Source organism: Myripristis murdjan, chromosome 7 (assembly GCF_902150065.1).
Source record: "Myripristis murdjan chromosome 7, fMyrMur1.1, whole genome shotgun sequence".
Lineage (NCBI taxonomy): Eukaryota > Metazoa > Chordata > Actinopteri > Holocentriformes > Holocentridae > Myripristis > Myripristis murdjan.
This window is the reverse complement of record NC_043986.1, coordinates 27,346,303-27,549,774: the sequence shown is the minus strand read 5'-3', so window position 1 is coordinate 27,549,774 and position 203,472 is coordinate 27,346,303. Positions and strand designations below refer to the sequence as shown.

At 41.9% G+C, this 203,472-nt stretch overlaps 7 protein-coding genes across 11 annotated transcripts; 6 read left to right on the top strand and 1 right to left on the bottom strand.

The window, feature by feature from the left end:
- Nucleotides 1–1,229: 1,229 nt before the first annotated feature.
- Nucleotides 1,230–8,465, bottom strand: tnnc2.1 (troponin C2, fast skeletal type, tandem duplicate 1). Its single transcript, XM_030056237.1, has 6 exons — nucleotides 8,392–8,465; nucleotides 4,507–4,561; nucleotides 4,086–4,229; nucleotides 3,376–3,490; nucleotides 2,466–2,602; nucleotides 1,230–1,717 (listed from the first exon to the last, which is right to left on the bottom strand). The coding sequence occupies exons 1-6, from the start codon at nucleotides 8,392–8,394 to the stop codon at nucleotides 1,686–1,688; spliced, it is 486 nt and encodes a 161-aa protein (XP_029912097.1). The 5' UTR covers nucleotides 8,395–8,465; the 3' UTR covers nucleotides 1,230–1,685.
- A 12,661-nt stretch (nucleotides 8,466–21,126) lies between these two features.
- Nucleotides 21,127–34,730, top strand: LOC115362519 (phosphatidylinositol 4,5-bisphosphate 3-kinase catalytic subunit gamma isoform). The gene is made up of 13 exons (XM_030056475.1): nucleotides 21,127–21,178; nucleotides 21,300–21,548; nucleotides 22,299–23,491; nucleotides 24,099–24,861; nucleotides 29,053–29,118; nucleotides 29,598–29,823; nucleotides 30,238–30,332; nucleotides 30,611–30,754; nucleotides 30,889–30,979; nucleotides 31,120–31,250; nucleotides 32,039–32,150; nucleotides 32,362–32,519; nucleotides 33,197–34,730. The coding sequence occupies exons 2-13, from the start codon at nucleotides 21,363–21,365 to the stop codon at nucleotides 33,452–33,454; spliced, it is 3,423 nt and encodes a 1,140-aa protein (XP_029912335.1). The 5' UTR covers nucleotides 21,127–21,178; nucleotides 21,300–21,362; the 3' UTR covers nucleotides 33,455–34,730.
- On the top strand, nucleotides 26,608–28,131 carry LOC115362520 (putative nuclease HARBI1). The gene is made up of 2 exons (XM_030056477.1): nucleotides 26,608–27,452; nucleotides 27,584–28,131. Exons 1-2 carry the CDS (start codon nucleotides 26,615–26,617, stop codon nucleotides 28,042–28,044), a joined length of 1,299 nt encoding a protein of 432 aa, XP_029912337.1. The 5' UTR covers nucleotides 26,608–26,614; the 3' UTR covers nucleotides 28,045–28,131.
- A 12,605-nt stretch (nucleotides 34,731–47,335) lies between the features above and the next one.
- Nucleotides 47,336–101,198, top strand: lamb2l (laminin, beta 2-like). Of its 2 annotated transcripts, XM_030055939.1 has the most exons (35): nucleotides 47,336–47,420; nucleotides 60,857–60,924; nucleotides 70,412–70,581; nucleotides 74,471–74,606; nucleotides 74,797–74,870; nucleotides 75,359–75,547; nucleotides 76,142–76,205; nucleotides 76,935–77,137; nucleotides 77,432–77,552; nucleotides 77,848–78,036; nucleotides 78,686–78,865; nucleotides 78,974–79,086; nucleotides 79,834–79,913; nucleotides 80,137–80,293; nucleotides 82,764–82,904; nucleotides 85,086–85,247; nucleotides 85,412–85,533; nucleotides 87,777–87,897; nucleotides 89,475–89,667; nucleotides 89,785–89,928; nucleotides 90,211–90,442; nucleotides 90,750–90,913; nucleotides 91,052–91,276; nucleotides 91,691–91,905; nucleotides 92,062–92,158; nucleotides 92,507–92,879; nucleotides 93,680–93,864; nucleotides 94,018–94,265; nucleotides 95,158–95,373; nucleotides 96,176–96,320; nucleotides 96,451–96,658; nucleotides 97,259–97,400; nucleotides 97,886–98,062; nucleotides 99,064–99,229; nucleotides 100,414–100,547. In XM_030055939.1, the coding sequence occupies exons 2-35, from the start codon at nucleotides 60,885–60,887 to the stop codon at nucleotides 100,545–100,547; spliced, it is 5,526 nt and encodes a 1,841-aa protein (XP_029911799.1). In that variant the 5' UTR covers nucleotides 47,336–47,420; nucleotides 60,857–60,884. The 2 variants fall into 2 exon arrangements, with proteins under 2 accessions (XP_029911799.1, XP_029911800.1); XM_030055940.1 differs by lacking the exon at nucleotides 47,336–47,420 and having other exon boundaries at nucleotides 60,885–60,924; nucleotides 100,414–101,198.
- Nucleotides 101,199–103,205: 2,007 nt separating this feature from the next.
- lamb2 (laminin, beta 2 (laminin S)) lies at nucleotides 103,206–150,645 on the top strand. Its single transcript, XM_030056385.1, has 35 exons — nucleotides 103,206–103,287; nucleotides 103,831–103,898; nucleotides 119,872–120,041; nucleotides 120,233–120,368; nucleotides 123,666–123,739; nucleotides 123,964–124,152; nucleotides 124,377–124,440; nucleotides 129,297–129,499; nucleotides 130,446–130,566; nucleotides 130,714–130,902; nucleotides 131,730–131,909; nucleotides 131,994–132,106; nucleotides 134,384–134,463; nucleotides 134,953–135,088; nucleotides 135,301–135,459; nucleotides 135,916–136,043; nucleotides 136,131–136,263; nucleotides 136,391–136,583; nucleotides 137,281–137,424; nucleotides 138,191–138,422; nucleotides 138,611–138,774; nucleotides 141,938–142,162; nucleotides 142,329–142,546; nucleotides 142,677–142,773; nucleotides 142,871–143,052; nucleotides 143,745–143,935; nucleotides 144,431–144,615; nucleotides 145,661–145,902; nucleotides 146,084–146,287; nucleotides 147,111–147,255; nucleotides 147,531–147,738; nucleotides 148,079–148,220; nucleotides 148,638–148,814; nucleotides 148,911–149,070; nucleotides 149,368–150,645. Exons 2-35 carry the CDS (start codon nucleotides 103,868–103,870, stop codon nucleotides 149,502–149,504), a joined length of 5,352 nt encoding a protein of 1,783 aa, XP_029912245.1. The 5' UTR covers nucleotides 103,206–103,287; nucleotides 103,831–103,867; the 3' UTR covers nucleotides 149,505–150,645.
- Nucleotides 150,646–151,714: 1,069 nt separating this feature from the next.
- Nucleotides 151,715–185,201, top strand: usp19 (ubiquitin specific peptidase 19). 4 transcript variants are annotated; one of them, XM_030056390.1, is made up of 26 exons: nucleotides 151,715–152,060; nucleotides 154,208–154,588; nucleotides 160,887–161,015; nucleotides 161,263–161,399; nucleotides 161,877–162,482; nucleotides 163,175–163,580; nucleotides 163,911–164,067; nucleotides 165,684–165,755; nucleotides 166,657–166,772; nucleotides 167,741–167,973; nucleotides 168,463–168,655; nucleotides 169,258–169,391; nucleotides 169,633–169,791; nucleotides 170,151–170,261; nucleotides 170,436–170,546; nucleotides 170,720–170,821; nucleotides 172,101–172,241; nucleotides 172,918–173,036; nucleotides 173,249–173,392; nucleotides 173,946–174,337; nucleotides 174,459–174,569; nucleotides 175,246–175,462; nucleotides 176,450–176,602; nucleotides 177,350–177,516; nucleotides 177,870–178,045; nucleotides 183,703–185,201. In XM_030056390.1, the coding sequence occupies exons 2-26, from the start codon at nucleotides 154,381–154,383 to the stop codon at nucleotides 183,841–183,843; spliced, it is 4,635 nt and encodes a 1,544-aa protein (XP_029912250.1). In that variant the 5' UTR covers nucleotides 151,715–152,060; nucleotides 154,208–154,380; the 3' UTR covers nucleotides 183,844–185,201. The 4 variants fall into 4 exon arrangements, with proteins under 4 accessions (XP_029912250.1, XP_029912248.1, XP_029912247.1 ...); XM_030056388.1 differs by having other exon boundaries at nucleotides 167,735–167,973; XM_030056387.1 differs by lacking the exon at nucleotides 183,703–185,201 and adding an exon at nucleotides 180,526–183,445.
- Nucleotides 185,202–186,904: 1,703 nt separating this feature from the next.
- LOC115362459 (uncharacterized) lies at nucleotides 186,905–196,258 on the top strand. Its single transcript, XM_030056391.1, has 6 exons — nucleotides 186,905–187,325; nucleotides 188,278–188,450; nucleotides 189,431–189,649; nucleotides 191,995–192,155; nucleotides 192,456–192,588; nucleotides 194,137–196,258. Exons 1-6 carry the CDS (start codon nucleotides 187,046–187,048, stop codon nucleotides 194,311–194,313), a joined length of 1,143 nt encoding a protein of 380 aa, XP_029912251.1. The 5' UTR covers nucleotides 186,905–187,045; the 3' UTR covers nucleotides 194,314–196,258.
- Nucleotides 196,259–203,472: the final 7,214 nt, after the last annotated feature.

Here is a 203,472-nt window from a genome sequence, read left to right as displayed (position 1 = left end):
GTAGGCCTTGTAGATATAAGATACCGGGGGTGGGGTGGGGGGCTTGGTTAAAGTGGGTTATGGTTTTTGTGATGGTGGCGTTTCACTCTGCCTATGAAACTCAAACCCAGGAGAAAAATGCTGCACCCCCCTACACACACACACACACACACACCCACACAATCCCCACCCTTCCTTGACCCCCTCCTCCAACCCCACCGCTCCTTGGCTGTGCCCTGAATAGCAGGCAGCTCCCAGGCTGAGTTGGGACAGGGAGACAGAGGTGGAGTAAGGGGGTTCACAGCCGTCATGACTATGCCACATCGCAGATAAACACAAGCTGATGCTCCTTAAATGGCGGGGGGTTCCTGAGGGGAGGGTTGCGATGGTGAGAAAGAGACAGGAGAGCAAGGTGGCAGAGAGAAGGGGAGAGGATGGGTGATAGGATGTGAAGGAGAGCAGGGCGATGGAGAAAAGGGGAGGGATGTTGGTAGGAGGGGTCGCCGGCTATATACTCAGTGGAAGAGCAGCGGTTTCCAAAGGGAGAATTTGCTCGCCTGCTCTGACCGTACGCCTCAAGCCTCTGTGCTCCGAGACCGAGAGGCTGCAACCTCTTCGGCTTCACCTCTCAGGCTGGGCTGAGCCACCGGGGAGGGAGGGGTGGGGGGCTGAGGGGGCTATTTCTGTGCAGGGGGAAGGCTGCATGAAGACGCATCATTAACAGAGCTATCACTGGCTGTCTGGGTGAAGAACAAATGGAGCAAAGCCGCACTTGAGCCTTTCTCAGATCACTGCAAATTTTCCTCACATTATCAGCAATGGCATATGGATGGTGTGGCACTCTCAAAAAGTGCAAAAAGAGGCAAAGATCTTCATCGAGGCTAGGTTGAGGTTGTTGCTGTTGTTTGTGTGTGTGTGTGTGTGTGTGTGTGTGTGTGTTTGAGGGAGTTTAAGGGGAACAGCCTGTGTTGTTAACCATGTATAAAGTGTGTATGAGCTGGAGGGTAGCAGGCATTGTGTGTATACATGTGTATATGTCTGTGATTTTGTGTTTGGTGTGAGTATTTGTGCTCATGGATGTGGGTGTTTTATGTGTGTGTGTGTGTGTGTGTGTGCAAGGAAAAGCAAGTCAGTGGTAATGTGTTCATAGGCAGAGCACTAAAAGATAAAGACAATTGAGCAGAACAGGTAATGTCGGTGGGGAGCATGCCAATAACTTGCAACGATGAACAGTGAAGGGAAGGAGGAAAGTAGGTTTATTTGGAAAGCACAGAACAGGGTGGAGGAGAGAGACTCAGAGGAAATTTAGAGGAGTGGGGTGAGGGGGTGGGGTGGGGTGGGGTGAGGGTAGCATTTCTGGAGGAGCAGCAGCTGCCAGGGGACAGCTGGGTGGCCGGCGCAAGGAGGCAGTCAGAGGAAAGCGCCTTCGTCTTAAAAGGTTTGAACAGATATTTATAGACATCCCAACATGCCCCTGGGCTAACATGAAAACGGCTGGGGGGCGGGGGCGGGGTTAACAGCCTTTCATTTTGCTATCTCTCAAAGTACGCGATGCACGTAATCTTTTTTGGATTTTCTTGTAGCGCTCCATCTGGGCTTGGAGTACAGGTGGTGTGCCGAGTCGGAGGATGATTTCCTTTGCTTTCTGTTCTGTCCGAGCTGGAGAAGAAGTGAGAGGAAAGGGCCACTGAGGAATGTTGGTGTCATTACTGGACATTCTCCATCATTTTCAGAAATTCTGGAGGGAGGGAGAGAGAGAGAGAGATTTAATCAATCAATCACATCAATCACCACCATACATTAATTTATTTATTCATTCATCTGATTGATGAATGGAGGAATAAATCAACTCAAACACATTTTATACAAATTGTTAATTAAAAATGAATGTAAACACACAAAAAATAATAGAAACAAACATTCAAATGAATATGAGTGCTTATTTCCATAGCGGTCCAAAGTAAAAACATTATTCATTATATTTGTCTTTTTGCAATAATGAATAAAAAAAAAAATAAAATAAAAATATATTCTGCATCCACTGCCTTTTTTAGTTTCTGCTCCACTGTATTCATCCATTACACTCTGTCATTCAATCTAATCTAATGTAAAACTTTTTCATTTTCATGTTATAGATCAGTCAAAATGTATTTATAATGACAATACAGTGCGGTTAAAGGCATGTGGGACCTCCAGCTTAAGATGACACTTCTCTGATATAATACATGCATTCTGGAAATTCATGCATTTTGTCCACTGCAGAATCATTACATCATTCTCATTTGAGGTTTTCCAATTGACAGCCAAGATTCCCCTACATGTGTAAAAAATATTTCATTCCCTTGTCTGTGATCCAGTTGAACTGTTGAAAATGTTTAATAAAGTGTCAGAAATCCATGAGCATCAAGCTTATTTTTCTCTGTTTGTGCAATATTTGCTGATATTTGCTCACTGTTTTCACTCTTCATACATTTGAGGCCTCTTACCATCAAAGTCGATCTTTCCATCTTTGTTTGTGTCGGAGTCCGCCATCATCTCATCGATCTCTTCTTCTGTGATTTGCTCTCCAGTGAGATGGAGGATGTCTCCAAACTCCTCGCGGTCGATGAAACCATCTCCATTCCTGTGGCACAGAAACAGTAACAAGGTCATTCAGGGATACGTCACCTCTCACAGGGATTCAGTCCTCTGTGCCTTCCTATAACACACACACACACACACACACACACCTGAAGTGCAGCCTAAAGCCAGTTTTTCTTAACACTTGTCATGTTCTTGCATCCATTCATGTGTTACTTGGAACATGGCTTAGCAGCTTAAAGGAGTAATAAGGGCTTATGATATTGAATTGTACAAATAGTTGGTAATCTGTCTTTTTCTGTGGGATTCACCTGTCTTCTTTTGTTCTCGACACCATTTTGATACAGATCATGTAAAAACTTTGTTTTACAAAATCAGAATTAGAAGAAAAGACTTGTCTCTGACAGTACATACATTGCTTTAAAGTTACGACTCTAACACACTATAGTCTGGTTGCATTTAGTGTATGTTATCCTATTCACTGTCAATACACACCAAGTTTGTAACATCACAAATTTGAGTCTGAGGTCACTGGTTTCCTGTTTGGAAGAAAATTTTTCATGTTCATAAATAACTGACTGAGTTGCCCTATACTATAAAAACCATGTACTTGGTTGAATGTATATGAATGAATATGAATATATATGAATATATGTGAATATATAAAGGTTTTTTCAATGGGGTGTGTAATTATAAAGGTCGCAAACTTTTATATAGTCTTTAAATTGAGCTGTATTGTGACTGTCACTAAAACAGCATTATGTGAAGACCAGAGATGTCTGGATTTGGTTCTTCCATTAGTTTCAGTTGTCGTACTTGTCAAAAATACGGAAGCATTCCGATAGCTCCTCCTCAGTCTTTCCGGCCTGGTCCTCCTTTAGCTGTTGCACCATCATGACCAAGAACTCCTCGAAGTCAATGGTGCCGCTGCCTGAGGTGGAGTCGGGGGAGGAAGAAAACAGAGAGGGGGACGAAATGCATGAGGTCAAGATGGAGGGAGTGATGAGGAAGCGGTACATAATGTGATTTGCATCTTTGTCCTCCGATTCTACTTGACTTATACAATGTATATCATTCATTTGTGATCTTTGATGTTCCATACAGTTGAATATTTATTTACTAGGAAACGCCATTGTAACTCTATTGGAAATATCATTTCTGCAATATATTGCAGGAATAAGAAAACCACCCCAAACAACAAATCAGGTCCAGGAATGCAATGAGAGAAAAACTGCAATTTTGCAAAAATGACCTCTTCACATTACATTACCTTATCTTGTATTGCAAATTATTATGCCATTTATTAATCACAGTGAAATGCTCTTAACAAGTAGCCTACATGGGCTACTGAGAAAAAAAACAACAGCTCATCCCTGTTTTCTGTCCAGCTAACAGGGAAATGTCCAGGATGGCAACTTGATCCCTTCTTTATCCCTTGATCCCGTCTTTATTGGCCTGTAAAATTCTGGATATATTCCTCCTTCAGGGCACCATTTGCCCTATTTTTGTTTAGAAGGGGATCTCACCGTCCTCATCGACCTCCTCGATGATGGCATCCAACTCCTCTCTTGACGGGTTCTGGCCCAGCATCCTCATCACGGTACCCAACTCCTTGGTGCTGATGTCACCGCCACCGTCAGTGTCGAACATGTCGAAGGCAGCCTTGAACTCTGGACAGAGAAAGATATTGTTTAACCTGAAACATGGATAAGCCAAGTTTCACCTAAAACTGAGGGAAATCCATAAGAAAATATTGTATCAAAAACATTCTATCAAAGGTATAGAATAAAATACAATAGATGTGCTTATTCTTTGATGACTGCTCAATCCAAATTATGGACAAACAAATGTCATATAAATTGTTACAAACAGCAGGAAGTCAGAAATTAAAGTAAACATTTCACCAGGAGAAATCACTAAGTGAGTAACTGAGACAGAAAGACTAACCTGTAATCATCTCCTCGCTCAGGAAGGAGCGGGCGTCGCTTTGGGCGTCAGTGGGCTTAAAGTAGGTGGATGAAAAAGGGTGGAGGAGGAACGGAGGCGAAAGAGGATGAGGAGAGAGAGAGAGGAATAATTCCGTGAAGCAGCTGCATACACTTGAATACATCCTGATATTAATGTCAAACTGGCTAAACACATCAGTGATTGCATCAGTAACATCATTAACATCCCATATGGGTGAGCTAAACACTCGTATGGGTGTTTGATGAGAGTTCAAAGAGGAAAATGATAGGAAAAATGCTAGAGGAGGGAATGTTCAGCATCATATATCTTTAACTTCACCACAACTCACCCACATATACACACACATGCACGCACGCACGCAGACACAAACACAATACATTCTACCACACTAAAACTAAAAAAAAAAAAAAATATGCTGATAAAAAGGACAAATTAATCCCATTTTTGGTTACGGCCCCATTTAGCAACTTATCACCATGCACCTGACAACATGGTTGAGAATAAACTGCATTGTATACTCATATAATAGTAGCCTCTCATAAACTGGTGGTTTTTAATGCAAGATCTGGTGGCAAGAATACCAACACCGTGTGCCTGATTAATATAATAAGATGTTCCAAACAGTTCCTCTTTGGGGAGGAGCAGCAGTGCAGCTCCCAGGTTGATTCCTTTGATATGGAGGATTACCAGAGAAGAGAAACCTAAATTAGTCTGGTGCAGGTCAACAAAGAAAGCCTGGCCAATATCAACATTTGTCCAAGACAGAATTATCTTCCTCAAACTTTGTAGACTCTCCTACTTTAAGTGCAAAAATGGTGTGAATATGTTCAACCATCAATCCAAAACTAAACCCAAGGCAGTTACTGGCCTGCTTTATTCCACATACAAGCAAAAGCTGAAAGTCATACAAGTTGTCAGATGTAACTTATGCATGTTAAAAACAGAGATTCTAACATCCAGATCAAGTTTTTTTTTTTTTTTTTTTTTTTTTAAATGATAATCTATCATAACAACCCTAATAAACATGTTAAAGACCACACCCGTAACCCCTGACTGTAATCTAAATCTGTGATATTTTTGGTGCCCCCTATGGGTTGATTTTAAAATGCCTACCAGACATTGATGCGTGCCTGACTTCAGCAGGTATCAGGATTCATGATGGTGAGACCAGACTGTCATAGAGTTTAGGGCAATTTTTAGAAAGGCAACATCCATGAACTGAGCCTTTACCAGATTATTCAGGTTTTGGTCACATTGTATCACACCAACACACACATGCACACACTGAACTGAGGATGGATTACATATTAGTGGATCAACAAATACTTCAAAATGTACAGTTTGATTGTTTGTAAGATGGGCAACACTCCCTGCAAGATGTAAATAACTGAAGTACATGATTAAAAATGTTTTCTATTATTTCCTGATGACAGGATGTCCTGATGCAACTAAAGCATAGGGACAATGCTGGAGCAACTGTGTGGGCAGTGCTGCCCATTCAAGTTGTTCAAAACATTCATTGTCCTAATAATAACTGCTACCATAATGGGACATGGTCACTGAATAAGAAAAAAAAAAAAATCTCGTTCTTTGTTAAAAATACACCACACAGTGTATTTTAACATAGACTCTACAATGTATTAATAAATAATTAAAATGTATTGATATGTAATGTATGTAATCTAATATATAATGGATGATGGATTAATAATTTATTAAAATAATACTACTACTACTAATAATTAATTTAAAAATACTAGTTTGATTTTATTCATTTCCGTGCTGTGTAATTCATTAATTGATTTACAAATGCAATATAATTACACAAAAATACATGCTAAAAAGTTTTTTAAAAATGTCATTAAAATATTAACAACATTGCAGATTATTTTATTTAAGAAGCTGTATCTACAGATGAAGTTGTTACTAAGGGTTTTTATATACACAAATTAGGAATTTGCCTCTGAATATGTCTTATGGTTAAGGGTATATTTACAAAATGGCTGCTATTTATTTATCAAAGCACAATACAGGGCGCAGCTGCATCAAATTGAAGGTGCTGGTAAAAATAGCAGTATAGAGAAGTTACTACATAGGCAAAATAAAATAAAAATAACAGACATAAGTTATGATTGTGTTTTTGAAGTGATAAGTGGCCGGAGAAATGAGATTCAGATGAAGGATTTGAACTGTGATTTGATCATATTTAACAGAAGGGCTGCTGACACAGTGAACTGTTGTTCTATATATAATATTTCATAATGTGTAAGCCTCTTCTCCTCCTCTTGAAAATAAACCCCCTTTCTGTCCATCAAGCCGGAGAAAAACAGAGAAACCTAAAACCAGACAGACAACCGTCACTGATGAAGTGACAGCCAAGAAGTGGAAACAGCCTGACGTCAGGTAAGAGGTGAGAAGAAGTAAATACTCAAGTTAGGCAGCAACTCATGTTTAATCCCCTGCCAACTGGCCACACTTGTCAATGACGAGCCTTAAAGGGGAACAGCACTCAACAGTGTATCATTTCCTACTTGTTATTCCTACAATCCAGGACAGTCATATATCAATACTTATGAACATGAACAACCTTCTCAAACTTGAGTTGTCACCAGGTATGAGGTCTGGAACTGCTTCACTCATAATGAACTGCAGTTTGATTCTGTGGAAATGCAGCATGTCAGCTTGAGTTTTTAAACTAAAATTAGCTTTACTCTGTTTTACTCTGGTTTGAGCCAACAAACTGTACCCTTAACATTCATAGCTGCTGCTCTCCAGCTATTCCTTTTTCTATGGCTCATCCACAGATTTTATACCAGATGACATCACAAGTTTGAATATTTCCGATGGAAACCTCTCTTCACAGTGTTACCCTCTTTTTCTTTGTATTTAGCACAGAAATGAGCTCAGCAGTCACTTGTAGTAGCTTTAGTAGAGAATTAATAAATTGATAAATGTATGCTTTTAAGTCACAGCATAAATGACATGAAGGAATTTGTAAATTGAGTGGTTTTCCCCTTTAAACACCACACTCCTGCTTCTCAGTGGTATGGGGGGGCAGCTTCACTGAAAGCCATGTCAGGCATCTTTGCAATCCATTTTTTTCCATGTTGTTTAGATGATGTTGTTGTTGTCAGAAGCTCATTTTATCACATTAATCCCTTGGAAATATAAAGGTCAAATTAAGTCCTGGGCTCAGTTTTTTTTTTTTTTCTTACCATCTCACTTTAAAGCTATTTTTAAAGATGAGACTTAGGGAAGGATTTGAGAGGGATTTTCTAAAAGGTGAACGTCCTAAGTAATGACACCCGGAGAGGGCGGCATGCCTTCTCAGTTTACTCAGCTGTGTGGTTGTATCTTTGGCATCACTATGTCTAATTGAAATATCTAGCTTACTGAGTCTATTTAAATGTGATAGAACCCAAAAGCAAGCGAAAAACTTACCAAGCTCTTAACAAACAACAAAGAGGAGTAACTTGATTTGGGGTCATAAGTAAATCTATGATTATGTAAAATAGTTTCCAAAAGCATGTTACCAGTCAACAACAAAGCAGAACATTAAATTTCCCAGCATCATGTTCCACGCTGAACATCACCTGTCCAGAAATCCATGCAACTCCAGCTGTCAGGTAAACATTGTTAGGTCATTATGTGTGTGTGTGTATGTATACATCTGCTCCAGTGAGTGTGTGTGAAGTCCATTTCCACATCAACTAATAATCTCCATCTTCAGCCATTTAGCCTTGCTCCTCATCCATGGAAAAAGTAGAGAGAATGCCAAAAAAAATCCTCAAACATCTCATCAAATGAGGTTTCCTCCTCCTTTCTGCTTCCCCTCTCCTCATCCTCCCTCTTCAAGTTTCTTACCATGGTGGCCGGCTCTGCTGCACGTCACACACCAGGGGGAACGACAGACGGCTGGGAGAGAAAGTCTCGCTGCTACACAGTTGAGGCAGCACGTTGGCCTCCCCCGCTTCCATAAGTACCCTCGCATGCGCCACACTTTTCCTGAAAATGATCAGGATTGGGCAAGAACCTGCTTCCTTGGATAACAGGCGGCCAATGAACACCCTGCTTACAACATCCTGATGGACATCCACTTGTGTCACGCTCTTTCCAATCCCCCATATTTAGATAAAGGACAAGAGCTGTCATCTCAATGACATTTATTAAAAAAAAAAAAAAATCAGGCAGTGAGCCGCAGGAGGTTATTTTGGCGAAGGATCAACTGGGCATCTCACAGCAGATGGATACTCTAGATTTCACATACTGTACACTCACACACACAACCCACCCCCGAGCTACACACACATCACACACATAAATGCACCCACAGCTTAGCACCCCTCCATACACAGACTCTCTGACCCTCTCTCAATGTCTGCAAACCCATCTATCCGCCCATCTCCCTGTCCGCGCTGCCTCTGACTTGTCCTTGCACTTGTGACATCTGTAACTTAAGAGGCGTGCAAATGGACTTGCAGTAGTTCTCGCACGGCTCTACTCCCCCAATCAATCGCTCGCCATAAACAAAACGGCTCACACAGCCACAGGCAGGACATGCAGCCCACAATTAGTTCATCAATCAGCGACGAGGCTTAACTACATGGTATGCTCACAGCAGGTATTTATCTGGTGCATGAACCTCTGTGGTGACAAACGAACTGTCACCATGACTACTCTTTACTCCCATACTGCTGCAAAAGTGTTGAGACACAGGAGAAGGGTAGAATTTTGCTCCGAAATCAGATGTCTGCTACTTGAAAATGATGCCTCCTCTGACAAAATAATTGTGGGCTTAGAAACTAGAGCTTTTGACCAATAAGAATCAGATAAAAGCCTAGAATAGCATTGGGGTACTCATTATCACAATGTGCGGACAGATACACTGATGTAATGCTTGAAGTACATATATAGAAAAGCCAGAGCTGAATTCTCTCAGCCATGGTGGCTATCACTGCTCATGCTAACTACTCAGTTCTTCTTGTTTTTATTCCAAACAAACCAGAAGCATAAAAGGCATCATTTCCTGTGCGGCAGAGGATTTTTCCTGGAAAGACCTGAGTGCTTAGGACTGCAAATATAAATGCTTTCATTGACTGGATATGGGTTGAATCTCTACTGTGGTATATCAGCAGTCATTATCTTAAAACAGCTGTAAAATGAAATAATGAGTGACCCTCAACTTGTTTTGTGGCTTCTTTGTCCCGTCACTGTTTGAGCCACACTTTACTTTTCTGTCTGTCTTTCTTTTTCTGCCTCTCTCCATCACCATCTCTCTTTCTGTCTCTCTCTCTCTCTCTCCACTTTTGCATGGTTTGTGGCCTGTCTGAAGCACAGAGAGTGACCTTGTCAGCTGCTAATCTCTCCCTCTGCCATGCTCTCCCACAAGACTGATCCCATTTCATCTTGTAATCCTTGAACTGCTAGAGTTTCGTTGGCTTTGCAAATATAAATATTCCCAAGGCCCATAGTCTGAGTGGTCTGCAGGACCAATTACCACAGTCATGTGCAGGTTTGGCTTGTTGCTGTGAGTGTGTTTGGGCTCATGAACAGTCTGCGCAATGCACCTCAACAATATTCCTATTTGTACATGTTGAGCATATGCACACACACACACACACACACACACACACACACACACACACACACACACACACACACACACACACAAAGCCACCCTGACACATACTTGTACAGTGTGCGTACAGCATGATGAACTGCAAACAGCACTCATAAAGATTCTTCACAGGTGTTCAAAGATAGACACTGACACTGGCGAGATCAATCATCGTGTCTTTATTGTCCAGGATATTGGTATTGACAGAACGCAATGTTAACAGCATGCTCACAGTTGATATTCATGTGGTTCATGTGCATCATTTTTTTTAATTCTCCTTTGTGCTTTCATTTGCAAAGATGCCATTTTCGGGGAGTGTTGTCATTTTGGCAGCTGGGGATTTAAATTTTCTACTGTCTGTTAAACATGCATGGGTTTCGCTGCTAGTGCACTGCTGATATGGTCGATGATGGAGGAAGGCAAGCGGTGGAGGACGGGGGTATGCACATTTAGCTGAGGGTGGCACTGAAGCAAATGTTGTAAGATTACCATAGGGTTAATGAAATGGGGAGTGTGTTAGGATCTCTCTTTGTGGGTGCATAAATGTAGTTACAAAATGTCATAGTGTTTTAATTAATGCGTTGGTGGACTGGGACATGAGCTCACCAAAACTCATTCTCTGGGAAGTCCACTCAGCAAATCACATAGCAATCCCACCTCTACATTTAAATATATGCTGAATCGAACGTTTGGTCCATGGGAGGTGCCAGAGGATGGGTCATGAGGTCACCAAAGTTGACAGGGTGCATGCTCTGGGTAGCATGAATGTGCTTACCAAATTTAATGACAACCAGCCCAATAGAATTAGAAATACTGAGGGTGGTGTTAGAGGAAAAATCACCATAATTGAAAGGGTTTATCATCTGTGGAGTATGAATACACTCACCAAATTTCATGTAATCCACCTAACAGATGTTGAGATTTTTTTTTGTACAAGCCACATTTTTGCCTGATGGTAGGGCTAGAGGGAAGGGGCATGAAGTCACAGACACTGACAGGGTTCATCCTCTGGGGAGCATGAAAGTGTTCACCAAATTTCACAGCAATCTGACCAATAGTTTTTTTAGATACATTGCTTTGGAGTACCATGGCTGTACTTACTATACTTTCCTGTCAGGGGGCACAAATAGAATAATTTGTTTAGATGTTGTGCAATTAGTCATTAATGCCACTTAATGTACTGTAACACCTAACTTTATCCTCTCTCAGCAAACCCGCTCCTGTCTCACCCAACTTCATGTCACCCAACCTAGTTTTGTCTCATCCAAGCTCATCTTCTCTCACCAAATGTCTCATCTTGTGCTACCCAGTCTTGTCTTTTCATCTAAATTTGCCCTCTCTCACCCACCCTTTGCTCTGCTCCCCCATTTCTTGAACCTGACGCCTTTTCATTGTCTCTTCCTCTCTGCCTCTCTCCTCTTTCCTGTTGCACCCATCACACTCCACAGTCCACACCTTTTCTTTATTTGCCCGATTCCCTTTTCTTAACCGTCCTCCTCTCGACCGGACTCCCCTCTCTTCTCCCTTCCCTGAATCCTCCCTGATTTTCATCACCTCCATCTGTTTCTCCTCACTTATCTTCCCCTCACCCCCCCCAGCCATCACAATTTGCTTCCCTGAGGGCCAGAGAGAGAGAGAGAGAGAGAGAGAGAGAGAGAGAGAGAGAGAGAGAGAGAGAGAGAGAGCTCGACTGCCATGCCATCCTCTCATAGCTCCTCTCTTGGTCGACTGATGTCACCTCCTTTGCTTCATCAAGTGTCCGGCCAGAGCCTGACTGACAGCACCAGCTGATGCCCTGCATGGCTCAAGAGTTTTCAGCAGTATTGCTCCTCTTGTTGGGTGAGAAAAAAACAGGGGGTGGAAGTGTGAGAAGAGATTGGTAGAGAGTGAGTAAGAAAAGGGAAGGGAAGAAGTGTGAGGGATGGGTCATAACACAGGGGAAACTGGAGGAAGACGAACAAACGAAGGGCTCAGCCAAGTTGAAAGAAATAGGAGCTGAAAGAAAGGCAGCTAAGAAATCAACTCTGTCTCCTCCTCCTCCTCCTCTGCTTCCACGTCTCCTCCTTCTATTCCTGGACATTCCCCAGGGCAACAACTGGACCCTCCAGACAAACCACATGATATTCCTCTCTAAATAAGGCTGGAGGCCTGCCATCACTCCTCCCCCTCCAGCCTTCTATCCTTTCACCCTCCCCACCACTTCTCTTGATCCCTCCTTCATTCCTCCTCCACCCTTTCTGTTGCTTTTATCCTTTATTGCCGCTGTTCTTAAATGTGTTCCGATGTTTTTAGTGTTCTGATGTTTTTAAATGTGTTCCGGTGTTCCGGTGACCTTGAGTGCCAAGAAAGGCGCCTTTAAATAAAATTGATTATTATTATTATTATTATTATTATTATTATTGTTGTCTTTCTTCTTCTCATTGCCCTATCTATGAAAGTGTAATGAAATGAATATAAGAGCTCTCCACCAGTACACTCCAAGAATACTTCACCCATCATACAATGAATTATTCACTGGGTGCTGCCTTTAGTCCTTGTGCAAAAGTGTTATTTGTAAGCCTTTATTAGGGGTCAGACAGCCTAAGCTGCCAGGTCCCTCTAATGTTCCTGCGTGTTCTTCTTTCTTTCTTTCTTCCGAGGAAGTCCTATTTCCCATGCGTGAAAAATCACCAAATTTTGCACAAAGGTCCAGTCCCATGCCAGATACATTCACATGCAAACTCAAGCCAATAGTCCTGATGGTGGCACTACAGCAAGCCTCTAAATTTCAAAACTTTGAAAATTCATAACAAATCAACCATATGTGCTACAGCTTTGCAACTTTCACCAAAATGTAGCCCTGATACTGAAGAAACTTTTGTACACTTAAACCTATTTCAAATTATGAAGTCCATCACTCTATTTTTTTCAAAAACTATAAAACTTATTAAACCTATCTCTTCCCTTTGTCCCGGAAAAAGAAGCCCACTGTTCCCATAAGTCCGACAGGCCATTATGGTTATGGTTGTGGTTATGGTTGGGGTTGGGGCAGCCGACTGCGCCCACCCGGTCAGGTCTGCCAGATCTGACAGGTGAGCGGCCTGATGACGACTGATGGTGCCGCCTGATGCCGACTGATGGTGCCCCGGTGCCGCGGCCGACTGGTGCCGCAGGGGCGCGGGCGGGGTTGGAGTAGTAACATGAAAGAGCGCAAGCCAGTAATTTTGCCTAGGGCGGCAACATAGGCAGAACTGCCACTGGGGGTTGGGGATAGGGCGGCTTCAGGTCAGATAACGGGCTGTCGGACTAATGGGCATTTAATGGGGGCGGGGGGGGGGGGGGGGGGGCATTGCCCCCCCTAGCGTCTGAAATGTGAAACTACATTGAGTCAAAAATAGGTCCAATATTTTTTTTTTCCTGTATATATATCTATAAACATTTAAGCAATGCAATAAAATAAGATTATTTTCAGAAATAAATCTGAATTACATTATGTTTGGTATCGTAATAAATAAAATAATAATAAAAAAAAATGTTTGCCCCCCCCAGCGCAAATTTCAAACTCCGCCTATGGAAACACTGACTTGGATCTCTCAATATTGTCATAAAACAGATCAGTTTCCCATATGTTTAACTTGGCTATGTTATACAAAAAACAACAACACAGGCTTTCATGAGGTGTCCTATTTTTCACACACACACACACACACACACACACACACACACACACATACAGATGTTACTACACGCACATTTATTTCTGTATGCATAATTATGTAATGTAATTATGTATCGATGTTTATTCTATGTATATTTATTAGTTAATTTATACAGTTGAAACCATAAGTTTACATACACTGTATAAAAACACACATAGTCTAACATTTGCTTTCTCACTGTCTGACCTTAAATCAGACTAAACTTTTCCTGTTTTACTTAAACTTAAGTGTTATGTGTTCTTTTTTATACAGTGTGTGTGTGTGTGTGTGTGTGTATTAATGAAAGCACAAGAGTGAACCTGACTAAATATTAATGTCCCTGGCAAACCACGTGTTGCTTCAGTAGCTCGGTCAGCCAGACTAAACACTCGGGCGCGGCTTCACACACCGACAGGTGAACCGCAGGTGACAGTCAGCTCGGCCGCCTGGGCTCAGCAGCCGGGCCGGCACAGCCCCTGTTCTCCGGGAGCTGTGCCGGAGCTTCCAGCAGAGGAGAACGGGAGGTTCCTGTGAGCTGATCGACATGATGTTTCCAGCCGAGCTGTCAAACAGCCAAACAGCTCTCTCTCTCTCTCTCTCTCTCTCTCTCTCTCTCTCTCTCTCTCTCTCTCTCTCTCTCTCTCTCTCTCTCACACACACACACACACACAGACATACATACAGATGTTACATATCTACACGCACATTTATTTCTGTATGCATCTTATCTTTAATTATGTATTGATGTTTATTCTATGTAGCCTATATGTATTGGTTAATTTATACAGTTGAAACCATAAGTTTACATACACTGTATAAAAACACACATAGCCTAACATTTGCTTTCTCACTGTCTGAACTTAAATCAGACTAAACTTTTCCTGTTTTACTTAAACTTATGTGTTCTTTTTTATCCAGTATGTGTGTGTGTGTGTGTGTGTGTGTGTGTGTAGCCTATATATGTATGTGTATATATGTATGTGTAAACACACACACACACACACACACACACACACACACATATATATATATATATATATATATATATATATATATATATATATATATATATATATATATATCCCGTTCTCCAGCTGATCGACATGATGTCACGTTTTTCTCCTGTTTCCAGCCGAGCTGTCAAACAGCTCTGCGCGAACTGAGAATGCTCAAGTGTTCATCACTCAATGTTACTGCTGTTAGCTCGCTAGCTTCACATATACTAAGGTTACCGCGTCCCTCGGCACATTTCAGGGCTTAACACACACACACACACACACACACACACACACACACACACACACACACACACACACACACACACACACACACACACACACACACACACACACAACTGCTGCTCAACATTATCTGTAGTTCTTGATGCTTTTATCTGACTCACATCTTCACCGTTCAGCGAGGGGGTCTGGCCTGCCCACGTGTTTCAGACCTGCGCTCTGATTGGCTGAGGCGCTGCCGTGTTATTAACCCTCTGTGACCTGGGTGACAGCAATTTCGTCACAGTCTGTCATTGTTCAAAAGGTGACGTCACAGTGGTTACCTCATCACCACCTATACCGATGTCATAAAAGAGAGTGACAGCTAACAGATCTCACCCCCCACCCGAGACTTACCACAGCCACAACTGAGACATGGAGAGACCACATTCACAATCTAACAAACAGCAGCAAGAACCGACCGAGACAAAAAGTCTCTGGGAAGAACTTGCAAAGGAGAAAGATAAAAAAGAAAAATTAGAAAAACTACAAGATGTGGAAGAGATCACAATGATCCAGAAAGACCCACTAAGGGAAGCCAAAAGTCTCCAGGAGCAGGAATCTGAGCTGATGGGCCAACTATACCCAGAGCCCGAAGCCAGAAGCCCTGAACCTGACGACCAGTTCAATGAGGTCGAGCGGTTCTGGCTGGAGAAGCAAGAAAAGGCAAAATGCTGTGCAGGGGACATGTGCCCCAGCGCCACTGAGCCACCAGAGATGATCAAGGCACAGGAGAAAGAGAACCAACCCAAAGGCCCGGAACCCGGAAACCAGTTCAATGAGGTCAAGCGGTTCTGGCTGGAGCAGGTGGATGAACGCTGTACAGGAGGAATATCCCCCAGTGCCGCTGAGCCACCAGAGAAGATCAAGATATGGGTAGAAGAGAACCAATATCTTCACCGAGAGGTAGAGCATCTAAAAGAGAAGCTCAGTGCCAGTGAGGCTGAAATGCAGGATCTCTGCAAAAAATTGGATGCCTGTGAGGCTGAAAAGCAGGATCTCTGCAAAAAATTGGATGCCTGTGAGGCTGAAAACCAGGATCTCTGCATAACATTTACAGCAAGCATGGCTGAAAACCAGGATCTCCACAAGGCCGAAATGCAGGATTTGTGTCAAAAACTGAAGGCCAGCGAGGCCGAAAAGCAGGATCTCTGCGAAAAATTGGATGCCTTTGAGGCTGAAAACCGGGATCTCTGCCTAACATTCACAACAAGCATGGCTGAAAACGAGAATCTCCACAAGGCCGAAATGCAGGATTTGTGTCAAAAACTGAAGGCCAGCGAGGCCGAAAAGCAGGTTCTCTGCAAAAAATTGGGAGAACTCGAAATTCTCATCGAGGAAAAGGACAAGAAAATCAAATTGCTTGACCTCAAGTCCCAGCATGACAGGTTTGAGATCGAGCAAGTCCGAAAAGAGCATGCAGAGATGAAAGTAACCATTAATAAATTGCAGGAAAAGCTGGAACAGGTATTAAAAGACAAGGAACAGCAACTGACAGAGTTGAATTCCAATCTGGACGCACTCCATACAGCCAAAAATGACAGGATTATGCAAGAAGAATTGGAGGCCCGTCTTCAAGAAATAGAGAAGCAGGTCAAGTCCAAGAAGAAGCCTTCAAGGATGAGGAGATTCTTCAACTGGATTTTTCGTAGACGAACAAGGCAGTAGCCTGAACACAAACACCATGAAAGACCCACCCACAAGACCCCAAACCCACCCTAACCCCCCACCAACATGCAACATGCCCCAAACAGTGGCTCCAAAGTAAATAGCTCACCAAAATCTACCACCCTAACCTATCACAATAAAATAAAATAGTAATAAAAAAAGAAAATACACTAAAATACATATATTGGGTATATATAGACCTTTCATCTTTGAACCTTTGCAGGCTATGAAATATGTCTGCTCAACATATCAACATATGTGTGTGTGTGTGTGTGTGTGTGTGTGTGTGTGTGTACATAAGTAAGTAAGTAAGTAAGTAAGTACACTTTATTAATCCCACAAGGGGAAATTCCAAAAATACTGCTAAAATGATTGCTGATGAAGTAATATTCACAGTGGATACATATTCCTCATCACACATTTTGAGAAGCGAAAATCTCTCGCCTCCTGCTAATGTGATAAATCTCAAATATAATAAATAACAAAATCATACAATATTGTATCAGTGTCACATGACTGTGTTAGGATTTGTATCACATTGACAGAAATATGACAGCCACTGCATTACGATGAGAAATGTATTGCATTAATAGGGTTATTATTGTATGGATGGTAAATTCTGACAGTAAAAGCTCCAACAAGCAGCAGCTGAGTGAACCACTAGGTGGCAGTCTGAGCTCTGCAGACTGTGCAGTTTAACTCACAGCTCAGACAAATCAAACTCATTTTAAACTCAGGTTGATGTTGTTTGTTGAACCAATGAACTTCTGTCCCATTTCTTCTTCTTCTCTTTGCATCAACATCCTATTTTCTTCAAATTAAAAGCCCGCAATTTCCTCCTCACTGATGCAGTAAATTAATTAGTAGTTAGTAAACACTACAATTATTCTGGACCAGAATCAGAAGATACCAGACTCCAGCAGGAGGCAGAGAAGGTGATTTATTTTTACAATATTCAAAGACCACACAAGACAAAGAGCTATGAAGTGGTAGCTTGTGTTTTTCTTTGTCATGAAAAAACAAAACAAAACAAAACAAAACACAGGATCAATGTACAGTTCAATTCCATCAAGATTCCTCAGTTTCAGTTCAGAAGACAAATGATTTGTGTTGTCACTCTTTCTTTGGTTTTGAACCACTGAGTTCTTTCCAACCACTTTGTCTGACTGGGTGCACCCTCATACAGCTGATTCACAATCTCAATTCTTAATATTTGGGTCTAATATTAGTTAGTAAATACTGTTAAAACAATGCCCCGCTTCAGCATCATCACATTACAACTGGCGTCAATCTCACAATAGTTTAAAATTCACAGTTTCAGCAACAGCCCAGTCACTGGGATCAACAGGACTGGGACAATACACTTATCTCCCGATTCCACACTCTGACGAAACTTGGGTGCCGAGTCCACATGTTGAATTTCTAGTATTCTAGTATTGCCTTTGTTTTTTTTTAAAATCCTCTTCTAGTTTGTGGCAGTAAAGTTTCATGAGGCGGCGATTATCCTAGAGGTCACTATAGGTCATTTTATACAGCGACGTCCAGTTTGAAAAAATGCTCTGACTCCAGTGAAATGGCCGCTATGGGGGCAGTCCAGTCACTCAAACCAGTGATGGTCATGATGTGTTTGAGGAAGGATGAAAACACTAAGTGTCGTTTCCAAGTCAAGTCAAGTCAAGACAAGTCAAGAAAAAAAAAAAAAAAAATCGCTCTCAGTGTGGACTGGTCAGAGTGGAACTGGCCTTGTGCAGTTTGTGATCCTGATCCAGCCGCCGTGGCAGGAGACGGCTGAGGCTGGCAGTTCTTGGCTCTTGAATTCAGAGATCTTCCATCCAGGGATCCAGAGGTCTGGTCTGGTTTGGCCAAACCTGACCTGAGCAGGTACTGACACACCTGATATTAAACAAACAAACAAACAAAAGAGACCACAGTTATAGCTATATACTCACAATATATCTGTCTTGTAGATACATTGTCTTGCAAATCTGTTTTTTCTTTAATGTCAGTCAGTGGGAGCGACTTAATAAGCTGTATTTAGAGAGCAAACTTTAAAGTGTTGAAAACCAAATACCACCAGTCTATGGGACAGCAACTGAGAAAAAGCTGACGTGCAGTCATCACATGGCCAGAACGATTCATTAATCAGCTGCCTCTCTGAACTGTTAGAAATTGTTTGTTCCTGTAACTTCAATAAAACACATACAGATATTTTTAACTGTACAATAAACATATTTTCAATAACCTCTACCTAATATATAGTATGCTATCTTATCTTATGGGAATTACAAATATAGTCATGTGAAAAAATTAGGACACCCCATCAAATCTTCAGTTATTTATTAAGAAATGTAAACATATCAATTTCTGATCTTGTTAGGGGCAGGGCAGCCTAAGCTGCCAAGACCCTCTTGTATTCCTATGTTTTCTTCTTCTTCTTTCTTTCTTTCTTTCTTTCTTCCGAGGAAGTCCTACTTCCCATGCGTGAAAACTCACCAAATTTTGCACGAAGGTCCAGTCCCATGCCAGATTTCCTCAGATGCAAACACAAGCCAATAGTCCTGATGGTGGCACTACAGTAAGCCTCTAAATTTCGAAACTTTGAAAATTCATTACAAATCAACCATATGTGCTACAGCTTTGCAACTTTCACCGAAATGTTGCCCCAATACTGATAGAAACTTTTGTGCACTTAAACCTAGTTCAAATTATGAAATCCATCACTCTATTTTTTTTTTCAAAAACTGTAAAACTTCTTAAACCTATCTCCTCCCACAATTTTTGCTCAAATGTCACTAAACTCGCTACAGAGCATTTTCAGACTGTCCTACACAAATGATCACAGATGATTTATCAAAAATTGAGCCTACAGTGCATCAAAATGTACTGTACAGTACTGTACGCATACACTTGCAAATTCTTGGTAAATAAATCAATAATGTTCATGAAAAAAATTGACAAAATTTTGGAGTCATGGTAGATAATGTGTGGCAAATTGTATCTCAAAAACTCAATTTTGCTCTCATGTGAACAATTGGAGTCGATGCAAGAATGGTATTTTTAAACATCAGTTTTTCCACTTATGGAGCAAATTCATCACTGTTAAAAACAAATTACCAACATCTCCATGCTGTCTAGATGCAATATGTGTATTTTCAGATTTTTGTCTTGGTGAATGATTTTATTTTATTTTTTTTTACAGTGGTTTGAAATCTGCCTTTCCGTGCATAGGCGGCTGCTATCATGTGACTGGCTTAGTCAATTTGTGAAGCCTCACATGAATTGACACTTACCAATTAGCTCAGTGAGATAAAGATTTGTCCTTCATGCCAGAAACTGAGTTTATGTCTCAAATGATGCAAAATGCACATAAGAATGCCACCTTTCTTTTCATCTTCCTATTCTCCACTTGTTGCTCAGAATTGCCTAAAATTGGCCGGCCCTGACCATTGCTGCACAGCAGCAATAATTGTAAACTTATATTCCAAAAATACAAACTATTTCTTATCCAATGAAAAAAAGCTGTATATAGCATCATTTATTCACTCCCCCATCACTCAGGTAACCTGATATATCAAGACAGCACAACGTCAGAATGAGGATGTGGTGGACTCACTGTCCATTCTGTAGAGAAGAGGAAGCTCAATAGATGAAAAGGAAACAAGATGATAAAAAAAAAACATTTCACATTTCACTCAAACACACAGATGCATGCACCCCCCCCCCCCTCCCACACACACACACACAGAGAGAGAGAGAGAGAGAGAGAGAGAGAGAGAGAGAGAGAGAGAGAGAGAGAGTTTACTGGTCCACAAGCCAAACAAGCCAAACAGGTTTTAGACATCGCTGTGATACAAAATTAGAGTCAGCAGAGCTCTATTTCTTCTTATCTCTGATCAACTGTGTATCATTAAAGCAGATCAGTGTCACATTACCACTTGTGTTAAAGTAATGTAGTGCTCTTGTCTAGCTCAAAGTAACTGGGGGGCTGTGTAAGCTCACAAATCATCTTGTACTCAAAGGATCCTTCCTTGACTACAAGATGATTGATGTGTAAGATGTGTAAAAGGGAAGAGTCATAAAAAGTGACAAAAGTGAAATAAAAAAAAATAAAAAAATAAATAACTGACCTCAGCCTAATCTTGAACAAATGACTTCTCCTGTAAAATCATTACCTGAACAGTGCTACTATGCATAAAAGTTCAACTGGTGCAATGTTTTAGCATGTTACTGTAAGGTGTGCAAAAGAGGAAGACAGAGGTCACAGTGCCAGTAAAATCTTTGTATTAGTCTGCAGAACAGCATTTCGGAACACAGTCATAAAAGAATGAGGAAGTCCCTGTGGAATCACAGAAAGGGAACACACACTCTCATTGTTGAAAACCTTCATACTTCGCAAAGCAGCACCTGCACAGGTAAGATTTGTTTTATTCTCTCTTAATCAGTTGCCTTTCTGTCGTTTCAACAATCATTTGTTTACAAAAAGTAACTCATTCAAGTCTACATTGTTCTCTTTTCCTTTTACCTATGTACCAGTGGATTCCTCAGTGTGTGTAAAATCAGATTTTCATACAACTGGCAACTGACCCTTCATCAAGAATGCCAGCCCCAGGTTGCTCTGACAACAACCTGTTATTTGTGTGCGAGTTTCGCCCTGGGCCCAGTTCACCAAAGCCTTCTGGTGACACGGATTTTATCGGCATTGGTCTGGATAATGAACCGCAAATCGTCATCCTCCCTGCCCAGTGCAGCGTTTACCAGCTGCGGCTGCGCCTCTGCATGCAGGTAGTTAAACCAGTGGGAAGACAAATTTGAGCCACCATGAATTTGTTTGCTTGTCATCCACATGCAATATACTATACCACATCCACATACCACTGACATCTGGGAACTTCTCCACAACAACCAATAAGTCTCCAACTTTGTCATTCTGTAACCTGAAAATCCAAAGTATTGTGTTCAAGCCCACAGTTAAGACTGTATTATATTGTATTACACTTGTACAATACTATAATAAAATGTATTGTGCTGTAAATACTGTATACATGTCTACTCATAGCTGACCTGTACAGTGAACTCTGAAAAAGGTACACTGTTCATATTCACAAGAAAAGCTCTTTTTTTATTTACTCACTCTTCTGGTGAATTAGATCCCAAATATTTTGAAGAGTAACTAAAACCCGAACCAAATCTGTGTGAAGCCTGACCTCTAATGGTCTAAAGTCAGGTGAAGTGGCAGGTGATGTCACCACTCATAGACTACAACAAGTGGTGATGTCACCTGCCACCAGAGACAAAGAAGCCTACTGTTCACCATTAGAGATCAGGCTTCAGAGACATTTCTGCTTAGGGTTTAATTATTCTTCAAAAAGAAACTATGAGCCTGAATGTTGGATTGCTTTAGGTATGTTGGTAAAGCATAGATTTGGTATGGGTCTGTGTTAACCATGAGTGTGACAAGCCAGACACAGCTTCCTCCAAGATTGCATTGACTTGAGTTTGTTTCCATTAGAAATGTCCTTTTTCTGCCTGTAGATGCAGGAGCAGAACTCCCATCCAGACCCACTGACAATACTAGACCCTGAGAAATACCTTCTGCTGTATGCCAGGGGGGAAGACTGGTATGAAGCCTATGATGACTGTCAGATTCTCAGGACGTTAGACATTCCATGGTCACATGACCCATCAGGACTCCTGTTGGCAAGGATTGCAGTAACGCCACCTCTAGCAGTTGATGCAGAGGAGAAGCAGAAACAACAGCAGACCCTAACTTACCTGATTGGTCACGACCTGGACAAAGAAGCGTCCGACAGGCTTGGTGAGCTCACTTTCACCCGCAGGAAACTGGCATCTCCAAGAAGACAAGAGCTAAAAGATCGGGATGACAAGTTTTACACCACAGAGCCTTGGACCACATCTGCCCCCATGCCAATTGACCTGAAGGATCAGCTAGACAGAGGACTCCCTGTCACCATCCACTACATGAACCAGCTCAGCTTCTCTGTAAAGGTTGATTTTACCACAACACCAGAAGTTCTTCTAAAAGTTTTCAGAAGGGTGATGGCTGACCGGGGTTTGGATTGTGATCCTTCTGATAACCTCGTTTTGAAAGTGTCAGGGAGGGAGGAGTTTTTATCTGGAGACTTCCACCTTAGTGAGTTCCTCTGGGTGCGACAGTGCATGAAAACTAACCAAAACCTCCACCTGTCTGTGGTCTCTGTGGCACAGCTTGCTAAAGAGACTGTCCAGGTCGTGGACTGGCCTCTCGTTGACAGCTTCACCGGCCACTTCAGCTCCCACGAGGATCTTCGTCTTGAAGGGAAGCAATTGGACGACATCTTTATGATATCTTTGTGGGACTGCAAAAGAAGACTGAGAGTCAAGCTCCTTGGCTTCGACATCCCAAAACTGCCAAGCAAACCCCCTCAGTTGGTCTATGTGGAGGCTTCTATACTTTATGGTGACCAAGTTCTTGCCACAGTCTGCTCCGTCCCCAAGCCCTTCACAGACGAAGTGTTGTGGAATGAGTGGCTGGAGTTTGATGTTCTCCTCAGGGATCTGCCTCGTGGAGCTAAGCTGGGTCTCACAATTAATGCCAGCGGTACTGACAGTGCCCAGTCCACCAAAGACTCTAAGTCATCGTCATCTGCGCCCAACAAAGTATCGGATCAACAGAAAGGGAAGGGGAAGGTGCTCTACTTTGTTAATCTTCTTCTCATAGACCACAGGTCAGTTTTCAGCTTTGTATCATCATTAATTCAGTGATATTCATCTCATTACAGTTTGCAAATATTTCAGCATCTATGATCAATGAATTTCTGTCAGTGTTTGACACTGGTGGAATTGTTGCGCACACTCTCCAAAGGTTGTATTCTTTGTTGCAACCTTTGGAGAGCTCGTGCAACAAACAAATATATGAAAAAAGAAAAGATAAGGAAAACACAACTTGTGAATGATAATGTTTATCTACTCTTCTTATTTTACTTGTTTGCTGTTGAAAAATTTGAATTTTGAATACAATACAATGTGAATTCACAGAACAACTATTCAACTTTATTATCACTTCCTCATTCATGGTAACTGCTGGAGTTATAGTAACATGTATACATATGGACCCACTGTATTTTGTCTATTTCACATTTAATACTGCTGACGATGAATACCTTAAAAATCTGAATAAAACAAATACAAATTAATACAAAGTAAAATGTAAAAAGTTCTAAAATACTAAATTGCATATTGGTGAAATGCTATCACTTATGTGCAGTAATGTTGTGACATTCTTTTAATGTTAATTGTTTTATGCTGTTTTCCACACCTGCTCACCCCCCGCAGGTCTGTCCTCAGCCAGGGTCCTTATACCCTTCACATGTGGCCCTGCCTTGAACAGGAGGAAGAGGCCTTCATCTATCAGGCAGACAAGCTGTCCTCTGCTACCAACCCTGACATAGCCGACTCCATGGCAATCAGCTTCCTTCTAGACCGCTACAGCTTCCCCGTGGTGCTCCCCAACAGCTTGACCCCATTTGAAGCTTCCCCATCCCTGCGAGACTCAGGGCAGTTTACCACTTCACCACGGTGTTCGTTCTCTGAGTCTCCTTGTGATCCCAGGCAGAATATCTCATCATCCCCTGTGTCGGCCCTTTCCTCCACCGAGGCAACTGCTTTTTCTCCCACACCACCTTCACTCTCCTCCTCACCCTCTTCAGCCCCATCTAGTACCAGTTCCACCTATCTAAGTCCACCCATGGCTGCCAAAACCTCTCAAGGCCTATCGATTGAGACCCCAGCCCTCAGGTCATCTTCTCCCGTCTTAAACACTGACAGGGTTCACCTTCAAAGATTCCGCGAGCAGAGTGTCCGCTACGCCTCCAACCTGCCCCACTTCCTGCGCAATGTTGATTGGATGAACCGTGATGTGGTGGAGGAGGTCCACTGGCTGCTGAGCCACTGGGATCCTGGGGAGCTGGACCTATCAGTGGCGCTGGAGCTACTGAGCGTGGATTTTGCTGATGAGACAGTGAGAAGACTAGCAGTTCAGAGACTGGAAAGTCTGTCCAATGATGAAGTGCTAAAGTATCTGCTGCAGCTGGTACAGGTATGTTTTTATTTCATAAGAAGCTAGATAGATAGAAGTGGTTGTGTGTCCTAGGGAGAGAGGGAGGAAGACTATGAAGTTTCAATTATCACTGATTCTTGAGAATTTGGATAAATCATGTCCCACTAAGAAAAATGCTATTTCTGCTGGAAATTTACAACATTTTAATGAATAAAAAGAATCAAGGGCATAATCAGGGGGTTCTTTGCACATTTGTAAGGTTCTTTTATAGGTTTATTTTTGATTTGTATTAATTTAATGATGATATGTTGGCCCATGGCCTACAAAACCAGTTGTCCTCGGTTAGGAGATAATCATTTCAACTTGATTAAAACAACAAAAAGTAATAATTTCATTGAATAATATCTTTACCACATGAAAGAGTACATCATAATATGTATTAAAAACTACAAACGATGGGTTTTGAACAATATTTACTATTATTTTGTGGTTGCTCAAAATGTGTCCCAGATATTCGTCACCACCGTCAGATATTTATTTAAAAAATAATAATAAAAAAACTACAAGGTCAATTACATTCCTGAGGATTCCTTTTCAAACCTTCAGCTCTACTGCATGCTTCAAGACCGCTCAGGCTCCTGGAAGTTTTCTATTTTCTCTTAAATCTCTTCATATTTTTGGACACTGCTACTGTCACAACCATAAATTGTCAACACCGTCACTTCTGTATAAAAAATATTAAATTAGATTATGGAATAAATGTATACTTTTTAAGGAGAGGTCTGATGCAGGTAGCAACAGGGCGAAAACAAGCTGGCTAATGTGAACAACTGATGCTTATCATGTGAAAGAGCAGGTTTTTGTCACCACCGTCAGACGTCACCACCGTCAGATGTCACCACCGTCAGGTTTTCTGTGTGACGGTGATGACTGAAGTCTGAAAAATGCTTATAACAGTGCTCAGGATTCTTATTTTTTGTACCAAATAGTTAAATAAAGGTGTTAAGCAAGAAGCCATTGACTTGAGTGGTATAAATTTTGGAAACGTATGTTTTAATGAGGCGACTGTCACCACCGTCAGATTAGTGTCACCACCGTCAGAGGCAGTTATATTTGTTTTAAATGAATATGCTTACAATATGTTTCTTTGGTGCTGTTGAGTTATTAAAGTAATAGTCTCTTTAATACAAAAATATGTTTTTCAAATTTAAAAAAAAAACATTACGGTGACGGTGTTGACAAAAACAAAGTAGCCTAATAACTGGAAAAACCTATTTTATTAAAAAAATGCAAAATGAGGAGGTTGCACTGGTACATTGCTGAACAGCCAAGACCTTGGCCTATAATGATATACCTTCAGATTTTGTAATTTAACGCACTTTTTTTTTTTTTCCAAAATTAAAACCTGTTTTATCCAAATTCCCAAGAATCAGTGTTATATGTTTTTAAGGTAGCTTGTAACCCTTACAGCAGTGATACCCAAACTCTGATATGAAAGGCTCCACCTGGTGGTAGGCTACACAAGATCTTTACTGAAAAGCCTAAAGCGCCCATTATGCTTCTGCGGACACTAGACGCAACGTGCACGCAGTTGCTCCGCAGATGGTGTGCGCCTATCATGCTTCTGCGTCCTGTCGGTCTAGTACGCTATGCAATTCCCCGCCAAAACGGTAGGCGGCGCGGCGTTTTTTTTTTTTTTTTTTTTTTTAACAGACCTACGTAGACCCCGTGACGTCTATGATCTCTGCTCTATTTGTTTACCTTCCGGCTTTGCTCTAGTCACAGTGAAGAAATGGCAACCGAGAGAAGGAGACTGATGCTGGAGCTGGAGCTGATTGATATTGAACAACAGCTCTTATTGTACATGTTACGACGACGACGAAGAGAGAGGCGCCTGCGTCGGTGGTCAGTCCGCCCGTCGAACAGCTCGAGGCAGACTACCGGCGAATATGTTGCTGTTGTCCGGCCGCTGCGTGACATCGATTCAGAGACTCACCTCAGGTACTTCCACATGTCGGCGAGCAGATTCGATGACCTCCTTCGACGTGTGCAGCCTCTGCTTCAGCACCAGGGCACACACAGCATGCCCGTTGATGCTGCACAAAGACTGGCCGTGACCCTCAGGATTTTAGCCTCAGGTGGAAGCCAGCAGGCTGTAGCATCAAGCTACAAGCTCGCCTCCAGCACGGTGTCGGGCATTGTGTCCGAGGTCTGCAAGGCGCTGTGGACGGCGCTACAGCCTGAATTCCTGCCGTGTCCGACATCAAGCCAGTGGGAAGCCATAGCGGCGGATTATTGGCGCTTGTGGAATTTCCCAAACTGTGTAGGAAGCCTCGACGGAAAGCATGTTAACATCCGAGCACCGCCTCACAGCAAAGGCTCTCACTCCATCGTTCTGATGGCGACCTGCGACGCCAGATATCGCTTCACCATGGTTGACGTTGGAGGATATGGAAGGGAGAGCGACGTCGGCATTTTCCAACGCAGCCAAATCGGAGAAATGCTGCTCGACCACAAGCTGGATCTGCCCCCGCCAGCACATCTTCCCGGGACCAGCATCCTGGCTCCTCACCTGATAGTGGCTGACGCTGCCTTCCCACTACACACGAACATCATGTGTCCTTTTCCTGGTATGTCTCAAAGTCTATAAATACAATGCACTGTTTTCTGTTTATCTCGTGAGGATGCAATATTTAACGGCTGTAACTGTGATATAACATTGATTTTTTCCCCCCTAACACTATTTGTTGTTCTCCAACAGGGACAAATTTGGATACTGGCAAGCAGATTTTCAATGACCGCCTTTCCAGAGTCAGAGGCATCATCGAAAACACGTTTGGCATCATGGCTGCCCGCTGGAGGATTCTGGGAAGGACACTAGAAGTCCTACCTGACAAGGCGGTACATGTGGTGAAGGCGTGTGTAGTGCTGCACAACTACCTCACCTACACTGATGGGGTGAACACTCCAGAGAGCCCCTATGTTCCACCACAATTCACAGACACAGACTGTGCTGGGACAGTACAGCCTGGTGAGTGGCGTAGAGAGGTAGCTGGCAACACAAACATGGCCCCCATCCCACTGGCACAGATGACGAGGGGTCGGCCTACCGGAGCAGCACTGGCTCTACGCGATGACCTGGTGACATTTTTCCAGACGGCACAAGGATTGTGTCCCGTGGCAGACTTGGACAGACGTGAAGCCGTGCTCACACCTTTATAACTACACATTGTATGAATGTTATTGATATGGTCATATTGTTACGTGCACTGACAAACTTTTGCAAAAACCTTATTTGTGGCATTGTAAATAAACCGTTTTTACAGAACTTACTTGTTTTGTTTTCTCAAACAAATAGTGCAAAACAAGGTGCAAAATAATTGAAATGGTCACATTAAGTACAAATGGTGCAAAAGAATTGAAATGCGCAAATCAATACAAACAAAAGGTGCAAAGTAGTGAGGTGAAAAAACTACTGGAATGTGCAAGTCAATACAAACAAATGGTGCAAAGTAGTGAGGTGAAAACTACTGGAATGTGCAAGTCAATACAAACAAATGGTGCAAAGTAGTGAGGTGAAAACTACTGGAATGTGCAAGTCAATACAAACAAATGGTGCAAAGCAGTGAGGTGAAAACTACTGGAATGTGCAAGTCAATACAAACAAGTGTGACACAAAACATATTTTCACTGTAATATAAAGATTATCTAAAATATTTAAATTATTATAAATACAACAAAAAACTATTTACAAAGTACAGTGAAAGTCACACCAACATAGCGTGAACTAGAAAACACCTCACTTGGGTAGTGCTTGGGATTTTTGATTTGGTATATTGTAGCACATGACCTGAAAAGTCTGAGAACCTCTGCCTTACAGTATTTAAATAATAGTCATAGACACATGTAAAAAACTGACTTCTGAAAGATGCTAGGAAATGCCAAGACTGTTAATACAGTATAACACTTAAATGAAAATGATTGTACACTGTCTTTACATATTAATCAGCATCTCTCTACAATTTCAGACATAGAGTGATGTTTTTACCAGTGAACGCTACACACACCGACCCTAACGCTAACTTATTTTTCCTTTTAAGCAGATGCAGCCAATTATAATGGTTGTGAATACATTCAGTTTGAGCATTAACACTCATAATAAATGACACTGTATGTCTGTGACATTTCTTGCTGTAATTCCCTCCCCTGCTGTCTCTCTGGTTCATGCAGACCCTCAAAGTGGAACCTTACCATGACAGTTTCCTGGCTCAGTACCTCATCCGGAGAGCTCTGAGAGTGAGTCGTACAGTACTATTGCATCTAAATATTCTGTCTTCATAACACATTATACATGACAACAGAGCCAGTTTGGCCATAGTAGGGAGATATAAAGCTATTCCTGAAGAAAAATGTGTATATGTGTTTTGTGATCTTAGTAATGTCAAGGATGAATTTAGTTTAGAGAAATGATGTCTTTGAAAAGATCAAATTGAAAAATCCTGATTGGTTTTGGATGCGTGAAGCTGATATATTAAGTTGGCTTTTTTATATGGGGATTTTTATTCTGGTGAGATTTATAGGGACAGTGAACAACGTACCCATCATAACAGGTGATGAAATTTCTGACATGCAAATCTCATGCTCTGAATTATTCTGTCTTTGAATCTGTGGCACTGTATATTTTCATTTGTCATGTGACCAATCAAGCTGAAATGCCCCCTGTGTGCCTCACTAACTGCTTCACCAGCACTCATACCTGTCCTCTTTCACTGCAGAGCAAGAGAATCGGCCACTTCTTCTTCTGGTACGTACGCAGCGAGGTGGCAGGGTGTCTGTATTTCCGTCAGCGCATGGCCGTGGTTCTGGAGGCCTATCTGCTGGGCTGCGGTCAGAACATGCTGGACGGCTTCACCAAGCAGGTCCAGGCTGTGGAGGCACTGCAGGAGGTCGCCTGTCTGATAAAGAGGATGTACCCTAATAAGACCGACCTCCCCCCGACAGGTGGGACAGAATTACTTAAATAGTGAGATGTCAACTATTTGACAAAAGTGACACTTGCTTTCACAAAATATTGTTTGGCATAAAATTAAAACATTTTTGTGACCTCTTTTGGGAAGCTGGGTGATTGCAGAGGAAAGTGATAATAAATTTCATTAAGTAAGCAGGTACAGCAAACAGATCATCATCTGTAATGTGTCAGTGTGTTGATTCACCCTGTTGGAGCTGATTTTACAATAAAGACCCATTCACTGTAAATGAACCCATCCTTATTGCATGGCTATTAATCCATCCATGTTTTTGTATGAAGTGTATTAAATAATATTGAATACTAACGATAATGATAATGAGCTATTAAATACAATTTGAAATACAATTTTCCTCTGTCTTTGTGCTTCTGTGTTGTTGCATCTATAGCTGCCCTCAAGCTCCAGGAGGTCCTTCGACACTGTAATTTGCCCCAAGAATTCCTGGTGCCCTATGACCCTCGTATCAGAGTGGGAAGGATCCTGGTAAGGCTTAGCTGTAGGCATATTTGTTTTTCTATTTGTGTATGGGTGGTCACATTCTTCATTGTAAAAGATCTTATGAATTGCCAAAGATAAGAGCGCCACCTGCAGAAAGTCGAACTCCATCAACCGAAAAGCCAAGAAAAAGACACCACAGTACAAAAAGAGTGACAAGACTCCTCAGCAAGGAACACTAAGCAACAAAGATCTCGTCATAATCCAAACAGAATACCTCTTTAATTCAACTGCTGAAAATATTGCACCCGTATACGCCCCTCCAGCTGGACAGATGCAAGGTGATGGCCTCGAAGAAAAAGCCTCTGTGGCTGGAGTTCTGCCCCATGTCTTCACCCACGGGTGCCTCACCTGTGGGCATCATCTTCAAAGAGGGGGACGACCTCAGACAGGACATGCTGGTCATTCAGGTCAGGGAGGATTTCTCTGGCACTTTATTATACTGCAGTGATATAGCTACCATCAATAATTACATTGCCAATGCGTGCATTTTGTCCTCTGAAAGCGCTCCCCGAGAATGAATCAGTTGTGTCTCCCTGATTAGACGCTGGTGGTGATGGACTCCATCTGGCAGGAGAAATCTCTGGACCTTAACCTGGTGCCCTATGGCTGCATCTCCACAGGACACAACATAGGTACACTCATCTGCACTCAACACAAACTGATTTTGTGGTCTGTAGATCTGTAGCCAGTTCATTTAGGCTACCAACCAACATAAAAGTCTTTTTTTCTTTTCACTGTGACTACAAATGTAACATAAGTTCCCGTCCATCAGGTATGATAGAGATTGTGAGGGATGCAGCGACCATCGCCTCAGTCCAGAAGAGCCAGGGGGGAACCAGCGCAGCCTTCAAAAACGATGCTCTGTTTGAGTGGCTCAAGAGCAAGTGCCCTCTCCAGGAAATTGTAAGCATTACCTGTTTGAAAGGGAAATGTAAGTGATTCAGAGTCAGAGGTTATTAACCATTTTCAGCCTGCAAGGGCCTCAAATTTAATTATTTTCCTCTCATTATATCATACATGCTTTGACAGTGACTTTGAGGTATATGAGTTTAACATAAACAGTTTGGTTTCTTATAAGATACTGGTCAAAATAACATAGCAAGTATATGCACCACATATTATGCAGTAATAGTAACAGAGTGGACATTCTTTACTAGGATTATGGAGGCAATGCAAGAAGGTACCAGGCATTGCTTGTGTTATTTCTGAAAACTCTGAAGAAAAAAAGAAAAGAAAAGAAAAAAAATTCTGCACAACACAAGGAACGTTTGCCCAGCAACTGTGGGCCGAAGCAAAATTTAGATTCGTGATTTAGGAGGTGTTTGTTGCTTTAGGAGGTGTTTGTTGATTTAGTGTGTTGCTTTTTTTAATGATCTCTCTCAAGAGTTCCAGTACATGAACACAATAAATCACAATTTGATGCCAAAGTGCCATTACAGTGGTAGGTGTTTTAGAGTCAGGTAACAGGTGTCACTCCTTTTTACACTCTTAGTCGTCTTTCAGCTGCAATATGGCCCATCAGTTATCTGATGTACTGGCAGGTTGGACTGAAAATTGCTTGAGTTGATGATAAATTTTCACTATTTGTTCAGAGTGCACATGTTTACACGTGTGGACATTTAGAAAATTTCATGAGCAACCGCTATTTGTGCCACACTCATGTTTGTTACACTGGACTCATTTGATTACAGCACTACAAGGTTGTGGAGAAGTTTGTGAACTCCTGTGCTGGTTACTGCGTGGCCACCTACGTGTTAGGTATAGGAGACCGCCACAATGACAACATCATGGTCACAGACCAAGGTAATTCTAGTTGTTTGATTTAACTTACTTGTTGATTCATCCATCAGTCAGTCATCAAAAATGATACCAAAGTGAATGCAACTCCTCACTCTTGGAGATTGAAAGATAAACCAGCCAATGAATTCATTAATGAGCACAAACCTGAATGAATCCTGCTGTGACCACACTAAAGTATTAATTGTATTATTACTGTATTTTCTTGGTATTTCAGGGAACCTGTTCCATATCGACTTTGGCCACATCCTGGGCAACAGGAAGCACTTTCTGGGCATGAGCAGGGAGCGTGTGCCGTTCGTCCTCACACCCGACTTCCTGCATGTCATGGGCAGGGTCAGAGGTCACTCTAGCCTCTACTTCCAACGGTTCAGGGTAAGAAGACCTGATGCGGTGTATGTGTGTGCATGTGCATGTTTATTGAAAAAAAAAAAAAGATGTGTGAAGTACATGTTTGCATCACCTGGTTGTAATGACTGCTTGGGCTTCCTAAAGTTAAACAAACACCAGAACACTGGACTGGACTGACAGGTGCTGGCTATTGTGTTATTATTTAGACCATGTTTTATTCTTTAACCTGAAGACAATAACAAAAAATGGCACTCAACAATATTCCAAAGCACAATAAACCTTGGGCACCCTATACATACTGTATAATAACTATACGTATACAATTTGTAGATATTGTTTCAGTCTAAGGCCATTTTTTATTTCTTTTGCAATGATATTGGTCCAATAGCTCAGAAAATAATGCCAGGACTATGTCATTATTTATTGTTTATAAGTGTTGAGTTTCCATTGCTGTTTTATTGCATCACTTCTTCACTTACAAAATAATAGTTTTTTGTGATATGGTAAAAATCAATTTTTGCATTTCCATTCAGCATTTCAAATTCACAATATCAGAATTTGCATAGAAATACTTTGCATGGAGCATGATGATCTTTGAGACTTTTTTCTGAATGACGTGTGCACAAATAAGTCAACTGTGTGTGTTTGCATATGTACAACTGTAAATAGTTGCATCCTCTCCTCTCCTCACTTCTTTTCAGGACACTTGCACCCAAGCGTACCTCTCTCTGCGCTCCCACTCCCGTCTGCTGGTCACGCTTTTCTCGCTCATGCTGCTGACCGGTATCCCGGAGCTGAGCACTGCAGGGGATATACGCTACCTGCGGGAGGCGCTGCAGCAGGAACGCAGTGAGACAGAAGCCAGGGAGCACTTCCTCCAGCAAATCGATGAGTGCGAGCGGCTGGGCTGGACCGTACAGACCAACTGGTGGTTCCACATGGTGGCAGGCATCAAGTAGACCGTTGGAGCACCTGTCATTTATTTTACATGATGAACTCCTCTGCCACCTCAGTAGAGCATGTGAGGGGTTGTATCTTCATATCAGAGCCAATCTGCTGTTGAATTTCCTAGAGTGTAAAATAAATGCTAAACGATCCATTCCTCTCAGTTAGTAATGTCTCTGTCAAGAAGTTTCTTCATAGTTAAAACTCTAATTTCTGCATTTTAGTCCAAAAACAGCTGATCAGTTAGACCATGTGCGTGCATTGTGAACTAGTCTGCTCTTTGCTTTTGTGATTCATATTCATGCTGTATCAGTTTGGCATATGTGAAAACTGATGCCCCAGGATTGGAAGATATTTAAACATCAATCCTAATGGCATCACTGACACTGATTGACTCTGCTGAAGACATTTTGAATGTTGGAATGTTATTTTTTGCAGCTTACTAAAGTTAAAGATGCATATCTGTGAGCCTGAATACTTCCTTTGAGTTATATTTGGTTAAGTTTTGATGAAAGTATCTGTCTCTGAGTCACACAACAGTGTGTAAATGATCTGTGGTGCATTTAACCTGTGCTTAGAAGTTATGATCATTGCAAAGTTCAGCACATTTGGTATTTCATGTAAGAAGTCTTAATGAGAGGCTGCAATGCCAGCATGTTTGAAGGTCTTCAGCTCTTCTGCATCATGACCACTGAGCCTTCTTTCTCATGCATAATTTAACGGGAATATTGTAACACAAAGCTTGCATCTGAGTTGAATTTTTTTTGCTGAAATTTTACTAATGTTTTGCATTTAGAGACTACAGTATAGTAAAAATGTTTTCGACTTGTGCATCAATATTATGTTCTTATTCTGACATTGATGATCGACGATGCAGACGTCTGTCAGTCCATCTTGCAAATGCATTCAAAGCTTTTACATATCGTTGCTGTCCAGTGAAAAGTGTGTATCTCCAAAATTGGTGATTTCAATGTTTTAACTTGATTTGAGGATTTACTTCTACGGATTCAGAAAATTCTACAAAGCTTGGGTTTATTGAGGTTTTAAATATTAATTAGATAAACTGAAAAATGTGCGGTTATCAATACTTTTTTTTCTTTTTGAGGATTTGCTGAAAAGCTTACATTCTGTATAGATACATGGTGTTCACTAGTCAGCAACGGTATAATAAAATGTATTGCTGATTAACTAAGGGGCAAAATATAATCAGACAGAGCTTAGAATAGAGGAAGAAAAACAGACACAGAAAAATGGAGTGAGAGAAAGTTAAATACTTTATATTCATACTCTTACTGATTTCTGTATGGATTAATAATAATAATAAAACAAAAATAAAAATAAAAAAACATATATTGATCATGTAATTTCTTAACCTTTCCATGACAGCAAGACCTCATGTGTTCAGCTAGGGCAGCTCACTCAGAACAATTGTCATTGTGACACAATTAAGGCCACATGGGACACCCACACTCACACACACACTCACACTCACACACACACTCTCTCACACACACACACACACACACACACACACACACACACACACACACACACTCACACACACATGAATGCATATAGTATATGAGACAGAGGAGGGTGCATGGGTAGAAATGTAGAGAAAGGAGGGGGGCAGGGTGCAGTGAGAGTGAGTAGTTTTGATATGGGGGTGGTGTAGGAGGGGTCGGGTATGGGCTGCAGGGCAGGAGGGGTGGGGGAGGGGTGGGGGCACAGGAGACAGCGCCCTACACTGTCTCCTGCCTGAGACGCTGCCAGACAGCATCGCTGCCACATGGCCTCAGACCACATGGACCGCTTCTGCTTCATCTTTGGTTTAGGGTTTTTGCGCTCAGCCTTTCTCCATCTCCCTCTCTCTACCTTTCCCTCCGTCTAACTGGTGTCATCCCTCTCTTTGCTCTGTTCTGCTTTTCTGACAAACGTCATTCTCACTTTTGTCTCATTCTTTGCCTATTTCAGATTCCTTTATTTTCCAGATTCTCCAAATTTTGTCTCACTTTCTTATTTTCTGTTCCCTTTTCTCTGTCTCAGTTGATCACACATAACCAAAGGTATGGTACGGGTCACAGGAAATGGTTCCCTCCATCTTTCTTCAAATGGTGAGTCCATGCTTTCTGTCTCTGCAGTCAGTTATCAACCAGACCTGTGTGAGTTTGTCCTTTATCCTTCACCACATACCATGCATGCTACCAAAGGCCATGTAACCATGTGCTATGCAGCTTGGACTATCTTCATGTTGTTACACTGGAACAGGCTATTGCTTCATTCTGTGTGTGTTTCCTTTGGTAAATTGTTGCAGTGAGGCCAGACATGATGAAAATCAAACAGACAAGAAACCAAGAGGAAAAAGGAAACACCTCTCAGCAATTTGAAGCCTTTCACAGCCATTTGTAATCAAACTTTCAGGTGACATACTTCACAACACATGAGCAAATTCACACTCACTGAAAACCAGGTATTTAAAAAAAAAAAATCTTTTCAAAGCCGATAACTGACATGCCAGTATTTTCACAGTCAAGGTGTTTCTGGAGTGTCACTCTACAAATCTTCCTCCAGCAGGGTGTGGATGCCTGTTTCAACCTTCTTGTGACTCACCTTTGAGTCCCTGCCTTGTCTTGCAAAATTGCTATGGGCCAATAAATCAAACACCACCTTTTGAAAGATGTTCATGTAGGCATCAGAAAATGCCCTTGACTACTTAATAATTAAATTGAAAATATGAGCTGACTGTATGGGGGGAAATTGTCACATGCAGCCCTCTTTAAAATGTGTGTGTTTCAAAATATTACTGTTCACAATGATTGGCTGTGAATTAGTGGAAGTAAGTGGTGGAAGTTCAAATACACTTCCTGTAGCTGTCATAACTGCTTTTGATACTTAATTTGTGCAACTGATGCAGGCTGATGTCCTTTCATCTGACAACACAACAGGTAAACAACACTAAAAGGTCACTCTGAACCATTTTTTAATTTCTTTTTTCTTTTCTGATGTATTTTTTTGCATCAGGTGTCTGCACTGTCAAGTACATAACTTTAAGATTGCTGAAAAAAGTTTGTACTACTGTTTTCATAGAGATGTAAAAGCTTAGCACAAATGGCCTGTCAGCACTTTTCAATACTTTTCAATTTCTACCCACAAGCATGTTATGATTATGGGCTTGCCAGACCAAACTACTAATTCATTTTTTAATGTTTTTTTTTCCTTCATACGTTTCTTTTCTTTTCTTTTCTTTTCTTTTTTCAAATGACACCCCACAGTCCTCCAACAATTTTTTTTAAAAAAGGCAGTGCAGACCTGCAAAGAGACCAGAAGAAATCATGAGTCAGACCCACACTGGCCCAGTGCAGTGCATTTATCATTTCCTGAGCAGGTGTGTTAACCTTGTCAGCCACCTTCATTAATTCAATTGAGTTATAAACAGCATTAGACAGATATTAATAGTTATGCTGGATTTGAAACTCAGGAGGGGACGCTAAAGCCTGACTAACTATGATGTCCTTTTCCAGCTGAAACATTCTGCTTGCAGCATGAGGCCTCTGATGTCTTTAACTATGACTGTTCAGATGGGATTTGAAGACATGACTCAGCTGAAAACTTTACTGCTTAAATCCCTCTCAAGCCTTCATTTGTTTCAGCCAAGCAGATGACTTGACATGCATTGTCTGTTTGTTGCTTATTTCTGTCATATAGAATGCATCAAAACTGCTGCCATGTCAAAACTCTGGGTGTACCGCTTGGAGCTGCAGTCAGCCGTAGCTAAGTGGTCATGACATCGTATGGCGTCCCTGGACCCCTCTGAACAGGGTGTGTCAGTGTGTGTGTGAGTGTGTGATTGTGATTGTGTGTGTTTCTGGGTGAGGAATATCCTGCTGCAGGGGTACACAAGGCCCCTGAAGACCCCTTAAATCACCCTCTGCCCTTTTGGAGGGAAACAATAACTGGAGTATGAGAAAGCCTTGTTCTCACTCTGGGCTCACATGACCCTGTCGCATAACCTCAACCCTGCAATGGACAGAGACGACAGAGAGAATTACAGATTACACCAAGGATGTGAGTTGAAATCTCTCCATCAAACCTCAGGGGAGATTTAAAAAAAAAAAAAAGAAAAAGAAAAGAAAAATCATGTTGCCTCCATGTTGTTGATGTTGATGTTGCCACGACCTCTGTCCCACCCCTAGGTGAGCAACACTGGACGACGACCCCCATCCCTCTGCGTTGCTGTGAACATTGTTCCCTCGCAGTGTCACTGATTTCCTCTGGTGTTCAGAGTGGATTTGGAGTTTTCTAGCACCATTTGAAATCGGTTGCATTGAAAGGACTAACAAAGTGTTTCTACCAGCAAATGTCCTCTGAGACCGCCCAAATACACCCAGCGAGGCTAAACAAAGACAAGTCCCTCAACCGGGGGGTGAGACTTTTTAAATGACCCCTGCTTCCAATTAACCATCACACTGTCGCAGACTCCACATCGCCTGTAAGTCTAAATGTTGATATGCAACGTATTGGTTTACATCTCAGCGTATTTGTGGTTTGCAGAAATATAAAATGGCAGCACTTTATTCTGGTGACTTGGCTGCACAGCCGAGCCAGCCAGCCCTCACTTTCACCGGAGAGTTTGTTTAGATTTTAAATCTCACCTATCACTCATTTGACAGCATGAAACATTTATTATTAGCAGTCATGCTGAAGGTATATCTGACTGGAATCACACTTAAGTTCAACACTACAGTATTAGCATGATTCATCCTAATCATTTTAATTAAGTAACTATTAATCCACCAAAACGAAAAAGAGAGTTTCAGTGTCCCGGGATGGTCTAAATGCTATTTCAGAGGCATAGAATAGAATTCACAGAACTGAAACACTGAATGATTGTATTGTTACTATTGATTTATTTACTTTGGGATTTTAGGCAAGCTCTGCATTACAATATATATAAAACAGAAATGGTAAATGACAATGAATTAGGAAGTTTCATATCTGCTATTTCAACAATGCATATAAGAAGCTTTAAATGCCAGATACCAGTGTTTACACCATAAAGGTCCACATGCACAGTCTGTGAAATGTATTACTTGTAGCATGGTTTAGTTCATGTCATCTTAAACGGTCCTTCTCACCAGTTGCTCATGTCCCGCATACTTGAATGAAGCCATTACATCAACTTTCTGCTGTCCTTTGTGGTTTGAGACATTAATAAAATCATTCAAAATGTTTTCATGAGATTTTTTTGTTTTGTTGCATGTAACCAGCTAGGCTACTAATGGCCTTTTGTGGTCCATCCATTTTTGCCTTTTTCTTTTTATCTCTGTTGCTGGACTTCATAGGAAAAAAAACATTAACAACCGGCTGACATGGATAATCCCAAACCAGATAAGCATCAGATATACACAAGACTGAATATCCAGTTCATTGCCTTTGGAATAAAATGAACTGCACAGAAAAAAGTGAATGGCATTTATTTACCCATGCAGAGTTCACAGATTTGCACGGCTCATGGATCCCTTGCGAGACACTGTACCAGAGGTGGAAAGATGTGTATACGGTGCTGTCTGTTCAAGAGTAAACCGTACAAACATTATTCACAATTTAACTAAGACCTATAACACCTGATGACAATTTCAAAATGTGATACTACACTTTAGCCCATATTCAATCATTTTTTAAACAACGAATCCAAAAAGTAGACCTTTGTATATTCTGCTGACCAGCATTATAGGGTTATGGACCCTATAGAGAAATTCTTGCAGAAGATTTAACTAAATAATAGAGACATTTTGAAATGAAATAGCAGTTAAATAGTGTTACCAGCGATGTTAAGGTTTAAATGCACCAGAGTCAGTCTGCATGAACACCATCAGAGCCCTACATGGATCTGGACCTTAACTAATATCATTAGTAACTCCTGTGTATACTATTTCATGTCAGAATGGCTGCAGATGTATTGTCCAACCAAAACTGAAAATTTTTCTTTCCAGTGAAAGCAAAACCATCAATTAAACCATATCAAAAATGTGAAAAATAAACAATGCAAGTTCAAAAAAAAACCCCAGATCAAATAGCATGATAATTCATTGGGCCTTGTTCTATAGGCTATGGGAAAAAAGATGAATACACTGTGGAAATCATTGACTTAATCAGGTCTGCATATAAATAATTCCTGTTTACAAGCATTTTCTTTCTTTCTTTCTTTCTTTCTTTCTTTCTCTCTCTTTCTAATTTCTAAGTCTTTGTTACCCTTTGACTAGCATTTAGTTAGGAATTAACAGTGTTAGTACTCAGGTTGATGAGTAAATGATTGAAAATCACACACACACACACACACACACACACACACACACACACACACACACACACACACAGACACACAGACACACACACACACACACACACACACAGTCACTTTTAAATCAAGTCTTCACCCTAAAATTACTTGCTTTTGTCCACAAAGGAGGCGAGTCCCCACAACATGACTGTGCAAACAGATTTACATCTTCACAGCATTAGCGCTAACTGGTATGCAAACACACACGCATACACACACGCATACACACACATATTGTTGTCATCCAGAAGGTGAGCAAGGAGAGTGATTGGAGCAGCTTTTTGTCCTCTGCACTGACAGGGGGGGTTTGGCTGCCGGGAGTAACCAGGCAACCACCACCTCTGTGTGGGGAGAGCAGCCAGCCTTCCCTCCTGGAGGGATTTGGCTGTGCTGAGATGTCTGAATGACACCCGAGCTCCTGTCTAACACAGTGTGGAAACCAACTGGAGGCTCAGACAGACCAAGGTCACCAACACCACGGCAATAGTGGAAGACTCACCCTGCTGACAGGTAAGCCGACCAAATATCACACATTTTAGATTTAACAAAATTCAGAGAGGGAATTGGGTCATGAGGTCATTTGCATGGGCCATAAATGTCTTACTATCTTAATCTATACAATTTTTTCACGTAAAATAATACATTCATCGGTCTTATAAGTCTAAATCATGAAACTGGGCTGCCTTACTGCACTATCCTGCTGTAGGCCTGTGTTGTGTGGAAGTTGTGTTTGATGTCCTTGTTCTTAGGAAATTCACCACAGATTCCTGTGTTTTTTAGGTAGTAACCACAGTTTTATTAATGTGCTTTATGGCAACTACGATCACTTTACTCTCAACTGTGATGTTATCATGATTTAACTGTTGTACTTCATGGTACCTGTCCTTACCATAGTGCTACTGTATTTTTAAGGCATTTTATGGTAACTATGAATAACTGGTAATGCTGAAGAAAAACATTGGCTAAACAAATTTTACTTTCTGCCAAAAAACAACAACAACAACCATAGTTTTGTTGTTATACTAAACCATGGTTAATCGTTGTTTAAATTGTACTATATTCCTTGTTTATAGTGTTTATATTGCTTGTTGCTTGTTGCATTTATTTATTATGCTTCATATTTTTTGCACTTTGCTGCTGTAATGCTGGAAATTTCCCAACTGTGGGACTAATAAAGTAATATCTTATCTTATCTTAAGTTTCCAATCACTGTTTTGTCTTGAGCTCATCAAAGCAGATTCCTAACAACTGAGCAGGTGTGGCAATAAAGTATTAAATATTTAATCCTGAACAGAGAAGAGAGCGGCATCAGCTCCAGCTGGGACTTTTCAGGCCATTTGCTCAAATTTCCCTCCAGCCACTGGAGGGAAATCTAGGAAAATTAGGACTTTTAATTTAAGAGTGAAAATGAAATGTTAATGTAAATGTATTAAATCTCCTTCATGGCAGTGAGAAAGCTGGCTGGCTCATTAGTGTTGGATCTTTTGCCTCCAGTAAAATTTGTAACAGCAACAAAAGGCTTCCTCAGATACTTCTTGCTGCCATGTGTGAACACCTATGTGTTAACGTCACTGCATCATGTATTTGCCTGGCGTTCATACCAGACCCTGTCTCCACAGAGATCAGCCTTTCTCAGGAGGATATGAGCAGTGCAGCGGGAGTCCTGGAGAGAAGGAATGGCTCGTGTGAAGCAGACACACTTAACCCTGACCTGCCTGAACCTCCCAAATTTGAACCCAGCTCATCTGAATCAGAAGTGCCCGATCCCAGCTCAAACAAATTTGACTCATCAGTGAACGATTCATCTAAAGTGGGGTTAATAGGCTCTGAACTGCATGAACCTGCCAGCAAGACTGAGACCGAAGCTGGACAAGACTACCGACAGCAACTATACAGGTTTTATACTCTATACTTTGTCTGATCACCTGCCTGTCAAGCAATACATAAACATCAAAACGCAGAATAGTCACTAATAGCACAAATTCACTGTAAAATATAGAAGTGGAATGATTCATCATCAGCGCTCATGATTCAAGCGGTGCATCTATGATTAAAATCCATATGAGCAATATTATTTTATTTTGTTTCATTTTATTTACATGCCTATTACATACTTTGTTTATTTATATTTTTTATTTTGTCACCTGTCACCAAATTGGTTTCTCATATCCAGACGCTTGGAACAAAAAGTCCTTTTTTTTTTTTTTATATAATAAAACACTGAATTGAATGGTTGTCAGACAGACATAAGAAAATGCTGTATATTTCAGCTCATGCATCCCAAGGTTTTTTTTTTTTAAATTTAATTGGATAATCAATTGTGAAAAGAGGCAGATGTCTTGGCGTGACTTACACACCAATACGCACAGTGGTGTGCTTGTTTCTGTGCCGGGTTTTGAACAGTAGCTATGTGTCCTCTGATTTTAATGAAACGTTCGTGGAAGGCACAATTTTAGGAGGAAATTCATCAGTCAGTGAGATAACTTTTTACCAAGTCGATGATGTGGAAAACAAATTAGGGCACCTTGCTTCGCCTTTAGAGGCTTTTTCTGCTGCATTCATCTTAATTTGGACAGTAGAATCGATCCCTGAAATGGACATGAGGAATGAGTCATACAAGTAATTTCTCTCTGCTGGACCCTGAAGTTTAGTTGAAGAACAGAGGTCGCTCTACTTCAGAAAATTGCCCCATAGCAACTGATTCAAAGTGAACTACATGATGCATTCAAATGGCATGAGTAGGACTTTTTGTAATGTACATATATGCACAGTGTGTGCATATATGTACATTACCTACATATGGTATGTCCATGTGTGTGTGTGTGTGCGCGTGTATGTGTGCATGTTTATATGCAGGTTGTTTGGAAAAGAGACAGCTGACTACTTCCTCTCTCCTCTCTCTGATCATGAAGAAGCAGCAGCATCTGCCTGGTATAAACTTGTGATCAAAAACATGGGAGGTACACGTCTAGTCACTATCTGCAGTGGATATAGTCTGAAATAACTATGCTGCATGTGTGAATCCAAATAGAAGCAATGCGCAAATTTGGTTTACAGCTATGCTATGAAATCAAACTTCAGTTAAAGGCAGTGATGTTGTTGGTCTTACCAGAGCAGGTCAGTGCTGTGGCATTGTGGGAGGCTCTGAGAGAACATTCTACCGCTACACTGGCACAACAAGACGATGGAGAGGACATCTATTCTAAGGTCAACCTCCCTCACTGTACTGTACATTCATGTGTGTATGTGTGTGTGTGTGTACTGTGGATTCTATTTGAGTGTTTTCCTCTCTCAGGTATGTATGGACGAGGAGCGCCAGAGAAAGAGGGGTCACCTGCGTCGTCTGGCAGGGGTCAGGACCATGTTTCGTCTGGCTCAGCTGCGCCAGGCGTTCTCCGCACAGCTTCTTGCATCTTGGCCCGACTTTCCACCAGCAGATTCATCTTGAATGTCCTCACAAAAATCAGAGCAGGAGCATGTAAAACATTTGTTTGGGGATCAGCAGCTTATTATATAATCTCTGTCTAGAGTGTGTGCTGTGCTGGTGCCAAGCTTGGGTGAATTTTAAAGTTCAAGAAAAGTTGCTATGCAGGCAGGTCCTTTATCGCCATCTAGTGACCGGCTGCAGAGCATCTCAAACAGCCGCCCATCTCCATGTAAGTCCATGAGACCACAGCCAACTTTTCATTAAAAATATATAATTTTTCCCAGTAAGAAGATATACTCTCAGTACTTTACTTCTTGTAATGTATCACCCTAAGGAGTTTTTTTGTTTGTTTTTTGAAAAATTATTATTACAAGAATATGACATGAGGTTATTTTGGTTTGTGCTCGCCTTTGCTTCATTCTGGCTGCTGCTCTTAACTCCAAAAAAAAATGACAACATCATTGCAACCACAAACACAATCTCCTGAGTGGGTGACAACATGCTCACACTGCATCCATTTTTATTTATAATCTCACACTCCCAAGGCCATTCACTCTGTTTCAGAAAACTCTACAATCAGCATACAGTAACTTCCAGCTTCCCCATTTGTTTGGAATAAGCAGAAAAGAGCGTGAGCAGCTCTAGTCACAGTAGATGAACAGAAAAAGAGAAGAGAACCACCTGCAGAAAATCAAATCCTTTTCCCTAACCTTGATCAAGTAGTTTTGGTGCATGACCTGAAATAGCAGGTAAACACAGGGCCTACTAATGACATTAATTAAGGTTCGGCTCCATTTAAATGTACCAGAGTCTCTCCAGTGAGGCGGCATGAACAATAGCAGGCCCCTGGCTCTGTTGTTGGACAGAGCCTTAATTAATGTTATGAGCTACACCTGTGTTTACCCCACCATGCTATCTAATCTATGCTCTTTGGCCTCAAATATACTCAGTGTTGTATTGCTACATTCCTTAATAATGTCAAGTGTATTTATTTTCAGGTTGTAATGAGACGAAAGCATTATTTCATAAAATAAATCACATTGCTCAAACACCAAAGCATTTAATGTTCCCATTTTGTCGATGCCAGTTGAGACTTTAAATAGGTGATGCACATGTTGGATGTACATTTCAGTTGGAATAATTCACTCTGCCCTCCAGACATGAAAGATGTGACCTCATTTATAATCTCACTCATTAGTCATTAGTTACTGAATCGATTTGAGTGGAGGGACTCATTAGTTGTCCCATTAGTCAGCTGCTGTACTCCATACATTTACAAGCTCATGTCGTGATGATGTTTGCCCACTAGGGGGCAGGCCTTGATCATCATGTGTGGATACATAAGAGGGTTCAATGGCAATTTCTGCATTTTTTTTTTTCTGTGACAGTGTGACAGTGTCCTGTGTATCTGGTATACCTTCACTGGGTGAGAGCTTCAGTTTTTCAAAGTAGATCAGTAATTCATATCCTGCAGGGTGCAGTTTACAAGACCTCAAAAGCATTCATTCATTCATTCATTCATTCTCCAAGCCTCTTATCCTCGTCAGGGTCGTGGGGGGTGCTGGAGCCTATCCCAGCGCTCAGTGGGTGGAAGACAGGGGAAACTTCCTGGACAGGTCGCCGGTCCATCACAGGGCAGACAGACAAACAAGCACATTCACAGCTAGGGCAATTTTGTATGTCCAATTCACCTATCTTGCATGTCTTTGCGTTGTGGGAGGAAACCAGAGCTCCCGGCAGAAACCCACACAGACATGGGGAGAACATGCAAAATACACGCAAGAGCTTCCTCAAGATTCCTCAAGAAATTCCTTAAGTGCAATTATGAGCAATTATGGGACTAAAAGTATGTCAATTTTCTTGTAAATTAGTGTAAACATTTGGAACATATGTGTTGTTGACAGTGTCAGTGGATGGATGGATGGTTGCTATATCTATGTCAGTCCTACTGTTATGTGTTTTTTTGTGTGTGTGCATTATTTATCACCAGAATATAAAATGGGCCTACGTGTGTGAAGTCCACTGAACTGTGCCATGTATGCATCTCCACATCACATCCTGTGTTATTATTCATACAATTTGCAGTATGTATATACAAATAGCCACACACACACGCACTCCAAATTACACTAAAGCACGTGTACTATGCAAAAAAGAGGGGAACCTTGGGTTCCTAAGTGTTCATTTTCGCTTTCTAAGTGTGTGTAAGAATCAGTCAGGTCACCTCCTCCAGATGTTTCTCTGTCCAAAGAGTAGAGCTCTGGAGAAATTATAGCCTCACAACCACCAATCTCACTTCTCTCTCAGCTTCTCTCTCTCTCTTTATCTTTTTCTGAGTGTGCATCTCTGTCTTTCTCTCTGTTGTTCTCTCTTTGTCCTCTGGCACTCTGTCTCTTCTTGTTTCAGTGTACCTCTCTCTACTTCATCTTTCCACTGAGCTTTCTCTCTTTGTTCTCATTGCAATATCTCGCTCTTTTGTCTGTCTTTTGCTTTGTTGTTCATTGTCCCTGGTATTTGTGCACCCAGCTGTCTTGTTACAGATTCACAAGTAAGCGAATACACCCTGGGAAGGAGTGCATGGTAATAAAAATGAGCTATAACTGCTATGTATTTGCAGCAAAATGCCATACTCTGTTTGAGGGAATAGAGCAGGCTGTCATCTTTAAAAGCCTACATTCAATTACAGACTATGTGGGCAGCTTTTAACTGTTTAGTTTGCATGTCAGAAGAATGCTGTTGCACAAAAATGGCTGATAATTATGAATTCCATCCATTCCTGGGCTTTACCTTGCACAACCTAAGTGGACCAGGCAGCTATTCCTCTCTCCTGCTTTCTCTTGCACCTCTCTCCGTTCTCTCGTTCCTGTCTCTGGAAAGAGTGTAACTCTGCACACAATCCAATCCATCCATCACATAGTCGAAAATCACATTTTCACACACACACACACACACACACACACACACACACACACGTCAACCCCTTGCAGAGCGGACTGTCCCCTTGCTGGGCGGCTGCATGGGATGGGATATCTGATATGTATCTGTTGATTTGGCTGGCACCACATAATGGGCTTGGCGATGGAGATTGTCATCATCTCTTTATAAAGATGCTGATATGTCCCGTGGGAGGACTCTCTTCAATGGGCTTCAAGGAGCCACAGGGGGGATGGTACCAGGGCTGCACGCTGTCTGACAAGGCAGGAGGAAATACAGAATGTAATTCATTGTAACATGGAGAGCAACCACATTAGGGCTCATTAGGGAGAGAGAGAATAAAGGATTGTGTTGTGTCCAGCTTCCCACTGCTCATGCTGAATTAGACGCATGATCAAATTGATGTCAAGCCTTATTACAAAGCATGAAGAGGCAGGTGAGTCAGTGTCTTTGGACTGGAGAGGAAAAAGGATCGCAGTAAACATGTGTATTACACAGAGTTTAAAATGGAGGATTACACTATTCACGTCTGCTCAGACAGGTTATGGGATTTTGGCTATCTTAGATCCAAATGAAACTTTTTGTCTTGCTGCCTGGTGAAAGAAAATGATGACATCATTCAAATGGCAAATGCATCATTTGATAAGCAAGACAGCTATTCCATTAAAATATTTGTAGATATAATAGTAAATATTAAATGTAAAAAAAGGGACACATATTTGGAATCTCAGACATTTCTGTCAAAATAATTCATCATCATAATGTGCCAAAGCAGAGTTTAAGAGAGGTCTTTCAAAGTAGCCTACAAAACAAAACACACATTAGTATTTTTCTGAAAATAATATTTTTGTATATGTTGCAGGTTGCGGGGAAATCACAATGTCAAAGCCCACACTCATCAGAGTTGATCCATCGGCTCTAAGTGGACAAGCAGCTCTGCATTCAACCATCAAAGTAACTCACTGAAAAAAATAATAAATGTGCACAGTCGTTCAGGTGAAGCAGTGGGCCAGGCCAGAGAGCCGCTGGGTGGGGCTCGGCACCGCGGCCGGCTCCCACCTGCTGCAGACCGGCCGTGTTTCCCAGCACACCGCGGGCTGAGGACACTGGAGGCCTCGCTGCGGGCTCCACCTCCCCTGATCCGCTCACACTCAAACAGGCGGGCTCACACTCACACAGGTGGCGTGGGACTGAATGACAGAGAGTCGGAGAGACAGACAGAGAGACAGAGAGAGAGAGCGGGAGACACAGAGGGGAACGGCAGAACGCTACCGAGCAGGTGAGTGCCGCTCCATCTTTCCCTTCCGTCTTTGCAAACATTTCCTTGAGTCAGTGGAAGTAAAGCCAAACGAAAAATCACTGATATTCCATATATTACTCCTATCGAGACTTACAGTTTACCTACAGTACTCAATAGTGACCTTATCGCACTTTATGATGTCCTCATCTCCTATGGTACCTCTATAATATCCCTATAATATTCCTACAAGAGCTTCGTCCGTAATAAGTTTATACAGACTTCATCGTACTTTATGGTGTTTTTATGATAATTTATCTCCTATGCTGTGATTGCAATAAGGAGCATAGCTGGTTGGTTGTCACGTAGTGTCTGTGTGAAATGTCCTGCAGGCTGCCACAGGGACACCGTAGTGGCTGAACTTCACCTTGAGAGATTGTGCCCGCTGCAAAATGCTCTGCAACTTTGTGCAGCCAAATGCATTCAGTAATGCAGTAATTGCATTATTCTGCTGCCTTTATTAACGTTATAACACTTACATTTTTGCCCATCAGTCCAGTGGACATAGACTATTGGATACAACCTTGTGCAAAAACCAACTTATTATTTAAATCTGCTTATTAAATATTATAACAAAACTGTAAGCCACTGTGAGAATAATGTTGGTGGTAGCCATATTACTACATTAAACATGGTAATAGTACAATTATATTGTAAACTGTTAAGTCAATGGTAGCCACCACAGACACAATACTAGTCCCACCACACATATTATAGAAATATTATCATTTTTCATCAATGACCATCAATCAAACTGTGATGCGTTGTTTTGTTCTTCATAAGAAAAGATTGTTAATGGGAACTTGATGATAAATAAATGTATTTTATTTTATTTTATTGGTTTATTTGATAAGGACAGTGCATATTTATGAACATTAGTGAGAGATACACCCTTGTAAATATGCCAGAGTTAGAAAAAACAACTACTTTTCATCTGTAGTCCATAGGCAAGTGACATAAAGACTGACATAGAGAAAAAAAAGACATCAAACAATGAAACAGACAAAAAAAAAAACAAAAAAACAAAAAAACAAAAAAAACAGGAGACACAGTCTAAAAGGTTTTTCAAACTGTTTTAGGATGAAAATAGCAAAATTCAGCCATAATCAATAATGCTGTCTGTAGCTGAATGCTTTATGAAGCAGTTGGACCCATTTTTCAGAGTGGAGGTTAAGCGTTGAAATTTTTTAGGGTGAGGTAATCCTCTAGTCATGATTTGTGGTTAATCTGGGTGGCCCTGATCTCTGACTGACACCAGTGGGTCACTGTGGCCATAGGAGGCAGATTTCTGACACTGTTTCACACATTCCAGCAAATTTAGACCCAGATTAATGGAGAGTAGAGGAGCTCACATTCATTCTTTAAATTGCCATAAATGTTACTCCAAATGCTCTTATTTGCTGCTTATTTGACACACTGATATGTTTGAGTCTACCTGTCTTTTTACTTAAAATCACAAACGTCTCATTCCCATGTATTGTACCAGCTCTTTTATGTCAAACGTACAGTTGTGGCAGTATTTAGACATATTTGAGTTTGTTGATACAGGTTCCCATGGCCGTCGTAGGCTTAGTCTAGCTTTAATCAGCTCAGGGTCCTGGCCTCTCACCCTGCTGCAGAGAACAGCCCTAACCTGAGAGGTTAAGACGATCCACGAGTCGCCCAGACCCCAAATGGAGAGAACCGGTGGAGTGGGAGAGTAGACTGATTTGTCGCAGTGTTGTCTCATTACTGGCTTCATGAGGAGATGGAAAACATGCACATAAAACTTAATTTTCAATAGATGGAGGGAAACATCACAGGAGAGCACCCACATACGCTTCACCTCAGCTTAATACTTTATTTTAGTTTCTGTTTCAATATAAAACCTTTTTCGCGACATTTTCAAGCAGTAGTTGCCATTCACAAGCACACTTATGTGTGGCAATAAAAGACACCTGTATAGGGGAGGGGCAATACACATCATTGGAAATAGACTATCATTTACAGTTACAAGAGATTATGGAGATTATAGAGGTTGTTTTGTCTCACTACCCACTTACTTGGATTAAACTGAGTTTAAAATGCATCACATGAGAATAAGATCCACTGAGCTTTCTGCTGTCTAGGTCTTCGCTTTGTTCATGGCCTGGTAGCCACATCCCATTATGCTTTACCAGTATACAGGGTGTGATGCAGCTGTTCTTGTGCTATTAGACAAGGGTGTCAACTGGGGTTTAATGTTAAAGGTGGGATGGTTGAGCGAAAGTATGTCAATGGTGGTATCAATGGGCATTAGTCCTTTGACTCCTCCATGCCCAAGCCTTCTCTTCTCCATTAGACCTGCAGGATTTGGGGGGTGGGACAACACTGCAGCATCAGTACAGCAAGCATGTTAAAAAAGAGGAGCTTCATGCATCATCTACATCTAAACTCTCTGGTGCTTCAGCTTGACCTCCAATCATGGGACTCTTTGTGTCAGTATTTTCTGCACCTATCATCTTAACATCTGCACATTTTACACTGCAGTCAGATGGCACTCTTTTTGTCTTGACCGCCACCATGTTAGATCAGGAATTTCACAGTAACATACATTTTTGCCATGTCTTGGCTGAGAGAGAGGCCACTCCCTGCATTTGACCCTCACCAATCTACACACGCCTTGCTTTACGATGTAGCACAACATGTGCAGGTGATCCCTGAAGCAGAAGTGAGGAAATGGACTGTATGACATTCAGGTACACACTCTGTAGGAGTGGTAACGTTTGTCAGCAAAAGGCCAAAATATTCCGACATGCTAGACTTTATGTTGGCACGTCATTGACCATCCAGATTCACAAGTCCTCAGTCCTCAGAACATGGCATACTGCATCATATTCGGGCACATTGCTTTGAAATGAATGTGAAAATTGTGTCAAAATTGGGCTGAATTTGTGCAGTCTTACCATGGTTTTACCCACCTATAGACAGTTCTATATTTGATGGTAATTAATGATGATATTAAATGGTACATTCCAACAAAACAAACAAACAAACAAAATTTAATGTCTCACAGTGGATGAAAACATTATTAACATGATGCTTAACAACTACATAATATTAAATAAAGTCTTGGCTAGATGTGAGCAGGTCAGTAGGTGCCACATTTCTTAGAATGGTGGACGTTTTGCAATGAAATTCTTTATTTCCTCCTCTCTTTTCCTTCAGCTTCTCCTTGTCAGCTCTTACACTTGTCAGCACCTGCTGCTGAGACAAGGGAGGTGGGGGCCAGACTGGAGTGTGTGGGGGTGAGGGCATAGCAGTGAGTGTGTATGTGTGTATTTGGATAATCCACAGAGCAGAAGGCCTCTCCAAAGACCTCTGGCCGCCATCCGCCACCCAGCACTGTATCAGTGTGTCTTTGATATCTGAGCCTCTCTCAGGGCCTCTGTGGGGCCGGGTCGCTCATAATCATGTCCCCTGATATAAATCAACCCCTTGTTTTCAGCCCTGTGACGAGAGGGACTGATTACTGCTGCATGAGGGATTTCCTTCTCTTGTTCTTTTTCGCTCCCTGTTTCTTTTCCCTGTTGCATTGTGTCAGTAGCTGTTTTCATCCAGTGGCCATGCACCTTTAGAGAGTCACATTTAGAATAAGAATAATATTGAGCAAACGTCAACAGAAATGTATTGTTTCTTCTGATTTGTGTAAAAACTCAAACTTCTGTGTCCTTGTTCCTCTTCTTCTGTCTCTCACCCAGTGACCTCTGACTTTTGACAGCTGTTGTACTAATATATGATAGTTCACACACATGTATTTCTTGCACATGAATAAGTGTAAAACTTGATGTTCATTTGAAATGGACAGGACTTTGCTCAAGGTCAAAACATGTGACTAAAGAATTACAATGAATCATCTCTTTTTCTACAAGTTTTGCAATAATGTTGATCTGTAATGGGAAAGTCTGTTGAGGTGCACTTATTGTCTCTAGCACAGTGGAGGTCATTATTGGCAGGTGCAGTCGGTTGCTGTGTCTTGATGTTATCCCCGTACTATTTCTTTTGACTGCCTGGGGCGCATCGTCCTGTGGGAAAATGAGGACTTGCTTAGGCATGTGAGAGTCAGGCATATGGATGACATGGCCAGTCAGTCTGAGCTGGTGTTGGGTGATGGTGGCAGTGACGGTGGTGGCCTGTTCCGGTACATCGGAGGTGCATCTATCCCCCCAGCTGATTTCAAATATTTTTCTGCCTGCTATATGTGATCCAAGCCTCTGAGCTGTGCAGTAGGGTAGGCAGCACTACTGCTTCATAGACCAAAAGTTTTGTCCTTGCCTGGAAGTTTGGGGTTTTCAAAACCCCTTTTTCTCAGTCTTGAGAGTGGAGGCCTGCACATCTGAGGCGGTGTTGTATTTTACCATCAATGTCTGCTTTGGAGGACAGAAGGCTGCTACAATATGGAAAGGGGTCCACATTTTCCAGTCTTGAGTTCTGGGTATAGATGGTTGGGGGTTTGGGTTTTGAGTCTTTTTTTAGGTTAACCCTATAAAGCCATTTGTATCATAAATGATACACTTTTTCAATTCCGTTTTTCATTTTCAGTTCAATCAATACTTGACCAAAATACTGTTGTATACCTTTGAACACTTCCCCTGTTTACCCTGGACCATACCATTGGCACTTCAAGTACATATCATATATCATACACCAGAAAGGTTGTGTAATAACATATTTTTTGAATTTTTTTTAATATATATATTTTGTTATAGGACTCAATAAAGGGTTCAGTTTCAAAAAATTGGAATTTTCTGCCAATTCTTTCATAGTTCAGGCTTTATAGGGTTAAGACCCAGACCAAGCTGCTTCTGCTTCTTGTAAACCAGATAAATGTCAGGAAAAGCATCTTGCCTATGTAGGTCTGATGTAGTATTCCACCTCAGTTTTCCTGTGGAGGCCTGACATTAAAACGATCTCCAGACCACACAGGGAAGCCATCAAAACTGGATAAATCGGTTTGACGTTGAGGTGATGAGAAAACTTCATTGAGGTAACACCAGTACCAGAGTTGGCTATGAGGGTTGTATGCCTTAATGAAAGCATCGAGATTGTAGGTCCTCCTCTGAAATGACCACGAGGGTATTGTCAGCGGCATACTGCAGCTCCATGATGGATGTGGTTGTGGTTTTGCTTTCAGTTCTGAATCTGCTCACACACACATACACACACACACACACACACACACACACACACACAGGAAATCTCCGCTGGAAATGTCTGATGGCATGTGAACTGAATAGCAGATTATCCCACCAATAACAGGAAACAAATTAGGCCCAATTTCCTACCACACCTATGATTGAAAAACTTGCCAAGATACCCTGCCTATCTTTTATATTGTCAGGAAACTGCTCAAAACACTTATTTGCCTCTGGTTTTCCCCTCAGTTTTTCTTTGAAGAAGATTACTTGGTGGTATTTCTATTGTGTTAGAGTTTCTAGTGGAGACGGAGAGGAGATGCCAAGTGACACAGGACTCCAACTGACGCTATAACAAACATATCAGCCTTGTCCCCCTGAGCCACAAGGGCATCCCGATTATCATTGTTTGCAAATGTAAATAGAGACACCATGATTAGATATTTCCACCTAAAAAAATGCAATTTCCTAAAACAATAATGTCACTATGAACTCTGTCAAGGTTGGTATCAGCTTTTCCCTCAATTTAGGGTAAAGTGCCTCAACTTATTGACATAAAACTCCTGTCATATTCAGTGATGAGTTTTGTCTAAGGATGTAGAGGAGGATAGGTCAGTCTAAATGCAGCTTACTCACCTTTTCATTTGTGGAGTAGTTTAAGGACAACAAATCAATCTGCAGTATATGATGCAGTATATGAATTTATAAAAACAAAAATGCTTACTAATGTTTCTTAAGAATGTAATAATTTATTTATACTGGTGGAGGTCTGCCTTAATATATTTTTAATTTAAAAAGAAAAATAAATATTTTTTTACTTTTTATTTTATTTTTTTTATTTCGTTTTATTATATTTAATCTTTTTTTTTATTTTATTTTGAAAGGAAAGTAACCTCTGCAGCTGTCCCTAGCTAATCTGCACTGACTGACTGTCTGAGACATAAACTCAGGGTTGTCCTGTTCACCTTCACCTCTCACGTACTGATCTCCTCGCTTTCTAGTCGAAACACGAACTTGGTGTGTGTGTGTGTGTGTGTGTGTGTGTGCAGTTTAATCACTCATAAGTTTTCTAACTGGCTACTGTCTGATCATGCCCTCACGTGTGCTTTTTGTAGCTTTTTCAGGTGTGTCGCTCCGTGTTTGGTTAAAGATTAACTTGAATATCCCATTTGGCTCAAGACCTGAAGCAGTTCAGTTTGTCTGAGAGAGACTGGATCTGACACAAAGAGTTACAGTTGGGCTGGATGAGAGGGACTAATATGCAGCACACTGTATTGGGACATGTGCAAGAAACACACAAACGCACATGCATGCATAAATCCACATGTCTTTTGTAAATTGTATGTCTTCTGTAAGATGCAAGATGCATTTTTGTGTGCAGAAATGGAAAATGAACACACACACACACACACACACACAGAGGTGACATGTGAAAAATGCCAAGTCTTGCAGTAGATAAAACACTGTGTCTGCTTCATTTGAGATTTGGGTCAGTACCAGCGGAAATCTGCAGCACATCTCCCGCTGGGCGATTTAACACTGGAGACGGCACTCTCTACCTTTGCGATCCTTAAATGGAGAATTATCCTTGATTGTTATCTGGCTCTCAAGACGCCACGGAAAATGGCATTGATTCCAACAGTATTATGAGATTTCCTTTGACTGTGTAGGTGATGATCTGTCGACATCTGTAGTGGATTAGGAATTTGTTTGAAGGGAAGCTGTTTCCTCGTTAGACACTATGGTTAAAAGGAATCCCCTCAGTTGGAGATGCTGCATTTGGGTGGTCTGTTTCTTGCCATTTTGCGTGGAAATTTGAAATGCTTTCTGGTACAAAGTTGACAATTTACGGTGGACTCTTATGGTATTAGGTTGCAGAGTTGAATCTATTGGAAAGTCCATGTGTGGTAGTATTACTTTTCAATACAGCATGTATTTAAGGTGTGTTAATAGCAACAAAGATTTATGGGACATGGTATTTGTGGTATGATTTATGATTTATGTGACATTCTGAAAAATTACATCACCTGGAGCGAGGCTTGTGGGCAATGCAATAAAGAAAAAATCCACACAAAACAGGTATTTGCAATTTCCTTGCAGCCATGGGCCCATTTTTTCCAGTGCAGCCACAGTGGAGATTGATAGCAGAGATTTTTTTCAGCCCTCTTAACCTTCAACAATAAAAGTTTTTGGTTTTGGTGTCAGAATCAAAGAGCAAGGGCTTCTTTGTAGACTCACTTTTTGCACTGAAGTTCAACAATCATACAGGTAGAAATATATCAAAAAAGCAAACACTTCAACAACAATAGCCTCAGTCGACTGGAAAGCAATGCAAGAACAGTGCAGCCGCAACTAGGTTTCAGGTATTTATTCGTTCATATTTTATAAGTTTATTTCATCAAGGACCATGCACACAATACATTAAACTCAAAGCGAAACCAAGATTTAGCTAAAGAGTTAATTTCCATCTGCAGTAGTAGCACCTTTGTATTGGTGTTTGTGTGATTTTTGAGTCCATTCCTCTCAGTTGGACATGTTCTGCATTCTGTCGTTATTCTGTCTCTTGTTCTGTTGTTGAGTTCTCCTGACGGCTACATAATATACTGCCCTGACACAGTACAGGTGGTGGAGGCTGTTAACAGTGAGTCACCTCACTTCCTCCATGACCTCATCTTAATTAATGATCTGATCCCATTCCGCGTCCTTCCCTATGACTAGCTCCACAACGGTGTGTCATGCTGCAGCGTACTGGCACTGTATCCAACAGCTTAGTCTGTAGCCCGCCCTTTGATATGTACACATATGCGTGCATGTGCATGCAGACACACACATACACACACACACACACACACACACACACACACACACACACATAGCCAGGCTTATCGTGTTATTGTGTTCAGGGATATGGGAGACTAGGATTGTTTGGACTAAAGTCTCCAGATTTCTTGGCCTTGTCTTGACTGCTGCAGAGGCAGACACTGCTATAGGGGTGGCACTGCACTTATCTTTATGTACATGATTGTGTGTGTCTTTGCTTACAGAACTAACTGCACAGCCTGACTTTTGTTCATTTATCTACTGTACTCACACAATGGGTTCTTTACTACAGACATAGTTGACTGCATGCTTTAAAATAGAGGATTATAGCACAGAACTGAAAGGAAAGAGAAGGTTGTTTGAGCTCTATGCACTTCTGTGGGTATGTGTGACTGCGCAAAATGAAAACAATGACAGCTTTTTCACTCTGCACACATCTGCATGATTCAGTATGAATTTGAAAGATACAACACATTGGGAGGTAACTAAGGCAACTCAGTGGCAGCTTTCTCCAAAGCGACTGAAGTCAATAGATATGAGTTTTTATGGTTCCAAAAAGGGTAAGAAATGACAGCAATATTGCTACATTCAGCTCATGCCATATAATCCAAGTCTTCTGAAGCCAATCAGTTGCATCATTAGTGAAAAAAACTGATGTTTAAACTATTAACTACTGCTCCACAACAGATTACGACATTTTTCTTGCAACCTGCAAACACACAATGGATTCTCCTGTATTTCCGTGTTTACACTGATTTGCTACACGTTGGTTAATGACGAATAACTTGAAAGAATTTAGCCTCTTACGAGACTGATATTTTGAAAATGTGTGTTTCTTTCCAAGATGCTGGGCTGTCACATGTTCCTGTTTTGTATGAACGAGGTTTGGGTGCACGTACAAGATGTTTTTCCCTTTTGCAACTCTAAAAACCTGTACCCACCGATTTCAGCCGTGTTGGAGAAAGCTGCTGCAGAGTTGCCCTTCTTATCTCCCCGTGTGTTGTATGGACAAAGACTTGGCTGTGTTTCAACAGGTGGAGGTGATAGTATATAATGGCAGAACTTACACTTTGGGTGAACTGTTCCTTTAAGTCTTTTGTAACCAAAGACCTGTGTGATACATATCAGTGTTTGTAAGATGAATCATTTTGGAGTAGGTTTGAGCTCATTCACAAGAAGCAGATCTCTGTCGTGCTTTACGTTCTTAAAAGTGAATATTAAATTAAGATGGCAGAGTACATAGTATATATCAGAAAAGAGAGTAATTCATATGACTGGTAAATGACTTCTAACTATGGGGCTTGAACCCTCACCAGCAGCACCATGGGCTGTGGTTGCTGCGTCACATGTGGAGCGCCCGGTCCGTTTCCTCCATCTCCCCCTGTAGTAGAGGTCAAAGGTCACGTCACCACAGAGTTGTGACCGAGAGCGCTGCTTTGTTCTCCCCTGCGGTTTTCATTGTCTGGCCTGAGTCGAACACATGCATGCGCGTTTGCCCGTGCACGCATGGAGAAACACACTCAGACAGATGCTCGTTCACATGCATGCGTGCAGTAAAAACATGTACAGACACACACACACACATACACACACACAGATACCCCTTCTGACTCACTCTCTTTCTCTTTCTCTTTCTCTTTCTCTTTCCTGCTCTGTCTCTCTCATTGCTGCCCAGCATAAAGCCTTGAAAATAGCAGAGGAGTTCCCTCAACGTTTTCTGCAGAGTTTGAATGACTTCATAAAACGCTCGACCTCCACGGCCCCTGTCCCACTTTCCAGTTCAGCTGACACCTCATGCCCTCACTTTTTTTTTTTCCTAGGTGAAGATATAGAGATGAGCACCTAATTTACCTGAACCACATCGAAAGATTAAAACGAGCACAGCTTGAATCGAGTTGTTAATGTGGAATACTGCTGAATTTCTGCAGATGCAAAGTTTTCATGCCCTAGTGCACTGTGGTGTGAGTTAGTGAACTATTAACTTTGTTTTGCCCATTGATCGGCTCAGCCCTTCCACTATAACAGAGTAGAGACAACCAGCCCGTGCAGCTACAAGGCTTTACACAGGTAAAGACCCAAATCAGCAAGTTCAGCCTTAAAATCATTTTCTGAAAAAAAAAAGACACTAAGGAAGGTCAGTAGGAACAACCACCTTGAAAAGCATGCTCAAGGTGCTTTTATGCACTTTTTTATGCACTTACAGGTAAATACATTTGAACAACACTGACAATCTTAAGCCCTGGATATTTGGTCCTTTAACTGCAGTGCATTTTTTGGATATTATATTGGGTGCTGTGGAATTTTATAGATTTTTAATTTTTTTTTTTTCGACCAGAGGGGTCTCTCTATCTGCCAGCTGATGGTCACTTTCAGTGTCTCTTCTTGTTTTGGTGCCATGGAAGTGGGATTTTGTGGGTGGATTAGGAGCAGTATTGGGGCTCTTTGGCTCAGATTACCTAAGCCAAAATGGAAAGCCTTCTCGCCTCATTCCTTCACCATCTCACCTCTTCTTCTTCTCCCCGTTTTATCATCCTTCTTCCTCTTCTCTGGCTCTCGTCCTCCCTCTGGCCTCCTCTTTCCCTCTCCGTCCCGTCACTCTCCCTCAGTGTCCAGAAGAAAGGGGTGGTACATTCCACCAGCCTGGAGACCGTTCCCCTCTTTCAGCCAGTGGCTCACAGAGTGACAGAGGCATTAGAATAAGAATAGCTGCCCATTCACCCCAGTGCCCCGGTGACGAAGCAGGGGAGGGATGGAGGGAGAGCTGGAGGGAGGAACGGAGGGAGCCAGAGAGCGCAAAGAGGGAGGAGAGGAATGAAGGGGGTCCCGCACGCACTCTGTGTTCTGATTGGCCTGTTGCCTTCCCTCTGTTTTTACATCGCCACCGTCAGTTGTGCTTGTGATTTTTTTTTTTTTTTACGCATACTGACACGACTATACACCCACTTGTGCATGCACGCGGAAATATACACATTGGGGTCCAGGCTGGCGCACGTGCACACTCTAATACTGCCGCATATCCACACACACACACATGCATACACACAGACAAAACCTGCCTGCAGAAGCACAGAGTGAGAGATTGTGACCACGCAGTGCAGAGGAGAGTGACCTGTGGCTGAGTGAGTACCTACTGAAGCCGGTTAGCAGATATCGATAGATCAGATTAATGATGAACATTAATTTTTACAGACTTACAGATTAACATCTTGATGCAGTCACATTCTTTTCTAATATCTAATCCTTTTGCATGTGTTTTATACTAATTTGTCTTATTATTTACTTACTTACTCAGTTGGATTATTGGCTGTTTGGTGGATTAGAACATCTTGTGGTGACGATTTAGGATTAAAATGTGGCCTTGTTGTGCTGTCACCACCACTGTGGGTTGCCTGCAGCTAAACTGTAAACTCAGCTATTTAGCTGTTAAAATGTAACGGTAGTTTACTCGTTTAACAGTGCTGCAGCTGGTAATTCATTGTTGGAAATGCCTTCTGGTCCAGCATAAAGGAACACTGATGAAATCACCCAGGAGAAAAAAAATACTGTTCATCATAAGTTTGGTTGGAGCTCAGATTTGCTCAAGTGCCCTCATGCAGAATGGCCTTTAGGTTTCACCTGCCAGTGAGTGTTGGCTGGGAAAGTGCTTGGACTGTGGTGTGTGTGTGTGTTCAGTGTTGAACAGTGAGCAAGTGGCTTCGTCTCTGGAGCTCTTCAGTAGCAGAGAGGCTCCACACGTCTTTGCAGCTCTCTTCACTCAACAGATGGGACAGTTGGCGGCGAGGGGCCCCTCTGCACCTTCCTGAAGAGGGTCACCACCAGCTCCAACCAGGGAGCCTGCTGCCCTGCCTCGAGCACATTTCAGCAATATTCTCAGTATTAGCTCACATTCAAGTTAGGATGAAAATAGACCTTTTTCACAGCTGTTTTGATATGAAATAACTGATGGCATAAGTTAACTAACCTTAACTAATGCCATCAGTAACACCTCTGTTTACCTCGCTATTTCATGTTAAAAAGGCTTCTGTAAAAAAAAGGTCTATTGGGATACGCTATTTTATATAATTTCATATCCTGTTGATGGACATCAGTGTATGCTCTTTATTAATAAATAGCGTATTCTGAACATTATCATAAAAATTGCCTGGATTAGATTTGCTGGAGGAGTGCATGTGACCGCGGCTTTTGTTTTGTTTTGTTTTGTTTTTGTTTTTGGTCAGGAAAGTGAAAGATTCCATAATACCACCTCTTTCTCTCTGGAGTTTGTCAGATTTTCCAATCCGTATGCACATATATAAGCATATATATATAAGAGTTAATTACAGTGTTTTACATCCAAGCAATAATTTCAAAGAAAGCACAAACATTTTATCTCATCTGATCTGTCCTGTACAAAAACACAGACTGCAAAACCCCAAGAGTAAACAGGATTAGGAGGTTTACATGCCTCAGTGTTGTGGCTGATATTGGTATATTCCAGGGATATGTGTTTATCCTGGCTATTGGAAATGACAAATGGAGTTTTCATCTGAAAACTCATTAATAGAATACCTGACTGTCCTTGATGATTTCAGAAAAAATGTGCATGTAAACCCACTGAACTCACTGTTGAGTAATTGTGGGGTCTTTTCTCTGCTGCGTCTGTGTTTGGCAGTGTGAGAGCAGCGCCACGTGGACCTCTTATTGCCAGGCTGAGTGTGAAAAATGCTTTCCAACAGAGAACTACTTTAGATCTTACTTTGGATTAGAGACTTTACTTAACATTTTAGACGTTCTCCACGAGTGAAGATGTTTGATTTGTCATTTATCAGACAATGTTTAGCAGTTTCCCGGTGATTTAAATTATGTATTTGCATTGCCAGAGCAAGACTTGGTCTCTGGAGTGAAATTCATTGCGCTGCTTTTTAACATTCTTCGTCATCCTTTTCATTCACAAGTCCCTTTTTCCTTCCTGTAGCCACATTTATTTGTTTGAGAGGTCAGATTGGTTTAGTGTGCAACATGAATAATGTGTGTTCTCACCCATCATTGTATGTGCCCTGGCCCCATTCAGTGAGCAGAGCTCTATGTTTGTGGAGCCTGAGTACACAGGAGGCCTTTTCTCTCCTCAGTGTCACAACACAATCACACAGGACCCTCCGACCTCAGAGAACCCCCTAAACAACTGCACTACAGTAGCAGCAGTTGATTATGGTGGCCTCTGAGATGCTCACCAGTTGATTAAAAAATAATGAAGCTTGTTTTTCATGTAGTATTTTAGCATCAATATATCATCACCACATTAATTCTGAGATTCTGAGATTAATTCTGGCACCGGAAGGAATGAAAGTCCATGGGAAATCGCTAACGGCAAGTTTAACCTCCTCAGGAAAGAAAAGCAAAAAATCACTTTGCCTTTACGTTTTCTTCATCACACTCATCATCATCATATGTATCTGTGTGTTACAGGTTCGCGTCCAAACGTCCAGGCATCCTGATGCCCGTCATGGCTGTGTATCTGAGCCTCCTCGTGTTGGGTGAGTGGGAATTGTAGAGAAGTCTCTTATTTGTCTTTAATTAATGACAAGCCATAGAGGAAAGTTTCATGTTTGCACAGAACATAAGCTCTGGGAAAAGGAGCTGGTGTGAAATCTGTATTACTCTGCAGGTGAAATGGAGCAACAAGAACAAAAAAAGATTAACTTGTGCAATGTGCACAGTCACTAATGCTCAGAATTTGTTATTACACAGAGCGACAGACCAGTCATTTCTCTTTAATTCATAGACCATCATGCTCTTTTTCTTTATAGAGTTGTAATTAGTATTGTGTGTGAGAGTTTGGGTTTCCCACTCACAGGGGAACACTAAAGAGACACAAAAGACACCAGGGAACTGTACACCAGGGAGTAGGCCATGTGTCACATCCTCTTTTCTTTTCCCCCTTTTCTTTCACCTCCTGTGTGTTCTGCTGTCCACACACTGCTTGTCTGATCAACAGGTTGAATTAGCCAAACCAAAGATGCACTAAATAAATAAAGAGCGTGACAAGGACAAGATGCTGATGGTATCTTCAAAAAAGTCCCATTAGATCGGTAGTATCTTGGACATACAAAAAGAACAATTTTAGTTACCTTTGTTAGAAATGGCTGACAAATCTTACAGTAATCATCTCTTCTTCATCACAGTGTGACATTACACTATTACATTATACTATGCATTGAGAAGATATGGGCCAATGTGATCAGCTTTTGCCCGCTGGCTTACAAAAGACTAAATTATGAAGATGTAACTACATGAACTATGGATATGCAACAATGCACCAAAGTTGATGACAGAGACTGAGCTCATGATGCCGTCCCAGTGCTGGTGGTCCACATGTTGTTGTTGTTTAGATATGTTTGCTACAATATATGACAAGACACTCCCTCATATGACTGTCGGGCTATAGACTCTGGCTGGAGATACAGTGGGCGGGGAACTTTGGACAACAGCCAGTTATTTTCCTGTTTGTGTGTGTGTTTGTGTGTGTGTATGTGTGTGTGTGTGAAATCAGATTTTGCCAGAGGGTTAAAGAGGGTAAAACAAAACCTTGCCCTCCTTCTGAGTCTTCAACCCTGTCATATTTGTTGTTGTTGTTGATTAGCATTGCCACAGGATAGGAAATCCTCACTCATTCTCTCTCTCTCTCTCTCTCTCTTTCTCTCTCTCTCTCTCTCTCCATAGGTTGTCATTAGGTCTAATCCATTATTATTTCATGCACCCTAATGACAGTATTGCACTGCAACCACAGATGCTTGTTGTAGTTAGTGTTTACTTTAGGGAACAGTATGGTTCAGGGAGTGAAGTTCCTAAGAGAGAATTTACTCTCCTTTGGCTCGATGCCACATTACAGGCCAGTGTAAAATAATGGAGTGGTGGGGTGCTAAAGGGTAATTTTAGAGTGCGGGGTGAGTTACTGGCACTGGCAGGGAATTGGCATCTTAGAGACACTGCAGAGTAGTTGTTTAAATTTGGTTTGAATTTGTCTAAATAAACTTTTTAAATTTATTTTTGAAGTGGGTGAATTATCCCTTTAAGACTCAGCAGATGAAACAGTGTTAAGATGGAGATCTGCACTGCTGCTGCTGCTGTCTAGCACCATTTGAATTGTCCGCTGATGATAATGTTAAACCCTCCTGTGATCATGTGAACACAGGCTTATTAGGCCAACTTATAGGATTTAGAAACGTTTGAAGGCCGGCCTGAAAATGTGTCATTTAAATCCGTCAGAATCCGGGCTATTTCAGGAATGTCTGGTAGATGATGGGCCACTGACAGCAGTGCTGACTTCAAGACGAACGGGCCCTCGCAGGGTTAATTCGTGACTGTGGGGTGTAGTTGAAAAAGGCCACACACACACACACACACACACACACACACACACACACACACACACACAAACACACTTAAACAGAGGTCACAGCTACTGTTTAGGGTGCTGTTTAACAGGAAGGAGTGGGGAAGGCGTTCTTGTGCGGTCGTCCATCTGACTTTAGGATTAAGGGATTTCATCCAGTTCGTTACAAGATCTTACTGTTTTCTCTCTTCTCTTCTCTTCTCTTCTCTTCTCTTCTCTTCTCTTCTCTTCTCTTCTCTTCTCTTCTCTTCTCTTCTCTTGCCTTTTCTGTCTTAAACTATTTTGTCTTAGACTTAGGCTAGAGATAGACCAATGGACCAACTTGACCTTACAGAAGCTTATTCCTGACACATTTTTTCTCACAGTAGGGATTTATGGTAATAACTGAAGAATTGTGATTTTTTTTTTTTTTGCAACTGTGACATAATAACTCAGAATATTTTTTCTCACAGCTGTGACTTACAGTAATAACTGAGAATTGTGAGTTTTTTTGCTTGTAGTTGTGACTTCATAACTCAGAACTGTGACTCCTCACAGCTGTGAATTTGAACATGCTAAAAGTAGTTTATAGGCTATGTATATATATATATATATATATATATATATAGGCTTATTGTGATTTAAAAACAAAATCTTCACATTTCTGAGTTATCAAGTCATAATTAGAAAAAAACACCCTTGTGGGTTATTACGCCACAGTTATGAGAATCAACTTCCAATGGACATGAAACACTGGTACACCTTTTTTGAATGTCTTAACTTGCTGACCTTGATTTATCTTTGAAGGTCATGCCTGGCTCACAGACATAACATTTGTTGGTATATCAGTGTGTGTGTATAAGAGGGTGAGAGGGGGTGAGGAGTGTTTGGATCTGTCCGTGTCCCACACACTGACACCTGGAGTGTTTCTCTAATGAATAACATTTCCTCCTGTGTTCCTGCATTCCTGTCGTGGCACTGTACACAGCAGGGAGAACGGATGGCCGACGGTGTGTTTACCTGAGACTCCACTCTTTGTGTGTCTGCTTTGTGTGTGTGTGTGTGTGTGTGTGTGTGTGTGTGTGTTTCACTGCCACGTGCTTGACCAATGCTGTAATCACACATTTGTAAAAACCAGCTGGTGTCAACAACAGTTGTCCAACCTTCTTTAGCACAAGTTACACCTCGGTGTGTTTCAGTCCCGCTGAAACACACCGAGGTGTAACTTGACCCTCATGACATTCCATAGTCTCGCCTAAGGCGAGGTAATTTTTCAGAATAGAAAAGATCCTCCAAATTATGGCTGTTGACTAGAGATGAACTCATTAAAGAAACAGCTCACTCTAAAATGAACATTTTGATATTATCTTCTCACGTCAGTGCCAGCTGAAAAGCAGGCGAAATGTCTTTGTCCAACTCTGTAGCAGCCATCTCCATAACAACTGAAGTCAATGGGCAGTGCCTTTTACAGCCCCAAAAAGGATAAAAAAAAAATCATAATAAAATTGTTATACATAGCTTGTGCAGCTGATCCAAATCTTCTGAAGCTCCACAATCACAGCCTGTGCTAGGATGTGCTAGATAAAGCCACCATTGACACCATTATTTTCACTATAGACTTTAATAATAAAACAGTTGAGGCTAGGGTGTCCAGATTCTTCTCAACAGTTCACCCATTTTAGGCAAACTGATCCTCTAATCAAGCAAAAATGATTATACATTATATTTTCTTTTTTAAATGTTTGTCTTTGAGTGTTAAATTCCCACTGGCTTTGTCCTTGTGATCCACAGACGTTGTATTTTTTCACAATAGTTGAAAATTTTGCCACAGAGGGAAGCAGGACAGAGGGGTACATCTCCAAATTGGTTTGGTTGCGCGCCATGAAGTTTGGTGAAAACATCCATGTTGGTGAAGGATGAGATATGACAATTTCGTTGTCTCCATTGACTTTCCCTCTCGCGCCACCAACAGGCCTAACGGGACGTCTGCTTGAGAAATAATATTCTTGTTTTACATATGAAACATACTTAAATAATGCAACGCAACTTGCTCCTCAGCACTTCAGCAGCAACCCAGCTGCCAGAATAAAATATTGCCATTGTACGTGTCTGCAAACCAACAAATACATTGAAATGTTAGTGTTTCTTTATGCTTATAGCCACTGTGTTTATGTGACTGTCAATGGTCACACATGAACAAACACTGGGTTAGCGTTAACGTTAGCTCGTTTGCTACTTTAGTAACTTTTGTTTTCTGTGTTAGCTTTGTTAAACCACCAGAACTACTTGGTTAAGGTTAAGAAAAGGCCATGGTTAACATTAACAAATATGAGGCCTGAGTGCGATTCGGGCCGCATATTTTTGTCCAAACCCGAGACAGGAGCATAGTAACCAAGCCTGACCTGAAGCTGACAGGCATTCTTTTCTTTGTGAATCCTGACCCGAACCTGAGATTTTGCTTGTCCTCCTTCGCTAGGTTACAATTATCACCTGAAATAGCCTACGTGTTGCCTTCAGCGTCGTCACGTAAACACCAGCACTATACAGAAAGTTGTCCAGAACAGACAGCAGGTCCATCATTTTTACTTATTTTACACTAAAGTTTCACAAAATAACACTGACGTGACTGAACCCACCTGTCCCCTAACATAACATTTTTTTGCTCACGTACTATGTCATGAAACTTGAAAAAAGTGACGTTTCACTTTTTTCATGGTTTGCAGAAATGTAAAATGCCATGATTTTTTTCCTGGCGACTGGTCTGTCCGCAGTCTTTTGAGGCAACCCTGGCATGGCTGTGAGCTTCCAAATCCTCTGGTCAGTCAGGCTCTCACTCCCTCCTGTATTACAGGAAGTGATAGGAAAGGCTTGAGATGTTCTCTGTTATTGCTATCATTTCTGTGGACAAACGTGGAATGCAATAACGTGAAGGCAGCCGACCCTCAGGGAGGCACAGTCACTGCCACAAACTGATGCTCACATACATATACCAATGCTCTGCATGTACAAATGCGCCTAAAATTCTGACAATAATAATCTTTGTGTCATGCACAGCTCGACTGAATGCACAACACACACACACACACTGCAAACATACAGTGAGGCATTCTCCCTGCTAGTCGGGACAGGTGAAAACCAGGTAAAGGATATGTTTCTCACAAGCCTCCCAGGCAGGGGGGATGGACACCACTGTCACGTCTCACATGTCGAAAGCATCTTTAGATAAATGAGTTTCTCTTGCGAGCTTCTTTCAAGAGTGTGTGTTTGTGCGCGCATGAGTGTGTGTATGCGTAGTCGCTGCTGACGATTACGCCTTGTAATTACCTACACAAACACCAGCCTTTTCTGTTTCAACACTGACAGCTTGGAGAAAGCCCTCTGACAGCAAGGCTTTGTGCACAGTTAACTTTACAGTAGCAACACTGTGTATACATATGTGTGTACGTGCATGTGTGTGTGTGTGGTCCTTTAAATCTTTGAAACTCAATTACGTTGATTAGGTCGTAAATGCCTAGAGAAATACATTCCTGAGGGTCTCTTTCAACTCGGATCTATGGCTCCTATCATACAGGAGAGGGTTAATTTATGAGATGTTTATGTGATGTTGCGCTAAAAATCATTTCCCCACAAAATGTTTGTCCTCTGGCGCAGACGTTGGATCAATTTCAAGCATCTCGGTTTGTTTTTCCACCGCTTCCTCACTTTGCAAGACATTTGCAAAACATTTGACAAGATAATCAAGAGTGATTCTACAAGTTGTCAGGCTATGGATTAGTCAATTTGTCATCGATTAAGCACATTTCAGTTATCAATATGTCCTTATGGACTAGGAAAATAGCAACACACAAACCATTTGTTTGTATGGGAGTGTAAGCAATTACAACGTTAACTCACTCTGTAATTAAATATATAAAGTCCTATATGTTGGACAGTGCCATTACTTCCCAGTAATAATATGTCTCAGTGTGAGCCTTACTTTTGGAGATTTCCATACACAGATTGCAGGAGTTGAGAACATAAAACTTTACAAACGCCGCAAACTGGTTGAAACAGCTGTATTTGTATGTTCCTGAGCTGCAGAGAGGCGAGCGTGGTCACGAAGGGACATGATTATGGTTTGACTGCCTTGTTTTCCAACACCATTCATGCCTTCTCCATTCATGGGTTCTTATCCAGAGGAGGTTATTTGACCAGGGTGTGAACCCATGTTGTCATGTCATAGCTGTAACGTGAGGTCAGGTGAAACACAGATACAGTTCTCCATCAGTTTCTGTGTCCTTTGAGGGTCTGTTTGAGTAGTGGGTGTTTCCTTCAGCCTTAACAAAGGTGAAGGCAGGCATGTACAGTATGTAGTTTCTGCCCTCTTTTTCTGCATGTATTGTTTTTAAAAAAATCATTCATTAATGTGGTGTGAAAAGATTTGCATACGTTTGGCCATGCACCCATCAAATGATCACCGGCCCAGCATCTGTGCCTAACTTGGTCTAGTTTCAGTCTCTCAATGTAGGCTAGTAGTTGATGTTTGCCCAGGGTGTGTCTGATCTCAATCTGCAGTTCATAGGTTAGCCTTCTCACCCATTTATTGTGTGCATGTGTGCATGTGTGTGTGTGTGTGCACTGTGCAGAAACACATGCCTTAATGCCTCTCTGTGTATATTTACTTCATTTTCTTTCAGTTTAGTAATGTTAGCCTAGAGGAAGAATGTGCAGTAAACTTCCACTGGCAGGTTGATCAGTACCAGAGGACTTACTAAATGGCATTGTTAATGCCCCACAGGAATTCAGAAAATCACTTGAACGGGGGCCAAGTCCGTATAAGATCATTATTCTGTGTGTGTGTGTGTGTGTGTGTGTGTGTGTGTGTGTGTGTGTGTGTGTGTAGTCTGGGCAGCACAGCACTGAAAGACAGAGTTTCACAGGAGAAAGCCTTGTAGCCTCACCAAGTAGATTTTGCATTAAAACGTTTTCTATGAGAATTAAACTTTTTTTTTTTTATTGGAGCAGTGTTTAGAGGTCAGAGAAGCCGGCTTGTGGCCAGAGGCTTGCTGGGTTACATCCCTGCACCGGCTCTGAAGATCTGGGTGGGGAGAGTGAATGAGTCATGCTTTTTCCTGGTGCCCTTGAGCAAGATGCTCCACCACCAGTTGCTGCTCCAGTGGCCCACACTACAAAACTGTGGTCGATCTGAGGAGGCGCAAAGGTGTGAATGTGAAGCCTTGAGGCAGAGCATTCAGGCTGTGTTTATATTCTATGGATAATAAGGCCTCATTAAATAAAACCACACTCATTAATCTATGTATTTTATCCCCTTTTACCTCAATTAAGTCTTCCTAACACTGCAGATACTCACTTACATAGTCATTATAATATAATATACATTAGAATGTGTTTTGATAAATTCAGCTCCTATGAAAGTGTCTGAGTGTTACATAAATCAGTTTTATGGAGTCATCTGGCATTGCAGAACTGTGTTTTTTATGTAAACATACTCTGCTAACCGGATGCCTCTGATTCCATCTCACACCTTCCACGTCTCCCATCATGCCTCAACATGCTGCCGCTCTGTTGTTGTGTTTTGTAGATCCACAGGGATGAAAGGCCCTCAGACATCTCTGTCGGCATCTCCCGTCCCCTGACGCTCTAGCCGCAGTCAGCCCTGCCTCCTTCACCATCCTGCCTTTATGATCTTTGTTGCATGATCGTTTTAACGTTGGCGCTCTCTGTGGGTCCACAACTCTTTCCCACTCTCTTCCCACTCTCTAAAGTTGTGCTTTAGGTCTGTCTCGCCCTCTGTCCCCCATTCTCTTTCTCTCTCTCTCTCATATATCCCTGATGAGGCCTTCGTTATTCAGAGGCAGTGATGTGAGGACAGTGTTTACATGGGTGAGGGACAGGGAATGAGTGAACAGGGCCAAAAAAACATCAGGGGCCCCAGTTACTGCTAATGTGGTTCTCACCTTTATATTTTGGTCTTTCTGCCTCTTTTTTTCAACTAATTGAGGTCCATTAAGGTGGTAGGCAGACACAGGTTCAAAGGTAAGGTTATAACACAACTGGATATTAGTAATCCACCATCACCGAGTATCTTTGTAGCCAAAACTGTCAAGTTAACCATTTGAAAGCCTTGAGCCTGTGGGCAGGTTTTTTTTTTTTTTTCATTCTCTGAACAAATTCACTTTATTTCTTGGGGCGGTTGGTAAATGTATTTTAGTTTATTTATTTATTTTTTTGACAATTTTGGGAGGGATAAAATTGTTGTAGTTTTATTTATTTATTTATTTATACAAATTGTTGGGGTATATAATTACAATAATTATTATCATAACATTTTCTCTAATTTTTTTACTAACTTAGTTGTATTTTTGCGATATTTTTCTAATTGTTTTCTGTTTTTTTTTTTTTTTTTATTTTGATTTGCTATTTTTAATTAATTTAGCAAATCACCTTTTTCCCTCTATGTTTTTGAAAGAAATCAGGTGAAGTTGCTCAGGTTTCAAAGGGTTAAGTGGTTGGGTAAGCAGGGGCTCAGGGTTTACAGATGCAGAATCCTGTGTGAAGAGGTACAGGTGCCAAATATTTAAAACTAACCTCACAACATCTCAAGACTCTCACATGTTGCTCAGTGCTGGCAGCTCTCCTCTGTCAAACTAACCATTTGAAATTACAATATTTCTTAAGAGAGGAGTAGACACATCCTTCCCCCGTGCTTGTTTTATTAATCAAGATCTTATCTAGAAAAGCTATACTTCATCTGTCATCTGCACGGTGTGTGGAGAATTCAGTGGTTATCTAAGGTGAATACCTTCAGTGTGAAAAACGCCTGGTTTCTGTGATTTCCCAACCTGGGTGTGTGCTGCGTGGATTGTATGCAGGGGAGGAACCTCCACACTGCAGCAAATACACTGCACATATCTCCCATCAAAACAGTTCATATTCAGTGTCAAAATCTTACTTTTATTAAAACAAGTGAAAAAATATAAAAGCGGGATGAGACAACCTAATGCGTCTCCAGTACCAATCCACTTGTCTCTAGAACTTTTTTGAATCAAGGGTCATTTTCTTGATTATGGTGGGTTGATTCTGCCTTGTTTCAACATTTTTCTACTTGTTCCCATAAAAAAAGAAGAGGAGAAAATATTGCCTTTCTCTGTATGTTTCTGCCTGTGTAGTCTGTGTACTTTGATTGGTTGTCGTCTGGATTACAGCTGGCAGTAACACACTGGTAATATTGAATTAGATCCAAGTGACTCACAGATTTTATTTTATTTTTAACTGCAGGGGTTAACCGTGATTATAGCACCTTGACTGTCGACTATGTATCATTGCGTGATTCAGTGATTGCAAGGCAGTCTCATATTAATATTTAAAATCTTATTTTATTATTAAAATGGGTGAACATTTCTAGTGATGGGTTGCAGTTTTTGTCTTCTTCTTAATGCAGTTTAGGAGATTAGTTTGCATCAAAAAATGACTCTTGGTTCAATAAAAGTTGATTTTAAGACAAAATAAGACTTGATACAGGAAGGATTGACTTGTCATAATGTTGCACTGTGTGTAAACTGTGACGTACTTCAGTGCAAAGTGACAAACACAATATTTCTTCTGTCCTCTTTCTCCGCTGTCTTGTCCTCCTGTCCCGCCCTGTCCAGCTCTCGGTGTGTCTGGACAGGAACTCCCATCAGGCCCTCACGGCTGCACGGAGGGAAGCTGTTACCCAGCAACAGGAAACCTTCTGATTGGACGAGCCGTCAACCTGTCCGCCACTTCCACCTGCGGCCTGAACGGGCCAGAGCACTATTGCATTGTCAGCCACCTGCAGGTAAGATCAAAAATGGCACTAGCTGGTTCTTATGGCATTTTTTTTGTCTCTTATTCGACTACCAGGGCACAGGTTTTCCTCCGTATCTGCTGAACTGAGATCTGCTCTGAATCATGTCTATTGAGTATCTTCTCAAAACTGCTGTTATTTATTATTTTGCCTTTTTAATAGTATTTTAGCACATTCGCTTTCTTTTTACACTTCCTTCATCACAATAATCCACAGTGATTTGACTGCAGTTTCTATCCCTGCCACAGGTAACACCATCTATCTCCATTGCTTTAAAATGCCCCTTCCTTGTTTATGCGCGGCTTTACTTTCCCACCTCGCTGCTCCGTCTCTCATCACCGCGCCCCGCCCGGCACAATGCATGGCATCCTGCAGTTAGGGGAGAGCGAAAATAAAGGATGGCTTGTTTGTTCTTTCTCTCTCTCATGCATTCATCCATCTTCATCCCTTCATCTCCACTCTTCCATCTTCATTTGTTTCCATGAGCAGGACCCCTCCTCCCCCACCGCGACCCTGCCCTGCCTTTCAGTGCCAGGTGTACACACACAAGCCGGCCCATTCTCCCCCACCCATCCCTCTGTTTTTCTTACTCTGCCTACCTCTCCCTCTCTCAGGCTACACCTCACTTTCCACCTTGTGCACGCTTACCTCTCTGACAAGCATCTTTCAGTTTCTTTCATCATTTCCCACAGAGTTGCTTTTTTTTTTTTTCTTTTTCAGCCTCTGTGACCAGTTACATGACTCTTAGGCAGATGATAGACACAGTTTTACCAACTGATTTTCAAGAACAAACCAAGTCAAATCAATGATCATTAAGTGTGTGAAGGTTAATTTTTTATAACTCGACATAGACAGTCAAGTGGAGACTCTTTTATTATTTTGAATGTACAACTCGATTTTTGATTGATTTTGATCTTTTGAGGTTAGTGTGAGAAAGCTGATGAATCAAATGTCAACAGGGACCACTGAGCATGTGATACCTCCATTTTCCTTCAGGCCGTGATCATAAAACTTCCCATCTTTACTACATTGATAGATCCAACTCATCAATTGTTAATCCCTCAGCCTGCCTATACCCAGATTCCTGACACCATCACGATGACATCGGCCCTGCTTGCATTTGTGCACTACATGCATTCCTGTGCTCCTACATGTATGTCTTTGCCTCCGCTTCCATGCCTTCAGGCAGGGCCAACAGCTTGAACTTCCAGGTGAACGTGACTGACACCTGCTGATTGGTGATAGGCCCTGTACTACTGTAAGGGGGCGGGGCGCGGTGACAACCTGTCGCATCGCAGATCCAGGTGTGAACCATCACCTGTCCGTCAGAGTCACTCTGCAGCTATTTGCAAGGCCCACACCAAACATTACTCTCTCTGCGGCCATCAATCTTGAAGCATCCACTGCTTCATCAATCACCTCTGTTTGACTTCGCTTCCTTCAGGGTGTTTTCTGCGCGTCTTTCCTGGTGAGATCGGGTTGCATAGCCGTTATGTGCTGTTTTTATCTGGTATCCAGGAGAAGCAGTGGGTTCAGGGGGCTGCTGTCAAGCCACTTGTTCTGAGGATTCTCTAAAAGAGGCCTTGGCTCGGACCTTAGACCCACCTGATGGAGTGGAACTAAAACTGTAACTCTAGACGAGGTCCTGTAGTGAAAGGGAGGAGACGGGAGAGGGGGAGAGGGAGGCAAGGATGGCTGTATGGGAAGGGGGAAGTGAAGGAAGAGAAAAGGATGGTGGAAGACATGGGAATCAAAGGACAAGGGAGGAAGAGGAGAACAAAGGAGGGATGGGGGGGAAAAGGAGGAGCACTGTAGCGGGAGAAAGGAAAGGTAACTGGCGGGGAAAAGTGGGGAAATAAGCGAGGAAAGGGGGCGGAATGAGGGAGGTAGTGGGGCGTGCCTCGTGTAAAGCCACCATCGTAGTGTGACAAAGAAGTGTTTTCGAATCAACATTAGTCTTACATCAGCGTATTGTTGCAGCAGAAAGCCCTGTGGTTGTGTTGACCAAGCCTGACTAATGGGGGATAAATAAGAGCTCAGGGGAGAGAGGCTCTTAAAGCAACCAGCCTCAGTCCACTCAGCACCAAGCAACTTGTACAGTAGCCTTTGACCATATGAAAATGTGACATTTTGAATCTGGATTGATATTTTATTTGTTTGACCAGCAGAAACTTTTAATTATAATTCTCTCAGATTGCAGGTTCTTTAGTTAAGGAATTGCATGATGGTTTTTTATGGGATTTTGAGATTGTCACTACAGACTTTCACAAGCAAAAGTCACAAATCTAAATTTCTGTGAACATTATAAAGCAGTAGAGTGTTTTTAGGGTTGTTCTCCTACTAAATTTACACACTGGCTTTTTACTGATGGCACAAGCTCTTGAGATGGATGGATTACTGTACATAAAGGAATGGCCTTTTAAGTAGCCGGTGTCTGAGATGAGGGTGTGAGCAGATTTATGCCGGGATTAGGGAGGCTAGGTGAAAAAGGCAAGCATGCATGCACAAACAGACACATGCCCACCCTCGCATTTATATTGAAACGCACGCGCACACGCGTCCATGTGCTCATTTGTGCGTGCGTGTACACACACACACACACACACTCGCCGCTTGCAGCACGCTGCCGGCATTCCCCATCATTTCTCAGTCCGGTCTCTTTAACAGCCATGTTGTTGTTAGCAGCTTCATCGCCCCTGACAACAACCTAGTTAAGGAACTCTGGCCTGGAATCCGCTGCTGCTCCGTGCCAGCCGCCACTCATCCCCCTGTTTACCCCTCTTTCTCCTCCCCTGATCCCCTCTTCTTGGCCCCCTCTCAAATGTGCCCCTTTCTACCCTCTCTCACCATCTCCCTCTCTCTCTTTGCTGACCCGCTCATTCCCACCCTCCGCCCTCCGCTCTCGGCTCTCGCTCATGCCCCAGTTTCATTCTTCCTCACCCCCGCTGCGCCCATTTTCTTACCCAATGCGTCCCCTCTCCGCTGAATACCATCTCTCCTCACCTGGGCCTTCCTTTTGCCCCCTTCCTCCTTTTCTCAATCCTTCTTTCCGAACTCTCCTAACCGTCTCCAAACCCCCTCCGTTCTTGGTCTTGGCCTCGGTCTCCTCTCCACACTCTTACGCCGTTTCTCCTCAAGCCTTCTCCTCCTCTTTCTTTTTCCTGCCTTCTCCTCAGCCTCTTCATTGTTTCTCTTCCCTCTGCTTCTATTCATCACCTCTCCTTCTTTCCATCTCTCTCATAATCCTCCTCCTAGTCATGAAACCTCTGGTGTTAAGGAGCTATGACTCGTATTCAGACCCTACAGAAGTCCTGTTGGCCGGGTCATTCGACACTCTTTCCGTGATCCCAGAGTTTTGAATTCAGCTCCTCTCTATTCCAACCCTCCTCCCCCTTCCTCTCCTTCGTTTTTTTTCCCCTTCGTCTTTTTCATTTGGTGGTTTCCAGGGGCAGCTGAGCCTTTCCCCAGTAGTCATTTCACCCTGTCAGATGAAAGCTCTAATCTGAGGGAACAGCTCTATCATAAAAAGACTTGACTGATATGTACAGGGTGCATTCTGTAAAGACTAATCCAATTTAGCAATAGATATATTGAGTATTGACCTGATTGATATGTGGAAGCCTAGCGATCACTTATGGAAGCTGATGGAAGCTAATAAACACCCAACCATTTTAGAAATACAGAATAGTTGCCTGATAGTTGCCAGATTTGGGGATTTCAAAATTTTGTAAGAGGAGTGTCCCGGGTTTGAATAAAGTGCACAAGATGTATTCATATTTTCTCTTCGTAGCAGATTCAAAATGCCCCGTGCAGGTTTGACTTCATTGTATTTATGAGATCATCCATGAGAAAATGTGTATTTCCTTCCCTTCCACTGCAGGAGTCAGACAAATGTTTCCAGTGTAACTCTCAGCATCCGTACGACCCGCTCCGTCACAGAAACAGCCACCGCGTCGAAAACGTGATCTCCCTCATGGACGACGAGAAAAACATCACCTGGTGGCAGTCCGTCAATGGTGGGTGGATGGTGGAGGGATTCCAAAGGAGATTGACAATACATATGATGACTCACTCTTGAATGCATAGGCAGTAAAATTCCCTGTGGGAGGATTATTGTGATTTTTTTCATGAGCTGAGAGGTGGAGGGAGGAAAAACCAGCGAGGGAGGCCGTGTTGTTGTGACAGTTTTTGCCTGTTGCTCCACAGGACAGGAGAGCGTCAGCATCCGACTGAACCTGGAGGCTGAATTCCACTTCACACACCTCATCATGAAGTTTAAGGTGTGTGTTTGTGTGTGTGTGTACATGTATGTACACCTCTACATGTACTGTAAGGAGGTGGCAGTTTCCGTGTGTGTTGTCATGTATGTGCTTATGCATGTCTGTCTGCATACTTGTCTGGCTTTGTGTGTTTTCTTATCCCACCTCAGAAGTTTCATCTCCCGCATTCCAACGTATCAATCAATCAATCACTCTGCCGTTAGCAAAGCAAACATGAAATTAACGTCTTCATAATTCAGTCTGAATTGGTCTGTGGCGGTATATTGCGCTAATGACAAATGTCAGATTTTTGTTTTATGTTATTTTTCTTTGTGTGGCTCAGTGGTTAAAGCATGGCAACAGCACTGATGGGTTTAGTGCTTCAGGTCCCATCCATTCACACACAGAGAATGGAATGGTTAATGTCAAGTATCAGGATTTAATAAGGGAAAACTAAAGAAGCACAAAAAATTAATCTCTTACGTTTTTTTTTTTTGTTTTTTTTTCAGACGTTCAGACCTGCAGCCATGCTGATCGAGCGCTCGGCCGACTTTGGCCGCACGTGGCGCCCGTACCGCTACTTCGCCTACAACTGCACCAAGACGTTTCCCAGCATCCCCGCCAACGGCCTGCACCACATCAACGACGTCATCTGCGAGGAGCGCTACTCCGACATCGAGCCCTCCACCGAGGGAGAGGTAAGCCGTAGCAGAAGCTGCAGACGTAGTTGTAGCGTAGAGGCTGGAGGACAGGACGGAGCTTCTTGTTCATTCTTGTTTGTCTGAGGCGGTAGAGGTGAGGCAGTGTTGAGGGTTATTTTAGATAATTTGAAAAGTGAGATAATTGTGATTGGGAGGGAGAGGTGAAGTCACTGTGAAACACAGAATGTAACAAATAATCATGGAACTAATAAAGAGCGAGGTTAAGCCGGTGATGACGGATGGCTTTGATTTGTTCCTACAAGCTTTCACAGGCTTTGTCTCCTGAAGCTCTCAGGGAAATGTGTAGAACCAACAACTCAAATCTCCCAATGATGCAGGGAGATTATGGGCTTTCTCACATATTGTATATATATATCAAAGATTTCATGATGTCATTTTTCCCCTTTCCCTTTTCCCTTCCATGCCATTGTGCCTATGCTGTCGCTCATTATCTGTTTTTTTTTTTTTTACTGGATATTATGCTCTTTAATCCTGGCTTTCACTGAAGGCTCCTGCCAAACTGTATTTCTCATCATAGAATCATCAGTGATATACTGTTTATGCTGAGATGCTCTCTGTTTTTTATTCCAGGTGATTTATAAAGTTTTGGATCCTGCCATTCATGTGAAAGACCCATACAGCTTGGATATTCAAGGTAAGTGAAACAGAGCGTTAAATGATTTTTCACACATGCTCTCTGATTCTGTGGGCTGCAGTGTTGTTTCGGTCTGACAGAATATAAAATTATGATGATATATGAATGTGAATACTTTGCTGAATACATTGAAAGTCATTTTGTACTCAATTAATGAAATCACCTCAGCATTTTGTCCTCTACTTCCTGCCATCACCATAGCAAAGGGATTATTGAGCAGTGTCAAGACTACATTTCTAGTATTAAACTACGTCCCCCACATACTTTGATTCACTATATCACTGCATTAGAATTTGTCAGTCAGTAGATGAGAAATAATCTGCTGAAAAAGTTTGCTTTCTCTCAGTGTAAACGTTCCCACCGTTATATAAGAGTATGACAAGAACATTGGACATCATTCCTACTGAGGCTCACAGGTTAGGTAGGTACAGTTATTCTGATTTTGAAGGCAAGAGCAAAGTAGTTCCCAGTTGGTGTGTTGTAACAAAGAAGTAACACACACATCACTGCAACCAGGGCATGGCAAGTAAAATAATCTTCCTTTCGAATAGTTTCAAAGAGTAATGAATAATACGTAAATATTTCAGAATAAGGAGACCAATGTTATTAGAAAGAACAATATTGCACTCGCCAGGGAAGAAAAATAGCGAACGATAAAATTTCTATAAAAAAACAACAAACACCATGAAAAACAACAGTCAAAGCAGCCTTTCTGTTTCTGTTCTGCAGAGCTGCTGCGCATCACCAACCTGCGTATCAATTTCACCAAGCTTCACACTCTGGGAGACGACCTGCTGGACCGCCGCTCCGACGTCCTGCAGAAGTATTACTACGCCATTCATGAGCTGGTGGTCAGAGGGAGCTGCTTCTGCTACGGCCACGCCTCAGAGTGCGCCCCCGTGCCGGGCGTCCACAACCGGGAGAGCGGCATGGTGAGCTGACGTGGGTTGGAGAGCAGCGGGTGGACAGTAGAGATTCAGCCGGGTTAGATTTACCCTGAGGAATGTGTGTGTGTTGTTCTGACTTGTGACTTTTTTAAAAATGTATTTTTTGTTGGGTTGATGCACATGAGTAACTGGTCATTGTGCAATGAGCAGCTGTGCGGGAAATAATTCACACTCCAGCTCGTATTGTTGTTTGTTTTTCAACATATTGTGCCAAAATGATTTCACCTGTGTCTGACAGTGCCAAAATGACATGCTGTGGTTTCCCTGTTTGTCGGCCAGATCCACGGTCGCTGCGTGTGCAAACACAACACTGAGGGTCTGAACTGTGAACGCTGCCGAGATTTCCACAACGACCTGCCATGGAGACCGGCTGAGGCAAACAACCCACACACCTGTAGAGGTAGGAACACACACACCCACACACCAACACCAAGTTAGGGAAATTAACTCTGAGGCCAAGAGTGTGTTGTGGACACAAACTGAGTGAAGATTACATTCCTCCGCCACAAATTGGATTATGTAAACATAACGCGAATTAGAAACACTACTGCGATTGTTTCTGCGTATATTGGTGGCCGTTTGCCTTGTAATAATCACCAGTTGGTAATAATCTTCCTTTTTTATTTAGCGCTAACAATTGCTCCAGAGATTTCGGCTGTTCATTATGATTCAGTTTTTTGACCATGTATTTCCAGAGTGTAACTGTAACGGCCACTCCAGCCAGTGCCACTTCGACATGGCCGTGTATTTGGCCACGGGCAACGTCAGCGGCGGAGTGTGTGACGACTGTCTGCACAACACCATGGGACGCAAGTGTGAGATGTGCAAACCCTTCTACTTCCAGGATCTCAGCAGAGGCATCAGAGACCCCCGGGTCTGTGCCGGTGGGTGAAGAGCTGTTTCTGGCCACGATGCCAGGCTGCCCAACAAGAAATACACTCCCGATTGAACATAATCCATAACCGAGTCTCAGAATTGGCTGAAAAAAATTGAAATTGAACTGAAACTACTCTGTCTTGTTTCAAGATACTTATTGTAGGAAATGACTAAAAAGTGAAAACATTTTTTTTTTTTTTTTTTTTTTTTTTTTAGCAACGTGTAACAACGATGTAAGTTCAAACATTCACATGTCCACCCATTATACAGTGTGCTGTGAAAAGTGAATACACACCATCAATCTGGCAGACTGATCAGATACTTGAGGAGTTTCATGATGTACTGCCAATGGTTTGCCACAGTTGTCTCAGTCAATCAGGTGATACAGTTTTTGCTTAGGTGTCTTTTTAATAATGATAATGATAATAATAATAATAATAATAATAATAATAATAATAATAATAATAACCTCCAAAAATAATAACAACTGGAAGACAAGACATTTTCTGTCTTTTTCTGATTACTCTTCCCTCTCACATCCAGCGTTATCTCATTACTCTCCTCCCTTCTAATCTATTTATATCACCCATTTCTTCCTGTGTCTTTGGCTCTCTGGTTCATTTCCTGGTCACTGACTCCCCTCTGTCTGATCCGCAGCCTGTGACTGTGACCCGGTGGGCTCGTTGGAGGGGGGAGTGTGTGACAGCCACACTGACCCGGACATGGGGATGATCGCCGGACAGTGTCGCTGTAAAGTCAACGTCAAGGGCACTCGCTGCGACTACTGCAAAGAGGGCTACTACGGGCTCAGCCAGAACGACCCGCTCGGCTGCCAGCGTGAGTGTGTGCCTTTTGGCTTTGTATTTGAACAGGGAATAATATGGATTTCTCTTTCCACATTTATCATTATTTTATGCCATGCTTGTGTGTGTTTGCCATGCTCAGCGTGTAACTGTGACCCTCGCGGCATCATCATGATGGGCGCTCCCTGCGACCAGATTAGCGGGGACTGCTCCTGCAAAAGATACGTCACGGGACGCTACTGCAACCAGTGTCTGGTTAGTAAGAACTCTCCTGCCTTCCAAAGCTGTGTGTGTGTGGGCTTCATGGTCAGTGATCAAGCTTGAGGCACTTGATTATGGCTTGTAAATCTTGATCATTTTACAAAATGTTGAAAGAAGTAAAAGAGAAAAAAGACAAAGATTAACCTCTTGTCCTGATGGGATATTGTTTTGTACCCAGATTTATCATGTTTACTTCAGTTCATTTTTAGTGGGTTTTTTTTTTCAGGATAATGTAACATTTGCTTTAAGACATTTGATCAAAACAAGGAAAATAATTTTGAAAAAGCTTTAGTGTTTTTAAATTCTGTGCCTCATGAATAAATCAGTTCATGTCGATATTAAGGACATGAGTGAAGCGAGTTAGACTTACCGATCAAAATTATTCATCAGCACAGAAAATACCCTGAAATAAGGGTTGAAATCAGTCTGGAAACAAGCCATTTTCTTTCTTGCCATACTTCACTTCATGTATCATATTGCATATTGCTGTCAGCTGCAGCATCACCACACAGCTGGCATGAACTGCTTTACCTTTTGGCACTGCTAAATATTGCAGTGGAGTGTTTCCTTTCACCAGAGACACTGTATTTGCCAACGGTAGTCAAAAAACATAATAAGTAGAGGATTTTGTCATGGTGGCTTAATGTCTTGGCACAAAGACAGCAGAGATTCAGACATAGTGCAAAGCCAGACAGCAGACTGAGCATATTATGGTATGTACGTTTATTTCCACCCCTGCAGCCTGAATACTGGGGACTCAGTAATGACCTGGCCGGCTGCAGACCATGTGACTGCGACTTTGGTGGAGCCTACAACAACAGGTGTGGATTTTGCATTTTTATATTTTTAAGTTTTCAAACTGTGTGCATTTGCATTTATATATGTGTGTATGTCTGTATAGGTTTGTATGGGAGTAGAGGCTGCTGTGTGTATTACTGTCATTAACATGTTAGTTGTTTTAAGTAAGGGAAATCTTGAATCGTGCAAGACTTTTCAAAGATTAGTTTAAAAGGACATTATTGATCTGTGTGTGTGTAACGTCAGGTGCATGGTGGAAAGTGGCCAGTGTGACTGCAGGAGGCATCTGATTGGTCGACAGTGTTCAGAGGTGCAGCCTGGGTATTTCTGTGCTCCACTGGACTACTATAAATACGAGGCTGAAGACGCCACTGGGCGCTCCCCTGATGACTCTGCACTGCCGGTGAGCACAAAGGACTGACGCCGTATAACTCACTATGATTCACCGCAAATCATCGATATACAGGATTCATTCAGTATTATTCAGTACTTCCTGCAAGTCACTGCACCTCAGTGCAAGTCACTACAATGGTAGGAGTGACTCATTATGATAGACTCAGTGTCTGTAACTAATCAACAGACCCACTAACTATAAAGTGACTCACTTTAAACCAACTGTAAATCACAAGATACATCCGTAACTCCAAAGTTTGCTGGTTAGATCCCCACTACCAGTTAAAGTGCCCCTGAGCAAATCCCTATTCCTGCATGTGCTCCAGCCTGTTCCTGATAGCTGCACAGAGCATGAACTAACATCTTGAATAATATAATAATAATAGAAACCGTGTGTGTACAACATTCTATCAGTTATATTACAGGTTGTCCTGATGGCTGAGATGCATTTCTTGAAATTTTGCTCCCAAAACTTTAAATGGAAATGCGGAACTGCACATTCGTCTTCACAAACTTTAAATTTCCATGTCAAATCAAACTCTCCACTCAAAACCATATAATCATCTAAATCCCCACCACTAGAACAGCTAAAACTGAGTGAAAAAGTAAAAATGTTGTTTTGCTTAAAACAAGTGAAAACAGTCCAGTGGGATGAGATAATTCAACTCATCCAATGCAGTTTCGATTGTGTCAGAAAATTTTCTGGGAGTAGGTATAAATATGCTGAAATGGGGCAGAACAATGCAGATCAGCCCACTAGTTTCAAGAAAATTCTGCAAACAAGTCTCATTATCTCATCCCACTGGCAGATTATTTACCTTGTTTTATGTAAGAAAAACAATTTTAACACTGAATATGAGATTATGCAAAAGTCTTGTTCTTACGAAGCAGATTTTTGCAGTATCCACGGAAGCTGCTGTGTGTCCTTGCATAGTGAACCGTGTGATCTGGCTTTTGCAATCAGGAACTAAAGAAGAGGTCATAACAATGATAGAGGTCACATACTTTATAGCTCCCAGAAGGATGACCCCCGTCTCCAACACCATGTTGTGACAGCGTCTGTGTATCTTAGTGATTGTACCATCCCAGACCAAACAGCCACGCTGTGTCTTGAAAACCTGTGATGACTATAACCTAAGAAGATTTCATGCCGTTCTGACCCAACCAAGGTTGTCTGTGTGGAGGGGATTTGGAGGGTCATGCTTGTGTTAGTGCCGTATTTCAATGTGTGTACTGTATGCGTGCTTGGGTTTGTGCTATCTGAGATCTACGTGTGGTGTGTGTAGTAGCAGATTGCAGGTACAGACAGAGGTTAACAGATGGGTATCAGCTCCATTCTAATGACTGCAGTTTCTGGAAACTTTATTCTCTGTGGGGAATGGGATTAAAATATTTTTCACTGGACATTCAAGAGCACTGAGGGTAAATGCATGACACAAAATACATCGCTTTTTGTGGAGAAGTATTCTTTTAACAAAGGGAATGATGTTCATTCTTTCACCCACTCAAATGTACACTTTTGTCAGCCGCCCCCTCTTCCGCTGGCCTCTCCCTCTCTGCCCTCCCCTCCCCTGCTCTGCCTGTTGCAGCAAGTCCCAGGAACAGCAAAGAGACAACAATCCCATCATCCCCATCACCGTCCCGTATCCCCAGCAGCGACAGCAGTGGCAGCCACAGGGAGAGGCCTGCTGCTGCTGCTGCTGTTGTCTAATCTCTATCTCCTATCATGCCTTTTCGCTTACTCCTCTTCTCTGGCTATCCTCTGCCATCACCGCCTCCCTTTTCTTCCCTCCTCCGTCTCTTTCTCCTCCGCCGTCCTGCGTCCCCTCCGCGCTCACGCAGCGCCGCTCCCCCTCCACCGCCACCACCAGCTCCTCAGCCCTCAGGGCAAGCTCAGACAGTCCACGCTACACCTTCAACACGGCAGGAATGTGGAGACTTCAGGATGTTGTGAAAGAAAGAAAGAATGAAAGATGAGGGGATTTTGGCTATTACATATGGGGCTGTTGGCTTCAAGGGACTGCTCTGGAGTGAGCACAGTCTTATGGTCTTCTGTCTTCTACCTCATAACTGTACAATATGTGTGTATACTTCATGCGCCTGGTAGAAAGTCAGTCGTCGCGCTGCCGCAGACAGGAGAATGACAGACTATAGAGGCTATTGTCAAGGTCCTGTGTTTCTGTGCGGAGCTCAGACGCCGTAGCTGAAGTGACCCATAAAAATATCAGACGCTGGCACAGATACCAACCTGTCACAATGCGTTAGTGTTTCGCCACACACACACACACACACACAGCCAAATGCACATTAATACGCACAGATGCACACTTTTTCTTTCTTGCACTGCCACTTTCAACACATTGATTGGCACTTTGAAAATGGAAAGTGTGCAGGAGGTTACTATGCAGCGCTTATTTCTGGAAGAAGTCATATGTATGGAAAACACGGACGTAAATGAACACCTTCCTCCCCTCTCCCAGGGCAAACCGCGGCCTCAGGCAGAGATTGACTGTGTGCAGCACCTCAACAACCAGCTGAGGAGGCACCGCCGCCACCGCCGCATCGCCACCTCTCAGCAACAGAGGGCAGCCCTGAGACGCATCCGGCAGCTTCAGCAAACAGTATGTTTTAGTTTGTGTTAAGAATTAAGTTATTTAGATATCAACACTGACAAATAGATTCCCAAAAAAATAATCTTACAATAATAACATGCATATTTTTGGATCACAATTATTATGTGATTTAAATTACAGTGAAACTGCTCTTCAATTTGACCCCTGAAAGCCCCTCAGGATCCATAGGGGGCCCCGAATACCACTTTGAAAACCACAGGTTTAGCAAATATGCATTACTGGGAGCAATTGTGCTTATATAAGTATTCATTTCAGGGGTGTTTCTTTCATTTTTAAATATTCAGGGGCAGATTGGTTTACACAGTAATAGTGCAAAATATTACAATTGAATGCTTGGCTCTCAAAGTTGATCACAAACTCTACATAATTCTTGTCAAACAAGTCATCTAAAAACTAAGGATATGTACAGGGTGGTATTTGGTGCCCTAAAAATATCCTGTAATATTTCACAACTCTAAATGTCTTTGCATTGAATCAATATTTAGAAAATTCCTGAACAGATAACAGTGTAAAGGAGATCTGCTCTTCCCCCTACTGCCATCTGTTACAAGTAACCTTCTTCTTAAATATTATTGGAGAAGCTAAATAAAACCATTGTTGCAATAACATCAGAGAGGAATTATATTTACAGTGCAAATATTTAAGCTGCTAACTTGGAGGTGACATTCTGTTCCTGCATGTTAGAGATAGAAAAGATAGCAGACAAGAGGGAAGCATCTACATGCCTTCACTTCAATTAGACTGTCATGTAGGGGTGTGTGTGTGTGTGTGTGTGTGTGTGTGTGTGTGTGTGTGTGTACGCGGCAGGAGCAGGCAGCCAAGCCATCCATTATGATCAAAGTGTCAAAGCTTTTATGTCAGAAAATAAGAGAACATGCAGGAGATAGCAGAGGGATTGATTTGGGAAATTGGGAGGAAAACACATTCACACACACACACACACACACACACACACATGCAAATTCCTTGTTTCCCACACTGTCATCTGTGTGTGAAAAGTATCTGATGGAAGGTATCATACTTTACAACAACACACCCACACTTACAGCCAATTGCCGGCTCACACACCCACTCACACACACACACACACACTCAGGTATGTGTTTGTAGTCACCCCTTAGGTAGCCTGTGATCAAAGACAACTACAGGTTACACAACCAGCAGATGATATGTATAGACAGTTTCATCTGACAAAAGTATTTCTATATGTTTTTGAATAATCCATGTTACACTCTTTGCAAAAATCTGTATCTAAAAGGGACTAATTTATGGCAGAAAGTAGTTCTGCACTTTTGGAAACCAGCAGGCTGAAAAGAGCGTTGAAAGTGAAACCAAAACAAACTTGAACTGTTATGCATCCATAAAAGCAATTTTTAAGCTTTTGTGCCACGTCTCAAAATTGCACTGTTTTCTGGCCTGTATCTGCTTCATTCATTTTGGAGGAGCACACTCCTGGTGAAGCTCTCTTTCTCATGACGGAGGGATTTAACAGACCATGTATTACACTGGCATAGACCAGCAAATATTACTATAGGGGTAAAAATCTGAACTATCATTTTAACAAGGCATTCACTCTTGTGTTCAGTTTTAAAAATGTTGTTTTTTCTTAAAACAATGTAAAAAAAATCTGCCACTGGGATGAGGTAATCCCACTTTCCAACACTTATCAGCTTGTTTCTACAATTTTCTGTCATTTTTGTTTCTTATTTTCTTTTTTTAGATTTTTTTTTGTGCGCTAAAGTGACAACAATGCAAGTGTAAAACAATACAAAACATTTGGAAGGAAGCACAGACAGAGTAACAGAGTTGCAACATAACCAGACATGATCAGGACAGAACAAAGCCTTGTTGCACTTCTCAGAAAAATTCCTGAAATAAGTTGATTGTCATTGGAATTGGGATTATCTCATCCCACTGGCAGTTTAATGAGATAATATAATATAAGCCTATTAGACTCTAACATAAGACTTGAAAAGTTGGAGATTTTTTTGTAGTGTCTATTTCTATATTTCTGCTCAACTTTATGTTTTGGTCTTCAAATGATCAGAGCGTTTTAAACCTGTTACATTTTCATGACTACCATTTCATCCTGAGGAAAGGAGAAATTGAGAATCTGAAGTATAAATAGTAAATCTCTGTCTGTGTGTCTGTGTGTGTGTGTCTCTCCAGCCGGACGTGCGGCCCGTCCACAGAGAGCAGAGTCCCAGCCACATGGTGACGTGGACCGGTCCCGGCTTCGCTCGAGTCAAAGACGGTGCGGGCCTCGTGTTTACCATCGACAACATCCCCTACGCCATGGAATACGACATCATGATCCGCTACGAACCCGAGGTGTGTGTCTGTGTGTGTGTGTGTGTGTGTGTGTGTGTGTGGTAGATATGCAGACAATGCAATTATAAAACTCTTTGTGAGATTCTTGCTACTCACTGAAAGTCTTTTGAAGTAATCTCCAGTGTTTTGTGTCTGTGTGTGTGTGTGTGTGTGTGTGTGTGTAGTCCACAGAAGACTGGGAGGCCATAGTGAGCATTACCTCTGTCCTGTTGCCCTCCAGTCCCCGCTGTGGAAACCTGCTGCCGACTGAACAGCTCTACACAGTGACCCTGCCGCACCACAAGAGGTACTAACACCTGTGTGTGTGTGTGTGTGTGTGTGTGTAAGGCTGCTGTTCTGTCATTTGCATCCTATTGCGGGATTCTCAAGGATTCATTTACATGGACAAACACACACACACACACACACACACATGCACACACACCAAAATACATTGTCTTTCTGCTTTAAAGGTACACTTGTGAAATTACTTTGATGTTGGCATCCCCTAGATTCAATTGGAAAAAGTAGAATAAGCTCAAAGTTTGATGATCAAGTTTACATGGTCCTCATTAATGGCTTGACTCATTGATTGATATTTCACATTTCTTGTCAATGCTTATCTCAACCTTTAATTTTGCGAATTGCACCTTTAATGATTAACACAAAAAATGACACATATGTAAGGCTGTGGTTTATTAGGAAAGAGCATGAAATACATATCCTTTTGTATGAATGCACTGCAGAAAAACACTTTAGTAGCCATGTGATCGGCTCACTCGAAGATTTGATTCACACACTTGATGCGGCTCGATGCCGTCTCCTGGCTCAGTGAGTCATTGCGTCATGGCATTGTTGTCACTTCAGCCTGCACAGACTTGTGTGCACCGTGTGAGTCAGGCCTCTGTTGTGATCCAGCTATTGTTTTTTCTCTGTACCCTTAAGCTACGTTTGCTATTGATTCACTGATAAGAAGGAAAACCAGAGCGTGTGAAATTCCACCAAAGTGATATGGATGTTTACTTTAGTTTAGTTGGCAAAAATCACAAGATGTGTTGTACGTGAGCAGGTAAAGCACAGTAGTAAATGGATCAATTAGAGAGAAAATGTAAATACAAATCCATAAAGTTGATTTAGGTTCACTGAGTTTGCCCTGTTAATGCCTTTTTAAAGGTTGCAGATGACTGAGATAACGGCGTGCCAGCAGCAGATTTCACAACAGAGATTTTCCCATCTTGACTACTGGCAAAGGTGTAAGAGCACTAATATTGAAAGAGCTGCAGCACAGAGGCCAGACTTTCAGTGTAAAACTACTATCTGCTTGAGGTAGTTTTGTGGATGGAAACATAATAACACAATATTGTAGGTTTCATTCCAGCATGCTGTATAAAAATATTACTGGGAGATTTCTTTGGTCTGTATGCCGTGGATCAGATGCTTGGAACGTGCCAGACCACACCGGTGACTCCACAACAGGCTATTGTTTTCACGAAATGACATCAGCGCTTGTGAAAGAAGCCAGGCTCAGAGATGTTTCAGTTTTACATGGTTTTGTTTTCGGTTTTCACAGTTGTTAAAACGTCTCGTCAAACAGATCTTCACATTTTTGTCAGCTCTTTTTTTTCCTTTCCTCTGGCCCCATTATAATCTAAAACCTTTCTAACAGCTCAAAACCTGCTTAAACAGGAAGGCCATTAAAAACCTGGAATCAAAAGAAGGCAGTCGGTTATTTTTCCGCATATTATCTTTTTTTTATATGAGATCTATATGACACTGTACATGAGTTGACAGGTTAAACAGAATATATTAGAGTAGATGAAACGTTAATGATCCCGGTGGGGACGTGGAAGCAGCAGATAATGGGATAAAGGATAATAGGGAAAGACAGACGTTTGACGGTTGAGTTTCAACCTGTTGAAAAGCTTTTCATTGTCTGAAGTCCTCTGGAACTAAGAGATCAGCCCCTATACCCGGATCTGACTGGCTCGGCGGACCGTAGCACGCCTTCCGTTCTCTTCTGTGATTGGCCCTTCAGCCAGAACCAATTAGCAAAGTGACCCCAAAACACAGAGAGGGAATAATGTGCACCGGAGAGCTGGAGGAAGGAGATGAGCAAGAGAAGGGATGAGGGGAGAGGACATGTTGAGGCTGAGAGACCACAGTGAGCAGCACATTATAACACACTGGAGCTCTTATGTCTGTTTGAAGGCACATGCAAGTGTGTGTGTGTGTGTCTGTGCTTGTGTTTGTGTCTGTGCTTGGTAATAGCATTTCTGGTGTATGTAAAATGTAACTGATTCGATTCTGATTCTGATTGTGCATATGAATAATGAGTTCTGGAAAGTCATGGAATTTTAGTCTATTCCTTTCAGGAACCATAATATACCGAGTATGTATGTGTCCTTAAAGGATATATGCATGTAGACATCAATTTACACATGCTTGTAGGGTTATATGCATGCACCTATCTAAGTATGTATGAATATATACATCTACATTTCTGTGTATCTGTTTAAATATCTTTGTATGCATGCATGTATGTTTTTGCAGATACATCCAGATGCCCAGGCCCTTCTGTTTCGAGCCCAGCAATCGTTATGTGGTGGCGATCAGGTTCCAGCGCCATGGCGTCTCACACCGGCATCTGACAGCCTTCATCCTCATCGACTCGGTGAGATGACCCGCTTGTTTGCATGCTTCGTTTTCAGCCTGACATCTTCATTTTGCGTCTATCAGTCTATTACAAAGCGGCGGCCCTGGAAGCCATGGCTGTGATGTCTGTTGTTAACAAGGTCTCATCACAAGAGGTTCGCTATTGAGAAAGAGCCTTATTCACATGCCATGTCCATGTTAATGATAAAATGGGCTTTGAATGGAGTTCATGAGCCCAGTCGGTGAATTGTCATGTTATGCCAGCATTATTATACATAAATGTATTAAACAGCCTGTACACTCATGTCAACACATCTACCTCTGAAGTAAGGCCGGCGTTTAGGGAGGAAAGGTGATGATAATTCTAGTGGCCCACAGCCCATTCAGGCCCACAAACAAAACAGTAGTCAATGATGTACCAGTCTGTAACTAAAGTATTATGCATAATAGGCCTAACTTCATATTGATGCATTAGAGTTAAAACAAAGCTACAAAATTGTGCTATATATGAAAGACATTTATTTTTCTGAGTAAAACCCGCATTCTTAAAAAATGGTTTGGTCTGTGGTTTGGTGCATGGTTCACTCAGAGTAACAGGTAGTGAGTGTTCTCGCTCTGCATTTATGTACAGCTAAGTCATCTGTGGCCGCCTGTGATGGAGAGGGACTGAGGTAGACAGTGGTTGCTTTTCTGACATGTCAGTGAACTGCTGTACCACTGGAAAGTACTTACACTCTGGTCTTAGCTCTTATGATTCTGTAATGAGTGGCAAAATGAAAATGTATTCATCTAATTTAGATTAGAATTTACATGAATTCAATTTAGATTTACTGACAGCACCACCTTGTGGAGTATACCGAGGCAGTATTATGTGCGTTTGGCTGCTGGATTTTTCTGTAATAAAAATGGCTCTTTGTCACTTTCTGACCAGGTGACTCTTTGTTCAGTGATTAATTGAAAAAAGAAAAAATAAACTTTTTAGGTTTATTGTTTCAGACAAGATCAACAGGACCATAAAAATAAACCAAAAATGATACATAGTCGTTTGTGTAAAATTGATCTTTGGTGTTAAAAAGTTGCACTGGGGGTGGGATGTTGCGGTTGGGGGCCCACAAAAGTGAACTTTCTGGGGGGCTAAAATGTCTCGGCCCTGTTCTGAAGCCTTAAAGTACTCAGTAACCTGCAGCACTTTCTGTAATAGTGGAGGCAATATCAGTGTTGTCCAGATGTCGCCCCCTGGTGTTGTAAAAATGAAAATACAATTTATGGATCCGACTTGCAGACAGAATGGATGTGTAAATTTGCACCCTTTTTACTGTCTTATCTTGTGATGAACATAAAGTATGATTTAATTTTCTTGTAAATGTAAATTACATTTCCAGAATTGCCATACTGCCACAAACTTAACAAACTGCTGGCTTTCAAAGTCATCTTTTGTCTTGTGGGTTTATGTTTATCTACTAAAGTAATGACATTTTAAATAGTATGACTAACAAAACCTTTATTTCTCATTGTCCCTGGTCTATAATATCCATTTTATACCATACATATGTAACATCATATCTTCTTTTTTATCCCTGTTTTTCCCCTAAATAGCTGGTTCTCATTCCCAAGTACACTGAGCTTCCTGGTTTCCAAGGCAACGAGCCAGAGGCAGAGCATCGACGGGAGGAGATGATTCGCTACATGTGTCTGGATTCCTTCATGATCACGCCAATGCCTGCCCTGGCTGAGATGTGCTCCAAGCTCATCTGCAGCATCTCTGCCATCATTCATGACGGGGCTTTGTGTAAGCAGCGAGAAATCGCACTAATTAAGTGACAAGTGACAATTAAGTGAAATCCCTCATCATCTTTCCTCATTCTCTGTTCCTGTCCTTCTCTGTCTTCCTCCACTTTGCCCACAGCCTGTCAGTGTGACCCTCAGGGCTCCCTCAGCGCTGAGTGTGACAGGGTCGGAGGTCAGTGTCGCTGTAAACCCAACGTGATTGGTCGACGCTGTGACCAGTGCGCCCCGGGAACCTACGGCTTCGGACCTCAGGGTTGTACTGGTGAGTCTGTTCTGTCATCAGTTTGTCACATCATGTGTCATCCTTTAACAAGCAGAGCCCTCAATATTCAATCCAGTTTTTAGTTAATCTCAAAGCTTTACTGTACTGAAAGGGTAATTTGGTTCATAGACAGGGTTTGAAAAAAAAAAACGCAAAACAAATCACCATCTTTGTTGATTGTACATTGAAAATCAATGAACAAAATAAACAAAATTAATATCAATTTGTGTTCTTCTTCCACTTTCCTATAACTCACCCCCTCTCCTCCCTCCACTCTACCAGCCTGTGACTGCCATCCCGAGGGCTCACTGAGCCACCAGTGTGACCCAGTTACAGGCCAGTGCCAGTGCAGGCAGGGTGCTACGGGGCGCCAGTGCTCAGAGTGCCAGCCGGGCCAGTGGGGCTTCCCCAGCTGCAGCCCCTGCCAGTGCAACGGCCACGCAGAGAGCTGTGATCCTCACACTGGAGAGTGCAGAGACTGCAGGGACTACACAGCAGGACACCTCTGTGAACGGTAGGCGCCACTGAATGTTTGCTGTGTGTTAGTTCAGTTTAGTTTGATAAATGCAATTAATCACTGAATAGCAGAGTGTAAAACGTCTCAGTGAATGGCACCAAATCTTTATTATATGAGTGATGAAACCTGAGGAAACCATATTTTTTCATGAAAACTTTCATGAACTCTTTGAAGACAGTTTGGCTCACACTCCAGACAGACATATACACCAGTGCTGAAATTTACCAGCATTTAGTTTAAACCTTAATTTCTAGCCTTGTTTATATTGTAACACTGATGATGTCTCTCTGTTTTTTTGTCCAAGGTGTGTGAATGGATTCTTTGGGAACCCGGTGCTGGGCTCTGGGGAACACTGTCGGCCATGTCCCTGTCCCGGCAACCCTGGAAGTGATCACTTTAACGGGTACTCATGCCACGCTGACCACTCCTCGAACCAAATCATCTGTAACTGCAGAGAAGGCTACGCTGGTACGGTATTAAACTCCACTGTAAAATCCTCTGTCGATCAATTCTCTAGGTCTACTGGCCTTGTCACTCAAAATTTACCAGTGTGATAAGTTGCTGAAATACATAGTTGTTGTACCACATTCTCCCTTTGACCATCAGGACCACGCTGTGACCAATGTGCCCCTGGTTACTATGGCAACCCGGAGCAATCTGGCGGGCAGTGCCACCCATGCGAGTGCCATGGCAACATTGACACCCAGGACCCAGGATCATGTGACCCCCGGACCGGCCAGTGCCTGAAGTGTCTGTACAACACCGACGGCCCCTCCTGCGCCCACTGTAAACATGGTTACTATGGCAACGCGTTGGCTCAGGACTGCAGACGTGAGTGATGATGGCAGTCTTTTGAATTAGCCAGGTGTCACAGTTTCTTTTTGTGGTCAAAAGAATGTTGGAAGAGCGTCAAGGCCCTAATTTTGCAGTCTTGAGTTAGATTAGCTTTTGACTTTGGGTGTCGTAAAATGCAAATATGTAAAGTACGGTATACATCACCCGCTTGTTCTTCAACATGTTTAAAGAGTGCTTGAATATTTCATTATTTTTATGCAAATATAAATGTATGTCTGCCTTTGCTGAGGTATATACAGATTTAAATATCATAGAAATCCTACAGTTTAATCCTCAAGAAGGAAAATATGGGGATGAATATAGAAGGAAACCATATTTTTATAGTTTCCATGTCTATTTAAAATCTACTCTGCACTGGTGCATTGAATATATGCTCTGCATACTCCTCAGGTTGTACCTGTGTGACTGCTGGTACCATCCAGTCTGCCTGTAGCGATGGAGAGTGCCACTGCGACAGGCTGACGGGTGCCTGCCCCTGCAGGGAGAACGTAGTGGGACATAACTGTGACCAGTGTGCCCCTAACCACTGGAACTACGGTCAGGACCGAGGCTGTGAGCCCTGTGGCTGCGACCTGCAGCACGCCATGGGAACTCACTGCAACATGGTACGCAACTGAGGAGGCCTCTGAAATCTTTAAAAAAAACTATTTTCATGTAAAACTTAAGTTGGACACACATAGAATTTAATTTTTTTATTTTGTTTAATATCCATAATAAGCCCTAATTAGTCTCTGACTGTCATTCCTCTCTGTGTGCTGTAGTTCTCAGGCCAGTGTCACTGTCGTCCAGGCTTTGGAGGCAGACAGTGCTCTGAGTGTGAGCAGTTCCACTGGGGAGACCCAAGGGTGCAGTGTGAAGGTAATTATTGCAGAGAAACTATGGAACCACTTTTGAGACCTAAAAACATGCAGTGCAATACAGATGTTTAAAAAAAAAAATGTTTAAAAGTGATATAGTAAAATTTAAAGTTATTAGATGGTATCTTGACACACTAGTTACATGGGAAGTTTAATAAACAGAAAATAACATAAGGAAAGAGTCATAAAAGGGAAGTAAAAAAGATCATTAAATATGACGTAAGACTATGAAATAATTTTTTCTTGCTTATTGAGTTGTTAAGACAAGTTGGCAATGATATTCATTCATGCCTCAGCATCGACCACGCTCAGTGTTTCCTCTCTGTGTGTCTTCGCCTCCTGCCTGCAGAGTGTAACTGCCACCCGCTGGGCTCAGAGACGGCCCAGTGTGACCGAGTGACGGGGGCGTGCGAGTGCAGGGAGGGAGCGGCAGGGCAGCGCTGTGACGAATGCGCCCGAGGTTTTACCGGTGTCTTCCCCAAGTGCGTCCAGTGTCACCCGTGTTTCGAGCTGTGGGACGACGCGGTGTGCCAGATCAAACGGGACCTGGAGCACATCCAGAACACCGTGGAGAAGATCCTGGAGAGCGGGGTCACGCCCGGGGTCGGGGACAACCGGATCAAAGAGCTAGAGAGGAAGCTGAAGCAGGTCCAGGATCTGATCAGAGGCGGGGACAGTGAAAGGATCTACCAGCTGATTGGACAGAGCATCGATGACCTCAGGTAAATGACATCAGACTTGCTTTCTGTCATTCATTGCGAATAATTGACTTGTGGCCAGAATTTTCTTGAATCAAGTGACATTTTCCTGATCCTGCTGGGCTGAGTTGCCTCATTCTGCCTCGTTTCAACATACAAGAGATGGAGATAATGACTTACTTAGAAGAAGACACAAATAATAAATCCATTTATGCAGACAGTTCGCAATGGTATCCATGCATGTAATTCTGTAAACATACTTCTTTTTTACTTTCATAATACACTTCTGCACATACACACACTCTTAATGAAAGGAATGCTCAAAATAATGATGTCAACAATAATGTCAACAATAAGTCAACAATAATGAATAATTTTTTCATATAACAAATTCTTGCAACAGTGTAACCTTGAGTGCCTTACAAATACTGCCTCTATGCTGTCTTCCTTCCTCCTTGCACTTTATGCACTCTATATGTCCCCTCCTTGCACTGAAGGAGACTGAAGGCCAGAGAGGAAACACTGAGCTTTATGGCACTTGATGCCGTTCTCTCCTGAATACATCTTTGCTTGTTGTGTATCAAAATCTCATATGTACGTCGCTTTGGATAAAAGTGTCTGCCAAATGTGAACTGTAATTGTAATTGTGAAATACTTCAGCATCATGAAAGAGAAGATCGTAAAGATATACAGGAACAGGAGATATTTAATAAGTTTGACAATTATGAATACACAGTTCATAGAACACAAACACCTAGATCACATGCTCCCCCACACAGCATCTTTCTCACCGTCCAGTGTTTTTGATGTGTGTGTTATTCCAGAGCTGAGATCGCCCTGACCGACGGGCGTCTGATGGGCGTGGCCCGGGAGCTGGATGTAGCAGCGACGCAGGACAGGGAGCTGAGACGGACGTTGAGCGACCTGGAGGGAGATCTGCAGGCCGTCAACTTCACCGTGGCTCAAAAACGCCGCCAGCTGGAGAACTACCTCAGCTCAGGATTTGCAGGTAGTGAACTCAGTCAAATCAGTGATGTTGTATGAGGAGATGAGGAGTGGACTTGTTTTCCCGATCTTGACATTTGAGGCATGCTCATGCTGCACCAGACCTTTCATATTTCTAATGTGTATACACGTTATGATGCATCGTATTCCCTAACAGATCAGTTTGAGAATGTGAAGAAGTACTACCGGGAGTCGATCGAGGCGGAGGAGAAATGTAACGCCTCGGTGTTTGGTCCCTCCAGCCCTGTGGAGCAGTCCAGACAAACTCGCACTCAAACTGAAGACCTGCTGAACGCCAGGAGAGACAAGTTCCTGCGCACGGTCGCTGCTCAGAAGAAATCTCTGGAAGAGCTGCAGCATAAAGCCCATGACCTGGATAAGAAGGTCCATCACCTCAGTCACAAGGTAGGCAGTGTTATGTGCCTGTGTGTGAACGTGTGCATGTGTTTGTGTCCATTTATCTATGAAGGTCTACCTAAAAGTGTGTGTGTGCATGCTTCATGTCTAATTTACTGTGCATGTATGTAGAATTTATGCATACTTCATAAAGACCAGTGAAATATTAATTATTTTAGGTTACATTAGGTTACATCATGATTACCAAATTCATTGTGACCATTCCAAACCAAATTTATGATTTTTGTCTGATGGTTTTCCTGTAGAACTCCAACACAACTAATCTGCACAGAACTGAAGTTGCATTCAAGTTGCACATGTAAAGGCAGTCTTAAGATTTCATGACATTTCAGAAATTCCAATTCCACTGTTTTCATTTTTATGATGTAATGGATTTGAAATATTTTTCTACAATGAGTCTGGGGACACAGTAAGAGTAAAAGTAAAAGTTTTCAATCAGTTCTGAGGTAAATGTTGATGCAATGTGGCGGAATTTCAAAGAAATTTCAAATGCGTTACTCGCAGCCCACTAAAATTAAGTACTACCTTCTGTCCATTTTTCGAGTTTTGTGTAAAAGGATGTCAAATCTGGCTTTTGTCTTTTTTTTTCTTTTCTTTTTTTTTTGTTCCAATGCACATAAAGGAAATAAACATGTGTATACCAAAAACATTTCTGGGAGAAATGGTGTATTTTCTGTAAAAATTCCAGGGTTGCCAAAACTTTCGTCCGTGACTGTATGACAATATTCTGCTTCAAATTATAAACAGGAAGTAGCAACATCTCTGTTTTTCCACTTTTAGAAAAACTTGTTTCAAACAGTAACTTATAGGTGCTAATTTCCTCTGTTCCCATCATTTTCAACAAGTATGTGAAAGACACCTGTGTATTCACTCCCTGTAGGTCTGTGGTGGCCATAGCAACGCCAGCGCGAACGGCAGCTGTCCAGACAGTCCTTGTGGTGGTGCGGGTTGCCTTGACGATGAGGGCAACCGCGTGTGTGGTGGGGAAGGCTGTAACGGGACAGTGAGCGCTTCTTTAGCGGCGCTGAATCGAGCCAGGGACGTCACTGACAATCTGACCGCTGCCAGTGAGGACCTGCAGCGCATGGCGAGGAAGGTACGGTCATTAAAGTACACACATGGTATTACAGTATTACATGCAGTTAGCTTCAGATTATAGGGCAGTGACATTTTACAGCTTTAATAAATAGTCATATAATACCATTATAAAGTGTGAAGTGAAATCCCTTCAGTGATGTCTAATGAAAACCATGCAATACCAATTTTGGTGATTTTTATCTTAATTTTAACTTAATTGGACTATTTACATACTCCTCTATGGGCTCAAGGTGTTCTACAACCTTTAGCATTAGGACACCTTTACCAAACTTATTATATATACGCAGTACAGCCATCAAGCTAAAAACAAGACTGCTTTTCTTGGTTTCTGAAAAGTTGACATGGAGATCCGTGGTTGTCATTGGATACCAGCAAAGGCACAGGCACTTGATGCATGATTACTTCACTTCACAGCTCTAAACATCGGAAATATTCCTATTCCCAGCAAATCAATCAAATGGTTAGATAAAGAAATATGATATAGATGGAGGAATGGATATGCAGACTCAATGACAGGTCAATGACCTGTTAATCTGGGATAGGGTTAGGGATAGGGAGACATCTTTCCTAAAAGATAATGTGATGGTTCCCAACTATATTTTAGATTATTTGCAGTGAATACAATGTATTTTGCTGGGATCATTGTAAGTGTTTCTTGATTGGCCCATATTAACAAATCAGAAAAAAAAAAAAAAAAAAAAAAAAAACAGTTTTACCTACAATCCTGTACACAAATATGACCCAGATGTGAGACTTGAAGCTAAAGATTATAAATTCAGATCTTGGTTTCATGTGTCCAGCTCCAGGATATAGCCTCCCTGACGCAGGATGTGAAGAACCAGGCTATGAACACTCTGGAGAAAGCCCAGAGGAAGAAGGACGAGTTTGAAAACTCCAACAAGAAGCTCAAAGATTTCATTAAGAAGATCAAAGACTTCCTCACAGGTATGCTGACGTTCGTCTTTACTTTGAATGAAGCCCATTCTTGTTACGATGATTTATTGCAAATCCAAATATCCATTTAATCAACTGTTATCTGCATTTTGGATGCCTTTTCTCCTCGTGTGCTGTCCAGAGGAGGGTGCAGATCCAGAGAGCATTGAGAAGGTGGCTCAGCACGTCTTGTCCATCACTCTACCGGTCAACAGGACCAGCATGGACAAACTGGTCAAGCAGATCAAGGAAAGCCTTTCCAACCTCACCGACGTTGAAGGGATCTTCAACCAAACCTCACAGCAGCTCAGCAAGGCCAGGGACTTGCTTGACAGGGCTAAAGATGCCAAGTAAGTGTGGACAAAGAACGGGGGGTGACAGTAAGGTGCGAGAGAGACATTTCAAAGGTACTATCTGTAGCTGTGATACTGTTAACAAATGAGGCCACGGTCAAAATGATCAGTAGAACTCGAACCAGTGGTGTTTTTTTTAGCCCCGCCCACCCGACCTGGTGGGTCCAGACAGGTCCTGGCGGGCCTAGGTTGAGTATTCACCCTCTAATGTGCATGTGTAATCATGGGTTTTGGGTCAGGCTCAACAAGGAACACAGGCTGAGTTTTGGCATGCACTTCAGGCCATTTTACGGTTCTGTTAACAGCTACTTAACATAATAAAGTTATTCAGCTTTAAGTCCCCTCCTGTTTTGTGCCATTAATCAATTCCCTGGCAGGTTTCCTAAAAAATATGTGGCAACCAATATAAAATGCTTGGTTGAAGACACTAGAACCTGCCAGTCTTGTTGGCAATAGTGTCATCTGGTATTTATACTACCATCTCAAGAATGAAGAGTCCATGATTTGTTGGTGTCAAAATGATACACATTACACCTTTAAAAGAAACAAAAAGAATGAACGATGTCTCATTTACTGTGGTCATTTGTCCAAATGCAGGAGGCGAGCAGAGGGAGTGAAGGAGACAGCTAATAGTACCAAGCAGGCGTTGGATGTGTCTGAGAAAGCCATCGAGAAGGCAAAGAAAGCCCTGGAGGATGCAGTCAACAACCTCAACCGCACTAGGAACGCTACTGTTGTGGTACGGTACCCTGACTGCTTTTGTATGTGTATGTACACATCAGTAATATGTAAATGTGTAGTGTGTCAAGTTACTGTAGTCATAAATCTGTCATAAACATTTTGTTTTGGTCAGGCACCTGTTTTTTTTTTTTTCATTTTTGTTTATAAGGGTTAGAACATGACAATTGGAGCCTAAGGTAGCCATTCCCATGGTCAGTTATGCGTCATCAGTTGATTGAGCAATTTTTGAGTTGATACCATTTGTTACAAAGATTTGGTGCAAAATTTAACCACTTTTGACCACTCAAGAATTAGTAAAAATGGTCCAAAATGCCTTCAAAATATCAGATTGAGACTTTGAAGAACACCGCTGAGACCACCTCTATTCTTCAGGTTGATATCCACTTTTCTGTAACTTGCCTGAGGTTACAGGTAACCATAGTCACTTTCTCTCCTATGCGCTCATCTTTTCCAACCTTTTTTTTATGCTGTGTCCTCCTCCAGGTGGATGAGAGGCTGCAGCAGCTGGAGGAGAAGCAGATGGAGGTCATGATGCGCCTGGCCAACCTCTCCATGGGAGTGGACGCCCTCAGGAACAAGACGGAGCAGAACAGGGAGATGGCAAAGGACGCCAAGGCGCTGGCGAACAACGCCACACACCTAGCATCCTCGCTACAGCATGTGAGTGTGTGTGTGTGTGTGTGTGTGTGTGTGTGTGTGTTAGTGGAAGCCTGTGTGTACTCCAAAAAATATTTTTTCTCTAAAAAAAGCAAAAAAAGCCTTCCCAATTAGGTGATTATTAGAATAGAAAGGATATTAATGATCCGGGGCTGTCTGACTGTTATCGATCAAAACAGATTCCACTATACAAATACTTTTTTTGGAGAAAATTGTAAATAAATTGTATCAAAATACCAAAGAATATCAAGAAGTGATCATTAGGCAAAACATTAGTGTCATCATTACTGTTAGTGTCATCAGAGTGCATGGAAGTTGAATCTCTTGATTCGTAAAGATAACATGTTATTAAATTTACTGTAGTTATTGTGTTTATGATATTTATTCTTATTAGTATTAGTTGTAAAATTTGTATGTTTATGATTTAAATTGTTTTCTTTTGATATGATATTTGTTTAATCAAAGCAATCAAACCAATTTATGCCTAACCCTAACCCTAACCTAACCCTACTCCTAACCTTAACCGTAACCTCAACCAATAAGCCAAAATGACCGCTTGAATGATTTTACATTGTTGGAAAAATGAATTGATGAAAGTGTTGTTGCTGAAATGACGGTGATATTAAACCTCACAGACATTATGGAGGAGGGCGTCACTATTTTTTTCTGTGCTTATTTACTGTTAGATGGTACACGATAGAAACATGCAATTTGGCACAATAATAGATAATGGTGGTGTGTGCAGCCTGGGTCCATTTGGATATAACACATGGCCACTATTAACCAATGTACTTCACAAAGAGCATGGCTCAGTACATAGCAGAGATCAGAAATGCATCAGGAAATGGCACAAACAGTTCATCATAGAGCGGCTGTACGGTCCAGCTTAGACTAAATTTAGAAACAAATTATCAGCACTCTTAAGACCATGGCCTCACATGTCTTCAGTTTCTGCTTCAGTCACAGCAGAGACGTCAAATCCTAATCTTTGGACATTTTTCCAGCGTATGAACGAGACAGAGGAGCGATATCGTGAGCTGCAGAAGAAGGTGGAGTCTCTTGGCGGGGAGTCAGGAGGCCTGGACAGTGTCAACGAAAGGGCCAAGAATATGAAGAAGGAGGCAGAAGACCTCCTCAACAAGGCCAACAAGGGGATAGAACAACTCAAGAGTGAGTACAGCGATCGTACTGAGGACAAAAGTCTGGCTCACAGATTCTTCCAAACATTCGTGTTTTTTGTTCCTATTTCTGCTTCATATTTGTGTGAAAGATGGAATATGTCTGTGCCAGGATTTCCCAAATTACATTTTACCTTCTCTGCCAGCTGATTAAGATCTTGACAAGTGAAATAATGTAGGACTAATGCATGCAGGATAATTGCAGGGCTAATGGGTTTCCCAGGTGGGCAGTGTTAACATAACCCTTTGAAATCTGATCAAATTGGATTGATTTCTTTCAAAAACATGGGGAAAAGGCAATGAGTTACTTGCCAAGAAATTACTCTAAAATTAGCAAGAAATCAGTAAAAAAAAAAAAAAAAAAAAAACTAAAGAAAAAACCAAAAACAAACAACGTAATATTCTTTCTTTCTTTCTTCTTCTTTTTTAACTAACTTGCAGGGCATTTTATTGTAATCTTTTGCTATATTCTTCAATTTCTTGAGGTCATTTCTCTCTTGGACAATTTTTCCTGAAGTTACTCATCGCCTTTTTCCCCATGTTTTTAAAGATCAAGCCAATTTGCTCAGGCGTCAAAGGGTCAAATGCTTGTGAAAGTGTGTCTGAGCGCACCCTCACAAGCCTTTAAACACAAGAAATCTGACCTCCGCGTTTCAAAGGCTTAAGTAGCTTCAAACAACTTTTCCATCAATTTTAGCTCCGGTTGGCTAAACAAGCACTGTTAACTCTCTAGCCTTGGGGCCATGCTGAAGAGCGCTGGGTTGCTAAATAGCTAAGTGTTATGTAAGAATTTACATTTTAAGTGCTTTAGAACTCTGAGAAGCACAGGTGAACCTTTCTTACAATGTAATTACATTCAGTTTAATGTATTTCAGTCACTGACCTTTCCATACCTCCACACCATGTTATTTAACATCATGATTTTTGACAACATGGTGTCAATGATATTATATTTTGGATATAATATATATGCTCGTATTGCCTGGAATGCTGCTTTAATTATAAAGTGTATTCACGTGTAGTTTAGATTGTGTATGCTGTGTCTATAAGTCAGCAGAACATAATTTCCTAACAGTTATTGAATTGTCTTTGGCATCGAACGTTGAATTTTAGATTTTAAACTACAGTCATAATCCTGTTACTTTACCCAACTGTTTTTGTTTTCTGTGCTTCCAGAGCTGGAGAAAAAGTTCAGGAATAACGAGCAGCGGATGCAGAAGCAGCGTGACGAGCTGGCGGAGCTGGAGAGAAACGTCACGGTGGTGCGAGAGGAGATTCGGGATCAAGTGCACAAGTACAGCAACTGCTAGTGAGGCTGCCGCCGTTCCCTGTTTACTGTTTGCTGCTGTCGTCCTTCAGCCCCGGCGGAGTTACTGCTGATGCTGGGACCGGGTTAGGAGAACTCCCATGAGAAAAAAAAAAAAGCACTGGTACCTCCATCTATTCACTACTATCTGAAGTTTTACACCTTACCTGATAAATGTTTTACCGCAAAATGCCTTTCTATGTCCATGTACTGTACTACTTTTTGACGCAAGGATATCAACACTCTATGGTGTTTGTCTTTAAGCTATGAAAACAGGTTGGGGACCAATGGAGTATATATTTTTTTGTATATGTCCATTATAATTGATTTCATAAATAATAAGAGAAGAGATATAGCCTATATTAGAGTATGCTATTATAAATTGTTTATTTTGACCAAAACTGCTGTATTTTTTTTTTTTTTTCTGTAATTTGACCACAGTACTTAAATACTATTTCCAAGATGGCATTCCTGCTGAGAAAGTAATATGTGACACAGACTTGGAAATTATTGCTGTTTATTTTTGTTATAAAATATAGTCACAATTACATAAAAAATGAATGCATATAGAAATATTGTTAAAAGTGAATCCCATGCTGAAGTATGATTGAGCAGATTTGAAAGACCAATAAATATGATACATTTTGTGTAATATCACATCGTTTCGAGTTCTGTTTTAATGTGTGCACCCAACATTTAGTGTACAATATCATGCTTTCATTTTTTTACACTGTACTATTTGGAGATTTTGTTCATTCATCATCACAAGGGGGCGCCTGCCTCATATCCAGCGTGGTAGTTTGGATAGTGTACTTCCTCACACTCACTGCTTCATGAACTTTCACTCTCACTGTGTCTCTTTAGTTCTCCGTCTCCAGTCTGTGTGCATTACATGCATGTGCACAGATAGCATGCATGTGTGTAGCTATATTGGATTTCAGTGGATTACATGTATATTGTTCATCCAGATTACAACAACACAGATTTCTGTTCCACTACATGGAGAGGGACTCCCTCTTGTAAAACAAATTTTGACACACATTGTTATAATATTCAGCTGCAGTTTGGTAGGTTTATTAAGGGAATTCATAATGAGGCATATTAGTGTATATCATAATAACAATAAATGCCCTGATGTCTGTCTCCATGTTGAGGTGCAACATATTCATTCGTAGGACCATCTGATCAGTCATTGACTATATTCTTTCTCATAGTCATACTTAGTCATACTAACAGAGATTCCTTCACTGTATGTCCACTTCCCCCCCGCCTCTGCTCTGAGTATTAAGGAGCTCTGCTATTATCTGTTGCATTCTGGCACTGGATCCTGGCCTCTAACAAAGAGAGACTGTCCTCTACCAGCAGAGGGAATGTGCAGTATGACAGAGAGTCGCAACAGGTGGGGAGCACAGCCTGCCACCAATATGGGTCAAACAACTGTGTATTCAGTGGAACACAATAACCGATAGATTATGTCCATTCATGTGAATTAAATTCACATGAATTAAAACTTTGGCACTGTTCATAAATGGAATCTCATTTATAAGCCTTTAATTTAAAACTGGCTTTACTCGCTTTTTTTTATTGGCAGACAAAAATGTAATTATCTTTTGAGGCTTATGTGAATTTATATATGCATCACCATAGTGAGTATCAAACTGGTGGGAGTCATATGGGGTTTCAGAGGGACAAATGGAAGTAATTGCCTTTTTGAGAACATAATTGATTCCTGTTTTGTTTACCCACCCTTTAATTCCCCACTTCATCACTGTCTGTAAACTCTTAGAGGAATTGTCCCAAACACCTGTTAGATGGAGATGAGGCTGAGGTTTGGTGTGTGAGAGGATCTGTGCGCGGGCATGCATTGCCCATTGATGCAATCAAAGGGAACCTAATCCATCCACCCGGGAGCGCGCATTCCTGCTCCGAGGGCGCGCATCAGTTCCCCGAGAGACACAAGGGCTCCTCCCAAAACCTGCAGTGGACTTGAGAGGAAAACTTACGGGGAACCAGTTTTAATCATCTACCGGCTAAAGAGCCTATAAAGATACACACGTAATAATAATACCAGAGCTCCCCACTAAACACTAAAATACACCACTGACACTGCATCTTTGACTGATCACTTTTTATATTTTGGGCTCTATAGTGTGTAAAACATAGCCTATTATTGAATTTATTTTACCCAGTATTGCCCGGCCTATTTGTAGCTCCTATATTTCAAATAGGGACTGAGGATTTAAAGACTATTTACAGTGTAGGCTATCATGAAGTTTTTTCTACTCTCTATCGACTGTCAATCTCAACAGTGATTTTACACACTTGCCATTTTTTACAACTGATGACACACATCACAATAGAGACTTTGCTGTGCATGTACTAGGTGATGATTTTATAAGCTTTATATTTATTTTCTTATTTCTTAATTCCCAGTGATCCCAAATAATGAGTTTAGAGTTGTCATCTATATAGTGCACGGAGCAGCTGGGAGGTCCCCAGCCGGTCTGTCCCATCCTCCCTCCCGCCCCGCTCCGCACCGGGACTCCAGCCCAGGCTTTCCATCCACAGCAGAGGAGCTGGAGCAGCGCAGGACGGAGGAGCTGTGGTCTCCACACAGTAATAATACCGCCGCTCAGCTCCGCTGCGCTCCGGCAACTCCAGCAAGTGGACCAGGAGGGAGACCCGCATGATTTCACACTGAGATAAAACACAAGACCAAACATCTTCAAAAACGACCAAAAACGGTGAGTGCATCTTCTTGTATGATTAGTTCCCAAACTTTTTTTTCATGGCATGGAGTTAGACTACTCTACCACAGACCCCCATTTGATAAGGTTTTGCCTATGATAGGATTATTGCGACATGACTTGATGCAGAATCACCTGTTTGTGCTGGTCACGTTATAGTGGAGAGAGTGAAGCGCAGCCACCAAAACAGTCATCATTACATTCTTTCATGTGGATAACAAACAATAAAATAATAAAGTATTCCTCATTTTGCTAGGGACCCCCTGGATCCCTCTGTGGGACCCCTGGGTGTCCCGACCCAAAAGCCCACTGGTTTTATAACCCGCTGAACTGCACTAAGTGTGAAATGAGTTATTCCAAACCCGCATCAGTCAGACTTCATCTCCCAGAGTGCGCTCCTCTGCTCTGCCTAAAGAAGTCTTTGCGCTTTTGAATAAAACCCACGGTGTGTCAGTTTTCGCTGAGTGATGCGGGTCCGTCCCGGGTGTTGTGCAAATCACTGCATTGTTCACTGTAACAGAATTACATTACATGCCACAGGTTGAGTGGAGCCCCGCGGACCGATGTGCGCACAGCCATGCAAGCGTCACTGGTAATGCTCGTCTGTGGTAAGTAGATTGTGCGCCGAGCGCTTTGAAGTCAATTCATGTTTTCTGCTCCATAACAAATCCTCAGAAGTGATTCACTTAACTGCTAATGAAATGTAAGAGCTGACTTCAGGTCGCTGGGCTGGATCTGATGAGTTCCTGGACCATAAAAAGCCTGTACATTCATCATAATGAGCATTTAAATTCAGAGTTGAGTGTGAAAAATATTAGTTTTCTTGAAGTGGAGTGATAACCTCGTTGGTTTCCAATGCCAGTCAGCTTGTTGCATGGATTCTGCTAAAGCAAGTGACACGTTCTTGTTTGTTGTGGTTTCAAGATACTGACACAAGTAAAATCCCTAAACTTAATGTATGTGCATTGGGACTAAGAGCCATTATCTCACCCCACTGGCAGAAATTCAGTGACTTGTACAGATGAACATTTTTGCAGTGTAATGCTGAGCTTCCAGCCAAGGTGATTCAAGACAGAATGAAAGACTCTATTCAAGAGGAGTTTTATCCCACACATGCCACTACCTTATTGAATTCTTAACTTCAGTCGCCGCCAGTTGTTCCTCCAAGAAAAGTGCTTTCATATCACGTTCTCACCAGGGAGGCAAAAGGCAAATTTGCACACGTGTGGACAACAAAAGCCTCAGGTGTCAAGGAGATTAGATGACTGAAATCAGGGACAGTCTGTCTTATTTTGGCGTCTCTTGTTGTTCACCACCAGTCACCAGTAGTGTTAGCCTTGTGATTACTCACAGCCTTTACTTTTTGGAGAATAGTGCTGCAGCCCATAACACAGGAGAGAATATTGGAAAAATGATTTAGTAAAGGCAGTAGTCTGGACTTGATGGATGTGAGGTTGATGGGAGGGTTGGCCTCTGCATCTCCTTCTACACAGATAAGATAGCTGCTGTTTCTTTTTTAGAGCCCCTGTCCCCTCCGGCTTAAGTCTCTGGGGTCGTCTCTCTCTCTCTCTCTCTCTCTCTCTCTCTGTCTGTCTGTCTCTCTCTCTCTCTCTCTCTCTCTCTGTGGGTGGTGTCGCTCTGTTTATGGTCCTCCTAAAACAGCCCAGCTGAATCCGCAAATAGAGACACCCACTCTGCCCCTACCTACAGCACTGCTGAAGACCCTTCCTGGTGTGTGTTGTGCATTTGTGTGTGTCCGGTGCTGCATGCATGTGTGTTGTGTGTGTGTGTGTGTGTGGGTGTGGGTGGATGGGAGAGAATGACCCACAAACAGCCATAATGGAAGGCAGAGAAGTAAACAGACCCATTCAGTCCAAAAATGATTCTTTGTGCCCTAAAGATTACAATAAGACAAAGCAGACATAGCAGACGTATTAGTTTTATCTTCATTACAGCTGCTTTATTTAATACTTCCTGTCATCTTTTTTCCTATCCGGGCCATTCACAGTCTCAGAATTTTCTTTCATTGTGCTTCATCAAAATCACCAGGCTTTGTCAACTTTGTTTCCTTGTTTTTGGTCCAGTTAGCACTGCAGGTCTTTTTTTTTTCTGGCTTCCTGCAGATGCGCTGTACACTCCCAGCAGAGAGGATCTTTGCCGCCCTCAAAGCCACACTCAATGCTATCTACTGAACTAATGATTTATCAGGGTAATGGCCCTCAATAAAACGGGGCCCTGATGCATTACTCCCCTCAAGCTGGAAGACAATGGGCTCATTCCTCCAGTTAAAGTCTATTAGCGCCTGCCGTTAACACCCAGGGTGTCCTCTCGCTCTCAGACATTGTCATTCTTCACAACTGCAGCTCTTAATAATGGGTAATAAGGACTGGTGGAGGTCGATGGGACACACACAGTACCCTTGGCAGATTGTTAAGCATTTTTCTGCTCTCCTCATTCGCCCCCACATTTTAACTTTTTCCTAAAGTTGCCTCACGATAGTCATGGATTTTTAGTGTGTCATAAATTAGGGCTGCTTGGCCATTTTTGACTAATACATTGATCTTAGACATTAACGTTTCATCTCTCATCTGCATTTTATCCGCATGGCTTTTCTTCTAATTCTGAGAGACTTGGTGTAGGAGCAATGACCTTCACTTATCAGATCACCAGTGGTACGCGCAGCCAAATAAGGAAGTCAAGCATCAAAGTGTAACAGTTAAATATGTAAGAAAATAAACTTATGACTGTAGAACGGACAGATAAAACAGAAAAGTGGCAGGAAAGGAAACAAGAGCTAATACAGGAGAATGGATCTTTTTTTTAACTTTAGCTAAGAGTGGATTAGAGCAAGACAAAGGGGGGAGGGGTGTGCCAGGGTGGAAAGCGGGGCAAATGTGTGTGTATGTGTGTGTGTGTGTGTGTGTGTGCACGTGTGTCTATAAACTTACCAAGCTCTGTCATTATAGAGATAGGGAGCTGTCTATTCAGACCCCTGACGCCTCTGAGGACAACCTGCAAGGTCAAGGGTCGTTTCCATACCCCCAGGTCAGAGACAGGGTAATTGGTGTGTGTGTGTGTGTGTGTGTGTGTGTGTGTGTGTGTGTGTGTGCATGAGTGAGTGAGGGAGAGTAAAAGAACTTTGGCTGATCACAAGGACAAAGAAACACTGGTGCCCCTCTCTTCTCTGTCTCTTTCTTTTCACTTTCCATTTCTATTCTTCCTCCCCAGAGGTTGGGGGTGGAAGGACCGTTAAGACCTACACATGCATGCTGCTCTCGGTTTGTGTGTGTGTGCATGTGCATGTGTGTGTGTGTGTTTGTGTGTGTATGTGCGCGCGCATTGTCCTCATTTACATTTTGGTACTAGAAGAACGTACCATAGGAAAGCTGTGATTGAGGTTGGTAAGTAGAGAGTGGGCAGGGGGAAGAAAGAAAGAAAGTAGGAAAGAAAGAGCGGAAAAAAAGAAAGAGGAAAAACTTGAGGAGTTTTTTTTTTGTTCCCAAATCTCTGCTGAAAAGCTGTGTTGTGGCACTGGCATGATAGATTTCACATGAAAGGGGATCGGGGCTTGCCTGATAGAGCGGAGTAAATCCTCTGGAAGTCACCTTTCCTGCAAGCTTCTGTGGGTAGGACTTAGGGTTTGGAGCGTTGACATTTTCTTCAGATGTGTGTGTGCGTGTACGATAGTGTGTGTGTATGTGTGTGTGTGTGTGCAGGTGAGGACTGGTTTTAGGCAGTGGGAGTGAGAGAGCATGTTCCCGAGCCTTTGTGAGCGTCAGCCTCCGGAAATGTGCGGATATCAGAACAATGGGTCAGTAAAGCCTACCAACCACCAACACTGGAGAGGCTGAGAGAGGGAGAGAGAGAGAGAGAGAGAGAGAGAGAGAGAGAGAGAGAGAGAGAGAGAGATGGTGAAAAAGATGCGGGGGAGAAAGGAACATTTAGGCTTGGACGAAGTTGGGACAGAAAAAAAAGAAGAGGAAGAAAGATTAAGGGCACAGGGGTGAAGGGGGGGAGGAAAAAGAGAGAGGGGGAACAGGTTTGTTTATATGAAAGAATAGTGAGTTAGGTTTCCCGTCCTGTAGGCAGGGGCTTTTCTGGATGAAAGGAGGGGGAGGAGGAAAAGGAGGAGTGGAAAGACAACTGAGAGAGGGAGGAGGAACAGGAAATGGAGATAGTCTCATTAAAAACAATGGGGTGGCTGGTACAGTGCTGAACCTGGCTGCAGCTGATGTGCCACCTCACTGTGTCGCTTATAATCTGGTTGCAAATTGGGAATGGACTCGTGAACAAACATAGCATGTAAAGATTTTTTTTCTGTCTTGTCACTATAAGCTGAGAAGATTGGTAGCAGTTTCATCAGAGTGCATTGGTGCTTTATAGATGATACAAATCTAACTCACTAAGATAAGATAAGATAAGATATTCCTTTATTAGTCCCACAGTGGGGAAATTTCAAGCATTACAGCAGCAAAGTGGATAGCAAGATATGAAGCATCATTTACATTATAAACAGTATAAACAGATAATAAATAGAAAAAAAGCAATATAAACACTATAAACAAGGAATATAGAAAAAAAATAGAAATATGAACAATTTAAACAACAGAAGAAAATAACCTAAACCTGAGAACTATGCTTGAAAGTGATGTAATATGTTACTTATAGTGCACTAAAATGGGACTGTGGCATGCAGCAATACTCACAACACAGATGCAAAGCTGCACCCAGTCCACCCAGCCTTTTTCCACAATGCAGCCCCTTTGATAACTTTATATTTTTGGGAAATTGTATAAGAACAGCTCTTTTCCTCCTTGTTGTGCCTGTTATGGAATGAGAACAAACTGCACTCTGTGTAAGACAAACCTGACCAGTCCTAGTATGTGAATGATATCACATGCGGTCTACTTACATGGCAGTAAATCAGATCAAGTGACTTTTATAAATGGCCGCTGTTTATCATCAATTATGCCCATTTTGGAAGCAAATTGAGCTCGGGCTGCATGAGCCCACAGGGCACTTACAGGCGGTAGAAACTCTCCACATGTCAAAACAATAGGAGGGAATTGCCTTAACTTGTATTACCCTTCAAATATAAGGAGTTTCAGAGGAGATTCATGAGTCAAGGTGCTGTGTTTAGACTTCAGGGGTTTGGGATCTATGTTTTATGCTGTTCAGACAGGAGAAAGGGTTCTGCGTCATGTCCACCATGTCCACCTCCTGCTCTCTCATTTTCTGACTGCGTCTTTTATTGCTACAAGCCAACAGACACCTCTAATAACAGACTGTGTTGTGTGGCTTGTTAAAAAGCACTCTCAGACACCCCGCAAACCTTCAATTATCTAATAGAGGACAAGGAGCACTGATAGTACAATGCTGCATGGCGGAGAGGGAGGTAAGAGAGAAAAGACGGAAGGAAGGAAGGAATGGAAGAGGAAAGCGGGGATTAAAGTCATTTGCGGTCTTTACATTTGATGTAAAGATGATGATGACATTCTTTTTTCATAGATGCTTACTGTAAATATTTTCAAATTCGCTGTTTGGAGCCACAATGTTTAGTTGTGACGTCATCTTATTTCCCTGTAATTACATACACACATACACACAGGTCTAATAAAACCTCTTCACCTGTAAACACAGACCAGCTGTCTTATATGTTGCACCTGTGTTGGAATAAAGTTAGCGTGACAATTCTCACTGGGAAAAGCTTTTATGTTGATTTTCAGTGTGCAGTGTAAGTGAAGTAGCAGCACATTTTTTGCAGTCTCTGGTCTTTTTGTATAACATGGAAAGAGAGGCCACAACCTGAATATACATCCTTGGTTTTAGCAGTGAACCTAGCAGACCTCCACTAGATCTTTAAGCATGGCAAGTGAGCTCTACTGGACAGATGGATGGAGTTTGGGTGTAAAACAGCCACCTCATCTGGAAATAAAATACCTCCTCATCCTGTTCCTCTTCTTCCTTCTCCTAATCCCCCTCTCCCTCTGCTTCAGCTCCATCTCTCATCTGAGTCTCTGTAGACGACTGGAGAGAAAAGCCAGGAAATATATGATGCATAGAGCTGGCCAGATTTACATCATACCTGTGTGTGTGTGTATGTACGTGTCTTTCTTTCTCGTGTCAGGGAAGGTGTAGGGTTATCTAGTCATGTGTCATGGTTCAAATGTAGGGGAGGAAAAATGATTTCCTGTCTTTTCATGCTCGCACACACACACACACACACACACACACACACACACACACACACACACACACACACACACACACACACACACACACACACACACACACACACACACACACACACACACACAATATTCTACAGTGTGTTGTAAATTACCCAAAGTATCTGACCTTTGCTGTGGACCCCTTAGTTGTTGCCCTCGAGCTGCTCTCACTTTGCTGTGCACAGGAAGGCAATTTCAGCATTTAACAGGCAGACGTGGTATCATTAAATCATTAGACTCACTGATTGCAGGTAACACACACACATGCATGCACACAGACCAACCTGGTCGCCAGAATAAAACGTCGCCATTTATATGTTTCTGCAAATAACAATTAGGCCTATGATGAAATAAGAAAAGTTCATGGTTAAGATTAGGAAAAAGGTTTGTCATTATGGTTAAGGTTAGGAAAACGTCATGGTTAATGTTACAAACACTGAGTTAACATTTGCTAATATTATAAAAAACAATCAGAGCTCTTGCTTGACACAGGACTTGAACCTCTGCAGAGGCAAAGTCCTGTTGACTTGAATACCATGTATACCACCTTACACAGCATTTTTCATTCGCTTTATACCGCATCGCAAAACATGATAACGTGACATTTCAACATATCCTTGCAGAAACATAAAATGCCTACATTTTTCTGGTCAATAGGCTTCACAGAGGAGTACATGTAGACACACATGCACACACAAAAATCACTTACACACAGTCACTAGACCGATTGGTATTAGTCACTTAGCCATTGCACGCATGATGCATTAGCCAAAAGACAAAATACAGATTGTGCAACTCACACACAAACACACACATACACACACACACACAGTCATCAGACAGATTATCATTAGACTGAATAAGTAGCAGGAGAAGGCACGCACAGAAATAACACACACACATGCAAAAAAAATCAGTGCCCCAACTAATGACGAGTCCCAAATGTACTGCAGTTTGTCTAAGTTTTCCTTGTAAGTGGAAGCAGATTTTCTTAGCGAGAGATGCTGATTAGCACCTCACAGGGAACACATGTCTCCGGTAGACGCCTGGGAGCCTCGAGCGTCCCCTGAGAAGCTGGCGAGCACCAGGCCAAACGCACTGCGCGTAAATCAACCGCTCGCTCATTGTGGCCGTCCAGCTGACGGACTGACAGGCCGACTGACCGACGGGCGGCACCCAACATCTGCTGGACACATGTGACCCTCATCTGGTGGATTTGCTGAGCTTCGGGCAGCGTGGCGCAGACCTTGTGGCCATTAGCTGGCTTGAGAGGAGAACTTCACAGATATAATCATCGTAATGAACTGTATGTTTTTGCTGCATGTGGCTGCACCATCGCTTCATTATGAGGAGGAGTTGCATGGAAAATCTTGTACTTGGGACTTAGGGATATTACTTTGGGCAGGGCTAAGGCTTAGTGTTTCAGACTTACACTGTGATCTGTGATCTTCTGTCGATCTGTGTTGGCTTTAGCCCTGTGTGGATGGATTCGACGCGTGAAATAATCCAAAATATGAATGCAAATGAGTGGGAACTGAGGCTGGAAGGACGAGGAAGATGCCTCGCATGCCTCACCAAGTGTGGTTCCGGTGTGACTTTCCATCCGATCCCACTCTCTCGTCTCCACCTGTTGCTGATGAGGGCCGCTGGTGTTTCCCCCTCTCCTCTCTAACATGGAATGTGTCAGACTTCTCCACGTCAGAGCGGGAATGCAGCTGCCTCCTTGTGCCATGCCTTGTTAATGTAGCTGCCTGTGTAACGGGCAGTGTCTGGCTTCACTCACCGAGACCCAGAGTTTGTCAGAGAGCCAGGAAATCAGCCGGTGGAAAAACTGTCAGAATCAAAAGAGGAATAATTAGAGATGACATCAGACTAGGAATCAGTCAGTCAATCTATCTGTCTGTCTAGCTCGGTAAGAAACAGTGATTGTGAGAGTACTAGAAAATGATATCCTCATGTGCTGTAAGTTTTACAGTGCACAGGTGTAAAGGAGTGAAGTGTCTGACAACTGCCTCATTTGCATTTTGATGACAGTGATGCCATGGCAACAGCACTGTGGGGGAAAAACACTTATCCGCTCATAATGTTGGTTCTTGGGACTGGAAAATTAAATTCAGTGCTTGTCAAGTAGGTAAAAAAAGAAAAAAAAAAAGAAAGATTTTCACCTTCAGATTCAACCAGTTCTGGACCATCACGTTCTTTAATCTACGCTGTTTCAATATAGACTTTTCTTTTGAAAGTTGGGGATTCATGCTTCTCATAAAGCCTGTACAAGCATACGCACATATTTTGTGATTTATAGCAAACCATAATTGAGGTACAAAAAAAAAACAACTCTAGATACAAAAAGCATTTTACAAATAATTAACCTCTAAAACGAACCTCAGTGGTTTCCCAAGGTATCAGTGCCATGGATTATCGTTTTCACTCATGCCTTTAATCATATTCTGAAATGATAAATGAGATTTAGGTCAAAGATCATTTTCATTATGTGGTGGCTGGGAATGAAAGAAGAGGAAGGTGAACAAAGGGGCAGGGAAGGGAGTGACGGAGGGAGAGGGAGCTGGATATGAGAAAGGGAGAGAGAGGGTAGGGGAGAGCAGAGGCTAATAAAGAGTGAAGGAAGGAGGTGAACAGCTGGATGTTTGGCCATGGGAGCAGATGATCCATCAAGCAAGCACTGAGCAAAGAGAGGACAGAGAGAGGGAGAGAGAGAGAGAATGTAAACTAATTAGCTTGGAGGAGTTAAAAATAAAGGGCTGTTGACTTTTCTCTGCCCGGGCTTTTAAAGTAGCTGTCTGATGTCTAGTGCTAAACATATCCATGCCGCCCTCTAGTCCCACACTCACTCAGGTCAGGTATGCAGTGCCATTCGCCTGTCTTAAAGCGAAGCTATTCTAGTCTGCTCCCTGCTGTAAGCAAGCTGCTGTTGGATCTCGCCATGCTGTCATCATAATATTCTTGGCATTGCATTTTGTTTACGGAAAAACTGTTAAAGTAGTCTCTGTATTCTTCTTTGTCACCCTCTTAGCCATTAATGTCTGAGTAGATGAGTAGTGTGTTTGTGTGTGTGTGTGTGTGTGTGTGTCTTGCTTGCCCATGTGTGTTTGTTTGTCTTAGTAATTGCCCTCATTGTTTACCTCCATAGATGCGTGACAGCAAACGGCGTCTGGCCTCCATCCCCTCCTGTCAGTCCTGGTGGAATGTGTCGTGTTGATGTCACAAACACACACACACACACACACACACACACACACACACACACACACATACACATCACACAGAACTCACTCAACTGGGAAATGCCAGATAAAGTTAGTTACTCTGTGGGTATTGACTGACAGATCTCCAAGTCCAATGCATACTTCTGATTTTTGGGGCATGAAAATTGAATGAAAATAGAAGCAATCAGTGCAAAATTTCAGCTATAACCAGCTGGGTATCAGCACTCAAATCTTATATTGGTTGTGCAAAATATGTTTTCATATATAGGTGTCCAATATGGGACATTATTTGACATATATGGAAATCCCTACAGAATACTACCAGTTTGGTGACCATTGTTTCCCTGCTTGTCTGATCATGAAATGTATTTTTGGTTCACATCACATGCATTGAACTCTATTTTAGAGGAGATGAGAGAAGATTGTTAATTCTGTCACATGCTGGTGACTGAGGCAGCCAGACAGTGGGCTGCCGTAGCCTTTGAAAAGAGTTAAGTGCGTACTGTATTTGCTCTTTATTGAGACTAGTTGAAAGCAGAGAGGGAATCAAAGGCAGGGATGAAAGCCAGGAATAAAAAGCCCAGCTCACCTGGGGGAGGGGGGGCGGAGAGGCTGGCGGAGCCTCTGAAATCTCTATCGCTGCCATTTACAATTACAGCGCGGCTTCATGTGCAGTGGCCTGCTGGCTTCGAGTCAGATTTCACTGTCCCCTGACAAGACCATAATGATATCATGTGTCTTGTGCTGTTAGCTTAGAATAGGTTAACAGCAGCCAGCCTGTCACCTGCCCCGGCTGCCCAAACAGCACGCTTCCTACTGTGGCTTTGCAAGGAAAAGCACTCCTCACGGTATACAGGTATTGTGAGGAATGCAAAACCGAGAGCAGCTCAATAATACCAGTATGTTGTGCGTGGGTGCGAAAAGCCAAGAAAGCTGAATAATATCGCTCTATGGTGCAGGACTACAATACTGGTGTTTCAGGCTAATGGCTGGTTGAACAGCAGTGCTTTGTGAGCTGAGAGACCCCCCCCTCACACACCCAACCACCTCTTTCTCTATCCTCAGCTGTCAGCCTGCATTCCTGCCTGCGTCTCCATTTATGGCTAAGAAAGAGAAGGAGAACAAGGCAGAGGCTGCGGGTCGATCGTCCACACTCGGTTCTGTCCTTAAAGCTGCAATATGCTACTTTTTTCCCTGCTAGAGGAGGTGCATCGTCAGCCCCACCCTCCTCTACCTCAGTTGGATAGCTTCAGACCCGCTCATCATACTCCGTTAGTGGAGTGTGGCGCTATATAGACTCTGACACACCTCGGCTCTTGTCAGGCTGTATTGGGCCATCGGTGGCTGAAGTTTTCCTGTAGCTTGCACAGTGTGTCCCGTACCACCAGCCCTTGTTGGCTTTCCCCTGCAGCATCCCAGCTGATATTGACATGGCATTGGACAGTTCTCTGATTGGCTGTTGAGCAAATTAGGGTATGAGAAAAAACAAACAAACAAGAAAATCAAGTTGTGTTCAGCTATGAACCGGAGAGAGACAGTTGTGGCAAACCAATCTTCCATGTTCAAAAGACCTTCAGGCTGACAGCACAAATGCCTGCTGCAGCCTCTCATCAGACATACCGTATTTCTGATTTGTATAATTTAGATTACGAGTGGTGTGAAAATGAAGGGCTAGTTTGTTTCTCTGTCTTTCTGCAATCCTAAAGTTTCCGATTTACTGTTTTGAGACTACCTGCATGTTGACCATCAGCTGTAGTCTGTGCGGTGCGTTCACGGACAAATTTTAGCAGGAGACAGCAGATCTATCAGTGCTTGTTTTTTTTTTTTTTTTTTTGGTTGACTTGATTTGTTTGACAGCTGCCCATATTAACCACGTATATGCCCATGGTACTATACTGTGCTTTGGATACACGTACACACCAAATGGCAGATGTCATCGTCCGCTGTTATCTCTTCCTCATTCCTTCTGTCCCTCCTCATCCCTCTGCTTCCTTCCCTGGTTTCCATCGAGCAGCAGTCTGATCGCTGTCAGCTATTCCACCCGCGAGTGCTCTGATGTCACCCTGTCAAACCTATTTGTCTGATACTAACAAGAGATCCATCATGATGTGCAGCTTCTCCTCTTCTGCAACTTAGCCGCCTTTGCATTCATGCCTGGGATAAATCCTGTTCAGGCGGTTTATTTTATTACTTATCACAGCTAACCATATGATGGTGCTCACATTTTTTGAAACCTTGCTGCTCTAGAGGAGAGTGTTAGCTAAATCCCCGAAGTCTGTCCATCCACTGTAAAGCCGCTTCTCCTTCAGGGTCACAGTAATCCCTGGGGTGTCAGTGTAATGTAAGTAGCTGGCTTCAGATGCTGCAGATGACAATAGAAGTGACATGGAAGATGAACAGAAAACAACAAAAAAATAGTGTCTCACGATTCAAAACTTCGCTCTCAGTGCACAGGAAGGATGTAATTGACTGTAAACTCATTTAAACTCACTTTACTTTTGCACTTTGAGAATGGTTTGCTCACCTGTAAGCTCATAAAAACGCTTGTCATTTAAATCCACTGTATACATGGTAATAACAAATATTTAATGTCAGTTATATTAGGATGTTTTTTTTAGGATGTTTTATTTTTTTAGGGCGCCAAGCTAAATTTATGTGAAAATACATATAATTATATCACTGTGCACAGGTTATAAGTAGTATGCAGTTTGATATATGGGCTGAATAGCGTTGCTGTGAGCAGACTGTGGTGATGTCAGCTCCGTTTGTAAAGCCTGTGCAGCTTCAGCGAAAGATCTGCACAGACAAACACACACAGACTCACAACACACAGATAAAAGATGCCGAGAAACCCGGTGATTATATGATACATCAGACGTGAATCCCTCCTCCTTTTTCACCCCTCACACACACACACACACACACACACACACACATACACACCTTTGAATGCGTGCCAGCAGTGTCCAAAAGATATCAAGTTGCGGCTGGATGGGTTTTCTCACTGTCTCTGACAAAGGCTCTGTACAGTGTTACAGCACTTCTTTCTCCCTCTGTCTCACCCACACTTTCTTTCTCTCTGTCTCGCCCGTCTTTGGTTGTCAAACCTCTTCCCTCGCACCCTCTCACCCCATCCATCTGTCCCGCTCTGTTTGTGTTTTTTTTTTTTTTTTTCACGCTCACTCTGTCTGTCTCTCTCTCTTTCTCTCTCGTAGAGACAGATAAAGGATAAGGAAACAGCCTCAGACTAGTTTTATCACCGCTCATTATGTCAGCCACTCCATGCTGATAATGGCGAAGGCATGACAGTCCACACAGTCACTCTGTAGTTCAACTAAAGCCTGTCGGTCTACTTAGTCAGCATATATTTAATGCATGCAAATACTGGAAAATTGCTATGTATGGTTATGAGTGTATATTTTTCTTGGTTTGTATGTTAGCATGTCAGGTAAAAGCCACAAAAGTCAGTGTAAATCCAAAGTTTTTAAAGTAGGTACTCCAGAATGAGACACTGTGTAAGTAAGACAGCTTCAGAGTTGTTGTAAGGTGTATTTTTTCACTCTGGCTAATTACTCTAATAGACTTCAAGTCTGTGTGCTAAGCTAACACAAAATACTACAATAAGTTCATATACATTTCGTTTACCTGGGCATGGTTCTTTAAAAATGTGACGTTTTATTGGTTGAAATAATTGTTCGCGCCTGTTGGTTCTGCATGTCAACACCATTGAAGATCCACTGTTTTCCAGGATATAGAAGTAAAGCGATTTTTATAGAAAATTACCAATGAATGAATGAATGATATCTTTGGCATTTGGTGAATATTCTAACATGGATAATTAGTTAACACGTTGAAAAAGGCATTGCTCATTTGACAGTAACTTCAGGTTTAGCTAGCCACTATGTTGCATACCTATGTGCACATGCTGGTATGTGCTTTGGCATGCACACACACACATATATCTATATATATTTAAGTGAGTGAGTATGTGTATGTATTTTGTGTTTGGGGAGGCTCGCCTGCTGTAGTTGCTTGCCTGCCTGCTTGTTGCCTAGATGCCTACTCGCTAACTTGGCTGGCACCGCTGTGAGACTTGTCCAGATGCCAGGAAAACACAGGTTTCCTCCATAGTGTGTGTCAGGTTTGTGTCTGTGTAGGCGTGTGTGTGTGTGTGTTGTGTCCCTGTGAAAACTTCCTCTGCACTGTTCCCAGAAAGCTCACAATCTTACAGCTGGCCTGATATGCTGTCAGCCCTTAGGCTCCCACAATGCACTGTCTCTCTGTCATAGTCATTACGTATTGACACACAGAAGACATCCAGGTATTGGCAGAGAACAGCGACCCGTCTCTTTTCATGCTTGTCAGCATTAGAAAGTTATGAAGCTGTACAGTCTGTTGACAGCTGAGACACCCAATTATGGAGAAGACATCATGGCAGGCTGACAAAAATACAGACTAGATACTAATATTTGGTTCAGAGATCTAAAAATGGACAGTTTGGATGGGAATCTACAAGTGGGTCTTTTTTGCCTCACCCCTTCTGTACCGTCTCATTTTTCTATGCAACAAATGACCATGCGTTGCAGCAATGGGTAGAATTGGCTGACTCAACACGTCATGTTGCTTGCCATACATTTGAGAAAGAAGTTAGTGCAGTCTTTTACTACCATGTCAAATTCCTATTTCACAGCAACTGTGGTTTATGTTTTTTTTTTTTTTTTTTTTTTATTCCGAGGGTTTGAATTGCCCCAGGATCTCCGTGCTGGAGGGCTAATCTAGAATTAGTGCTGCACTCAGAGCAATTTGTGAGACGTGCAGAATGTCTTTGTCAGGGATCATAGGCCAAGGGTCTGCATGCTGATGGCTTCTGAAAGCACAAGTTGTAATTTAGGTCTTCAAAGATGCATTTCTATTCCAAAGTTACATGGGGGAACATTTTGAGACAGCCAAGACAGGCATTTCAGTCTGTTCAGCAGGAAGGGGGATTAACAAAAGTCATAAAAGTTGGTAAAATTGTCCATATACAGAAATGGCCTTATATGGAAGGTCACCAGTGTGATTCCCTGGATGAGCTTTGGAAATCTGGGCGGGGAGAGTGAATGAGAAATGCTGTCCTCCTCCTTATCTGCTAACTGCTCCAGTGGAGCTCGGTGGCCGACACAAGGAGACCATAGTTTTACTGGGCAGCTCCCAGTGGTCAACGTGTACAACCTAATGTGAATGCAATGCAAGGTGATCCTTTAATATCATATCTTTTTTTCTTGGTGATATGACAGTAAACCCAGATGTCCTATTTTAAGCTTGATTTATTTGGGTCCATTTTGTAGGAGTATTTTTTATAGAGCTGGTGCTGGTACATGTTGCCCCATAGAATATATACAATATATGGATTAGAAGCACCTGTTGTAGACAGACTGACAGCAAGACCCCAGGGTCTGCACTCTCCTCATACCAGTGCTTTACTGTTCACACACACACACACATACACACACGTCCCACAGGCATGTAAGAGGAGGAGGAACCTACCTCAGGATGTCTAGTGGAATGTATGCCGGCTGCTGGTCGTCATGAAGGTTTATAAGGTTTATTCTCCAACTCCTACACATAGCACAGCTATTCAGTCACACTGTGGCTCAAGTATCATGAAGATAGGCTGGCCTTGACACACACACACACACACACACACACACACACACACACACACACACACACACAAACTGATCTGCTCTCTACTGTACACTTTTCCCTACCTCCTCATTGTCAGAACTGCTTTGTCTTTGGTTGGATGCACACCACAGCATTTTGACCTGATGTCCAGTTACTCTGTTGAAAACAAATATAAAAACTTAGCAGTGAAATTCCGCACTTTGGCTTTCTGTTAGATATTTATTGGATCACCTTGAACTGGAGGATTTGGTTTTGATGGTAACACGGTTGCTTAATTACTTACAGAATTCTTCTGTCCTAGCTGGCCTCTGAACCTGGGGTGTTAGCTTCCAGATTTAACTTGGAACTGGGGCCTCTTGTCAGTTCAGCCTTATGGCCCCCTGCAGACAGCCCAGCCTGTTAACCTGCAGGACAACCCGGAGATAATCCCCCTCCTGCTGGATGTTGTTTCAACACAAAACTGCTCTTCATCAAGCAGTAGCTGTCTGGTTGCAGGGGGTTGGTGGCTATAGCCCAATAACAAGCCCTGACCTGTATGAAGTTTCTATAGATGGGGCGTGGGGATCTTACTGACTTGGGCTTTAATGTGTCTTGCAACCCATTTGTCATTTTGAACCATGTTTAATCAGATTCTCAACAGTCTCATCTGTGGCAATGGTGTACAAATCTTTAGTGAATACATGGGATGGTTGCTGGAGTTGTGTAAAGTTGCAGTAGGTGGAGTTTCATAGCTGACATGAACTTACCCCTTGATGCTCAGATTTTAGTGTCAGTATTGGCGCTGGTACTAGGCTAGTATCAGCCAGTATTGTATCAGACAATTTTCTCAATCTCATATCAGATTAATATCTGATACCATAAACTCTGAGTAACATGTCAGAAGGAAAAGCAAATGGGTCTTTTCTGTATTTTGGCAAACACAGATTTCTCAAATGGTTGTAGAAAGGGCCTTTTTATTTATCAATTATTTTCTCCAGTGACACAAAACTAACAGTCTACATGGCTCTGTTAAATGAGGGTAATGGATCAGATCATTACTCTGTCAGTATCTGAGGTTTTGTATTGGTATCAGCAGGTATGAAAAAAGTGGCTTAGTTGCATCCCAAAGTACAGCAGACTTCAGCAGTACTGATTTGCATTCACTGGTTGGATCATATGAATTTCAGTAACACTTAAGGCACAGTCTGGTGTCAGATCAGCCCTCTTTTCTGGCTGTTTCAGTCATAAAGACCCAAAGATTTAACCCTTGACTGAAATGGTTTCCTTCGCTTAGACCAATTTCCTGCCTCTTTAGGAACTGATTAGTTCATCGTCTTGTCCCTCTTTGTGGGGCATGAAGAGGGCTAATGAGATTAAGATGTTTTTCCCAGTGCTAGCTAATGGACCTTTTCTATTTGGGTGCACTGCCAATTTGCTACTTCCTGTTCTCTGCAGTCAACTTCCTGCTTCTCTTCCTCTAGCCCTGGCTGCTGCTGTTGCCCAGGAACCTGACCATGCCCATGGCTGTGCCCATGGCAGCTGTTACCCAGCAACAGGCGACCTGCTGGTTGGACGAGAGAAGAACCTGAAGGCCTCGTCCACATGCGGTATGAGGAAGAAAGAGTCCTACTGCATCGTCAGTCATCTGCAGGTCAGTGTGGGGTGTGCGTAACTGTGTTTGGACAAAAACGGTCCTCTCCCTATCTTCAGTGTGTGAATGCTTGAGGATGAAAGTGTGCTCGTTTGGTTCCAACATCTATCTCTCCATGGTTGTTCTCTCATTGACCTCTTAATGCTTTCACCTCTGAACCTGACCCTTGACCCTTCCCTGTCCGGCTGCAGGATGAGAAGAAGTGTTTCTATTGTGACTCGAGACGGCCATACGACCCCGTCTACAACACCATCAATCACCGCATCGAGAATGTCATCACCACATTCAAGCCCCACCGCAAGAAGTCCTGGTGGCAGTCAGAGAATGGTGAGAAGCTGTTGTGGTCCTTGACATAGTTCTCCTTGCACATACAATTCATTTTTTATGTGTACAGTTCACTCACAGTGCTCAGTTTCATCACAATAAATTGTAAAATGATGCTAAAAACAATCCCACCTAGCTATGTTTTCATACCGTCAAGGTATGATTCAGTAGATTTGCAGTGCTAGGATCACACTTAATGCAATGGAAGTTTATTCATTTCATATGAAAGAATGTGTTATTGTTTCTTCATGGTGATGCTGCACGTGCTGCATTTTTTATGCATGCATAGACAACATATGCTTAAAACTAAAATAAATTACATTATGCCCCACTTTATGAGCTCGCCGTGAAGTTTTGGCATTGCATAAAGATTCATCGGCAAATTAGAAAATGCATAAAAAATCCATGTTTTAATAATACAAGTCATAGTCATGTGATTTCATGCATTCAACATCAGCAGCATCAGCTCTTCATCTTCCTTTTACATGTCTTCTAAAGTTTTGCACACGCAGCTATTCTTGCAGCAAAGTTCATAAACATTTCGTTTTCCTTTTTGGCTAAGTTTACGGATCTTGTTCAACATCGCCATCTAGTGTTCTTAAGTATACTGACGTGGTCTGGATCTGTAGGTGCTGCACACAACACAAACCACATAGATATTATACATTTCATTGAGGTGTAAATATAATATATATGTGGTAGCTTAATGTTAGTCTGAGGTATGAGTTTTTAGTGTAAAACATATGGAACATAAACTAAATATGTACTAAGCTTTCACTTCAGTGGCAGCACAAACTGTAGCAAGCTTTCAGCGAGCCTTACTGTGCCCGTTACAGAGTTTGGCTAAGAATAACTGCTCCAAACTGCTCAATAATAAATAAGAAACTGATCATATGTTCTAATTTCTGTCCTGTAACTCTGCCGCTGGCAACGTGACAAACCTAGTATGGCCTGTGCTTACAGCTCCCTGTGGTGTGACCACACACACACGCAACCCATAGGCTGAGGAATTACAAGTCTAATGTTAGTTAGCGCTATTAATATTTGAGGGAGAGAGAGAGAGCAACTGAGGGCTGGAGAGATAGAGAGGAGTGAAGGGAAGGGATGAGAGAGGAGAAGAGAGGAGAAGATATGGAATATTATATAATTAGAAGGCGGGAGGCAGAAAAGAGTTAGGAAATAAGAGAGTGTTTGATGGCGTGGAAAAGAGGCTGCTGGGAGAGGAGGACCTTAATGTGAAACCAACAACATCAAGCCACTGGTAGCTCTGGAGAACCTTCAAAGTAACAAAAAGTGCACACACACACATGCACTTACAAGCACACACACACACACACTGGCTACCATCTTCTGCCCAGCTACAGCTGTGGAAGGGCCTAATAACAGAGTAGGCACTACTCTGGCACCTCAACAGAGAGGGGGGGGGGGGTTTGGGGGTTTGCAGGGTAAATGGGAGAGTCAAGTAAAGAAATGAGTGAGAGCCTGTGCTAAAGAGAAGCAGAGGGAGACAAAGTGTTATTGATGTATTTCCAGCGATACGGCTCTCCATCACAATGACTGACTGTACAAGCTGTTCACTGAAGCCAGATGGAGACAAGGCTGTAATGGAGCGCTGTTGATGACAGCACCGCTCAGCACCGCCGGACCCAGAATAGAACAGAGAGAGGGAAAGAGACGAAGAAGAAGACGAAGAAGTGGGGGACAGGAAGTAGCGACTATTTTTACTCATGGTTGCCATTGCGTTTCCATGGCATCTCTATGGCGTTGCCTTGGTTTTCGTGGCGGCGTGAGCTGTGTTCGACGTGGAGCACAGTCGGCTGTTTGTCCTGCACGCATGTTGTGCACAGGACCGATTATTAATTGCAGGGTCATTTCCTGGGATTGCGCATGAACGTTGGTATTACACAGCCCAAGTGTGTGCTGGTTAAATTTAGTTCAGTGGAACAGGTGTGTGTGTGTGTGTGTGTGTGTGTGTGTGTGTGTGTGTGTGCCTGTGTGTGTGTGTGTCTTTTCCATTACATTTGAGTATGTCTCACTGGCTGCCCAGTTGCTCCATTAGCCAGGCTGATATTATTTGTAATGGAAAAGTCTCATTTGGATTCCTCTCTCTCCTCTCCCTCTCTGATTTGTCCCTCTCTCTTTTCACCTGCTCAAAGTGTGTCGCACCCCTTCCTCCTTTTTCTTTTCATTCATTTTTCATTCATTCATTTCATTCATTTCCTTCCTGCATCTCACTCATCCAGCGTGCTGTTGATTTGTGGATGATGGCGCCTGTGTGTGTTGGTGTGTACTTGCTCATGTGAAAGAGTATGTGCTTGTGTGTGTGTGTGTGTGTGTGTGTGTTGGAGTCTCCTGAAATTGTAGCTTGTCCAAATGTTTATAAGGCCTGCAGATGCATAATTGTATACAAAATAAGAAATGTAATTTAAAAAACTTCCAAAGTCGAAAAAGTTTAAATCTGCATTTGACTACAGTAATTTTCACCTGCACTTCTCCAACTCTGGTTTGCTAACATGCCTCAGGGAAGTGATATCAACACGATGTGCCACACACTCACACTCACACTCACACACACACACACACACGCACACACAACCTCTCTCTCTCTCTCTCTGGTTTTTAGATGTAATAAAGGTGATTTCCCAGTGACTGTGCATGTGTGCAAACCCGTGTGTTTATGCGAAATATCATAAAGTCGGCATCAAAACACTTCAAACCCTTTTTTCTGCTCTTTTCTGTGTCTGTGTCAGAGACACACAGAGCTTTTTGCTTTGAGCGATGTTTTAGTGTGTCATCAGATCATCAGTTTGAAAGTTAATTTTGGGATGTGGAGCGAGAAGTTGTAAAGTGTAAAATTCGTGTTGTGCAGCTTTTATATATTAACCTGCCAGAACGGGAAAATCCTCCTGGCTTTGAACGAATGAACACAACACACACACACACACACACACACACACACAGAGAGAGAGAGAACAAGGCAGTAGGTGAATTGTGGTCCTCGGAGTAAAGTGGCCCTTCAGAGAGGCTGGTGCTCTCCGACTCAGGAAGTGTGTGGGCTTTCCCAACATGCTCTTCACTTCTCTCCTGCCAAGGCTGAATGCCTTTTCCTGTCAGGATGCCATTCCTCGAGCCAAAAAGCATGGCTGCTACTTCACTTAGTGCTATGATGAATCTCTATCTGTCACCATTTGATGGCATAGATGGAATTAGAGTGCACCAGTTTATGAATTATTGAATGACAATAATTAACAGATGGTGCTGGCCTCATGCAAGCCTCTCTTTCTCTTTCTCTCACTGTAGGGAAGTCGGATGTCGATGTCCAGTTGGATCTGGAGGCAGAGTTTCATTTCACTCACCTTATCATGACATTCAAGGTCAGATTAAAAAAATAAAAATAAATACTATTTCATTTACTGCTACTGCTACTACTCTACATGTTGTAGATCTTTGGTCAATGTTATTCTGCTTTAGAAAGTGGACTTTGCCAGCACATGTTACAAAATGTTGGTTCTTTTAACTTCCATGCTGAAGAACGTCAGTTTAATCGTTTTTGATTCACTTCTCTGGTCTCCACATCTCCTTCATGCGTGTCCTCCAGACCTTCCGTCCGGCCGCCTTGCTGATTGAACGGTCAGCTGACTTCGGACGTACCTGGCAGGTCTACCGCTACTTCGCCTACGACTGCGCCACTGCCTTCCCCGGTGTCTCCCAGGGCCCTTTGCGGAAAGTTGACGACGTCATCTGTGAGTCACGCTACTCTGACATCGAGCCGTCCACCGAGGGAGAGGTGAGAGAGCGGCTGAACCGAAAAACGTTGAATCACATTCAGACGTACAGTAGCATCTTAAACTACAATTTTCATTACTAATAAAACTCCACATGAAATATTATATGTTCATTTTTGCTTGATATGCTTGATGATCACCATATCCATTGTGTTGTTTTGAAATCCATGATTATTGATGTGAAAATGAATTTCTAACTAAAATGTGTGTGAACCGCCTTGCTCAGGTGATCTACAGAGTGTTGGACCCAGCCATCAGGATCGAAGACCCCTACAGCCCCAACATCCAGAGTAGGTCACACCTCTGTTGTTAGCAGTGGGAGTGTAACCGTTTATGGCAACACTTTTTAATAACAAATAATAGTAAGTCATTTATAAGACATTAGTTAATGATTAAAACAAAAATACACCTTTGTAAGTGACTAGTTAGACCGATTAACTTATCACATATCACAAAACTGTTCATCCATAAATGATTAATTAACTGTGAAGTATTTATAAACAAATCATTAGTAAAGGATAATGTAATGATTTGTTATATATTATGAATGACTTAGTAATAATTAGTATGTCATTCATCATGACATATTAATTATTAGTACATTAGTGAATGCCATAATAATCATTAACTAACAGTTAATTAACCATTACGGCATTAACTAACCCTAACTAATGTTAATTGTTGTACTCATATTGTAAAGTGTTACCACATTCACTAATGATTTCTACATGAATCTGTCATAATTAACCTCATTTATAGATGACTTACAACAAATTTGTGATGTTGATATTATGTTAACCACCAATTTACAAAGGTTTATTTATGTTTTTTCATGATTTTTTCATGATTTTCATGATTTGTTCATCACTACACAAATGACCTAGTAATGACTGTTACTAAATCATTTATAATATATCAACAAATCATGAAGTTATCATTTACTAATGATTTGTTCATGAACGTTTCATAGTGAACTAAACATTTATGGATGACTTACAACACATTTCTGAAGCGTTAACATAGTATTAACTAATCATTTACACGGTTGTATTAATTTGTTCATGTCTTATAAATGACTTACTAATGCTCATTATTATAAAGTGTTACCATAATATTTGAGATAGCTGTTTTTCTGTAGTGAAATACGAAAGACTTTCTCGCTTCAGGCATGCTCCAATAAATGTCAAAAAACTGAAAAGAGAAAGCGGCAGTTATTTTCTTAGTGTTATGAATGATACTGTACACATATGGCTGCAAATTTTAAAATATAATGCAGCATGCATTCCCAAGACGATGCTATAGTAACCATAGCATACCATGGGAAGTAAATCTAGCATAAAGCGTGATAACAGTGCTCCAAATTCAATATTTAGCACTACAGACACGCTCTACACCCCAGCAGAAATAGTATATGACTATTATATTGGCGCCACAGACAATAAATAGCAGGCACACTATGAGTCCCCATAAGAATATTTCTGTGATTCCACTTGTCACTATTAATCAATCTTTCCGTCACCTCCCACTCTCGAGCAGCCTCAATTACTTGTTTCCATTCAGCTCGGACAGATTATGGAGAGTAACAGGCTCTCTCTCTCAGGGGTGTGAAACATGTCCCTGCTGTGTGGAAGACATGGAGATATGTGAAAAGCAGCTGTTGCTCTCCCACGCAGCCTCCCTGTCCTAGCCCTCATGTTTAGACTGGCAGGACATGAGAGCTTTTCCCAGAAACTCGAAGCCAGTTTCCTCCGCAGCGCCAGAGGTCAGCTTGTTCTGTTGTTAAATGTCTCAGTATAACTGGCCCACATGAAGACCCCTGACCCCCTCACTGCCGAGTGAACTACTCATTAATGTGCCTCATGTTCTGCTTTTAACTGATGAATCAACAGCCAAATCGCTTCTTAATTTCTGTTTTCATACTTTTATAGTTTCGCTGGCCTTGAGGAGCAAGAGTCAGTCAGAAGCATTTTGTGTGTGTGTGAGTTGTGCAAAACTGGGAAGACGTGACTCACTGACCCGTGAAATTCTTCCTAGTTTACTCACTCGCGTTCAGAAATTTGGCAACACTTTGATAGAATGAATATTCAAAAAGCTTTGTAGATTACACTAGTCACATCAGCTCAACAGTCAAGTTCTACTTTATGTAATTCATTTTTTTTCCTTTTTTTCATTCATTTTTCGTGAATTGTGAAGTCCTTATTTGGAAAAGCTCAAATGAAAAAAATATTCAAAATTCACATAAATATATTTACACTCACAGAATGTGTTGTGGATAAATGAATTATATGCAATAAATAGCAATTAAAACAGAGGTAGGATGGATGTATTCAGTGGAAGACAAAGTAATCAGATCTTTCACTCTATTAAAAGTAGCAATATAACTGTAGACAAAAAATACTTTGTTACGAGCATTCAAAATCTTACTTAAGTAAAAGAGCAGAAGAATAGCTGTCAAAATATAGTTAAAGTAGCAAAAGTAAAAGTACTCACTATGCAGAATGGCCCATTTCAGAGCCATACATATGGTGTTATTGAACTTTTTATTAATGCATTAATGTGTTCAGCACTTTAATGCTGCAGCTGGTAAAGGTAGAGCTAATTTTAATTACTTTATATACTGCGGGGAAGCTTAATTAAAAAATAATATATAAAAATATATCATAATTTATCAGTGGATTTATATTTGTATCAACAATCTAAATATGCAGACTACCTAGTAACTAATGTTGTCAATTAAATTTAGTGCAGTATAAAGCACAATATTTCCCTCTGATATGTAGTGAAATATGCAGTAACATAAAAAGGAAATCAGTCAAAGTACAATAACCTCCAAATTGTACTTAGGTACAGTTCCTGAGTAAATGCACTTAGTTATATTCCACCACTGGATGTATATAACTGTTGTTTTCTCCATGACAGCTTGCCTAATAGCAATTAATTCCTAAAACACTTCTTAAAAGACATTTTTCTCGCAGATGTGTGTTTTTGGTGTTCAGAAAGTCTGTTCATTCACCTCAGCTGTTGCACCAAAAACATGCACCAAATTCTCCTTTTATTGTTTGCAGTTTTTCAACAGTTTGCTTAAAGTACATTACCTCTTTCCCAGCTGTCTTAGATACCTTCAGCGTGGCGGTGCTTGGTAGCAAACCTGAGTTTGAGGTTTGAGGTTTAGCTGAAAGCTGAAGTTTGACCGCTGCTGGCCGAGTTGGAGGAACACTCTCCGATCTGCTGCTCAGCATCAGCAGAGACAGACAGTGTCTTCGTGTGGTGGAGCTGCAGGGATTAACTCTTGTCTGTTAGACGGGGGATACTGTCACTGTAGACAGGGTCAGAGTTTGGAAGCTTCAAAAAAATCCTCTTAATGTTTTTGCTTCAACAGTCCAGGGCTTCAGAAGGATTAAAGATATCAGCAAACTTCTTAATTGCTGTTTAACTCTGGCCAAGACCCTCGCACTCAACAAATCAACTTTAAAATGAATTTCATATTTGTTGGGAACATTTTTAAGGACAGTCTTTTTATAAATTATTTTGCCTGTAGTAGTTTCCTGTATCCTTAATAAGTTGTTTAACAATCCCAAAATGTGGAACCAGGTTTTGAAGTTCATAGTTGTGATGGTGATCTAACTTTACACTAAAATCACATTTCAGTCTCATTCACCATACCAAGACATTGTAAACAGACTTCCTGTATATGAAAACCAAATGTTTAAAAGGCAATAACCTCAGATATAAATTGGATTATGTGAACGACCGGCAGTTAAAATGTGCATATTTCCAGGCAGTGGTTATGGGAAAGTTGGAAAGTGATTGTGTGTGTGACAGAGAGGGGAGTGCTGTTTTGTCTGTCAAGGTCTGGAGAGCAGACCCAGCAAATGTGTGTGTGTATGTGTGTGTGTGTGTGTGTGTGTGTGTGTGTGTGTGTGTGGGTGGGTGTGAGATAAGATACACTTGGATATCCCCAGGTCAAGAGGTACACTGATAGTGTCGGGATTTTAATCCGCCTTTCCTTTTTCTCCCGTGCTCTCTCCTCACTCTTATCTTCCCCATGTTCACTGCCTCAGTTTTTTTATTTACTGTTTTCTTCCACTCTTTCTCTCCTGCTACCTTTCTTTGCCCGTTTAAACTGTGCATATGTGAAAATGTAAAATAGCAGCATTTTGTTTTGGCTTAAGCATTGGTTTCTTTAAGTTTGATATTTTATCTCTTCAGAAGCTTTTTTGTCTGCATGCAAATGTGTCTAGATGTCCGTTCATGTGTGTGTGTGTGTGTGTGTGTGTGTGTGTGTGTGTGTGTGTGTGTGTGTGTGTGTGTGTTGATTGATTCCACCCCCTGCTACTGGAGAACAGCTGGATGGTGTAGCAGAGGATGTTCTGTCCTCGGTTGCCAAATGACTGGCAAAGTTAACAGATTGGTTCAGCCGAGCGGGGTGAAAAGGCAGACAGATATCTGTGGAGAAAGGTTATCGTTTCTCCCCGGTGTGAACTCCCTCCAAGCACTTTGGGAGGAAATTGGGATTGGATGTGGGAAGAACGCTTTCAACGCCCCGATCCATCATTGTCTAGTGTTTTGGAAATGAGTTTTTACCCCTTACTTGGTTCAGAAAATGACTTAAAGTCACAAGGAAATTGCATTTTGATGGAGGTGGTGTACTGCTTCTGTAATTATGAAGTAAATGTAGCTGCAACAGGATGTTGGGGTGGACATAATGTGGGGACGCTAAAGAAAAGATGGGTTGGAACAAAACAAACACAGGAAACTGACTCCTTTCGAGTATTTGTACATAATCTTGAGCTGATGGAAAACGCCAGATTGAATGTATAATTTCCAGCCGTTTTTGTAAAGGAAACAGAATTTTTTGGTTACCATGTTGTCTGCTGGATCCCTTTGAAACCTAATTTGTTGTAATTTTTATTCATGCCTAATGTTACTACATGAAGTGTGTCTGTTTGTGTGTTTTGGGCAGGGTGGATCATTGTTCACATGTCTAATTTTTAACATTTCTGTGTTTTGTACACACTTTTTCACCTCTTACCTTATTCCCTTAGCGCCCCCATCATTTGATCTTAAACAAACTGCAGTGCCAACATGCATGATATTAAGACTTCAATCCTGTTCCCTTCTCCTCTTCCTCTCCTCTCCCCAAAAGACCAGCTGAAGATCACCAACCTGAGGGTGAACTTCACCAAGCTCCACACTCTGGGGGACAACCTGCTGGACACCAGGCCTGAAATCAAAGAAAAGTATTACTACGCCATGTACGAGCTCGTTGTACGCGGAAACTGCTTCTGCTACGGCCACGCCTCCGAATGTGCTCCCATCGAGGGAATCAGGGACGACATCGAGGGAATGGTGAGTGACGAGGCTACAATGTTTGCAGTCCAGGGCCTGTAGCTGACTCTGTCATCCAGAGAGACGGACAGACAGTGGCTGATCAAGGATACATTGACAGCATGAGGCTATAACCCTTTGAAGCCTGAGCAGATTTCTTCTCAAAAACGCAAGGAAAAGGACAATGAGCAGCTTCCCAAGAAATGAGCCAAAAATAATCAAGAAATTAGTAGAACGTTACACAACAAAATGACCTGGAAATTTTTAAAAAGGAAAGAACAAGGAAATTACCTGAAATTAAATAACCAAAAAAGTACTGAAAGTTAATTTTTTTAACAAAGACCTGAAAATTAGACAAAAAAAGATTTTTTTTTTCTGAAACATAATTTTAAATATATAGCTATAGCAATTATAATTTTGGGACATTTTTCCCCATTAAAAAAAAATCTAATAATTTTCTTCCTTCCTTTCTTTCTTTCTTTCTTTCTTGTTTAGCTCATTTCCATGTAATTTTCTTGTAAACTTTTGCCAATTTCTTGCAAATTTTTGGGTCATTTCTTGCTAAGTTACTTATTGCCTTTCCTCTTACTGAAAGAAATCATGCCAATTTGTTCAGATTTCAAAGGGTTTAACTATCTATCTATATAAATATATATCCTCATTTTCCACTTAAATTATGAGCTTCTCCAACTTTCCCTGTATGAAGCTACAGGGTAAAAAGTAAAAAAAAAAAAAAAAAATCCATATTATATGATAATGGCACGCATATGTTGTGTATCTGCTGGTTGCATTTCATTCAAGCCACATCACACTTAAAATGTGTTAAGTGAAATGTTCAAACACAAAATGCCATTGTTTTATGACCTCACCATTACATCAAAAAAAATAGAAACAGAACACAACAGAATATAAACTGATGGATAGGCGATTGCTTTAATAACCCCCTACCCCACCATCTCACTTCCAGGTGCATGGCAGGTGTGTGTGTAACCACAACACCAAAGGTTTGAACTGTGAGCAGTGCGATGACTTCCACAACGACCTGCCGTGGAGGCCGGCCGAGGGGCGAAACACCAACGCCTGCAAGAGTGAGTGCAAGGTTCCCGTGATGTAGAACGTGATGCTGCATGAAAATATTTGCCTCATCCACCATAATCTGTCCCAGCTGCAGTGAGTGTTAGATTAACAGATTATTTTGCAATAACGCTGTGTTTGTCTCCTCTGACCGTCTCCAGAGTGTAACTGTAACGGCCACTCCAGCCAGTGCCACTTCGACATGGCCGTGTATTTGGCCACGGGCAACGTCAGTGGAGGAGTGTGTGACGACTGCCTGCACAACACCATGGGACGCAACTGTGAGATGTGCAAACCGTTCTACTACAAAGACCCCACCAAGGACATCAGGGACCCACGGGTCTGCATAGGTGAGTGTGTGTATATGCATCATCGTCTGTCTGTGCTTTGTGACTGAATGTGTATAGTTGTGCTGCTTATGTGTGTGATTAAATTTGTGTGATTAACAAATCCTTTTATCTAATCTTAAAATCTGTTCTATAAAGAAAGTGAAAAATCTGCTAATATAGCAAGATCATTTTACTTTTTTTCTAATAGTCTCACCTGATTTTAGACATGTACAATAAATGCCCACAGTATGTCACTCAATTCAAGAACATTATAGAAAGTAGATGATTTGGAAGTGAAGTTATCTCACACAATCTGCAATTTTTTTCCCCACAAAAAAGGGTTAGATTAGATGAGATTTTAAGGATGCTTTGAATTTAATTTTTATACCAGATTAATCTAAACTTGTTTAGATAGCAATATTTTGCACTGCCTGTGAACTGTTTGTACATGTTCACATAAAAAAATACTACTACTAATAATAAATTGTGCATGGTGTCATATTCAGTGTTGAAATCTCATTTATCCTTAAACGAGTGAAAAAAAAAATCTGTCAGTTGGATGAAATAATCCCCCTTATTTCCAATGCGGTTTCACTTGTTTCAGGAATTTTCTTGGGAAAGTATACACATGTTGAAACAAGGCAGAATAATGCAGATCAGGTCACTTTTTGCCACTTTTTTGTTTTAAGAAAAAACAAATTTTAAGACTGAATATTTTAAGACTTGTTGAAATTAGATTTTTTGCAGTGGCATGTGCGTATTGATGCTATTTGTACTTGAAATCTACTTTTTTGTGTGTTATGCTCGTCTTATGTATTTAAAATCCTTGTCATCTTTTCTTCTCGTAGCTTGTGACTGTGACCCTGATGGCTCCCAGAACGGAGGGATGTGCGACGGCCACACCGATCCGTCCCTCGGCATGGTGGGAGGTCAGTGCCGCTGCAAGGCCAACGTGGAGGGGCCGCGCTGCGACAAGTGCAAGGCCGGCTTCTTCGGCCTGAGCGCCGACAACCATCAAGGCTGCCAGCGTGAGTACAGAGAGGCTGTGAAGGAGAACAATAATAACATGTGAACATGTTAGCCGCTCATGACCTTTGCCCTTTGCCCCTTAGCCTGCCGGTGTGACCACAGGGGGACGGTGTCGGGTAGCTCCCAGTGTGACCCGGTCAGTGGAGACTGCTTCTGCAAGCGTCTGGTCACTGGGCGAAGCTGCGATCAGTGTCTGGTGAGACATACTGCAAATACCACGAATAAACATAATGCCACTCTCAACTCTCCATTTCTGAGCCAAACTTTCACTCCTCTTGACTCTAAAACACACAGGTAGCAACTTTTCTCTTTTCATCTGTTACCTTGCTGACCTTTTCTGGCTTAAAGGGTAAAACCTGTGCCTCCAGAATATGAACACGAGTTCCTTTGTATTGAATTCATGGGTAATTCTACCCTGCCTTCCCCCTCTTTTCTCTCTTAAGCCTCGAAAATCTTCCATTCTCTCTTTATCTTTGCTTTTGTTCTTTTACTTTCACTTTCTCTCTCTCCCTCTCCTACTCACACTCCACCTTCCCTGCCAGAGAGCCCAAAATGCTACACGCTGATAACTTTACACTGAATAAAATATCAACACCAGAGAGAGAGAGATTTACTTTCTTCTTCCTCCGATGCCTGAAGATGATAAACATGGAGAGCACATGCTTCATATCTTCATCGGCTGCTCTCTTTTCGTCTCTAACCACATCTCTCATTGTTCCAAACCTTGTTATGGAAGTATAATGTGTTGTCTTTTTTGCGAGTTTTTTTTTTGAGAGGTGATATAAATGAATTTGAATGTAATCACCACATTCCTTCCATTTATTTTTCACTCAGTAGCTCTTAATGTCCTCTGCTGCTGTAGTCTGTTTCTCTCTCGCCCTCCTTCGCCAAGTGGCCCAAGGTGTTATGTTGTGATCACTCCCTATTATAATTTCACCTCTTCTCCCAAGCCCACTCAACCAAGAATAGTAGCCAAGAATGTGAGCTCCTTCCTGAACCCCGTGTCTAAATTTAGCTCAGGGATTTGAGGCCTGTCCGGTTGGTGTGGGTTACAGCTGGCCTAAAATGGTCAGGTCTGGACCAGGTCCGAAAGAGGATCCTGACCCCTGATAAGCTCTGCAAAGTCTCATGATAGAAAAAATTATGTTTCATGGCATTAAAAAAAATACTTCATAAATGTACTTCATTAAATGGCTGTGGGTAAAAGTTACTGGATAATTCTGGTATTTTTCAGCTTAGGCCCTATTTTTCCACCTTTTGGGGTCCAAATGATTGATAGGTGCAAAAAATGCCTCTCCATAATGTTTCAGACACTTATAATAATAATTTGAGCCTGTCAGTGGAAAAATAAGTGCTTTTAGTGGATGTAATTTGACAGGCGAGCTTGCCTCATGTGATTACATTGCAGCCTGAAAACTGGACCACTTCCAAACATTTCCATCCCTATCACTCATTTGGTAGGAGGGAAAAAAGTGGAAAAATAAGGCCCATGTTGAAAAATCCCAGAATTATACTTTAACAATACAGCAGAAGTCATTACATAATAATCTTTCACACCCAATGCAAATACAAGAGGATTGATTCCAGTATGTGCTTCCACTGCTTGTTTTCTAGAACATTTTGAGCTACCGAAACACAAACTCTGCAATTAACGTGCAATTGAAAAGGCTGAAAATATCCAGCTACTTTTATGCAGCAACATTACTACCTCGACATTCGCTTTGCTACTGGCTACCCAGCTTAGGAAGCAATCTTAAGGCGAGCGAGCCAGGCAACAACCAGAAGCTGGATGGTTTTTGGCTCATGTTAATCATGTACATAATTCAATATTTTAATCTTACAGTTATTTTTTAATCTTACTATGAGCTGAAAAAAATTCACCACAGTCTTTACCTGGTTTGATGCAAATGTAGTTTATTATGAACCAGTTTCTGATGCAAGGCTTATCAATTGCCCACAAAATTTGTGCTCTTTTTGAATGTGATTTAAAATGTAGTGAAGTAAGCTAAAGTGACGATATTGGCTGAAAAAAAAAAAAAAAAAAAAAAAAAATAATAATAATAAAACACAATCACACAAAAGTTGCTCAGTTCCAGTGTCAGTAAATGTTTTTTAACCTCCATCCTTGCATGCATGTGCACCTCCACTGACAAGTTAGGTCCATTCATAAGAAAAGAAACAAAACCCCACAAAGTATGTTTATTGAAAAGAGTGTCTCAATAATGACATGCCCCGAAGGTGTTGTTTTATTAGATTACAGATGTGGATACTGTGTCTGTGACTCACAATTACTCATGTCAGTCAAATAGGTGTGGAAGTTCCCCTGTCTAATAACATGGAGAATTATGCATCACGTCTGTCTGGTGCTAAGTGTCTGTCTCTCTGCTGTATTGTTCCTCTCTCCCTTTGTCTGTCTTTCTCTCTGTCCATCATCCTGCCACCTATCTGGGTCTCTGTCTGTTTGTGTCTCCAGCCTGAGCACTGGGCTCTGAGCCACGACCTGAACGGCTGCAGAGGCTGTGAGTGTGACGTGGGAGGGGCCCTGGACAACCAGTGAGTGACACTGTGGCTCACAGGCCATAAATCATGTCTGAAGGTGTTACTTTTAAGTGTTTTGTCGTGACACAGCACGCAGAAATTAATTGCCATCCCCAGAATAGTAGCTGCTTGTTTGTGTAGCCTGGTTTATTTGATCCCTCTTGGTACTCCCTGTAATAAGTGTAATCCAAACGGCAAATTGCCACAGTGCTTGCCGTATTCATTTTCTGTTACACCCCCAAAATCAGAGGTTGGCAGGGCTAATTCAATTTCTGAATATGATATTTAGAGGGGTTGAAAACTAAATGTATGTATTTTTGATAGGTAGCTCCTTGAAATGGAATTGCTTATATTGAATTTATAAAATATTTATAGTACTCATTACTGAGAAAAGTAGACTGCATTAAACTGCATTACTGATTAATGTCTGAGCGCCCTACAAGTGAGCCATGTGCCAGAATTTCATGCATAGTTGGATAACGACTATTTTTGCATCCTTCATAGCTGCTCCATGGAGAGCGGTCAGTGCCGCTGCCGCAGTCACATGACAGGACGCCAGTGTACCCAGGTGGAGTCTGGGTATTTCTTCATGGCCCTTGACCACTACCTCTACGAAGCTGAGCTGGCCAAGATGGGACAGGTGAGAAAGGCAGACATTTGCACAGAGTGATTGTGGGTTTTACTGGGGTACAGATGTAACAGCTGTTGCGATATCCTATTTCTGTTGACTGACTTTGCACAGTATGAAAACATATGGAAATGCATGACTCTGAAAATATATGGAGAACACAGAGCATATATATATGAAAACAAACTATGTTGCCATAATAAAGTGTGTGTGTGTTGTCTCAGGGCTGCACAGTGGAGACCAGGGAGCACCAGCCCGGTCGCCCTGCCACGTGGACAGGCATTGGGTTTGCCCGGGTTCCTGTGGGTGGCACCCTGGAGTTCCTCATCAGTGACATCCCGTACTCCATGGAATACGACCTGCTCATCCGCTATGAGTCACAGGTCAGTGTGTTTGCATGTGTCCCAGTAATTTTCTTAAATCATCGTCTGGCAGAAAGGGTGAACAGCAAATATTTTTTCCATCAAATTATTATAATAAGTAGCATCTCTCACCTAAGTGCAGCTTTAGTTACAGAGACAAATCTCAGCAAGTCTAAGCATTTAAAACTGAAGTTGATCTGGCTTTTGCAAGTAGGGCCCCTACAGCACATTCTGAACTTGTATTTGTTATTATGAATTCACATTTTGCTTTACTTTGTATGACATATTACTTTGTTATGGTGGGGTTTGACTGCCATAGAGTTTTTGTTCATGTAGTCTAGAAATCTTACTGAGAAATTGGGTAAGTTTAATGTCTACTTAATGTCTACTTTTCCTGTGTAGCACACTGTAATTTACACCCTTCCTTTTCTTAATCCGAAATTCCTTGATGCTGATGTGATTCTTGTGTGTGTCCAGATGCCCAGAGACTGGGAGGAGGTGCGAGTAACAGTGATCCGTCCGGGGCCAATTCCCACCAGCAGCCCCTGTGGAAACACCATCCCAGATGACGACAGACTCACTGTCTCCTTGCCTGCCGGGGCCAGGTCTGTGGCTCCAACACACACATACACACACACACACACGCACACACTTCGATGCTGAATGCAAACTGTTGTCTGTGTGTGCTCCAGGTTTGTGGCCCTTCCTCAGCCTGTCTGTCTGGAGAGGGGTGTGACTTACACCCTCCGTTTTGAATTCACTCGCTATCAGGATGCCAACAGTATCCTCAACGGAGCTGCCAATGCGATCGTCCTAGTGGACTCTGTGAGATCAACATCTTTTTCCATTCCTCTACCATACATGTCTGCCTTAAATTCATAAATTGCAGTTTTCCCTCCACACATAACCATCTCTCTCCTCTCCTTTTTCACTCCCCTGTGTGTCGCTCTAGATTGCTTTCCTCCCTCGCTACTCCTCCCTGGAGATGTTCAATGCAGGGGATCCTGCCTCCAACAGCAGGAAGCAGACCTATGAGCGATACCGCTGCCATGAGAGCGCCAAGAGCGTGACCCGCCCACTGATGAGTGACACTTGTGCCAAGCTGATCACCAGCATGTCAGCCATCATCAACGACGGGGCACTGCGTGAGTGCAAAAAGGCTTAGAGAACATTTGAGATGATAAAACACCATTCCACTATTTGAGTGATATTTAAAATGCCATGGCATAGTGAGCATGGAGACCCAACCTGCTGAAGGGTCCCTGAATAAGACACTGACACTGTCTGCTAATACAAAAGGTACTGGTGTCATGCAGACCCGCCTATGGAAGGGAGCAAGAGGGAGCAAGAGGGCAGATCATATTATTGGGATCAGCAGTAATTCCTTAATTATGTACAGAATATATAAAAAGACAATTTCTGTTTATTGTTTGTATGTTAATTGATTGCTTCTGTACATGGGTATTGTTTGGGTGGCACACCTTAGCCCAACTGGGTCCTGTTCTCATCTTGTTTTTTATTTATCATAAAAGAGAGCAAAGATTGGGAATAATGCTAAAATATGTAACTGAATATATAACTATAACTGAAAAATTACATTAGCTGATCATGCTGTTCCGTCTGTACAAGCTAGCTGCATGACAGAAAAGAACGAAGCATTTGCTAAATAATCGTATACATATTCTCAGTCATCAGGCTTTCTTCCATTTCTCTCTAGGCATTTGCTCCATTTCAGCACAGCAGGTTTGGGAGTTCTGGTGGAAAACAAATTAGATGCAGGGACTTTGTCAGACCTGTAGGGGTTCAGTGTATTGATGCTCCTGCTGCTGTGTCATCCCCCAGCTTGTAACTGCGACCCCCAGGGGTCCATCAGCTCGGTCTGTGATGTCCGTGGGGGACAGTGTCGCTGCAGGCCTAATGTGATTGGTCGACGCTGTGACCAGTGTGCTCCTGGAACCTATGGCTTTGGACCCTCAGGCTGCATAGGTGAGACCCAAAGGATAGAAAAGAGGTGTCCTTATACAGCAGCTTTTTATTTGCCAGTGACTCAGACCTCACATCAAAATTTTCCACATTTATGCACCACTAACCTGCTGGTGTGCAATGTTTTCCAGTGCACCAGAACTTGGTTAAAGTTTTTTTTTTTTTTTTTTTTTTTTTTATTGGTTATATTTAAAACCACATTCAGATTTGAGATTTTAAATTATGCATTACCCTTATCTCAACCCTCGTTTAGGTCCTGGCACAGGCCGCTTAAAATATTAACATGCATAATGTTGCTGCAACCTCACCACACTAATTAATATGAATGTTTAATCCTTACTCACTTGGCTTTAACTGTAGGGCTGTACAATTAATTGTATACCACCACACTGTTACTCCACCCTCTGATCTTTTTTGTTGATACATTACATTATCTGGGGGAATCAAGGGACTGTGGAAATCAAAATATAAAATTTATTTCAGTTGCATACATGGCAAGGAATGAGTATATTTTTGTTTTTCACCCTTATTTTGCTTTACACACTGTTTAAATGAAAATGAAATAAGTCTGAGAGGTAAAATTTTGGCATTGTGTATGGCCATCTTGATTAGTTATGAGGTGTGCTGTTGGCGCCCTCTACTGTCTCTAAATACATGCTGACCTCAATTTTCTTCCTCCGTCTTTGTTCCCTCTCCTCTTCACTTCCCCTCACCCACCCCCACCCATCATCATATTTCTTCATCTTTTCATTTTCCGTCTTCTGTTCAGCCTGTGGTTGCAGCCTGGAAGGGTCTGTAACTCGGCTCTGTGACAAGTTCACCGGTCAGTGCCAGTGCCGCCCGGGTGCGTATGGTCAGCAGTGTGACCGGTGCCAGGCGGGTCACTGGGGGTTCCCGAACTGCCGGCCCTGCCAATGTAACGGACACGCTGAGGAGTGCCACCACAGGACTGGAGCCTGCATCAGCTGCAGGGACAACACTGGAGGAGACAAGTGTGACAGGTGAGCGTTGTAGCATTTGACGGAGGACAAGTTGTTGGTGATCAGCAGTTTATTCAAATTTAACCAAGAGGATGACAGAAAAGAAGTGTTTTTTTTTTATTTCAAAATCTCCCTTCTTCTGTTCACAAATCACCTGTGGATATTTGGATGCTGCTGTACTACAATAAAGTTTTTTGCTGTATCCTTAGGTGTGCCAATGGTTACTACGGTAACCCAGTTTTGGGCTCAGGCAGCCAATGTCGTCCGTGCCCCTGCCCAGACGGCCCCAACAGTGGACGCCACTTTGCTGCATCTTGTTACCAAGACAACCGTAACAGACAGATTGTCTGCAACTGTAACCAGGGTTACACAGGTGAACTTAAAAATGATACTGCACCCATGAGATGATGATTATTCCCTCACTCCTTCACATGTCTTTTCTTTCTTGTCTCTCTCTCCCTCCTCATCCTCACAAACAAATCTGTTCCATTTGTTGCATGAAAGAACAGATGCATTATTGTGCTGATTTTGATGATGCACCTTATCACAATGTGCAGATTGTAAAGCATTACTGCAAAATCAGATCTGAGTCAAACCAGTGAAGCGTAATTGCCTCTCCTGTACGGTCTGCCATGCCAAGAGGCACATTCGCCACGGTGGGTCTTTTGATAAGCTAAATGATACACTTTATATTAAAAAACAAAATTAAAAGAGATATGTGTAATCTCAGGTAGATTTAGCTGACTAGTATGTATTAGTAGTTCTAGAGAGACTGCCTTTTAGCAGAGAAGAGACAATACAAACATTTCCTGGAGGCAGAAATAGTGTTATTGGTAGCTGAATCTCAGTGGACAGAGGAAAAAAATCATAATTCTGGCTACACAGACTGAAGCTTAGTGACAAAGATGAGGGTTAACAGAGGCCGTAGGACTATGTAATAGTAGTAACTGAGACAAAAATGTAGTCGCAATGTAGCATTTCTGTTATATGGCATAGGCAAACTAGCCTAGACATGCCAAGTTCAAAGTGGTAATAACAGCCTACAGCTATTGGCTAATGACCATTTTATCTATATTTTTACCACACTTGTGAGAAGCTGTGGTTTTGTGGCTCCACCCACTGAGGTTTCAGCCAATGAGTTTATTACTGCCTCTTCCCAGAAATATTTGTATAACAAAGCCTCCAATCTGCTGCCTGAGAAAAAAGATGAATCTCATTTCAGATGAGGTACAGTAAGAATAGTATTTCTCAGCAGGTGAATGGTAACTTGTGCTATCTCCTCCCTCCCCTGTATTACTGGCACAGGGATTGTTAAACGCTCCGGGGCGACCATTTTTAAGCGTGAGTAACGATGGTGACCCCACGCCCATCCCCTCTCCTCCACCTCCACCTCCACCATCTGCCCCCCACCCAACACCCCTGCCCTGCCAACCCTACCTCTGCATGGCTTCAGCACCCGTCCCATCAGTGGTGCTGTGCCACAGTGCACTCCTGCCTGTGTTAGACCTGGCTCAAACCAAAAATAATAATAATGATGTTTTCAAATCGTTGGAGATGCTTTCATGTAATTAATTGATTGTGGTTTATATGGCATGATTGGTGCAGGTGAATTTTTCCTTAAATCCGCTAATCCAGAGGTGTTTTTAAAACTTTGAACCAGGTCTGTGTACACGCTCCCTTTTCGAGGACCTGACCCAGAATCATCATTCATCATTAGCAATTTAAAAAAGTGTTTTTTTCTCACACTGTCCATCCTAACCATACTGAGCTGGACATAGCAGTAGCTGGCTGACCTCGCTGCTGTATGTTTAATAAATCATTGCTGCGAAAAGGAGATGTCATCTTGTGAAAACACAGGTGCCGGTATGGGTGAATGGATTCATTGAGTCTGAATCTGGGTCAGCTTCTATCTCTCCTGTGTGGAATGGGTTTAACCACTGATCATATATTGCAAGGAATGATGTTGTGAGGCGGGAGGGGGCAGTCATTTTTCACAGAGAGATAGAGCTGTATTGACATACCAATACAGCCGGACAGCCATAAAAGTCCATCAATGTCACTTTTTACCAGCCTGGCTCATATTTACTATCAGAGCCTGTTCTGCCCTGCTAGGCTGCTTGGCTGGCACAACCAGTTCAGCAACGCACTGTATGCAAGCACAATGGAGCAATGCTGAAGGCTATTGACCCTGTGGATACCCACTTTATCATCATGTTTTGTTGTCCAGCCTGTGCAACAGTGCAGTCAGTGTCTTCTGAGATATCAAAAAATGGAGAGGAGGGAGGAGAGAGGGAAAGGCAGTAGATACACTGTCTGAGTGTTATCAGTGTCCTCTGTCTTCCCTCTTCTGAAGATAAACATCCAACAGCTGCAGGTTGCAAGGGAGAATCAACCATTTCCCCGCTGACTAGCCTCCCGCCAACTTTCCCTTTTCCCTCTACCCAAACACACACGACTTCCACTTCACTCTGTCATCTCTCTCTCTCTCTCTTAATCCTATTTCCTGTCTATCCTCCCCAGCATCCCTCTTTTTTCCCGTTCCCTCTCATCTGACTCTCTACCTCAGCTTTAGTTCAGTCACCACACTCTCTATCCTCCTCTACCTTCTCATCCCCTCTACTCCTTCCCACCTTTTACTCCTCTCTATTCTTTCTTTCCCTCACTCCCTCCCATTCCAGCAGGACAGCATTCAAACAGTTCCTTTCATAAATTCACATTAAAGGTACAAGTAAGAGACAATGGTGAGAAAAAGAGCCCTCACCTAGGCCTTGTGATAAAATGGCAAAATATTAGATTATATGGATTTTATATTAACTGTATGATATATAGCTAGGGGGCATAACTGCTATGCTCCAGATATGCAGTATAGTAAATTATACTATTTTGGCAAGTCAAGTTATTGCTGTAATGGAGTCTGAATGACTGCAATTGTATTTTGGTATAAACTAACATCATAATCTAATGTGTAATCAACTAGTAAAATGGTATGTTGTACATAATCCACTGAGGAAAGGTGTGATCACAGAAACTTTTAACCTTAGCTGGTTAACCAAACCCTACTGACTGAGAGGATAACAGCACTGATACTGGTAACAAACTGCATAACTGGAACTTTGGTTATGGTTAAGTTATGGTTTTGCCCAGGTGAGTTAAGTCAAGTGCTAGATTAATTTTTTTTTTTTCAGTGGAATTTTCCACGGAGGAAATAAAAACAACAACCCAGGTCTAGGACAAGGTAAAATCCATTTCTGTGATGATAGCCTTGGGATATTACTTAAGGTGGATCTTCACTTCTAAGTCAAATCACATCTATCTGTTGGGTCTCCTGCTGTCATGCTACAAGCTACCTGCATTTCTCCACTCAAATATCTGGTAGAGCACCTCATCCTTGACCTCATCATGACCAAAAAATACCAAACAAAAAGAAGAAAAAAAGTTATGCAATGATTGAAACATCCCTTCCATTGATCTCCCTCACTCCTCGGTCAATGTCTTATTCTCTTTCCTATTTTCCCTTCCCTTCCTTCCTGCCGTAGGCTCTCGATGTGAGGATTGTGCCCCGGGTTATTATGGCAACCCCTCTCAGCCAGGTGGGCGCTGCCAGCCATGCCAGTGCAACAACAACATCGACATGTCTGACATGGATGCTTGCGACAGGCGTACCGGAGAGTGCAAGAAGTGTCTCTACAACACTGAGGGCCCCAACTGTGGCATCTGCAAGAGCGGGTATTACGGGGACGCTTCCCGACGCAACTGCAGAAGTGAGTAACACATGTACACAAATGTATATTGCTGACAGGATTTACAAATGGAAGTAACATATGTGTGGAGATGTTTATTCTGGGACAGATAAATAGTTTTGTTTAGTGCTATGCCTTCCATCTCACTCTTTCAAGATTAATATCCTATGAAATATTCCCCTTACAGAGTGTACTTGTAACTTCCTGGGTACTGCACAAAGCCAGTGTATGGAGCGTGATGAGTGTGTGTGCCAGCGTGCTAATGGGCAGTGCCAGTGTCTACCTAACGTCATTGGTCTGACATGCGACCACTGCGCTCCCAACCACTGGAATCTGGCCAGCGGGAGGGGCTGTGAGTCCTGTGGCTGCGACCCCAACAACTCTGTCACCTCCTCATGTAACGAGGTAGGGTATGCTTGGACTTAAATTGACATTGCATTGGCATTAGCACATCCTCTATTGTGTGTGCGGTCTCATACGGAGTGACACTGACAGAAATTGTCATATTGCTATTTTTCCTCTTTCTGTCCTACAGTTCACTGGCCAGTGTCAGTGTCGTGATGGCTTTGGAGGGAAGACCTGCACAGACTGTCAGGAGAACTACTGGGGAGACCCGAGGACCCAGTGCAGAGGTTTGAAACATCAAGACATAAATGAAACTCGAAGGACCCAGTGCAGTTAGGGTCATGAGGAGACCCTTACACATTTTTTCTCTCCCCTTCCTTCCAGCCTGTGACTGTGATTGGCGTGGCATTGAGACGTCCCAGTGCAACCGGGTGACTGGTCACTGTGTCTGCCAGCAGGGGGTGTCGGGGGTCCGCTGTGACCAGTGTGCCAGAGGCTTTTCTGGCCAGTTCCCCAACTGCCAGCCCTGCCACCAGTGCTTCGGTGACTGGGACCGCATCGTCCAGGTAGCGTTTTATCAGAAACAGTCAAATCTACTGTTTTTTGTGTTGGGTGACATCAGAAAAGGACAACTCCTCCAAGTCAGAGGGGATCAAACTTGAAGGGTTTGAAAACACTGATCCAAGTCAATGAGAAGCTGTAGAGATGGACAGAAAGTCAGCATCAGAATTAATCAGCAGCATGCACAGCAAATTACACAGATCATCTAGTGGCTCTCTGACTGATGCTGATACCTTCAGTTTGTACATAGAGATGTATTATACTAAACAAGATATTGGCTAAAAGATACAGATGTGAGACATACGTTAGTAGATATTTACATCTAGGGCCTACTGATCACACTTGATGTTCTCAAGTTAGTATTATTTTTTGTATTCCTGTTTCTAGCCATATTAGTACAACTTAGGTATATAATATAAATGGATACTCAGCGTTAGTATGAATCAGTGCTGACTAAGGCCTATGACTATAAGAAACATAGAACTAGTCACAAGACACTGTATATTACCTCTTAATTTGCAATTCTTCATCTTGAATACCCACCGGGGAAAAAAACACACAAATATAGTACTGAAAGTGGAATAGGATGTTTACATCCTCTTAAGGGAAAAATGCATATGGATGTGAAATTTATGATATCTAATTGCCAAGGAGAAACCATGATGTTGACAATAAATAATCTCTCTCTACTTAACAGGACTTGGCAGTGCGTACCAAGGCTCTGGCAGAGCGGGCTCATGAGATCCAGACCACAGGGCTTACGGGGGCCTATGAGAAGGCCTTCAGGGACCTGGAAGAGAAACTGGCACAGGCCCAGGGTATTGTTAATGCCCGTAATGCTACTGCTGCAGCTGTTGCCACCTTGATGGAGCTTATAGAAGACCTTAGGTAGAGCTATTGTACTTGCTTTGCATTTTAACAGTCACACATTTTTATTCACACAGCAAAAATCTTTCCCTCAACAAGTTATTCAGGGCAGCATTGTTGAATCATAAAATATTGTTAATTAGCAAATTTACCAGTGGGATGAGCTATTTACACTTGTTTCTAATGTAATTTTACTTTAGAAACAGAACAAGACCTACTTTATTTTACTCTAATGTAATTTTGTGGTGTTGGTATTTTAAACAAAGAAACATGAGGCAGATCAGTCTGGTATTGGGGAAATAATGCTTGGTTTAAAAATTGTTGAAACAGGTTAATTGGCATTGGAAACTAGGGAAATTACCTCACCCCTTCAGCATGTTTACCTACTGTTTTTGGGGAAAATATATATTTTTAAACCTCTGGTATACCTGTAAGAGATCAATTCTATCATCTCTCTTTGAGCCCTACTGAAGTGACAGTTCACATCATCTAACAGCTTCTTGTATTGCCTAATAGGGCGCAGATCGGTGAGACCACTGACACCCTGAACCGCCTGGAGGGAGACCTGACCATCGTCCAGGACAGCAACTCTGAGGCGAGCAAGGAGCTGAGTGCCCTGGAGAGAGAGGCGAAAGAACTAAATCTCACCTCAGAGCAGCTCCACAGACATCTAGACATCCTCAAAAACTCAAATTTCCTGGGTAAGAAACAGTGGGGGCTGTTTCGAGATAACTTCCTTCCATCCCCCATTTAAACTTCATCCTCAATTCTTCTGTCTCATAAGGTCCCGCCACACTCATTTTTATATGTGCCTTAATACTGTCACGCGCATTAGAGCCAAAGAATTGACATTTTTTGAAGTGCAAATTAGCTAACTATAAAGTCTGAATAGCAAAAATGGAACTCGTGTCACAATGTAGAAAAATTCTGAATTGCAGTGGCTTCTTTTTAAGCTCTTTTATGACCCTGGCATTCATGAGCTTAGAAAGTCAGTGGTCCAGAAAATGACCTCACCCGGTTTCTATGGCTAGTAGGTAAGTTAGGGTAACTAGCAAACCTTGATAACTTTTATGGCTTGATATGTTTTAGTTAGTTGAAGGAGGCTTCATAATGACAGTTACTTAGTTGTTCTTCTTCACTTGGTTTCAGACAAATTTAATGATCAGGCACAGACTGTGGAACTTTTCATGATGAAGTGTCAGTCAGCAAAGATGAGAAGAGGAATCTGGTTCTACTTTGTTGGTTCTACTTTTTGTCACTACCAAATTTCACAATAAAAGGTGCATGATGAAAAATTGCAGATGGTTGACTCAACCACCATATTATGTGCCTATTCCACATTAGTCAGTTGAGTGTACAGGGCCCTCACTTCAATCAACCCTTGAACATTTTTTCAGAATGTACCTTTAAAAAAATCTAGTTGAATCCAGTGCTCTCATCCTTTTATAAATTGAAAAAGTAACTCCGTAACTTTTGCTCTGAGTACATTTTAAATTAGCTATATTTTACCTTTACTTTTACTGCAGTAGATTTTTTCAGCAATACTGCATCTTACCAAAAATCTTCCAATAGTTTTTGTTTCACATTCTTATATCCATTAGTCTTTTCTATTTTCTGTTCCTCTTGTTTGTCCCATCCCTACCCAGAGGCTTAACTGTCATCAAAGGTATCATATGACTTTTATTCAACTGTGAAAGTAAAAAAAGAAAATATTTACTTTGCCCTGTCCTCCTCATCTTCCTCCAGGCGCTTACGACAGCATTCGTAGCTCCTACAACAGGTCTCGTGATGCAGAACGGCGAGCCAATGAATCAACCACCACCAGGCCCAGCACAGTTAGCCAGTCAGCAGACACTCGCCGCCGCACTGAGCGTCTCATTGCCGCCAAGAAGGATGACTTCAACCGTAAAAATGCTGCTAACAAACGTGCCTTGGGAGAACTCAATACAAGAGCACAGGGCCTGGATATGAAGAAGATCAATGAGAAGGTTTGATAAATTCAAAATACCTAGAAGTGCTATCAGATCCACATGACAAAAATGTGCATTTATTGTTTGAATTTGTGTTTTAACAAGGACTGTAAATAATTAGATTGTAGAAATAATTTGTATGAAATGATTTTTGGCATGAGCGGTGTCAGTATACATGTATTTACACATGTCCCACCAGGTTTGCGGGGCCCCAGGTGATGCACCCTGCGCAGAAAGCCCTTGTGGAGGTGCAGGTTGCCGTGATGATGAGGGGAACCGTCACTGCGGAGGCCTGAACTGCAATGGCGCTGTAGCAGTGGCTGACAATGCCCTGGAGAGAGCCAAACATGCAGAGAAGGAGCTTAACAAAGCCATGGGAGAGGTGGAGGGTCTCTTCACCAAGGTACGGTGGCACACTAGAGCCACTGAAGATGAATTCTTTTTAAAATATCTAGAATGGCAAGTGTTTTTCCAGAGATAGATGTATGATTTTCTGCTTTGTTTTGCTTATACTGCCCCTGGAAAAATCCACCCTAAAGCATCATAAAACTGGTGTCAGCCTCACAGAATCAAAGAGCAAAGGGCTTGTTTCTACACTCACCCCAAAGTTCAACTGTCACATTCATTTTAGAAGCGGCATAGGTGTCAAACTATCCACTGACAGTAGTGTCAAAAGACCACAATGCAGTGCAAGCACAAACCCTGTTGCATTTTGAGTAGCAGCATTCTGAGAAATGTAGGAAAACACAAGAAGTAGAAGTACCCAAGCTACTTTGAGGGAAAGTAGGTGTACCAAAAAAGTAAACCGAAGTAGTAAGTTCCATATAAACTCACTGAGGTGACAGGTTTTACAGCAGTCACCAAAGGAGCAGTGGAGTTTGGGGCATGAAGGGACATCTTACCCTCCATCTCTGTTGCCTTGCTGCTAGAGGGGAACTGGGGATTGTTGCCACTAGAGGGGAACTGGGGTGGTAACTCTTAACACTAATTACTGCTTTTAGCAAACAGCTGCAACACTGTGACACACTTTTTGACCCTACTAATGTGTGTTGTCACTATAGCAACTAACCACAATCACCGTTTTATTCTGTACCAGGCAAATGACCACAGCAAACCATTCAATGTCCGCTCTACTCCATTATAAATTCTGTGATAATGACAAGATCCTTAGTGTGTGAATTGTATCTGTCAGTCTTCCATGTACTTTCTCTGCCTTTCACTCTCAGGTGGCCGAGGCTAAGACCAAGGCAGAGGAGGCAAAGGGTAAAGCTCAGGCGGCTCTGGAGAAAGCCACAGCTACCAAGAAAAAAGTGGAGCGCTCCAACAATGACCTGAGAGACCTCATCAAACAGATTAGAGATTTCCTCACACGTGAGTCTTTTGTTCATTCACCCACTAAGAACTTGCTAGACTTGGAAACTTTAAATCACTGGACATGTGAAAGGCACTGTAGATGTCTTGCTGATGTACTGCCGCAAAGAGCAGCTCATGATGGTCTGACAGAGGGACAGTGGAGTCAAGACAAACCATGTCTTCCTTACGCAGTCAGAACCCTTATCAAGATATCATCCATTCACGGTCATTTTGCTTTTGAAGCCAGCCTGAAACATAACACCACCCCGTCTCTCACCTATTTTTTTCCTCAGAGGAGGGTGCAGACCCAGACAGTATTGAGGCGGTGGCTAACCACGTGTTGGAGCTCTCCATTCCTGCCTCGCCCCAGCAGATCAGACATCTGGCTGACGAAATCAAGGATCGTGTTCGCAGCCTGTCCAATGTGGATGCCATCCTGGAGCAGACGCAGGATGATGTCCGCAAAGCAGAGCAACTGCTGTTGGACGCCAAGAGGGCCAGGTAGACTCTTCTCTCTCTTTGATTTTATTGTGTTCGTCTGTAAAAAAAAAAAAAAAAGCAAAATACTAAAGAAATCTAATATTGTCTGCTCAAATATAAAGAAAACAAATGCAGCATGTTCTTGAAGACCAATGAGTTGCCCAGGAAATATATTCATCAGACATAAAAATAAAAGACCTTGCTGCAGAATTGGCATAGAAAAAACCTGATGAAATTAGGTACTGGTTTCCTCTCATATTCCCCTTCTATTGTCATGTAGAGGGGTGCAGTGAAATAATTTGCCTTTTGTCAAACCGCCTGCTATCTGTAACACTGTCTGTAATACTTCCTTGTTCTTCAGGCAACATGCTGAGGGAGTGAAAAACACAGCCGAGACAGTCAAACAGGCCCTGGTGGATGCAAAGACGGCGCAGGCCTCAGCAGAGAAGGCCATAGCAAGGGCAAAAGCTGACATTAGGGAGACGGAGACTCGACTGGCACAGGTAGACAACCCAAGGAAAACTGAATTTTTATTATGTGCCTCAGTTGAGCTGAAAGGAGCACCAGGGGCTGAGATTTCAGGCCTCCAGAACCAGTTTTACCTCTTCGTAATACATTCTGTTCCCAAGCCAAAAAAGCTAATGACAAAGCAGTATTATTATGCTAGTATTTTTCATGGTGATATATTACCTAGTTCTTAGATATCTCATTCATATCTCTATATTAATGTTCAGAATTTAAGCTGTATTCGTAATTAGGAAAATGGGTTCTTTCACATAAGCCTAGAACTACCATTTTTTAACATTTCACCCTGGAAACACAATACTGCTTATCTTGTGAGTAACCAAAACAGCAAGTCTGTGAGCCAATAACTCAATAAAAGTGAAAATTCAGTTTTTTGATGTGTGTGCTGTCCTCAGATCGAGTCAGAGACATCCAACAGTGAGAAGAACCTGAATGATGCCATGGACCGCCTGGGCAACCTGGGACGGGAGATCGATGCCTTGAAGACCAAACGGGCCAACAACAGCATGGCAGCGGCCCGGGCAGAGGAAACAGCCACTATGGCACGAGACAAGGCCAATGAGGCCAAGCAGGTGTGTGCACAGATCACTGAGTGAGCGCACATAGCTGGCCTGACTGAAAATCTGTGCAACTATAATCAATAAACCTTTGCCTGTCTCGACTCTCAGATACTGGATGGCCAGCTGACTGATAAATACTACGAGGTACAGCAGCGGGTCGACACAAAGGCCAAGGCTGTGCAGGACGCCAAGAAAAGAGCAGAGAGCCTCAGGGACGAAGCTAAGGAACTACTAAGAGACGCCCAGAACAAGCTGCAGAGACTAGCAGGTGGGTGTCTGTGCGTATGTAAGAGGAAAAGAGGGAGCGAAAGACCAAGAGTTAATGCTCATTTGAGTGAAATGGTTAGTATTCATTCTGGATTTGTTAGCTTGTCTCATTTCCATGTTTTGACTTACAATATCATGAACAAATGTAAAACAAAGAGAATATAGTGCCAGAGCTTCAACCACACTTTGAATTGTCAAGCTATGGTTTCAGGCATTAAATCCAGAGCAAATTACAGTAGCACCAAATGGAGGTAATGAATATTTGTCTAACCATTCCTGAAATCGCTGGTTCCCACAGAGCTCGAGAAAGACTATGAGGAGAATCAGAGGACGTTGGAGGGGAAGGCTCGTCAGCTGGATGGCCTGGAGGACAAGATGAAAGCAATCCTCAACGACATCAACAAGCAGATCCAAATCTACAACACTTGTCAGTAGCCTGCTGCTCTCATTCACAGGGACACTCGTCCGCCGTAGTTTTATTCTGCGATTTTCTTCAACTTCACTCACTTGGCAATAGCCTTCACTGGGCAAATACTTGTTGAACTTTATTTCAACTGTTTGGAACAAAAGAGGGAGAAGAGCAAGTCTACTGGTGGTTATATCGCCTTAAAAAGAATATCTGTTTTTTTTTTTTTTTTGAGGTGTGCAAAATGCCTGACATGTCATAATTTAGAATGGATAAACGATTTCCAAATATAGAAATGTGTTCCTTGTAATTTCACAAGCAAAGTGTGTCTGATTTTGCATATTTTATTTTATTTTATGTTATGTTATTTTATTTTATTTTATCGTCAAATAAACCAAACTACAGAGACCAGACCATTTTTAAGAGGTATGGAGCTATGGCTGTCTACAATAATAGTAGGCAGGGATTGTGTAGTTTTAAGGCATGTCTTTTCAATATAAATATAGAATAGGGTTAAAGAATGCAAACGTTTTTCTGCAAACCTAGTGGTGCTGGGCATCGAACTTCTCTTTTCAGTTTTTCATAGTATTGATATCTGTCCTTATACAAATACCAGGGCAGTGGATATTTCAGATGTGAAACTAACAATTGTATAATATCTGTTAAACTCTGCTGAGCCTACAAAATATGAACAGCCTCTATCGGGAATAAGAGGGTGTCTGCACTGACATTACACAAGTTTGATAGAGAGCAGTAAATGAGCTCTGTGTCCTTTCCAGTCACTGGATGAATTTTCAACCATGCAAAATTTAAGTTTTGCATGTTAACTATATTGTGAATGTTAAATAGTTGATATTATTATACAAATATAATTTAATATGAAACATCTACAGTAGTTGAAATTGTTTCTTTACTTAAGTTACAAAACGTATATTATTCTGCAGGACATACAGTGTTTAATTGTGCCTTACAACATGTCAGTGTCTTTTGTGTTTGCTCATATACTGTTTGCATGATAGTGTGTGTGAGAAGGAATCATACATACACACTTTCCAGCTAGCACTGGAAACCACACAATTTTACTAATTGCCAAAGCCGAAATACCAAAAGAATCCTGTGGAAAAGGTTTACTATGTACAGTTCTGTGAATAAAGGTTAATTAACGTGGAAGTTGTTTATTCTTTGTGAGTCAGTCAGGATTTCGACTGCATACAATGTGACCATTATAAGTATAGGCTTCATCTGTAATCTGGTCTAAAAATAGTAGGAGCCCATCCTCACGTGTTTCCACATGGCCTGCCAGCCCCCATTTACAGCTGGGTCAAATAAACTCCTGTATCCATAAAGCAATGACATATAAGCAACACTGAATGTAGGTTCTGGATGATCCGGGATGTATTCACCTATTCAAGATGCTTTTAAAAGTGGCACAGACGAAACGTCAACAGTGATATGAAATAAACTTTTGAAGCCTTCACTGACAGAAGGTTAAGGAGACCCGTTGCTACAGTCAGTATTGAATTAACATCTTTAATTCTTTTCAGTGTATAACCTCTGACACTGTTTTGTGTCTGTAAAAATATGAGTTATCAGATACAGATTCTTGCTATTACCACTTCTTGCCTGCCTCCTTACCATGAATTTCAAGGACCACAATGGAAATAAGTCATGCAACTTTATTGCAATATCCCAATATAATTTTATTGTACTGTATGCACATTTGTGTACCATATTTTTTTTTAATTTGTCAAATAAAATTCAATTAATAAATCAATCAGTCAGAGATGACCAAAACAGTGTAGCACTGGTAGCCATAACAGGTGCGAATGACATTTACTTACAAACCCTTTTGTTGTTTGTAAACTCTTAGTACATCCTTTACACTCCATCCACTGAACCTTTATCAGTGTGACAGTTAAAAAAATGTATTTCCATATGTGTTTGTTTGTATGCGCTGTAAGATAGCCTACCATATACTCTATATCCATACTTAGGCTATACTGTACGCGTGGGCACTACAACCTATGTCCTTACTGGTATTTGAACTTCTGGTTAACAACATGCCGTAAGTTTTTATTGAAGTCATTAATTTATCAAATTAATCACCTCACATGGTTAGTATGTGCCACCTGTCATTTGAGAGAGAGAGAGAGAGAGAGAGAGAGAGAGAGAGAGAGAGAGAGAGAGAGAGAGAGAGAAGGGAAGAGGTAAAGATCACGTGTGCGCGTCAGCCAGGAAGTAGCCTGTGCGCGCACTCATTTCGGGTATGAACACCAGTTTATTTTGTTCTAAACAAAGTGCGAGTCACCCCGGCACGGCTGAATGACACCGAAAGACTGACCAATTGTTGTCATTAGCTGTCTCTTCTGTGTATATTTGACATAAATAGGCTAGTTTTATCAGAAATGGGTCCTGGGTAAAGAGAGGAATATTCTAGAAACACCGAGAACTGCGGGGTTTCGAATACGGACGGGAGCGGAGCGGCCCGCGGCCGTGAAGGAGCTTAGCAGCCGGTAGAAACTGACGGAGTCGCCGGCCATTGTCTGTCAGCACCGGGATCTAACCCCTCGCCAAAGTCAAGTCTCGTAAGTTGCAAGTTTTTAAATTATATTTATTCACAATTTTAACAACAGAAAGACATCAGGTGCCGTGGTGTCACGCCGCATTGTTTATCTAATCTTAGTGTAATAGCCAGTTTCATGCCAGCTAGCTTGGTGGTTGTTAATGACATTAGCTGTTAGCTAGCACTAAGCTAACGCTAGCCTCAGAAACACTGGAGGAGCGCTTGGTTGTTGAATCTGGGCTGCACGCCGCCCAACGACGAGGGATACGGCTTATAGCCAATGTAACTCCATGGATTTACAGTTGCTGGATTTATGTGGCATGCCATCTACCAATGATCTAGCTATTAGTTTATTTTCTGTAGACCCATGTTTCTTCTACAATAAGATAGTGAATTTTCTCAATTTTCCGTTAGATACGCGTCGCCCTCGATGTAGATCGATCGAGGTAACATCGCAGTGTGAACTCAGGATTAGTTTCTGGTCATAAATAGTATACACAAAATTGTTGCGTATATACAAGGAAAGGTTGAACATAAATGCAACTCAAGGAAATCTCGGAGAATCTAGACGCCACATTTCTTCGCGTTAGGCACATGACAGGAGGAAATATGAATGCCGTATACCAAACAGACCTTACCAGTTGGCCGGCTATCTAACATAGCCAACGAGTCCGGGGAAGGGAATCTGATCTGCTAAATTTGCTTCCCCCATGTATTATCATCAGTCATGTTTGTTGTTACGACATATCTCATACTGCTCGTCGAGTAGAGATATTTTTCGGTTGTTGTCCTTTGTTTGTCATTTGACTACCTCAGCTAAAGCTAGCCGTCCAGAGCTAGGCTAAGGAAATGAGCCAAGGATCAATGTCTGCCTGGTCAACGATAACCTTACAGCAGATTATTTGCTTGTTGGCAGAGGAGAACCGGTGTGCCGGCGTCCTGCTGTACCGAATCACCGGGTTTCTACTGGTGTCGGTCTGTTGAATGATGAATAAACACACCCTTACATATCAGCAAAAACATCACTCACTCCCTGTTGGATTACAGTGTAGAACTGTGAAATAGAAACCGCATTTGCCTCATTTTTCCTGGACTATCTCGACTAGGAGTTTGAAGCAGCGAAGCATTTAGGACATATTTGACATGTCATTACTGAGCAACAACTTTCATGTCACGTTGTGACTACAGAGTCCATAAAATACTAGTAAGTATTAATGTAGTAGACTAAAAATACTACTTTTCTGAAAGGTAGCAAAGAATAAAGTTATTTATATTTCAAAACTTATTTGTAATTATTATTAATATTAATATTATAATTATTATTAGTCATAGTAGTAGTATTCATTGTATTATTGTTGTTTACAAAAAATAATCCATTATTCTCATATTCTCTCTGTACACTGACATGTGTCTTGCTGGTGATGCTATCAGCAAGAAGCTCCGTTGAGTCAGTCTTCACCATAGAAATTGAAAAGGCCCTTGAATTTCTGTGGTCTTAACCTGCTTTGGTAATGCTGTCATGCACCCTGAAGGTGTACAGGCTGTAGGTCTCCATAAAAAATAAACCAAAGAAGATCGTCTCCTCAAGGGGAGCATAGCAGGCCGACTTGCCATTTTGAAATGATTAATTATCTCGCATCCTAAGTTTCCCTTAATCGTTTAAGGAACTTGCAGGTTTTTGCTATATTTCCCCCTGGTTACAAGTTAACATGGCAGCTGCGGTGATGTGGTGACTTTGCTGACATGTTGGCTGTATTTAATGAAAATGTATGGCAAGCGATGTTCTGCCACAAGTGTTGTATATTTTAATTGCGAGTCTGAGTCCTGCCTCATGTGTTTTTATTTATTTACATGTTTATTTTTAGCTAAGTGATACATGAACATGTGCTTGTTTTTTTTGGTGTGGGATATATCAATGACAAAGGAGAAACAAGAAAATGATTGATAGTCAGAATCAATGTATTGGAACAGGCAATCACATGGACATCAAAATTTTCTCGTCCTCCTCGCAACATCTGCTGTTGCCACACGTGACCACTGACTTCTTCAGCAAAGGGTCACCAGTTAATGTAGCAATTAGTGTTTATTGTCACATGCCCATAAAAATGACAACTGCCATCTTTTTCATCTCTTGATCATTCATTGAATCAGTTGTCTCTCTGCCATCAGCTTCAGGTCCCCCCCTGCCCCCCTTGCCATCCTGATTCCGTTCTGGGAGAGTTCAGACCAGTACCATCGCCAAGATAGCCGGGCCAGGCAGGAAGAGGCACACCTCAGATCCAGACCCCAGCAGCGGTAGTGACTCTGGCGACGGGCGGCCCGTTAGTGCCAAGTGCTTGAAGATGGCCAGCAGCAGCGGTAGCAGTGTGGCCGGTAGTGAGACTGTGGGCCGTCGCGGTGGGGCTCAGCAGCAGAGAGGAGGCAACAACGGAGACAGCAGCTCAGACCTGTCCTCCAGCGCCAGCAAGAAGAAGCAGAAGGACAGAGCGAACCAGGAGAGCAGAGAGGCCAAGAGGGCAGCAGCTGGGGTTATTGCTGAGGCCAAGAAAGGTTAGTAGTGTTGCTAGTGTTCGTTATTTATCTGGCAGTTATATCATTGTTTATTCTAAACACCAAATTTAAATAAAGTTGCTTTTGAACTTGTAAGAAGGATCTGTTAGTGTAGAGTTAGTCTACCTAAATGATTTTAACTGTCAGCATTGTGGAAATTTGACAAATGTCTGTTGTAGCACCCTCAGGTTGTAATCACAACCAAGCAGATACAGGATCCAATTTACTTCTAGGTGTAAATGATACCACATGCAACTATGTTTACTGAACGCTCTGATTAGTCCATAGGAGAGCCGGAGTATAACCAAAATTAGGCAGAAATCACTGACCTAGTCACACTGGCCACAACGCATGCTTCTTCACATGCTGTAATGCAGTGTTTCACATACATAGGCTTCAGTTGGCTGGCCCGTACACTAGGGATGCACTATTTTGAAATTGTATCAAACTCACAGTATGGACAAGTGTAATATCTAAATTTCAGCAGCAGCAATTTTTTTGATTAAATTTAAATGTGGCAGTATACCAATATAAATGAAGTACTGTGGAGCTACAGACATGACCTGGCCACCATATATTGCATTATGATTATTTAAATTTTTATTTATTTATTTATTTTTAACCATATTGTGCAGCCCTAATGTCCACACTTTGTTTTAGTGCTGCTGGCAGTGAAGGAGCAGGCAGTTATACTTTCACTTTGTGTTTCTGCAAAAACAAAAGTGAGACCTGCAGGTGTAGCTTTCTCCATGGTGGCGTGTGTTTGTAACAGGAAGTGTAAACAATGACTAGGTTTACATGCACACCATATGCCGATTCGGGTCAATATTCTGGTTAAGGTAATTTTCCAAATAAGGTGTTTATATGCGCTGCAGCAACTGGAATATTCCGTTTACATGTTACTTGGCATATTCCCGTGTTTCTGCGTATTCCATGCTCTTATGTAATGCAACACTCAACCTTCAGGGGCAGCAGTATGCATATGGGCATCTGGTCTGCCGGAAATACAGAAGAAGAAGAGGAAGCTGTCGCTATTTCTGTGTTTTCTCCCATCGATATACTCCATGATATTTAAGTCTTACATTAGCTGAAGGCAGACTGCAGTCTCCTCCTCACTCCAAAAATGACGCCCCAGGATTCATTGTGAATCGAGCATGCGCCGATGTAACTGAATATTCCGGTACAGGGCATTTTCCGATTAAGGTCGGTATGTGTTTACATGACTTGTGCGCAATCGGAATATTGCGGATATTCCGAATAATACAGGAATATGGTGTGCATGGAAACGTGCTCAATGTCTTGATACTTTTTAGTTGGGCCTATTATGAATATGTGAAACTACCCAGCACTCAGGCAGAAAGTTTACATTAGTATAGTGCAGCCCGTTCACCTCTGAATTCCACTGGACACACTACTCTCACTGTAGAGCAGATAAAGATATACATAATGGAATAGATAAAATATACCCTTGAAATTGAAATTAAAACACAGTGAAATTTCATTGTGTGCAGATTTTCCATTATAGATCTAATGCAAACCACACAGTTTTCATATGGTAAACATAGTGAGATGGTAGCCTGCCACACCACTGTCCCCATTATCATCAAATTATTTCTATGATGATATTTGGTTTCCATTATTGTGATACCTGTCCCCTCCATATCATTTTGTCCTAGTCCACAGTGTTCATGGTTAATGAGGTGCCTTATAGCCTGCCAGACCTTCACCAGCTAGCTATTTGCCAAACCAGCCAAAACCTCCCTTCCCTCCATTGGTGCCTGCTGCTAAAGTTCCAGCACTGGACATTTGCTCTCCAGCGATATAAATATTGGAATTTAGCAAATAGTATCATTATAATGAAGATAAGGCTCTCACTCCTACAGGCTCAACAAAACAGTGCTCCATGTGCTAGGAAAACAATCAACATTGTTTTTGGATTACATTGCAGTGTATATAAATCTGTCTATCTCATTATTGTAGCACACCTGTTTTGTCCAAAAGGCTGATTGATTTTGTAGTGAAATGGGAATCTCAAAATATCTGATATTTGTCTAAGAATTTGCTGGCCACAAAAAAACAGCACTATACCACAAAATATTTTCTAAACATAGCAATTTGTTTGTTAATAACACAGTAATTGATAGTGTTATGTGTTTTCAAAGAAGTAAAGTAGCCTTCTAACCTAGCATGAATAACATTTGACACGCTGCTGTGGCATTATGTGCTTTTAAGGTCCATTAGGCACATTGTTTTTAGGGGCATAACAGGTACTGCTATAGGACAAATAATGTTATGACTGGGGTTTCTGTTTATGATATTCACTTACCATTTTTTTTTTGCAAATATATAATAGGACCCATCACAGTCATGCTCATCTTAATGGCATGTCAGTCATGAATTATGCAAATTGACAGTTATGCAAAGTTGATGTCATTGATTTTGACTCACCATAGAAATCCAAATGCTGTAGACTCAAAAATACAGTCACTTAAGTTATTGGGCTGCACTATATTGGCCACATATTCTGTTGTCATATTCTGTTTTTTTCTATTTTTTCTATGATATGGATTTTTTTCTATGATATGAATTTTTATACGTGTATACAACTAATGATACATATTTTTGGCTAAAATTTTAAAATATCACATGTTTTTTTTATGCCTAAACGTAACACTTTGTATGTACAGAGGATCAGTTTCTTTTCTATGTTTCAATTTTCCATATTTGCTCACCCATACGACTGATCATGGCTTCAATGCAACAGGCCGGATTAGATTATGCATTCTTTCTTGGACTATTCTAAGCCTTCAAGTGGATAACACCTGAGTTTTTGTTTTGTGTTCTTAAAAAAAATCTGCCAGCTAAACTTCTGTAGATGGCAAAAGAAAACTTTGAAAAGCCTGTACTTCCCCGTCTGTCATCTTTGCATAGAAATCATCACAATATCTGGAGAGCAATGTATATCACTTAATCTTCAAAAATGTGTAGTTTGATAGCCTACACCTCTTTTATTTTGCTTTGAATTAAGGTGACCATTGGCCTTTTGACTTTTGCTTTAGTCTCCATACACTCAACAGATCACATGGATGTAACTGACTACTCCACCCACCATATTGTGATACATTTCCACTTTGTATAGTAAGGTAATGTCTCCAGTCTGTAGGCTGGGCTGTGCTAAAGGTACTTTTTGTGATAGCTGCTGTGTCTTATACTAGTTCATCCCAAGAGAAAAAATGTTGATGCAGGAAACATCACATTCGAAATTCGTGTACTGCTTGAGCAGTACCATTCACCAGTTGTGAATTGTATTTTTTGCTACTTTTTTCATGTGGATTCTGGAAGTATCATATTCCTTATAGGCCCTTGACCAAAGATCCTGAGGATTCAAGCATAAATATCTATAAGTCTGAAGTCAGTCAAAATGCCAAATGAAACTTTTTTTCTTAATCTTGATTCCTTTTAGTGAGGCATACTTTATTATGACTTTATTATGACAGTCTGAGTAGTGTTAACAACCAGTATACTGTCTGTTCATGTATTACACTTTGATAAGGACCAGGCTTTATTTTGATTCGATACTGCTGCTGTTGATTTTGAAGCATAGCATTGTGCTTGACTTTGCTTGGGTGTGTTTCTGTTTGAACTTAATGGTTCTGTTTCTGGTGTGGGTATTTTTTTTCCACTAGGTGGTGGAGTGTGGGTTACACATCTTGTCAGTGTTCTGCGTCATCCTGAAGTGCAGTAATCCGAGAGAGAGCTGAGCTGAGGGAGGGAGGGAGAGAGACAGAGAGAGAGACACCAGACACATACAGAGACAGACACACACAGAGGCAGAGGGACAGACAGAGAGAGACACACACACAGACAGAGAGACACAGACACACATACAGAGACAAAGAGAGACAGAAGGGGACAGAGTCAGGCTCTCATCTGGGAAACTGGGTTTTGTCAAGGTCATGAGAACGCCCTAGCTCCTCTTTCTCTGTCTCTGTTGTACCTTCCTGCCAGTGCACACGGCTGTCAGTCTCCTGTTCAGCAAGGAGAACAGCATCTTTCACTAGTTGCATTTCTGCATTTGCATGTATTCGGATGCCACTGTTGAAACAAGGCAGTTTGTGAAATTTCTTCCCTCCTAGATATTTCACAATCACCTGTAAGTGGTATTATTGCAAATTGGAAGCATTTAGGAACAAGAGCAACTCAGCCACCAAGTGGCAGACCATGTAAAGTTACAGAGCGGGGTTGCCGAGTGCTGAGGCACATAGTGCGTAAAAGTCACCAACGCTCTGCTGACTCAATAACTGCAGAGCTCCAAACCTCCTTTGGCATCGGTCTTGTTTTTCTGGGGTTGGCCTCGGCCCCTTAGTGCCAGTGAAGGGAAATCTTAATGCTTCAGCTTACAAAGATATATTGGACAATTCTTTGTCTCCAGCTTTGTGGGTTTGGGGAAGGCCCTTTTCTGCTCCAGCATGACCGGGCCCAGTGCACAAAGCAAGGTCCATAAAGGCGTGGTTGGTTGAGTGTGGAAGAACTTGACTGGCCCGCACAGAGTCTGACCTCAACCCCATCCAACACCTTTGGGATGAACTAGAACAGAGATTGCAAGCCAGGCCCTCTGGTCCAACATCAGTGTCTGACCTCACAAATGCTCTTCTGCATGAATGGGCAAAAATTCCCACAGACATGCTGCAAGATTTTGTAGAAAGCCTTTCCAGAAGAGTGGAAGCTGTTATAGCTGCAAAGGGGGAACAACTCCATATTAGTGCAGATGTATTTAGAATGGGATGTCATAAAAGCTCCTCTAGGTGTAATGTATATATGTGTGATCCATCTGATTTTGTTAAAGTGTAATTGATGAAGCTAGATTTAGATTAGAGGCAACACAATTTCTTTGTTCAGGGAGTATGTTTGCAAGCAGTTATCTGAATGTTGGCCTAACTCTAATCCTGGCAAACATTTTGTTAAGCTGTGCAGTGGAGAAAAAAAATGTTGTTCCAGTAAATACAAATACGTGTTGTGACTACTCTTCTATTGTTTTTAAGTGATGTTAATAGTACAGCATGGAATCCCATGATACTACATTACTGATGAATAGGTACTGCATCTTGAAATCAGTATTTGATGGAAGTTAGACAGCTTTCATTGACTGTTGCATACAATGTAAGTGTATACATTGAAGCCAGTATACTGTAAATGTAAAGTGACCTTTTCCATTGTGCCAATATGATACAAACACTGTTAAGTTGGGATAACATGGCATTATAATATATAATAACAAATATAATTATATTGCATTTTTCCTGAAAAATTATGATCTCAAGAATGCCCACATGATACTTGTCACATGAGATCATGACAGTCCATTATGATGAGGCTGCACTGGGAATACATCTCCCTCCAGCTGTAAGGGATTGGGTGTTGCTTGTGACCTTTCACAGCTGAGAGAGTGCAAACGAGAGAGGTGGAGAGATATAACGGCACGAGGAAGAGAGGGTGGGGAAAGTTGAGGCTCTCTAGCTGTTGTTGTAGACTAAATCAGACCATGACTGTGTGCAAGATCCACGCATGACAACTCCAGGCCAGCGGAGAATCTGGTATTCGCAGTACTAAGATGAGATTTTCTCAATTTTCATGGCTGCCACACCTTTGACATCACTATGACTAATGGTATATTTTTATGTTTTTGTTTGAATTTTCACATATTATAGTTAAAGCTTTTTTATTTTTTTTTCTTAAACACTAATCTGTGCAGCTTGGCTTCATGTATTGTGAAATACTATGTAAATGACGAAAAAGTGGACTCACTTGTATAGTGTTTTTTTTTTCCTCATAATGTATGTGTGTTTGTATTGCGTACAGACTATTTTAGAGGTCCTTCTGTGATCTGCTGAGTTCACTGTATTCTGTCTATCTACTTCAGCCTGAGTGCTTTGGACTGACCCACTTACACATATGAGTGCATTGGTATTGCCTATGTGAGTTTGTGAGCAGGTGCATTTCAGTGTGCGTGTGTGTTTGTGTATGTGTGTGTACGCATGCGTGCTGCGCATTCAGTCTTGTGCACTGTTTGTTTTCTCACTGTTTAAGAGAAAGTCTCTTTATATTTTTTCTGATGGAAATTTTGCTTGTCCAGTAGCCTGTGGATAATATGTTTAATTTCCTTCCTTGTACAAAATAGGCCACACAAGCAGATTTGAATGTTTCCAAAATTGTATCAGTGAGCTTTTATCCCAAGACACGAAGTTCACTCCCCAGTTTCATTTGTGTCTTAGTCTCTGTTTTTCATGGCATTTTTCAGATGTGTTTGTGGACTGGAAGCAGAATGCCAATGAGGTGATTGTCAGACTGCGCTGTGGGGAGGGGGTGCAGAGGACAGAGGACGTCAGCACAACCTTCACTGATACACACTGCCATGCACGCTTTCCAGGTAAATCATCGTAAACTCTGTGACACTAGATGGAAAGTATTGAACTAAAACTACAAAAAAAATTGCACGCTTTGGTTTTGCACACAGGGTCCAGTGATCCTCAATACTTGTGTGTACAAAATGTGTATGTTTTCCTGATGTGCATATTTGTCTCCTTATTCACATGTTTACCTTGAATCTTAATCATATCTGTCCACTTCAGGTCTTGTCATTAACCTCTGTCTATATGTGTATGTCTCTTTTTCAGATGGAAGGCAGTGGGGATGTCGCTTGCAGGAGGAAATCGAGGCATCGTGCAGCAGAGTTCAGTTCAAGGAGAAGGGAGGTTTCCTACTGCTCACCATGCACAAGAAGATTCCCTTTCACATCTGGCCTTCACTCATGGTGAGTCCCATACTACTGTCTGACTCACTAACACCACGTCCACAGATCTAGACTGGGGTGGCAATTAAGATCAGAACATTTTTAGAGTTTTGGAGCATCACCACAGGTGAATACGTGTGACGGAACTGCCGATCTACCCATTCCATCAGGATATCTTTAAGATTATTTGCTTTGCTATTGTTGAATAGCATCTCATCAATAAGTTTTATGTGTTTCAGAATTGACCCCTAAAATTTAAGTCCTGTTGACCATATCTATTTTGCACCCTAAACGAATAAGATGTATTTTTATGTCTATCTGTTGCTCTTTTCACTACTGAATACAATGAGTTGTTTTTTGTTTTTTTTTTTGGAGTTTTTAATCTTTATTAAAATAAATTACTTTCTAAGTGTTATTCTCACTGAACACAGGTGCTCCACTTCAGTCTGCCTCTGGTTAAATGAACATTTTGTTTTCTTTCTGTCTGCTCTGCTTTAGTCAAACAAAAAGGATAAGGAGCCAGTTACCACTGAGACCAAGAGCGCCAAGGAGCAGTTCTCTCTGCCTGTGGCAAAGAGTGAGATTGCATCTGTTGCCTTGGAGTCGGCAGACAAACCTAAACTATCCACACAAACCCAATCCCAGCCTCCCTCCTCACCTGCACACAGTGAGTTGAAGCGCAGTGGTGGCAAAGCTGAGCGTGGCATCAAACGCTCCCTGAAAAACAAACCAGCGGGTGATAAGGCCCCTGGAGACTCTGCTGGGGTGAAAAGTGGGGCTATTGATGGGACGCCCATTACTAGTAAGCCTGTTACAGTCACCAGAGGTGACCAGCAGCCTCTGGAACCCAGCGCCAAGCGCACCACTGTGCGACTAGCCAAGACCACCAAGGAGCCTACGCCACTGGCTGACAGGGACTTGCACTCTCCCAAGGCTACAGTAGCCAATGGGAAAGCGCCACACACACACCCCCCCGCTGGTCGGAGTCCCCAGACACAACATAGAGATGACGACAACAGAGCAGAGCGACTAGGCAGTGGCCAGGAACATAAATCTGGAGTTGCCATCGCTGCTACCAGCCATACCCAGATCAACAAAACTCAGGTGAGAGGGCCATTAAAATATACAGCTTTGTGGTACAGGTGACTGCTGTTGAAGACTGTATTTTACCAAAACACAATGACCTTTTGAGACCTCTTCCTCATGGGAACATTTTGATGGGTTGTGTTCCTTTTGAATGTGTGAATAGACATTTTTTGCATTAAAAGTAGGAATAGTGCTTCCTTCTTTTAAGAAGATGTAACATCTGCGTGAATACACGTTCAATCTCTTTGAACTGACTGAATTTTATTATAACTTTCCATCACACAGTATAAAAACAAGCAAAACAACAACCCTCATTGAGATGAAAAATACAATATGATGTGATTAACATTTAACTACAGTTAAATGTAAATGATTACAAGAAGAGACAAGTAAACATGTCCAAATTTTGCTCATAAAAATAATCATCACCATCAAAAATTTAAATGTTATTTTGACATTTAGACAGTTTTCTAGTCTAGTGAATCAAATATAGTGTGAATTTATAGGTTTGAAGCTAATGACATATTTTTGACACAAAACTTATTTGTAACTTGGATACATTTCTAAAGTTTCATTAAATGCCTGAATTTACAGAAATTATAAAAAAATTTTACACAAGCAAAAACCTATTTACTGTGCACAGAAGTGAATTCTCTCTGACGATTGCAGGTAAAATATTTAAAAAACTGTCATGTGTTTTCCTGGTTCAGGTGGAGGAGAAGCGAACCCAGTCCTCAGAGAGAGAGCACAAGTCTATACCAGCAACACCTGGCAGCAGTAGCCAATCAGCAGCTCCTGTTAGTATTAGTGACCACATCAAACCTGTTGGTTCCACCAATGGAAATGACCAGGCATCTCTGGAGAAGCTGGTGGAGTCCTACACAGACAGGACTGACTCTGAGCCAGAGAAAAAGCCCGCTGAGCGGGAATCAGAGCTGGGTACTCCAACCCATCAGCAGTCTGGATTAGGGGAGATAAGTTCAATACCAGCTAGGGGTCTGACCACCAAGCAAAGTCAGTTACCTGGTCTGTCCCAGAGACAGGGCAGCTGTGAGGGGGAAGAGAAGCGGGACCAGTCTAAAGAGGAGCCTTTTCTGGAGATGAAACAGGAGAAAGGTGAGTTGAAAGGGTTTGAGGAGGACAGAAGTCCCCAAGGTTGGTTTACCATAATCATGTTTACATTGATAATCAATTTTCCATTGTAAGCTAGCCATCTGAGATTCATATTGCTTAAATGCCTTTGAAAGTTGTTCTAGCTTCCTAGATGCTTACTAGATGCTTAAGATTTTCCAAGACTTTTCTGGCGACTGGTGGCAATTTTGTATTCGGTTTCTGTGATATTGGTTTTATTAGTAACCCTGGCAGTGTAGTAAGCGGTTTAGACGCACTAAAAACGTGTAAGAATTAAATGAAAATTTTCTTGTTACTCCTGATTATTTCCCTCAGCCCCAGAACCCATGGTAAATCTGCAGTTTGTGAAGAACGATTCATACGAGAAGGGCACAGACCTGATGGTGGTTAATGTTTACATGAAGGGGGTCTGCAGGGACACGGCCAAGGTCATCTTCAGGGAGCAGGACTTCACCCTCATCTTTCAGACCAGGTACTGAACATGGATAAATTAAATTAATTAACCCTCCTGTCGTGTTCGCGGTCAAATCTGACCGGTGTACAAGTTTTCTCTCCAAAAAATGCAGTTAATTTCATCTGTTTGTCATGAGGTTCCATGACTTTGTTCACACATGGCATCTGAACACATAAAATAAATTTGGAGAATTTTTATTAATTTTTGAATGTTTTATTTAACTTGTATACACCCATCGTGTTCCCGGTCACAAATGACCGGTCATTAGAAATGAATGGGTAAGACTACAATTAGTGTATAAAATAGAGTTAAACACATTCTCACACTCCTTTCCCACACCCCAACATGCAGGTGTCTTTGAGCAGACACAGATGTGTGTGAACACACACACACACACACACACACACACACACACACACACACCTTATACCCCTTTCTGGCTTCCATGGCAACCCCCACAGGAAAGTATCTCTCTGACTTCTTTCCCACACCCCAACATGTAGGTGTCTTTGAGCAGGCACACACACACACACACACACACACACACACACACACACGCACACACCTTATAACCTTTTCTGGCTTCCATGGCAACCCCCACGGGAAAGTATCTCTCAGACTTCTTTCCCACACCCCAACATGTAGGTGTCTTTGAGCAGGCACACACACACACACACACACACACACACACACACACACACACCTTATACCCCTTTCTGGCTTCCATGGCAACCCCCACGGGAAAGTATCTCTCAGACTTCTTCCCCACACCCCAACATGTAGGTGTCTTTGAGCAGGCACACACACACACACACACACACATGGACACAGACACACACAGACACACACAACTTTGCCCCTTTTTGGCTTCCATGGCAACCCTCACGGGAACCTACCACGGGAACTGCCAACACCTGTCACCTGTCACCTGACACCTGACACCTGTCAGGTGTCAGGTGTCAGGAAGAAGACCCAGCTGAAGTTGTGGTCACCTTTCGGTACAAAAATGGTCATTTTTCCTGGACCTCATCCCCACCTGAGAGGAACGGTCAGCTTCCATGTGAAAATGTCATGAGGATGACTAGCTAAATCATAGTGGTCAATGCTGACGGGAACACAAAAGATGCTATTTTTTTGCCACTATTTAGAAAATTGAAATGTTTTCAAAACAGTGTCCTTGGAAAACATTGAAATGAAGTACTCTGTGATAAATACTACAATATGTTTCATCTGAGTATTTGTTATAGTCAAAATAATATCTATATAATGTTTTTTTCCCTAAAAAACGAATGGTATGATCTCAGGTAAATTAGGCCTACAGCACATACATAACAAATAGAAGTTCAAAACTTGTCATTTTCACAAGAGCAGAAGTTGATAAAAAGATCTAACACAACATTAGGTGATAATATGTATCATAGTGGATTTATAATCAAATATAATGTTACCGGTCACATGTGACCGGGAACCTCATGAGTGTTAGCCCAAAATGAACAGAATAGGAGGGTTAATAAAGGAATAAGCAAGCTGACTTTATATCTGGACTCCATTTTGGCACTGTTAAAAGTTCCAGTGGAACAGTGTCATGTCCGTGAATTATGGAGATATTTTTTCCATCTTTTTTCCTTTTACAGTGACGCTAATTTCCTGCGGCTTCATCCAGACTGTGGGCCGAACACACTCTTTAAGTGGCAAGTTAAACTCAGGTATCTGTTGCAGTCATATTTTGCCTACTTCTTTTTACAATATTATTGGAAACCTGCATGTTTTGAATAATCAGCTAAATACAGTAGAGATTGTGTGCTTTCTGGTGATAATATTGACATTGTACATAATGTGAATTTAATGTACAATGGGAAGTACTAGGGCCAAGGACTAAAACAATAACAGTAAATAATTGTAGTATGTTTTTCTTCAATTTAAATATAAAAATGTTCAATAAAATAACATTCAACACAATTCTGTGATGGATGCCATAATTCATGTGTGAAGAATAGATGGCAGGCACACAAATGGCACAGGCTGGAATAGACAAAGGCCCGGTTGCATGCCTGGTTACAAGTGAGGAGACACACAACACACACTGAACCTGCACCTGTATTGTTTTGATAGGCTAAAGATTAGCTCAATGAGCCTTTCTTGAGTTTTCACTTTGAAGCCAAAAGTATAGTCTTTAATTTGTCACATCAAAATTATTTGACATATTGAGATAATTATCGATATTGACAGATAATTGAATTGTGACAAAATTGCGACAAGGCCCATTTTTGGCCTTGTTGCCCAGGTAGTACTGTCTTTTTAGATCTGTTTTGATTGTTTTGATCTGAGAAAACTTGCCACCATTCTCAGTAGTTATCATGACTAGAGAGTTTGAAGCACTTGTTTTTTTCTAATTAGTCTTGGTTTAAGCACCTCTATCATCCCTTATATGAGAGTAAAGTTGCCCTTGAGATCTGATTAGCGACAGGTTTCCCTTCTCTGCAATCTCGTCTTAGCCTTTAATGGGAAAAAAGCAACACCAATCACAGATCGGTGTTGAGAGGTGACTTCACCTTACTCCCCTTGTCTTTTGGTCTCACCTGACTGCATTTCTCTCCTGGCCTTCAGGAACCTGATCCAACCTGAGCAGTGCAGCTACTCCTTCACCCCATCCCGACTAGACATTACACTGAAGAAGAGACACAGTCAGCGCTGGGGGGGCCTGGAGGCCCCTGCCACACAAGGTCTGCTGCCTAGCTTCTACTTGGCAACACTTGGTGGATATTGCATTTGTGGTGGAAAAACCCTGCAACATACTCCCATCTATAAATGACTATACACAGTTTCTCATACACACAACCATTGGAAAGCAACAAACCTTCAATTTGCTACCACGCACTTAACACATACCACACTATGGTTTGACCACAGTTGCCACCTTGTTGATCAGTAGTACTTATCATAACTAACTACAATGAGGTTGTTAGGAAATCACTGAGTCATTCCCTCAATGTTTTGAAGAACAAAATTGATATGAAGTAACATTATGGTTTATGCAGACAGATGGGCCCTGTCTGTATGTGTGTGACAAGTCATACACCTGGTGTGGGTTACTGTTTATTTGTGTGTGTGTGTGTGTGTGTGTGTGTGTGTGTGTGTGTGTGTGTGTGTGTGTGTGTGTGTGTGTGTGTGTGTGTGTGTGTGTGTGTGTGTGTGTGTGTGTGTGTGTGTGTGTGTGTGTGTGTGTGTGTGTGTGTGTGTGTGTGTGTCCAAGGCAAATGGATGTGTACTTTTAGGGTAGTACTCAAAGACAGGAATTGGAACTCTGTAACTAATCCAGTAACTAGATATGAGTGCCACAGTGTGCCCTGCCAGCCTCATGTGGACTGCTCAGTCTGGGCCTGGTGCCCTTTAGAGCCCCTGTGCTGGTTCAAAATAGAAATGATTTTCTGTTTATATGGCAGTATGTGGGAAGTCAATTTTGTGGTTGTTTAGTTTATATTTATAAATATTTACTTTGTTTTAATTATACTTATCACATAATTTACTTGCACATCATTCACTTATTTTGTAAACTTTCTGCATTTTAAAAGCCAACAAAATCAATTAAAAAAAAAAATGTTTGGACCTGAAACAAATGCTTTCTACAGTCTGTGGTTGCTGACCCTTAGCTTCTAACCACAAGCTCCATCGTCCTCTGTTTAAGGTGCAGTGGGGGGCGCCAAGGTTGCTGTGCCCTCTAGTCCTGCCTCTATGGAGAAGAGTCAGCCAGGCAGCAGTCAGCACAGTCTCCCAGCCAAGGAGGAGCCTCCCCGTGTGGGGGAGGAGAAACCCAAGGCTCCCAAGGCCCCATCCAGAGTGGACGATGCGGGTATGGATTCTGTGGTTCCTCGTTCAGTCTCTGAGCACGTCCCCATCACCAAGTCAGAGCCTGGTGTCACTACGGTGAGTTGCATAATAAAAGACCATCACATAGACTGAAGAGATGGTGTACAGGGGAAGCAACATATGCCTGCAAAAAGTAAACAAACCAATTTTTAGTTAAAGGACCACAACAAAGTGTTTGAAATTATTTCAATTCTCGATGGTGGATGTTGGCACTAAATGTCCACTTTAGCGAGGTATATGTAAAGCTTTTGCACTGGTGTGTGTGGTCTAAGTTTCTAAGCATTATCCCATCACCAAGCCTAAACTGTCTAAAACCATGGTGAGAACAGCTGTTTAAGGAGAGAAACAAGAAGTCAGATATTGCCAACAAAAACTTGTTTTTTGGCCTGCTATAAACCAAAGTTATTTATTTTGTGAATGACCTAGGAAGGGAATTGATTGTTTTTCTGCAGCCAAGTCCAAAAGTTGACAGAAAGGAGAGGAAAATCAAATTGTCTTAACTTGCTGTGTGGTGCTTCATTGTTGTCTACATCTGTTCGGTCTCAGCCTAAGCCCACCTGCATGGTGCAGCCCATGACCCATATGGCTCCTGCCAGCAGTGAACGTCTTGAGGAAGAAGAGGAGAAGAAAGTGTGCTTGCCTGGATTCACAGGATTGGTCAACCTCGGCAACACCTGTTTCATGAACAGCGTCATCCAATCCTTGTCCAACACCAGAGAACTCAGGGACTACTTTCATGGTAAGTGAGGTTTTCAAATTGTTTATCACTAATAAATAAGCTTTGGGGTAGCACCGGTAATTTTTTTCATGTGCCAATAGTCTAATCAGCTGTTAAGCTTGGCCAGTGTATAATTTCTTGATTCTCTTAACTTGGGTTGTTTGCCTTTTTAAAAAGTTTTTGTTTCTCTGTCATGGGGTTAATATAGGTCTGCATCATTAATTTCTTAAACTCTTTTATTCTTGTTGTTCTCCCTCTTGAGGAAGCCTGGTTCTTATTATCTTGTTGAAATGTTGGAAATGCTTGGTGTCCCTGAATTACTCTGGAGTATGCACTTTTCCATTTGCCTCTTATGCATGACTCATATGCAGTCCCTTCAATTCAAGTATTTCACACATTAGAAATAAATGCTCATGAATGTAGGTCACCTCATACTTCTCCAGACATTTTTGTGGCCCTGTGGTACATTAAATCCTTTCTGTTCAGTTTGAGGTTGATACAGTGGCTGTTGTTTGTACATTTCCATGTATCTCTTCTCTCCACTCAGACCTATGCTCCCAGTGACTTTTCAGTTTATGTCTGGTTTCATTAGTCTCATGGGTGCCTTTTCTCTGCCCCTGCAGATCGAGCATTTGAGGCAGAGATCAACTGTAATAACCCCCTGGGAACAGGAGGCAGGCTAGCTATTGGCTTTGCTGTGCTGCTCAGGGCCCTTTGGAAAGGAACACACCATGCCTTCCAACCCTCAAAACTCAAGGTATGCAAGCAGCAAACCTGCCATATATGAAACATGTGTTCAATCCCGTTCTATGTCTGTAGCTGCTAAAATAGTTTTTCAATGGTTTTGGAACAGTTGATCCTATATCATTTTGGTTACTTTCTGCCTTCCTGTCGTCCTCTGTTGATACCTGTGCAAAAAAACCCCATTATTTTCCTCCTTCCATTTTCCCTCATCATTTCTCATGCTTCCCACTCTTCATTTTTTTCTCACTCAACAGGCAATTGTGGCCAGCAAAGCCAGTCAGTTTACAGGTTATGCCCAGCACGATGCCCAGGAGTTTATGGCTTTCTTGCTGGACGGACTCCATGAGGACCTGAATCGCGTCCAGAACAAACCCTACACAGAGACAGTTGACTCAGATGGACGACTGGATGAAGTATGTGTTTTTCTCACCTTTGAGGTAACAAGTGCACAGGTGTTACTGCATACTGCAGTGAAGATCTGTTGCAGGGATGATTATGCTGACTTGTGATTGTGTTCAGTACAGTATTCAGTATACCAATGTGAAGATGAATGTTTATTAAAATAAAGTGAGTTTACTTACATGTATGGAATTATTTCCTTCAGTTTTTATATAATACTACATTATTTTTTCTGTGTGATAATCATCATACTTGATGACAACACTCAAAATGTCAAATGATAGAATAGGGGGTTCATTTTTTTGCTTTTGGGCCCTCTGCTGCCCTCCCTCTTACAGTCTAGCTAAGTTTTGTGTTTTGCCTTTTGGTCCAGGTGGTGGCGGAGGAGGCCTGGCAGAGGCACAAGATGAGAAATGACTCCTTCATAGTGGACCTCTTCCAGGGCCAGTTCAAGTCCAAGCTTGTCTGCCCCACATGCTCCAAGGTAATGCACATACACTTTTTTTTTTATGTAAGTGTAATTTCTTCAGAGATACAATTAAAATAAAGCCTGTTCAAATGTGGATATGTTTCAGTCATGGCTGTCCATATTAATTTAGTCTCTTTTTTTCCTCTTCGCTCCTCATCATTTTCCCTCCTTCCTCACCTCTTCCTTTAGGTGTCCATCACCTTTGATCCCTTCCTCTACCTGCCTGTCCCCTTGCCTCAGAAACAGAAGGTGCTCACAGTTTTCTACTTTGCTAAAGAACCTCACAAAAAACCCATCAAGGTAAGATGAAATAGCATGCTCCGCTTCACTATTAGCTCACTGTGATCACACAGAGTAAAATGCAGTGACATCATGGCTTTGGCTTTAGAAGATCAAGTAAAGATAATTGTTTCAGTATGTCCTGCATCTCATTCATGTACTCATTGATGTGTGTTTGTGTGTGTGATATTTAGTTCCTGTGCAGTGTGAGCAAGGAGAACTCCAGCACTGCTGAAGTCTTAGAGTCCATCTCTAGGAATGTGAGGATCAAACCCGAGAACCTCAGACTGGCAGAGGTAGGAAACATTAAATCTGCAGTGTTTCATACTCATGTGACAGAGCACAATTTCTCACACCATTTTTGTATATTTGATGTTATTCACATAGCCATCAGGGCAAATCCTGAATAATTAATAAGAAGAATTATCAGGATAAATAGAATAGGATCAGGTAGGGAGCAGCATTCCTGGAGCTGGAAGGCATTAGTGGTCCGTCAAATTCAGCTTTTGACTGAAATGAGTCAAGTGCTAATAATGACACAAGATTGGAATCAAAGTTGATACATGAAACCAGGGCATAAAAAACAGTGAAATGTATTATAACAATTTCTATCTGGAGTGGAGTTTTTCTTTTTCTCGTTTTCTTGAAATGTGCTACTGCCATGCTCTCGGCTTTCACTGAGGAGAATACAGATATCTTAATGATGCTATGAGCAAAACAAAACAAAACAAAAAAAAACAAGCGGGTTAGTAGAAGAAGTTACATGATATTGTGAGAGTGACAGCGAAGGAATGTCTCTGAATCCAAGGCACAGGGGATGAGTAATGTTTCTAATTCTGTCAGCTGTGAGGTAAAAATGGGAAAAGTACAGTTTGCAACACAATTGATGGGCAGTTTGGGTAATATTTTTCTTTTTCTTTTTTTTTGTTTTTAGACATTTGATTGAAAGTCAAATACTGAAATTTGTTGTGACAGCCCAAGTACAGATTTAGTCCATTGCTGAGGGACACTTCAGCAGGGTGATTGCTTGACACATTCTGTTCCAGTTGAGTTACAATCTTTCCAACCAGCAGGTGACCTTGCTGTACACTTGTGTGAGAAAAACTCTCCCTTTGTGAGATTCGGTCTTTATTACAGGCAGCGTGGGAGAAACACGACAGCAAGTTAATCCTTCTCTAAGTGTGTTTCACAAAATCAGCCCTCTTTATCCTTGAAACGCTACAAACATGAGTTTCTGATGAGTTAATGCCTAAAACTTGATAAGTGTTCTGTAATTGGCCAAGACTGGTTTCACAATACACTCACATTATAATAGCTCCCACTAAGTTGGTCTTCGGGCTCCTCATCTCCATTCTGCCCAGCAATAAAGTTCTTCTTTCCTACTCTTGTAAGGTGCCCAGTGTTTTTCCACTTGTCTCCAGGTGTCAACTATTAAAGGTGCATAAAGTAATGATTACATAAGTAATCATTACTTACGATTGTTTACTACTAAGAAAACCAGGTGAGATGTGTTTTCCCTACACTTTTCCCTACACTACACTTTTTTTAAAAAAATGTATTTATTTATTTACTTAGGTGGTGAAGAATCGTTTCCACCGTATCTTCCTGCCATCCCATTCCCTGGACACAGTGTCGTCCTCTGACATGCTGTTGTGCTTCGAAGTGCTGTCCAAAGAGCTGGCCAAGGAGAAAGTGGTGCTGCTCCGAGTCCAGCAGGTAGTAACTATCTACAATACAAAACATTTAAATTAGGCAGCGTATTTGACTTAAGCACGATCACCGTGTTAAGATATGTTTTTGTCCCTACATGGTAATGTAGGAAAGCTTCCCATTTTTAAAGGTATTTCATTCCATCTTTTCATGGATTCCGACACAGCTCTCAGTATCAGTATTTCAATATACAGTAAAAACAAAGTGATGGTTAAACAAATGCCATGCCAACATTATTGCTGAATGATGCATGATGTATGTGAATGCTAATTCCTAATTTTAACCAGTCTAACATCAGGAGTTTTTTTGAAACTTTCTTAAGGCGGCTTGACATAAAATTATGTTACGTCAATGTTTATCCATAGTTATTTTTTGTCACCTCAAACTATAAAATTGTTCAGTGATTCACATACTCATCTGAGATAATACATTTCAGGCAGCAGGAAAAAAAACAATTCAATTAGCAAAATTTCTATCTAAGCAAAGCACTGTCTAATTATCAGCCAGGATGTTCAGATTGCAAGCTCTCAGAATGCTTTGTAAATGAATTTGTTAGGATATTGCTTAATAAATGAGGTATAATAATTTTTTATGTTGAGTGGTTTGTTCTAATGCAGTGTCAAAATTTTCTTTCCCCTGTCTCATCTTTATCACATCTCTGCTCTCCCTCTGGTCCCTCCAGAGGCTCCAAGTGCCCAGTATCCCCATCTCAAAGTGTGCTGCCTGCCTGAAGCCTCCTCTGTCTGAGGAAGACAAGCTGAAACGCTGCACTCGTTGCTACCGTGTGGGCTACTGCAACCAGTGAGTTCAACGAGTAAACATTGTCTCAGCCTGGCACACAACAGCAAAACATTAGCGGCGGAAAGTGTGATTGTTATTGCAAATCAGGGCACAGAAAATTATAGGTGGAAACATATGATCTATCATTCCATGACTCAGTTTTGTATTTTTCCGAAATTCAGTCTTTTAACTCTTCTGTGAATCTGTTCAATTTTCCTTTCTCTTCATTTCAGAGCATGTCAAAGGAGCCACTGGCCCAATCACAAAGGTCTGTGTCGACCCAACATGGAGAATGTGGGCCTGCCGTTCCTGATCAGTGTGCCAGAGTCCCGACTCTCCTACACCCGCCTCACACAGCTACTGGAGGGTTATTCCAGGTATAAAACTAGTCTAACATACAGTCCTGGATATAAAAATATCATTGTACTTCAAATATTAGAGTTACGATGGTGAGGCTAACCATTTGCTCTTGAACAATCCATAGTTTAATCTTGATTTTGTATGAAACACTGCATACAAGGCAGAAACACCAACTGTCATATTGCCTGTTTGCCTCCATTGAAACAAAAAATGTAATTCACTATCAGTAGTTGAGTTTTGGTACTATTTACTGTAAATATCAATAATTGTCAGGTAACAGGTAGCTGCTTTGGTTATATCCATTCCTCAGCAAAATGTCTGAAGGCCTCTCTTTATTGTAAAGAGCACTAACTTGATACCAAATGCTTGACACTAGACATATGACGAATAAATGGATGCAATTGCATACCAGATCAGTCATGGTATGTTTCAGAGAGTTAAATGAAAATACAAATTAGATAATTCTACTCTAACTTGGTTGCATTAAAATATCTCAAAAGTAGTAACATGTAATGAATTATAAGCGTTGTCTCATCAGGTTCTCTCTCTTTTTTTTTTCTCTGTGTGCAGATTTTCTGTCAATGTGTTCCAGCCTCCTTCCCAGTCAGGCAGGACATCTCCTGAAACGTCCCAGTGCAGGGCTGACCTCCCCCTAATGTCGACAGGCTCACCTGAAGGTCTGGGATCTGGGGAGGAGGCCGTGGGTGGTAGCAGTACCGTAGGAGCAGGTCATTTGGACCTGGAGAGCCCAACTCTGGTGCTTGAATCCCAGGCAGACTCTGCCCAGGCCTCGGCCATCCACTCTGGGGAGCTGGACTCCCTTTCATCCTCCCACACTTCACTCTCCACCACTCACACTGTGGATTCAGGGTTTTCCGAGCCTCCCTCCTCCACCTCCTGCTGTTCCCTGGACCCGCAGGCAGAGAAAGAGACGTCCTGTGAGAAGGCAGTGCGGCCAGAAGGTGGGGAGACAAGATAAGGGATTATGTTACTTGCATCTGGCAGACACGTTTACATTTCTGTGTTATTGTTATTTTTGTATCTGCATTACCTCACTCCTCTTCCTCTTTTTCCTCTTTCTAGTGGCAGTAACAGGGTATCAGCAGCCAAGTGAGACAGCATCAGGTCATGCCAGTCAATTCTATATCTCTCTGCTGGACTCTAACAACAAAGAGCAGAGGCTGGATGAGAAAGGTAAGATCTGAATCCTCTTCAGTATTGACGTTTTGGCTCAAGTCCTAGAAGTTGTTTCCTCATTCTGTCAATCTTGAAAGATGTGATGTTCATTTTTACAATTTTCTGTTCTAGGGATGGGTTAATGAACAGATTGCACGTACTGTGTCTTATGGAGTTCAGAAGTTGATACTGTAAAAGGAGGTCTTTGAAACCCAAAGTTAATGTAATTTTCATGAATTTACATACCAACAGTGCTAGGTTTTCAACAACTCCCTGAAACTTGGTCTTTCTCTGACATAGTGCAAGGCTAGCATGTTTCTGTTACAGAGCTGCCATGTTCATCTTTTTGTTACAATGAAAGTGCACACCTGCATTGTAATGCTAGGTGACAGTAAGAAATTGTCATGTCGCTGACCTAGAGTGAAACAAAATTAAAAAACAAATGGACATTTTAGTTTGATAGAAAAGGAATGTTTGGCAGATAAAGCCAGAGAAACAGCTGTAAATCATGCTTATTTTCTTAAACTTCCAGTTTTCGATGAGGCACTTACAACATTTCAGTTGTCATAAATATTCATGAAGTGATCTCAAATTCTCATCCCATTTGGATAGGCAATCTGTTTTTGAAGTTTTATGCTGCTGTGGATGGTGGGGACTTTGGAAGGTAGCTAACAGACTGATACCCTCTTCACAGATGAAGCACTGGTAGATATCCCAGAAGATGCAACCCTGGAGCTAGTTTGGAAGAACAACGAGCGTCTGAAGGAATATGTTCTGGTGCGCTCCAAGGAGCTGGAGTTTGAGGAGGACCCGGGCTCTCTGAGTGAGACAGCCAGAGCGGGACACTTCACCCTGGAGCAGTGCCTCAACCTCTTCACCAAGCCAGAGGTGCTGGCACCAGAGGAGGCATGGTAGGGATGAATACACTGTATACATGCACTGTTTTTAACATCCTGTAATGTAGCAGCATCTCTCTGTGTCCCTGTGTGTTGCTCTCACACAGTATACGTTATTACATAGCTTGACAACTTCATTGTTTAAATTATACTGAATTATGAACAGAAGCAATCACCATTATGATAATGTATTTTTTGTAGTTATTCATCCATGAGAAACCTTATCTGCTGTACCTTTTAAAGAGTTTGTGTATGAATCTTTCTATTACCCCTGTGTCAGCTGCACTATCCATAGTGTCATGTCAGACATTTCTTGATAGTCCAAGTTGTTAAGTCTTTGGCCTCTATAAATACATATATGTCCTCAGTGGATTGGGATCACTTTGGACCAATGAATCCTCTCCTCTGCCTCTGCCACTCTGTCTCCCTCACTGCTTTCCTGGTGTCTAAGGGAACATTGACACCAAACATATTTAAAGCAGTTTATTTTAACCACAGCTTAAAGTGATTCATATTCATTTATAAACTCAACTGCTATGAAAGCCAGAGGCTATAAATTATGGGAAACAGTACAGATAAGTTCATTATGCTTAGTTTATGTAACAAGGCCTGGGATCAAATTTGTTTGGATTCCTCTCTGTAGCCAACATTTCTAACCTTGTGGGATGACACAGTACCAAAACTCAGTCAAGCTACTGCAAATTTTTTTTTTTTTTTTTTTTTTTTTTTTTTTACAAGCATTGGTTCATGTGTTACTTGGTCATACATACCTAGACAAACCAATGACAAAAATACAACAATGTTAAGTTTTCCTCTAAGGTTTGGACAAAAGAAAAACAATGTCTAGATGTGATTGAGAAGAATAAAACTACTGAAGGCAGTTCAACCAAAACAAAACAAGGAATGAAGAATAAAACTTTAATGTTGGTGGAACTCATCACACTCAACTGTAGCAGGTATCACAGAATGTAATGGTCCTTGTTTCTGTTGTGTGTGCTCAAGGTACTGTCCAAAGTGCCAGCAGCACCGTGAGGCATCCAAACAGCTGCTGCTGTGGCGTCTCCCCAACGTGTTGATCATCCAGCTTAAACGCTTTTCGTTCAGAAGCTTCATCTGGAGGGACAAGATCAACGACATGGTCGACTTCCCTGTCAGGTAAATGCACACACACTATCAGGTTGCATAATCTCTGGGAACATTGTTGTCTAATTATTTTGAATTGAAGGGATGTTTTGTTGTGTGTCTCCAAGAATGCTGACAGCTGAGTAGGGCTGGATATGATTCGTATCACAATCCAATAAATGCATAATTACTGATAATGTATAAACAGTTGAACTATAATCTAGTGCATAATACCTGGGTAGACTAATAAAATATTCAGCATTTTAAAGATAAATTGAATCACTCAAAACAATTTAATTCAAAATTTTCAGTCCAATTTATGGAAACAGAATTAGGTTAATGCACTTACTCAACACAGTACACTAAAATGTAAATGTCATAACATCATATGAAAATGACGCACAGACACGATGCCTGTCAATACAAGGAGCTAGAAAATCGTTATAGTATTGTGAAAAATAATGTTGTAATACTGAGCGCATTGACACTTGAAAGTTTTGCAAGCTTAAAGTGCTGTGTCTTATAGTATGTTTTAAAAGTCAACAAGACCTGTGGCACAGCTTTATCCCAATCAGTTGTTAAGTACCTTTGTGATGGCTTGTAGAGCTGGGCGTTGACATTATTAAGTGATGCCATACCTTTTTTTTATCACATTGTATACACTAAAAGCGACAGCAAAAAAACCCCTCAATTTTAAAATATAACCTCATGCAGCACTTTGTCCAAGGCTGTGTTCATCCATTTCCACAACATAACCTTAAATGTCATCTTCTCCTGTAGGAACCTTGACCTGAGTAAGTTCTGTATTGGCCAGAAGGATGAGATGCAGCACCCTCCTATCTATGATCTGTATGCAGTCATCAACCATTACGGGGGAATGATAGGAGGCCACTACACGGCTTATACCCGACTGCCCAGTGACAAGAACAGCCAGCGCAGTGATGTTGGTGAGTCTGCAGTCACTTAGCTTGACTCTTCCATTGACCTCAGTACTAGTACCTCTGATGGGTGTTTCCATTCATTCTTATCAACTCTTTGTGACAGTGTATGAACATAGTCATCTATTTTGATTTTCCCCTCTCCCTCCTTATGTCTTTGCCTTGTGTTTTCCCCTTGTCTCTTTCCTCTACCATTGCCTCACTTCTTTCCTTTCTCTCCTTATGTGCTTTATTTTCTCTATTTTCCATCATTCCACTAACATCTTTAACTCTCTCTTAACTCCTCACCCATTTACTATCTCCTCTTTCTGACCCGTGTATTGCCACCCTCTCCTTCTATGCCTGTTTTTCCCATCCTACAGGCTGGCGTCTGTTTGACGACAGCACCGTAACAATGGTGGAGGAGAGCCAGGTGGTGACACGCTATGCCTATGTCCTGTTCTACCGCCGACGAAACTCCCCTGTGGAGAGGCCACCACGCTTCCTGGGGCCTCTGGGTGCTGAGTCACCCACTGCTGCAGGAGCCACGGCCAGCCAGGTGAGAGTCCCACTATTCTGTATGTGACTAAAAGCCCCTATCAGTATGTCTTAACACCAAGATGACACTTAATGTGTTGTTGAAAGTTCAGATCCAGTTCAGTTAAGGCAGTTTGTTTCCATATAGGTCAAAAACAGGTTGTGTACAGCTCAGCACACATTTTACAGCAGTGCAGCTGCATTATAAAGTGTGACCCTGGTGTCCTATGATTTTATCCCTTAAACTACATTGATTATTCAGTCATGTGACTTGACACCTGCTCCCAGGTCAGTAGTCCTGTTCTCTGTATCCTTACAGGCTCAAAGTCAGTGTAGATAAAGCTTGGCTAAGAGTCCATGACCTACATAGCAGAGTTGAGGCTAAATTGATTTTCCTTTTCCTAGAAATGATATGTACACATGCCATGGCAGCACAGGTTCAAATACCAGCATAAACTTCATTATGATTTGAAAAGTAAATTGGATCTGTTGCAGCAGCCTTTTATCTAACAAGATGAGAATATTGGCCCAAGTTACTGGAATTGTTTTATGAGAGTGGCCTGTTGATAAGAGGGTATATTTATTACCTTTAATCAATAGCAGTAGTGTAAATAAAAGTCTGAGAAGGATGGCTGACCTAGAATTAGCTTTGTGTCTTTTAAATAAACTCCTAATAGCTTGCCTGCCTTAATTGCATACGAGTCAGAATATTTCAGTGATCTTTACCAGCTTAAGTAAATGTTTGAATGCAGCCGATCACCTTTCAAATGGTTGGGGGATAATGATGACTGACAAATGTATCAGTTACTAGCCATAATTTATCAGCATTTGACTGACCTCACCTTTAAGAGAAGCCTGCATTAAGCTGCTAAGTGCCAGTGCTTAGTTTTAATTACTCTTGATCATGACTCCTCTTAGGAGACGTGTGATTAAAGCAGATGGCCTATAATGGAGAGGTCCATTGCTGACAGGGTCTATTAGTTCTGCTACAAAAAGCTTTAGTGTCAGGCAGCATCAACATCTTCAGAGTTAATGTAAAGAACAAGTAAGGCCTCAAGTAAGGGCTTCAGTGACTCTCTTTTTTTCCAAAAACAAGGCTGGACAAAACTGTTTTGTTGTCAGTCTGGTGAAATATCAGCCTACAAGGATACCAATGAAGTTGGAGCTTATAGGAATCAATTCTTGGGAAGTGGGCTGTCTTACTCTATTGAACTACTGAACTATTGAACTTTTAACTTTAAAATGGTGGACAAATTAATGACCAGAAGACATTATGTTGTGAGATTGTGAGATTTTGGGGCTAGCCTTGGTGGAGAGGAGTGATAGACCTGCAATTTTCACAACATCCTTAAGGAGTAGAACAGTCCAGGGGGGAAAAAATGATACAATTTGCCAGTCATTAATTTTTTCACTCTTGCTACCTCCGCCTTCCAAATCCTTATGCCTCTCGGGAGGTACAGTTTAATTTTTACATCCAGATGAGACCCTCTCTTATGTACAGAAATGATAGGAATGCAGTGTTGTGTCTATCCTTCCTCAGCTTAGTTCCTTTCACTTGTGTTATCAGTGAGGGGTTTGTGCCTGTGGTAATGAGATGAAACTGTGTAATCTTGGGGCAAGGGTGGCAAATTATTCTTCTACTAAACTGTGGATGAATGAGTTCAAGGCTTCATTCCCTAATGTCTTTTTCATTACTTCTTAATTTATAAATCAGTATTCTGATGCCAATCTTTGTCAGTCTGATTGTTGCCGACTTAAGATTAGTCTAACTAACATTCAGTATTACCATCAAAGATGATGTTAAACTGGTTCTGAAATGAGGCTCTAGGGCTCTACACCTCTGCTTTAACTTTTTGTCTGATCTGTACCATGTTTATCAGAGTTTCAGATATAAGAAATTGAGCATTGAATTCTTACTGTGGGGTTTTGGAGGGTAGTGCAGTTCTATTTGTGCTTTGTGATTCAGTTGACCATCTATTAACTTATAAATCATGTGAATTGCATCCACATTTTTTTCTGTCCATCTGCTTTCTGAAAAGCACGTCTATAACATTGTCTTTCTCACTTTCGAGAGTGAAGGCTTGTCCTTCGCTCTCTCAAAATCACTGTAATCAGGGATGTGGAATAAAGGAAACAACTCAATAAAGCCTGCTTTCATAGCGTTGACATTTAGCCCCCTTGAAACACAAAAACCAGTGCACTCATATCTTTGCAGTCCAATTGAACACCGGGGCTTTTGGTGTCCCTCCACTACATCTCTGAGTGTAATGTACCATGAAATTGTCTGCCTTGATATTATTGTCTCTTACCTTCTGTAAACGCTGTGTTATAAGTTAGTGTGAAATAGGAAAATGCAAATGGAGGGGAAATCATTGCTTCACAGCCAATCTAGTAGTATTTGAAGTGAAACATTGGGGAAGATCGGCTCAAAGTCTGTTATAATCAGTGTTTGTTAGATCACAACTTTTCCCAGAAGCTGACACAGGTTTCCGCCAATCGCAGGCCTCTCTAATATGGCAGGAACTGGAGGAAGAAGAGGAGGGGCTTGACGAAGGCCCCCGTGGCCTGTTCCGCACTGGGCTGCGGAGGCGACAAGCTCCAAGGATGATGCGGAGAGATGGAGAAGATGAAGATGGAGCTGAGAGGCTGTTGCCACGGCATCGCAGGCAGAGGATGTCGGACTATTCTGATGACGACTGTGTGCGATATTTCGTTCTAGGGACGCTGGCGGCCGTCTTTGCCTTGTTCCTCAATTTGGTCTACCCTCTGCTTCACAAAGCCAACTGGGGCTGACAAATGGCTTGTTTGTAACTTAGCTATGCTGGGGCATCATTCCTGTGTATAGAAGACAGATCGGGCATGCAGTGAGAGCTCAGATATGAACTCGAGGCTGGCCAGCTAACGGATTTACAACTTGAGAAAACATCCTGATAGTTTTCTCACTCCTCTCGATCATGGATGGGATCACAGGCATTAGTCTTTAGGAAGCATAATAAAACCCCATTCTAAGCAATCTTACATCACTACAAGTGTGTGTATGACTTCAGCAACTCAACCCTTTAAAATTCTTGTGGCACACTTTCACACATGGAAATAAGGTGCAGGCCCACCAGAAAATGGTGGATGGCACTTGAAATATTATGTGGAAGGAAAAATACCCAAGTCACCATAAGAAAACTGTCTGGTAATCCTGTTTTACACTATTGTGTAAGACCTAGAGTGCTTGTGAGCCACATTTATGTATTGTTGGCTGCTCCATGCATTGCCTCTATGCATTGTATTGACACTTTGGTCTGCTGTGAATAAGTGCTTGTCTCAGCTATACATGCTTTTCAGCAGTTTGCTTTCTAGTGCAGCCTTCTTGATGATGGTACTCAGATGATAAGTTCTAACAGCCTTAATCACCCACACAGTAACTTTTCAATCCAGTTGGTAGAGTACCTATGTAGCGAGACTGTATCAAATGTGTATAATCTAAGACGTTACTAAATTGGATGCCAAAGTACTACCAAAACTGCAGCACAGAAACGAACTGTCCATCCCCTGATGTAGCCATTGTCTAAGGCTCCCTTTTTGCATGCTTGCTGCCTTCCTGCTGCACTGTTGTGCGACACTTTAAAACTAATTAAACTAATTAAGCAGCTGATGTACAAAAATCTAAGACAGAAGAAGGATGCATGTGCGTTCAGCAATGGCCATTACTATACAAATAATATTCTGTTGAACACTAAGTTATAGAACCCTATATTTCGTGCGTGCGCAATTTGTGCTATGTTGCTTTTTTCATGTCCTTAAAAGAACACAAATTGATTTGTGAGATGAGAAATAGGAATTTCTGATTATTTTTTAATGTTGTTTTTCTTTAAATGTGTCCATTACAGTACTGTATAGATGCTTTTAAATGAATATTTTCAAGCCATAGCCACTTAAGGATTTTGAAATTGTCAGGATGAACTTTTAAAGCTGACAAGTCATTTTGTCTTTTTTAAAAACAACCTGCAAGCTGAGATATGAAATGTACTGACAATGCATTGTGATTTACAATGGAAATACCGTCCACCGCAGAATGTAATGAAGTGTGTTTGAAGGTGACATTAAGTACTGTACGGAAAGGTATTGATTATGCGTCTTTGGGCAGTTTTGTGCTTAAAAAGTCACAAATTTGTCTTTCAATTGCACTAAGTCTTTGAGTGTATTGACTCCTGATATTTTTGCCTTCTAACTGGATAAACTGATGAAATTAGTTTCTTTGTGTAAGATATTTGTTTTGATTTGAAATCCTAGAGACCTATTTCCTGTATTACTTATTACATAAAACACCTTACTTAACAAAATTACCCAACAGAATTCCTCCAAGATGCCCTAGGCTATACAACTATATAATTTTTTTTTTCTTTAATAATTGTATTCATTTCACAGAGTTGTATTTATGACAGTTCTAAACAAGTCCTCTGAATGAGATTTCTCAGAGGACAAATTCAAACTCATTAACTCAGAACAACTCAGACAAAATGAATTTCTGCTCAGAACTGTTAGCGGTGTTAGGATATGTTGGAGATAATGTGCATGATGAATCAGCACTGGCTTTTCAGTGTAGTATGAACTAGTGTTGGCAGGAACGTGCATTTCATACATTTGTCCAGTTTTTATAACCATCTTCACTGTTGTGCAGCTCAGTGTGACTTTTTGAGTGAGAACTGCCCATGGACAGTTTGTTTGTGCTGGTGTTGTGGTTGTGAGTGTTGCAACAGGTCTCAGGGAAATCTCAGTGTTATCAGGCATCAAGGCAGTGTAGGGCTACCTATGTTTGCTTCAAATGCTTGGCATAGCTCAGTCCACCATCAAGCTGTGTGTACCTGATTCAAATATATGCAATCTAGTTTTAAAATAATTCATGTTGTGTGTGGAACATACTCTGCTTTTTCTGAAATGCAAAACTCAGAAAATGTGAAATCTTCAGGTGCCCAGTTGAAACAAGATTGTGGTCAACTGCTCTTAATCATGTCTGTTCAGTTGATCTTAAGTTTAGGAAGTTTTCAGGAACTGAATCACTACACTTTTAGAACTGAGTAATGTTGGTATTCTGTTTGTAATTGAATAGATTGAAAAAGGACCTTACAGCAGATGGATTACAGTGAATTTGCATGTATGTAGTCAACTATAAGATTCAAATCATTGAAGTACACAGTTAATTGGGAAGAGTAATCATGACATGTATTTTCTGTATGAAAGTAATTGATTATCTGCTGACGTAATATGTTAATCACTCAGATAATCTAAATATTGATTTGTTGATTTTTTTATTATTATTATTATTATTATTTTTTACTTGCAATATGAATCTAGTTACCTCCATCCAAGTGCTGCTTCCTATTATAAAAAGCATTGTGTTCCTCTTTGGAAATAAAATGTCCAACATTTATGTCGTTATGAATATTATTTCAGTCATTTAGCTTAAGAAACAAGCGTGTGTTTTAACAATGGGCATCATTCTCCAAAGAGAAATTGGACTAATGTTTACCACTTTGATTTTTAAGGGCAGTCTGGACAGGAGCTTCTGCAGCTAACAGTCATTACTGTTTTCTCAAGACAGGTTTAATCTTTCAGCAGGGAGTCTGGGGAAACAATAATCCATAACTAAACTAGCATGATTTATTGTTACGCTGGTTTATTTTTCAGGCTTCTAGCCAGGCACTATTTGGGACAGACCTGGATCCTGAAGGACCTCCTACGCTGACCCCAGAGGTGCCTTCTGACCTCTTCGCCCACTCTGGGGAGTGTGCTGCTCCGTCTTACAGCAACATGGAGGAGGTGGACTAGTCTTGATCTGGATGGATGGATGGATGAAATGGAGAGCGGAAGACGCGTCGAGGTTCTTGGTGGATTCTGTATGGTTCCTGCTGCTGGATGCCTACCAACTGACCAACAAGCCGCTCCACATGGAAGATGATTTAGTAGCTAGAAGCTACTCCTCAGCTAAAGACACATCAGTGCTCACTATTTATATAGGCATCGTTAGGGTGTCCAGACAATGGTGCAATGCTAGATCTGGGGTTGGTCCATGGGAAATGGACTGCACTCATTTGAGAGACCTTTGAAATACACACATAATACAGTACTAACCATACCTGCAGACCCATAATAAACTCACATTTATTGATATTTATACACATATACTGTCCCATTGACAAAGATTTACATGCTGTAAATGTAGTAATACTCATGCAACACATATGGTGACACACACATACACAGAAGCTAACACACTCCTGTGGTGCCAGTGCTAGGCGCAGCTGATGGTAAGCTGATGCGAATTGAGTTTTCCTCTTAACCGCCCAGTGTAGTTCAGTACTGTGCGCCTACAGACTGCCACACACCACCGCATCGTTTCAGTCTGGTTTCAAGCTAAAACCTCACTGCTGACCGTGACCAGACCTATCCATCCCCTGCTAATATTCTCACTATTGAACAAGCTACTGTTGATTATTAGGGAAAACATGAGGAAGTTTGAGAAAATTTGGGCAGTATGAGTGAAGACTGTTCCTGTGTGTGTGTGTGTGTGTGTGTGTAAATCTTTTTTCTTTTTTCTTTTTTTTTTCTTTTTTTTAAACTTGTTCAGCTATTGCCTGGTCTGATGTTTTTGTGACAGAATCCTGTAACTTGGATTGAAATTGTAGCAGCTGATGTACAAAAAAAGTGTGATGAGTGCTGGGCTGATCATTTTTTGATACTAAGGGCAAATATTGTTTTTGTTTTTTTGTTTGTTTGTTTGTTTGTTTTTTTGGTCTTGTCTGCTTCATAAACCAACCTAATTTGGCTTCCCTTGCTTTACTTTACTCTGTATTTTTTGTACTTGTTTAGTTATTCAGTCCTGTGGATGCGATTGTCAAAGGCTTAAGTACACACTGAAATGTGCATGACTGCATGTTCATACACACAGTAGCCCCTCCCCTCTCTTCGTCAGATACTGACCCCCCACCTTCCTCTTCCACCCCACTTCCAACTCTGCTGCATTTCTTCTTCTTCTTCTTCTTCTTTTTTTTGTTTTGAGTGGATTGTCTTGTTCACCCTCTCCTGCCCTTCCTTTCTATTGGACTGCATATACAGTGGGGATCATTAAGAATGCTGCTGTGAATACAATATAAATGGTTAATATAAATAAAAACCTTTTTTGAGAAGTGCTGACATAAGTGTGTGTTTTATAGACTAGTCTTATGTGGGACTTGGCAGACTAATTTTCATAAAGGTCTGTGAAAGTGATTCTGGCGGGTGATGGTCTTTCTCGATTTTTACGTTTTCATTCTTCCTATATCAGTTACATAGAAATGAGGAACTGCTATTACTCCTAAAATGCATCCTCTGCTCAGATTTCCAGGTTTCCATGAACAGTCAAAATTACACTTATTGGAACCAAGGAATTTCTATGTTTAAATGAATTTTGCCTTCATCTTTATTCTTCTCAGTTCTGTTCAACTCAGCACATTATTGCCACATCAGCACAGTGCAATGCTTATCTTCAAATTAATGATATAAATGAACACATTTGACCATTTAAATATGTTAGTCATTTGTCATGTCATTATTAAGACCCCTTCTTTTTAACTGTACACCACATACAGCACTCCAATGATGAGCATTGAGCCCCACCCATACACACACACACACACACACACACCACTTTCAGTACATGATTTGGTGCTAATAGTGATAGACCTGAGAAAACTTTGAGGGAACAGGCTGTTGTGCATGGATGCTACAGGCTTTTCATTACTAAAGAGTCGAGGGTAAAAGGTCAAAACATGTTCTATATTTCATGAACAGTCCTGAAAAGCATTGCTCTAGTGATAAGATGTAGATAGAAACATGCACTGAACTGTTGCAGTCTATTAAAAATTCAACACATGGAGTGTTATGAAAACACACAGCCTTAGTGCCAGCCGGTTCAAACGTTTTCTTGTAGGAAACAATGCAGCCTATTCAGAAGCACTGGAAGTCAGTCTGATTACACTGTTGAAAACACATGAAGCTTTGCACAGAAATATACACCACTGGCGGGCTGGGGGAAGACACAAAGTGTCCTCTAGAGACCAAAAAGGAGAGGTCTGATCTTCACATGGGAAAGATCAAATGCCGCCTAGGGTGCCCCTTCATGCAATAAAATAAATAAATAATCATAATCATAATGATAATCATCATCATAATAATAATACTAATAAGGATAATGAAATATAGTAAATGAGGTCCTCCTCTAATTGAGAAGAGTCCCTCCAGTGGATAAAATGTGGTGCAGTGCTGCACAGGGTGTCCTTACATATTTGAGAATGTGGCAGGTTTCTTAATGGATGAGCCTCCAGTGGAGAAAATGTGATGTGATGCAACAGGACAGTCTGGGCTCTTGCAATAAAACATGGGATAAACGTGAGAAAACGTGAGAGATGTATAAACAAAACAAAAAAACAATTATTTTAAAGAAATGTGCACAAAGAACTATAGAACTTTGACAGATTCTTGCTTTCCTGTGTATTTTCTAGCCATTTTACTTTTAATCTGGGTCACCTAATAACACTGTTAATCTTAATCGAGGACAAAAACTATTTCATCATACATGAAACATCAGCTTTTTGCTCGCACTTTTTAACGTCATTTGTTTTTTTTTTTCTGAAATTGTTCACAAGATATATCTAAAATTGATAAACTGATACTAGTTTACGGTAGCATACATTTTTGAGGATTACAAGCTTGATCAAAACAACTCATGACATACTAAGCAACTGAAAATAATCACGCGAAAGGTCCTCCAGCGTTGTACAACGCCGGTAGGTGGCGCTTGTGTCCGCTGTCTAGTAGTAGTGTAGCTGCTATCCGGCTGAAGAAGAAGAAGAAGATGCAGAAGATGAGGCGGAAGAGCGGAGGAGGAGGAAGTAAATAACCATGAGCCAAACAGCTGAGCCGGATCAACTAAGATTCATAAATCTTAGTTGAACCACTGTAAAAAACACCAACCTCACGTATTCTCTCCACCATGGCGGACTCCAGTCAGAGCAGCAGCTGTCAAGACGATGAGGGCCCTGGGACAGAGTGTGGAGACCCGGCCAAGCCTGGCTGTGGGACAGGTGACCCCACCACAGTGTCGCTCCCCGTGGCGCGGCTGGCCTCAAATACCAGCCACAAGAAAAAGTTAGTGCTTCACGTTGACCTCAACAACACCATACTGGTGTCAGACGCCGTGACGGGCCAGGGGACTGTGGCTGCCCTGGATTACTTTCTCACCACCGTCACCTGGGGACACATGAGTAAACACGGTAAAAGGCTCACTCGCTATTCACGCCGAGAACGCGAGGAAATGGTCCCAGTGTGCTCGAGCGTTAAGTTGGTACTGTTTGGACCGGCTGTCACACCAAGGTTCCTGTAAAATATTGGTAGTTTAAAGTTTCTTTGCTCACCGACATAAAGGCATTTCTTGTAGAGTACAGCTCAAGGCGTTTTACAAACATTTACGACCCACTCCTACTTTCGGCGTGCATTCAGTTGAAAGATTAACTCTTAAAATTAACTTTTATAATTGGTAATTTTGTAATTCCCTGTCTTGCCTATACAAAATACACTGGTGGGCGGCAGTGATCATTGTGAAATATGTTAAACTAGAGCTCTAGAGATGTGGCACTTGTCTTAGTCAATTTTAAGCTTTTTTTTTTTTTTTCCAAAGGGGGGAGAGAGAAAAGTGGGTTGTGGATTGACTTTATGCTGCGTATGGGTGTATAGTGGATGTATAGACAGAGAAGGGGTTTGAAGCTGCTGTGGGTGTAATCCTTTGCAACCTCCTGCCTAGAGCAGATGTGTCATTATAGAATTAGCAAAAAGATGGCAACACTTTCATTCACATCTCTGTAACATGTAGTGTGCATAAACTGCAGGGTGGATTAAGCATCAGTCAACAAAATGGGACACTGTCAAGAATGCATTTCAAATGTTAGGTAACAAATCATTGCTATTTGATTCTGTCCTTCAACAATAAGATTGCTCAAAAAGTTGGCCTTTACATGAAACCAGGTTTCCTTTTTATATTATTCATAGAGGCACTCATTTAGTTGCAGTGGGCAGGTGACGGGAACATTTAATCAGGGTTATAATTATTGTCAAAAGTGCTAGTGGACTGTGTTAGCACTCATATCTTGTGTACACCCTCCCACCCCTCCACCCTGAGTGTTTTTTTTTTTTGCATTCAAGACTATTTCATAAAACTTTGCTCTGCAGGAAAATGGGAATGGTTGAGCAACTCGCCCTCCCTGCTCCCACCATGTGAGGGCGCTGTCAGTTACTACTCCCAGTTTGGACGGGTAGCGGGTTTCACCTCCACAGCTGGTCGACGTTTTCGGGGGATTCTGGATGACCATCTGAACCTGCTCCGCTGGCCTGAGGGAATCAAGGTAAGAATCCGCTAGAAACAAATGGATATGTTAGATGGAAACTGCAGGTCTGACACTGGGCCTCACGTCTTGGGAGTCTACACAAATTTTGCTGTGACTTGAGAACCAAACTGGTGCTGTGCGATAATTTCCTTCAGTCATTACTGCTTGTCAGAAACTTAACACCTGGAGCTGGACTGCAGCCTAAGCAGTTCTACTTTGCTCTCTGAAGACAGAATAGATGGAGATGCCACATGGAATATGCTGTAGCCTTTGCAGCTGTCAGGGGCTGTTAAACCTTGCAGAACAAACCCCTTGCTGGCTTCAGGGCTTAGAAAATGCCTGCGAATCAGATCTACACTCAAACCAAAGTTACTAAATTCCTGTGCATAAGTTTTTTACCGGTAAAGGATCTCTCTCCATATATCACTGGATGATGAAAATCAGGGGAATTTTCCATTTGGACTGCTTCCCAATTCTGTAGCAACTAGGGTACTACATCTTTATTGCTATGTCTTCGTGTTTTTGCAATCCATATCTACTGTATGCCAGTTTTATCAGTTATTTATGTCAAATACTTGTTTCTATTAGTTACTGTTTGACTGCCAATCTCAAAGACACCATGCATATTCAGTCCAGGGAACCATATGAATGGCAGTGGCTATGGCCACAAAGTAGCCTTAAAATTACAATTAATACAAAAAGATAGTCTCCTATTAATTTTGAAATGACGGTACTCTCTCTGGAAATGAGAAAGTCGGCAGCAATGAATAAAGGCAAAGCTCAGAACCGAGTTAACCCCGTTATCTACTTCAACCAGACGGGAGTTTTTCTTTTTTGTAGTTTTCAGCCATGCCTCCCTTTGACATTGGGGAATTTATGCTACTAGATGGCCCGGCTTACTGGTTGCAATGCTGGTTTTCACAGATAAGATTTGGCAGGTTTGACTGTTTGGTGCAGTTTGGTGGTACCGACCACACGCTGCCTCTCTGTTCTTGCAGGGAGACAATGAACTGGCCGTGAGAGGAGAGGACGGGCGCCTGTACCACTGGATCCTCCCCTCCTTCTTCCAGCTGCTGAAAGACTTGGCGGTGGAGGGGAGCGAGTTCGCCATCCTGTTTCGCACCTTTGGCACGGATTTGCCTCGTGTGCTCACTGCTGTATCCAAGGCACTGAACCAGGGGACTCATCCACTGTTCCCCGAGCTACCTGAATTAAAGGTACATTCAGATCAAAATCATTCATTAATAAGCCATAAGAAAATACCTAATATGCCCACCTTGTGCAATTATTGCGGGTCATGGCCACCTCTTTAATCTAACTGAGGGATTGCAGACAAAGATAGGTCACCCAAATTGATTTATTGTGGTGGTGAATCGCGTATGCAAAATTAGAGAAAGTGAAGGCATGTTTCAGTCGTAGACTAGCAACATGCTGCAGTAGAATCCCTGACAGACACCTATAAAATCAAGCCCTGATATTTCAATCTTTGCTCCTTTTCATTGCTTTTTCTGCCATTCCATCCTTTAAAACTAACGTGGACCAAATCGAACCTGCACTGTTTTGTGGCTTGTTTTCCAGTTTTGTTTTGTTCTCTTCTGTTTTCCAGTGACTATATGCTGGGATTTACTTTTTGGTGTATCCCCCTTTTATCTGCCTGTCTCATATGCTTCTGCCTCAGTTAGTGGCCTTTCACAGTCCCCAGAGAACGAATCTGTGCTTGTTGCAGTGCATGTAGGTGGAGAGAGTGTAGTGTAGTGTAGTAACAGCAAGCGAGCAACTTTTTGTAGTCATGAAAAGGTGAAAGAGGCACCCCTTATTCAAAACACAGCCTGTCTTGTGGCTGCATTGTATTCTTGTCTATTGAAGCCGTTGCCAGTGGAGATATTGATATCTTCGTCCACAATGGATTTTTCCCTGTGTTATTGTGGGGCTCTAGTGAAGAATGGCGGCTTTAGAAAGAAACCATTACCCTTCAATTTTGAATGCTGGGGAAAAAAAGATTAGTTTTATTGTTTTCGTTTTTTCTTTTATTAAAGTCCATTGTAGCTGCAAATGTCTTGTTTTAACATCAATACCACGTTGTTAGCATTTAGCCAGTTCATCCACAGAATAAAGAGACATACACAACAAAACTACATAATGCACTCAGAAATACAAGATATATCAGCAATACTTGTGTTTTTAACTATTTCACGGTGGATTTTTCACTTAAAGTGATGTCTTTCTGATCATTTATCAATTCTGTCTTATGATCAGTCAACCGTGGCGGGGTTAGTCACCTGGGAGTTGCCTTGTGTGAAGTATCTGTGCAATAATGGGCTGCTGTGGTCAGTTTTCAGCTAATGTCTCTGTCCTTTATTTGTGTGTGGGTGTTTGTGTTTAGAATGCTCCAGTAAAAGTGTGTGTGGAGGGAATTCATTAGGGTTGAGTGGAAAAATGCTCCTGTGGGCATTGCAGAGTTGTAAACCCTCCAACATCCGCCATCATATACACACATACACACACACACACTCGTACATGCAAAAGCACTCTCCTTCACTCCCCCCTGGAGTGTTTTGTACGTGTTAGTCTACTGAAGTGGTGCACATTGATTTCTTGAGGAGAGAAGAGGATGGGATGGATGGATGGATGGATGGATGAAGAGAGGAGAAGTAGAGGAGCTGTTAGAAAGTGAACCTGCCAGGCACAGCAGGCCGCTTTGAAGAGACCGCAGCAGACGTCTTATTCGAACAGCCGCCTGTCAGATGCTATTTATCTGAGAGTTTAGACCGGAAGGGCAATCAATCGCAAGACATAATGTGATTATGCAGGTTTTGAACTGGCTCTGGCCATTTCCTGGCCTTGATGGGTTCCTCTCTGCGACTGCCACTCACCTTGTTGTCAGGTCTTGGAAATGCAGTGAAAATATGCCTCAATAAAAGGATATCGGGAGATTGGCAATTTAACCTTACAGTGATGAGAGCGTAGACACCAAGATCATCCAAATGTGCCTGGTAGATCGCTTGATAAAACATATCAGGCATATAAACAGAAAACTTCATGTTGAGTGACAGGCGGCCACTACCAGCAAAACTTTGTGAGAAAACAAGCTGTGTCAGCTGAAAATTAGATTTCATTTCTTTAGAAGGATACAGACAGCAGCTCTTCTCTTCTTAAATTTGGCATTAAATTGAATTCAGTAAAAAAAAAAATACTGTGTACATTGTATGTGCAAGTGCAAGTATGTCTATCATTTTTATGCAGTTTGAACTTATCTTAATGGATTGCTCAATATTAATAATAACTGTACTGAGAGTCAGTTTTTTCATGGAGATTATGCTTGCCCATTTTCTGTTTTTTTTTTTTTTTTTTTTAGTCTCTGCCTGGTTTATTGTTGAGAAAAATATAATGATGATCTTACACAATTAATTTCAGATCAGAGCTACCGGAGGCCTCGTTTTAATAGTGAAGTAATTTCACAGAAATGCCTCTTTGTTTTGTGCTGATAGCAGAATTCAGAGCTGCAGTCCCTCTCAGTAACTCTCTCTGTAAACCCCCCCCACCCCTCCGACTCCATGCTCAGTTAAGTGTGAACGTGACTCCGGGCAAGATCCGCTGCAGTAAGAAGGGAGTTGTTCTGAGCCGAGCTGAGGACAGAGTGTCGAGTCGTGACGGAGACAGAGGCCTGTACCAGTACCTGAGCTCGGTCGACGGCCTGGGGGGCTTCCAGGACCACTTTGACTGGTATGCACAACACTCCCCTGATTCCCATTAGTAGGCCTTTTCCACAGTAGCCATTTTTGACATGAAATAGCAGGGTAAACACAGGTATTACCGATCCTTTCCAACAACAACAACAACAACAACACCAAGACCCTGGCTCTGTTACACCTAAATGGAACTCAAACTTAACTAACGTCACCAGTATCACCTGTTTTTACCCTGCTGTTCATGTCAAAATTGCTACTGTGAAAAAGATCTATTGCTGCTGACTTCTTGCTGGCCTGTAATTTTTCCTTTAAACATTCCTTTTCCTCTGTCTAGGTGGGCAGGTAACACCTACTCCATCGAGGGGGGGAAGCCATTGTGGGTCGACCCGTTTGACCAGCACGTCCAGCACATCTTCATCGACGACAACATCAGGCAGAATGACGAGGACACCATAGTGCGTCCCATGGTACGCTCATCTCTCTTAAAAGGGCCTTAAGTAATCAGAGTATCTGTGGGTGACCTTAAGAATTACCACATCCATAGGTCTCTGCCACTAATATATATTTCTTCATGTCGGACACTTCCAAATAGCAGGGTCTTAAACTGTAGGTAGGCAAAGACCTCAAAGTAGGTGTGACAGTGGAAATGGACGATTCTTAAAGTTTTAATGCCAGTGCTGGTTAGGGTTGGAGTTGGAGGTGTCCTTTGCATTTGAAGCTGGCTCCAGTCTGCAGAGGTAAAGCTTTCCTTTGGTACATTGTTCCAATACAGTTCTGGGTAAGATGCACCCAGAAAATCCATTGTGCTTGTGGACTGGTGGACTGCCTGTGGACTTTTGCCTGTCATAGTTGAGTGCTCTAAAAGCATACTCCAAGTGCACCAATGCCACTTCAGAGACATCATTTCCCATCAGTTTGTACAGAAACTGAAAAGTCTGTACCCTGAGCAAGATAAGTGAAGAGGACTTTAGTGTTGCTAGTCACCCTGGTCTCTTAAAGATGAATTGTTAAGGTGCTGGCACTTTTTCACCTCCTCAGCAAGTTTTACTTCAAGTGCTGTTTCCATTCTCCAAGTAGTCAAGTCAAGAGGCCTAGCAACAAGACTAGTGCTGGAACATAAAATGCTGCTCAGCAAGTGAAACCGGTAGCTGAGCTGTAGTTTGTCATGCAAGGTATTCTTGTAGGGGGGGGACAAGTCCACATGATTATAGCCCTAACCCTAACTCTTGCATACCAACTTATCGGGCGTCATAATTAGGTGACTCCAGCACAGCTTTGAACAGTCTGTAATTTACACAAGTGGTAAAGTCACGTTTTCATTTTCACCGTACAGACGAGTGAGCCGGCTAATTAGAGCAGAGATTGAACAGAAATGTCAAGTGACGAGACAATGTATCACAGTGCACTTGCTCACTTGTAGCACCATCATCCACTGTCGAGCAAAATGAGAATCACAAAAGGGAGTTATGAGCTGTTGGGATCATTTTTAATTCAAACCTTGTAATGTCGTTTGTTTATTTTCTGGGACCATGCTAAAACTAAAGAGCTCATTTTCATCCATCGTTTTAGGGCAGGAAGTACACAAAAAAATTATAGTCAATGAGTACAGAAAAAGTGACACAAGGTACAAATATGCATCAACATAACACACATTAACACAAAATACATTATATGAAAGAGTATAAATACACAAGATAATGTGCCCTAAAAACATTAGAGTGTTGGTACTCTGTGACACAGTGCTGAGACACAGAGGAGACCTCAGTAGAACATAAGTCTACATTTTATCCAAGTCTTCATCTCTTTTAAAGCTCATGAAAGTTATACATTGTCTAAAGTCCAATGGACAGAATGAATAGATAAAATAGTAGATTTCCGTTCATTTGGAGACACTCTTCCAGCCTTTATTCTCTCTCTTGTTTAAATGACGCTGCTTGTGATGCGGAGGTTGAGTTGAGAACCCCAGAAAGCCAAGCATGCCAACTTTTCCCTTCTCTCTCCTGTTCGGTTCTCAGGTTTTCATGGATCCAGACGGCGCTGAGACCCGCACAGCCTGCACCTGCGAACTCTACGACATCAGCCTGGTCCAGAACGACCTGCTGCAGGCCATTTCCAACCCAGAGTACTTCACTCAGCGCATCCGCATCTGCCAGGAAAACTATGAGAGGAATCTCCAGCAGGGGGCGGGCTAGTGTGCACTCGCTCCTCGCTCCCTGTTTTGTCCGTCTCCGCTTCTAGAGTAGGGTCCCATTAACCCTTACAATCCCAAAACAAGTGGAAGACGCATTTAGGATGGAGGTAGGGCTAATCTGACCAGCCATTTTAAACAACGGTGGTAAAAAATATAGGTCCAGGAATAGTAATGGAGACGTATTTGGTTATAAATTTGTAGATGAAAAGAGATAATAGCACAGCTGCATAAGATAAAATGTAATCTCCACAAGGAGAAACCTGAAACTTGATTTAAAACTGTGTTGCCAGGTAGCAGTCACATGGATAGTGTGTAATATAAAGACTTGAAAATACACTGATTTAAATCTGAGTTAATCCACCTATGCAGTGTCTTCTTCAGCACAGCTATACGTGAGCTGTCCAGCCTGCAGAGGTGATTGAAGCCAGCTTCTACAAACAGCACCTGTAGTCTTAGAGAGCCGTCAGGACAAATATTTAGCCTGGTCTGTGTCTTTATTGTCCTTTCCAGTAGAGGATTTGACTACCTCAGTGGTCTGTCTGTAAAGAGAGAGAAACAATGTAAAGTAGCCACTTGTACTGTAGTTGCATGGCATGGCAGTATTAGATTTTAGTGTCTGCTGTCCTAAAGCGAACCCACAAGAGATGAGTTTTTGACTTAATTAAGCACCAAAGTGGCCGGGCCAGACACTTCAACCACTGCAAAGGGCCTGTGACAGATCACGCCATGGGATAATTACCCTAACTTTCTGAAATTCGTGTCAGACATGGTCAAAATCTCTCAGTGTTACATTAATTGCGGAGAGAGTGGGAATCACCACCTTTCGGTTCATTTCCTTGCATGCCATTATCCTCAGGGTGTGTGAAAAATGAGTTACCTGTATAAATTTTTTTTGCGCTGCTGCTTCCCTTTTAGATTGCTAGGCAACTTTATAATAACTTAGTCTTGATCAACTGCATTGTTTACATCTGTGCAGAATCAGAAGGTAATACTTGAATATTCTAGAGAGGATTGAGAGTTTTGAACTCTGAAAGAAACCCATGACTACTGAGTACAGTTGAGTAGCTTGACTTAAGGGTCATAATTTACATAAAACTTTATAATGCGCCGTGAGCACATTATGAACGGATTTTAATCAGAACGCGACATCTAGTAACACCCTCTGTGCACAAACTGTGGCTGTTGAACGCTTCCTGAAGTTACTTTATTGCTGATAATCTACTGAGACACTCACAGCACATGATGTGAGAATGATGCATAAATCATTATGTAGTTCAAACTCTGTGTTATTGCTCCATCAAAGCATTTGTCAGAGACGTAACTATAAAAGCAATACACCGTACTGCACAGAGACATATCATTTGGTTGAATGGGGTTTTTTGGTTTGCATTTATAGTATAATCTTGTGTCATTAACTATTACTTTTTGAAAGCACTCTTGTATGAAGCATCAAATGATTTATACATGTGGGAGTTACCTTAGTTGATGTTTTAGGGGTTAAGCATATATTTATTTTTAAGCTTGAAGGGTGTGTGTTTTTAATATATTTTCCTCAGGTCATTTTTTAAACAGACAGTTGAATGCAAAGAGTATGCAAGAATAGAAAGAAAGACACCCAAACACATAGATAAGCTATATAGTGCTTTCAGGAAAGTGAAGCCATATGATTACCTATGTGTTTGGGTCATTTTAATGATGAGCGTGATTTGTAAAGCAGCGTATTCAAATACATTGCCTCCAAGACGCAAAGAGAGAGTTTTCTGTGATGAAATCATCAACATCACACACATAAATCAGACTCCCATCACGCGCAGTATTCGGCTTTTTCTTGTTATCATACCTTTGAATGCACATCACATCTGAAAACTTGAATGTTTGAATATGAATAAAACTTTTTGGAAGGTGTGAACAAGGCTGTTGATATTCAATAAACCTTTTCCCCCCCATTTCATGATGTTTTGCATATTGAAACTAGGGAAAATACATGAAAGACTACTGGTATAGTGCATTTTAGCTGGCAGAGTCTTAGCATAATGTATAGCTCAGATACATCTTAAATCAAGTACGCCTCAGGCAACTGTGACAACATGCAGAAGGTCAGTGCATGATCGGCACAAGGTTCCAACTGTGTGTTAAAGCTTTTTAACGATAACTTGTGTAGAACACAGATACAGTATTGATTAGTAAATGTATGTGGTGTGATTTGTTCGTGTGTATCCTTGGTTCAGGTCCACTGGGTATTAATTAGACACTGTACAAGTTCTCAGGAGCAAAGGTCAGAAGTAACCAGATATATCAACTCAAGTGCTTTGTGTTGGTCTGTTGTGAAACAAACATCAATTTTGCTCTTAAATGAAGAGAAAAAATACCTCCAATATATAAAATTGAGGCTTTGTATTCAACCTGTTCCTAGATTTCACATTTTCGGCTCTACATAGTGGCTGGGCACTTCAAAACTTTTACTTGACACAAATTTTTCAGGTGGGTACTTGATGGAGTATGATAGATGCTGCACCATCAGTGCAAGTTAGTATGACAAGTTGGAATGTTTTCAAAGTTGGTGGTGATAGATGAGAGCGGTGGTACAAACACTGTGAACACTGGTGATTGATTGGACAAGTGGCATTTTTTCCACAAAGGAAATGTGCTAAAATTGACAGCCATTATATAATAGATGCAGCTTTGCAAGACAGTGTTGCTTTTCTGTGGAGCTCGACTGGAACACCGAACAAAATGTAGCCAGTTTTCTGTAGATTTGAGTAGAAACACTAAGAATAAATTACACCTTAATATATATCGCTGAACACTTTTATTTTTAACCGTATATGTGTGTAAAGCCAATTCAGGACAGTGAATGTTATTCCAGCGTTTATTCAGACCATGCTGGTTGTTTTTGTTATTTTTCACGCTCTGTTTTGACTTGTTAAAAGCTGTTATGCTTCATGTTACGCATACGAAATGTGCTACTGGACATAATTTGAACTGAAGTCCCCATATATGGCTCATGAGCTTATCCTCCCTCCACAGGAGGGCAGCAGTGCCGCTCTCGGGACGTGCTCACTTTCAGAAGCCGCATCACTATCCGCAGGTGAGTCTGGAGTTACCTGGCAGCAGTGCGAGTTCAAAGTCCCTCCCTAAGTGAATGACTTCATTGTGTTTGACAATAGCCATTTACATACTGAACCTTCAGTGAGAATATCGCATGCTCATTTGGAGGAAAAACGGCCTGATTCTTGTAAAGTCAGGGTGGTGGAGGGACAACTGGCACAGTCGCATCACCAACTGCAGGAGCTGGTAGAGAGATTGCGCAATTGCGCACTGGTGAGTGAGGGGAGGAGACGGGAGGGGAGGGGATGAGAGGGAAGAGGAAACAGGAGGGGGGGAGAAATGTTGAGCCAATGGAAGGAGAAAGCTGCTAACTGTTGGCTCCGCTGGATTCAGTCACCGCACAGGTCCACGAGAGCAATATTTCCATCTCTGTCCTCCGCCGCTCAGTCTCAGCATGCGGCGCTCCTGTCCAAACGTTTACGCGGAGCTGCTCCGGCGAGCTCCGACGCACCGCTGACTGCGCTTGACGTCCACCCACCGGACAAAAGGTAACGACTGTTTAAACTTAACTTTTGTACTTTTTCCTGTGTGTGGTACCGCTGGGCTGCAGACAGACAGTTGCGCCAGAGGGGTCTGTGAACAAGGTTATGCAGCCTACGCATGGCTCGCCTGTGCTGCATGTCACGTCCTGCTGACAGACTTTGGATGTCGAAGTATTTTGTACAGAATTCTTGTAAACAGCTTAAATTTACGTTCGCATGGTGGTGCGCACTTGACCGCAAAGCAGTTGTCCTCCGGCAATTTGCACGAGTCGCTCTCGCAGTGGTCGGGCGTTGCAGAGAGGCAGCAAGTTGCGCGCAAGAACGCCCACGATTCACGCGCGTCAGATGGGTTTGGCAAGGACTGGGCACACGCCGTGCCCTAATGTTTGCCAAGATCAAAAAACAAATCCGCCAGAAATCTGTTTCGATACCAGATCTTAAAAGGCACATCAGGGGCCAATGTTCCCACTAAGCTGCGTGCGTCTCCGCAGGAACACTGATTTAACACAATTAATAATGTCCAGTACTGACTAATTAGTAAAGCCCTGCCATTCACCAGTCATTGCCTCACTCTGTCCCCAAGAATGTAGTCGATAAGAGCGAGTTTTACACATATTGGTGACATTTGGTGACGTTAGATGCTTGGACGTACATTTTGTGAAATGATGCTTGTATTGATACTTTTTGTGAAAGGGGGAGGGTTTGGGTGTAAGGCTATTAAGGGTGTTGTGTGTTTTTTCATTGGTGGCGGTCGAGGAAGAGTGCAGGTCTTTGCAGCTGTTCTATGAGATGCGTCTTTTTTTAAAAAAAAAAAAAAACAGCCGCGTGCCAGCTGCTGCGCTGCCCAACATCTGGATTTGTCTGCCATTGTGTGTGTGTGTGTGTGTGTGTGTGTGTGTGTGTGTGTGAGAGAGAGAGAGAGAGAGAGAGATTGTTCTTGAGCTTGCCAGCTGAACAGGCCGTTTGTTCTGTGTCTGTTCTGTCTGTCCTTGGCATATTGCACTGCAACTTTTCGCTCCTCTTTGCTCATGCGTTTAAGTATGCGTCTTTAGAAAGACCTGGTGAAAATGAGCTGATGGCTGTCTCTGCTCTCCCTTCCTCTCCCTCTGTCTCTCTTTCTCCTGTCTGCACCTTTCCCCCGTCAATACCTGCCCCAGCTCTGCTTTGATAAGAACACCATCCCACAGTTAAAGCGCTGCTGTGTGGCCTGCTCTCCTAAAAAGCTTGTTTGTCAAACTTGTGCAGCCCCTATCATCTCTCTCTCCCTGTGCTGGTGCTACTCTTCCCATATGATCTGTGATGATAGCTCCTAACTTGGCGTGAGTTAATTTGCATAATGAGGATTACAGCTGACATGCAGCGTCTGCAGCCTGTCTTGCTGGAGCCGGTGGAGAAGCCTGGTGCTGTCGCAGCGCTCATTTTGCCAACAAAATGCCACCTTCAATCAGGAGGCAGCAGGAGGGCTGGAAGTCTGCCTTGACAGCACAGGCCACGTCTCTTTCGCCTCAGTCAAAGTCGAGGCAAAGAGCGAGGGACAGTGACAAATGGACTGCCTATAATATAAAACGATTGATGCATGAAATTAGTCATCGATGTTGCAGTTATATCATGCAGCATTGCTTGCTGCATGATATAACTGGGAAAATTAAAATCCATGCATTTCTTTGTATTCTTTTCTTTTCTTATTAAGTAATTGTATATTATTTGATTAGTGTTTGAGTCAACCACAAGCTCTGCAAATTGACTTGTTTTATCCAGTAATTGGTTTTAATTAGCATCACTTAAGTCTGGAGGGGTGTGTGTGAAAGGTCGACAGGCAGTTATTGCTATTAATAATGGGAAAGAGATGGCTAGCTCTTCTTATTATTATTGTTAAGCTTTTTTATTATAATTATCACTAAAATCACTCATGACATGAAAAAAAGTCAGCCATTTCAGCTAAATATACTCCAGAGCTTGAAGGGCTGGAGACGTGGAACACTCTTGAGTGTCCACATGAGGCTGATATATTTTTGCAGACACTGGTTCTCAGGCCGAGTAGCTAAATTTTACATCCCCTCCACCTCCCCTCCTTACTTTTCTTCAGCACGTCACTCATATAATCATTTCATAGTGACAAGTACATTAGGATGGCTGTCTCTCTCCTTTGACCTCCCCTTGGTTGCTTGCTTGTTTTGGATCTGAAGCTCATTCTGCTGCTGCACTCACTGTGAGTCATTCTGCATAAGACCGCCAACTAAATGCTTACAATATAAATATATAACTCAGCTGCACTCATTTAACCATAGTTGGACAGGACTATAGTGTGCTGTCCAGTGTGTCTTTTGGATGTAATTATGGTGGTATGTCTTGGACAGATATGCTTCACTCAGCAGTCCTCCCTCCCTCGCTCTGCCCCTCAAACCCCCTGACTGCCACCCCGCCCCAAAACACACACACACACACACACACACATTAACCCAGGCACAGCAGCGTCCTCATATTCCCTGGATGAGCGTGGAACTGAGCCAACGCTCCCATCAGAGGATTAAGTGGGATGCTAACAGTGGACAGGTTGAAGAGACAGCCTGCCAGCGTGGGGGGATTTTTAGGCCTGGATGAAATGAACTATGTCTGAGGGAGAAAAAGAGAAAGGGGGTGGTGGAAGGGTGGTCCGAGCAGAGAAATAAAATGTTTCAGGCAGATCTGGCAGGCAGCAAAATGAAGAGCGGGTGCTTTAATGGTCCGATGTTTGATTATAACAAGACGGGGATGAGGTGGGGACAGAGGGAGAGAGGGAGAAAAAAAAAACGAAAAAGAGTGCAGAGAGAGCGCTCACCTCATTTCCATGCGGTGTCTCCCTCTCTCTCTCTCTTTTTCAGCCTCCATCTGTGAAGGTACCTACTTAACCCAATGAGCAAGCCTGTTTCTTCTCCAGGCCGGTCCACCTGCCAGCGTGCCACCGCATGTTAATTAAAAAGCTTGTAGAATCTGGGCCATTGGCTTAGAAGCCAGTTAGGATGCTGTCAAGTGCAGTCAAGAACACAGATTATAGCTCCGGCAAACAGGTTTGTGCATGTGGGTATTATTCTGTTTGTGTGTTACGGGCAGCTGCTGCATTACTGCTAAATTAATTATATTGTCTTCTTTATGTGCTTACTCTCATCAGGACCATTGGCTTTGGTACTGATGAGGGATGGGGGATGGGGAATTACATTCACAGAGATGTTTTAGCTCTGGAAAACAACAGTGCATGTATTTATTGTGCATCTACTTCATATGACACAACAGTGATTCAACCTCCACACAGCTCTTGAATGCATTTATATGGGCTCAGATTATTACCAAAAGTATTTTGCATTGGTTCACTGCAGCCTGTGCTTGCAAGATAGGGGTCATTTTCTACTTTGCAAGTATTGTATTATGCATGTCATGTTTTGTTCTTGTAAATGAATCACATTCAACACATGAGAGATCTGACTGTTTTGAAGTTAAATACCAGGGAAAACCAAGTGCAGGTCAACACATGATCTTTTTTCATCTGTTGTATGTAGGACTTTAGATTGTACTCTCTATATCAAGGAAATGCAAGCAGTGGAGTGGTAGAAATATTTACTACTGCCAACCCATCTATACGTATATAAATCCTCAACAACGGCCCGAGCAATCAATCTTGCCTCAGTTTCTAATCATCCATCTGCTGTACAGCTTAAACAGTCTCGCCTGACTTCGCTCTTTTTCTTTGTTAATCCTCCCATCGGGTTAAAACAAGGAAAGGCTACTGGCGCCCATGTTTATTCTCCGCGGCAGAAGCAGGATTGTGAAACTGAAAATTTCAAACTTGTTCTCTTCTTTCCTTGTTGGCTGTGGAGATTCTCAGTCATCCAGGTCATGGAAAAGTTGAAGATTTCCTCAGGCAACTGGACTTGCTGGAGTCCAGCTAAAGTCCAGTTGCCTGAGGAAATCTTCAACTTCTTTCCTTGTTATCATCGACGTTACACAAACCACGGACACAGTTATGTTCCCAAATGATTTTAATCATGCGTAGTCATGGCTGCATGGACATAGAAATCCTGAATTAATACAGAAAAGTTTCAGAGTGAAGCAACAGTATAATTTTTTACAACTTATTAATTTATAGCCGAAGTATAACTGCCTATTGCATAGCAAATAGTTTCTGTTCACTTTGTGCTTCTGTCTGCAAAGCTGTGACTCTCTGAAATTGGTCCAAACTACCAGGTACAAAAATGTGCTGATTAACTGCTCATTGATGTAGATGGAATAATAATCACTTACTTCGCTTTAGAGCTTTCATAACTCCAGGTCACCAGCTGTGTGGCTGTTCAATATGCACGCAGGGCTAATGGGTAATCTCCAATAGTTGAATCCAAAAACTGACTGAAACATCCTTTTAGCACAATAACCCCCACACTGCACATGGGACCTTCCGACATCCAATATCCGATTATGTTATGCTTAAAAACTGAAGCAACAAAAGCTTGGTCTTTGGCTTCCTCTGTCACGACGTGAATGCAGCAGCAGACCGGCAGCGAGCAAAGTAAACAAGGAAGTCTATAAACACTGCTAAAAAAAGTGTCAAGTACCATGAATGTTCAGTCACAGCTATTTAGAGACATACAGGTGCAGTGTGAGTGTTGCCAGAGACAGCTCAGAGAAGAGACAGCTCACTCAGACTTATTTCCTGTGTCTGTGTCACATTAGTTTCACCACTGCCCTGCCCCGTTAGGAGCCCCGTGAACATGATTATGCACAGATTATGACAAATACCTTCAACCCGCTGTCAGCAAAGTAGATATTATACCCCTTTTTGGCAAGGCACATATCCTCTGAACATTCTGACATTAAGGTGGCATTTTCAGACAAACACATCAGGAGAAAATGAACTTTATTTGAGACCTGTCTTCTGTCTCAGCAAAGCACTGTTGTCTGAGATCTGGCAACACAGATCTCCTCTCTGCTGGTGCTGAAGCGCCTCTGGTTTCATTGCTGTGCTGCTAATGTCGCGTCCCAACTGGGTAAACAGAAATTTAAAGGGACTTGCATGTGAAACCATGAATTAATAGTTAAAACTGAAATATAACTTATGTATTTTTGCTTAGTAATAGTGTAATTATTTGTATTTAATTGTTTTTGGAAGGGTAAAGGATATTACTATATGAACTTGTTAGCTGATATCAGAAATTAAGATAGCAGGCAAAATAAGGTGCAAATGTTAAATTTGTACTGTATCTAGTGATTTATTGTTTTGACATGGATATACTGTCTCTGACATCACTTGCAAACGAGGTGGGAGGATGAAGAGGAGAAATGATTTGGGAGTCAGGAAGTGTATAACATTGTAATGTGTCATATGTCTGCATCTTTGGTATAGAACATCTTTGGTGGTACTGCATTCAAAGGACCTGTTTAAATTGCTTTTTGGATTCACCTGGTGGTGATTACGCACTGGCCTTGCATGTGTGACTTGGACTGTGTGTGCAAGTGGTGACCTGGACTTTTGAAAGCTCTACAGTGAAGTATGTCATTTACTTTTGAACACAATCAGTTGTCATGGTTTCAGAAACTTGGAA

Bases quoted from the DNA above. Each gene is read 5' to 3' on its own strand.
- tnnc2.1 (XM_030056237.1), bottom strand. The intron at 3,491-4,085 runs GTGAGATCCCCT...ACTCCACCTCAG, and splicing joins CGAGGAGGTCGATGAGGACG to GCAGCGGCACCATTGACTTC. The intron at 1,718-2,465 runs GTAAGAGGCCTC...CCCTCCCTCCAG, and splicing joins TGGAAAGATCGACTTTGATG to AATTTCTGAAAATGATGGAG.
- LOC115362519 (XM_030056475.1), top strand. From the start codon at position 21,363: ATGCCAGCCCCAGGTTGCTCTGACAACAACCTGTTATTTGTGTGCGAG. The intron at 24,862-29,052 runs GTATGTTTTTAT...TGGTTCATGCAG, and splicing joins ATCTGCTGCAGCTGGTACAG to ACCCTCAAAGTGGAACCTTA. The intron at 32,520-33,196 runs GTAAGAAGACCT...ACTTCTTTTCAG, and splicing joins TCTACTTCCAACGGTTCAGG to GACACTTGCACCCAAGCGTA.
- LOC115362520 (XM_030056477.1), top strand. From the start codon at position 26,615: ATGGCAACCGAGAGAAGGAGACTGATGCTGGAGCTGGAGCTGATTGAT. The intron at 27,453-27,583 runs GTATGTCTCAAA...GTTCTCCAACAG, and splicing joins CATCATGTGTCCTTTTCCTG to GGACAAATTTGGATACTGGC.
- lamb2l (XM_030055940.1), top strand. From the start codon at position 60,885: ATGCCCGTCATGGCTGTGTATCTGAGCCTCCTCGTGTTGG. The intron at 79,087-79,833 runs GTTAGTAAGAAC...CCACCCCTGCAG, and splicing joins GCTACTGCAACCAGTGTCTG to CCTGAATACTGGGGACTCAG. The intron at 98,063-99,063 runs GTGAGTGTGTGT...ACATTTTTCCAG, and splicing joins TAGCATCCTCGCTACAGCAT to CGTATGAACGAGACAGAGGA.
- lamb2 (XM_030056385.1), top strand. From the start codon at position 103,868: ATGCAAGCGTCACTGGTAATGCTCGTCTGTG. The intron at 103,899-119,871 runs GTAAGTAGATTG...CTCTTCCTCTAG, and splicing joins ACTGGTAATGCTCGTCTGTG to CCCTGGCTGCTGCTGTTGCC. The intron at 123,740-123,963 runs GTCAGATTAAAA...CGTGTCCTCCAG, and splicing joins ACCTTATCATGACATTCAAG to ACCTTCCGTCCGGCCGCCTT.
- usp19 (XM_030056386.1), top strand. From the start codon at position 154,381: ATGGCCAGCAGCAGCGGTAGCAGTGTGGCCGGTAGTGAGACTGTGGGC. The intron at 163,581-163,910 runs GTGAGTTGAAAG...TATTTCCCTCAG, and splicing joins GGAGATGAAACAGGAGAAAG to CCCCAGAACCCATGGTAAAT. The intron at 174,338-174,458 runs GTGGGGAGACAA...TCCTCTTTCTAG, and splicing joins GAAGGCAGTGCGGCCAGAAG to TGGCAGTAACAGGGTATCAG.
- LOC115362459 (XM_030056391.1), top strand. From the start codon at position 187,046: ATGGCGGACTCCAGTCAGAGCAGCAGCTGTCAAGACGATGAGGGCCCT. The intron at 188,451-189,430 runs GTAAGAATCCGC...CTGTTCTTGCAG, and splicing joins GCTGGCCTGAGGGAATCAAG to GGAGACAATGAACTGGCCGT. The intron at 189,650-191,994 runs GTACATTCAGAT...CTCCATGCTCAG, and splicing joins CCGAGCTACCTGAATTAAAG to TTAAGTGTGAACGTGACTCC.